Source organism: Drosophila serrata, unplaced genomic scaffold (assembly GCF_035046125.1).
Source record: "Drosophila serrata isolate PLE 108 unplaced genomic scaffold, ASM3504612v1 contig_359, whole genome shotgun sequence".
Lineage (NCBI taxonomy): Eukaryota > Metazoa > Arthropoda > Insecta > Diptera > Drosophilidae > Drosophila > Drosophila serrata.
The window spans coordinates 2,078,479-2,281,213 of record NW_028257257.1 but is presented as its reverse complement, the minus strand read 5'-3'; the positions used below and the strand labels follow the sequence as shown (position 1 = coordinate 2,281,213).

Below are 202,735 nucleotides of genomic sequence, written 5' to 3'. Positions count from 1 at the left end.
CATTTCCTATAGACGCATCCTTCCATTAAGTGGAGCCTGTGAGAGCCGGAGCCGCCTTCGTTAGCTTTGACCGCAACAGGCAACAAATCAACTTAATTGTGTGTAGAAACGTCAGAGGCCAAACCATGTGACACTTCCTTGGCTTTGAAAGTTTTTGGGCCCAAATTTGCATATTGGGCTAAAGAGATGGTTGAGCGAAGCATGGCTCCATATATTTTCCATCATTTAAAGGCAACTCAAATGGCAATATTCTTGTGCTTCCCCCGCATGCTGTTTTTCCCTCTTCCGAGCAAATAAACATCCGCATCCATGGGCATTTAATTAGTGTCACTTCTCCTTCCGGCTTCTTCCGATTGCTTTAGTTTGACGGTTGACTTGGGAGGAAGTGTGATGCAGAAGGTACAGAGAAAGAGAGCTTGGTTTCCAGCAACAAGTAAATTTAATTACACACACGAAAGTTGATGTCTTCTTTTTCTGCGCTTGCTTCCCTTCCAGCGAAACTTCTCTCTAACTCGGAGTCAACTTTTTATTTTTTATATACCTTTTTTTTTGATGCTGGGTAAAAATTTTATTTGCCAATTTGCTCTGCTCTTGATTCTGTAAAAGCACTGAAGAGTGTTCCTACTCCCACTCCCTGTAATTTTCATTTCCCCGTTCCCCTATATTTTCTAAACACTCTTGACACTGTCAGAATACAAACTTGGATAATAAATAAATAATAAATTAGAGAGTTATAAGGGTATAAAGTAAACAAAATACTAGTATTTGTACTAATCTTTTACTAGAATAACATTTAAGTTTCATAATTCATTAAATTATATGATTAAATAATATTAACGATAATATATCATTGATATGTTTTTATTTTCGTACCACAAATTACCTATTTAGTGAGTTTTCTGACTTCAACTGTTGATATTAGATTCAAAAACTAATTGTACCTAAATAAACAATATCACATCCCTGATTTTATTTCTCTGTATACAATTTGGCATACGAAATACAGCACTCGCATGACCCAGGGCAAATTTAATTTAAATGAAGCGCAGCAGCAGCAGCAAAGAGCACATTACGCATACGCCGCGTTGTACGGGGAAGTGGCATCACAGTTGTCTTACAGCAGCTGCTGGCAGCTGTTACACCCGCACAGTCAAAACTCGCTGGCATTTTAGCCAAACACAAGCGAATAATAATAACAATATTATGCTTTGTCTGAGTCGTCGTGCGCCCCTTGAAATTTTAATGACTAAATGTCACATTAACAGCCGAAATGGATTTTCACGATACGCAAGTTGTGTTGAGAAATGTAGCTCCCATGAGCCAAGAAAGCGGGAAAACGGGTGGATACACAACCCAACTGTTACCTGGTTGTACACTGAGGGAAATTTTTATGGATAATAAAGATGTTGCAATATATTTTATATAAGTAGTTGAAGGCACATGTTACATCTTTTGAGTTAAAAGGTTGGTTTTTGGGAATTAATAGAAATAAATACAGAAATAGCATCAATGTTATACTTTATTAATATGCTAAAAAGTTACTAGAATTATATTTTTATCATCAAATATATGTTTTATATAATTTTAACTTTAAATTAAGCTGCTCTCTCCTTTGGTATTAATTTAACTTTGACTTTTTGGACAACCTTTTTCGTCCTGTATCTTGAGTCATCAATCTGTGGCTGTTGTTGCTGGCTGGTGTTGCTACCGCTGGCTGGCTCCTCCGCATGTTGTCATGTGGCATCATCTCCACCTGGGCGGAGCCGTTGGCTCTGCTCCACCGTTCACTTACCTCAGTCCATCAGACAAAGCTTATTTCGCGCTCGACTGCTTGACTCGGCTTGGCCTGGCGAACTGACTGACTGAATGACTGAATGACTGAGTGAATGACTGCCGCCTCACCTCTCACACCTGCTATCACCTGGGCCTTTATTATTCTTTCTCCGCCATCGCCGTTGCCTTTACCTTTGCCTCGCACACACACATATGTATATATAGAGAGCTCGTGTGAGCAATCAAATTGGCGTTGCACGTAGCAAGTTAAATCTGGAACATAACTGCGGGTAAGGAATGGCAGGAGGATTCGCCATAAGGATGCAGTGGGAGTGGAGGAGCCGTATTTGATTTCATTTTGATTGATATTGTTTGCTCGCTGATATTTTAAGCTGATTATATGCAGAGCTTACGCTTTGCGAATTCACTTGTTAGTCAAGAGCGTCGACAGGACATTTAATTGTAATACTTCCGATGGATTATGGATAAAATATGTTGGGAATATGTTGCAGGGATCAAGAATTTAAAGAAAAACAATGAAATATGATAAACAAATTTCAATCTAATAGAGTTTATCTTCAGATATTTCTATACATTAAAGAATTTATAGTTCCCAAAAGGGTAATATGATTTTATTTACTTTTAATAAGTTAACCATTTCTCTCTATAATAATCCTTAATTTAACTCTTAAGTACTCTTTCCATATTTTCTTCTTAGCTTGAGTCCTTTGTAAACCTTTGTAAATTTCCTTTGTAAATTTGGTAAACAATTGACTTACGCTTGGCTTAAATGTGTTTTGCGCTTTGTAAGCCACACAAGAGTTTTTTTTAAATGTGTTTTATTATGTTAACTCGCGCCCCTGAGCTCATTATCCTTAGGTGAGATACGAGTAACCACAGGACATGTCTGATACCCCCTGTGTGCCCCATTAGCAATCGTTATCTTCAGGCGACGGCCAAGCGAATTCCCATTAACTGCATTTCAGCGGAATGTCAACTGGATTTTGCTTTTGCCCGTTTTCCACTTGGCTCGCTGCTGATGTGACTGTGGCTGTTTTTGTTTTTGTGTATCCTTTTTGGCTGAAAGGATTACCCGAGTCGCTGCTGACGGAGAATGTCCTTCGCCATCGCATAAGTTGTGCAAATATATACACATGCAATGACTTACAACTGATTTAATATGATAATTGGAAAGTGAGTCAAAAGATAAGGGGCCCAGTCCCACTCCTCCCTCCTCTACGCACTCGACTTTCTCGCCATAAGTGCCGTGTTGCTTTAAATGCTTTCACAGGATCCTGAATGAATCACACACTCGCTGCCATTTGCCATTCATGCAAAAGAACTTGAAAGGTTTCACGGCTAACACAACCCTCCTCCCCTCATGTGTGTGTGCTGCTTTTTATATACTTTCTTTTTATTTTTTGCAATTTTCAACTGCCTCAATTAGGCGGCTTCACAGCACACAAAAACACGCCTACATTTAGACCAAAGTCAAACTCAAATTTAACCCAACCAACTTAACATAACCAAGGAGGGTGGCGGTGTGGCGTCTAGGCAGAAACGTGCAAAAGAAGCAAAAAGTTTATATAAATGCTTGTTATAAAATTTAATGAAACCGCACACGATGCGGGGAGTGGTTATATATATATATATTATTTTTTGAAAGCTTACCGGTATAGGGTGTATCTAAGGATACACCTCATTTTCGCACAATAAATATCATTTTTATTTAGATTAAATAAATAAAAAATATCCTACTTTCTATTCATAGTTTAAAGCACATTTTTTATTTATATATATACATTTTCATTACCTTTTCGTGCCTTGTTAGGGTATTCCTTTCATTTCCCATGAAAATAATGAGAAAGCCCTTCCTGTTGGCCCTTTTCCGCTGACGTTAGCTCACTTTCTGCTGCTCTTATACATTTCGTCTTTTTTTTTTTTTTTTGGTAAGGCAGCAGCGCAACCGTCTTAATGGTTTATGAATTTGCTTATCACGTATTTTTCCAGCGGGCCATATACGCGGTCGCTTTTCGCCAAATTAAATGGGTCGTACGTGTTTGCATAAAAGAGCTGAAATATCCCCGAAAAACCCGGAAAATGCTCCCCGTCTTTCCCACTCGTCTTGGGAGGCTTCATTAGCCAATCGGTCAGGAGCTGCAGAAAAATATATTCCTTGCCCGATTCCATTTGTTTTAATATTCCTCGGGTGTTTTCTTTGGTCGCCATGTAAAATTTATTCGCTGAAAATCCTGCTCTGTTTCCCCTTACCAAAAGTACATAAAAAGTTGAAGTTTGGAGCCAAAGTTTTCCATTTAACGCTTGCTTGACCATCAAATTCACTTTCATCCCTGGATGTCGCCGCCATTTCGCTTTGATGACTCGAATCCGGATGCGGGTGTGAACAGAACTAAGGGATCTCTCAGTCCAGTGCTTCCATTATATGAGTGTGTGGGTGTGGGTTTTTCCTTCGGATTACTAATACTATTTCAATGAGCTGTGGAATACATATTTAAAGTTAGGAACAACTCCCTCACTAATCAAAGAAATTACAACAGAAATCTTTTTAAAGTAAATTGTTTCTTTTGTTATTTGTTTTAACTTTTTGGCGGATGGCTTCTCGTCCCCGAAGAATTGCCATCGCTTCTAATCAGCTTGATGCAACCCAGGGAAAAGGAACAGGAGGTCCTGGCTCATTAGTAAGTCAACCAGACCGCCAACAAATCGTCTACTTTACTTGGTGTCCTGGTAAAGTCTTTTGGGAGAATGGTTTAGACTTCTCAGAGATAGCACGTGCCCGGAAAAACGAGTGAAAAATTCCCAAGTAGTTGGGCTATCCTGCTGCTCCTGCACTTGTCCCTATTGAGGCGATCCTCTGACCGGGTTTTCCAAAGCTGTTTTCCTGTTTTGTGGTTCCTGTGTCAAGCTGTCAGCCAGTCAGTCCATCTGTCAGTGGGTTAGTCGCTCCATCTGCCACTGGTTGGCTAATAATCAGATTGACTAGAGACAGGGGGGAGTCTGAAATCTTTCACATCCTAAGTCAACACAAAAACACACACACAGAGCCAACACAACCATTTTTGGCCATTTCATTTATAAACCAAAACATACAAAGAGAGAGGAGAGGGTGGAGGGAAGATCCTTAAGTGATTTTCGGGGGGGCACTAGCTAAAAGTATTATGATATATACATAAATACATCTCCCTGCTGCTAACTCGTTTTGCAGCTTTTACTTTTCCATTAGTGCAGAAATTTTTGTTGAATGCATCCCCAAGGTAACCTTTGACTCACATTTCCTGTGCCTGGCTGGGATTTTAAAATCCATTTGAAGATATTTGCTCAATAGCTGCTGCAGTATGGGAACGGGAACACCAGAGCTCTGGGCAAAAAAATGAATGTATATATAGGTATATGTATATATATTGGGGAACCCAGAGCGTCGCATTATGAGACGACAAAAATTGAAAACTAAAGTGCACTTGTGCGTCCTCCTCGGGGAGTGGAATGGAGTGAGGGAGTGAGTTTTTTTGAGGCAGGGGTTCAGTTTCGGGAATGGTCGACCAAAAATCCAGAAACCAGAAAAGGCAAGCTCGTTAGCATTCACTTGACTTGGCTGGCGCTTTCTTTAGGTCCTGGCAATGTTTTGCTTGAGCATTCCTTGAATTTGTAGTTCATTATACGCGCGAGTATTTTTTGTATTTTTTTCGGGGTTTTTGAAATGCGAAACTTGGGGGTTTTCTCCTTAACGGACAGTTTTGGGATTGACAAAGTGCTCAGGGAGTATGAGAAATAGTTCTAGGAATATGGGTTGTCCGATTCCAGGAACTTCTTTAAACCAGTCACTTGAATCTATATCTTAGAATAAGTTTTCTTGTCTCCCGTCCAAAAACATCGCCTGAAAGACAGATAGTTTTGAGAAAATTGTGATCCTATTCCATTTATAATAGTTAGTTAAATTATTATAAAACATATTAATAAATAAATAGAGTAATTTGGTATCTTTGGGTATTTGTTTTCCCCATTCCCCATAAATAATAGAAAGATATTTTCAATGGTCAATAAATTTCTCGAAATTTCTACGACAAAAAAATGTATACATTCCACAAACAAGGGTTTTCCATGTGTGGTGGTGGTTAGGTAAACAAATTTTCTAGTTGCTATATTTTCTTTCTTTTTTTTTACCCCCTTTGGTGACACTCGAGTGGCTCTTGAAGCACGCGCGCCATTTTTCAGCACAAATAACGAGGCAAATTTGGGTAAACGATAGGCTCCCAGCAAAATCAAGGGGGGAAATGAAGGGAAAATGTAGGGAAAATGCGATGGGTGAGCACACTTTTGTGCCTTTGGGGCAAAAAGAATCGTGGCAACCGTGTGGTAGGTAGCGCTGTAAAAAAAATCGGAAATCCATCTCAATGGAAGGATTTTTTAGCACCGAAAATGTTCACATATCCGGATATTTTTTTTTTTTTTTTCATACATTTTTGGAATTGAAAGCGGTATCGATGCCAGCTGATTGATTGACAATAAGCGTAAACTGCCAGCTTAGACAAATGCGATGAATAGCTGACTGCAGTTCTGACAAATATGATTAAATCGTGCCACAGAAATGCTCACAGACATTTGCCTTTGATTTGGAAATAGTACAAATTGATTAATTGGAAGCAACACACAATGACTCTTATGCTTAATTCCATTGTGGTTTTCCCTTACATTGTTTTCCGAATCCTTCGATTTCGAATCGATAATAAATGAAGTGAAACGTGCCGAAGCAAAAGCATTATGCAAAAGTTCTTTTGGCCATACCATTGGGGGAAAATGACGCGTGAGCAATTTCCTCAAAAAGTTGAATTAAATGGGAAAATGCCATCTTGTCATTGGGCATTTTCTTTTGCGGTTTTGGGCCACTCCACCACTTTTGTCTTTTTTGAATTAAATCGAACAATGCCAATCGGAGCGTGTTGCATCAATTTTGATTACGTCAACGTTTTGTAGGGAAATTCAAGAGGCTAAGATAATTTTCAATGAATGTTTACTTGTATATAAATATTATATATCATTTTTATTACTATTGTACCAGTGTAATTTATTTTATTGTATTTATTTCAAGTTGACAAATATTATTTCCTTATGCACGAACTCCAACTGTAATCTTTCTTTGAGGATTTCTTTGAGTGCTTAGCCAACCACGGGGGCGTATACGTAATGCACTGTTTGGCAGCGGCTAAACTCTGTTGCTGCTTCCCGCACTAATTGCTTTAAGCACATAATTATACAGTCATCCAGGACACACACACTCCCACACACACACACTAGCAAACATAAACACTAACAACAACGCAGCCAAACATACACGGCGTATGCGTAATATGCTAATTTATCATACTTTTTATGCCACCCCTCTCTGCCCACTCTCACAACTTTATGGCAGGGCAAAACATGAAAAATGCAAAAATGTAAAACAGTCGCCGACCCCGTCACCTATGCGTGGCTATAAATTTACCAGTTTGGCCCAAGTCGAGTCGAGTCTGGGCTCAAGAGTCCTTTTTTTTGGGGGGACTTGCTCCTCGTTCGTCTCACTTTGCTACACTGGAACAAAAGGCGACCTCGATTTGGAGGGAAAGAGACACAGGCAAAGACTGAAACTGAAAATTGCTGAAACGAATCCTCTCGCTTTGGACTCTTGAGTTGAAAATTTGAAAATTAAATGAAGTCAGTGACTGTGTCAGTGACGGAAATGAGTTTGTCTCCTCGCCAAGGACCTCGCTGCCTCACACACATACATATACACCTCTCTCTCTGCCCACCCCCCTCCAAAAATACACACAAAACAGTTAACGTTGCATGAAGTCGGCACTGGGAGTATTTATGACTTTCCAAGTTGAATGTTGTATGTTGAATGTTGAATGTTGAATGAATTCATTAGCATTTGGCATTTGCATCGCCAGACGAACACAGACGGAGGTAGGAAGCTGTCATCAATCATCTAACCAAAATGCCGGACGATAAATTCATCGAGTTCAATAGGCAGCCAGCCGGTCAAATGTACTATGTACTATGTATATGTATGTGCCTGGCAGTAAACTAACTGCTCAAGTGTTGCAGTTGATTGACCAAATTGAATTATGCTTTTGTGGCCCTGACTGGAGATTGAACTCTGCGTTTCTGATGGCTCCTCATGGAATATAGTTTGGCGTTTCCAGCCAACCGGAACAATTCAGTCTGAAGATTGCAGGGTCTGTTTTATAGGATTTAACTTTAAATTATGACTTGGCCGGGGAAGATGGCTTATGAAATGTTACGAAAATATGACAAGAGGGATAAGGAATGAGTGGGTGATAACAGTTCCTATATTCAATATTTGCATATTTCAATATTTTGGATATTTTTCAGTTGTATATAACATATTTCAACAGTAAGTGCAGGTTTTTTGCACATAAGATTTCGATATATTTTTAATTAATACGGATTTCGGAATTGTATTTGTAACCCAATAATTTTCACTGAAGTATATAGATAATTGATAAAAATATATACATAAATTTCTACTGTTTAGGCATCCTTAAATAATTTGCCAAAGTAAGGTCGCGCTCAATTTCAACCTTTTATTGTTTAAGCGGGGAAATCAATTTTCTTGTTATTAAGCCAGTAATAATTGAATTACAAAACTCCCCTTTGTTGTTATCCTTCGGGAATTAAATTAAAAGTTATACAAGGAAAATGTCTTTCGAAATTAGACTCATGGCAGCCAAAGGAGCAGATTCTCTGAACTGTTGAAAAAAATGAACGAGAAGAAATCATTACGCCCCAATGCCCGGCTAATAAACAAACAGAATTTTCTGCAATTTTTGTCAGTTGAAAATTCGAACAAAATGTACAAATTGTTTGATGCTATTTGCCTTTTTGAATCCCGATGCTGAAGCCCACTCTATCTCTGTTTCAGTTCGCTCTTTGCCAGAAACTCTGTTTACTGGCGACTTTCTGCTCTGTATTTACTTTCGCACAAATAAACGCAATTTGCTTTTATTGAGTGCAAATATTTGTTTAATATTTTGCAATTTAATTTACAGCCATTCACATTTTGCAGGACGAGTCAGTTGGACTCACATTGCTTAAATGGTATATCACTTTATTCAGTTTTATTCCAGTTCGTTTGCCCATTGCCTGCTTCGTTGCGGATGAGTTTTTTATAAATGTACATTTATATACCATTTTTTGTTGTGTACCAAAGGGAACAACATAATTTGATGATGAATTTCTTTATTTGCTTAAAAGTCTGAATGACTTTGATACATTTTTAATCAGGCACATCGATTTAAGGGTGTATTGGTGTCGTATATTTCGGAGAGCATTTCATAAAAGACTTCTTTTTTTTTATAAATTTAAATGTTGAGAGATAAATTGGTGACCTTTGCCCATCTGTAAAGTGTTTACTTTTCATGAACTGAATTCAGACTTAATATAAGAATATTAAGGCCTTTTATTTGGACAATTCTTCAGCTTGTCTGCCAGACTCCTTAACGATTGTCTTGTATTGCCTTGTTTTATTAATATGAAAAGCATCTTGCTTACATTTTCATTGCCAAAAGTCTTTTCAAAACTTAGTATATATGCTAATATCCTGCGTAGCATGCACTTGAAGGTTTGGGCTGGCTCTTGCATTTGAAGTCTTCATCTGAATAATGCCAGCAGCAAAAAGTCTTGTGACGACTTTTTCGGTGGGAAATTAGTTAAGTACCTTTCGCGCATAATTAACCTCTCGAAATTGAAAGTTTCATTATGTGAGGCACTTGCCTGAGTTATCAACACTCTTCAGGAGAGCCTTCGCCACACTGCTTAGCTGCTTTGCTATTCAAGAGCAACTTTCAGCCGCAGCAGCAGCAGCAGCAGCAACAACAGCAGCAACATCAGCAGCAACAACAGCAGCAACAACAGCAGCAACATCAGCAGCAGCAGCAGCTCTTATAATAAAACATTTCCGCCTCCGCGGCAACCGAGCGAGTTGCTAAGCTGACTCAACCGCAGCTGCTCCAGCTTCTCCTGCCAGAGGGAAGGAGCAGATCCTTACCCACTTCCTCCTGCTTAAACTAAGCCCAAACTCGGCTCGGGTTGCTCAACAGCCGCGTCACATTTTGCTAATTGCCACGCGGCAGCAGCAACAGCAACAGCAGCAGCAGCAGCGGCACAAACTTCGACAAGGACACGACAACTTTGCACCCACTCCTCCTTCGACTTGTGTCCACACAGAGCGGGAAAAACTCTTGTTCAAATCGGAAAATAAGTTCAGAATTTTAATATATACCTGAGGCATTCTAATGAAAGAGTTTTAGGCAGATGTGAACATTTTCATACACATTTTCATAAACTGCAAGTATAAAGAACTATAGTTTTCAGAAGCTAAACTAAACTAAACTAATTTCTATATGGATAAATATATATTTTCCTAGAGGATTATATGTATTTTTTAATCAGTTTATTGGCTTAAACTTCAGGGAATAAAACTATTTATGTTATAACTTTTAGCTCTCTCGCAGTTTCTTCCCTTATTAAAGAATTTATTAATTAATTTTTCTACAAAATAGTTCTAGAACATTTCCCTCTGTGTAATACCTTTAAATTAATGAAATCATAACGTAGCCAGGGCCCCCCTTTTGGCTGGGGTGAAAACTGTTTTCAGGTTACCTTTACAATTTAATTGCTAATTTTTTCTATTTTCGCCTCACCTTGAAGCCGTGCTTGATTGCTGTTTTTGTGTAAGGGCCATGAATGGCAGAGAAAAAGGGGCTTTGGGAGAGAAGTTGAAGCATATTTTTAAATTCCATTAGCTGGACGGGGGAAAATGCTGCTCGGGTTGGATAAATTCAATTTGCATTAGCTTGGAGCACCCTAAGCTAAACAGAACTTGGTCCTGAAGGCCGATAAACAGCCTGAAGTTTGATAGCCTCGAAGGAAGGACATATACATATAGTGTTTAGCCTGTTGCAGGTGCTGCAGCTTCAGTTGCACTCGATTAGGCTCGACTGGGCACACAGATATAGCTAATTGCCAGCCTTGTCGTGGCGCCATAATTGCTTATTACACGGCAAACTAACTCACAAATCCCGGGGAGGACTCTCTCACCTTTCGACCTTCCCGCATGCGACACCAACACCCCTTTTGCGTCATTGTCAATTTGTCCGGGTGGCAACTTCATGGGCCGGAAAGGCCTTGATGCAGAGAGAGAAAAATCTGTCAGATATTGTAACAATATTTGGGTGTTTGTAGTTTAAAGAACTAAATGAGAGATGAATGTGATAAGACATATTGATTATATATCAAAAATTAGTTTCTACAGGAAATATATGATAGTATTTAATACTTCTGCATATTTTTGTCACTATTATCTGTTTGATTTCTTATATTATAAATTCTTTATAAATTCTAAAACATCATTATAGTAGTAGTTAGTAATTTCTCTCAGTGTAACAGCAGTTCATGTTGCAGTTCCACCAGCAGCAGTTGTAGCAATCGCCATTCTGGCACTCTGTCCACTGGCATTTTGATTGCATTAAGCGGGTGCCCGGGATAAAGGCTGGAAAAAAAACCTTCCTACTATGTAAAAGGGAAAGGAAAAACTACAGGACGGAGCCCAGAGATTGCTTATCAGCCTGAAAAGCCCTTTGCAGGAACTGCGCCTTGGCCATAAGAAGAGTGGCTTAGTTAGGGTCCTTGTAGAGATTTAGCTTGATTCTACTTAATCATTAGCAGGAAGCATAAGAAGGCAGTTGGATTACTGTGCATGGAATTAGTAAAGCATTGCGGAAAATATAATTATCATGGGGGTGCTTTATATATAATTCAAAGGAAAAGATGTTAAGAACTATTTAATGTGAGGAGTTTTTGTAGGATTTTTGTTCGGCACGCTGAACTTTGTATATCCTTGCAGATTTTAAATTCGATCACTAGGAATTAATGCAATATAAATTATTTATATTTAGGTTAAAAAACAATGAATCAATGCTTGCTTTCATTTTATTCACCTATACATTTTATATTTACAGTTTAACATTCACAGTTTTAGCATTTTCCTCTATTTTTAACGATCGTTTGTATGGCAGCTATAAGATATAGTATTACGATTTTTATAAAATTAAAAAAAAAAAATTTAGAATAAAAAAATGGCTATATCTCAATTTTCATGAAAATCTGTAGAAAATTAGAAAAGTTATATTATTTTTCCTTAAAATTTTCCGATCGTTCCTATAGCAGTAATATATATATGTATATATATAGTCCACCGATTCGTCATATTTCGACTTATATACTAGTAAAATTATATAGAAGAATTAATCCATAGTTTCATTCAAATAGCTTGCTCTTTGAAACAAACCTCATCTCGCACACTGTGCATATAATTCCCAACAGGTTCTAACATCCCCGGAACGAAGTGACTGCTGCCGACCAAGTCTTAGGAATGTGTTGTGTTACAAAAGTTGCAAGTCATTGTTTATTAGTGTTAAAAGTTATTAACTGATCATACTGTTCAGAGTTACTTGCTGCTCATAGACACTTACTGATGAGAGTTACTTAACGTTCATTTATACTTACTGATCATAGTTAATTACTGGTCATAAATACTTACTGTACAGAGTTAATTAATGGTCATAGATACTTACTGTTCAGAGTTAATTAATGGTCATAGATACTTACTGTTCAGAGTTAATTACTGGTCAAAGATACTTAGTGTTCATAGTTAAACTTCATATCATATGATTCTCAACTAGTTCTAACATCCCTGGAACGAAGTGACTGCTGCCGACCAAGTCTCAGTCATGTGTTGTGTTACAAAAGTTGCAAGTCATTGTTTATTAGTGTTCAAAGTTAGAAACTGATCATACATTCTTATTGTTCATAGGTACTTAATGATCATAGTTACTTACTTGTCATAGATACTCACTGTTCAGAGTTACTTACTGCTCCTAGTTAATTACTGATCATAGATACTTACTGATCATAGTTAATTACTGATCTTTGTTAATTACTGCTCATAGTTCTATAAATCGTCCGATCGTTCCTATGTCAGCTTTATATATGAATGTATATAGTCCACCGATTCTTCATGCTCCGATTTATATACTAGAAAAATTATATAGAAGAATAACTTCATAGTTTCATTCATATAGCGTTCTCTTAAATTTTCTCGAAAACAAATCTCGCACATCTGAGCATATGATTCTCAACTAGTTCTAACATCCCCGGAACGAAGTGACTGCTGCCGACCAAGTCTCAGAAATGTGTTGTGTTACAAAAGTTGCAAGTCATTGTTTATTAGTGTTCAAAGTTAGTAACTGATCATAAATACTTAATGGTCATAGATACTTAGTGGTCATAATTACTTACGGGTAATAGATACTTACAGATTAGAGTTACTTACTGTTGAAAGATTCATACTGATTAAACCTTTCCTAGCAAATTTGTTAATAAATTCAATTGTACATGACACTGTCTCTCCATACCCATATGGTACCATCCCTGTTTTCTTTTTTAAATATTTTCCACGACCCAACCGAAAACAAGCAAATGGAAAAAATCAGTTAATTAATTAAGTATATTTACACACAACAAAAAGAGAAGGAGAGAAGGAAGCTGGGAAGTGAAGGGCAGAGCCATTGGCATTGCCTTTTACACTTTTCCCTTTACGCTTTTCCCTTGTTGTTGTTGTTAAGCTCTCATCCTTATTTTGTTTTTGTATTTTTTATTCAGAAGCAACAATTGAGGTTAAGTGATTGTTGAGCGTGTAAGTGGCGCTCGTTAGCCGCTGACAAGACGTGTTCATCAGCATGTGGCCCACACCGACAGTGACTCACACACACAGACAAACAGACACACACATACTGTGGCACAGACGCATTCGTCAGTCGAAAAGAGAGCCAAAAGGACTAAAGGATATTCCTGGAGTCGACAAACGACTGGCAGATAGAGTTGCAAAAAAGGAGGACGAGAAGTGTAAAAAAGAACGAATGCAAAAGAGCGAAAGCGACCGCCATTTAAATCGGTAATTTTTCATTTGACATCCCGAAAAGCTGAAAAGTTTTTTACCTCAAACCACCTACATATCTCCTGCTGTTTGCCCACAGGTAGAGCTATCCATCCATTCGCCTGACCATTCGCTTAAAATGTTGTGCAATTAATTAGCAGCTGGGCGGTCCTTTTGCTGACCATATCCTCTCACCCTTTGAAAGCCGTGAAATTAATTTACAAACCTGGCACGCACTTTAAAATCGTTTCATGAGTCATCAGCATTAAAGATATTTCAGGGAAAGTATATATCAGTCACTTTAATTTAAGTGAACTATATATATCTATATGCTGCTTAAATTAAATATAATTTCTATGAGTTGTATAGAATATTTCTAACTTATTGCTTTCTATATTTGTAGTGTAGTCTCCAAAATCTATATATTTTTTTTGTGACTACCACTCAAGGGTTTCTAAAAATATCTCCTTTGAAGTTGAGCTCTCTATTTATTGTAGAGTTTCTGCTTTTATCTCGTGACTGTGCTTCAGTTGTAGATAATTCATCATATGAATTACTCAACCCATTTCGCAAACTGTCAATCTCGGCAGCACGAACGCCTTCAACCACACCTACTTGTACACCACCTCTCTGCTCCTATAGCTCCTTTAGCTCCTTGTTTTTTGTTTCTTCAATGACCACGCCCACAATCAAGGCTACACGTACATATGTCAGTGTTTTTAAGGGGTATTTGTAGAGTTAAGGAGGTATAATGGGTTGACAGAGACTAGGGAGTCCTTGGTGCACAAAGCAGGAATGATCTCACTAAGGAATCAAAGGATGCCTGCCGAAATCCAACAAAGGGATTCGATATGTGTACCTTAAAGCGATTACCTTTAATATTTTGTAATAATATTATTATAAAGTACAACTACTATTTTATAATCCCTTCTTCCAGGTATCCCCTATTCGTTTATATTTTCACTTACCAGCTTCTTTTACCAACGAGCTGTGCTCATTTTTATGGCTTGACATGTTTCGTTGTTCTTGTTGCCACTGGCAGCCACATTGCTCACCCCTTTTGGCCATTTCCCGCCATTTTTCTCTGGTTACCTACACAACGCCATGTGTCTTCGCTGCTGCTCCCCTTCATCCTCTCCAAACTTCCGCTTCGTTTCTTTTATTATTATTTTTTTTTACATTTTCAACTGTAATCACATCATTTTACATCATATTTCATACTTCATCTTGTTTCGGGTGAATGCAAAAAAAAACAAGAAAGGAAGCTAACTTCGGCACGCCGAAGTTTATATACCCTTGCAGATATAACTTCTATGACTTGGAATCTCAACAATATAAATTATATTAATTGTGTTAAAAAACAATGAAGTAATACCTGCTTTCATTTCATTCACCTATACATATTATATTTGCAGTTTTACATTCGCAGATTTGCATTTTTCCTCTACATCTAACGATCGTTTGTATGGCACCTATATGATATAGTCGTCCGATTTTCATGAAATTTGACACAAAATTTAAGACTAATATAAAATGGCTATACCTCAAATTTGATGAAAATCAGCTGAAAACTAAAAAAGTTATACATTTAATTGTATTAATTTCTCGATCGTTCCTATGGGAGCTATATGATATAGTAGTCCGATTTTCATAAAATTTTATGAAAAATTGTAAAGTATAGGAAAATGGCTATATCTCAAATTTGATCCAATTCTATTGAAAACTGAAAGAGTTAAAATTTTTTTTAAAAAAATTTTCCGATCATTCCTATGGCAGCTATATGATATAGTCGTCCGATCCGGCCCGTTCCGACATATATACGAGTGAGAGTATATAGAAGGCTAACTACAAAGTTTCATTCAGATAGCTTCAAAACTGAGAGACTAGTTTGCGTAGAAACGGACAGACGGACAGACGGACAGACGGACAGACGGACAGAAGGACAGACGGACAGACGGACAGACGGACATGGCTAGATCGACTCGGCTGTTGATCCTGATCAAGAATATATATACTTTATATAGTCGGAGGTGCCTCCTTCTCTGCGTTGCAAACTTCTGACTGAAATTATAATACCCTGCAAGGGTATAAAAAAGAAAGAAAGAAGTGAGCTGAAGGAAAAGGACCCGTCAGCTTGTGCTCCTCCTTTGGCCCTCATATCCTGCATTCCTGTGTCCCTTCTGGATGAGTAGTAGTAGAAGGTGGCTGTCGGGATGGGGTTGAATGTAATCACAAATACTTGTTCACGGGGCACGCAGGAAATTACTTTAATCAGGGTTCCAGAGGAGCACAACATGGCATTAGGGTTACGTGGAAACGCCAATAGGCCCCGGCGAATGACATCATTGGATTTCAAAAGCAGGACTAATAATTTGCATAATTTAATGGTTACAATATCCAACGGAATATAGGGAATTATCTTTAAATAAATATACTGTTACCTTAATGAAATAGAAGCCTATAAAATAAAGTTTCTCCTTCGAAAGTCCTTCCACAAATTAAACAATATATTAAAATATGCCAGGCTATGAAAAGTCATAAAACCAATCAAAGGACAATGCGAAAAATCGGTTTTGCCTCGCCCCCATTTTTATTAACAACAACAATTGAGTAAAGTTTGGAACTTGAAGTTTTGCATAATTTCCAGTTGAATGGATCCTAAAAAGAAGGCAGGGGCGAAGGGCGGAAAACTGCGACCAAACATTTAACGACGCATAAAATTTATAAATATCCGGTGGGTTTGGGTCCTTTAGATGGGTCAAATTCCGCATACTTTTGCATAATTAATGCAAATTGCAATTTTTATGTATTTGTATTGGCCGAATCCTTGAGCTTTTCTGGGACTTTTTCGCTGCTGCTCGTTTTGAAACCCTCAAATCCGTTTTTCTCTTTTTTTTTGTTCTCCCCGCCAAGGACATCAATTGGAAATTACAATGTAAATTAACTGAATGTAAAAGTTTTCCTGCAGCTCAAGCTGTTTGCTGCATACTTAAGCAGATGAATTAGGACTCGGTTTGCCCGAGTTGCGTTGAGTTCACTTCAGTTGAGACTAAGTTGGACTGCGGATAGAAATTGATTCGAGGTCGGTGATTGTGTACAGTAAATATATTTGCTTATATTTGCATTAATTACTACATATTTCTGTATAGTTTTTTTTTGTTATCTTAAGTAACAAAAGTGTAAAGTAAGAAAGGTTTTAATATATCAATCAGAATGCAATTCTGCTCTTAGTTTTAGGCCAGTTCTTATACTTTTCTCTCTCTGCTTAGATGAAATTTGATTTGAGGGCACCCTAGCACAGTTTTCCCGCTTTCCACCCGCAACGGAAACCTGGCAAGCAGCGGAAACATTCGCGTCAACATAACATACGCTCCTCCTGCACATTGGCAACAGTTTGGCACGCGTATCGGATGCGGATGCGAGTCGGGAAAGTGTAGTAAGTTTCGAAATTGGGCCGACAGCCTGACAGCCCGGGAAAGCTGCGTGCCAGTCGCCTAAACACGACAGGCGGACAAAAAAACAAAGCAGCATTAAAAACTCATCATCCGGGGAAAGAAAAATGCCATGCCATCGCAATGGGGGAGGTCCCTGGTCTGGTCTAGGTTTTGGAATGAAAATCTGCTGCCTTTCGTAGCACACTGCTTTTTTCCAGCTCCTGGCAATCGCAGCAGGTTGACTGACATTTGCAATGCAACGGTGCAACGCTACGTTTTCCTTGTCCTGCCGCCGCGGGGCCCACTTAAGTGGTAAGGATTATAGCCAACTGTTGTTGGCAGCTGACGCCGGGACAATGAACTCCCGCCGTCCTGGCACTTGAACCCAGGTAAACTGATCTAGCTGGGTGTAGTTATTCAAGAGCCTTTGGCATATTATTGGAGCTTAGAGTATTTAAAATAATTTGCTGACTTTGCTGATATGATTTGATCAATGTTTTCTCTCTTTTCAAAGAAAGGATTCACAAATCAAACACGTTAAAGGATCATATCTTGGTGCGATTTCATCTACAATAAATCTCTATTTATTTAGTGATTATAGTGGATATTCCCCTATAATCCTAGTAGTTGTATGTGCGACTCTTCAGTTTCCATTCGAGTGCATACAGAAAATTAATTGCTTTCCACTTGAGGCTCGAACTTTGGGTGCCGCTCCTTCGGACTCTCACTCTCTCTCTGTCTGACATTAATCAATGACAATTTGGCATGGCCGAGCGCGTCTTCGAGTAGGCAACAGCAGAAAACCGGACAAGAGCCACTCGAAAGTGTCAATATCAAATGAATTGCAATTAAGCACTATTCATCAGGCCATGTGGGGAGTGCTGAGGCAGTGGCCGAGGTGTGGAAAAGAGTTTGGCGCCCTCGGTAATGCCAATTAATGATTGCCCAGCTGCAATCGCATTCCCGAGCCACTTAAGCACTCCCGGGCGTTGACAATTAAAATGTTCCTCCTTTCGCCACCATCTTGTTGCCACCTCTTTCATTATAAATACCACAGTGTGACACGGAAAGTAGAGCGTAGAGCAGACACGACCATTAAATACCCAGTTTTCAGCTTGGCATTCTTTTAAGTTGTAAAAAAAAGAAGAGTTTGTCCTTTGCTGGGATATTCCTATTTTTTTAATGATTAACTTTACTGATTACTGATGAAATTTAATTTATCCCATTATAAAGGGTACTATAATTTTATTTAGCGAAGGAGTCATTTCCGACCTTAGAAATTATATATATTCTTGATCAGCACAAAAAACTGCGTCGATCTAGACTAATCCGGACAAAAAAAATTATTTTTCAAAATTTGGTCAAAATATGAAAAAAATAAAAAAAAGGAGTTAATATTCGAAAAAAATGCAAATTTTAACGTGTTTAATTAAGTATGCAGATTTGTTAACCTGATAAAAACTAGCACAGAACAGCTTTCCGAATTGAATTTAATGTATTTTTAGTTGAGTTATGAGTTTTTTTAAATAGGATTTGTCGAAAAATTTGTAATTTTTGTAAATATTAATAAGAATCCATTAAAATTATATTGGGTTGTGGTTAGAATGAAACTAGACAAGAAAGGAAGCTAACTTCGGCACGCCGAAGTTTATATACCCTTGCAGATAGAACTTCTATGAATAGGAATCCATACAATATAAATTATATATATTTGTGTTAAAAAACAATGAAGTAATACCTGCTTTCATTTCATTCACCTATACATATTATATTTGCAGTTTTACATTCACAGATTTGCATTTTTCCTCTACATCAAACGATCGTTTGTAAGGCACCTATATGATATAGTCTTCCGATTTTTATGAAATTTGCCACAAAATTTAAGACTTATGTAAAATGGCTATACCTCAAATTTGATAAAAATCAGCTGAAAACTAAAAAAGTTATAAATTTAATTGTATTAATTTCTCGATCGTTCCTATGGGAGCTATATGATATAGTAATCCGATTTTCATAAAATTTTACACAAAATTTTAGAATAATATGAAATGGCTATATTTCAAATTTGATTAAATTCTGTTGAAAACTAAAAATGTTATCGCCACCGCGATTGTCAGTCTTCCGACAACAGCCACCGCCATTCTCATTCCTCTCAAATTTCTCGATCGTTCCTATGGGAGCTATATGATATATTAGTCCGATTTTCATAAAATTTTACACAAAATTGTAGAATAATATGAAACGGCTATATCTCAAATTTGATCAAATTCTGTTGAAAACTAAAAATTTTATAATTTTTTTTGTAAAACTTTTCCGATCATTCCTATGACAGCTATATGATATAGTCGTCCGATCCGGCCCGTTCCGACATATATACGAGTGAGAGTATATAGAAGACTAACTGCAAAGTTTCATTCAGATAGCTTCAAAACTGAGAGACTAGTTTGCGTAGAAACGGACAGACGGACAGAAGGACAGACGGACATGGCTAGATCGACTCGGCTGTTGATCCTGAATATCAAGAATATATATACTTTATATGGTCGGAGGTGCCTCCTTCACTGCGTTGCAAACTTCTGACTGAAATTATAATACCCTGCAAGGGTATAAAAATAATGCTTCATTACAAAATACTTTAATTAAATAAAGTAATGAATAATAGAATAAATGCAGAAGTGTAATAAATTTCTACTCAAATCAAGAATATTAATATTTTGACTTCGTAAGGTCTATTTTTTATACCAAAAAAAGGGGTTCTCATTTTAGTCAGAAGCTTAAAACATAACGAAGGAGTCATTTCCGACCCTATAAACTATATATATTCTTTATCAGCATCATCAGGCGAATCTTTCTAGCCATAATAAAAAGAAATGTTTTTTTTTATATTTTTTTCATAATTAAAATCGTTAAAATTGTCAAAAAAAAAAAAATGACAAAAAAATTTATTTTTTATATTTTAAAACTGAGTATGCAGATTTGTTTACATTTAAAAAACTAGAACAGAAAAACTTTCCGAATTGAAATTAATGCATTTTTGCCTTAGTTATGAGTTTTTTAAAATATGATTTATCCAAAAAATTATCGATAAATATCGATTTAGGGAATTTGAATATTTCACGCCTCCATTCGGCTTCTCGAAGTTAACTTCCTTACTTAATTTAACTAAAAATCAGATCTCCTTTATTTAAAAGTAAAGTGCTATCCACGCATATATCATCTTCCTGTTCCATTTAACACCAAAGAACTTAACAACAGAGTACCGGGAACTTCTGCTGATACACTGTTTAAAAAAGGGACAACGGACGTCGTCATGTGGTTGTCCCACTACTTCATGCCGGAAACGGAAATGATAAGCGAGTGTCAACTTGCCAACTGCTTTTTCAACTTCCTCTAACGAAGCAATACGTCTGTGTGTGTGTATTGTGGGTTTTCTATTTTTTGTAGAATTTAATTAGAAAAGTTAGCTGGGCCTGGTCAGGTGCAATGGATGATGCCCTCACTGCCCTCGCTGAAGACGCCTCATTTACTCTTTTCGCACAAAAGTCGAAGCCACTTTTGATAAGTGCGTGTTGCTAAAAAGTTGCACGAATTTTCAACGCCACCGAAAACGTGACAAAAACTTGTCAATTCCTCTTGTTACATTGCTGGAGGGGGGAAGGCGGCGCTGGAAAATGCCGGAAATCGAGGGGAGGTCGGACAGCAGAGGTCCAACAGAGCGTGTCGAGTATGCAAAATAGGATGGGTTGCAAGGACAGCGACAAATGTCCGACATTAGCTGGAGAGCCAGCACGGGAAAAAAGGTGCAAAAAAGACGTGTTTTTATATAAACTAAGGAATACTCTTTAATATTTTTTATAGTGTAAAGGTAGGGTAACTTAGACAAGAGATAGTTTTGAGTAACAAAGTTATCTTGATTTTGAGTTAATGATATTTTAAATGATATTCAAAAACAATTTGAGGAGAGACGAACTCTTGGAGTAAGCTCCCTTAACCCTTTGAAAGAGTATGCCCTCGAATTGGTAGCGAGAACTTTGGGGCAGGACAAAGTAGAGGAGCAAGTTCGCTGCTGGTAACCTCGTTTATTATGTCATCGTCATTGGGACAGCGAGTGAGCGGTGAAACCTTTGCGGGAGCCCAGAGGGCAGGTGATGCCTGCCAGGGAAGAAGTGGTGCATCCTTCCAGCTCCAGCACACACCCCCCACAGGTGATTGGACAGGTGTGGGTAGATGTGGGGCGGCCAAGTTCAGTACGTGCCCGAGGCAGAGGCGTAAAAGTGTGCGCACGACCAAACCGCGCAGCGAAAAGTTTCGCAGGCGGAATGTAGTTTGGAGACCCACTGGAATGCAGGGAGGTCTCCTCCTGGCTAGGAGTCACGAGGAGGAGAGTGGCAGGACTGTAAGTGTAAACTTATGCAACTGGGCAAAACTGAGCTTGTTTAGATTTATAAGCTGCCACTGTGTCCTTCGATGGGCGGTGTGGACAAACTGAGAGAGAGTAGAGTTGATGTATCCTATCAGCGGACAGCAGGTATTGAAGTTTAGCTCCTGCTAAGGACGTGCACTACGAAGTAAGCACAATGAGGTCCTTGATTTGGAGCCTAAATAGGGAGCAAAGAAAATGTGTGGCTTAGATGGTAAAGTCAAGTCAACTTTCAAGTTATGTTTTCTGTATAAAGAAGTATTTTCTAAAGACTTTTAATGAAGTTTATTCAATTAAACAGTAAGTGTTAGTAAGTAAACAAAAAATCCCTTTTTCCTGTATCATTACCAAACGTTCATTGACCCATTGACCCATCTCTTCCCTTTTGGCTAAAGGGAAAAACATCAACCGCAACTGGTCGCATTATAAATTGATTACAACTCGCAACGTGACTAATGAACATTAATTTGTCCAACTCCTTGACATGGCAAAGGGACGCAGTTGTGCCTTTGCAAAGTTGGGGCTAAATGCCAGCACGTGCTGTGTGTATAGTTCTAGTTTAGATGCCGGCACGATGACAACTAGGCGTATGAGCAACAATGCCCAGACAGCGATGGCGGAATCCGCCATAACGTACTACCACTAACAATCCATCCCAGCGCCATTCTGTGTGTGGGTGTCGTGTCACGTAAACGACGGTAAATGTTGCACGTATAGAACGGCATTGTCGTTGGGGGTTGAGTATAGGGAACCATATGGGGCACACACACCCACTGTCCCGACTACCCTTTAATCGTGATTGCAATCATTGTGGAAATTGAATTTGTAAGTAGGCAATTTTAGGACGCAGAGAACGCGGAAAAATAAGAATAATGCGACGCAATGAAACTAAATTAGAGCCCTAAGGTTTGCCCCTAACTCCATGAAAGACTCAAATCGCACTTAGAGATAGCGTACATAGAGGAAAATGGTGAAAAGGCTGAAAATCAGTATATAACTTATATTGAATTCGTACAGAAGTTTAAGGAAGTACAGAAAAATAATTAAAAAATATATAGCAAGATAATTTAAGGACTTAAGATGTCTGGGAAATCATCTCTGCACTCAAGAAATACATAAATTGGTAAACAATTGTTTCTCAACTATTAGGATAATGTTATAGAATATCAAAAATAAAATATTTATGTTGATTGATTTTATAGAAACTCTTTAAAGAAACCCATACCCTTCTTTTGAGTGTATCTACGCCATGGACTCTTGGTCCTGGCTCTCACGTTTTGCATAAATGCTTAGGGCCCAGTTTATGACTGACTTGCGATTGCATCGACGATGAGTTCTCGTCCTCTTCTGGTGGGTGGAAGACAAGGCTATGGGGTAGTGATGGCCAGAGGTCGTCCTGGCTGCGTTATTTTCTATGTCGCTCGAGTGGTTATTAGTCGCTTGGCTAGCACACTTTGTTTGCCATTAAAACCATTTGCATAGCTTGAATTTATGCAGCCGTTTTTCGGTCGTAGTCGAGGTCGTCATCGTGGCTAGCTAGCAACGTTGTGCATTATTAAATATAACGCATACGCACCGTTGACCCGTTTTCGGTGCGGTGTGGCTTCTGTGTGCAATCAATGTGGAATTGAATGCTTTATGAAGGCACTAGGCACTACACACAAGCCCCGTATATTTGAGCTTGCCCTGGCCGAGATTGTTTCACAAATATAAACCAGAGAGGCAGAGGAGGTCAGAAGTCAGGAGTCAGGAAGTGACCAATTATTTGAGCACTGGCCACTGGTTGCCACATTGAGGTCACAGGTGGAAGCAAGTGGGTGGCAATGAAAGTGTTTGAATAATCTGGGTATGTCGTGGTTAAATAGTTAAAAGCTTGCTTAGCCATTAGCTTAGGGGTTTTACTTGACTTAGGACTAACCTGATTCTAATATCCAGTAGATAAAATAGTTGCAAGGAAACATGACAGAGAGTATATATACATTATATTGACATATCTTTGGGAGGTATTTTCTTTTACAAATTCTAATATCCCCAAAAAGAAATTGAGAAATTTTAAATTAGAATCTAAATGCATACACACACACGCCTTACACACTACAGCCCTTGACGGCCGTCCCATAGTATCCAAATTTAACCCGAATCTTCTCGTAGACCAAAAGTGTTATAATCGTGTTGGGTCCCAGTCGGAGCATGGAGGGCACCATTCCACGGAAAGGTCCGAGTGGACCAAAGCGTCTTAAATAGGCTATGGATTCCTTTAGATCAAGGTTATTCACCATCTTAATAGTCCGTATGTTCTCCACTGGTTGAATTACGGGTCCAAAGACACAAACAGCTGTCACGGAACTGATTAAATGCAGATATGTGCTATCATCCTTGATGTCAAAGTGCTGCATGAAGTGCTCTTTGGCCTGCACAAACAAAGCTTTAATAAGACTTAGAGTTTGTTGTAAAATTGGATATCTTTCACCTGATCATAGATCGCACTCTGACCGATGGTGGTAAAGGACGCTCGCAAGCAGGTGAGCATAAAACTGCTGTAGAGCGCCTTGTAACCCTCTTTGGTGGCCACACTGTAAAGGCCATGGAAGACATTATGGTAATTTCTGCGCCGATCTTGGGGCAAAGCTCGATCCACCTGCATTCGGGTATTGACCACCTCCATGGGTATCCCCACTACGCCTGCCAAACATCCCGCTAGAGTGGCAATGCTTAATTTCACCAGAAAACTGCAATCGTCTACATGCTTTTTGCCCAACTCGTAGAGATGAAACCGCAGCGTTGTATAGGTCAACTGCCTCAGAATTTGGGCACTTAAACCATCGTAGAGGGACAAAAACCCTTACAGAAAACGTTTTAGATTTAGATTTAGATTTATTTAGTAGAAGATAGTTACCATTTTGCCGGACAGCTCGCCGCAAACTGTGCACAAGACCTATTTCCTTTTTGATGGCCACCATGCGCGACTCCAACAGATCCAATGGAGCCGTTGCCGCCTGCGAAATGGCGCCTGCCACTCCTCCGCTCCACCAACGGGGATATATTCTGGAATTTAAAAATCTTTGCCATCAGTACAGGCACATATATATTATGGACGTTTTGACAGACTCACTTTAGTTCGGTATTTTGACCATTGGAATCTTGTTTCGCCAGCTTGCTGTTCGTTCTGTTCGTGTGTCCATCAATCTATCTTTGGTAAGTTTGATAAGTATGAGGTATAACGTGAATTTGGCCTAAATGGAAACTGCATTTAACTAGAGACCAGTGATGGAAATTATTGCTAACTCCATTATGTTTAATATTGTTTAAATATATATTGTGTTGTGATTTGACTAATAACTCACAGAAAACACTTTAGCTGGTAATAGGAATGCAGTTTTCTTTGTGTTTTTTTGCTACTTTGCTAGCGAATTCCAGATGGATTCCGTCTTTTGGGTCCACTGTCAAGTCCCATGTGGCATGTGTCCTTCTAAGTTTCCGGCCATTAACGTCCTCTAATTGCTGGCCAGAAGTTCGAACTAATTGAGCCAGCTCCTCCCAGGTTGCAGGTGTTGCAAGTTGCAACCTCGTTGAGTAATTTGGCATAGTTTCGTGGCTTTGACTGCAGAACTTTTTTTTGGGTGAGGAGGACTCCGGCGATGCTCGCACAGTTGTCATGGCATTATCACGGCCATTAGGCATCAGGTCCCTTGATGCAAGTGTGTGCAGCTCGCAGAATTTGATGCAACTTTTTGGCCATATTAGAGACCGAACTGCGGAAAAGTTACATTTTTGGGCAGAAGGGGGAAACTCACTGACAGATTCGAGGGTAAAAGTTCATGGACAATAGTTAAATGTCTCAGAAAGAGATATAATGACTTTGATGGAATGGTTTTCTTAACTATTATGCATTTATAAGAACCTATGTTTTAAATATTTCACAAACTTATCAAGTCTATATAGTCAAGCTTTATATACATATATGACTTAATATAACTACAGTGTAAATGTCTTTTCATTTGACCCCTTTTCAATTCGATGGATCATAAAAACCCTCTTAATCTAGGTTACTTTTATGCAACAAAATTAATATTGATTTCCATTCAGAAATATAGTCCATAAATTAAATGTTAAATCTATATAAATCTATATAAATCTATATAAAACAAACACAAAAATACCAATGTAATTCCCCAAATGCCACTAAAAGATTAACCAGCTGCGGCGTATTTATAGCATACTTTTCAGGGCAGCAAATGGTTTCCTCATTAGGCGTCGACAGCCCAACGCCAATCAATCAAGTGCTCAATCAATCAATTCGCCATTTATTTAACAGCCTGCAATTTCATTGCATATCGGGATAAATTGCATTGCAAAAAAATATAACACTTTTTGCCGCGTCAATTTATTTATTTGAATTTTTATGGTCGAGCAATAAAAAATGGATTCATAAATTTCTACTGCACAAATAAACTAACACAATAAGGGACGCCGCTGAGTCCTTGCATATATATATATCTCATTTTACAGTTTGTCGTAACTATGGCAGAGTGGCAGTTAAACTCAAGTTTCCTTTCGCACTATCGGAATATATAATTTTACCCCCACTACCCTCCCCTTATTGCCCTGTGCCGGCAATTGTTCTTTACTTATTTTCTCATTTTATCGAGCTTTTCAATTTGCGCGTAATGTGAAGTAATATATCACATATGCACTCCATCTAACTCTTCCTGAGAGTTTACTTTTTGCAAATTTAATGCTGAAGCTCCGTGAAAGTTTTTTCTGAAATAACACGTCAATTTGATATGCCTCAACATCGATGCTCAGCTTCTTGGCCTGAAGTTTCTTTTCTCTTTTTTTGGTAGCACATATTATTCCATTTTGTCGGTCCCCGAAAAATACACCCCGCCTGTCTGCGTGTCTGTTTGCAAGTATCTTAGGTTATTAGAAAAGTTTTGCAGGACTGGCTGAGAGAGGCTGCAAAAAGTTGGCACTCGGAGAAAATTGCATATTCGAGTTGTTTAGGCCATTCTGTAGACAACCGATGAAGGGAAGTCGGAATCCTAACCGGATGTGTTTGCATCTTGGCTTGATTCTTCATTTAGAAGAGGTAGATGTTGAAGGAAAACTTTGGGAAAGCATAAAAATATTATAAATTATTTTTACCCATAAATAATAAACATATCAAGTATATTATACATTTATAGTAATATAATACCATTAATAACATATAGCTATCTTTCTTTATTAGCTTACCAAAAGTTTTGTTGGCTATCTTTGCTCTTTTAGTTTCTTAAATACTCACACCCCCCTGCTTTTAATGTAATTACTATAAATAATATTTTAAGCAAGGTAATATTCTCCTTCAAACTTTTGAAATTTAAGAAAACCTTGGTAAAAACCATTTAAAAATATTCCCAATTTTTGGGTGCTTTTTGCTGGAGCAGCGCATGCAACAGTCTGCAAAGACACTGTCAGGATATCTTTTGCCACAAGACCCAGCTAAGCCCCATCAGCTCCCTTCACTTCCTTCACTCCCTTCACTCCCTCCGATTACGTCCGATGGAAAAACTTTCACCAAGCACAACAAACAAGGGCTTGCAACGGCTGTCGATGCCGCTTCACGCCAACCACATGTAATGCAGCTGCAAGCCGACAAACTTGGCAAACTCTGTCGATGGAAAGCAGGGTGGGGAAAATGGGTGGAGGGGGTTGGGCCAAGGAAAGTGTGACAAAGGCGGCGGGGAAGATTCTATCAAGTTTTTCCTGCATACTTTTCACTCGTTTTTTCTTTCAGCTTCTCTTTTTTGTGGCTTGTCTGGTCGGTCGTTCTCTCCTTTTTGGCCAATTTTCGTGTTGAACTCTTTTGAGAAATGTTTTTGGCCAAATATCAACAACGGACAACTGCCGACAGGGATCACAGGTGGTGGTGCAAATGACCCTGCAGTAGATGTTCAGGGGAGGGGAATCCAGTATAACATAGTTTCCTGTTGCAACAATCAAAGTAGTGGTAGTCATCGCAGGAGTCACTCAAAGGCCATTGCCCAAAATTCAGTCACGAATCGAAGCGGCCAGAGGTGCCGCAAAGTGCTACGAAAATTTCAAATTCCATTTTACGATAATGCAACATGGCAAGATGCCAGCAAAAAGAAAAAAAAAACAACACACACACACACACAAAATAATACAAAAACAAAAAAAAACTAAAAAGTAATGAAAAAACATGGCAAAAGATTGATAGTGCCGTCGAGCCAAGTTGGCCCTTGGTCCGAACAAGGCCAGCTTTTTGGCCTGCACAACCATTTGGGCAACATGTGCCGTAATAATAATAACAATACAAAAAAAATAAAACCAATTCAAACAGCTGCGAATTCACTGCAGTTGGCCAAGTAAACTCTTCTCACAAAACGGAAACAAGTTAACACTTTGAGGGAATGCGCTCTTAAGGTTGAAATAGGGAATACCTTTTGGATAAATATGATTGTTAAAAGATTAAGTAGCCTAAAGTATAGCTTGGCTTTATTTAAACTTGTATATTTGTGGGAACCTTATAATATTGTTCTTATAAGCTTTCCTAACGTCCTCACAATTTTCTTCTAAATAATTTTGAATAGCTTTCTTTGACTCCAGTTTAGGAAACCTTTAATATCTACATCTCACCCATAAATATCAACAATTAACCATAGCTTCTTGTCGGGCAAAGGCGATCAGGATATCCGTAGTGCCGAAAGAAGCACACTTTTCCCGCAGAATTTGAGGATATTCGGAAAATGCCCAGCCGGGGCATGCAGCACCGCCAACATGGCGTATGCGCAATTATCAGGCAACCGCAGCGAGGCGCAGGACCTGCAGCATGGAGAGCAGGACTTCCATTGCCGTTTTGCAGGGCCTAGGCCCTGCCTTAAGTTCTGGCGGGTTATTTAAAGTTGGCGTTATTAATAAATGCCTCAGTGGGGCATTCGCCCGTCCTTTGCCGTGGTCTGGTATGCAGCGCTTGATTAGTGCCGGGCCTAACTTATGGCCAGAACGGGGAGGGAATGCTAGTGCTCCGACTTCCTGCAAATTACTGAGAGTTTCGCCGGGCGCAAAGTTTGGCGCGTTATCGTCGAAAGTTTAATGGAACTATGTCGTGCCGTGCAGGGTGCTTTTGCTCCTCCATTCCCTTAAAATTCAAAGTGTTCCGGTTGCAGTGCATCTGGAGCAGGTTAAGGTGGATGGTTGGGCAGCCGTTTTAAGCCTAGATCCTTCTCAGCAGGAGCTTGGCTAATTGCCGAGGACACCCGTACATTTGACACAAAAATTGGGAGGAAAATTAGCTAGGGCAACTAAATGAATTAGTTATTGTGGAAGGGAATGAAGAAAGGATATTAGGCAGATGGAAAAATGCTATAGGGAAGGGATAAATAGATTAATAGATTCATATTTAAAACTGTTATAGCTTCCTATTTAATATATTCTCTACTAGAACTATATTAAATCAAGCGGATGAGTATGCTCTTTGTTTAATGGCAAACAGAGGGAGTTTAAGTCAAACATTTGATTAACCGCTGCGCAGTAAATACGCGTGGTTTATGCCAGTAATGGCGATGCTGCTCCGATTGTTGACTGTCATCCGGAGGGCAGAGGCCCAAGAATCCGAGAATTCCATGTCGCATCAACCCAATTTGACCCACAATCGATGGTTTATGGTTAGCCCGGAGGGAGGGAAGTGGGCGTTACCCCAAGGGCGGCAACCATGTCATCAGATGGAAGGGCCGATTGATGACTGACAGAGGCGGTTGTCGGGCGGTGGAGAGTGGTATCCTATTGACTCTCCTCCACCACTGTCTGTTTGTAATTATCAGAGGAATATCGGAAATGGTTTCCTGTTGCCTGCAGTTAATGCGCCTTAAATTGTTGCCCCAAGCTGCTCCTTGGCAAGCGTTTAAAATGCGGAAAAAAATGATCATAGAAAGCAGCGGGAGAAGTGCAGGGGCATCCCCATTTCCTGTTTACAGACATTTCACAAAGTTTTCTCTTTTATTCATTCTCTGATATGCAACTTAATTACTCAGTGTTTTCCACATTTGTTTGCCTTTAGTTCCGCACAAACAGCGAAGCATAGTATGTATATGCAAATAGAAAAACTGCAATAATTAATGTTTGCCTCGCGTTCATGTTGATTCTTTCCACTTGTTGTCTTAATTAGTAACTTAAATACAGATGGTTGGTGTAAGGGACTTCCGGAGTGTAATCCTCTTTGGCTTTATTATTCCTAAACTAAAGTTTTCGAGATGTAATCTGGATATATGGTTATGGGTTGATACAAAATAACGAAAAAACTATGAAGATATCATACTCAGATCATTATAAAATATATTTAAAATATTTTAAGTAATTTCTCGTACTATTAAATAATATCTGAGTTTACTAAACATCACTTTAACCTTCAATATACCTTTAAAAATTAATTATAAATAATTATCTCAACTATTTTCAAAGAATTTCCTTCACTTACTTAAAGTATAGGTACTACATTCTAAACTATACTTTACTTATGCAATTGAACTGTCTCAAGCTCACTCACTATTCAATTTAGTTCACATGAAATTGTAGCAATCACTGTGAGTCCCATTCAATCCCAAGAAACTCCTCTTTACGGCCCCCAAAAGGACTTGAGGCACTAATTTATGACCATGCTCCTGCTCCTTTGGCAGGAAACGTAGGAAGGGAGTACATTTCTCCCACCTGCTCACACTATCGCTGCATATCGCATAGCCAGTTAATTTGATTGACATTTATCCGTTTTATTTTGTGAGTGTGTGTCGGATCGGATCGGATTGGATCGGGCTTTGGTTCTTTTCCGCCAACAAGCATGGCCCTATCGATGGCCCAACGGTGGCGTGTGTCTTTGGCCAGGTCCTGGCGCTTGGTCTACACTTGACACAGTGTTTGCACTTTGCGCTGATTTAATCTTTCGTTGCCTTTGGCTGTGAGCGGGCTGCAAAGTGGGTGGCAAGTGGGCGAGGTTTGGGGCTGTCTGGGCTCCGATTGTGGGATCTGGATAGCTCAGACGTGCCACCCACAGCCCCACCCGGCGCTAAATTGGGCGCGTGATAAAGAGCAAGAAAAGAGGGAGCTGAAAGTCTGACAAAAAATAATAAAAAAATGACAAAAGTAAAAAATAAGGAATGACGAAAGAAATCCGGCTGTTTGCCTTTGGTCTCTAGGTGTCTTCATGGCAGATTCCATTTGCAGAGTGCAGGCAGGAAGGGAGGGAAAATTATTGAACATCTGATGCAGTTATGATAATGTCAAAGCATTTCCACTCAAGTGACAGTTTGGCTAGATTTCGATTATGACTGGCAAATGGAAGAGTTATTGCAAATTAATGCAAACCCTTCGAGTGGTCCGACATCGATTTTGACCAAGTTAAGGTCTTTAAACGGCTAACTTTTGGTGCTAGATTAAACATTAAATGGATTGGATGTAGACTACAATCTAATAATAACCCCCGAAATAAGTTTTATTCCCAACTATATGTGCTGTAAATCATAAAAATACAATACCATTGTTATAGATAATACCTTTCTATTGTCACTAGGCGACACGCCCATAATCCTAGGCTTATATATATATGTATATATGCATATATCCCAATAAATATGTATATTTTATTTTGTTGGACTGACCACCACCTTGCGTGGTCCAAACAATATTTATAATATTTTACAACAATTTATGTGGAAACTTTTTTTATGTGTTTCGGGGCGAACACAGTCACAGTTAATTTGGCAAAGTTTTGCGGCTTGTTTGGCGGTCGATTGTGTAATTTGTGTACAATTTATATCAACATGCTTAGGGGTGGTTACTTTGCTTACTGTGGGCTTATAATTTGCATTTTTTCCACCTGAATACTTTATTATAAAGGTGCATTAAAGGCGAACATATACGTATATCTTGAGTAGGTAAATAATTTTGTGATTTGTTAAAGTACAAATGGAGCACAAGATAAAGCTTTAATCTTACTTAAAATATAGCTCTCACAGAAAAAGTGCTTCGTGTTCTCTCTCATAACAAATAAGAGCTAAAAACTGATTTAAAACACTTAATTTAATGCATGATAAAATGCTTAATTTAATTTAATTTAATTCAATTTAACAATACATAAGCAGATAACTTCCATGCTGAACAACTACCTTGCTACCTTGGATGTGTGCCAGTCAAGGCAAATTGCAGTTTCGGCTTTCAGTGTTCAGTTTAGCCTCCTCCCCCCCTTTTCTAGTGGGCGTGGTTGTGGCCATAACGGGCCTATAATTTAAGCCGGCAACGTGTTATCAGACTTAATATGTAATACATTCTGGTGGTCAGTTGGGTTTGGCTTTGGGAGTAGGGGAGTTGGGACTCCACAAAGTTGGTCAAAACAATGGGCCAGCCAGCTCCCGCGCCCCTTTGTTGTGACCTCAGCCCACCGGTAGGGAGTGTGTTTGTGTTTGGCTGTGTGCTCGGCCGATTTGGCCCTTTTGTTTTGGTTTATTGTTTTTGAAATGCACATAAAATGCGTTTCGCTTTTGTCCTTTGTGCTCCAATGCAAGCGTTTGAGACCCATATATTATTGATAGCTGGTAGGGCACAGTGGCGTCGAGTCCGTACTTACATTGCTGTGAAATTGGGAAACCCCCCTGGCAACGGGGAAACATAATTTCGGCCCCTTTAATCCGCTAAACAGAGGACCGCAGCAATTTCCATTTGCCAGTTTTCATTATTTTGCTAACTCCCGAGAATAATCTGGATCGATTTTAAAAGGTTTTAAGAGTATGATTTAGGCCAATTAATTTGAAATAGATTATGTTTTTAGTAGGGCAAATGAATTAACTGAAATGTGTTTGTTGTATGTATTTTAATACACAATCGAAATGCTTTACGCTAATTTACAGATTCGATCTTTTGATACTAAAAATAATAATCAATAATAAAAACCGGTATCATTCGAAGTTCATCTTTCAAGGCTAACTGGTTATCAACAAATAAATACAAAAACAGCAATAACAAACTGTTTACAAATTTGATAACTAACAAAATGATCTTCAGCGATCTCTAGAATACACTTTAAAAAAGCTCGAAAGATAACGCTGTGAAAAGCTCTTTTAGTTGTTGCCAAGACTTGTGCAATTATTTAAAAGCTAAACAATTCGTATAAACAATAAGTTTACTTTTCTGAAAATCATTCCGCTGAGTGAACTCCACAATGCTACGTCGTACTGTGAAGAACGGTTTGAGGACGAGCTCCCAGTTGTCTGCTGCCAGAAATCCGGATCAGGTTCAACAACTGGAATCGGAATGGCAGTCGGCGAAACCCTTTACTGAACTCCCCGGTCCAACGAGATGGCAATTGTTTCGTGGCTACCAAAGGGGCGGCCAGTACCACAATCTGGGTATGGAGGAGATGATGCATCTGTACAGGAAACAGTTTGGCGACATCTGCATGATCCCCGGACTCTTTGGCATGCCCTCCACGGTGTTCGCCTTCAATGCGGAGACCTTCGAAAAGATCTATCGGACCGAGGGTCAGTGGCCCGTGAGAGGTGGCGCCGAGCCCGTTCTTCACTACCGCGAGAACCGTCCTGATGGTTTTTTCAAAGACTGCGTGGGATTGTTCAGCAAGTAAATTCTCAAAAATGCCGTAGTTAATCTGAAATAGGTTCTACAAATTTATGAAATTTTTAGCGGCCCTCAATGGGGTACGATGAGAAGTGCCGCAAATCCCGTCCTCATGCAGCACCGCAATGTGGCAGTCTATCTGCAGCCGATGCAACGTGTCAATCGCCAGTTCATCCAACGCATTCGGGAGCTGCGCGATAGGGAATCGTCGGAGGTACCGGCCAACTTTGTGCAAACTATTAACCAGTTGACCTTCGAGTCGGTGGCCACGTTGGCCCTGGACAAGGAACTGGGACTCCTTAGGGCAACCAATCAGCCGGCTGAAGCCGCGAAACTCTTTCAGGACATTACAATAGTAATGGAATCGTTTTTTGAACTTGGCCTCAAGCCCTCTATATACAAGTATATTTCAACGCCCACTTACAGAAAGTTTAGCCGGGCCTTCGACGGGATCTTCGACACCTGCTCGTTGTACATAAACGAGGCTATAGAACGAATCGAAGCGAAATCGGAGAAAGCAGACTCCAAAGGGAACAAGAGCATTCTGGAGCAGTTGCTGCAGGTTGATAGAAAGTTTGCTATTGTCATGGCCATGGATCTGCTAATGGGCGGAGTGGAAACCACAACTACGGCCTTGGTTGGATTAATGCTGAATCTGGCCAAGAATCCGGAGAAGCAACAGAAGCTCAGGGAGGAACTGTTATCCAAGCTGCCTTCGCCAGATAAGGAATTTACGCTGGAGGATATGAAATCTCTGCCATATCTGAGGGCCTGCATCAAGGAATCTCTGCGGGTGTATCCGGTTACCTTTGGAAATGCCCGATCCGCCGGAGCTGATGTGGTGTTGAACGGATATCGCATCCCCAAGGGCACGCCGTTCATGTTGACCAACATTTTTCTGCTGAAGGATGAGCGTTTCTATCCACGGCCAGAAGAATTCCTACCGGAGCGTTGGCTGCGCACTAAGGATGCCGGCGAGGACAGTTCGGAGGCCCCCATGAAGAATCCTTTTGTTTACCTGCCCTTTGGCTTTGGACCTCGCATGTGCGTGGGAAAACGGATAGTGGATCTCGAGCTGGAACTGACCGTGGCCAATGTGGTACGAAATTTCCACATAGAATATAATTACCCCACCGAAAAGGCCTTCAGATCCACGTTTCTCTACATGCCCAATATTCCACTTCAGTTTAAATTTACCGATGTGGGATATTAAAATAAATAAAAAGAAGCATAAGAATATATACGATAAAGTCAGATAAAAAATTTCTATATAAGTTACTCACTTAACATAAATTTGAAATATAAAATTTTTAACGCCACCAAGCTTTGGCCCCTAAAAAAGTTCACAACTTGAATTGCCGCCACAAATGTAGCCAAATCTGACGATAAAAAAGCTAAACGGGGTAACAGCCAACTGTTAATTTGTTTATCTGTTAATGAGTTTTACTTAATACATGCATGAATACATGAATACATACATGAATTCAACCCCAAAGGCGAAAACGTAAAAATGGCTTTACAGACATGTAAGATGTAAAATGTTCAACACCAGCTTTGGAATTCAGATTGACCATAAACAAAATATCAACAAATACTTTCTGCCTGATGAGAGCGGATATGTTAATGCATTTTATCTTCTACGTGTAAAATGATTTTATAGACGTGTAAAACGTAAAATGTTAAATAACAGCAAGATTTTCAAAACATTGATACTATCGCGATATAAATATATATCGATATATTTTTATAACATAAAACAACAACACTGGTCGTGATTCATTCGACAAAAAAAACAACGTAAATTGATAAAAATCCCAGTTGAAGTTAAAATCCAACTGCCAGACTCTTTTATTCTTCATTCGCTAAGGAAATTCGTCAAGCTGGGTAACGACATGTCTACGAGTTCAATGGAAAGTAAGTGGAGCTGAAAGCGATGACGCCAGACTGGAAAACCCCACACACCTATTTTTCCCCTTGTTCCAGAACACCTTTTCAATCTAAAATTTGCTGTTAAGGAGCTGGAACGCAACTCGAAAAAATGCGAGAAAGAAGAGAAGCTGGAGAAGGCCAAGGCCAAGAAAGCCATCCAAAAGGGCAACATGGACGTGGCCCGCATCCATGCAGAGAACGCCATTCGCCAGAAGAACCAGGCGGTCAACTATCTCAGGATGAGTGCTCGCGTGGATGCAGTGGCCAGTAGGGTGCAGTCAGCGCTAACCACTCGTAAGGTCACCGGCTCAATGGCCGGCGTGGTTAAGGCTATGGACGCAGCAATGAAGGGCATGAATCTGGAGAAAATCTCCTCGCTGATGGAGAAATTCGAGTCACAGTTCGAGGACCTGGACGTCCAGAGCTCCGTGATGGAGGGCACCATGTCGGACACCGTGACCACCTCGGTGCCCCAAGGCGATGTTGACAATCTGCTCCAACAAGTGGCCGACGAGGCTGGTCTGGAGCTTAATATGGAATTGCCCAGCGGTGTCCAGAGCCAGACAATCGGCGCATCGACGGCTGTGTCCCAGGAGCAGGATGAGCTCACCCAGCGCCTGGCGCGCCTCCGTCAGGCCGAATAAAACACACGAATCCCCATCTGCCCGTTGAATTTCTATGTTATAGCAATTAAGTAATACCCAAAAAATATAAATAAGTTAAAACAGCCAGTGATTAAGAATGCTCCGCTTTTTAAGAAGTACATGCAAAGTTGGGAAACTTAAGGCCCATATAGAGGGCTTAGCTTCTTTCGAATCTCTGCAGGTTTTGAATTCTCGCTTAAAGCACATTATTAAAGAGTTTTTGGTTTATATTTTGCCTTAATAAAGTTGTAAATGTACTATTAGCCTTAAAAAAATTCCAGTGTTAATGCCTAAATATCAGGTCCCTATTTGGGTTTGTGGAGGCGGAACAACAGTCGCACTGAGATTTGTCGCTGGCGGCTGTAGTTTCGCCCGCTGTTTCCGTGGCTTGCGCACAGCTGGAGAATTGGTCCCTTGTCCGGATCCCGTGGTGGCTGCTCCTACTCCTCCGTCCGTGGCCGATTTGTTTTTGGGTTTGGGTCCGCGACGTTTCTGTTCCGTTTTGCCCTTGGGATGAGGCGCCACCATCGGAACGGATCGCCAATTGTCGCCGTGCTTGTCCAGTCGCTTCTTAAGCAGCTCCACATCGTGATTGCGACGCTTCACGATCTTCTTTATGCCATTTACCCTGGGGATAACACATGTTTAGTTTTTAAATAATCACTGGCATTGTTGTAGCTCTGACCTCATCACACAGCGCTCATTTTCCGCCTGTATCCTTTGGCACTTGTCATACAGTTTCTCCACCAGCTGTTTGTACATTAGAGTCTTCTTGTTAAGCAACATTTTATATATATTTATGTCTATTTTTGCAAATGTAATTTGTTTACAAATTGAAAACCATGGTATAAGTGTGGCCAGGTTGGGCATTTCCATTATCGCGATGGAAGTTCAAGAAGTTAAAATATCGATATATCGATAGAGTCGTTGAATTGTGTCTCATATCGCTTTGTTAATGTTGTTTTTCCTGATCTAGGTTACGAATTGAAAACAATGGTATCTTCGTGACCAGTCATTTTCATTATATCGATGGCAGTTCAGGAAGTAAGAATATCGATGTATTGATAGAGTCGTTAGAGCGTGAGAATTGTATCTATTTATCGCTGTTATCGTTGTTTTCCCAGAACTAGGTACCGGCGGTAAACAAATTTTATAAAGTGTTTAAAGTTAATCCCATTGTTTGGCCCAACTAGTATGTCAGCGAGTGCACCCAACATGCCGACAACGCAAGGTGCTCAGGGATCGGGAAATCAAAATCCAGCAACTACCAGTACCACGATAGTGAACAACTTCCGGGAGCTCATCAAGGAGCCGAAGAACTTGGACGAAGCGGTCAATTACTTATATCAAACCCTTCTCGACGACGCCGTGGCGGGGATCTTCATTGAAACACATCATTTGCGTAAAACTGGGAATCTGCCGGCCCTAGACGGAGTGCCAGAAGACTCCACGTACCGCATCTGCGAGATGCCCAATCTAGACATATTCGGCATTTCGACTGCCAAGAAACCGATGGACTGCACCTGCCCCAACTGTGATCGTCCGGTGGCCGCTGCCCGCTTCGCTCCGCACCTCGAAAAGTGCATGGGCATGGGCCGCATTTCGTCTCGGATTGCGTCCCGTCGCCTGGCCACCAAGGAGGGTGCCACCACAGCTCATCTGCACTCTGGTGGTAATACCGGTGGAACAGACGACGAGGACGACGTGGACTGGTCGTCGGACAAGCGTAAAAAGAAGTCCACGCAAAACTCGCGGAACAATGGCTCAAAAAAGAACAATGGCAAAACCTTCTAGTACTTATGCATTTGGTTAATATTATACTCCGAATGGGTGATCTGCCCTAAACATAGACTTCAATAATAAATCGAGATTTCCACGACGACTGGCCAAACTACAAGGTCCCTCGACTTGTGGAGGTTGGCATTGTTGCATAACATTCTCCTCTTCAAGACTAAAAGTCTCGGCAACGATTTTGATCTGTCTCGTCTGCATTATAGCTGAGATCGCTAAGTTTTCATTTAAATATTCTTTAATAGCCCAGGGGTGTATCAGATCAGGGTCGGTTGTATAGTCGTAGTCCGGGCACCCATTTTGTCCTTGATGCAATACTAAACCGAACGGATGCAATTGTCCTCTGTGTGAAGTATAAAGTAACTTATATATTAAATAATGAATTTAACGTATTTAATTAAAATGTACATATGGTTAAGTTACAAAACTTAATTCTAGATTTCACTGTCATTCCATGACTTCACTGTCATTGATACTATCTATGACTGCCGTTTGATTTGGTCATTCCAAACCTAAAAGTCAAGCTAACAGCAGCATTCAAAATTATATTTTTTCGGATTCTGATTCCCAATAAGCTACTTTTGCGTCTCGCCTTTTTGTTTTAAGTAGTTCGAATCGAACAAATTCAAAATGCACTATATATCCGCTGTAACAAACTTGCTGCTCATTGCGGCCTGCGTATACGCATTTTATACCCTGGCACCCGCCGAGAATCCATACGGCTATCTGGCGGCATCCTTTAGCCTGGCTCACGGACTGCTGGGCTTAGTGCGGGCATATTACGAAGAGGAGGACGAATGCGGACGTGCATTCATATTCTCGGCCAGCATTCTGGAGGTGATACCGCTGCCGCTGGCCAATATAGAGTTTTACCTTATATCCGATCACTCCGCCATGGCACTGGTGCATGCCTTGTCATTTATACCGCTTTTCTACGACGTCCTGGGGAAGATGGGCGATGAGTGGGACAGTTCCACGGAGGCTCTGAAGGATATGGCTCTGCTTGCCAATATTGCTTCCGCTTCGTATCTTGGCTTTAACGATGACAACCTGTTTTATTACGCCGTAGCGGGCCTGGCTTTTTTGGCCAGATACGGTGCAATTTTGTTTGAATACTTGATGGAAGGTGCTGGCGCACATTTGGCTACATTGGGAAGTGCTGGAATCGTGGGCCTGATGGCCTACACACTTACTAACTGATTTCAACAATAAAATAATGCAGCTTTTATAATAACAAACTAAGTAGCATGTGATTAAAAGCCTCCACTATATTGGGAGAGGATTCAGACTACTCAGATGCGATTTCTGATAGCTTTATTGCGACCCTCCTCAAAGATGATTAGTTAGCATAAACACGAACAGAGTCTACTCTCAGAGAGGGTTGTTTCCATGTGGGAAGCCAATCCTGGCTCTGATAGAATTGCAGTTTCGCCTGGGGATGGTAGTTCAGCCAAGGCTTCTCGTAATTGGCCGTCCGCAGATTGTCCACAAAGTCACCAAAGCCGCCAACGGAAAGGCCCAAGCTTATATAAAACTGTGGGGTATTTTAAGTAAATTATATTGATAAGCAAGGATTACTTGAGTCGCCAAACTTACCATTCTATCAAAAGGGGCCATTGAAGCCCCCTGTTTCCATCTGGGATTAAGGTCCAATTCCGCAAAACCACTCGGCATCTCCCCGTAAACCTGGCCATCAACCGAGAACAACAGCCTGCTGCTGCTCCAATCCAAACTGTAGGTGTGAAAATCGTCGCCAAAGTGGGAATTTCTTCGCTGGCTCACCCACATATCCTCCCGTTGACGGGCATCCGTGGAGATGACGGGTCCAGCATACAGGGTTCTTCCATCCACGAGCTTTCCGTGCGGCATCCTCAGCCTGGTGTTACCCCTGGCCATGGCCACCCGCAGCTGACCGGACTCGTAGCCCGTTTGGCCATACCACTCCGTCAGGGGTTCCAGCAGGAGGAGCGGTACAATCCAATCGCCCTTCGGGAACCGGGCTCGTATCTCAATCCGTCCGTATTGAAAGGCAAAGGATTCCTTGGTGCTGATTCGTGGTGTTACTATAGGTGGCATTATTCCTTTGGGTCCACTCCTAGTCGTGTGCAACACACACTCCTTATGTCGGTCGTGGGTTCCTGTACATCTCTCCGCCAGATCGAGCCTAGCATTGTTTATGGAGAGATCCGGACGGTAACTCGACCAAAGCAGCGGTACCATAACCAGGTGTCCATCTTCAGCTTTAGCCTTGCCATCGTAAAGCACAAACTCCGCATCCTTAGTATCCAAGGGCAGGCGCACTTCGTGGAGCCAAAGGGTCTCGTTCAGCTGATCGAAGGTCTCCTCAAACAGGAGTTGTCCCTTGCAGATGGGACCACCGATTGGTGGAGAAACCGTCGATATGGAAGGCTCACACACCGAAGGAGATGGCAGCTCTGAGGCGGTATCCTCAGTGTTTAGGCGGTTGTCATCCGTGAGGTCTTCATCGCTTGAACACCCCTTGGGCAGGTAATCTCCTCCTAGGCTACAGACCTTCAGGGGTTGAACCAAATCCTGATACAGAGCCTTTTCGTGCTGGACACTCGTCCAGAGATACAGCACATCCTGGGCTCTCAGTGCGCCGGAATTGAAGTCACTGGACCACCTGCCATTCTGCGGCTTGATTAATCTCACATTGAATTGTCCCTGGTTAAACGAAGTAAAGTTTCGGTTGCGATTCACATTAAAAGCCACCACCTTGACGCCGACTTCGTCTAAACGTACATACAAATAAGAAACAGAGATTATTTATTAAAATTAATGGAATTAATTTCTTCTAGACATATGGAAACAATCACAGCCACAATTATTATCATTATATTAATCTATAATGTTTTGAAAGGGAACATAGAGCACATATATATATGTATAAATTAAAAGAAGATTAAGAAGCTAAGAGCAATTCTCTACAGATTTTGCTTTACCTGGTATAGAGACGCGAAAACTATTCTCCAGCAGCTCCACTGTGGGCGTGGGTATCTTATACCCAAGGCTGTGCCCAAAACCGATCAGGAAAAGTATTCCAAAGTATAATCCTGGCATTCTGAATCCTCGATTTCCGTACGTTTTTCTTCGCACATCCGAAGCCTCTGACTCAGGCTATGCTGTGTCTCTATCTCAGTGGCAACCGGTTTCTGCCGTCTCGTCGCTGCTGGGCGATTTTTATTATTTGTTTACTTTAAGTTTGGCCCCGGCAATCGCGATTTGGCCTGTGCAAATCCCTGTTCATATCAGCTCCCGCTGCGATCTGGCTTCTCTCAGAACTAAACATTTTATAATCAAATAATACAGCCCGAAAACGTAGGATCAGCGGCTCTGGCTCTTCTCTTAGCAATCAGCCATTGGCAATAAAGCTTTGCACAGCTGATGCGATAAAAGAAGCTTGTCTTACACTTGAAGAAATCACCAATAATTAAGAAATAATTTATTTATTCTTTAATGAAATATTTATATTATTAAAGGACAATAGTATATCATAGTAATTCGAAAATAAGGATACGGTTGTAGACTTCCCTAAGAAGAAGGAAGTTTGCTTTGTAATCTATTTTAAAGGTTTACAAAATGGTTCATACCTATCACTAAAAGACCCAAGTTTGATAGGAAATTATGAATTCTTTTAGGACCTCTTGACCTTAGGTATTAATACTAACGATTAAGTAAACAACTTACCTATACCAATATTATATATTATTAAACCATATCAATCGCCGCTTAATTAAGTTCAATGCACGTCTAGGAATTCGTTTTTTCATGTGCGTATTGTAATTGAATTTGCGATTGAGTAAAGCTTTAATCGCACTTAGCTTTTAAGATCAAGATTTTCAATCTGATGCAGTAGTCGCGCCTTTGAGCTTCTCAGAATAGCACTTTTAATCGGAATCTAGTTAGTACATGTATTAAGAGTAATTAAAACTGCGTCATGCGGTGGAAAATCCTAACCTGCTTATTGTTCATCATTTCAAATTATGCTGTTCTGGGGTTCAAGATACCCAGCATTGACTTTGAAATGCTCAATGAACTGGGGTTTGAGGTGTCCATACCTGGTAGGGTTTAAATGTTTCTTGAGAGTTATTTAGAATTATGTATATATTAGTAACATGTGTACATTTTTTGGTCCTATAACTCCAGATGAACCAGGCATACAACGAGTGTTCTATATGCTCCAAATAGACGATAGCTGTCCGCCCCTAATGGATTATATTACGGAATCAGTGAACGGCAGTTGGGTTTCCAAACAGAAAACGAGTCTTCAGAACAACGACAAGCTTCAGATATCCATGCTCGTGCAGTACAACGATGAGATATTCGAGAAGAGCGAGACCAGGGTGATCATCAACAAGCGTTTGCTGACCACCAGGCACACCAGCTCGCGAAACATTAACTTCCCCTCGGGTGAGGGCGAGTGTGAAGCATTTCTGGCCCCGGAACAGCAAGCTAAGCGATGCAAGCCCGCCCAAACCATAGTCAACAGTGGCCGGCGCACCTGCCAGGGTGAACTAATTTTCGAGGACAACTTTTCGGAGCCGCAGCTAAATAAAAGCACCTGGAAGCACGACATCCGGCAACGCATGTACCATGTAGAGGAGGAGCTGGTCGCCTTTGACGATTCCCCGCGGAATTCCTTTGTAAAGGAAGGCAATCTCCACATCGTTCCCACTGTGGCCAGTGAGGTGAAGGAAGGCAGCTTCAAGCTGGGAGACCGGTGCACGGCGGTCGAAAATCCGGATCAGGAGTGTAACATTGCCCAGAACACCTTTTACACCATCAAACCACCGGTTTTCTCCGCCCAAATCCACACCAGGGACTCGTTTAGCTTCAAGTTTGGAAAGATTGTTGTGCGGGCCAAGTTGCCAAAAGGAGACTGGCTTTTCCCCTGTAAGTGGCAAGCAAAAACATTTGTTTATTCAATGATTCCCTAATTTTGAAATATTATTATAGATCTGATGCTTCAGCCCGTTTCCACCTATGCGGAATCACATTATGCCAAGCAGTTGCGTATGTTTTTATACTTAGTATAAAAAAATCGTTAATACAGTGTATCTTATTTATACTTTCAGGCATTGCCTACGCCCGTGGTAACGCTAATTTGAGAACCAAGCAGGGAGAAGATATATCTGGTAATCATCTTTATGGCGGCATGGTGGTCTGGCATCACGGCCGTGCTGTTCAGTTCATTAAGGATCAAGCTAGTAAAGACCACTACGGTGATGATTTCCACAACTACACCATGATCTGGCAGAGGGATAAAATAACGCTAATGGTGGATGAGGAAATCTACGGAGAGCTGTACGATGGTTTGCCCTATTTCAATGAGAAATGCTTCATTATTTTTGGCGTTACCGTTGGAGGATTCCTTAATTTCGATGACAGTATACTGGACAAGGATGTAAAGCCGTACAAAAACCGTGAGCCTCGAGCGGCGCTCTCCTTTTGGAAGCAGCGCGATGCTTGGGCTCCCACATGGGGCAGGCAAAGTGCCATGATTATTGATTATGTCAGGGTTTATGCTGATTAATTTCATCTTACAAAACATTTATTTACTATGTTTTGGCTACATCTATAGAACATAAACTCACAGGGACTAAAGTCACTTTCGAAGCCTTTTTATCAAATTTCTAACGTTGTAAAATTATTTAAATTTTGTACGTATCGATATTAAGAAACATCGATAACTCTGCACGCCTCCGCGAAATCAGTGTGACCAGCCGTCCCATAGCTAAATTTTTCCACAAGTTATCGAAGGCAAAGAAGGGTTTTGCGAAATATTTAAAAAGGTCACTCGACACAACTTTGCAAATTTTTTTCCTGAACGGAGCGACAAAACTGGACTGGGAAAAAGCAACCGTTCTAACATCATTCCCCATTTCGAGCTAAATCGTCGTTGAGCAACCAGGAAAAGAACACAGCGGCAAACCATGCCTTCGGCTGCAACCACCACAATCACCAACGCCTCCGCCAGCAACAACAACAATAGCAAGGATAAACGCGCCTCGGTCAGCTCGATTGGTGGGGGCAGCGGTGGCGGCGGAATTGCAGCTGCTTCTGGCGGCGATGGAGCCACCATTAATGGCCAGCATGCCGGCAGCCGCAGCAATTTGACCCAGCCGACAGCGGACGGCAGTCAGTCGGATTTGGCCAACAACAATGCGAGCAACGGAAGCACGAAGGCGCTAAAGTCGGCCGCTGCTGCCGCTACCCCTGCCGGCGTCGCCGTGACCCCAGAGCCGTACAATCCACTGAAGCAGATGCTGGTCACCATTGAGCACAAAATCCGGAACCTGGAGAAGCGCAAGGTGAGTACGAGGGGTCGTAGTTGTAGCACCTTCAAGGGGTAAGGGGAACAAAGGATCGGCAGCATGGCCCACCATTTTTATTTTCATTCTCTCGGTGTTGCTTTGTTTCGTTTTGCGTGCACCCCGCACACCTCCCGTTTCTCGTGCTTTCTCGGGCGACGCCATGTTTTCTATAGCGCTCGGCGTTGCCAGACCGAGGGCAGCGGCCGGCATGCTGAATAGAACAAGTCCATGATATTGAATCCATGGAGTTTTGCGTTTTTTTGCACATTTAAATAGCTTAGAGTAGGTACCAATGGCGTTGAAGCGGCAGATATACTAATCCTATTGCAAGTTGTAGACGAAAATTCAACACGTTCACAGCTGTGTGTGTAATGCATCTGGCAACGCCGATGTCAGTGCGGGATGAAAATAAATTAGCAAATTGTGTTGTTTTATAAAATTTGCATAAATATTAAAACGGCCAATAATATTTTAAGTATGTATATAAGGTTCCACCAGTTTTTTAATCAGGTGCGAAATATCAATGTATTTTAAGTATCGCAGCAGATTTGTTTTAATATTTTTATTTTTACTCAATGAACAGACGAAGTTGGAATCATATCGCGCTATTCAGAGCAGCGGCAAGGAATTGAGCGGCGACCAGGCCTCGGCGGTGGCCAAGTACGATGCAGTTCTGGCCAATTTGGAGTTTGCCCGCGAGCTGGCCAAGCAGATGCAGCAGCAGTCCAAGGAGGCCGAAAAGGAGCAGAAAAAACAGGCTCGCAAGGTAAGCCAGTGCTTGTAATTCACATTAAAGCCCTTCAATTAATTTCTTGTGCTTGTGTTAAAGGACAACCAGGCAAAGACACTGGCTGAAACGGCAAAGATCCGTGAGGTTCTGATCATTCAGAACGTGCTTAACTGCTTCAACGATGAACAAATACGCAACGATTTTCTGGCCGGCGAGAATGGAGCGAAAAAGCTGGAAAGCAGTGAATTGGAAGTGCTGGAGAAATTGTAAGTTTAATTTTAAGTTCTTAGAGGCCATAGTTCACAGTTCCAGTTACTTAAAAAGCGGTGCTGCTATATGAACTACCGACACGCCAAATTTAATTTCTCACAGTCTTACCGTGACTAATCTGTAGAATGAATAACAACTAAAAGTAAAACCTACATATTTTCCTAAAAAAAAGGTAAAAAGTTTTATTTTAAAAATTATTTATTATTTATTTGAATATTTTATAAATGGCTATTCAATAGCTATGACCGGGTCATTGAAAAGTAGCAAAATAGCGCCGATTAAATGTAAAAATATCAATGAGTCTTTCCGGGGTGACTTATCACAAGATAACAAATGCCATTATTAATTGAATTTGATTTTTTCCAGCTGCATGGAAACCCGAACTCGTCGCCCTGAGACCGCTGACGATGTCAGCTTCATTTCCACTGCCCAGAAGTCAGCCGAACTTTTTGCTTCGACCATTAATGCCCGACCCAAGACATTCGGGGATATAACGTTCGAGAAGTTGCGGAGCCTGTTCCAGCAGATCCAGGACAGCGGCTACTTGGACAAGTACTATCAGGTGGAGAATACGGTGGCCAATAGCACAGACAGTGGCACTGGAAGCGGCGAAGGCGATGGTGGCGTCGACTTGCTGAACGATGGCTCTGGCGGCGATCTGGATACTGAGCTACCATCTGAGCCATCGGCTCGAAATTCTTTAGAGGAAGGTCTCGACAAATTGCATCTTGGAGGCCCACCGGAACTAGAGCAGCATCATCCACCACAGCATCAGCAGCAGCCTGAGCGTCCGGGAGGCCACCTTCTGTTGGAGCAGCACCAGCGTGCTCCTCTTCTTGAGCAACAGACCCTGGTGGTGCAACAGCAGCAGCAGCCACAGCAGCTGCCACAGGTTTACCAAGCTGCCCCTCCAGCTGGGGGAACCACCACCCCTGTGCATGTCCTGTATGCAGCAGCACCGCCTCCACAGCAACAGCAGCAGCAGCCGCCGCATCCTCACCAGCTGCTGAGCAGCCCCGTGAATCTCCAGGCATTGCAGACGGGAGGTGCTGGAGCAGCTCCTCCTCAGCCGCCCCAACAACAGCAGCAGGCCCATCCGCCTCCGCCTCACTTTGCTCCGAGTGTGCGGGCCGTGGAACAGAACTACTTTAAACCAGCGCCGCCACATTCGCAGCCTGGAGGATTGCAGGCACCAGCACCAACACCGCAACAACAATTCATGCAGCAAATGCGTCCCCTGGCGGAGGTATTGGGCGGCACAGGAAGCTTCCTTTTTCTGCAGGACAGTGAACTGGACAATCCTGAAGGCCTAGCACCCCTGCCGCCTCCCAACAATCCGGGATTGGTGTTTGATACGCAGCAGCCGAACCATGTCGATGAACCACCGCAAGCCATACAAACGTTGACCTTCACCAATCAATCTTTTCCCTCCCAACAGCAGCAACAGCAGAAGCCCCAACAGCCGGTTCCTCCACCGCAGCAGCAGCAACTCTTCTCCCCGGTCCTGATCCACGAGCAACGCCAGCAACAGCAGCAGCCCCAACCCATGCTAATTATGCCGCGTCTACCGAACCAGCAGCCTGCTCCTCAAGGAATTGGCATGCAGCCTGGCGATGTAACCTCAGTCTTTCCATACGACGGCCCAGTAGTTACCTACGACCAGCGCATCCAGCAGCAGCTGAAGCAACAGCAACAACAACAACAACAGCAGATTCAGCAGCAGCAACTGGATGAGCCGTCACCCGGGAATACCGCTTCCAATGCTGGTGGAACTGGCAGCGACGTGGTGTTGGAAAACAATGAATGGCGCAACAATGACACGAACACCGCTGCCACAGTGGCACTCACTAATGTCCTCAAGGGAGGTGAGCCCACACCACCGGCACCGCCCACCAAGTGGAGTTCGGAGATGAATGCCATGAGCAGCGCGGCCTCAAACGGCAGCAGCAGCAACACCAGCCACAAGCAGGAGTGGTCCGCGCCCAGGGACAATAGTGCGGGCCGTGGTGGAAACGGAGGAGGTGGAGGAGGTTATGCGGACAACGAGGGAGGAAACAATCATTGGAATTCGCAGGGTGATGGCCGTCGTAACTCTGGCAATTACCAGCGTCGCAGCGGTGGCGACCGAGATCGTGATCAGGGCACGCGTGGCGATGACCGGCGCAATGGCGGTGTTGACAGAGGAAACTATCGATCGCGTCAATACGGTAACTCCTCAAACCAGAACGGACGCAATTCCGGCGGTGGCGGCGGCGTCTACTTCCGCAACAATGACACCGGCAATGGAGGCGGTGGAGGTAACAACTACTACCAGAACGGAGGAGGCGGTGGCGGCGGGGGCAATGGTCCCTACAACAAGGAGTCCCGCTACGAATCCTCCGGCGGAAGCTATCGGGGTCAGCGCGGAGTCAACCAGCAACGGAATGGCAACGGTTCTTACGGTGGTGGCAGGCCTATGGGTGACCGTGGTGGACGCGGCGGAGGAGCAGGCAACCAGAGCGGTGGCTACATAAGCCGCCAGAACCAGTCACAGCGCATGCCCCTCGGATTGGAGAATAAAAACTGAGCAGAAAACAATACGTATTAACAGAAAGAAAACAAAGCAAATAGAAACATCAACTTCATTCGAGATCCATACACAAAAACAAAACGGAAACCAATCATCAGCATACAACAAACAAATAATGGCCACGTAGACGTACAATTATCGTTACGTTGAAAAGGGAATGAAACTCTCAACCAGAATATAAATGGGATTCTACAATAAAATAATACGAATCCCTCAGAAAACAAAGGGAAAGCAAATGAAGGAGAGGCAGAAAACCAATTTGCACGTATTTTATAATACAACTTACACTTAAATTTCCCTTAATTATGGTTTATTTAAATAATGTATTAATAATAAAACAAAATAGTTGTTAGAAACACACACAAGGACTACAACAAACATACAGATACAGGAAGGCAAGCGCTCGCTCTACGGGTTTCTAAAACTCCCAAAAAACAACCGAAATGCAAGATCGAAAAAGATGAGCAAAAAGTACATAACTCCTCCTCGCCCGACTTCAGTCTATATTTATCCCTGTTTCTAGCTGCGTTGAAGCTGACATGCGATAATTACCAGATGTGTCGAGAGAAATGAGAAAACATGAAAAGTATTTATACGTCTTAGCAATTAAATTAAACGATTCTGAAAACAAAATACAAAATAATTACTATTACCTATATATATAAACGATGGATAAATATATATTTATATAGTTTGTGCTCCACACTGTCATGCTCTATCCAAATATACTTCAACACCTTTTTGTTTTTTGCCAAACTTTTACACGAAAAAACAGAAAATACAATACAAAACCACGTATGATGAAAATTAAATAGATGTAATTATAACACTATGTGGAACGAAGAAGAAGCAGCAGGCACACTAAATATTGAGTGTGTGTGCGAGTGCATTATAAATGAAATGAAAATTATGTATTTGCAAAATAGTACATACAACATTAAACAAAATGATAAATGAGCCGATCGTTTTATTCCAAATAGTTGAGGTAGTTATTAACTGCCTTGTTTACTTTAGCGGAAAACATTGTTTTTATTGGTTTGGCAGATAAACTTATTAATTTTCCCCTTTTGTTCTTGTAAATTGTAAGTTGTTGTTGTTGTAAAAAAGTTGTTTGTTGTTGTTGTAAAATATTTGTTTGTTGTTGTTATTGTTGTTGTAGGCAAAACCAAGCTTCAATTCGGCCGTTTTCAGTACAAAATCGATCTGGAGTACCAGGCGAACAGAAAGCAGCAGCAAGCGACTGCATTTTTGACGCCAAGGGCTGCCGGATCGACGGCATATGCGATCGATCCGGCAACGCTGGTCCCAAATTTCGCGTCAAGGGTTGCCGGATCGATGACATATGCGGTCGATATGGCAGCCTTTGGCGACCAGCATTGCCAGATTGTCGGAAAATTCGGTCGGTCCGGTAGCTCTTGGAGAGCAGAGTTGCCCGATCGATGGCATATGCCGTCGATCCGGCAACACTTGATGCGCAATTTGGAACCAGCGTTGCCGGATCGATCGCATATGCCGTCGATCCGGCAGCCCTTGGCGTCAAAAATGCAGTCGCTTGCTGCTGCTTTCTGTTCGCCTGGTACATGAGATCCAGAAACGGTCGATTTTGTACTGAAAACGGGCAAATTGAAGCCTCGGCATAGTCTACGACAACAACAACAACTATTTACCAACGACTGACAAAAACAACAACAACAATTGTACAAATACAAAAATGTACAAAAACAAACATTTTTGCTGTTAACTCAACTGAAAATGTGTAAAGTGAAGCGTCATTGCTGTTAACTATAAAGGCGGCAACTGACCGCATATTTTGTTTGGGTAAATTGTAGTTTTAAATTGATGTTGTAAATGAGATGTTATTGATGTTGTCTTCTTGTATTCTAGTTTAAAAACAATCATTTTTATTAAATTTATTCCTTTTTTGTTTCCTTTTGATGGCCTTCAACAGCACCGGCGTCGCAAAGGAACCAAAGACCGAACAATATGAGTAATATACCAAGGCCGGATACTGCTGTTAATGGCTCCCTATATACAAGCGCACCTAAAACAAACTATTTTTAAGGAATGAGTAACAACAATCTTTATATCAACAGCAGGGGAACACTTACAGATAAGACATAATTGGAGGCGGCGGTTAGGACAACGCAAGTCAATGTTTGCTCAGTCATTTGCAGGGCTTTTAGAAAACAACGCAAATTGCTAACATTGCAAAGCAGCATTAAAGCCAATGGTGCAGCACGCATTAATATAGTTTCTGAAAATTAACGCATTCATTTATTATTATTTAACCAACAATGACAACATACATACCCAAGTACGAGGATTCTGAAGCATTTAGCAGATTCTGGGCACTGAGATGGCTTGGCAGCTTTCCAAAGAAGCTGCCACCGGCAGCAAACGCTCCTGCTATCAAACTATAACGATATTTGGCCAAAGATTCCATTTAAAATTAAAAAATAATAAATGTAAACAATGTGGTTTTGCCAGTGTGACTGCATATCGAAAGACAAAAATTACCTGAAACTGCCTTTCGGTTAGAATATACCAAAATATACCGAAATTTAAAAACGAAAGGCGGAAAACCCGCTTTCTTTTGAATTTATAAGTGATTTTTAAAAACATATCTATAAAATATTGCAAATATGATTACAAATATACATCAGAACCAGGAAATTTTGCCTTTATATTTGTGATCGCATATTATAAATAAAAAATCTTATTTCGTGTAGGAATTTGTCTTATTTCATTCGTTTATTTTTACAAAACGTTCAGCTAATGCCTTGACATTTATTAAATCGAAAAAGTCTCATTTGCTAATTGCGCGTTGTGTTTTTTTCTTTTATAATCATTTGGAATTGTGTTGTATATATACAGACATAGTTGCTACATAAATAATACAAATTTTTTGTTGTATCCATACTTAACAAAACTCAACTCACAAAAGGCAGAGCGCAAGTAAATCGCACTCTAAAATATACATACATATGTATATCCAAATCGGGGACAGGGAAAGATATAATTTCAATTCAAAAACATTTTAGTGGGGAATTGCTTCAAGTGCGCTTTGCATTTCGTTACATTGCTTTGCTTTGCTTTGCTGTCGCCTGTCACATTATTTTAACTACAATTTCGCTATCGTAAATACATATATTTTTTAGTTAAATATTTCATACTTGTTTTGCATAATACTTTGCCTGTTTTGGTTTTTACACTCTCTCGCAAGCGAATCAATCAATAAACAAAGTTCCTATGTATATTTTGTGTTCTTAGTCATAATTTTGATAGTTTGTATGTTATGTTTTTTTGATTTTGCCTTTATATTATACATTAACTAAGGTAAACTGCTCACATTTATTTTGTTTAATAAACTTTAGAGTGTATACATATGGTACTTGTATATTTCTATATAAATTTGTATCGTATAATCTGTTGTGTGGTGTGTGTGTGTGTATGTTTTGCTAGGAAACAACGACTGAAAACGACTTTGAGTCGTTCTTTAGGGAGCTCAGAAGAATTGAACCCCTCTTTTTGTTGAATAACATGCAATTCTTTCAACATTTTATCTCTCTCTCTCTCTTGTGTTTGTAACATTCAACGTTTTCTCACTGAATTCGGCTAATACTAAAAAAAGACACTTTTTTCTTGCTTACAAATCCCATGTATATAATGCTCTATATATATATATATATGTATCTCTATCTCTCTCAACTATCTGACAAATATGCCTCAATTCTACATGAGGACACAGCACTTGCGACTGGAACTGGTGCTGTCGCTGACCACATCCCCGGTGATGCCGCTGAACTTGTTCACCGAACTGCTCGCCGGCGAGGAAACCTCAAAGTCTGAGGTTAGGCTACCCATCGGTGCCATGCCCATGCCCAATGGCTGTGTGGATATTGGGGCTGATCCGTTGATGTTGTTGCCATTGTTGTTGTTGTTGTTATTGTTGTTGCTGGTGTTAAGATTGTTGTTATTGTTGTTGTTGCCGCTGCTACCGCCGGCTCCTAAAACAGAACCATTAGTTGGAGCAGTTGGTGCTAGAATTGGATTATTGGCATTGCTAGTTGCTTGTTGTTGGGATGACAATTCGAAATTATTGAGTACATTGGCGGTGCGTGAAAGCGAGCGCTGCTTTTTCAAATTGGACAAGGTAGCACCGTAGCCATCGAGTGCAACATGTTGCTGCTGTAGCTGCTGCTGTTGCTGTTGCTGCAACATGAGGGCATGTTGCTGGAGCTGTTGCTGGAGATTTTGCTGATGATGCTGATGCGTGCTGTTGGTGTCTGGATGTGGTGTTGGTGTTGGTGTTGGTGTTGGTGTGTGTGTGTTTGGTTGGTGTGTTTTTATTGTTGTTGTTGTTGTTTTTGTTGAGGATGATGATGCGAGGCGGGCAGGCAGGCAGACGACACAGAACGGGCGAAACGAGGCACAACAAAGACAACAAGGATCAAAAAAATATATAAATATATATAGTATGAAACAGAAACAAGCAAATGTTATTTAACTTTTTTCTTTCTCCTTTTTTTTCCCGGAGAGTTAAGTTTTACGAATACCCCTTGACCAAGGAAATTGTAATGGTTAGTTACATGAGATGGATGCTTAATGCTGTTTTGTTACTCTTTTACTTTTAGTCATGCATTTATCTTTTTCACTTCAGTTTTAGATATACATTATAAGGTTAATTATAACCTAATAGGATACTATAATATACTTAAAAGTTTTCTACTCAGTAAAGGAATCATTTCCGACCCTATAAATCATATATATTCTTGATCAGCATCAACAGATGAATCGATCTAGCAATGTCTTGCAGAAAAACATTTTTTTTAATTTTATAAAATTGTTAAAATTTGATAAAAAATTGAATTTTTTATATTTTAAAACTGATTATGCAGATTTATTAACCTAACAAAAACTAACATAGAAAAGCTTTTCGAATTAAAATTAATGCATTTTTGGCTTAGTTATGCTAAATTTAAAATTCGACTCCTAATCCCCTACCTTCCTTTCATCCTTTTAACTTGAATAAAATTATAATTTCTCTTGATTTAATCACTATTAAAAGATATTTGTATTTTTATAATTTGTTTAAATATATTCATTTAAAAATATTTAAATGAGGATTCTAATTAAAACGTATAGTTCCACAAAACAAGTACTTTAAATATCTATTTTATTACATTCCAGTGATTTTCCCTCTTAACGGAAAACTTGCACGTTATTCACAAACGCTTTTCCGTATTCCCTACAGCACATTCTCTAGTCGATCTTTCTACTCAAGCTGTGTTAGCGGTGTGTTTGCTTGTTGGAAGTATTTTCATTTCCATTTTAGTAGAGTCGTTAAATAAACATTAAACATTGACATTGACACGGGGACAGAATGGCGCTTAAGCAGGACTCTCTGTGATACGTTGACGCTCCTTGGGAGCCAAATGGGGGCGGATGACTGAATGAATGGGTGGTTTTGGGTGGTGGTTTTGGTGGGATAGGAAAAAGCGGAAGCAAGCCTGACACGTGGCCACGGTTGACTCACCCACAAGGACGGTGACCTGGACATTGATCTTCCCATTGGCAGCTTCCTTGGACGACTGGATTTGTACAGCTTCGGCACTAGCCGCAGTACCCTTTTCGGTGAGTATAACAGCCGCCGCGGATGTGGCACGCTGCATATCGGAAACAGCACCACCGGCGGCCTTAAGGCGGAGCAGCTCATCATTTTCCCGGCCATCTGGCGGACGACGCGGTTGATAGGAATGTATGGCGGTGGCCGTCAATGCGGCGGATGATGTTATCATGGCATTATCCAACGCATCGGCGGACTTGGAGTGCGGCAGTAGTAGTTGGCCATTTGAACTGCCAGTGGAGGGACGCTTTTCGCCATTATTGTTGCCATTGTAACCATTGTAGCCATTGGTCAGTGGATCTCCAACGGCAGCAGAGGAGGGCGCCTCCGAAGAAGCCGTCGCCTCCTGGGCCTGCAGGCGTAGGCGCGTCTCCTCGACGGCATCCTTTTTGGTTGTCAGCGTTTTGTCACGCAAGCTAGTACGACGCACTGATTGGGCTCTGTTTGGGTGAGAGAAAAATGTTTATTAAATGTATATATTGATTTCTTTTTAAATCAAACCTGGTGTTGTTGCTCTGTGAGCGTCGCACACGCCGTCGCTGAGCTTCGGCCAGTCGTTTGCTCTCCTGCTCCGTTTTCAGCTGCTCAATGCGTTCCCTGATCTCGGGGTCTTCACAAATATCTATAAATAATATATAATATTTATAATAAATATATCAAACCTTCAGGTTAAACGATTTACATCCTTTTCATAAAAACATTAACGATAATTTATTGCTCAATTTCATATGCATTTTCATTTCGTTCACCAAGGATGTGCCTGTTCGTGGCTTTATTCGCATAACATTTTGACATATTCTCACCTGAGGGCGTCTCATCGTCCTTGTTGCGTACATTTAAATCAGCACCACATTGGGCCAACATCTCCAGCACCTCCAGCTACATTAAAATATAGGTAAAATATATATATTTTAAATTACTCCATTGTTTGCAGATCATTTCACTCACATGTCCCCAGCAGGCGGCAGCATGCACTGGCGTCCATAGATCCTTGTCCATGGCATCCACATTGACATGCTGTTCCAGCAATAACTCCACAACACGAACATATCCATTGGCAGCGGCTATGTGCAGCTGAAAAACACAATAGAGATAAATCAAAAGTTATTTACAACATGGGCACGGTTTAATCTGGAAATCAAGATGCAATCCACTCACTGGTGTGGCGCACTGGTAGTCGGGCTCCTCCAAATCCCCACCGGTACGGGCCAGCTCCATGAGGTCACGCAGCATAATCCGTTCCGTGGAGGAGCGCGTCTCATCGATCAGCTCCTGGGTGACGCCCCGCTGTGCCATCTCGCCCTCGATGAAATCCAATGTATTCTCATCGTCGCACAGGTCATAGGGCATATTGCCATCGGTGTTAACGGCCAGCAGGTTGGCTCCGTGTCGGATGAGGATGCGTACTAGCTCCAGGTGGCCGCAGGTGGCTGCCGCATGCAGGGGCGTCCACTTATCACTGTCCTGCGCATCCACATTTGCCCCATACTCGAGCAGAAGCTGCAGCATCTCCACGTTGTTATCAATGCACGCCTGATGCATTGCCGTCAACCCATCCTCGTTGGCCGCATCCGGCGTAATTCCGTGCTGCAGCAGTGCCGCCACCTCGGGCATATCGTTCCTGGAGGCTGCCTCCAGCAGCACCACACTGTTCTCGAAGGATATGTGCCGCCTTCCGCTCAGCGTTCCCGAACCGTTGGCATGCCGGAAATGATGCGTAGTATCCCCATGATTCCCGTTCAGCAGACTGTTGCCGAGCGATCCACTTCCGGTTCCGCTGCCGCCGCTACCCGTGTTGCCCTTCGCCCGCTGCAGCTTAGCCCACTCCTTTTCCTTCTGACGCGCCAACTTGAGCTGCTGGCCACGACGTCTAATTGGGATAAATAGAGAGAGAGATTGAGTTTTTGGCTATTAGTTACGGGTATTTGGAATGGTCTTAGAGGATAAGGGGTTCAGTCAGAGGAAGTTTAGGGTTTATTTAATTAGAAAATTGTGTGGATGCCTTAAAACTCATTTAATTTAATAAAAAATTAATACTTTCTTTGTATGAAATTGTATTGCAACATAAATTAAATAACTCAATGGGAAGTCTGTCTATGTTTTCATTAAAATTCATTTGTACCCTTGCAGGGTATTATTTTAGTCAGAAGCTTATAATGCTATGAAGGAGTCATTTCTAACCCTATCAATCATATATATTCTTGATCAGCATTGAAAACAGAATCGATCTAGCCATGTCCCGCAAAAAGAATAATTTTTCAAAATTTTTGCAAAATTTTAAAAAACGATAAGGGGTTACATCGTTAAAATTCTCAAAATTTGACACAAAATTGAATTTTTCGACTCTTTTAACTAAGTATGCAGATTTGTTAACCTATTAAAAATTAGCAGAGAACAGCTTTCCGAATTGAATTTAATCCAGTTTTGGCTGAGTTATGAGTTTTTTAAAATTTGATTGGTCGAAAAATTTGTCATATCAAAATATATCAAAAAGTATCCATTACAATTATATTGAGGTTTGGTTAGAATTTAACTAAAAAATAATGCTGCCTAACAAAATACTATTATTAATATAATAACGAAGAAAAGAAGAATAGAAGTACTACGGAAGAGATAACAAATTTCTAATCAACATAAGAGTGATAATATTTGGACTTCGTAATATCTGTTCCCATCTATTTTTTTATACCAAAACAGGGATTCTCATTTCAGTCAGAAGCTTAAAACACATCAAAGTAGTCATTTCCGACCCTATGAACCATATATATTCCTGATCAGCATAAAAAACTGAATCGATCTAGATTACTCCAGACAAAAAAATTTTTTTTTTTCAAAATTTGGTCAAAATTAAAAAAAAAAAAGATAAGGGGTAACATCGTTAAAATTGACAAAAAATTCAATTTTTAAAATTTTAAAACTGAGTATGCAGATTTGTTAACCTAATAAAAACTAGCAAAGGACCGTTTTCCGAATTAAAATTAATGAATTTTTGGCTTAGTAATGAGTTTATTAAATTTTGATTAGTCGAAAAAATTGTCATATAAAAATATCTACAAATAACTCATCAAGGAAATAAATATTTTGATCGATTACCGGATCTGATTCTACAATTCAATTGCGACCTGCAAGGGTATATAAAGTTCGACTTCCAGAATTTCCATTTGAATGAAAATTAAAAAAATTAAAACAAGAATTGACTAACTAAATGATGATAATCTCAATAAACGTAGCTTTAGATTTTAAATGAAATTATAGTAATTACGCATACTATTTGATAACAAACTTAAAGGAAACATTTCAGGGATTTCTGACAATTTTATAGACTTGATAATGGGTTTTGATGAACTATTTAATATTTAATTATGAACTTACAATCTGGCCAATTGAAGTCGCTCATGTGTGGGCAGACTCTCGACGGTCTGCATCTCGGCGACCAGGTCGGCATGCTCCATTTTGAGCTGCTTGGTGTAGCTGGCATCCTCCTGGCTCTTCCGCTGTATTAAAATGCCCTTGATCATGTTGAGGATGTCTTGAATGGAATGGGGGAAACAACGCCCCGCTAGCTGCTGCCTCTCAGTGGAGATATGTTGTTTTCTATTATTTTTTTTAAGCTGAAGCTGTACAATTATTCTGTAGAATTTTATAGCATTTGATAGCAACAATTTGTGTGGCTTGTGTTTGTGCTGATGTCGCTCGTTGTGTCCGCATGCATTTGTATGCAAATTGTAATTTGCATCTTTGAATTTGATTTGATTGCGAGTGTTGTTGCCTGCTGTCTGTGGCGGTTCTTATTGTTGCCCTTCTCGATGTTGCTTGTTGCTCGTTTCTCGTTGTGTTTGGATAGCTGGTGGTATCCTCCTGGTGCTCCTCCTGGTGCTGGTCCTGCAACAGCTGTTGCTGCTCCTTCCCGCCTTCACTCCTGGTCAACACCCGAGGCTGCTCTCATGGCAACTACCACATTTATCCTTCGGTCTGGCTGTCCCTTCCTGTCCTGTCCTGGTCCTTTGTGTTTACTTATGATTTGCTTCACCCAGCTGTTGATATTTGCCTAAGCTCTCGCTCGCTTTTCACCAACTTTTCGTTGTAAACTCTGCAAAAATCAGAGGGGAAATGAATAAAATATATATATATAATAATATTCCATAAAGTTGCGTATAGTATATACATTTCCTTGAAATTCAAAACTATAAAGAAAGGAAGTTTACTTCGGCATGCCGATTTTTGTATACCCTTGCAGAAATAATACAATATAAATGATATATTTATGTTAAAAAACTATTAAGTTATGCTTGCTTTTATTTCATTTACCTATACATTTTGTATTCCCAGTTTTACATTCACCGTTTTGCATTTTCCTCTATTTTTAACGATCGTTTGTATGGCAGCTTTATGATATAGTACTCAGATTTTCATAAAATTTTACTCAAAAATCTAGATTTATATATAATGGCTATATCTTAAATTTGATAAAAATCTGTTGAAAACTGAAAAAGTTATAATATTTTGTTCTAAAAATTTTCCTATTGTTCCTATGTCCGCTATATATATGTATATATATAGTCCACCGATTCGCCAAGCTCCGACTTATATAATAGTAAAATTATATAGAAGAATAACTCCATAGTTTCATTCAAATAGCTTGCTTTAAATTTGGTCCAAAATACATCTCGCCCATGTTTATGATTCCCAACTAGTTCTAACATCCCCGGAACGAAGTGAGTTCTACCAGCCAAGACTCGGATACGTGTTGTGTTACAAAAGTTGCAAGTCATTGTTTTTTAGTGTTCAAAGTTAGTAACTGAACATACATTCTTACTGATCATAACTACATACTGATCATAGTTACTTAATGTTCATTGATACTTATCAGAGATACTTACTGTTTAAAAGTTACTTAATGTTCATTGATACTTACTGATCAGAGTTACTAACTGGTCATAGATACTTACTGTTAAGAGTTACTTACTGCTCGTAGTTAATTATTGATCATAGGTACTTACTGATCATAGTTACTTAATGTTCATTGATACTTACTGGCCCGTTCCGACTTATAAAAGAGTAAGAGTATATAGAAATCTAACTGCTAAGTTTAATTGAGGTACCTTTCAAACTGAGAAACTAGTTGTAGTAGAAATAAACAGACAGACGGAGATGGCTCCTTCACTGCATTGCAAACTTCTGACTAAAATTATAATACCTGCAAGAGTATAAAAGAAGCTCAACTCTTAAATCTAGCTGCCTGATAAATTGTAGCATGATAAATGATTCCACAGAGAGAGAAAGAGTGTGGGGTCAGAGCAATCGTGTTAATGGATCCACATTTTCTGAAGCCCCAACTATTTTTCTCTACTTTTTATTTTATTTTCTTCAATTTTTTCCTTTATTTTATTTTATGTCTTGAACACGTTTCTTTACTCTTCTGTCCAAGGTGAATTCACCTTTTGGTGTGCGTGATTTATTATCACATTGGGATTAATGGTAAATCTGGGAAATCTAACAGCTTTTGAGTAAAGGAAAGTGTATAGTTTTCAGGGACTTCAAATTTTTCAGAAATTTTAGAGAATAATTTTGGATAGAAGTTTGCAACCTTAAGAAGATATGGGAGTCTTGTAGAATTTATAAAATATAGACACTTAATTAAAATACATTTTTAATTGCAACAAACTGGTACTTTGTTCTTTTTTTTTTGTTTTCAAAAATCCTCTCCTCATAAAGAATGGATTTCATTAAAAGTTTTTCTTGAGTTTTCCCTAGAGTATTTCAACTTTGAGGTATCTTTTGAGTAAAAGCAGACCACTGACCCCCTCGTAATGGTCTTTTTTTTGTTTTTTTTTGGGTGCGTTCAAGTGTAAGTATAATGCTGATGACGCATGTGTCCTTGGCTTCCCCTCATTGCTTCTTTAACCCTCTGATGCCACCTCTGGTCTACCCCAAATACTCTCGACCTGTCATCGATAGCCGGGCCAATGTCTTGAATAAGTTTTAGCCGGGGCTTCGTGGAAATTGCATGCCAAGGAGCCATCATCGAGTTAAGTTTACTTTTACTCGGTTCCAGGCCACAAGCCCAATCTCATGTGCAGCCAGTTTGATCCTTGCGAATATATGTGTCTTATCCAACAAAGGGAATTACTAAGTGGACTTTTGCAGCAAAGCAGCAAAGAAGCCCAAGCTTTTTAAAGACTAACTGCCGTGAAAGAGGACAAAGGCATTAAGTCGCTAATTTACTATGCCCTCAGTGCAAAAAAGGGGAAAAGGTAGTTAAAAGTGAGGAGGAAAACAGGCCAGATAGTTAAAGAGAATAATTTAAAACCCTTATTTTCCAGGTGAGTTTCTAGCACAAGTATAAACTGTCATTAATCCAAATGGTAAACCAAAATTTGTTTATTTGAGGCTTTAATATGAAAACAAAAACACATTTATTCCATCCATCAAATATTCCTCCCTGAGTCATTAAACAATCTCAGTGGAATTAATTTCCATATGAACAATCTCAAGCTCAATTTCAACAGGATGAAACATTTACTAAACTAACAATCAATCATTATCCTCCGGTGTTGTAAAACTTTCTACCTTTGCCTGCTCTTAATATCCATCTCTTATTTGGTGAATATCTGGGCCATCTGTATCAATTGCGAAAATAAAGTTCATTATCATAAATTGCAATTATTTTTTGCCTTGGAATATGCATATATATCACATGAATGCATTTATGCAGCAGTAATAGTGATTAAATGAACAATTTAAATCGAATATCGATTATATGGGCTGCTGTCTGGCATATAACACACTTTTCGGCATCCTGTTACGATGGCATATGAATTATCCTTGAAGTGGATAGATGGGAAATTGCAGCCATTAAGGAAATGTTCATTTATGAATTTTGTCAGTTGCAATACTCGCTTTTCTCTTGCCACAAAAGAAAATCCCCACCACCCAAAACGCGACTATGTATGTAAATGTGTGAGTGTGTTCGGAAAATGGTCGATTACAGGAAATGCAAAAACAACTACTGAAATAACAATGGGCAGTACGTACACCACGGCGTATGCGTGTTATCTCTGCGGTCAGGCGAACTTCTCTCTCTCTTTCTCATAGTTGTTTTGTGCGTGCTCGGAAAATTTGTGTTATTAATTTTGCACGCCTCGTTTTAAGCTGAATATTTATGCAACTATTTAATGGCAAAAGCGCAAATAAGTTACGCCTTAAAGGCAGACATTCGAGTTACCTATAAAAAGATAGCAAAAGCACTGCACAAAAAACATTTCGAATAAATCAAAACAAGGCACTTTTAGCTTAATATTTATGAAACTGTTTAAGGCTTGTAATTTATGAGTTAGAGCTGATAATAAAATATAGAAATAAGTAAAGCTTGGCACACAATACGTTGTCAGATATTTAATTTGATAATTAATAGTATTTTATATTATAATTCCATTTTTATTCCCTATTAAAGTCAAAAGCTTGTAACTTTGGAAGAAATCATTTCCGACCCTATAAACCATATATATTCTTGATCAGCATCGAAAACTGAATCGATCTAGCTTTGTGCCGCAAATAAAATTATTTTTTCAAATTTTTTCAAAATTTTATAAGGGGTAACATCATTAAAAATGTACAAAAATTGGACTAAAATTTGAAACATCTAAAATTTTATATTTAGTATTCAGATTTATAAACCTACTAAAAACTAGCTCAGAACAGCTTTCCGAAATAAAATTAATGCTTTTTTGGCTAAGTTATGAGTTTTTTAAATTTGGAATAGTCTTAAAAATTGTCATATAAAAAACTTTGAAATAGTCAATGTTATGATTAATTTTTGTTTTGATCTTATAGTTCAATTGTAAATTGTAAGGGTATATAAACTTTGGCTTCCCGAAGTTACTTTTCGTTCTTGTTAATAATAATTATTAATGCATTCTATGAAATGCATTAAATAGTAACTATTAAATGCTAGGCTTATTAACGATTTAAAGACAGATTACAGATAACATGCTTTATTAAATTACTATATAAATAATATACATATATATTTAAAAAAGTTAAGTTTTAATTTACACATTTGTTAAGACCAAAGAAATTAACGACTTAAAAGCAGACATTAACCCGTCAGATAAATAAAGCTCAGCAGAAAAAAATCCAACGTTAAATACACTTAAAGCAATTTATTTTCCCACTCTTCTCTCTCTCCCTCTCTGTCTATCTCTCTCTCTCTCGTTTCCTCTATCTCTCCATCTCTTTCTTTATCTCTCTCTTTTTTTTTGTGTAGCCCCAAGTGCCCCCAAACATCAAGGCAAGTGACGAAAGCCACGATGACCTCAAGGAGGCGACAAAAAAAAGCGGGGCAGGGGCAGCCTGCAAATGAATGGCACTCGACAGGCGCAATGTGCAACATGAGGCAACAACAACAACAAAGAGGAGCTTTTTGGGTGGGGGGAGAGGTGATAGAAAACACCTTCGGGGCAGCATCCTCATCCCTCAAGTTGGTGACGAAATCAGCCAACGGCCAGCGGCCAAGGAATCCCTTTCATTCTCTCTAATGAGTGCCAGCAAAAGCAACAGCAAAGGCACCAGATGTCCACAGTGTGAACTCTATTTAGAAACCATATTTCCATAGTATGATTTATTCTTATGATAGAAATAGATTAAAATTAAATGAATTTCTTAATATTTAATGTATAATCTGTACAAGACTAAACCAAATGGTAAAAGATCTAAGATATAAGAAGTATGGATGTAAAGTTTGTTAATTGAATGTTAGTTTGCGATTCGGTCATGAGGTTGGGAAATCGATCATAACTAAGCCAAAAATACATTAATTTTAATTCGGAAAGCAATTCTGTGCTAGTTTTTATTGGCTTAAGTATTCTGCATACCAAATTTTACCATTCTAAAAATTCAATTTTTTTTGTCAAATTTGTAAAATCTTAACGATATAAAACTTTTAAATATGGAATAATTTTGAAAATTTTAATTTTCTTTGGGACATACCTAGATCGATTCTGTTTTTAATGCTGATCAAGAATATATATGGCTTATAGGGTCGAAAATGGTTCCTTCACTAAGTTAAAAGCCTCTGACTGAAATTAAAATACCTTGCAAGGGTATACAAATTATACTTATTATTATATTTTATATATAATATAAGTAACCAGCTCTCTGAACCCATTGATAACTAAGTGAATTAATATAGAGTAATCAAAAATATAAAGCTCCAATTAAAATTCTTTCTCTTCTGCTCTTGATATAGATTTTTCTTTAAATATTTTAAATCCCCTCGAGTGCGGTTTTATTTATTACCCTTTTCTCGTCTTTCTCACATAATTATTTTCATTTTTTTTTTGCCATTAATAAAAATTTCCAATTAAAAATATACCATTCAGCCCCCGCAGCCGTCACGCGTTGCTCATTATTATTGGCCCTTATAGTTTATGGTCAGTGAAGCGTTAGGGTTCCGCTTAATTAGCACCCACTGTAAGCCGGAAAAGGTGAGAGCGGAGAGAGGAAGTGCCCGGAGGGGGGAGCACGAGGGTGGCCTTTTCCGAGTGGGGGTGTTGGGTCGTACTGTACTTGTGGCGGCTCTCGAGTGTCGGCCGCTCTTGCATGTGTGCTCGAGGGCAGCGAATTATGTGCTTGCACCGAGTGCAAGTGCATTAGCACCCACCCAAGGAGAGCGGGGAGAGCGAGGGGAAGGGGCACTGCCAGGAGTGCGGCAGGACTGGCAGGATGTTTGCCTTAACTGCCGCCGCCCAAGTGCTTCCCGGCGAGGCCATTGCAATGTCTGCCACTGACTGGGGGGCCTCAGCTTTGGCTTTGCTTTCTACTCCCCCCCAAAAAAAAAGAAGAAAAAGATGAAAAGTGTGCCACATAAGGCATACGGCACACACACACACACACACCCACGTGGACAAGGTAATGGAAATTATAGTTACTACATCTCTTGGCATGCTCTTTTTTATAAGGTTTGCTCATTTTTATAGCCCACTTTTTATTTGCTTAATAAAAGCTTATAAAATTCTATATTTGCACAGCTGATTTGGCGAAGGTTTGAGCTTAAGTTAATATTTTGATAGAAAATATTACATCAGCTATATTAATAAATGAATAATACAGCGAAGATTGTTAACTTAAGGTGGCTATAAACATGAGGTAATATAATATTAACTTCCTAGTAAATTTAATCCCAAATCTTGTACAAAATTAAAGCTATTTGCTTATCAGTTAAGTTTAGGCAATTCAAACATTCCAGAGTCAAGTTCAAAAGGTATAAGATACAATGAAACCTGGGATTAATAAAGTTTAGATTCTTATTTGTTTATTAAATTAAGTTTGATCTTAAACATCAATCAAACTGCGGCATTCTCCTTTCCTTTTAACTTGAAAAGTTCTACAGCCACGTGTTGGTCCAAATGTTTGGCCATAAATTCTCATAATCTTAGCAAGCTGACCCTAAAACACTTAAGAAACATAAAAAGAATCCTTCAAGGATATATGCCATCCTTCTATTAAATAAATCAACCAAGCATCACTTGATTTAGTTTTGGGTCTTTTTCTTATACTTTTGATAAATGTTGATCAGTTTTAAAATGGAAATAGTTTTAAATGTTAAGAGAATAAGCTTTGTATATATGTGTTAGGGCTTAATTAACTTGAGATAGAGCTTGAAGTTACATTAAATATCATGGATTATTTTAAGCCTTATTAAAACTTCTCTCAAGATGTTCTTACAAATAAATTTCAAGGAAACGTAAACCTTGTGAAAGGATTTATTTAGAAGGAGACTAGAAACATCTTTTAAGAGAGTTTTACAAATAAATTTCAAGATAAACTTTAACCTATTATAAAGTATATTTAATGAGGAGACTTAAGTCTCTCTCAAGATTTTTCTACCAATAAATTTCAAGGGAATGTATAACTTATGAAACTTATAAATAGTTCTACAAATAAATTTCAAGAGAAACTCTAACCTATTATAGAGTATATTTAGAGAGGAGACTTGAACCATCTCTCAATATTTTCTTAAAATATAATCTTCAAGGGAAAGCATAACCTATCAAAGGGTATTTTTATATCTAAGAGACTTCCCTAGAAACCCTTTTTTAAATTTCCTGTACCTTTCCAGTGCCACTGTTGTGTGCCATGTTGCTTCTGTTGCCGTTGTGTTTGGCCCCAAAAATGAAAATCAAATAAAGCGATTGCACGTGAGCCAAGTCTCGAGTCAGGTCGAGTGTGGAATGGAATGGATAGGAGCCAAAATGCAGACCGGGTTGACGGGGTTGGCCCTGAGCCTCCGCCGAGACTGGGGAAATGCGAATTGGGTTTCCAACTTTGTTGTTTCCGCTTTGTTGACTCTTGGCCCGGCCGGTCCGACGCCCATTCTGGCCGAAAAGTGGAAGAGTGGTGGAACGTGGCTCATGCAAATTAAATTTCAGTGCTGATTTGTCTGCATTGCCTGCTGCGTCGTCGTCGTCGTCGTCTCGCAACGGGGTCACAGGTGTATTTTGTGCCAGTTAAAGTTCGTTTCATTTCGTTTCTTTGCCGCGTTTTTTGTAGGACTCTGGGACAGGTCCCCAAAGGATCCAGGCCCAGTGACTGGGCAAAAATGGACAGGGCCATGTCACTTTTGGGGCCAGTGAGCTAAAGCTTAGCCAGCTTACCCATAAGCGACACAAAAATAATGCTTACGAGCACAAACAACACAAAATAATGAGGGGACTTCACATGAGATTTGAAACGAGTTGAAATGAATTGCTGCTCCAAAAGGGAGGTGAGGTCTTTTTGGCCAAAACTAAATGTTTGCTGGCATTGTCACAGAAAGAGAGCTCACACACTCTGGTCTGGTCTAAAAACTTGTACAGAATTTTGTGGAATTTCATGCAAGGACAACTTAGTTTTAACCACATTTAGGAGGTGTGGCCACAGTTGCACGAAATAGTAAAATAATTATATACCCCAAAAAACTTATGCTTGCCTAAATTCTATGGCTTGTCTAAGAGAACTTTAACCTTTAATTGTTGTTATAGAATTTTAACTTGAAGTTGTGGTAATTTTAATACAAGTCTTTGGGTTTATAAGAACTTTGTAGAGTGGTTAATATCACCTAAGACTTGTACCTAAATTTAAAGCAATGTATTATATATTTTGTATATATATAAATAATAATAATGCTATATAAATTCTATTAAAAAATGTATTTTATATTTAATAGAAGCCTTGCCATAGTTATTCGTTATTACAATGCAAATAGTTCAATAAATAGTTTGAGTTTTGAAAAGCCCCTTTTTAGCTCCCTAATCACTTGGAAGTTAGCTACAAATTTAATTTACTAAGCTCACAGCTCACTCCTAATCGTATTCCACAACTACACCCCACAAAAAAGGGTGTGTGTGTGTGTAGAAAATGCTTTTCTAACTGTAACTTCCTGTCAGGGCCCAGATAATTTTCCAACAGAATATGCATAAGCAGTGAGTAAATATTATACCGCCTGTAAAACTGCCGGACCAACTTCTAACTCATCGGTTGTATATGCCTGCTCCTCCTCATTCTCCCTCTTGCATCCTTTTGGATTTTCCCTCATTTCAAGTTCAGCAACACACACAGACACACACGCACACCCATTCGTTTGGAGGGAAAGTGTCCACAACTGATTATCATGGAGTGCTGTATATCCCATTTGGCCAGGCTGTGATGTGTTCATTTCGCTCGCACTGTCCATTTTCCCCAAACCCCCCAGCCCACACATACAACTTCACGGCATGACATCCTTTTCTTCAATCAGTGAGGGAAAATTGTCACTACTTTCGAGTGTGTTAAATTAAGAGAAGGATATTTGAAACATCATATGTAAAGAATAGTTTTATAGACTTCTCTCCCTTATGGTGTTACATAGCCCCTTAGTAGGAAAGGTACCACTTGTTTTCTATGTTTTATGACTTCCTCTAAATATTCCTAATACACTCTAATATTTCTAATATTTTCTCTCAGTGCCTTTGGTTGTGAAGCAGTCAACTGGCCAACTGGCGTGCACAATTTAACAGAAGCCTCGGTCATCTCTCAAAATTTAGCACGTCGTCGTGCTAAGACCAGGACCAACAGTCCACCTCCTCTACACCTCTCCTCTCTCTACTCAATCAAGTTTACTGATGACACATGTATATAGTATATATATATATATATACATAGAGTGGAGGAAAACCCCAACGAACACCGCCCACTGACGGCATGACGTGGCATGTCCTTGCTGTGATCCCACTTCCTCCTTTTTTTTATTTGACCCTCTGACTGCTCCTGGCGTGTCCTCCTCCTATAGTCTCATTTCATTCATTTCATTTTTGTTTAAGCTTCGTCCGCCATCATTTCTGTAATTTTTCTTTACCAGCTTAACGATGTGTCGCCGTCCTTATGAATAACGCGGTACTTGCCAGAGTTAAAGGATATATGAAAGGGTATGAGTAATTGCCAATAAAATACAGACTTTACTAACTGCAGTATCTTTAAATTATTGGGAGAGTTAAGGGGTATATATAGGGTATGAGTTAAAAAACACTCATTACTAACAGCCGTTTCTTAAAAGTTTTTTTTTATGGAACTGTAGAAAGAAAATAAAAAAAAATTGGTTTACGTCAAGCTTTTTTTCGTCACGACAACTTGCGTCGTTTGGAAATCGATTGGAGTTAAGTCTAATAATAGTTTAGGTTTAAAAATTAATCACTTAGAATCGGCTAGAAATACACTTATTATATTTGAACAAATGGGTAATTTGGGATTATAACTAAAGGAAAAATTATGAAATTGGTTACCTATTAGTAAATTGCTAAATCATTCTCTAATTTATTTAATGCATTTTATCAAAGATATAAATAAAAGAACATTATTTCATATAAATTGGGAATTTTTTATCTCAAATATGTATTTTAGAAAAATGCAATTTTTATTTTTAAATAACAAATAGAGCATTTTTAAGTCTTCCCGATGTCAAAAAATACCACTGATTAATATTCCGACTTGCTCTTTAAAACCCATTCTGTCCACCTGACACGCCCGCACACCTTGTCGCCCACCCTCTCTCATTTACCTCACCTCACCTCACCTGTCCTGACCTTTTTTCGCTTTTTGTTTACCGCTGTCATTGCGGTCTCGATGACCTTAAAGCGCCACCTACAGTTCAATTGTTTGCGTATCGGTTTAATTATTGCCTCTCGCCTTCCCGCTCCTGTTCATTTGTCGCTTCGCTTCTCTCTTTTGCTCCTGTGGCCGCAGGCTCTCCCTTTTGCCGCTTGTCATTTATTTATATTTACGCCCGCGGCTTATTTTCATTTCGCTGACCCACTGTGTCCCGCCCCCAGTTTTCCACCGTTTTCCCCCGCCTTCTCCAAGCCCCCATGACACTTTTCCTTATTTCACCCGACGGCGCTCCTTCACTCCCTCTTGCCCATTTGGCACGTGTCTTTGTTGTTAAATTGCTCTTAATGTTGTTGTTGTTGTTTTTATGTGGTGTTGTTTTAGTTGCTGTTGTAGTTGTTGCTGCACAGCAAGAAAATATGGGTACGATAATATAAGATATCGATTTAGTACTAACAACGAAAAAGTACTCTGGCGTATACGTGATTTTTAATAAAAAAGAATACAGAGTAATTATTTTATGTTAAAAATACAATGGGCTTTAGGAAAATGTGAATTACACATATATTTTAAATTTATTATTAATATTAGATATCGAATTTCTGTAAGAAAAGAAAAACAACACTGCGTATACGTGATTTTTAATATGAAAGAGGATTAAAAAATCGCGTATACGCCAACGTTCTCACTCCTTAATTTTTAATCATTTAATTTATAAGATTGTAAAGATGTAATATTTTTTTGTTTAAAAAAAAAAGGATTTAATATTTATATCGTTACTTTCAATTTGTTTAAAGATTAATACGAATATGTTAAGTTTCATTCCAAGAGGCTATTAAAAGGGTAGGCTTATTTCCTTATTAATATTTCTATTATATTTATATTAAAAAGCTTCAAAAGAAATTTCATAATTTAATATTATTTTTTTTCTGTGCATTGTTAATACGGTTCTTGTTGCGGATGGCGTCTTTTGTTGGTGTTATTTGTTGTTATTTTGTTGTTGATGTCGTTGTTCTTGTGCGTGGTTGCATTTATTTATGCGAGCGCAAAGAGGAAAATTGTGTCGACGCTTTTTGTTTTATATATTTTTTTTACCTCCCCCCGGTCGGCACTTTTTTTTCTACCTTGCAGGTGAAATATTTTTAATTAAAAAATATTTTATTTAAGCGAGTGTCAAGCGCTCACGTCGTCATCATCACCTCTTAGTTCGTCGCGACTTTTCACTCTTTTCAGTTTTCACTTTTCCCTGTTTCTATAACCTTTCAGAGTATTTTACTTATAGTCAGAAGCTTGTAACTCAGTGAAGGAGTCATTTCCGACCCTATAAACCATATATATTCTTGATCAGCATGAACAGCCGATTCGATCTAGCCATGTCCGACAAAAATTTAATTTTTTCAAAATTTTGCAAATTTTATAAGGGGTTACATTGTTAAAATTGTCAAAAATTTACAAATTTTTAAAAATTTTTAAAATTATAAATTCAGTATGCAGATTTATTAACTTAATAAAAACTAAGAAAGAACAGCTTTCCGATTTAAAATTAACGAATTTTTGGCTTGGCTATGAGTTTTTTAACCATGTATTAGTTGAACAAATTGTCTTATAAAAATATCTATAAATATCGAATGCATATATTTTAAGCTTAATTCAGTTTCAGATTCAATGCTATAATTCGTTTGTAAAGTGCAAGGGTATATTTACTTCGTCATGTCGAAGTTAGCTTCCTTTCTTATTTGTTTTTAACATGTGTGCAAACAAAATTCGGTTCAACTTTGGCCTTTTTTTACCAGTAACCTGGCTATTAACGAAGTTAGTTGGTTATTTAACAAGAGTGTGTGGCAATTGGAGAAGGGGACGAGAATTTAAGTAATCTTATACATTATGATGAGAAAATGTTTATTCAATTTGTATTTAATTTAAAAGGTCATATATGATTACGTTTGTAATTATAAAATATGGAAAATAGACATACTAGTTTTATGCACAACTAATACATATGAATTTATAGCCCTATTAATATTATTACTCAGTGCTCTTTTCCAACTTAATCAAATCAAATGTTTACCTTTTCGAAGCCTAGACATTGTATCATTTTATGTATCGCAATTGCAATTTTATGGTAAGGATTATTTTCCCTATTGCATTGTTAAATTTCCTTACCTAAAAAGAGAAAAGATATAGAAAATACATATTAATATAAAACATTATAGAAACCTTATAATTATCACAAATAAATATTTACTATTAATAATATTGCTATGCTATTAAATTACTTTAAGTGGTATATGGTCTTTATTTATTACTTTTATCACCCACATATAGTTTTTTCTAGTAAAAATCCCATTCCCCCGGATGATGGCTCCTGTATCACAGATTATGACAGACAATGGGTTTTCCCATCATTTTGAGTAAACACAGAGCCAATGCAACCCCCTTTTTACATCCCTTGTTTTATTATCTCCCATATTTGCCTGCATTTTGTTTTACATTGTGATTTATTTATTTTTTTTTTGTTCAGGAAGCCTTAATGCAGTTTTCTTGTTGTTTTTGAAAACCACAGCAAAATCCCTTTGAGTGCAGTGTATATATCCCTAAGGGCAAGCAGCTCCATATGCTAACTACACAGGAAAGAATTTACTATTCATTTTTTGTTCTATACAAAATTATCTTAATTATGAAGTTAAGATCTTTATTTGACTTAATTAAAAGTAAGTGAAAATTGTGATATTTAAATTATTAAAGTTTTGAGATGAGAATAAAGTTGAAAGTTCTGATACAATTTTTAAAGTAAACAAAGTTTTAATTTCATAAGGAACTTATTAAAGGATTGGTGCATTTCGTAATGGCTTATATTTCCTCTATTATTGTTATCATATATGTTAATCAATATTAATTTAATTTATATTTCAAGAGTTTTCTAGACTTCTTAGTTTTAAAATCTTTTTGTACTGTGTCTGTTTTTGGTTGCCGAAAAGTTGTTATCGTTTTCTTTATTTTTTGTTGCTACTTTCGATGCCTTCGCCTGTTACCTACTCTATATATATGTACATATATCTATGCGTCCCAGATTTTAAACAAGGTTAGCGTACACACACACCGTCACAACACATGACCAAAACTTTTCCCATTTTCCATTTCCCCTGCGCTCCACCAAATTCGCTTTTGCCTATTTTTCTTTTTCGGTCATTTGCAATGTGTACGCCATTTTGTATAGAGCCCCCCTCTAACGTTAGTCACCTCCATTAGGGCCAAAACCCCTGGCAATATACAACAACCGACCCTACCCTCTCCCTACTATACTATTCCCTTTAAAAGGAGGCAACTCCGAAGTGCAACTGGGGTGAGTTCTAGGCAGCCTTTGGGAAATGGTGTCAAACGGATATGCATGTTGATTTAATTTGCACCTTCGTTTAAACGCTCCCCATTCCCATTGTGAGTAAATTATTTTTGCGCCCTGCTCGTAAATTAGACCTACATAGGATCGCAGAGCGGGCACTGTTCTAGTTCTATATATATAGTAAGTATATATAGAAGCTCCTATAAAAAGTATATGTGTGTGCGTCCTGTGTGCAAAAATCAACGCCGGCTAATTGCACGATTTTTATCACCGCCAATATAAACGAGGTCGCAACACCTTCGGGGGGGAATAAATTATTGCACAAAAAAAAGAGTATAAAGCCAGGCCAGGTGGTATTATAATCGAATTGAATTTTAACTTTTAACTCATAAAAAATTGACATGTGGTCACAATAGCATTTCGATTTTGAAAAACAAAATTTTTTAAAAGAAAAAGTTTAGGAATTTTGTATATTAAGGTTTAAGTTTAAAGTCTAAAAACTTAAAACTTATTAGATTAAACTAGAAAAGAAAGCCAGTAAAGTTCAGGGAGAGGGAATGTTATTATTAAATCGATATTTTTATATGCTAATATTTTGGTTAAATCTCAGTTTTACGAATATCATAACTAAGCCAAAAATGTATTCATTTCACTTTGAAAAGCGGGTCTGTGCTAGTTTTTAAAAGGTTAACAAATTTGCACACTGAGTTTTTAATTTACAAAAATTCATTTTTTTGTCAAGTTTTGACAATATTGATCCCTTAAAAAATTTTGAAAAAATTAAAAAATTTGTTTTCCTTCGACGATGGCTAGATCGATTCAGCTGTTGATGCTGATCAAGAATATATATGATTTATAGGGTTGGAAATGATTCCTTCACATCGTTAGAAGCTTCTGAAGGAAATTATATTACCCTGCAAGAGTACAAAAATGAAAACGAAAGACTCCTTATAAATTAGCAAAATTATTAACCTACAATGTGTTAAATGAAATAATAAAGATCAAAGAATCCGTATAAAGTGACCAAGTTTATTAATTTATCAGTATCAAAAAAAATGTACTTGTACTGGAAATAGTATTTCTGTTCTAAAAACTAATATTCTTGGTATAAAATCCTTGTGGAATTTTTATACTAAAAGATTCTCAAACTCCCAAACTTTTTAAATAAAATATCTTAGCACATATACTCTTTATAAAGTAACCAAAATTATTAATTCAAATTTCCTTTCGGACAGTTTATGGTAATGAACCCATAAGCCTAAATTAACTATTAAAGTTTCCCCTTAATAATCTACTTCTTTGTCCATTACATCAGGTTATTAGCTATCCTTGTGATTAATTAAACTGCGGAAGCCGCAAAACGTTGCCATCGTCATTGGGGGAACCCGCCAACGCTGCGTATGAGTAATGAGTTCATGAATGAAATTCTTTTCATATATATATATATATATATATATAAATATATATAAATATATATAAATATATATAAATATATAAATATATATAAATTTACTGCGCTTCGGTGAGCGTGGTGTGTGTTTGGAAAAGTTTATTATACGGACACAGCCTGGCATAACTGTCAGGATATGTTTTAGCTGTAAGGATGGCAGGATGCGAGGGTGTAAAGGCCGATTTTGGTAGATGCGGCACGTGTCAGTGGTACCGCTATTTATTTATTTAGTGGCTTAATAATTGAGCACGTGATCTTATAAATGTTACGACCAGTTTTAGCTTCCATTTCCTGTCCTCCTCCTCCTTCGTTCCAAACACTCTTAGTCTTCATTTGAGGCACGTAATTGGCTTTTGAGAGTACACACACACCCGGGCAAATTTGTATTAAAAGCAACTACGGCAACTGGAAGGGTTTAAGAGCAGCTTATATGGGCTTATTATGGACAGAAGGCCAATGGACGATGGACGATGGACGATGGACTTCAGAGGAAGCCGCCGCCGCAGTAGCAGGCGAAGGCACGTAGCAATAGCAAGGTGGTGACTTAATTGGGTGGGTCAAAAGCACCACCAGCACCACCAGGTGGGGCTTACTTCCTTTAGGAAGCCCTGCCTTGTGGTTGTCCCTACTTCCTGTTATGATTTCAAACTGATGTTTGCCCCATGATGATGATGATGGGGCCATGACAATGCCCACAATTGAGGGCTTAGATGGGAGTTTGCAGGATCAGGACAAGCGGAGGAAGGTATGTGAATGTCGTTTGAGGATTAAATGAAAAATCAACATCAAGTTTGGGTTTCCTTTTCCTTTTTTAGAAAAAGGAGATATATTTAGGGGCACTACATGAATTTAATTTGAAACTGAAGCCAGAAACTGGATTAATAACAAGTACAAGAAAATTAAATTTAGCTAATGGGGCAAAATAAATCCTAATAAATTATTCACTTATTTAAAAAGATATAAATTCCCTTCTGGTGAATAATTTATAAACAAGTATGTATGTATTTTATAACATTTACTTCCTCCATATTTACTAACTTATTCAGGCATATTTTATGCGCAATTCCATAATTTAATAACTACGGCCCAGCCTTTTTACATAATTTATGCAAATTATCAGTCTGTTTTTCGTTTCCATAAAACTGTCAATTGCTGCGGAAAATTCTGCCATGGCAATCAATCAGTCTGAAACAAATTTGGAATATATTTTTACGCCCTCACGCAATAAGGCGTTGTGCACTTTGCAATCAAATACAAATAAAAAGTGATAATAATAATAATCAAATATAAAATATTGCTGGGGGTCGATTATGAGCTTTTAAATTGGAAAGTTCATTAAAATAATCGCCAATTTGGCATTTAATATGTTTACAAAAATATAAATTATTGGATTTACCACAGGCAAATACATTTTTTGTTGTGACTGTGAAATATCACGATTACAGAGCTATGGAAATTTTGGTCACGGTCGAAGGGAGGTGAAAATTATCAGAAATTGAATAGAATTATTCAGTTCGCACATTTACGCATTGAATAACGAATATTTGTGTGGGTGCAAATACAAAAAAAAAAAAAACATTTCATTCAGTGCAATTTTGCGGGTTTATTTATATATTTTTGTGAAAGGAATGCTTTTGTTACGTTTCAAAAGGTTAACTAAAAGGTCAATCAATCACTTTATCTAAATCTGTTGCTCATTTAAATTGGTATGCTATCTTTAGCCAAGCACACCATGACCAACGATATCAACCTTTTTTATCTCCATTTTCAATACGTTACTTATCTAATGTTTTACTACAAAACCCTCAGCAAAAGCAGTAAAAAAATTCCATTCGATTATCTTTCATTCGTTTAGCTTAACGAGCTTTTGAAATATATAAATATATATATAGATTTCCTTATTCTTTGCCTTTGTGGTTATACTTTAATGAGTGCAAATGCTGCTTAGATACAAATCAATAAATACAATTCCTTGGCTTCTTAGTGAAACTCAAAGTTCTGATTTTATACGGGTATTTTCTACCACAAAATAAAAACAAAACTAAGCCAAATTGCTGTGAAGCACATGGCACCCAGAAATCAATGCTAGAAGGAACATATGGTTTTCCCTTTCCCTGAAGAAGGACTGCTCCTTTTCGGTTTTTTCTTCATTTTTTTGTCCTATTTTTTATCCTATTACTACCGATTTTTCCCTCACTTTTACCCCACACTTATTCCCCACACGTTGACATTTTCCTTGGCGTCTTTTACTGAGATTTTCCTTTCTTGTTATTTGTTGTTGCTGTTTTCTGCCGAATATTTCTTTCCTTTGAGCTGGGAAAATTTACCTTGAAAGATATGTATGGCCTGCACATAGCACATATTGCTATATGCAAAAAGCTTCTTGTGCCAATGCAAAATGTGTTCTTGAATGTTTATGATATGTTCACGGAGAAAAAAGGTGGGTATAGAAAATAATACTTTAAGAAATATTAACAAAAAAACACCTAGCATGTATGTTTTAAATTTCCAATAATTATTAAGGTTCTAAATCAATTAAAAGATTGTTCATAACATGAGTTTAGGTCCTTAAATTTATCATTGCCTACTTTTTGACTGATTTTCAATTGACTTAAAATACTAACTCCTGCTCTATCCCTGAGTATATTAAATATATATAACTAAGTTAAGACTTTTTTCTCAGTTTAAATGTGTGTGTGTTTATATCCCTTTTTTAAACACGCTCTGGATCCGATCCCTGCTACTTCCTTCATTTCCACTTCCGACGGCCGCACAATGCACTAAAATAACTGTAAATAACAAATTTGCAAGAGTATGTGTGAAAGACCGCAAATACACACGCAAGACCAACACACACATATACTCACACTACGCCGATAAATACACACACTCTCCCATACACAGATACACCAATGCAATGCGGGTTCATTGTATAGGCGTGCCAGACAGAGACGGGTGCGGGGGAAAATTACGGAAGCGGGGGGGAAAAAAAGGGGGGAAATTGTGGGCCAAAGGCATGTGTACGGAAGGGTCCATAAAAACTGCAAGGATGCCGCAATAAAATGTCGGCACTATAAACGGTTAAGGCACAACAAAAAAAGAAATATATACATATATCGGAAGAATAAAATCTGGTAAAAATATGTTAAAACGGAAGCTTAAACCAGGGAATACATTCTGGTTTTAAGAAACTTTATGATATTATGAAATGGGACAAAGAAAATTGTATTATATTATTGTATAATTACTTTTAAAATCTCAAGAGGTTTTGAAAATATCTAATAATGTTTACAAAGCAATTAATGGATTAATTTTTTGAAACCCTTTTTTTGAGTTGATAAACAATTGTGAAGCTTAACTTTTGACACCTTTTTCTACCCTAGCAGGGTATTTTAATGTCAGTAAAAAGCATGAAACGCAGTAAAGGAGTCATTTCCGACCCTATATATCATATATATTACTGATCAGCACGAAGAGCCGAGTCGATCTAGCTATGTCCGACAAAAATTTAATTTTTTTTTAATTTTGAAAATTTTATAAGGGGTTACATCATTAAAATTGTCAAAAATTTATAAAAATTTAAATTTTTTAGAATTTTAAATTGAGTGTGCAGATTTATTAACTTAATAAAAACTAGCATAGGAAAGTTTTCCGAATTGAAATTAATGCTTTTTTGCCTTAGTTATGAGTTTAACAAACTTTGATTTTTTGACAAAAAATGTAATGTTTTAAAAAACACCTAACAAAAGGTTATTAAAATTATGCAATTATTCAAGTCAGTCACCAATTTTTTAAATTCCCTGGAAACTTCTTCCTTTTAATGGCTTTAAACCGTATTTAAACAAACAAACCGTTGGAATTTTTTGACAAGAGGCATAGCGACTAGGAAAAAAAAACACGAAAAGTCCCGCTGTGAGGATAACGTCGGGTTTGAAGTCCTGCTGGTGACCAACCACAGCAATCCCGCCACTGACAGGGTTGCCACCCTCATCCGAAAGGAGGTCCAGCATATGCAGGACTCGATTGTTTTTGTTTTTTTTATTGCCGCTTCTGTTGCCGGCGCCTTGGTTAAAAGCGGGTCGGCTTGGGGTCGACCGTTACGTTGACAACCTTCCTCACGGGGCACCCCCCGCTTTTCCCCCCCTGTTCGAACAACAACAATTCCACAGGAGTGTGTGTGTGTGTTTGTGTGTGCCAGTTTGACCCACATTTAGAGGCGTGCCGCCGCCCACGATTGTCCTTAGCCGCCATAGCATGCCGCCAGGCTTTATATTGAAATTGCGAAATATATTTTTTCCTACGGCTTCCTTTTTCAATATGTCGCCCACTTATTTGTGGGCAAAAATACCCCTTAGAAGGGGGTTTGAATCTCTCCTGGTTTGTAACAGGAAATGTAATAGATTATGTTTTATGGGCAAATATCCTAAAGAAATTTAAATCAGTTGATTATAGCAATGGGTTTTGGCAGTAAAGTTTACATAATACTCTCACGAAAGTAAGAAAAGCCATAAAATATTCCATTGTAAATTTATTTATAGATAAACTTTGTTTTCTTTTTTTATGTGCCATTAAATGTATTAACTTTTAATATATTTCAAGTACTCACATTAAAATTAATGAATACTTTTCATTTTGTAATAGCACATTTATTTGCATCTGTTGATTTATGCATTCAACAAGCCTTTTTATATCGATTCAAAAATAGCAATGCAGTCGGAAACTTAAAAGAAAGTGAAGGAGTCATTTTCGAAAAAAAGGAAAGGGGTTACATCGTTAAAATTTACAAAAATCGGCAAAAAAAAATTCACATTTTAAATGAAGTATGCAGTTTTATTACCCTGATAAAATTGAAATTAATGCTGTTTTGGCTTAGTTATGAGATTTTTAAATTTTTATTTGTCGAAAAAATGACATAGGAAAATATAGTTAATATTCATTTATTTGTTTATAATTAATTAAAATTAATTTCTATATAACAAGGACATCAATTAGCATAAGCTTACAATTAAGAACCCTTTAATGTACAATTTGCAATGACAAAAGGATTGATTCACCTTAATTTCCACTTCATTATTCGACGATACTTAATGAATACACATATCGTAGTTACTATGAATTCCCCCCTTATAAAAGTGCACAACCCGATTCGGTCAATATGCCATTGAATATTTTCACATTTTCCCTCCATTATTACTACTGCTTTTCTTTGGCATTCATTTCATGCCTTTTCCCACGCCGGACAACTCCACAGGACTCTCCCCCAACGTTTGACATTTTACACTCATCCAGAAGGATAATTCCAACATGTACAGGGATATATGAATGTATACGAGAGAATGTTACGATTGTGGGTGGCAGCGTGGGAATTTTATATAGCATACATTTTGGGGACCCCTAGAAACGGGGATTTAAGTGGCCTTAAGTGGATTAATTTAAATCATTTGTTTCTTGTTATTGTTGCTTGTTTGGCGTCAAATTGTGCGATGCGTTTGCGGTTTTCTTTGGCCGTCATTTTTGATAAATGGATTTTCCATGCGACGAGTTTCAGTCACCCTCCCCATATTTCCATTTTTCCGAGCGCCTTTTGGCCGCAATTTTTATTTTTGTTTATTTTTTCTTGTATATAGCCAGCTTTTGTCGGTACGGACGAAATCCATTAAGCCAATGTCTCTACTTGCTTGCCATTTTTACACACGAATGATTTTGAAAATCATTTTCATCATTTTCCTCTTTTGTTTGCGGCATAAACAGGACTGATAAAAAAAAATTGTATTCTCCTTAAAGATATGCAAGAAAGCGAAACAAGAATATAAAAACCAGAACGAGAACGAGGTCGCCTGGAAGACCTGTCAATTGGCTGCTAGGGATTGACTTTATTGATCATCTCCTGAAAGATACCAAGGGAATGAGCTGTCAATTTAATGCCAAGCCCGTAAATCCCCCATGAAAGTTAAAGAAGCCTCCGACAATGGTGGCTGGCTTAACTTTAATAACCCGGCCAGTTGGGGCAAGTAGAAATATTAGCACTTAAGTGGCATCGCCGTCAGCCAATCGGCAATCAACAAGCACATTTTTATTGGGGGGACCACCAACGCATAAATATATATATATAAAAATATATAATATTATATTCTGCAAGCAGACATTTTTGCTTAGCTTCTTTTTAAACCCAAAACATATTCAAAAGAATACGTTTAAACAATTTTCTGATGCTGCCTTTTAAGAACTTTACTTCAATTTAACTTTTAAATGCTTTTAGTAAAAGTCTAACTTACTTTAAAAAAATGTTATAAATACTTCAGGTGAAAACTGAACTACTGCATATTACATTTCATGTTTGCTTTTGCTTACTTTTCTTGAATTGTTAATGAGAAAAACTTTGCATATGCGAGCAGAGAATAAAGTAAGCATTAAAGTCAATATATACAGCTGCACTTACTTTCATCCCTACTCCACATGATTTTATACATTTTTATCAATATCTGAATCTGTGCTTAAAAGGAAGAAAAATTCGGAAAAAAAACCCCAAAGTTACCCCACAAGCAAAACCAAATTTAAGCGGATTTCCCGAAATAAAATGAGTTTCTTGCTTGCAGGAAGAAAATAACATAAAATAATTTAGCCAGGCACTCAGCTAAAATGCTAGAAATGTATAATTTAACCCAAGTAAGCAACAAAAGTTTAACCCAAAGAAGAGTGCTTATCATTTGTTTTTCTATAAGTACAGGAAACTTCATTTTCTTGAAGTATGCCATAATTTTGCTTTTGTTCCACTTGCTTATTCCCTTGAGTTTTCCCCCGAGTTTTATCTGCATAAATTTCGGCAAAGGCCATTGAGGCACGCTTCTAATTAGCGAAAACCAACAGCAAATGAGTGATGAACGCAAATCTGTATGAAAACAAAAAATATATATTCAAAAGTAAAAAAAAAAAAAATACAAAATAAAAAACATTTGTGTGTGTATATATAATCTCCCTTTTGAATAAATTCTAAAAGCAGGCTCTGGCGCCTACAATTAGCATAATTCCGGTCTATGTGAAGGCAAAGCAAAATGCAGCCAAAAGAAAATATGCAAATACCATTTCCACAGCAAAAAACCTTCAAACCAAAAACACACAAAAAAAAAAGAGCAAATATTAGGAAAACTTAAAACCACTTAAAGCCTTTGCATACCGACAAACCCCAAAATTGGCGGCCAAAAAAGGCAACAAATTTGGCAACAGATTAGCCTCCGAAAAACAGTTGGCCATTTTGTGGTGGCAACTAAATTGCAAACAATTGCAACAAAATCGTATTGCCCTCACCTGCCCCCGCACTTTTCACCCCTACCCCCCTCGCCACCACAAAAAAAAGGGAGGAAAAAAGAATGTCCCCGAGAATTTTGCTCAGCAAGCGGAAAACGGAAACGGCTGGAAGCTGCTGCTGTTGCCAGAGTGGGCCAGAAACAGCTAAACGCAGCACTCGTTTCCGCATGGCCAGCAGTCCAAACCCAAATACAGTCCATCTTCAATAAACCGAAAATTGAAAGGAATTTGATTGAGAATTACAGAAAATATAGATATCTGATAGAGTTTATAGAGATTCCTGAAATATCTGTATGTGTAAACAATTTTTAGTTTAAGAATTTTATTATTTACGAAAAATACTAGGAAAGCAACGATACTATTTTAACTATTTAAAATGTTACAAAAGAAGTTTAGTTTTATGAAATAAAGTTTACTACATTGTTGACAGTTTCATGATTTATTTAATAGCAGACTTTAATTTATTATTATTATTTGGATTATGTATGTAATTTGCAATATTTATTATATAGAGGAAATAATTTAGCATTAGGAAATATAATTTTAAGAAAATAATGTAACTACATAGTGGTTCGTTTTTTGAAATATTTAATATCATATTTTTAATAACTATTTCTAGATTAGTTCGTATATCCTTGCTGCTTAAGTAAGTCTAATACTAAATCGATCATAAATAAGCCAAAAATGGGATAATTTCAATTCGGAAAGCGGGTCTGTGCTAGTTTTCAAAAGGAAAACAAATCTGCATACTCAGTTTAAAAAGTTTAAAAATTCAATTTTTTGTCAAATTTTGACAATTTTAACGATGTAACCCCTTATAAAATTTTTAAAATTTTGAAAAAAATAAATTTTTGTCAGACGTAGCTAGATCGATTCAGCTATTGATGCTGATCAAGAATATATATGGTTTATAGGTTCGAAAATGACTACTTCCCTAAGTTTTGTCTAAATTTATAATACCCAAATAACTTTTATAAACAAGTAATACGAATCAAAAAAGTTATCTTGACATCTTCAAATAAACTATACAAATCTATCTAATGACTTTCCTAGAACCCTATAAATGCTATAACAAAATTCCAGTTATTTAATCTATCTTTATAATGGAATTCCCACTGTTTAATTTCCGAAAACCTGGCTGAGTGGACAAATAATGACCGCAAACTACGGAAAAGCAGTTAAATGGCGCAACAGTGAAAAGCGTAGGGGAAAAAGCTTACCAAATCTATTGCCCGTTTTTTGATAAGAATCTCAAAAGTCAAAAACGATTTCTACCTGGAAATGATTTCGGCGTAATCAATAAGTGGACAGACTGCCATAAATTATGGCGACCTGTCAGCACAAATTGCGGGCGTAAATAAAACAAAAACAAGAAAGGAAGCTAACTTCGGCACGCCGAAGTTTATATACCCTTGCAGATAGAACTTCTATGAATAAAAAACCATACAATACAAATTATATATCTTTGTATTAAAAAACAATGAAGTAATACCTGCTTTCATTTCATTCACCTATACATATTATATTTGCAGTTTTACATTCACTTATTTTGCATTTTTCCTCCACATCAAACGATCGTTTGTATGGCACCTATATGATATATATTTAAGACTTAAATTAAATGCCTATACCTAAAATTTGATGAAAATCAGTTGAAAACTGAAAAGGTTATAAATTTAATTGTATTAATTTCTCGATCGTTCCTATGGGAGCTATATGATATAGTAGTCCGATTTTCATAAAATTTTATGCAAAATTGTAGAGTATAGTAAAATGGCTATATCTCAAATTTGATCCAATTCTATTGAAAACTGAAAAAGTTAAAATTTTTTTTGTAAAAATTTTCCGATCATTCCTATGGCAGCTATATGATATAGTCGTCCGATCCGGCCCGTTCCGATATATATACGAGTGAGAGTATATAGAAGGCTAACTACAAAGTTTCATTCAGATAGCTTCAAAACTGAGAGACTAGTTTGCGTAGAAACGGACAGACGGACAGACGGACAGAAGGACAGACGGACAGACGGACAGACGGACAGACGGACATGGCTAGATCGACTCGGCTGTTGATCCTGATCAAGAATATATATACTTTATATAGTCGGAGGTGCCTCCTTCACTGCGTTGCAAACTTCTGACTGAAATTATAATACCCTGCAAGGGTATAAAAAAGAAGCGGAAGGCAAAGAAAATACCAAGGGAAACTCACTTAAGAGCACACACATCACACCCTCAATGATCACATGTGAATGAATGATTCCATCTAATCCCACACACACATATCTCTGGATATGGATAAATCTTGTAAGAGCGGAAGCCAATTGAAAAAGTTATTCCTTCAGCTGGTTATTGTTTTTCTTATTTTCCTCCTTTTTTTCTGATTGCCTTGTAAGGGGTATGATAAAGTTTTCATGAATTCTGTCATTTGTAAAATCCTTATTCACTATTTATTTATAAAAAATCAAGAAAATATGAAGTTCACAATGTATTATATATTAATTTTGGTATACATTGCGTATAAGTAATATTCTTTAGACTGTAGGGTATTGAAAGGTCTCATAGAATCACGCATGCCTCCATCTGTTTCCTCCTACATTTTTTTGGCAAAACTCAACTTTCATTGGGCCAATTTGGTGGCTAAGGACAAGTTGTTATTGGCACTCGATTTCTGTATGGTTTTTTGGCATTCATTCCCGAAAAGTTTCCTCCACCATCAAATTAAAGTATTTAAAGTTTTGTGGTAAAAGCTATGAAACTGTAAAAAGAACTTGGTGAAATTCTGGTTGAAGCAATAAATAAATATTTTAATTAAAAGTTTAATCAAAAGGGAACTCGACTCAAACGTCTGAAGCAGCTGAATCCTGAAATACAAATTGATAAAGTAAAGTAATGAGGATTTAATTGGATAATTGCCTTTAGATTTTATATAAAATGGAGGCTCAAATGGCTAACCATTAAAAAATAATTAAATGCTGAAAAGCAGTAGCTTAGTTCTAATTTATTTTCTAATATCTCAATTCTGCGTATTTCATTTACGTTTTAGACATCTTTATTAGTTCAACATAAAGCCAAAATTCATATTTATTTTGGCAGCACCTTAAAGCTGTCATCGACAGCCATCGTCAATTGGCCAACATTCAGACCAATAATTGGCTACAAAATGGCAGAAAAAAATATGGAATATAGAGAATAAGTGGAGCTCGCGAAAGGGGGAATGAATTTGAATATTCCCAGAATTGTCTGTTGACAAACATGAAAAAATTGTTGAGGCATGTGAGAGGGGGAGTGGGAATAAGGAAAATGTGAAATTTGAAATGCTAAATGGAATTTTGTGCAGAATTTTAATTGGGTTTCATGTTATTTCGAAATTATTTGTAGCCTGAACTCTTTTTGTTCTTGAATTCACTGTAAAACGATTGACTGCATAAATCTTCATAATCTTGTGCACATGTGTTCTTAAAAATGGTTTTTGGTCAAAAAGGAAAATGTGTTTTCAATTTATTATTGTTTACATTAAGATTCCTATGCATATATATTCATATTTATAAAATAATACTATTAAGTTGTTAATTTCTATCTGCTATAACATGTATCATGATATTTATTCATTATTTAAACTAATTAAAACAAAATATGGTTAGCTATTGTTTTCTATCAAATCTAATTAGTTTTGCTTTTATTAATTACCTTTTGTTTGTTTGTTCCCGTTTTCGTTTTAGTATTTCTATCACTATCACAAGATTGCAATTAATACGTTTGGGGGTTTATTGTTTTATGACTTTGCTAATATTTGTGTTGCACTTGCCGGAATGAAAGAGAGATCGGATCGAAACGGAACGGAATCAAAAGGGACATATAGTCTATGGTGCTTGATTTGTTTATCTGTTTGTATTTGCCTTCCTGCTCGGCTACATTGAATTGAAACCGAAAATGAGGAATATTTCCCCGGCCACTTCACAGTCTCACTATCAATCGTCTTTTACCAAGTTTCTTTATTTTTTGCTCTGTTACCATTTTCTTATCACGTGAATAAAAAAATATTCAACAGCTTTTTTTACTACCTTTATATTTGGTTTTTACTTTTTTGGTTTCGTTTTTCTTTATGTTAGCGAATATTTAGTTATATTACATATTTACTGTAAAAGATTATGTTTTATTATTTTAATTAATTTAAATTATTTATTTGCGTTTTTAGAATTTACAATTTGGTTTCTCTTCTTTACCCTTGTGTTTACTTTTCTTTGTATTTTTGTTTTGTTATTGATATTTCAAAGGGACTTGTGTGTTTGGTGTTTGTCACTGTTTGCTGCCAAAATGTAATATATATTGTGTTGGGTTTTTTCCTTATTTTACAATATTAAAATGATCGTATTCTTTTTTGCCAAACTGTGTTTTTGCCGCCTTATCGTCATCGATTTCGCTTAACTATGGTCGCTGTTTGCCTTGTTTGTTATCTTTTTGTTGTTCTTTGTTTTTGCTCATTTTTTTGCTGTTATTTTGCTTTGCCTGCTCATTTTCATTTACATTTTGATTTCATATTTGCCGTCTGCGCCTTGCTTCACTCGTGGAAAATAATAAAAATTCACAAAAGCGGCGGCACGCGGTGCGTATACGTAATAAACCCGCTTGATACCCGTAACGTATCCGCACCGTATTCCGTACGTATTTCGTTTTTCGTATTTCACTGCTGCGGCGAGCTGCGAGAGCGTTCTGGAGCTTTTGTTGGTATTTTCGCAGCAGCAGCAGAACGGCTACTGAGGAGTAAAAGCCGTTCGAAATATTTCAGGCGGCCACCAATGTGCCAAGCGTCAAAATGCCGCAGCGTCGTTCTGCAGTCGGCGTCGCTCCTCTCTCTCTCTTTATCGGTCCTCGATAGGTGGCCGCTTTTGTGTGTGAGTGTTCTTGCACAGTTGGGGTGCAAATATTAGCACAAAGTTAAGAATTGCACATAGTGTTCAAGCTGACATCAATATTATTTTAATTTAAGAATAGGGTGTAGATTCACAATCTCATAAATGAACTAGGAAAATAGACGTTTTTCTTTTGTTATCGGAACATCTAAAAATATTCTCCACTAAATATATCGATTTGTAACCATTTTAATTTGAAAATAATTGTAAAATTTAACAGGAAGGTACTATTGTATCAACCACAACTGTTTGCAACATGCCAATAGGCGCAGCAGACTTGTCAGTATAGATGAGAGGGAGCGGGAGAGGGCTAACAGTCTGGCCATGAATGAGTGAGTGCCGTATGATAAGTGGGCGGTGAGCAAAGTGCACTTGGAGAGCAACAGAGAGAGATAGGGCAAAGCAGAGCGAGAGAGAGAGAAAGCAAGCTAGTGGGAGTGGGTGCTCTCACAATGGTGTCCAGAATATTATTCAAACTTGTGAGTGATGAATTTATGCTCATATTGAATATTATTAAAAACAATAAATTAAATCGATGCATCATTAAGTAATGTTTGTTAAATTATTAATGAGTCAATAATCATATAGAAATGTATAAAATTCTTGTATTTAAAATGTTCACGAAATGTAATAAAGATTTGTTAAGATTAAACAAAAATCTTTTAACGCTTTCTATTAATGCTTTTCCGTTTCCAGTTTAAGTAATCACTGTACTTCCCCTTCCAGTAATCACTGTAGCCGGCAGAGAGTCTAAATGAGAGCATTCTATTGTCTATTTGTTGTTATTGGTATTTAAACCATTCTCTCGCTCTCTTTATATATTTGCAAAATATATCTCTCAGTTTCTCTTGGCCAACGCTCTCTTTAGCTTTCTCTCTCTCTCTCTGGCGGCGCCAAAAACAGCTGCTTGATGTTTATTTGTTTGTTTTTGTCGACGTCGTTTGCCACGCTTTCCACCCGCCGGAGTTTGCTTGCCGCATATTCCGTATTTAGTATTTTCCGCATCTGCCGCATCTTGAGTGCCGTCGCAGTTTTCACCTAACTTCTGGAAAAACGGGGTGTGACGGCGATGGGGGTGGAATCTGTGCCTGGTGTCGCCTCCTTTATGACAGCCGCCACATCAAGTTTTATGGCCTTCAAATTGTTTCCGAAACGTTGCGCTATTGGCAATGTCTGTCCCGGCTGGAAAATGGGCGGGAAATAGAGGGGAGGATGGAAATGGTGCTAGTGTGTGCCTTCCTTTTCCCTTTACCAACATGCCTCCTTTGTACGAGGGCTCTATTTGGCGTAGTTTATCCACTCGGCATTTGCTTAAAGATTTGCTCCATTTCATTAGTTTTTCTTTTTTGCTTTTCTAATTTTTCTTTAATCTTCGTTTGATTTTGTTTGGAAAAGTTATTTAAATTGAACTTGGAAAATAAAAAAAAAAACCCGTGGCGTATACGTAATATTTTTCCTAAAAAATCAACGAAATTACGTATACGCCATGTGTTTGCTTTTTAACTTTTTTTTACGAATTTTTCCAGTTTAAATTCTTATCTATTCTAAGGCATGCACTTACTCTTCATTAGCCGTAAATATTAGTTAACAATTGTTTGTTTTTTATGTATACATTAACCAAATTAGAAGTCAGGTTTTGAGTTTTTTTCCGTTTCGTGTTTAAATTCTCAAACAATTTGACAGACTAATTTGTTAAAACTCATAAATTAATGTAAGTAAAAACTTTAAACAACCTTTAAAAGTATTTGTATTAATATTAACGAACATTTTACTAAAGTAAGACAATTTTGACATATATTTCTAATTGCAGTACTTGCAACTGAAAGTTTGATTTAATACTTGGTAAATGAAAGAAGTCCAAGGATCTCAAACTCAAGATAACCCTAATCAATTAAGTCATTCTCTCCATTTTGTTTACGCCGTCACCATTTTGCTCAGTTTTCTCTTATCCTCTTTTCCTCCTGCTTAGCTCATTCATTAAGACAGAATGTTGTTATTTTTCTCCTCTTTTCCGCTTCATTTTCCAACTGTCTGCCACTTGGTCTGCCTTTTCTTGAGTGCAATTTTAGCATAGCGCAAAAATACAAGAAAATCCAAAAAAAAAAAAAAAGAAATGCAGACTTAAATCCCTGCTAGGAACATTAAACTTGAACCGTATTTCTTTGGCTATTTTGTGCTTTTTGGCATTTTCCTTTTTTCAACTTTTCATCTGCTGCTATGTCTTCTTCTTCTTCTTGTTCGTTCGTCTGCTGTGCATCTTTTGCCTGCATTGTTTACATTTCTCTCAACAGTTATTTATTTGCCTTTTACTTTTACGTGCGGAAACAACGGGAAATTTGCCTGGCTTTGTGATTTTTTTGTTTCCTTTTCTGTTTCTGTTGCTGTTACGTTTGCCTTTGCCTTTTCCTTACAGTTTATTTCTCCTTTTTTTTTTTTTTGTATTTTTCTGTTGCTTTTTGCGAATGTTTTTTATGGGGTGTTGAAAACCACTTTGTTAAACAAACTTGTAGCTGTTCTTTTTTGAACCAACTCTTTCTATCTCTGTTACACTAGCTGTTCTTTTAGAGAAGATCGCGTGAGCAGCGTGTCACGCAGGAAATAATATATTTTTAAGGAAGCTCTCGTGACACGATTTTAAGTAAATTATCAAATAAATAAAACAATTTTACAATCTATATTTAATATTCATATTAATGATACAGTAAGGTTAAATTAACCGAAACTGAACTCAAAAAATAATGAGCTACAAAAAAACATTTCCTTTAAAAGAAACCCTTGTTCCCTTATCATTTATATTTCTTTCATTCTGCCCTTTAAGGATTCAAATAGCACTACAATTTTACGAAACTTCATATCTCTTTTTTAAATAACTAAAATAAGAACAAAATCCATGACACGACTTAAATGTCACGCACTCACCTCTACTTAAAATACATATCGTATGTACTTTGCCCTTTTGTTATTGTTATAAAAGAGCCACAAAAGACCCCGAAAGGGCAAGTTCCATAATTTGTATTGGCATTGTGAGGATTCACCTTGTTTTCTCTTATGTTCCTACCCCTGTTTTCCCATGTTTCGCCTGCTTCACCTTTTCTAATTATTTGATTGCCGATAACCGGGCTAAATTGCGTAATATAAATAACAATAAATGGATGACGTTCAACGTTAATGGGTATGGTATGGTGTGGGTTAAAGCTTTTTGGTTTTGCTCCCAATTTTCCCAATTGCAAATGTGCCCTAAAAGTGCTCCCAAATTGGAAATGGTTTGGCCCCGCTAATCTTATCACAATGTTTGTTCTGTTTTTTGTTGTTGTTGTTATATATAGAGTGTTTTATAAAACAAACAGCTGCTGGGAATTAGCCAGAGAAGTTGAAAAAAAAGAAAGAATTAAAATGTTAAAAATGAATGAGAGAAATTTTTAAAGCGTGACTAACAATGCGGCAGTAAAGATATTTCTTTATTTATTTAGTTTAGAAGAAAATCTTTATCTAAACGGGCTTCCCAACTTTCGTATTTGTTCTTTCCCAAAGATATACTTATTTAAGTTTAATTTTATGTGTTTAACTGCTCCAGACAGCTATCTTATCAAACTATATCTGTATTAGCTATTATTATCTCTCTTTAGGATGGTAATGAACTTTTCAAGGTTAGGTTATCTAAGAATAAATTTAAGTTAAAAATGTAAAAGAAATTTAAAGGAGAAGTTATATTTTAAATAATAATATTTGACTTGATTCTGTTTAAAAAATATGCCAGAAAATATGAGGAAAAATCATTTTCCCTTTCCAGCTTATTTTCAATTATTTTATTTAACATGAAAAATGTCCTGTTAAATTGAATTTCTGCAATTCTAAAGAATTCAAAGTACATTTTTCTGGTATTTCTATTATTTGCCACTCGTTGTTATTTGCCGTCAAGTTTTATTGAACCAAGCAAATCCTATTTAAACCAACTCCTAACTAACTTTAACCAATCACGGGCCGGTCTTCACACAAAACGAACTCTGTCAGACTACAGAAATTCCGAAACAAACAAGAATATACATTTATCTTTCGGGCCAACTCTGAATTCCGGGTGCAGACAACCGCGTCCAGGCATCACAGCTCCTTTCTCCCCCCCCCTCGAAACCAGGAATATATCTGGTCTCTAGGATTGGTTATCAACTCCGACACTGTGTTGTGCCACCATTGAAGGTCAACCGCGTGAGGCTGTGTGTGTGTGGGTGGTGGGGGATTCCCCACATTCAAGGAGCCTTTCAAGCGCAACATGTCGCTTTGTTTCCACTTTGCTCGCTATTCACCCGCAAATGTTGTTTTGCTTTTTTTCTCTTGCTCACGGAGAGAATAAAAATTGCCATTTTAATAATAAAATAAACATCAAATCTTTGGCAAAAAGAAGGATATACAAAAAATCAAGACTCTTGATTTGAAAAAATACGTTTTTTAATAAAATATAAGGCGTATAGAGAAAGAGTCTATCTTTGTTTCTTATATAAAAATAAGTTGTATATCTTTGAGTATCTCTTCAAAGTTCTTGGTATAATGTGAAATTCTTTCCTTCATTTATTATTTTCTTGCTTTATGTGAAAACAGATTCGTGTTTAGAATGGAATTTCAATTTAGAAAAAGTTGTGCAAATACATAATTCACTAAAAAATGAACTCCACACCATTAAAAACCATTTCAATATTACCTTTTTTTTTCTAGTGCAATAAAAGCATGGATCCCCTTTGTAACCCCCCTTTTTCCTGACGCCTGTGGTCTGCCACGACTTTGTTGTTTTTTTGCCTTGCGTGGTCGCTGCTGCTGGCATTACATTGTTTGCTTTTTGTTTAGCAGCGGTTAGGTGTAAACCACCTCCCAAACCACCCCCTAAGCACCCACCAACACCCACAGAAACTCCTCCCCATCATTCCCTTTATCTCGCGGCCTTTGTCTCCGACTCTTTCTCTTTCTCTATCTCTTTCTCTAGCGACTGCAGCTGCGGAGGAAAAGTTTTTTAACCAAATTGCCCTTGAGGGAATTTCGGGCACTGCAGTTAAACAATAAAGCAAAACAGTTCCCTTAACTATTGTTTGTGATGAAAATATAGTGATTAATATTAAATCAACACAAGATACAATTGAGAGGAACTTGAGAAATTTATAAGAAAATTATGAACGTGATTAAGTACCAAAAGGAAGTGAGTTAAGTAGATTAAAATTTTAAGAATTCTTCTAAAAATATATATAATAAATTCAGAAATATTTTACAGCTTTAATATATACAAGCAAAATTTGAAAACATTCCCGAAACTAATATATAAACTTTGTTAAAACAAAATATCTCAAAACTTGACTTGTTTAAGCAACGTTTATTGGGATGTTTACAACCTTAAGAATTGTATTTCTAAATAATCATTTTTTTTATAATTATATTTTCAACCCATTAATTTTTCCGTATTTCATCTTATTTTCCCAAATATTTCTTCAACAAATAAGCGTAACCATAATTCGTTTAAACCAAAAATTGGCAGTCTGTCTTTCCCACCAAAATTTCGACTTCGACTGTTTATTTTTGGCCAGAAAGTTAGCTGGCAACAGTGTTGAGCCCGGAATGTTGCTTCTACAGTTGTTGTTGTTGTTGTTGACATTGTTACCATTACGGTTACTGTTAGGAAAAGTGGAATCCACGTAGGAAAAGCTCCGGGGAAGCTGTTACATGGGAAATATTTGTACGACAGGAAATGCGCAAATATTGCAACACGAGATGGTGGCTTTGGAGGGGAGAGATGAATTCGCTGCTGATGGTTATTTCCATTTTCCAGAATTCACCAAAGTTTGTATCTTTGTTTGTGTATCTGTGTGTGATGTAGATGGAAAAGATAGTTGAAAAATTGTTTTCCCGGCACGCGTTTGTGCGAGGGAAATGGCTTTAGTTTTAGTTTTAGTTTCAGTTCTATCTTTGTTTTTGGTTTACCTTATGGTTTTTCGCTTTTATATGTTGCCGTTTTGTTTTTGTATCTTTTTTTGTTTTTATATCTTTTTTTGTTGTATCACTTTTTAATTTTGTTTTTCAAGTAGCAGACGCGTCAAGCTAGAGTAGTTAACTGGGTTAAATGTTGGCTTAGTTAGTAGTTAGTTAGTTGGTCCAGCAACGGTTGGCCCCAAATTCGGTCGAGTGTTTTTAATTGCATATGGGGCATATGGGGCACCTGCCACCTGCCACCTGCCACCTGGCTAAAGGAGCAAACAGCAGGGATATAACCCACAACTCGACCACTAATTAATATAAAATTCTGCGGCTATCTCTGGGGGATCTGTTCGGTTTATTTAGCGGCTACCGGCGGGGTTCATTAAAATTGGCAAACTGTGTAAATAAAGCCGCCCCGGTTTGGAAAATAGAATAAAAAGCTATCCGGTAGCTTTACATTATTGACACTGTGTTCTGTTTTTTTTATTTGCTTTGGTTTGCGTTTTGCTTTCGCTTTTCATGCTGGGACACAAAAATTTGGTTTTAATTGAATTTTTCTCGCCGCCTTTATTGAAATTACATTTTTAATGACATTAATATTTCAGCGAATTCGCTGTTTTTATTGTCTTGTCAAGTGTCGCTCAGCAAATTGTTAATTGTACATAAATATTTGATTGGGTTTCTCTGAAAGAGAGAAAAATCGATTTTTTTTGTGTGAAAATGTCACGGTTTTCATAACTCTTTTCGCTCTCTTTCAATTTGTTGTTTCCATTATTCACTTTAATTTAATGTTCATATAGATGACATATTTATTTATTCGTATTTAATTAACGGTTTCCCCCTCCAATTGAAATTTTTAAAATAAAACTCAATTGATGTATTGTCCGTATAAATAATTATTTTTACCTTTTATACATTTATGATTTATTGCAAGCAATTACAGTTGCGGAGAATTGAATTATCAGCACGCGGTCAGCGTTTTATATCAGCATTTTAAGCTTATCAAAAGAGTTCAGAGACAAGAAAATAATCAGCTGTGAGAGAGGTGGACTAACAAAGTACCCTGTAATTTTTTAAATACAATTATTATTCAATTTTAATATTTTGTATAGCTGTAAAACCTAAATATAAGTTTGTTTAGTTGGAACACGCTAATAAAATTTGTTCAAAAAGTCTATAAAAATATAATTAAATTAGTAAACAATATGGAAACCCCTCCAAATACACTTGTATTATTTTTAAAGATATATTTCCTACACATAAATCCACCCATTTTCCTTAAGACTAAATATAGGTATCAGAAATATTGACCGCATCACATTTTAGGTGACTAATTGGCCACGAAAGTGGGGAAAAACCACCACATGAAATTCATACAATTTTATGGCCAATTAGTGGTATCGCATAAACTGTTTCTTCTGGCCCAAAAATACGGCCTAGAATAGGCTGGACTAGCTATCTCTCGCTCACACACCAACGCACCCAAAAAATATTTAAAAAAAACCACAAAAATTCACAAAGAAAATAGAACATAAAAAGAACATCGGAAGAAGTCGCTTTGAAATGCGTTTCAATTTCAAATTGAAACCAATTACGAGCTTGAATAAAAATAGAAAATGAAGAAAAACTGGTTGGAGGAATAAGAAAATAATTCTCAAAGCAAGTTGAGTTGAGCGAAATTGCTTTTTGTTAAATGGCCAACTTTTTTTTCTTTCTTTCTTCATTCCGCAGCTTTGGCAAGGAATTTTTTCCTTTACAGCCGCCGAGATTTCTAGGTCTGTCGTTCTCTCTCTCTCTCGTTTAATGCCATTAACAGCTTGTCAAAGCCATGGCCAAAGTCGTGAGTTATTAAAAAAGAAAAAAAGAAAAATCAGTGAATGGCGGTAAGCACCTGGTCTACGACTCACCTGGTTAGATGGCAAAAGAGCTGCCAAGAGGGGTGAAACTTTTAAGGCAATAATTATAAAAGAAACAAGACAAGAAACCAACTGCAAGACCACAAAGTATATACTCCCTTGCAATTTGTAATTAAATTGTAGGATTGAATCGGAAAACGATTAAAATTAACATTCTCTGAATCTATATTTTTATATGAACATTTTTAAAACAAATCAATCCTTAAAAAACTTATAACTAAGCCAAAAATGCATTAATTTTAATTTAGAAAGCTGTTCTGAGCTAGTTTTTGTAAGGTTAACAAATCTGCATACTCAATTTAAAATTCTAAAAAATTGGAATTTTTGTCAATTTTTTGACGATTTTGACCACATAAAATTTTTAAAATTTTGAAAAAAAAAATTTTTCCTCGAATATAGCTAGATCGACTCGGCTGTTAATGCTGATCAAGAATATATATGTATGACTTATTGGGTCGGAAATGACTGCTTCGCGAATTATCGCAAAGAAAACCTAAAATATGTCACTTATAGGAACTATAAATAAATATTTTTAATATTATAATTTTTTGTAAATATAACAGTTTTTCAAATATCATAACAAAGCCAAAACTGCATTAATTTCAAAACGGAAAGCAGTTCTATGCTAGTTTTTACCCAGGCTAACAAATCAGCACATTTAGTTTAAAATTACACAAATTTGAATTTTTTTTTAATTTTAAAAAATTTTAACGATGAAACCCCTTATAAAATTTTTAAAATTTTAAAAAAATTTAATTTTTGTGAGACATAGCTAGATCGATTCAGCTGTTAATGCTGATCAAGAATATATATGGTTTATAGGGTAGGAAATTATTCCTTCAGTGCGTTACAAGCTCCTGAATGAAATTACAGTACCCTAGATGGGTATAACAGTCCTCCTTCTAGAGTTAAAATTTTCTATAAAATTATAACATTAAAAATATTACAAAATCAAATGACAAAGATAATGTAATATTTATTATTTAATTTTTAGTGTTTGTATATTTTACTTATAAGTTGCAAAAAACCATTTTCTGTGTGTCCCCAAAAAAAGTTTGATTTCTTCTCCTTTTCCCTGACTTGCTTGTTTTTTGTTTTCTGTTTTACTTTATTTTCTTTTGCCTGTTTTTTCCTCCTTTTTCCTTTTTAGCTTTTCATTTGGGACACTTCTCCTCTTGACAATTTTTAACTAGCCCACTTTTGAAAGTCTCGCCATGAAACGTAATTGCAACTCAAGTGCTTGAGGGGGAAACCAAAAGCAGACAAATATATATTCATTTATACCCTATAAAAGATACTTTTATAAGTTTGTGAGTATAAAACATTTGTGTTATAACGAGGTGTTTTAATTTGGATGTTTTGGCTTCTTAAATAAATGGTTTGTGTGCTTTAAATATATTTAAATCATAGTTTATAAAACTGAATTGAATTCCTTAACCCTTTAGGTAGAATTGATATACCTTACACTGTGATCAGTGATCACTATCTAACACCGCACACACTTTCCTATAGCCTTAAGGCCCACTGTGTGTATATATATTATAGATTTATGTATAGCTATGTAGAATGTCTTGTGGCTGACTGACTGACTGACAGTCACGGGTCTATTTCAGTTAATTATCGCACACGAGCAAGCAGGTTAAACTGCGAGGGGGAGCCCAGGGGCGTAGGAGCTGCGAGTGTTAGCCCCCCCTTTTTGCCACCCTTCCTCATTGACTGACATTTCGCCTTGCGAATGATCTAATCAAAAACAAGTTGAATTTGAATTGTTGTTGGCGGTATTGCTATTGTTATTGTTATTGTTATTGTTGGCTTGTCACTGGAACAGAACCGCTTTATAAGGTGGAATAATGTGTGCAGGGGGGGTGGGGGGTGTGTGTTCTCGGGGACACTGTTATGACAGTCGTCGCCGACTATATATAGATATAGTATACAACCCAAATCCGATCATGAGCGCCTCTGTGGATATTGCATTTTTTTTTTCGGTCGCTCTGCTCACGGACAATAAATTTTTATAATAATAATTTTCTTTTTTGGGTTGACATCAAATTGCTTGAGATATTTTTGGGTTGAAAATAAATTATTTTGATTACTCTAAAAGGTGTTTCTGAACGAGCAGCAGTAGGTGAAATGTATTTATTTGGAATGTGTGTTTAAAGTTATTATATTCCATTTAAATTTTAGGTAATAAAAGTCTGAAGAAATATTCATAGGTTTCTCATCCCTTAATATATATATTTTTTAAGCTAACAATATTTCAAATTATAATTCTTTTATAAATTGGGGACAATCTCCTTATAGTTTTATACTTTATATATCAATAAAGTTTTACGTTCTTAAATTTCATATTTATATTCCTAAAATATTTTTAGAAAATTAATAATAATTAAATTAATAAATATTTGTCTAATTTTAACCTTGATAAACATACCAAAAGCAAACTTAAAGTCCCCACTTCCTCGTTTGGAATTAAATGTTATAACATTTTTTAATTGACCAATAAAAGAATGTGTTGATAACCTGGCATTCAGATATCAATATCAGTTAACTAAAAGTGAACAATCAAAGCCCCATGACCAAATAAATATATATATATTTGTGACGGCGAATGGCAGTTGAAAGAATTTTGTATTTTTGCCTTTTTGTTTACTATTTTTTTTTTCATTTGCTCTTTAATCATATCTAGAACATATGACCCAAGTTGAGTGACAAGCCTTTGTTTTAGCATGCCACAATGGCAACCAACAAAAAAACAGTTAAATAATCACAAAAGACACACACTCTCAGCGAAAATAAAAATTAAAAATGCTATTCAATTTTTTATTATCTGCTGTTGTTTCTCTATCGCAAAATCAGCTGGAAAGGCAACCAAAAAACTATAACAAAAGTCAGTTGGCAATTAGAAAAAGCGTGAAATATGCACGAGCGAGAAACAGAGATGGAAACAATTTTAAAAAAGAGATAGAAAATCGCGTGCGGGGTCATCAACTGGCTAAGACCCCCAGGGCAATATTCCCCTTTTACAGCAAGAGAGAAAAAATATAAAACTTTAAGCCCGCAACAATAATAAATAACAACAATAATAAGCCCCTAAGAAAACAAGAAAGAGAGGCAGGGAAAAAAATTATAGAGAATCATAAAATAGAAGAGATTGAACAAAGACCAGAAGTTTGATTAATGGCTAAAACCAAGGGGAAGAAGAGGGAGTAGGACCATGGACAGCAGGCAACAATTTAGCGCTCGGCAAAACTTGGTCGAAAGCAAAATTATAAAAAAGAAATGGAAAAGTTTTTCCTCAAAACAAGGAAATTGCTCGGAAGCACTAGAAGGGCAAGAGGAACTGCCAACAGGCTAATTGCCGGACTTGGCTGATAAAAATGGCCAACAAGACGAGAGAGAATCTTGTGCCAGAAAATTGAAGTTAAGAGAGAGCTCTCTGGGCCAGATGAAAGGTGAAATTGTATCCCCAGGGGAGCCAGAAGGCAACAGGTAAACAGGTCAGAGGTCGGTTTCGATATAGAAATGGAATGGGGAGAAAGTATTTCTAATTAGGTTTATTATTTGAATTTTTATTACGTTTTCAATCAATCATAATTATGCATTCTAGAATTATTAGTTTATTCTTTATGAGTTACGTGTGGTTTAGTCATTCAATTAGTTGAATGCAAATACTATAGTTAATGTATTAAATTATTAATTGTATGCTCAGTAAACGCTTTTATCAATTTTAATTTGAATCATGTTAAGCTATTTTCTGTTTTTCATTATTATTTTAGTCAGAAGCTTTTAATTATATGAAGAAATCATTTCCGACCCTACAAATCATATATATTCTTGATCAGAATTAACAGCTGAATCGATCTAGCCATGTTTGGCAAAAATTAAATTTTTTCAAAATTTTGAAAATTTTATAAGGGGTTACATCGTTAAAATTATCAAAATTTGACAAAAAATTAAATTAAATTAGAACTTAAAACTGAGTATGCAGATTTGTTACCCTTTTAAAAACTAACATGGAAACGTTTTCCGAATTAAAATTAAAGCATTTTTGGCTTTGTTGTGAGTTTTTGAAAAATGGATTTTTCCAAAAAAAAATGTCAATTAAAAATATCGATTCAAAGACTGCAAATATTTATTTATGATCCTAACAATTCTGTATCCAAAAAATACCAGAGCTCTGCTTTAAATTAAAATAAACCCGTTAAGGCTAACCTTAACCCCAAATAAACTCTCACTTAATGATAACACTTTAATCCATAATAATAAAAAAATCCCCACAACTGTATAAACAAATGTCAAAATAATTCAAATTCTAAAAAGTCAGAGGCTTTACTTTGATCTCTGTCTACACTCTCACTCTCTCTCTCTCTCCCAACACTGTTAGCCATTTTTATTATCTGCCTCTTTTGGTTACCCGCATAACTTTTGCCATTCGGCCAAAATAAAAGGCAAAAAAGACCCAAAGCAAAACAAAACTGAAAAAGAGGTAGTAAAACGAAAAGAGGAGTAACTTTCGGACTATTAGCTGGCAATTAAAACGGCAAATGAACTTTCAACTCGACAGGCAAGAAGCAAATACTCAAATAGCCAAAAACTAAACCAAGCCAAAGAAAGTAAACAAAACAAGCGATAAAGTCAGAGCTACAAAAAAACAGACTGCAAAAGCACAGAGAAGGCCACAAATTAGTAAACAAAAGCACAATTGTTTGCTATGTTTAAGGGCGGGAGCGGTGGGCGTGGGAATTTTACACAAAACAAGACCCAAAACAACGATGACACCCACTAGAAAAGTTTTGTTAAAGCAGTTTTTTTTTTGTTCTTCTTGTTGGGCAATTTTTGGGGCTTCCAAAACTCTGAGCCCTGGGATAAGAACAGAGACTATAATAGGAGTAGAGGCTGGCCGAAAAAACAATGCCGAAATAAAACTGGTACAAAAGTTATCGGCTTTTTAGCCCCACTTCTCTCATGTGTTAATAATAAGCCAGACCTGGTGGAAAAACCAGGCGAAAAACAACGTCTAATTCGCATAGAAATCCAAAGCTGCTTAAATTAAAGGCCACAAACAACACAGATGGGCCAAAACTTGTAACGGGGTCAACACAGATTGCAAATTTGATAACGATAATTTTGGTGCCCAGTTGCGCTTCTTGCAAAACTTAAACAAAACTTCCACCAAGTCGAACTTCCACCAAGTCGAACAAAGTATTTACTTTACTTTCTCTGGACGGGGATTTTCTTTAGATTTAATCAGTTTTGTAGGTACAAGTCGATAAAACTTTTATAAAATATCAATAATTCGACAAAAGTAAACACAAATAGTGTTTAAGGGAAAGATTTAACACGAAGTGGATTAACTTTTTCTGTATTGAGGGTTTAAAAGAAACTTGTTGTTGGATTTTGTTAAGTGATATAAAATATTTAAGTCGCAGTAATTATTATTTGTAATTTTTGTAGAAGTTCTTTTAGTTTAAGCCAGCAAAATGATAGCTCTTTTTCGTAACATTTTAAGCAGCTTATAAAAAAAGGCAATGAAGAATGAACGCAAGTTTTGATTGACTTAATAAAGAAAGTTTATAGAATATATAAAATATATGCTATCATTTAAATTTTAATTAAAAAGAATGTAATTGCTATTTCTTACAACTCTTATTCTCTCTTATTCCAAAACCTTATCTACAACAAAGACTCTTGATGAAGGGTTCCTAGAGCCGTCCACCTTTGGAAAAATTGCCTTTTCCTAAACGTGCCTAGCCAAGTCCGCGTTCCTGTCTTATCCCCCTTCCCATTTTTCCTGCTTTCCCATTTCCCCCCCTCTAAGTAATCATCTCTGAAGCAGCACAATGGAGGGGATAACAAAAGTTTTGTCTTGTCTCTGTCCAGTTTATTCCTTTCCACTACCTCGCGCTCTCCTTTAGCTGCCCCTTACTTTTTTGGACGGGTAATTCACGTGGCACTAATTGAATTAGTTAACTGACTTTTGAGTCAGTTTCGACTCTATCCCTTGTACTTGGAAATTATACCGTTAAACATGATGAACTTGCAATAGAATGCAAAGTGCGCAATTAACAAGGGGGCTAAAAAATATACATAAGTAATAAGTAAACTCAGAGAAACTCTGGAACACACACAAGGGCCTGTTAAAGGGCCTGGTGTGTTTTACGGGTTTTGGTTTTTGGAAAATTTCAGATATTATGTCTCAGGTCAACAGCTGCAGCTGCCTTGAAACACTAATTAAACAGATGTGAGCAAACACAGAAGGGCAGAGAGCGGAGGGTGGGGAGAACTTCCTCAATGTCAAATTTCAATTCAAGGCATCGAATTTCAAACAACATTTGGACAACACACACACACACACACACAGGGATCATCCGAAGAGTGAAACAGTAGCAGTATAAGGTACTTAAAGTAAAAACAGAGCTATTTTTAAATTATATTCAACTTAAATATTTAAAAAATGGTATTGGGAACATCAGACAGAATGTTGCAAACAAAACTCAAAAACGTGACGTCGAACCTTTTTTGTAGCCTTTTTCATAACAAATTTCAGTGGAAGATTTTAAATAAGATCTCAAGGAGTCACTGATCAATGATTAAAACATTTACAAAATACAGAAATTATATAAATTCCCAAATTCCCATTTAATCTGAAGCTAATAAACAACGCAAAATCATTCGCAATTATTCCGAATTTTATATAAATTACAAAGTAATTACTTTTTGATAAATATTATAGTAATCACAATATGACAGTAAATTGGTTGGGTTTTCAACTGGAAATGATTGCCAGGCCAACTAAAAATGTTATTCAACCAGTAAGAACAGAGAGTTAAACCAGAAATGTGGTCCCGTATAAATCTTCATATGTGTGGAGCTCTTTTAGCACTGAACTTTGTATTAAATGTGTGTAAATATGATATAAATTAAGTAGTAATCTATAAATATATACCAATTTACAGGATGGTGTTGTATTCAAGTTTACGAATTTCGAATGCAAAAGTTATAACGAATCGTGGTTCGTTATTCACAAGTATCGCCTCAAGGCTGTTGGTCGGGATAAAGTTTTACTCAATTTCAATGGAACTGTTCTTCATCCAGCCTATAATATTAGTGTTCATGTGCAGATGTTTAAGAAGGCAAACGGATTTAAGCCTTGGTTATTCAACTCTTATATTGATGGCTGCCGATTTATAAGAAAACGTTACGATCCATTCGGTGTCATTGTCTATAATATTTTTAAGGAATATTCAAACATCAATCACACCTGTCCGTATATGGTAAGTCTTAAAAGATATCTATTTTGATTTTAAACCAATTTATTATTGAATTTCGTTACAGGGTCTACAAGTTGTAAAAGATTTTGTTTTAAGAACGGAACTATTAACACTTCCCATACCCACAGGAGACTACAAGTTGGCAATAGGTTGGTACTTTGACCACAAGCTTCAGTTCGATACAAATATCACCTTTACCTATAGGGAAGATATTTTAAAAAGCAGTTATAAGAGGCTTAAATAAAGCAAATATTATTTTATAACAAATCGAGTAAGCTGGAAAAACAATACCTTAAGTGAGAGTCCTTGGAGGTTAAATCGTTCCAAATATACCACCGGCAATAAATTAAAGTCGACTAAAGTAAGCGCTGATTAACTAACCTATCGATGTCAGCCAGGTAAATAACAAAGTTTAACAAATTACGTCAGGCTCAGGTCGAAACGGCCAATAAAAAAATTTGCAAATCAATGCAAATGACTGGGCAAACAATGAAAGGCAAAAGGGGAGCGGGAACCCACAAAAACCGAGAGCAGAATTAATTAACTAAATTGCGGGACGCACACGGGTAGAAAAAGGGGAAGAACTCGAACCCCGAGATTAGCAAAAGATGTCAGTGTGTCACAAGGATGCCGATAAACGAGTTTTTTTCTCTCCCCCCTACTTTGATTTTGAATATTAGACAAATTGGTTTCGATTTTTGCAAGCTAAACTGGAATTACGGGAAAGTTAAACCAAATGCTAATGTTGATGCTCTACGAAGTTATTACTGAAATGAGTTTGATTTTATAACAAAACAGTATACAACCTTATATATATATTTATATATTTATACATTTATATATATTGTGGCTTTCTATTTATAAACATGAAGTGTGACTCACATTTTATTAGTTCAAAGGGTTATTACACTTTTGAGATAAAAGCAAATGCTGTCTGTTTTTTATGGTTATGATTCATTTAGTTTAAATAAAATGAGTATTTTTATTACTCAGGGGTTAGTCAACAAATTTATAAAAATCTATAACTTTATAAAAACTGTGGTAATTAAGAGAACGTGTTTTAAGAACAGTTATAGAAAGTAAAATAAATATCGGTGCTATAGTTATATATAGTTATAATTATAAAAAAAATATTATACAGGAAATAATAATATATTATATACATGTATATAATATTTTTATATATTTTTAATACTTTTATTTTTAGTAATGTACACATATTTTTAGAATTTATAGAGTATTAATCACGACCAACTTTTCATCCTTGGCCATACCTGTTTTCTATGCACTTTCTTTCGATTTAGAATTAATTCCATCTGATGTTGGCCTATTCAAACCGATTTTAATGAAAGTGCAGCTGCAACTGCAACAGCACCATCTGTATCAACGGCAGCAACATGCAACACGCAGCAGCAACAGTTGCAGCAACAAGTTGCACTTGCATGCGCCACTGTGCGCACTGAGCCATGCCAGAGGGAGCAGGAGAGGGAGATAGAGCGATAGAGATGCAACACACACACGTTTCGTTTTAGAATTTTTAGTTTAATGATTTGTAACCGGTTTTCGAGGTGGCAATTCCCATGCAACGACGACTGCAGTTGTTGCAGTTTCTGCCGCTGCAGGGCTACATGGAGTTTGTGCCACTGTTTAATTACACTTCTTCCTACGAACAGCTTAAAAATAATAACAATAGCGGAAGTTATACAAAAGCCGCAAAACCGGCCGCATAAACAAGAGCAAGAAATGAAGTAAGAAAGAAAGAGATAAAACAACAGGGTTTGCGGGCGATAAGAGGCAAAGAACGAAGGGCGAAAGAGTGCGAGCGAATAACGTGTGACGAAAGCAGTCGTCTGGATACGAGTTTAACAACATTTAACTGTTGTTTACAATTGCCCCGTGATTGCCCCTATTCTAACTAACGTTTCTAACTAGTGCAGAAAAAAGCGTTCTTACACACATGGCTCTAACCAACTACAATAATTATCTCTCTGCCATTTATGGCTTGCGCAAATATGAAGAACAAAGGGATAGGAAGGGATATTACTACAGTCTTTGCAAATACTATATCAAATCTATTATCTATTATAGTAAATCATATTATACTTAATATCATTGAGTAATCTTACAGCTTGCGGCTACAAAATAAAACTTACTCTTGCAGTTTGCAATTAAATTATAGGATCGTTAAGAAAATAGACCATAGGTAAGATTAGAATATTCGCATTCTTTGAATCGATATTTATTATTCTAAATGACAATTTTTCCTAAAAATCAAATCTTAAAAAACTCACAACTAAGCCAATCAAGCATTTATTTCAATTCGGAACGCTTTCCTATGTTAGTTTTTGCCAGGCTAATAAATTTGCATACTCAATTTAAAATTTAAAAAAATTGAAATTTTTTATCAATTTTTGACAATTGTAACAATATTATAAAAATTTCAAAATTTTGAAAAAATTAAAATATCTTCGGATATAGCTAGATCGAATCGGCCGTTCATGCTGATCAAGAATATATATGATTTATAGGGTCGGAAATGATTCCTTCACGGCTTTACAAGCTTCTGACCAAAATTATAATACCCTGAAAGGGTATAAATAAAATAATAAATATAAATAAAATAACAAAATAAATTTAAATAAATGAAATGGAATGGAATTTGAATGGAGAAAATTCGAATTCATTTGAATTGCTTATTTAGTTATAGTCGCCATACATGCCTTGGGATAACGTGTTTTTTGACGCCTGCCATTTTCCAAATGACTATCTAGTGTCCCTCGTTTAAAAATAGTATGTATAAATCAGGCTTACCTCCAAAAGTGTGCGAAAAGCGGCCGTCAGCCATTCAAGTCCAATTGCGAGGCGAGACTTTCCGCTTTTGTAGGTCTCGTTTGGTGCGTTTCTTTCTTTTTTCGTAAATTATTTTTCACCAGTTAAAGTTGCTTTCAGCCAAATTGAATCAAATGACGCAAAAAAAAGCACAAGCTGCAAATTGTAAAAAATTGTATTTATTATAGACACACACTTTCACGGCACAATTAATTGGCTAGATTTTTCTCTCCATCTCGTGCCGCTCCTCCTACTCCTCCTCCTCCTCCTCCTCCTTCTCCTTCACCGTCTCCTCTTTAGTTTCCTCTTTGGCGCAAACAGCTGGCCAAGTCGTTTGCCCACATTTCGGACAGTGGACAACTTTCGCTCAAAACGGATGCAGCGATGCAGGCAGACGGCGGCGGCGATCAAGGAGTAGCGAGAGGGGAGGGGGGTGCGGCAAGGAACGGGTTTTTTCTTTGCTACAGGAATTCTTTTTGTTGCTCTTTAGCCACTTCTTTTTTGTTTTGCTAAATTTTCTTAATTTTCCTTCGTTTTTTAAATTTCCATCAATTGGCACATTTCCGCTTGGCTGGATTTACGTTTTTCTATTGGGTTTTTCTTCTGGCGCCCCAATTTATTTACGAGTGTTGTTCTAATTTATTTCGCTGTCCCACAAACAATTTTTTTTTTTTTATTTATCTCGCTCCGCACTTTCTTTCGGCATTTTTTATGGCCCCGAAAAACGCGATCTGCTCTTTTTCCTCTTCTCTTTTGCTATTTTTAACGGAACGCACACACACACACACACGCGAACACTCAGGTGAAAAATTAGTGCAAAATTCTTTGCCGATCGCACCGAATTGAACAATTTATATTTGCTCAATGAAATAACTGTGCTAGTACGGCATTAACTATATCGTTCAACAAGTTGTTGCTGTCGGGACGATCACGTTTTGATTTTCTATTAATATGCACACAATTCCAGCCGCAAATTGTAAATAACTTTTAATAAACTATTACAACAACACCGAAATACATTTATCACCGCTAACAGCATTAATTTTTGTTGATCTTTTCACAAAACACGACTTTTCAGACACAACAATTTTTTTTGTTTATCTTTTTATCAAAATATCGATATATGTATCGTGATTTTATATCGTGATGTCAATGCAAGGATGCCAATTAGGCCTATTTCCCGGCAAGTCTGGCTTTTTAAAGCTAAATGGCGGGAGGAAGAATTGAAAACAGCGGAAAATCCGTCAAAGGACTTTTTCGATCTCTGTTTTGTTTTTATAAAGAAAAACTTTACGTGGAGAATAATTTTTAATTAATTTTTTATCCGCGACACAACCGGCCTCGTCGAGTAAAATTTTTGTTAAGCTTGCAAACGCGTTTCAATTGGATCCCACAAAGTCCACAATCCACAAAGTTAGTTTGAGTCCACATAGCCAAGCATCTCTCACTGTATAATTTCAGCAGTGTTAATAGTTAAGAGAAAAAAACAAAATAAGAGGTGAAATTGTATAAAAATGTTGAAGAGAGGCAGAGAAGAGAGTAATTTAACAGCGATATTCTCTTTTAAGCAATTTAAAATTCGCTCTTCCGATCAATCCGGACCTGGCAAAATATCTGGAGTAAAAATAGCTAAACTTAAAAACATTTAAACAACCAATTGGAATTTAGTTAATATTAAAACAATCAAGTTATGATCATTTATACCAATCCTGACTGAGTTTTAAGTTAACACAAATATTCCCACGTTAATCGCTGTTTTCTGACGAGGTTTATTCAAACACATATACTGGGTTTCAAATATTTAAACATAAATAATATTATATGTGAATTAATTTATCTTGAGTTTATTATTTATTAGTCTCATTCATGATTATAATATTATAAAATAATAAAAATTGAGAAAATAAATATCAGTCTCATAAAATGATATGGCAGGCCTACAACATTAGCTAGGCTTTTTGGTAGAGACAAAATCCCAATATTAAATGAATCATTAATTAATTGTTTCAATTTAACTTCAACATGGCAAAGAAGATTGTTAAAACATTGTTTACCTTAGTTGATTATAAATTTTATTTTCAAACTAAATATGGCATCGAAACTAAACTAATTACTGATATTTAAATCAGGCAATTGCAATGAATAAAAATTACACAACTAGTTTGGCAAATAATTAACTAAGAACACACAATTGACAATTACCAATAAAAAATAAAATATTCGGTGGGATTACATTGCAGTTAGAACTCGAGTCTTCCTCTCATTTACCGTGGAAATATATGAGTTGTTCCATTTGAATAGCCTAAGAGAAAACTAGAATCGACATACGAACTATACACGAGAATTGCCGGGGTCAGGAGCGAGTGGATGGAGTGGAGCAGTAGGTCATAGACACATCCAGAGGCAAGTCCTGAGAGCACGCAAAGGTTGAGGTGCTGGTAGTCTCGTTAAAGCCGCTGTCTGCCCGGTAAAGCGGCACTCGGGGTCCCTCCTGTGGTGCCACTACTAGAGGTGGCTCTACTTGCTGAACAAGCGCCATATCCTGAGCCTGACCCTGATCCCGATCCTCTTCCTCCTCTAAATTGGCACTAAAAGATTGCGAGAGATTCTTGCGTTGGGCAGAACGACGTCTTCGGTGCCCACGTGGAGTGTCCGAGTTGGAGGAACTGCAATTGAAGCTGAGAGTGGACAATTGCATGGCCTCAGCTTCCTCCCCCTCATCATCTTCCTCAGTGTCTGGGTCCTCCTCGTCATCGTCGTCCTCTTCGGTCTCATCGAACAACGGCTTGTCGCCAGCCTCGACTACGACTTGCTGCCGCGTGCTGTTCACCCTCAAACGGCTAACTCTTTGATTGATGCTGCAGTCAGAGTGCTCCAGTCCTCCGCCCATCGGCGACGAACTTCTGTCAGGGGTGAACTTCAAGGCAGTTCGCTCCGATAAGGTCTCGTGCTGCTCTGTGACGCTCACCTCAACCTTTGAGTACGCCAACCGCCTGCTCAGATGCTCGGACGGTGCTATTGGCGACGGCAGTTCTAGCTCTTGCATGAGCAGCTTCCTCTTTCCGGAGCAGTTGCCATCGTCGGGTGTGCCTGGTGGCAGTCCACATAGGTTCCTGATGGGCGATAGGCTGCCGAAGCTGCCCTCGCCGGAAGCAGAGTCTGACAGGCGCCCGGCAAATAGGGTTTGCTTGGCCTGCGGACTGGAGCCCGCCATGGGCGATGAGTGCTCGGCGGGATCTTGCTGATCACCCAAAACGATGACATTGTGCAGATCAAAGAGCTTCCTTCGCATCGAACTGTTGAAGATGTCATTACCGCCGCTCGATTTGCTTCTACCCGACAAGCGACCTGCCAAATGGGGTTGCATGTACGGACGCAGAGCGTCCTCGAGGGCCTTTGGTAGAATCGGTGGAAGGGTCAGCTCCGTTTGCACTTCGCAGTCACGCCGCCGTCTCGATTTGTTGGATATAGGTGTGTTATCCTCGAGAATAATGCGATGCTTGCGAAGGGGACAGTCCACCGGACTTGGCACATTGTGAGACTCCTTGAAAAATGCACTTATTGCTAGCTGGGCCTTAGACTCCACCTCCGGATCGGGCGAGTCGTGGAACTGTGTTTCGTGGGGCTCAACGTCCGCAGGCTTCAGTTGCGACACCTCGTCAATGTTCCACTCGAACTGTGTGGAACAGAGTTGGGGAGTCCGCGATCGGAAAAGCGAGGGACTGGAAGCGAAGAAAATGCAGGATAAAAGGCCAAACAACATTCTCAAAAACTCACCTGGCTATCAATGGCAGGTGCAGGCGGTCCGCCATGGCCATCTCGAAGGGATTGCGCACCCTTTGGAGCCGTTTCGGCGGCGGAGTGCACACTCCAGCCGACATCTGGGGGCTGCATTTTCCATTTTCCTTGCCGCCATTCTTTGGCGTTGTCGCCGACGCCGTCGAAGTGTGCCCTTTTGTGTAACTGTTCCTGCGCGACCGGCCTTTCAGGCCACTCAAATTGGTGAAATATCTGCTCTTGAGGGCCTGGGGCGTTCTCGCCTCGTCGTTGTACATTCTAATCACAACTATTGTTTAATTTAACTACAATTAAATAAAAGCGCCTACTTTTTGCAGGCAGATGTCAGTATTTTCAAATGCAGCCGGTGTGACCGTGGAATTATTGATTGAAAATACCATCAGGCGCTACGAAATATAAAATTATTTAGAAACACTTGAATTTGTCGAGAATTGTCTATAGGATATTATTTAACTCTAAACCGAAATTGACGAATAGTTTTCCCTATTGTTTCATATACGTTAGATGTTGGTACACCTTCTGTGAGAGCCACAATAATTAATTTGATTTTAGTGTCGAATTGGTAATGTTGAATATCTCTATTGTTACATTCCCAAACGCATGGTATATTTACCTTGCGTTTTCCCAATTTTTGAGTATATAAAATGCAAAAACTTCAACTTTAATTAATATATCATTAATTTATTATTATTATTATTATTATTATTATTAATAAACAGTGGCTTAAATTGTTCCCGCCAACATATTGAATGCGGAACCAGTTAAGTTGCAGCTGATTGCATCACTGGTTCATTAACCGTTTTCTTACAATTATAGTTTAAACAGAAACAATTAAATTAATTAAGTGTTAATGGGAGGTGTGTATTAAACTATCTATTTACGAATTTATCCTATTGAAAGATATAAAAGCTAGTTAAGAAATATGGCAGCCCTGCGAGCTTATCGATACTATCGATTCGATAGCACCCGCCTATCGATGGCACCAGCTATCGACATATCGATTTAGCGATTTAATTAATCACTTTTACTGTTTACTTTTTTAATTAAACTGTGTTAATTAAATTAACAATAAAGGCAGCTATTAGTCCACTGCGACGCAGAAACGAAGCCGCGCCAGTCGTTGCGACGACTCCATTACCTAAATCGCCGTAGGAAAAAGCCACCAGGAAGTCCTATTCCCACAATCACAACAACAGCAACCTCAAGTAACAAGTGTGTGTGTGTGTCTGCGAGTGCATATGTTCGAATTTGTTCAAGCACGGTGAATAATTTACGGCTTGGCCTTCCCCCTGAGGAGCGACAAAAAATAAAACAACAAAGTCGCACGTTCACTCACTCCCACACACACACCAGCGTACGCACCTCGCACGCATACAGGCGCAGCCCCGATAACCTGCTCGTGTGTGTGTGTGAGGCAATCGCCTCGCAATCAAATCAGTGAAAACGAAAACAAAATCAGAAACAACAACAAACACAACAATAGAGGTGCCGTCAGCAGCTGCAGCGCCAAAAGTGAATAGGAATTGAGAAGATCTCGAAAGAAAGATGGGCCTCTTATTGTCCCGTCTGTGGCGGATGTTTGGAAACGAGGAGCACAAGCTGGTCATGGTGGGGCTGGACAATGCGGGCAAAACGACAATCCTATATCAGTTTCTCATGAACGAAGTGGTCCACACTAGCCCCACGATCGGCTCCAACGTTGAGGAAGTCGTCTGGCGCAACATCCACTTCCTGGTGTGGGATCTCGGCGGTCAGCAGAGCCTGCGCGCAGCCTGGAGCACTTATTATACGAACACAGAGCTGGTGATCATGGTCATAGACTCGACGGACAGGGAACGGCTGGCGGTGACGCGGGAGGAGCTTTACCGGATGCTGCAGCACGAGGATTTGAGCAAGGCTAGCTTGCTGGTGTACGCAAACAAGCAGGACCTCAAGGGATCGATGTCGGCGGCAGAGATATCGCGACAACTGGACCTCACCTCGATCAAGAAGCACCAGTGGCACATCCAGGCGTGCTGCGCGCTGACGGGCGAGGGCCTCTACCAGGGGCTGGAGTGGATCGTGCAGCGCATCAAAAACAAATGACACGCCACGCCAGATTAGTAGCTAATCAATTACCAACATAGCTAAGCCTGTCTAGAAAAGTAAACCAATTTTGATATAAACAAATTTTTAAGCGTTTCCAAATTGTTTTGAGATGATTACGATGATGATGATGATGAAGAGTTGTTGCCAAGCCAATTTTATTTAGTGTAAAATAACGACGATGATCCCCTCAATGAGATAATGATACGAAAATTGTACGTGTATATGGATAATGTCTAGGAGCTAAGCCAATTATTAATTAACTAACGATACTTCCAATAAAATTACAAAATAAACGTGTTTATTTCGCGTACCATCAACTTGAAATACAAATACAGCAATTGGACGTATTTTCTCTCCTCTGTGAGCATTGCCTGGTAATTGACACGGTTGGCTCGATGATTCGCTGATGTGTGAGATTGTTTTGTACTCTTCTATCGCCTAAAATAAATACATATGGTTGTGTAAAAGTTAGTGTATAAATTAAAGGCATCTACGCCTTGAACGGTCTAGGATTAGGTAAAAACGTTAGCATACTAAAATATATATAGCCACAAGAACAATTTGATCACAACGAAAATAAAAGCAAAATAAGGGGGAACGAGGGGAAGAAAGTCTAGGTGAGATTGCAGGAGCTGCTGCAGCTCTTCAGGGGCTTGCCCTGGCCCAGTGAAATAGTGTTCTCGGGCACTTCCTCCACATTGTTGGCGTCATGTTGTCGCTGTTGATAAAATACGATTAGCATTAGCTTCGGTATTGAAGAAATCTGTTAATTAGACACACCTTAAGTTCCGTGGCCAAGCAACGGAAGGCGTCCTCCACGTTCATGTTCTCCTTGGCAGAGGTCTCCATCACGAAGAGGATCTCAGGTATATATTGACACATCTGACGCGCCTCCTCAAAGTCCACCTCGCGCTGCTCCTCCAAATCGCACTTGTTGCCCACCAGAATGATCAGCACATTGGAGGCCGTATACCTGCGCACCTCCTCGATCCACTTTTGCAGGTTAGAGAAGGAAGACCGCTTTGTGATGTCATAAACTGCAAGAGAGAGCACGGCGGGTAGTATCAGTAAACAGTAAACACCCTCCGCGGCACCTCGCCACCGATAAGGAGCTGGCAGAGCTATTAAAATCAGTGCCAGGCGCTAATCACTTTAAAGCATGCAGCCCTTATCGGCGGGACCGACCAGGAGCCCCGCTGATAGCGACGCCGCTAGGCATTGACCGTGACAAATGGATGGGCGTATGCCCCGCGAAGATACCAACGCGACTCACCAATTAAGACCCCGTTGGCCGACCGATAGTAGCTCTGCGTAATGGTGCGAAATCTCTCCTGGCCAGCAGTGTCCCAGATTTGAAGCTAAGGAGGGGCAAAGAAAGCGAGATGAATCATGGGTCAGGAGAGTTCGAGAATCACCAGCAAACCTTGATTTGTTTGGCCTCCACTGCAATTGTCTTCATAGAGAAGTCCACGCCAATGGTGTTCCCGTGGCGCTCGATGTAGTTGCCCGTCTTGAATCTGTCCACGATGCAGGTCTTCCCCGTCCCGCAGTCGCCAATCAGGACGATCTTGAAGAGAAAGTCAAAGTGCTCCTCGCTGGGAAGCGCCATCAGAGTCTGTGGGTTGCGGGCCGTCATCTTCTGGTGGCCACCGATTCTGGATCTCTGAACTTGTTTGCTTCGTTCCAGCTACCCAGCTTGGCGAATTTCCTTAGCAAACGAGGAATAGTGTCTGGCAGTTGAATTGTAAGTTCATGGCAATTATTTATCAATTTACGTTGTTTGTTTTTTTTTATGAATCAGGTGGTGTTGTTGTTTTTTATAATTTTGTTTACCTAATATCGTTGTTCCGATCTGGTCACTCTGAATTCCGAAGCTGTTATTTAACATTTTACATCTATAAAACCCTTTTACACGTTTAAAGATACATGGGGTCGAATTCTATTGTAGAAAGTATAATGCCTATGTTGAAAGTAGAATTTATTAACAGATCCGCTCTCATCCATACAGAAAGTATTTTTTGATATTTTGGTTCTGGTCACTCACATATTTAAAATTTCGTTGTAAGAAACTGGTCTCCCCTAAAGCGGTATGAATACAACTTCTGTAAACCTTGAAGTGTTGGTAAATGACACACAGTTGGGCGGATATTTTTAAATATTAGAACATGTTGGGGTTTGTATTTACTCTGCATGTATATAAATCTAGAACTTGACTAAAATCTCCTTCAATTGCTTTCGCTCCAAATCGGGCACTTGACAGCCCTCTGAAGCATAGCCCACAGGCAGTAGAATGAGCAGTTTTTCATTTACAGGACGATTCAGTAGGGATCTTAGCGCGGGGCCACAATTTAAGGGAGTTGTGACCAAAGAAGACAGTCCTGCCGCCTGTAAGGCGCACAGAAGGATGCCTGCGGCAATGGAGGTGGATATCTCATTGTAGTAGTGCCTCTTCCTGCGTCCATCGTCCATTAAACCATACGTCTGCTTGAAGATCAGGATGAGATAGGGGGCATCTGTAAGGTATTCCTTCACATGATTGGTTTGCAGCGGTCGCAGATCTGTGACCCATTGCGGATGCATTCGCTGGTTGTAGTTGATCAGCTCCTCCTGCTCTACGATTTCTCGAATGGATTGCTTCAGCTCTTCGCTCTCCACCACGCAGAATGTCCAGGGCTCTGTGTGAGCACCACTTGGAGCAGTTCCCGCAGCTCGGATGCAATCCTCTATGACGCTAAGGTCTGGCTTTCGCTGGCTGCAAAAAGAACGAATGCTGCGACGTCCACGGATCAAGTTGTAGAAGATTTCAGCTCCATTCGGATTGAGATTCTGGCCGGGAATGAAGGGGACGTGAGGCCTCTCCTCGAGAGCAGGCTGTAGTTCATCAGTGTCCTCGGAATCTTCAACTAAAAATCATTCAAAATGAACAACAAATTATTTCAAATTTGCATTTCCATACAATTTTATTGTAATATACGGGAGAAACCAAATATTTTGAAAAACACTGTAAAGTTTATTTTTATGACTTCAAATTCCGAATAGATTGTGACTCATACCCTCCACAAGCTCTTTGTTGTCCAAAGTGTATCTATGGGAGCTTTCTTTACGCCTTGACAGCACAAACTTGAGGATCCCCAATAGGATCAACCCGATGAGGCAGGTGGGCCAATGTTTAATCAGCTTGGAGCTGCTGAAGAACGCTTCCATCTCCAAGCTTCTCTAAACCGTAACTGATTGTGGAGAAAGTGAAGCAGTCAGTCGCTCACACAGGCTTATCTGCGGCCCAAGTGGGTCAATGTCTATACTGATACGGATTCCAGTTCTCCCAGAGAGTGAGAGAAAGAGTGTAAGAGATAGTGATCCCCTCAGTTGTTGTGGCAGCAGTAGGGACAATGACTGCCCTTTATGTGGTTACAAATCCTCGAGGGCCCTGGCTTTGCCGGAGGAGCAGGTGTATTCTTGGGTGGTTTGTATGGATGATGCTGCATCTTTAACTGATTGAGTTGCTCCTTCACTGCATTCTTCTGGGGTCCAGCCTTCAAATGAACCAACTGCCTCTTGTGGACCTCCCTTAGGATTTCAATGATCCGCCACTTGGCATCGAAGTATATAAAATCCGGCGCAGCGGTGAGCTCCGTGCGGATCATATCGCAAAGCATTTGCACTTGCTTAAAATTTTGATACTTTGCTACTAACGGATTATCTCTTTTATCTTCTGGAGCAGGTTCTTTGCGTTCCTCCGAGACGCAGCAGGGACAGGACTTGTTATCCGGGCCACTAGCTCCCACTTGAGATTCCGAAGGAGCCTTGGAACCCGGTTTCATGGGTTTTTGTTGGCCGACAGCGGCAGAGTATGGAGGATGGGCAATCATGAATTTTTCTTGCTCCTCAGCAGCAAAGGATTCCGCAACGGATTGCTGTGGTCTAAAATTTATATCCTGATCGACATGGAACTGTGGAGCCGGAACAGTATACCCCTTTTGAGACGTTTCCGAAGGATGTTTGATACTGGAATTCATTGGTGCTTGTTGCACCACAGGAGTTACAGATTCAACAACTGATTTCATGGATTCCTTTGGCTGCGAAGTTGTAGCCGACTTGGAATACCCAAATTGTGAGAGTCGACACTCCGATGGACAGGGTGAGTTCTCCAATCGAAAGGGGCAGGTCAGATCGGTGGTTTTTAAATCCTGCTCGTCTCCGTAGTGTGAGGATGTGAGCGACATCTTGGAGTCCCGACTGCAAGCGGCGACATCATTGGAACGTTCCTCCGCCGAAGGCGAGAAGGTGACGCTTGGCATTTGCTTCTCCTGATCGCTGATCTTACTCGACTTAGACTTGTTTTTGACATCCTTCTTAAAGGTGCGCCTAAGCATTTCTTTGGGAGAGCAGCATATGTTACCGGGAAAAGCGGCCAGGGGGAAGCCCGTAAAGTGGTTCAGCCTATGGTTCGGCATATCAGAAGCTGGATTTTGTACATTTGGTGGGTTCTGCGAACTGGTACCAGTCTCTCCATGGGATTGATTGAATTCCATGTATAGATATGGCACCAGAAAGAGGAACTCGTTGTAGTAGCGAAACGTGGGCGTAGGTAGCTCCTCTTTGTTCCGGCGGGCGGTGTCAATTATCCTGAACTGCTGCTCGAACTCATAGCGCAGATTCTCGATATAAGATCGCAGCTCGAAGCCGGTCTTGCCGGGAATAGATCTAGCCATGTCATTGAAACAATCCTCAGCGAAGTCCTTGTTGCCATAATAGGAGTGCCTTGGATTGTAGAGATTCTCGTGCTTGTAGTAGAGCCGGATCAGTTTCCTCACATCAAACTCCTCCAGGGAGGTGTGGAATCCCTCCTCCCGCTTTGGTCTCATCTTCTTAATTCTTTTGCCGATTAAAGAGTAGAGGAAACCCTTGATCTTTCGTGATATATCATGAGCGGGCTTAGCGACGCCTACTCTCTGGTTCCCGCTGGGGCTGGGTGTCGGTGACTGATTCTGGAAGTTCATAGTTAAACGCCTGGAGGAGGATTGCCTGTGTCTTGGCAATCCTTACGTCCTCTGCAACCTGGCGCTTTGGCGGCGTCGTCTTCGCGGCGTCCTCTTCTGTCGAGCGAATCAAGTTCATCAAGGGCAACAGCATTATTTATTGTTTGGCGAAATTTTGTGGCATTATTTAGGAAATAATAAAGTGAATGAGTTACCTGAGAAAGAATACTATGAAATGACGTGTTACACAAAGCACAACGGCAACATATTTACAATATTTTCAAATCAAACTGGAAGAACGCTCAAGTGTGGTATTTTATCATACTGTTCCGAGCTATCAGCTGTTTTGCGCCCATTGGCGCATTCCAACACTGTCCCAGCGAAAGAGCGTGAGAGAGAGAGAGCGCGCGAGAGAAAGAGAAACACTAAAACAAAAATAAGTTCCGTAACAAAAATTATAAATAAAAAATAAGGAAGTGAGCGTTTAACGTCGGCCGCCAAAAAAAATCCAAGGCAGCGCTCCAAAAACTGACAGCATTTTCGGGTTACATCTCAACAGTAAATTTGAAATCAGATCGGAAAAATCAGAGTCAGAATAGTGCAATTGGAACAGCAGCGGTGTGCGGGGGTGTTAATTAGCGGAAGACGGCAATTTATTGAACGCGAAAAAAGACAGACAGCACGAATCAAAACTCCCATTGGACACGAAAGCGAAATTAAAGTGCCGCTGAATGGTGTGCAACCGAACGATAGTGCGAAAAGTGCAATAAATCAATGTGGCAGAGGAGGAAGAGGCAGAGCGACGGAAGCGGTGACCACAACAAAGAGAGGAAGACTTAACGGGAAACTCGTAACAAAGAGGCGGCGCTGCGGGTTCTACTTCGCGTATCACTAATTTCCTAGTTTAATTGCTCGCAAAATGGACGAGGTCTTCAGCCTGCACATGGAGAAACTGGATGTCTACGATGGCAAGTATTTAAAAAAAATTCCACTTGTAAATCCATGAAAATATAGAATAAACAAAGGGACTTAGGGGGAAAGAAGTCTGATTAGAAATAGGTGGAGTTTGTAGGCACGATAAAAATGATAAGATTTTAAAAAGAATTCGTATACGAATGTTTGATATAAATACTCAATTCATTGTAAGCTATATGAAGCCACAAATTCTTTTATAGGCAAGAAGAATTAATAAGCTAGAAATCTAGGCCTTTACCTTATGCTGAAGAAGTTAAAAATATAACCAGAAAAATGGCACATTTATCTAGCTGACCCATATAGATTTATTAACATTAATTGATCGTTATGGGGCAATCATAAACTTACTATTTAACTTATAGTTAGGGTTAAAACTAAGCATATTCGTATTATGCCCGGGAAATCCGCTTAAAACATACATGACGTTAGTAAACTTATAAGGAATCAAAACGGAAAAGGCCTTAAAAACAGGTGAATAGTATAAAGTAGATCAAAAGCAGCTCCTCATTAGTCATTGTCATCGGGATCCGGTCCGGCAAGTATCTCCTCAATGATGCGGTGGCCGTCCTCCGTCTTCTCGCCTTGGATGATTAAATCCCGGAGTGTCGATATATGCTTCTCGCCCTGCTCGATTTGGACCTTAAGGGTGTCGTTTTCGCGTCGCAGGTCGTCTATTCGCTTCTTCCGCTCCTCGGCCGATTTCTTTGTTTTCTCGCGTGTGCGTTGCACGGCCTGTTTAGAAATTAATAATAAATCAATATAGTGTGTGGCTATTTTTGGGGCACTTCTGGGGGCCCAGCAACATTTTGAAACATGTTTCTACATCTTTTTTCTATCTCTCTCTTCTGTTTCGTTCTGGCAACCAAAATAACATACATACCTCATTGTTTTTCTGTCTTTTCCGTTGGTACTCTGGATCATTGACGGCTGGACTCATTGGGGCACTATCGCTATCTCGCTTGCTGGTGGACGCGCCGCTTGCAGTTCTCTTCTTGGCCGGCATCCTGTCCGTGATAATCCTGATTTGTATTTAAAGTTTATTTTTTTTACTAGCAAAATGCAGCAACGATGTGTTGTTGTGAAATTACAAAACAGCTGTTCGACCGCCAGGCAGTGTTGGTTAACGCGCCACACACACCCAGCAAACAATCACACTGCGGTATTACTAAATTAAACATGAAAACAAATACTACAAATAATTTGCAACCCGATCAATAGCTCTGGAATAATATTATTAAACACCTTTCAACCTGTCAACCCCACAACCCGACAAATTTTTCGTTTGCTCAATTGTAGCATTACGTTATTTTTATTATTTATCAACTGTTTATACAATTTGTTTGTAAAGACTGATTTCCTGTATGTAGCTGTAGTTGCAATCTGAAATTAAACTAAATGAAATGTAATACGTAATAGTCAATAAATGTTTTGAATAAGCAAGAGTTCAAATTTTCATCGTGTTTTCCATAACCAAAAGCACAACAAGCATTTCGGGCAGCTGAAAAGACCTGCCAGCGCTTCACAACACTAGATCTGTGATTTTTTTGCAACCGGCTTAATTTTTTGCCTTTAAATCCAAGCAAAATGTCTTCGCCTGCCCCCAAATCGCCGGAGCTGTCGGACAAGAGCAAGAAATACGACAGACAAATCAGGTAACGTGGTTTCGGTGAAGGAAGCTGACATTTCACTAATGTGTGCCTTTTAGACTGTGGGGCGAACATGGACAGACGCTTCTGGAGGCGGCCACTGTTTGTTTGGTGAATGTCACGGCCGTGGGCTGTGAAACAGTCAAAGGATTGGTACTTCCTGGAATTGGTGGCTTCACGGTGGCCGACGGTAGCACCGTCAAGGAGGAGGACCTGGGCAACAAGTGGGTAACCTCTATACAACCAGATCAGAAAACAACCATGTAATGATTTGATCTTCTGCAGTTTCTTCCTGGATCAAACCTATTTGGGCAAATCCAAGGCTCTGGCTTGCATGCAGCTCCTCCAGGAACTCAATCCCGACGTCAACGGCGACTATGTGGAGGAGAGTGCTGACTTTATACTGGCCAATCGTCCCAACTTCTTCGACAGCTTCGATTTGGTCATTGCCTCCAATCTGAACGAGCTGACTTTGCTCCTCCTCGCCGATCGTTTGTGGGAGGCCAATGTACCACTTCTCTACTGCCGCTCACTGGGCATGCTGGGCACCATACGCCTGCAGATACGGGAACACTGCATCGTGGAGGCGCATCCAGATAACAGACAGTTTGATCTGCGTCTAGAGCATCCATTTGACGCTCTTCGTGAACATCTCGATGGCACAGAGGTGACCGGCAAGGTGCCCTGGCTGCTGGTGCTACACAAGTACCTCACTGCCTGGAAAAAGCAGCAAACTAATGGGACTCAAACGCCGCGTACTTACAAGGAAAAGAACCAGCTGCGCGACTCTATCAGGGGCGAAATGAAGGCGGATGAGGAGAACTATGAGGAGGCCATCAAGGCGGTGAATACGGCTTTCGGTGCAGGACAGGTTCCCACAGGCCTGAAAGCCATTTTCGAAGATGATGCCTGTGAGCAGCTGAACAAAAAGGTTGTCTTTACTTAAATCCCAATTTCGCCTACAAAATCTCACCAATTCGATTTCCCTCTTAGAGCAACACCTTCTGGATCATGGCCAAGGCTCTGAAGCACTTTGTGGTGCACGAAAACCAGGGATATCTGCCTCTGCCTGGCGTTCTACCAGATATGACCGCCAACACTGACTCGTACATTGCCTTGCAACATATCTACCGACAGCAGGCGCTGCAGGATGCCGATCAGGTGTACCATAAGTGCCAGGACTACCTCAAGCAGCTGTCTTTACCCGCCGATAGCATTGATGAGCGAAGTGTGCGTCTGCTTTGCCGAGAGGCTGCTGGCTTGGCAGTCATACGAGGCACCCGAATTGCCGAGGAGTACGAGAAGAGCTGTCGCTTGCTGCCACTGGGTGAGTGTCTTTCAATGTCGCAGAGCCTTGTACCCATTCCAAGACATTAATTTCCATTTCATTCCAGTTGAGGACAACGAGCTGCAGGGCAACCTCACGGCCTACAACTTTGCACTGCGCGCATATGAGCGTTTTCTCAGCGAATGCGGTAACATTCCCGGCGAGTGCACCGTTGAGCAGGACATTGGACGCTTAAAGAGTATCGCCGCCAAGATGCTGGGCGATTTGGGAATGCATGCGACCATTAGCGACGACGTCCTGCACGAGATCTGTCGCTACGGCGGTGCGGAGTTGCATGCAGTGTCTGCCCTAATTGGTAATACTGGTGGAATTTACTTGTGGCCTTTAGTTAACTTTCCATTAATTCTTTCCAGGTGGCTGTGCTGCCCAGGAGGTGATCAAGGTCATTACCAAGCAATACAAGCCCATTGATAATACCTTTATATACAATGCCATTACCACTGAAAGTGTCACATTGAAGCTATAAATGAATTGTGTCTTAACATCATTCCTATTATATTTTATTTAATTTTCTTGCTTTCAACTGGTGTCCCGTAATTATTACGGTAGAACCTTCCAAATAAGATGACGAAGGGCACCAAATAGACGAAATTCACAAAGAGAAAACCAGTGTCGACTGCGCAGCCCCGTGCTATAGCTTGTCCTAACCACAGCAGACCAACGGCGAACTGTATCAGCTGGAGGACGGTCAAGTAGCGCTTCCACCACAAGAATTTCTGGAAGCGAGGACCCAGCGCACTCATCGCATAGTAGCTGTACATAATGATGTGCACGAGGGAGTTTATTGTGCCTAGCACATATGCTGTGCAGAGATAAAATAGGATAAAGATATGTAAAGGAAGTGAAACTCTTTAAAGGCGAAGAGAGACTCACATGAGCCCGTTGGCAACCACTTGACGGTAATCCAGCACATGACGAACATGGAGCTATGATGGTACACATGCAGGAAGCTCAGTTGCCTCCACTTGTGCCGCAAAATGAAGAAGGCCGTGTCGGCGAATTCGAGTATTTTCGAGATGTAGAACCACCAAAAGGCCGCGGCAATCTGTTTTACAAAGGGGGATACGACCCTCTCAATTTGATTCTGTCAGCCGGCCTGCGGGCCATGAATAGTTCGTTCTTTTTTGTTTTTAACCCAATACCCTTGCAGAGAGCATGATTGACCGTAGACTTGCCTACATTTTCGATTAACTAGAAGCTTTAACCTTTAAACTGAACATTTTGAAGTTAATAATTATCTTTTAATGAGGAATTGTTATGGCCAGCAACCGAGCTTCTTAATCTTGATGCCAACTTTAAGGTAAACTATATGAAACTAGATCTTACTAAATCTTATTCCATTCATGAATCACTTCTCTGATAGGGTATTTAGGCTTCGGTTTGCCAAAAGTTCCCTTAACCATATCTCCTTTTCCTCTTTTTTTTTTGTTGCCACCAACTTACACGCATTTCATGTGGGCTATAGCTCACCCGACATGGCTGACAGGCGAAGCTATAGTCGAGGGCCCGCGATGCTGTGAAGAGCTCCACCCAGATGTGGGCATTGAGCAGGACCATGGCCAAGCTGTGGCAGAACAATGGCACTCGCAGCTGCAGCGGCTTGTACCTGTGGGTGTCCAGCAGTGTGGGCGTTTTGTGACGGATGGATGGATGGTATGACCTCACCTGGCAGCCCATTTGGGACCAAAGAGCACCATCAGCAGGTAGAGGGCGAGTATGGCGGCGACATTCCAAGGTGATTGTACCAATGGCCACGTGCGCGTCCGCTCGTCGGCCAGGTCCTCGAACGGATACCGATAGCTGCCAATTGTGGTTTCGTTGCCATGGTGCGCCATTGAAGAATCTCCGGATAAGACTGACTAAGGCGGCACTCGGACTGGCGACTCATATATACGCTTCTTGGCCCTGATAGCTCCGCTGATGCGTTGATGGCTTTTTCCCCCATTTAATTAAATGTCGTCGTTGGAGCATGAACGTTGATGCAGGTCGGGGTTTGCCTCTTAAATTTTCACTTAAGGCCCTATCATTGCTTCTTAAATTGTGGTCAAAGTCAAGATTTTATTTGTTGTCGTCTAAAACTAGTTTTAATGGTAATCGTTGCAGGGTAAATTTAGTCGGAAGTTCATCTAATATGAGGTAAGGCAATTTTGTATTAATCTTAAATTTAGGTTTTAATTTAAATAATATCGAACGACATTATTGTATAGCTGCGATAATGTACATTTAATATGCATCAGTGAAAGTGTCCCTCTCCCTCTCACCCTTTCTCTTTAACTCTATCAATGTCTACCCCTCTCTGTGTATCTCTAGAGATAGGTCTCTCTCTCTATTGCTCCCTGCCTAACATATCTCTCGCTCTCACTTTCTCTGTTCTCTTTACTCGGCGACTATAAATACAGGCACAGAGGTCGCGCGCGCCTCAGTCTGTCCGTGGCGTACCTGGTGTTAACATCTATTGTGATAGTGGCGGTGATAGTGATTGGCCTTCGACCACAAAAATATCAACTAATCAATTTATCTGGATAGTCTAATGGAAATGCCTAATTGAAGTCGCCGATAGTATAGCAACACACTGGCTGGCACTAAGCTATACTGCGGTAAGTCTTAACCATGACAATTATATCAATTATTATATATAGATGCCAGACGAGGGATCAGGCCTAGATCATTTCTCAAATTAGAGAAATGTGTTGTGTTACAAAAGTTGCATGTCATTGTTTATTAGTGTTCAAAGTTAGTAACTGATCATAAATACTTACTGGTCATATTTACTTACTGACCATAGTTACTTACTGGTCATAGTTAATTACTGGTCATAGATACTTACTGTCCGGAGTTACTTACTGCTCATAGTTAATTACTGAGTATATTTACTTAATGTTCATTGATACTTACTGTTAGTAAAGGCAGTGACTTTATAATAACTTATGGAAATAATTTTTATAACTTTCTCATTTTATCCCCGTGTTCATTTTTTTCAACTTTAACGATTCACTGAAATTTCAAATGCAGGCAACAATATCCTTTTGTTGTCGATTTCGCATTTATTTCAACTCCATTGGAATCTTGATTAAGCAGATGCATTCATTTTTCGATTGCCTCTTAATCAATGAAGCGTTAAATATAGTTACACACGTATATATCTTTTGTGGCATCGTACCATCAATATTGAAAAGTGCAATTGCCATTGCAGGAGCAGGAGCAGGAGCAGGAGCAGCAGGAATAACAAGGAAAACAATTGGAAAGCACAATAAAGTGTGCAACGTGAGAGAGGTCTGCCAATGGTGATGGTGATGGTGATGGGGATGGCTGAAGGTGAGGGAGTAAAGGAAGCGAAACCTGAAAGCCAAAAACGAAAAACAAACTTTTCACTAAGACGTTGCTAGAGAGTGTAGCAGTCTCCAAAAATATACACTACCAAGACGGAGTGTAAAGAAAGCTTCCGTTTAGAATTACTTTAAAAAGAAATACAAAAAGTTATATAAACATACAATTAAAAATATTATTTATTTTCTTCAAACTTACAGATAAATCTCATAAACTTTTATGAGAAAATTACGCTTTATTTAATAGTTAAAGTTTGGCCTTTCGCGACTTTAATGTTAAGCTTTATAATATGGAATTGTGAACTATAAAAAAATATACAAAATTACGACAATTTTCTCTACTCATATTAGTAGGTTAAAAAGGTTAATCGACTAAGTGCAAAGTGAATAACTTCATGTTAATAGCTTAATTATAGAGAGATAGTTATAATTACTATTTTTTAGGTTATTATAACTCTGAGTATTAAATTTGACTACCATTTTTGGCTTAAAATAATGATTTGTTTTATCATATTTCATTCCGTAAAAATGTAGAGTATTTCCATTACGATTTTAACTTAAAACTCCGACATCAGTTGTTCGCCCTTGGCGCTGTTAGATGTTTGCGCTTTTCGCTGGCTTTTTGGCCCTTTCATGTCTCCGGCTTCGACTCCATTTTCTATTATTGTTTTCTTTATTTGTATTACAGTACGTGTTTGCACCTAAGGCACTTTGTGCTGTTGCTGCTGCTGCTCCTGCTGCTGTTTACATTTCGGATGCCATAGGAGCAGCTGCGTCCAAAGGGTTGAACATCGCACAGACTTCTCCACTTCCGCCAATGGATGTTTGCATTATTATTATTTTGTAAGCCATGTTCCAGGGCACCCGTTAAGCGCAATTGTATTGCCCAGTTGACCGCAGAAGTTGGACCCCCCATTTGATGGGCTCAATCATGGGGTTTTCGGGAGTGCTTTCTCTCCCTGCCGCTCCGAATCAAGCGTCAATTTTCATTAAAATAATGTCACAATTTAGCCTCGAAATGGGTTCTATTCAGGGTCCCCGGTCCCCTCTGTGTGGTTAACCGCCTGGCTTTGCCCCATCATTGGTGGAGCTGGGCTGCACATGTCCTGCGGCTACGCATGTCCTGTGTGCCAGTTTCCTCCACTTACGCATTTCCTCTCCCATATACTCCTGTATCCGCGTGCTTACGTATGCGTATAATTAAGTTAGTGTAATTGTCATAATCAGGCCTTACACTATCTATAGGTATTGTTGATCTAGGGATGGGAATTATTTTTTTTTTAAAAGATTGGGAGATTTTAAAAGAATTAAAACGGTACCCAAAATAAAATACAAAATATATTTTGGATACGAAATTTACTTGAATTTTTGTATAACATAATTTAATTGAATTTAAGTTCAATAAATGTTTTCTTCTGGCGATATAATAATATTTTTAAGCACCTCAAAAGAGTGAAACCACATTTTAAAGGAATCCTATTACAATTATTTAATTCTAAACCTATCAAAATAATATCCTATATAAATTTCCACCCATCTCGATAACTAATACCTTTACCATTACAGTTTTTGGTGCCCTGGCGAATTGTAAATAGAGCTGTTGGCCAATGGCAAATATATTTGATAGATGGATGTCCGGATGCCTAACTGATGTTATTTCGTCGTGGTCCCTCCATTTGGCATTTCTGAATACCGATGCATTCAACCGTTCACAGGGCACTGAATAATTTAGTTTTGTGGAGAAGGAAGAGTATGGGGTTTGAGAGGGAGAAATTTGAGTTGAAAAGGGCGTTTTTGGGCTATGGGGTGTTAGTTCACTGTGCTGACATTGTCGCCCCGAGTGGATCACGTGGTTTATTAAATAGATTACGGTTTTGTGCCGCACAACTTCATGCTGCACATTGTACTAGACAAATGTTGAAAGTCCCTCTCTAAAACACTGGGGGAAATACTAAGCAACTGCAATTTAAAATGAATTTTTATTCGGATATGCTAAGGGAATACATTTTTTATTAAGATAAACTCTGCCCAAGAGTATGCACAAACATTTTAAAAAGCCAAGAAGCAGTTTTGCAATTGTATCATTATTTCTCAATATTTTAAATTGATCTTAATGGCGAACCGAATTATATATAATATATATAATTAGGTAATCTTATACCCTCAAGAAAGGTTGAAATGTTTTCATACTTTAAATCAATGTTTAACGCTATTTTTATAAGTTAATTGGACATATCAAACTGAAAAAAATAAATGCATAACTAAGTCAAAAACGCACTAATTTCAATTCCGAAAGCATTTCTGTGTTAGTTCTTTTTAGGTGAATAAATCTGCATACTGCGTATAAAATATTTAAAAATTGAAATTTTTGTCAATTTTTTTTTGGCAAATTTGATAATGTTACCCCTTATAAAATTTTGGAAAAATTAAAAAAAATGTTTTTCTTAGAAACATGATTAGATCGATTCGGCTGTTAATGCTGATCAAGAATATATACGGTTTATAGGGTCGGAAATGACTCCTTCACTGTTTTTCAAGCTTCTGACTAAAATTACAGTACCTTGGAGGGTTATTTAATGCTAAGTAATAAAATTTAATATTTTAAATTGAGTTTTAATTATTAAACATAGTTTAATATTTTTTCTGTACATTTTACTTTATTTTTCCCATTTTTTCAGTGCCCTATGTCAACGCCGGACCACTGTCAGTTTGCTCCATTGTCAGCAGCAGTCGCATGCATGACGAATTCATGGCGGTTCATTGCCGTTTTATCATCTTTGACCCCTCGCTGGACCCTCGCATGCATGCACATACATAACTGCGGTTCAGGGGGGCAGAGTTGAAGGGTTGAATACAAAAACATACATGCAATATGCAAAACTTTGTTCAGCGGGCGATAAGAAATGCATTGACAATTTGATATGACTGAAAAAAATGTGCGGGGAAATAAAAACACAAAGCCAGAGTTGAAAAATTCGTATCTTTTATACACCTTTTTTGCAAGCCTTAAATTTCTTGTTTAAACATAGAATATATTATAAAAATCAATTTACATAGCAGTTTCGGTTTGATCAAATATGTATTTATTTGCCTAGCCAGGGGTAACCAGTGGTAATATCAAAAATCTAATGACAGCCTCTCAATAACCACAATTTCGATTTGCAATGAAATTGCAGTCTTTTCGATATTTATGCAATAAACAGTTATAATGCTGCTCCATAACTTGGCAGACAAATGGACGGCAGGACTGGAATACAGAAAATGAATATCATTCTCCTTGCTGAGATTGCTGCACCCAAAGGAATGGATGGACACATTGCTACCGCATCATTATATCAATATTCTTGTGTATTGACAGCGGCGAGCAATTGATGTCAGTGACAAAAGGGGAAATATCATCAAGCAAGTCAAGCTGCCATCGAGAATGGTGCTTTCTTTTCCTCCCTCCTCCAGTTTTTCCTGGCGTTTTCTTTGCAGTTTCACTCAAAGAAATTTGATCAGAAACATATATTAAAAAATATTATAATATACAATCTCCTATTATTAATTTATATTTAATAGATTTTCTTATAAATTCTTAAAATATTATATATACTTGGAGTCTATAACATTTTCTCCATGTTTCGCTTTCCCTTGTTATTGTGATTTTCTTGTTGCTATTTTGCGGGGGATTATTGAATGCGAATGACCTGACCCAATGGCATCTCCTTGGGCTTCCTCCTCCGACAAGCCATTGATGCTGTTGTCCTCTCGATGTCCATCCACTGTCGACTCGAATCGCTTTTTGTGTTTACTCGCATTTCCTGCACATTTCCGGCTCAATGGGAATGTGGCAAACTGTGTTCTGCCCCTGCTCCCTGAAGCTTGCCGAGGCATGAGAAATTGTGGCCATGATTGGTAGAATACCTTCGGTTTTGGTCTACAGGTTTAATTTTGATTGAGGTACAATTGCTATTGTTCGATTTTTCCCTAAGAAGTTATAGAAGGTATTTAAATATTCTATTTTATATAGTCACAGAATGGAATCCCTTACAAAATACATTGTTCCATTCTTTGCTCTGCACATAAAATGCATCAAAAGAAAGCCATCACTTCTCTTATGTGAGTCATTTGTCTCTTTGCGTCTTCTTTTTCCCTGCTGGCAGGTGCAACATACTTTACCTGTCCCGTCTTTACCTTCTGGTTGGCCATCACCCATACGCCACGTTGTCGCATCGCCTGGATACGCGTTATTTACAAAACATTTGTCATGGCTTTGGCTCGCTTAGATCGGAAGTGGAATCCTGGAGGAGAGGGAAACAGGATGTGAAGCGGATGAGGATAATGCCATCTGCTTGGGTGACTGAGTATCGAATGCATTTTGGGGGGAGGCAACCTCAGGGCAAACCGGGAATGGAGTGAAATTAATGGTTTGCCACTTTGTCATCACGGTTTGAAAGTCAATTTGGCATTAGATTGGTTGGTTTTTGGGGAGTTGACTGCGTTTCTGAAATGATCGGGATATATTTGTTTCTATTTGAAAAGGAGAGAAAGTGAGCAAGATACAGTGGAGAGTTCTTTGATATGCCTTTCGGGTAACTTAAGGTTTGTAAATTAAAATCAAAGACAGATTGCCAACTTACATTGCATAGTTTGACTTATAATAAATAATATATAATAATATATAAATACAAGGTGATGGCATTAAAATGTTGCTTCTAATTAAATTTTTAGCAGTAATTATTATTATTATTATTATTTAAAGTTTTACATTTTCCTCTATTTTTAACAATCGTTTTTATGACATTATATGATATAGTAGTCGGATTTTCATAAAATTTATTTCATTACTGTATATCAAATTTGATAAAAATCTGTTGAAAACTGGAAAAGTTATAATATTTTTTCTTAAACTTTCCGATCGTTCCTATGGCAATTATATATGTATATATATAGTCCACCGATTCCCCATGCTCCGACTGATATACTAGTAAAATTATATAGAAGAATAACTCCATAGTTTTGTTCAAATGGCCTTGCTCTTAAATTTGTTCTAAAACACATCACGCCCATGTTTATGATTCCCAACTGGTTCTAACATCCCCGGAACGAAGTGACTTTTACCAGCCAAGTCTCGGATACGTGTTGTGTTACAAAAGTTTCAAGTCATTCTTTACTAGTGTTCAAAGTTAGATGCTGATCATACATACTTACTGGTCATAGATACTTACCGATCAGTGTTACTTACTGATCATAGTTACTTAATTAAATAGCTCGCTGTTTCTCTCGGACTCTCCCTCTCTCTCTCTATGCCAATAGCTCTGTGTTAATCTCTAGAGGCAACTGCTTCTCTCCCACGCACTCACACTCACATGCTCTTCTCTTCTCTTTCCTCGGGGACTATAAATAGAGGCGCTGAGGTCGCGCGCGCCTCAGTCTGTCCTAGGGGTACCTAGTGTTAACATCGATAGTGATAGTGCAAGTGATGACCCTTCGAGACCAAAAAGATGACTTGGCCAATGCAATGGATTTGGATGACCAGGAAGAAGCTCACTTAGATGAAGTCACCCAATCTTGGACACTACACTGGAAGGAAGTAAGCGACTGACGAAAGAGCTCTACTGCGGCAAGCCTTAACCATGACATTTTTATTATTTATGAAAAAGCTGTTGGTGGGATCAGACCAAGGTCTAGACTTTATATTTCAATAAATTTCCTTATTACTGGTCATAGATACTTACTGTTCAGAGTTAGTTACTGCTCATACTTAATTACTGCTCATAGTTAATTACTGACTTAGTGTTCATTGATACTTACTGGTCATTGATACTTACATTACTGATCATAGTTTTATAAATCGTCCGATTGTTTCTATGTCAGCTATATATGTTTATATATAGTCCACCGATTCGTAGTGCTCCGACTTATATACTAGCAAAAGTATATAGAAGAATAATTCCATAGTTTTATTCAAATAGCTTGCTCTTAAATTTGTTCCAAAACAAATCTCGCACATCTGTGAATATGATTCCCAACTGGTCTTAACATCCCCGGAACGAAGTGACTTCTACCGTCCAAGTCTTAGAAATGTGTTGTGTTACAAAAGTTGCAAGTCATTGTTTATTAGTGTTTAAAGTTAGTAACTGATCATACATACTCACCAGTCATAGATATCATACTTACTGATCATATATACCTACTGTTCATTGATACTTACTGCTCAGAGTTACCTAATGTTCATTGATACTTACTGATCATAGTAATAACTGATCATACTTACTTACTGGTCATAGATTCTTACTGATCATAGTTACTTAATGTTCATTGATTCTTACTGATCCTAGTTAACAACTGATCATACTTACTTACTGATCATAGTTAATTGCTGATCATACATACTTAATGGTCATAGATACTTACTGATCATAGTTACTTGCTGGTCATAGATACTTACTCACCACAGTGTATTACTGATCATAGATAATTACTGATCATAGTGACTTACTGATCATAGTTATTTAATGTTCATAGTTACTTAATATATTCGATTTCTTATAAAAACCCAGAACCCAGAATATTTACACTTGCATAAGTAAAGTTGATTAACTGAATGGCATTTGAACTGAAACTCACCCATCGAGAATTAATTCACTTCTTTAGCTAAAATAAATGCTTATCCAATAAACCATTTGTTTAATTTCCACAACCCCAACGCAACTTTACCATCTCGTCTTGAAGCTTTTCATTACTTTAAGCCAAACTAAGTTAGTACAAGAGCCCTGGATTCCCCCCCTCTCTAGTTCTTGCCTTTACCCCTGCGTCAAATTAATTAAATTGAGCCAAGAAAATGTACAAACACGTACATGTATTAGTGGGTATGAAACACAAGGCAGCTTTGGCCGCAATTTTTAATTGCATTTTAATGACTTTATTCCGCTGAAATATGCCGGCACACAGAAAGCCCATTAAACTGATTAATCTCAGCCATTGACACCTCGAGGCTCTAATTAAAGTGGCTCGAGCCAAAAAGGATACGTTTCGATTCATAACTCGACAGCAAACGATATAAGCCCCAGAAAAATGGAGGAAAAAAAAGGAAATGCAACTTTCTATTGAGCTGGCTGTCTGTCAAAAAAGGAAATCGGAGGGGATATACTATATATATAGTGGAAAAAGCAATGGCAAGAGAAGCATGTGGCATGTGGCATGAACAAAAAGTAAGTCCGACAATTGGCAGTTTCGGAAAATAACTTTGTTGCCGCCGCTGTTGCTGCTGCTGCTGCCAGTAGTGGCCCAAAATAGCCGACACAGCATATATAACTAATACTCCCAGTTGGCAGCCTGACCACAGACCAGCCATCCGGCCAAATATCTAACCGAAAAAACCACCCCAATAGAATCACCCAAAAACCCGACACAACCAACCGATGGACAATAAAACAAATCGAATAGAACTTCATTTTCTTCTACATTTTATTTTATTTTTTTCCGTTCACTCGCTTTTCTTCTCGTTTTTCACGGATTTTCCGGGCCAAGGGAGAAGGCGAGACGTGTTCGGTTTTGTGTTGTCGCTTGTGCTGTGTGAAAATGGCCATAAAATGTGCAGAGGGGGGGAAATCAGTGTTTAATTAAGTTATAAAAATGTTTTGGTCATTTAAGTCCGCGACCAAAAGAATTTGCGGCTTCGAGTCGATGAGAACAAATGGCATGGAAACTAAGCCGGGGATTAGGCTAAATAATCAGGATTTTCTTGAGGCTCAAAGGAAATTAATTTAAAGGAAAGATATGCAAACTTGTGTTTAAGAAGTTTTAAATTATTTTAGACAAGGTTTAATTCAAAGGAAATGTAGGTTAAGCTACAAATATATAAAGAAAAAGTAAAGGGTTCTCTTATTTTTAAACCCATAAAATGTTTTAAAATTATTATTATACTTTTAGGTTTCTTTTGGCAGATTATTTTGGGTTACCTTTTAGTTTACTTTAAAAATATATAATATATAAAAATATATAATCTTTTCTTCACCTGGTCTTTAAATATTTTTTGCAGGACCTAAACATAGTCTCAAATGACTTAACTAAAACTAGGAGACATATTTTCAGGACACATTCCAGGTCATAAAGAAAAAAACGTGCAGAAAAAAGTGTTGCATTTTTTCCAAACGGCTCTCAAAAATTGCTTACCACCAGCGCAGCAGGCATTCTTTGCATCTGCATTCTTTTTCCATCGTTTTTTCTTTCCCTGCCAGTTTTCTTTATTATTATGGAAAGGAATATTTATGAGCGTTTATGTTTGCCCTCGATTTTTGTGAAAGAAATTGGAGGTATATTGATCTAAGAGGAATATAAGAAAATATTCTTTTCTCTCTTATAAACAAGAAATAAAATCTAGGGAGCTAGTTTGAAAAGTATTATTAATAAATCAATATTAACCTTTTACAAATTTTATTTCGCTGGAGAAAAAAGATTTTTTGGTAATATTTAAAATGTACTATAAGGATTTAATGTTTTTTATAAAATATATATATTTTTACTGGGTATTGAAATGGTCTTCAAGTCATTTCCTTTTGTTTTCTATACATGAAACTCGTATGAGCTGCAGCAGCTTACTTATTCTGCAACTTCTTCATCCGTTTCCTTATGCGAATGTGCATGCTTAAGCTGCTTTTCCACGCACACATATACACAAGCCCAACCTAAGAGGAAAAGTGCAATGGGGGGGAAGGGGGGAAAACTAAGGGAAAAAGTGGGGAAAACAACACATTGAGCTGAGCTTAACGGCTGGCGCATAAGTTTCAAAGTCAGCATGGAAGGTCCGAGTCTCAGTTCGACTGTCTTGCAACTTTTGCAGCGTCGTCGTCTTTTGGCTTAAAATAGTTGTAGACACTTAAAGAAATAATGAAGAAATATAGAATATAAGCATTTAAATAAAAATGGTTTAAATATAATTTAAAAAAATTATTTAACATTGGATTACAGTGGCATATCGTTCGTGTTACTTAAATAATATGTAAATCATTTTTACTAAAGTTGTGCTACATTTTCCACATAAAATATATTATGTACCTAATTATCACTATCTTGTAAACTAATTGCCTTAACTTTATATAATTTATTTTCTGTGTAACTCTTGGGAATAGGATTTAGGAGGAGGGTGGGGAAAATTTATCTGGGCACGTCGTCTGTGTATTTCAAATGCAATTCATTGTGCTCCTTTCTGTCTTTCTCCCCGAGTGTTTGTGTGTGTGTGAGTGTGTTGCTTTATGTCCAGTCTGTTGTGTTTGTGTTACCAAAATCCCAGTCCGAGTGGCTGAGAAATACCCAGCTTGGGACGCTGCGTTTGCACTTTGGGAAACTCTTTTAAACGCCTCTCGAATACACGCATGTTATGCTGCAATTTCAACAAGGCCATTGTCCTGGTCTCTGTGCTCGTAAATCTTTTGCTTTATCCTTATAGCTCACAATATTCACCATCTGCATTCTTGAATTTATTTCAGACATTTGCTTAATTTATTTTGCTGGTAAAAATTGGAGATACAAATAATAGCAGTGTTTCAGCAGAGTCATTTTTTAAGATGTATAAATATAAATAATTTTTGTTCACATTTCAAATTTAAATATACTAAAAAACTTATATTTGAAGCCTTAAATATTATTCTGTACTTTGTATCTTTAAGCTCAACTTGATCATAACAACCGCCAAGATGCTGAGTAAAGGCAATTTCAACTTTGTTTTTACCCACTTAAACTTTCGCATTCACTGGCTTTACTGGCTTAACTTTTTCATAAATTTAATTTTGAAACCCCGAACTTCGGTTAAGGACTTGCGCCTCGCCAAGGATGCGATGCAAATGAGTTGCAGGTTCAATCGCGGGATGCGTAATTACGATGGGCATGCGAAGTGTTTGATTGAGCGAGATTGGCCCAGATGATGGTAATCGAATTTCAATGGAATTATACTGCAACGATGATGCCGATTATCCTCATGATTATGATGTTGCGGTCGAGTTTCGCCTGTGGATAAGGACATCCTTGTCGTCTTCTTGGCCAATTTGAGAGGGGTCAGAGGTGTGCAGCTAATTGGTTTGCTGTTTGAAAATTAATTCAAGCCTAATTATTGGCTAACAGGCACACAATAAACGCAATTATAATTACGCAACAGCAGCTGCGGCAGCAACAAAAGCAGCAATTAGGCATGCATAATGCATATATATTTGCATTTTGCAGCTTCGTCACTGTCATAAACAACAATTGCCATGTTTCTATTTTGTTGGTTGTTTACTCTTCTTTTTTTATGTTGATTGTGGTGTTTGTTTTTTGGTGCTTTTGGCTTAATTAATCTGTCAACAGTTTTTTGTGGGGAGTTGGCCTGGCGTTTAAATGGCGTAAATATGAGTTCGTTTTTGCAATTTAGTTGTGTCATCAATGCATTTGGCATGAACTCAAAGCTTAAACAGTTTGAATAAAAATTATTGAATTATATTTACTAGTGTGTTTGTATGTATATCTATTAGGATTTATTGAGGTGGAAACAGCATCTTTCGTATAACTTAAACTCAAACGCATGGAGTTCTGTGATAATCGTCTTTAGGAAACTTAATCAATGTTTGTTAAATGGTCTGCTGTTTTATATCTATTATTTTTAATAATAAAAAATTCATTTGTTTTAATAAAATATATATTTCTTAACATATAGCTGAATTGGGAACTAATAGTAAAGGTTAGGAGAAATTGCAGACTCTAGAACGAGTGTATAAATTGTTATTATTAAAACCAAGCCTTCAAAATGATATATAAAAATTTTTAACAATTTAAATTAAATATTCCAGTCATTAAAATAGTTATTTAACAATTTCTTGACTTCATTTTAAAGCCATATTTGACAATAAATCATATTTAAATAAGCAAAATCTTACTTCCTGTTTGAGGAATTTGCATAAATTACAACTATTCCTTTTGACAACTTTAAGATAGTTGAAATGTTTGCTTCCATAAACCTGCTCTGTACATTTAAGCTAATAAACATCAAAGTTTATGCAACAATTCTTTTGAATTCCACCTGTCAAGTGCACCTGCACACGCACAACAGACACAGACAAGTGTGGTGTGTGTACGTACATACAAACCTATTTACGCAGACACAAATGCATAACTTTTGGTTTTCGGTTTGACATTTTGTGGTTAGATTTTAATATGTGGCAAAGTGAATGAAAAGTTACGCAGGACCCGGAACCGGCAAAGATGGCTAAATGCATTATGCCACAGTGGAAACTTTGGCCAAAAGAGCCCCGGCCCCCCAACTTCATTGTATACCATATACCCCCCTACTTTATGGCATCCCCTAAATGCTATCAGTGGCAGATGCTGTGTGTTGTTGGCATTTGCAAGGGTGCAAGTGTATCTATGTGTGCGTGTGCGGTTGTTGGGCAAATTAGCATTCTTGCCACCAGAAATTTTGGATGCGTGTGGGTTGTTGTTTGCGTTGCACGCTTCACTGTCCCCACTGTCTGGCATTGTTTGGTGTTTGTCTCTGCGAAGGCGATGCAACACACTGAGAAAATAGTTAAGGTCATAATTTAGTTAATAAAATTTCTAATCACATAACAAATTTCAAGCTAAACAGATAAGAAATGTGGCCTTTAGAAGAGTTTTAAGTTTCTCATTGACATAATCCTTGCTTGCCCTAAAAAGTAGGCAATGGTTTTTATTGAACCTGTTATATTTAGCTGCTACATATCTTTGTGGTTATTTTATTTGTACAAAATATTTTTTCTCAGTGCTTTTAAGGCAAGGCTTAGGCTGTCAGCGAGCTGCAGCTTAAAGCCTTACACCGAAGCCACTGGTGCGACCACATGGCGGATGCGTGACATTGCATAACTCACTTTGTCGAAGTAGCAGAAGGGATGGGATTGTGGCCCGGAGACGGGGTTCTAGGAAGCCTGAGTGGGTAAATTACAACTTGGAAAAGCATCACCCCCAGGCCCCCAGGCCTTCGGCTCAAACTTTGTCTTGAGAGTTGAAGTTGACGTTGCAAAACCCAAAAAAAACCGCACCTCCCTCCCTTCGTAGTGCAACAAGCAAATGCATAGCAACTTTATTAAAAAGTCGTAAAAGTTATAAAAACTACTAAAAGCAATGGGTAATAAGTTATTGTTGTTTTTGTTAATAATACCGCTGTTATGGCTGCTGCAAAGGTGGAAACTTTTTCCACTGTGTTGACAATGTGCAATGTCGAAATACGCCAAGTGCAAATGGAAAATGCAAAAAAGAACGAGCGGGGAAAAACTGAGAAAAGTCTTCTGTGTAATTTGATAAGTGCGATACGCATAGCAAGCAAACTTTATTGTTCGTGCGTTTTCCCTGCCATTTTCCCCTGTATTTTCCTTAACTTGTCATGATTTTGGCCCCGGGAGCGTTTACCAAGCGCATTATTATCGAGGTACAGTTGCGATTGCGTTTGCCACTGTTGCCTTTTGCATCTGTGTGGCGGAAACGGAAGTTGGCCTGTGAACTGGTACAGGAAATGCACTGAGAAAATATCTAACGATAGCTTAGTCGGGAAATTAACAAAAATTACTTGAATCAATTGCTACTATTTTGTGTTATTACCTTTTTTACATTTATTTAGTTCATCTTTTTACTTAAATTTAAGTAAAGTATGGTTTATTTAATTTCCTCCTTTATTTTGTCTTGTGTTCATCCAATTTGCTGAGCTGCTTTGTGTGGGCATTGTGACTGCTGTGGGTTTCCTTTGGAAATGTCATTGTTAGCAGACTGGTCAAACGTTTGCTGTGACTCCGGTTTGCGATTTCCCCGGCAAGGATTGCGTGTATTGCCAGGATCATACGGCTGAGCTGGGCAGCTGCCTTTGGCATAACAATGGACCAACCGACCTGCCTAGGCTATGGACGATGTTTATGATATGTAAGCATCTTCATTACAGGTTTCCTGCTGCTGCCAGGGCCACAAATCCAGGCTTTCAACGGGCTGCAGCCATTAAGGGATTCTTGAAAGTTTGCTCAAGCAGCAGCCGTTTCTTGCAACTTGCAAGTAATAATTGCACTCGCGGTTAAGCACACACACACACTGAAAACACATACACACACGCCCGGACTCACATACACCAGAATGGAGATGGAGATAAGATGCGATGCGATGAGTTACGTTACTTTGCAGGCACTTAAAAATCTTCAACACTGGGAAAAACGGTAAGTGTAGACAATATTGAATTTAAATGGCAATAATATGTAAAATTACCTAAAAAACAAACCAAGTTATATCGGATTTTCTATATAATATCGTATTTTATTATTTCCCTTTATTAAATAATTATTTTTCCCATTAATTTCCCTCAGTGGACCACTGCCATTGCCACATGCTCATCGCTTAAGGCTGCGGGCGTGCCAGAAAGAACCACATAAGGGGAAGGAGTCTCAGCTCCTGAGGAACTTGGGAAAAGCAGCAGCATCACCAGCTGTAATAAGACAGCTCGTCGGCATCGTCTCTGTCTTGTTAACTTTTGCTCATTTGTGCCCCGAACTGCTGCATCAGGCGCCATGCCATGCATCTTGCGGAGGAGAGAGGACAGCGTCCCAAGGAGGAGGTGTTCAAGTTTAGCTGCTCAACTTGACATATTAACGCTTACAACGCTTAGAGGAGCGTTTTAATGAGCAGCAGCGACAACCTGCCCGCCCGCACATCTATCTATCAATTTATTGGGTAAATATTTAAGTGTTGCAACTGCCATTTTCACTTTGCAGGGCACAACTTTGGCAATTAAAAACTTTGTCGAACGAGCGAACAAGCGAGCAAACCAATGACCTCGATATTTGCAATTAAGCATTGCTTTAACACAAAAGGGCTTTTAATGAGCATTAAGATAATGTCATGCCCGATACCATACCGATACCCCTGCACCATATCCATATATATATACTTTTAATGGGCTGTACTATATACATATATACATTATATCTGGTTTCCGTTGCGAAACGATTGACTTGTTAACTGTCACCGATAATCGTTGGCAATTTTTTGAAGTCACTTCCGATGGCTGCCAGGAAGAATTTCGGATATAGGGATGTTCTGGAATAAGTAAATACCTTTTAAATTGTATATTTTTACCTTTTATTTAACGAAAAAATTAGAAAAGTGGTTTATTTAAAATAAGATTCAGAAATGGGTTTTATATGTTTATTTTTATTGTATTAATTTGTAATAAACATAAAAGGAACTCATTTAATATTACAAACTAAATATAACAAATACTTGTATTATTATATTTTTAATTTATTATTATTAATTATACCTACGATTTTATATAACAAATTTATTAATCAATATTGATTCGCGAAAATACCTTCTGAAAAGTTCCTTTCCGGAATGAGAATTGATTGGTTTTTAATACATATCAGTTTCGCATATATTTCACACGCATACAGAGATACACACACACGACCAGGGAACAGGACATGCCAGGACATACGTACAGTCAGCACACATATTTACGGGAGACCGCAAGTGGCAAAATGACACTCGACGAGCGTGTAAGTGCATGTCAATCGTGTTTGCCAGGCGTCAATAAAAAGTCATTTCATTTCATATTAAAAATGAGCGGATGCTGCAGATGAGTCCTTAAAGCGAGTCCCTTAAAGTGCCGTTAAAAACGGGGTTAATTATACATTGGCAATTGCCACCAGGTTTATGTACCTCACATATCTCACTCGAAATAAGCAACTGCAAACTAACTATGTATTTTGTGTTGCAGGATACGGCAGGATGTGCACAAATATAAATACAGCGTGTAAAGTCATATCCTGGGGTCATTGGGATGTTCGATGCAACAAAGGACATAATGAAATGCATTTTGCGAAATCGCTTTGGGCTTGAAAAGAGTTTCCAGAGAATAAACTTAGTGGAAATTAATACCTTAGTCGCTGGTTGATTTTAAAAAGCCTTAGAAATGATTAAGGTTATTGAAATTAAAAGAAAATATTTGTAATAAAATTGAAAGAAAACGCTTTGGTTATAACAATTTATGAAATATCCCCCAGACATCATAATAATGTATTTCAATTAAATCAAGTGGATTTCATAAATATAGGAAAATAATCTAGAATGAGAATAAATTATACCTTTAAAATATTTTTAATTAGAACTTTAATTTATCAATATTTAATACAAATTGTAATTGTATTGCACCGAATTAAATGTGATTTAATTAAGGCTAGACAATGTGTATTCATTGCATTTGCATTCCTAAGTTAACTTGTCCATCTTAATTTTATTTCCAATAGTTCCTGGTAATCGTTTTAAATTTCCTGCTCACCATTTGCACATTTTCCGCTTGTCAATTGAAATCTATTCGACCGGCATTTCCCCCCATCAGTTGGTTAATTAAATGCTGGCTTTACTGTGTGATTTCTTTTACCCCAAAGGCAAGGACCTTGGCATTTTCCGATCAGAGAAAAAAAAGAAAAAGCAAGTGCGTTTGGTTCGCTAATGTTGTTTGTGGGCCACAAAACTCTCTTGGCAACATGTGAACGACTTCGATGCACTGAACGTAACTTATAAAACAAGTTTTAGACTTAAATAATAGATTCTTTTATTTACGTTTGTATAAAATGTGTACGTTTTGTAAAATTAAAGGAGTATCACGAGGTCCTTATTGGTCGTTTTACTCTATATCTGTCGTTTCTCTTTATTCAAAAACATAAAAATTATGATTAAAAAGTTATTTTTTTATTACATATAATACCCTACAATACAGATCCAATATATTTCCCGCTGTGCACCTATTCCTTATGCAAAACGCCAAGTGTTTGCGTGCCTGTGTTGCGAGCATCAAAGCCGTTTCATTTTCTTTTCCACGGTGCCACCGACTTTTCCTCCATTTCCCGACTGCCTCAATCAATTTCAATTTATCAATTTTTACAATCAACTGATTTTATCAATTTTATGGCGCATTTTAAGACCACGCACAGGCCAGGCCGAGTCAAGTCAAAAAAAGGAGCGCGGAAGATGGGCTAGAAATGCCGCTGGGCAGGAATAAAAAGGACATGCAAGGGAGGAAATTTGACTGCCAGTCACAGCGGTAAAAAAAGAGAACAAAACCAAGAAGAAAAACCCCGACTTGCAAGCCAGCGAAACATGTCAATAAAATCAACAAATGTCGTTGCCGGTTTATTGGCATCTTCTTCTTCGGTCCTGTGTCCTTGCTACCAACTTCCTGTTTCCTGCCCAGACTTTTCTCCGCATGTAAATAAGGATTTGCCATGGGCTTCCCCTTCGATTGTTATTTCAACTTTTGGCCCTTAAATCGAACTAAAAAGACTGTTGGCCGTTTTTGGCTGGCTGCCATGACTGCTGACTCGACTAATAATAATCCACAGGTACGTCTACCTACATAAGTCGCTTAAGATCTTGGCAACGTCTTAGCCGACCCTATCATGTTGTCTTAGGTCCTTTTGTCTTCTTTTACTAATGCCAAAGATATTTATTTGGTCATCTTTTGCACGCATAATCTGCATAAATGAAATTGAAAAAATAATTATATATATTTAAATAAATACTATTTACACCGGTGCGTATACGTAATTTTTTGGACTTAGCTTTAAATAACTAAAATAAAATAAGTTAAATAAACACAATAAAATTAAATTAAATTCGAGCACAGCATTTAAAAATAGTACAAAGTCAGTATATAAAAAACAACTACAAACTATTAAATTAAAACTATAGTAAACTATGGTAAACATTTAAAAACCAAACTAACTTCGGAAACCCGAAAACCGATTTGAAAATCCATCATAACTCAGTCAAAAATGCATAAATTTTCAATTGAAAAGCATTCCTGTGTAAGTTTTTATTAGGATAAAAAATCTGCATACTCAATTTAATATGTTAGAATATTTAATTTTTTTTTTTTTTTTTCAAATTTTGACAATTTTAACTATGTATCCCCTTATAAAATTTTGGAATTTGCCAAATCGATTCGGCTTTTAATGCTGATCAATAATTTATATACTTTATAGGGTTGAAAATGACTCTTTCATTGCCTTTTATGCTTTTTAAGGAACTTATAATTCCTCCATTTCTAACGATTGTTTGTATGGCATTTATATGATATAGTAGTCTGATTTTCTCCAAATTTTACACAAAATTGCAGAATTATATAAAATGGATATACAAATACAAATTTGTTAAAAACTGGAAAAGTTATAGTTTTTTTCCTTAAATTTTTCCGATCGTTCCTATGGCAGCTATATATATGTATGTATTTATATAGTCCACCGATTCGCCATCCCTCGACTTATATACTAGTAAAATTATTTGGAAGAATAACTCCACAGTTTCATTAAAATTTCTTAAATCTGTTCCAAAACACATTACGCGCATGTGGGAATATGATTCTCAATTGGTTCTAACATCCCCGGAACGAAGTGACTTCTGCCAGCCAAGTTTCAGATATGTGTTGTGTTACAAAAGTTGCAAGTCATTGTTTACTAGTGTTCAAAGTTAGTAACTGATCATACATACTTACTGGTCATAGATACTTACTGACCATAATTAATTAATCATAGTTACTTAAAGTTTATTGATACTTACTGATCGTAGTTACTTACTGGTCATAGATACTTCCTGATCATAGTTACTTACTGTTGAAAGATAATTACTGATCCTCTAAAAGGCTAGATTAACTAAGCTGTGGATGGTGCCCAAGAATATATATGTACCCTGCAAAGGTATAAGAAATACCACAAAACTTTAGAAAATAATATATTGTCCTTAGCCTTTAAACAAACTACCTCTAATTATTCCAATTTCCCCTAATTTGTTTCTCTCCTCTCAGCTGATATTGATTACCAACTTGAATACTTCGCCCATTGGCCATAATTAACGGATAATTTGTGGCCCGAACGGAAGCAGTAGCAACAGCGTCACATGGCTCCCCAAATAGCTGGCATTCGAAGGCACCGGCCGAGTGGGTTTCAAAAACTCACTAATTAAAGTCAACACTCGTGACTATGACCTCATTACGGACAAATCTGCCGGAGCTGGAGGAGCTGGAAAATGGTGGGCGATGGTGGTCACCTGGTGATTGTCTTCGAGTTTTGCCTTTGAGTCGACGGCGCACCGTACACCCGATACTTTTTTCAAGTTCATTAGGGTAATGAAGCAGCCACAGGCACAGACACAGGCTCGGGCACAGACCTAGACCTGTGCGGACCTGTGGCCAAAATGGGCCAGGATAAAGTGGCGTGCGCTTTACTTTATGGTCCTCATAACCAACTTCTCCGTAGAGTCCTTCGTCTGCAAGTTCACAGTGGTATTAGCAGGTACATAGTTGGGATTAAATTAAAATAATGGATCTGGGAAGCTTTGAAGGGGTGGATTTATGAGGAGATATCCTATACATATAAGAGAGAGATATTTTGTATTTTATGTAAAATTAAATTAAGTTTTCTTATACCGAATTTAGTATTTGGGGAATATGCCTTTACTTTGGCTTTAGCTCCACCTATTTTATAATATTTTATAGAGTTACTTTCATTACAAATTACTTATTTTCCACTGTTCCCTTTCCTGCTCCAGTTGTTGGCTTTTTGCATAATGAATGGACATAAACATGGAACGGCCAACAACAACAGCCGACAGTCAAAGTTTTTTCCACACAGTTTTTCCGTAGTCCTTGCTTTGTCTGTGCTTTGGAGCACATGACTGCCCTCCATTCCGTTGTTGGTTATTACCCAGATATAATTTTAAATACATATTATATTTACTTAACGCCATTTCCTTAATTAATAAGAAACTTTTCCGGCGGGAGCCTTGCCTGGCATTTCAAAGTTTTCTCAAGAGTTCGACAATGATTTGGCCAAAGGGAAATTAGTTTTTACAAATCTAACTTTGCTCGAGCTAGGTTTAAGTGGAAATTAAAAAGTACTGTTAAAAAAGGATGAACTTTTGAGTTTTTAATTCAATTTAAAGTTTATTATGAGAAATATTTAATATATATTAACTCCAGTTCAAGCTACGAAATACTTTGTGCTTAGCTAGCTAAAAAATTGAAGCTAAGAGGAATAACCAAACTAAGCCACCAGTTAATAGTCTTCTCCGCCATTTTCCACAAATCATATTCTGTGGATTATTATTTCCCGGGAAATCATTCGCTTCCATTCAGTCTGTTAAGCCGCATTTTCATTCAGAATATGAGCTGAGACAAGCACTTAGTTTGAATTTCTATGGCCATAAACGACAAACAGCAAGCAGATGTTGAAATCCATTATTTCATTTGACATTCCTCTTTTCATTTATCAATATCCTGACTCATTTGGCAATTGCTTAGTCAGAAATCGGAATTTATATAAATTATTGCAGAGCTGTAGCCCGCACACATTGCTTTTCATATGTAGTTCAATTGACTCTTTCAATCGGGGGCACAGCTGGGGATCTCGGAAAATGATATTTTGCCAATATGACTTGTTTGTCGGCTTATGCATTTTTGTGCCATCATTACTTCCCTCTCATAAATATGCACATTTGCAAATGAAATGCGGTCATCAATCCGGAAAATAACCATCAATCTGTCCAACAAGTGGCAAGCTGACGTGGATTCCCATGGTGCAGTTGAACATACACGGCGTATACGTAATTTCCATGACTATTTAATGCCTTTTAAAAGCTGGAATTATAATTAAAAAAATATTTGTTAAGCGTTTTCGATTATTTTGGAAATTCTCTATCTCCCGGGGACTTGCGTGTCACATAATTGAACAAGGTCAGTGTGCGGTGTCCATCAAATTTTGTCATTGACATTGAGGCCACATGTCCCAGGCGAGCGACGCCAGTGACCTCCATGAATAGCTGAGAGCCTTGTCGGACAACTATCATTATAATGCCTCTATTTTAGCCTGCTGACCGGGAACAAAAGAACCTTGATGTATAATTAAACTATGAATAATTTTGTGAGCCAGTTTTTGTCCAAAGTGAAAACCAATTAGAATCCTTGAAAACATTCGTAGCTGCAGGGGAAATTGTTAATTGGCCTGAAATTCCCAGGGAATGCATTTTCCATGTTCAGTGCAGAACAAGTTGCAGGGAAATTAAGAATTTTAAATGCTTGCTTAAATGGGTAAAAATATACTTTTAATTTATTTAAAACTGTAAAGCTCCTCAAAGGCATCGTAACTAACAAAAAATCGAAACTCAATTAACCCCAAACATTTTACTTGGCTTTATTGGCCGAAGTCAAGCCAAAATCTAATTAAACGAAACGTTGTTAAATCTTGTCTTGTAACTCAATATAGATTAAAGTTATGCAATTTTTCCCATCTAGTTTGTACGCCTTGGCAGTTGAGCTCAAGTGTGTCCTTGCTGGCAAAAAGGACTCTGGGTGCTTGAATTAAATATAAATAACAACACATTGACCCGTCTGGCACCTACGACTACCAGGCTAGGACAAGGAGTTTGTTTACACAGACCAAAATATTAATAGAACAATTTGAAAACTATTATTAATAAAATTTAAATATCAAGTTATATAGTAAAGGTAGTTTTAATTTCAATATCAATATCCTTCCATTCTAACTTATCTTATTTATTACTTTCTTATTTTAAATATATTTTAAACAAGTTTAAATCTATTTAGAGAGAATCTTTAGACTATCAAATTTATTCACTTAAATTTAATATGTATCTCTTAAATGAAATGAAATTTTAGTTAAATTATACTTTATTTAAAATATCCTTTCATCTCTGTGTAGCAAAAGCCTTGTGCTTTGAAGCATTAAATATGAATTAGGGCAGGTCGAGGGGTTGCCGGAGAGTGAGGTTCGGAGTGACTGAAGGCTGTAGGTCAAAGGCAAGGCGAGAACAAAAGCCAAGTACGATATCCTTGCATGCAAATGTTGCCTTTGACAGGCAAAGGATAACAATATTGATTGTGGGCTTGGCGCTCGGATATATGTATGTCGGTGAGCTCTGTTTACAGTTTGTTTGTCCTGCCCCTATCCTTTTCTGCGTTTCCCAGGACAACGACGACAATCGACATTGAGACCTCCGTGTGCCTGTGTCTTCTTAGACCTTCTCGGTGTGTTCTCTGTGCCGTTTCTAATGGCTTTTTAATTGAAGTACAGAATTCAATGAATAAATAAGAGATAGTTGCCAAAGCCTTTGTATTCTACACAAAATGTTACGGAAGCATTTGGAAAAAATATCGTTATTGTAGATAAAGTTTGACTTTCAGGAAAAAGGAAATTTTCTAATTGAGTTAAACTTTTGCCCCATTATGAATATGGCGAAAGGCGAAAGTTTTCCTCTGCTTCACTTGTGTTTGTGTGTCTGCCGCAGAAAGTGCTTCCAATCCAATGAATTTCCATGAGACATTCAGAAAGTTGAGAAAGCTCTTCTCGGCCAATAAAAATCATGTGTGTCGGGGTCATGATGCCATATAAATTTCTTTTCACTTTAATTCCTTTGTGCAATGTTCTTACTAAACTGTTTTTGAAAGCTTATTTTGTTTTGTGAATCACCTAATAGTCTGGTTTAAACGTCTTTACTCCTTCACTGCTTTGTAATTATAGTTTGTGCGGGATTAAAATAAAATATATTTTCTATAGTCGAAAAACACACATACTAATATTCCCCTCATAATAGAAAAAAGGTAGCTTAATTTATATAAATAATTTTAATTATTTATCGATTTTACAGCTCATAACTTTTAATACCTTTCTTTCTGTAGAACACACGTAACATTTACTACATTTATGAGACCACAAACGTAACAAAGGACACATATTAAAAACGCCTTCTGTCTGTGTAATAACTGAACAATGCTGAAACATTAATATATACGCGTATATGTATATATATGTATATTTATTTGCCAAACAATTCGCTGTCTGTCTAATTAAAACGAGTCACGTACATTGGAAATTAAAAGCGAGCTACATTTCACTGACCACAAAAAGGGAGAGGTTGGGTGGAAATTTGGGGGCTTTTCCCCACTTTTCCTACCACTCTTTCCTCTTCCCAACTCCAGTTCAATTTCATTTCACGCAGCTGTGCCTCGATCACCAATCAAAGTGAAAAGGCATAGAAAATAGTTATTAAATGGGCAGAAGTGGCATAATAATTGTTACGAAGACGATGCCCGATGTGATGATGCCACTTCTCATCCAATTTGTAACCCGATATTCAGAAATGTGGCCAATGGGTTCACCGCATCCTTGGATAATGAGGTGGTGTCCCTTCCAGTGGCAAACTATCGAGCCGTGTATGATGTAATTACCGCTCAGCTTTGGATTTAAATTTCATTCGTGTGTCTCTTTGTCCCTTAGAGACCGTTTCTTGCACTGGAAAATAAATATATATTATATAAAATTCATGTTTAAAAATAGTAAAGAATTATTCTCAGCTTTAAATACAACCTATGTATTTCAAGTAAATTTTTCATTTTAGAGTTTGTTGAAGTAGAAATCTATTATTATAAATATCTAAAATATATTTTATAATTTCCTAGACACAATAGAAATGTATATTAATCTCTTGTCTTATTAAAATAAACTTCTCAGGCATTTTCTCGCCGTGTCAATCACATAATGAGTTGCTCATTTGGGGCCTGTCTTGTTGGCCAAGGCAAGTAACTGCCAAAAGTCACCACTTTCCAGGTTGCGTGTCTGTCTGTGTGTGTTGGCCTGGTCCGATTCGGTTTGGCTTGGCAACCACAGAGAGCCTTAGTTTTGGCAGGAAACCACACGAACACGTGCCCTCCCAGCGAAGCATCCTGGCAACAGTCTGACGAGTCCTTGGGCCTTATATTTGCTGGCCAACCGAGCTGCTTTGTCTATTTCGATTTGGTTAATTATGTATCATCAGTGGACAACATTACGTTTTGGGTAGTGTTCTCTGAGGTTTGAGTGGTGTTTAATTTTCAGTTTACCTGTGAAACGTGTTACAAATAATGGTTTTAGGTGTTTTGGCATGTTCCAAATTACAGCTTTTAGTGGTGTTAATTGTTATAGTGAGTGGAAGAGCTTATGAGAGTGTTTTAAATATTTTTGAAATATAGGAAAGGGGGATTTTTTAGAATTATTTATATAAAGATAAATTGAATTCCATTATTTTAAAGTATTAAGTTTTGAAAACAAAATTTTAAATACGCTTTATCATAAGTATAAAGTCTTTACCAGCTCTTAGCAGCAGCCAGTTAGACTAAAACAGCAGAAGTTTGTCTTGTTTCAAAACAACTTATAATGCTTTCAGAATTTTCCACCGCTTGGCCATAAGTTTTCGAATAAAACGGTATAACATTGCACAAACAAACGGCTCACAAAAACATCATCAACAACAACAACAACTGAGAGGAGAAACCAGCTGCATGGTACAACTTTCACTTTGGCCAGCTGTCGATAAAGATGTAGATCCTTGTCGTCATCGTACTGCAGCCAGTTCGAAAGTGGGCAAAACTTGTTAAATAAGACTTCTAAATTCATTTGCTCCATACGAAACTTAACACCGAGAAAAACTGAAAGCGCCATCGAAAGTTTTTCGCCCACGCAAGAAAAAAAGGTATTGCACGTTTAAGAAGCTGTTAGATAATTTTGGAACGAAATTTGATATGCTCTACCAAAAGAATTATTTGTAATTTAGTCTTAATTAAATTTAATAAATTTATGAGGCAAACTAATTGAACAATTTTAATTCTGGTCAGGGATTGCGATTTAAAATTGTTTTTAGAATGAAAATGTTGCTCAAGGAAATCGGAAAGCAATTGTTTTTATTATTATCGAGCCATGACACAATCTTTAGGGTTTTTTTGTTGTAATGGAATTTTAATAATTTAATTTAATAAGCTGCTCAAAACCATAAATAATGACTTTTAAAACCCCAAACTATCCTACTCTACTATTTCCACAGAATATACCTTGAAGATAGAAGTAATACATCACAAATGTTAGCACTAGGTTAGCCCTAGGTTTACTATCTAGAATAAATTAGCTCGACTATCCATTTTGATTAGCTGACATAAAGGAAAATGAACTTTCAGCTAACAAACTTGTCGTATATATTTTACTACCCCGTGTTTTTAGGGTCCAAGAATGAGCGAAATACAATAAACAACTTCATCAAATGCTTGTGGCTGCAATTCGCCGTTGTTGTAGAGCCCTGTGCAAATATTTTCGGCAATCCTGAAAGCGCAAAGAAAATAGAGGGAAAAAGTTCAGCAGCAGCTTAAATAAATAGAGGTGGGGGTGCGGAGCGGGTGGAAAATGTGGAAAATGGGCGCCTTAAAAGGCATCACAATGGTCGCCATTGCTGCTTGGCCACCTAAAAGTATGCAACACTTTCTCAAGTTCCTTGCAAGGACCACAGTGTTTCGCGCTCCTTGGGCCGCCTCTCGTCTCGCTCCCTGATCCTTTACAAGTTTTGTTTTCTCGTGCATTTTCATTAAATAGTGTTGTTCGCCATTGTTGCCGGCGCTGTACTTTGCATATTTTAACTGCTTATGGCTCGTCCTGACACGCCTCCGTCGTAGAATCCTGCAGGATGCGAGAGAGCGAGAGCAGAACATTGTAATAAAACTCAAACTTTCTTTTCGCCGGCAAAAAACTACTTTTGTCTTTCTTATTATTATGATGTTGTGGGATGCTTGTCATTTCTTTATTGTTTTGGGGTATAGGAATATGCATAATATGGGGATTATATTTAACTGAAAAGAGAGAAGGGAATTTTATATGTCTTACAAAATTATTAGCCACATTTTTATAAAAATTGTATAATAGTTTATCGTATTTTTAATATCTATCTAGGGGAAAAGTTAAAAAGATCGTTCAGAGCGAATAAAGACGACGAGAACAAGGAGATCGAAGTAATAAAAGCGAACTGAAGATAAATGTAACTTGAAACCCAAACACGATTTATTTCATTTGTTGTTAAAAAACGATGTTTGTAAAGTTGTGAGACTTTATTCTCTGAGTGTAATTGCATTAAAACTGTGACATCACATTGAAACTATCATTGCGAATTTAACAGCAAGCTAGAAACACGAAATGTTTCTCCATTTAGTTTCCGCCAAGGACAATCTGCCGAGGAAAGTGCATTTGTTCGCGATGTAATTTGTTTCATTGCCAATTGTCTTGTCGTGTCCTGTCTCCTGTCGCCTGACTGGCTTTTTATGACTCTTGCCAACTGCGGCTTTTATGGCCCAGACGCGACCACGCCCCCAAAAAAGAAAAGAAAAAATAAACAGTAATACAAAAATAAAATAAAAGCAAGTAGAACGCGGCTAACATCAGTTGGCGTGGAGGGAGTCTGACTGTCTGCAACGAGACTCTTGACGGCTGTCGAGGGGCTTCCACCTTGAGTTGGCCAACTTAATTTGCAACAACCGAGCCGGGCGCACCTTTCTTTTGCCTCTCACCTGGCTTAATTGCCTTATAAAGCAGTGCTGGCCAACACAATCTGAGCTGTGAATAACTAAAAGCTTTTGGATTTTAAAACAATATTTCTAAGGTAATATATTTTCTGACTTATAAATGTTTTCATACAATTAGTATAAATAAGATATACAACTTGTCATCACTGCTATGAAGTCAGGCGTTCCCCAGGCTATTGATATAATTATTACAAATAACTATTCGGCGGCGCGTTCAAGTGTTGCACAATTAAGTGTCATTAGCAGGAAAATGCAGAAAAGCTCTCCTCTTTTCCACTTTTATACATACGTATACGTAAGTGTACAGAGAGTGCCTAATCCCCGAGGGATCTTTACAGCTATGAGCTTTTAATTAGCATCGAATTACTTTTATTCACACTCCAATGCTCACGGGCATACATATGTTGCACCTTTATATTCACACACTTGGTTTTATTTATTTTTTTTTGTTCTCTTGGAAAGGGGAAATGGTTTCGCGTAGCTCATTCATGGTTAATTAATCCAAGCGATTACATGTACTTCGTGGCAGCAAAACTGTTGCTTAATTAAAGATATTAACTGACATATTGGCTTAATAATAAAACCTTTGGGGCAAGATATCAATTATAATAAATAAGCCTAATTCTATGTAAAACTAAAGCGATACATTTTACTCGATTTAGCAAGGCAACATGGCGTATGAGCAACTTTTAAGAGGGAAATCCAAAATTAATTTAAGGGAAACTAACTGCTGGAAAGCAATTGCATATGTCAAAACTAACCAACTTATGTTGAATGCGCCAAAAAGGGTTGACGACATAACACAGCCGGAGCAGGGCGAGACCGGGTTTTTAATTAACGATGTACGGAACCTAAATTGAAAAATTTGATTAAAAAGTTTACATGGCTGCGGTGGTGGCAGCGGCGGCAAGAAAGTGGATTTTCAAGTACGAATGTTCTGTGGTGCATTTTGCAAAAATAGGGGAAAGGTTGCCCACTGCCAACGAAATTCTAGTTAGTTTGGCTTTACAAATGTTTTAACATCATTTTATTTGCAGAAAGCTAAAAACTGTGCGACGCACTTCAACGAAAAACTTGACATACACTGGAAGTTTAAATAAATAATACTCATATCTATAATCTCTATAATAGAAAATAATAAATAGTTCTGATAATGATATTATATTTTTCAGAGAATATGATTTCTTATTATAATTTATGCATTTGATTAGTTGAAGTTTTTATTATTTTATTATTGTATCCTTGCAGGGTATTCCAATTTTAGTCAGAAGTTTAATAAGCAGTGAAGGAATCATTTCCGAACCTATAAATAATATATATTCGTGATCAGCATTAGGAGGCGAATCTTTTTAGCCATGTCCGAAAAAATATTAATATTTAAAACATTTTCAAAAATTTTGTAAGGGTTACATAGTTAAAATTGTCAAAATTTGACAAAACATGGAAATTTTTATATTTTAAAACTGAGTATGCAAATTTGTTACCCTTTTAAAATCTAACAGAACAACTTTCCGATTCGAAATGAATTATTTTTCCTTACTTATGATATTTGAAAAACTTTGATTTACCTCAAAATTTAGCATATTAATGGGATGTTATTTTTTGAATAATCTAATTTTCTGTAATTATTTTTTACACCTGTTTCTGCCTTTGTGTATTTGTGCATGTGGTTGTGGTGGGCGGCTGGGCGTGGCTGGCATTAACACTTGTAGTGTCAGTGTCGCATGTCGCCCTGCACGCGAAGCTGTTAAACTAAACTAAATACACGCTGTCTGGATACCCGCATCAGCTCACTCTTGAGTATTTCCCCACACTCTTTCTGTGTCTGTGTGTGTGTTGCGTGTGTGTGACGTACTTCCGGTTCGTTGCATCCACTAACACTTGCAAGCATCCTATTTCCGTTTTAGATATGGCAGAAATGAGGAAAGGTGGAAAGGCAGGAGCAGCCAGCACGCAATTAGAAGTTGCTCAGTTTATATATATTTTATATATACATATATGTATTTTTTTTTACCACTCAACTACTTACTGCAAAATGGCATTTCCTGCAGTCAGATATTACACCCTTGCAAATTTAGTCAAGAACTTAGGAGGGGAAAATCTTTTGTGGGAATAGGAACAGGGCCAAGAGACTTTTTATTCCTGTATAAAAATACCTTTCGGCAAAAAACCTAACACTTTATCCTTTACTCAGCTTTAAGATGAATTCAGTTCCTTGCGAGAGAAATCAATCTGATATTTATGGGCTTCCGATTTGCGGTGCCAGAGCTGGAGAGCGAACCAGGAGTCCGTAAGGATATTGGAGCCGTACTTAGCATACTTATTGGGGCATTTTGTGGTGATGCATTTGCACCGCTGCCAGCTGCAGTCGCAGGACACACACACACAGGCATACACACATCTATGTACGTATGCATTAAACATGATGCAAATGAAAAGCGGAAGTGCCAACCAGCCGGCGAGCGATTTTCACGATGCCACAAGTCAGCGCGAGGAAAATGAAGGAAAACTCAACGCCAACCGCCATTTGTGGTTTTGCATTCGGTCCCCGCATTCGCATTTATTACGCATGCAAAGAATGCACTAAGGAGCGCGTGTTTGCATCGGCAGAGGCATCGGGATCGGCATCCCCGGCGTCTGTTTGAAATTCATGACTTGTTTAGTGCACATGCCGCATAATGTTGCATATATTTTGGCGGTGGCGGTGGCGGTGACTGTGAAGGTGGCATGGTTGCCGCGAGTATATTGCAGCTGCCACTATTTGCTGCTTTTCGTGTTTGGTGTTGTTACCGCTCCAGTTACTCTTGTTATTGTTCTTGTAGCAATTGTTTCTAAATGAGAAGAGCCGCAGAAATATGCAAGCATAAATACATACAAATATGTGGAAGTTGCAGGTCATTATTGTTAGGCTTGGGAAATTCGGAAAATTAACAGAGCCTTCATAAGAACCGGAATACCATAAAATTAATTTGAAGCAAGCAAGACAAATATTAATAAACTTACTTATATTTCCTTTAATTAATAATTAATTAACTCCCCTGAACTTCTTTCCCTGAACTGCACTGTAGCCCCATAAGTGCTACTGTTTTTTTTATGCCATGCATTTTCACATAAATGCCAAGTAGACAGGGTTGTGTATGTGCAAGATGTACATTCATAGCTTCGACTTGTTTTGCATGCTAATTGCCTTTGCCGACGAATGAAAGAGACCGAATGCCAAGCGGAGAAAGAGATAGAGAAGACAATTGTGTGTCCCGTCCTTGGTTGCACTCGTAAATTGGTTGCAGGCACTTGATTATGTGCGAAAATGGTTGACAGGATTGTCCCCCTAAATAATTTCATTTAGAATTGTTTAATATTTTATGAGGCCAACGAAAAGTGATTTTAGAAACCCAGTTATGTTAAGTCAACATTTATGGCTTTTGTTATTGATACGAAAATAAATTCAGTTAGCTTAAGAAAAGATTTTCCAGCTGAGCTCAAAAGTATGCAGCTTGAAAATCCCTTTAACCTTTTCACTAAAAAAATAGAAAATGCAATTTTGATTTGATAAATTTTTTCTTGGAAATGAAATGTTTTGCTAACATATAGTTCGGTGAAGGAAACTTGCTGCATAATTTACTGCAGACAATGAGTCTATGTGTCTGCGTGTGGGTGTGTGTGTGGTTGTTATCCCGAATTTCCTCCCAATTTTCCAACCTCCCATTTGCCCAGTTTTGGGGACTAATGGCACTCTGCATATTTCATCATATTAAGTGCCAAAACAACGCATAATCAACTTCCACGGTCCCCCAATGGCCTATTGTTGGATTATTTGGACTCGAATTCGGGGTTTGGGGTAAGAAGCACTCTCCGTCTAACTGCATTAGGCCCTCGCCCTCGCCTTGCCTGCCTTGCCCGCAATTCACAATACACAAAATTCAACAAACTGAAATTTCAACCAATCATCAATGCAACTGTGCTGGTTAAGTTGCCATCGGTTTCCCATCGCTTACCCATCGGGCGCCCTGCGTTTTCCCGCCTCATTCCACCACCCATCGAGTGCACTAATTATACTGCTAAACAATTTTGTATTTTGTATTTCGGTGGGGCTTTTGTTTATGCGACTAAGCGAACTTTGGGGGCTGGCAGCCCTGAATGCCTCAAATTGGTTGCGTAAACATTTGCCTTGCTGGTTAGATCAAACATCGAGGCATTTACGATATAGAGTTGTTGGGGGTTTTCAAATGGGTTTAAATTTGTCATTTAATTGGGAGGGAATTTAGCAAAGTGCGAAGTAAACGTAAAATATTTTATTTGTAACTAACTAAAAGTAAACAAGAAATTTAGAAACATTAATATGTTTTTTGTATTCTTGTTGAGAAATTTTTATTTGACTCTGTTAGCAGAATTCAAATACTAGAAAGGGTATCGAAGAAGGTAAGAAATGTAAATCTTTTTAAATTAATCTTTACATTGGTGTTTGGGTTTCTGAATTTTAAGTTCTCTTTTCAACATTTTCCTAGGAATCCTTTAGTCGAAATGGAAGGCTTTCCCGGAAATTATTTACTTTTTATTTTCAAAACAATTTGGACCGTGTGCATTAGGCTGGTCAAATTGATTTATAGCAACATTTTTGCACCTTTTTTCCCCTAAAGTAAGGTGTTCAATAGTCTAAAAATATATTAAGTAATCCAAGGTCAATTAGTAACATTTGAATAAAATTATCATACATAATTAAATGAAAATTATGTGGTAAAAAAATATACATAAATAGATTCACTTCCAGAATGCATTGCTTCGATCATTAATTTTTAAAAATACTTCTATCATCACATAAGGTAAGGTAAACATTCACTTTTCCTAAAAAATTGTTGATTGAGGTGCTGTCATCGTATGATGAATAGCTTGAGGTTGATTTTATAATTTCTTAATTACATAAAATAATTAGTAATAAACATTTTCCCTGAAATGGAACTGAACACTATAGCTTGGGTAAGCCCTCAAGATTAGCACAAGCCATAAATTCATTTAAGTCCACATAATCCCAGACCATAGAGACACCCACAGTCATAACCATAAAGGCATCCATACATTAGCCCAGACATTGCTTGGAATGTGAATTTGCATGGGATGCAGTTATGAATTTATTTATGACTCTCATTCTCCGGATGCTGTTTGCCTGAATCTTTATCGTCGTTCTATGCGTATGTGTGTGTCCATACCTTAGTCCTCCTTAGTTTTGTAATCCTTTCGGAGTTTTATTTGCTCACCTTATATATATTTTAACACCTGCCCAAAAACAGTATAGCTAAAAATAAAGATTTCGTAACACTTTTATGGCAAAACCATTAATTTTCTAAAACAATGCAGAACGCATAACTTGTGTTATTTACAAAACAATGAGTAAAAGTGCAATTTATAAGGTTGCAAGATGGCAAAGGGAAAATTAAACAGATCTTAAAGAGTATATATTCTTCAATATTTTTCGAAAAATACCTTTAAAAACTCTAGATATTTTGGCCAAAATATTCCACTCATAAATGATATTAATTATGGTATTTATTCTCATATTCATTGCAATATGTTTGTTGCTTATTTGCTTCGTTTGGAGAATTTCTCCCATTAATTTGCACACTTTTTCCCCATGACAAAATATCACTAAAATTTTATTTCCATTTCGATATTTACGTCTACATTTTTAGGTGCTTCCCCCAGGCGCTGCATGATGTTTAATTATTTTTACTGGCCTTTTGGGTGGTCCAAACTTTTTGAATCTATTCGCTCATACCTCCAATCGGATGCGTTTTGGTTATAAAACTCAGCAAAAATAAGTTGAATAAATAAGTGTATAACCATTTGTGATTGAGTAATTGATATTTTTTTGGCTGAGATTTTGGCTATAAATTAAATAAAGAAAAAAATTGGAATTGGGGAAAGAAAACCTAAGGAATTCCTAATTCTGCTATTTAAAAAGTGTATTTTTATTAAAAAGAAAGATAGGACTATAATCTTTTTTTTATTACTAACATAAGATCTCAGTTATTATATATTTACAATGTTTGCTTAAAATCGATTCGTTCCATTGAATCATTTCAATCACCATGTCGACGTATGCAAAACATTAAAATTGACTCTCGCTGAATCATTATCTTGGCAGCCGCTCGGTGCATTTGAAAGAGAGAATATCGGAGTGACCGACTGTGGAGTGTTATCTAAAGTTTGAGGCCTTTGCTTTTGTTATATCTTCTTCTTTTCGCACCGATAAAAATTGTAGAAAGAAATATAGAGAGCTCTATTTACCGAAGGCACAATTATTGAAGTCCCACGAAGTCGGTGCCGACTGCGACGCCGCTGCCAGAAAAAAAATATATATATAAGTATATATATCATGATCATTGAGGGAGGGTTCTCGGGTTCGAGTTCGGGATCGCTGGGATTAGTCTTTGGGACGCTCGTTGCCAGTGAAGATCGCGGCGAGGAAGTGTCCAAAAATTAAAATCACAAAATCGAAATCCTCAAATTACTTACCGTGCGCCTCCGCTTGAGGTAAAGTTTTATTCAATTTATTAAATAATAAAATTAATTACGTATATATAGTGATTTATTCATAATTTTATAATTTCTTGTGCAATGAAATGGATAAAATATATAAAGACAATTAAGCCGTGCTGATTAAGTGCAGCTTAAAAACAAATTGATTCACCGCATTAAATGATATTCAATATAAACAGAAAACGAGAAGGGCAAAAAAAAAGAGAAATAAAAAAATGTGAGAGTTTAAGTCGCATAATTAATTCGTTTATGCAGACTCGGCAAAAAATGTTTATGCATATTCACCAGCAACAACAATAACTTCGAACTTTGAAATCACTGCGCATTCAAATGAATAGGCCATTTAATATTTTATTTATATGTATATTTGTTGAACTCTTTGTTGTGATTTTTTAAAGAGAGTCAACAGCGTGTTTTACCAGCTGATTTTATATTTATCAGTTCAGTTTGGTCTATTTTGTCAACTTCGACTCTCTTAAAGATTGCTGTGGCGTCTCTTAAAAAACTATTTATGTTCGGGAGCGTGTCGTATAATATGTATATTTTATTATCTCTGATTAATATGCTGAAAGAGCCCACAGATTTGTCTCTGTTGTTGTTCTAGTTATACAGATTGCTTAGGAATTATTAATACGCTGGTTTCCATTTATAAGCACTAGTAAATAAATTGATTTATTACTAAACAAATAAAAATATGGGCTTATTTTATACTAGTATAATTTTCTATATTAATTATCAGTTATATATTTATACTTTTTTCCCCCACTGATCTATCCCTGAACTTGAAAAGTTTTTACTTTGTTTATTTATTACTGTACAAGTTCTATTTCTAGTCGCACACTCTCCTCTAAAACAAGATGTTTAGGCAAATATTTACAGGCAACAGACATTATTTACGCAAGGCAATAATTGCCTTTAGATTTGCTTGGAATAGTACGACATTAATGGCTTTGCATTCCGTAAATAGGCAGTAATTAAATTATTTCGGTTGGGTCTGACGCAACGCAGAGAAAGAGAGAGAGGTCTGGCTCGATGATCCCATAAAGATTAAACGCATGTAGATTGCATATTTTCGAGTCATTCATTGATTAGTCGAATCGATTATCGGTCAGGGGTGTGTGCTGATCGCATAAGGTGATTCGATCCCAGGTGAAGTGGTTTGAACTAACTGGAAGTGCCTTTTGGGTTTTATGGAGCTCACTTCCGTACATATAACCCTAGATTGCACGGGTGCTTTTTGTAAACTTTTATTATAGGGGATTATTACCACGACAGGCCTTATGAATGATTTGCTGTTTGTACAGAAATGAATGAATAATGCTGCCCCTTTTTTAGGATATAGTCTTAAACTTCTTTATTTTTTTGTTTCCTAATTTGATTCTTTTAATTAATTTAAATAACTTAGCGGTAACTTAGATCTAGTACCTCCTGACCTGGCTGCGTTGTGGCTGTATATACATTCAGCTTAATATTGTCGTCAAACATATTTGTATCTATGCCATTTATTTCGGCCTCAAAGGTTTCCTGTAAATCGGGGAAACATATATTACAAAGTCCTTTAAATATATGTATATATCACTCACCGGTGGCATTGTTTCTTGATATTCGCTCTCGGCTTTCAGGAAAGCAGCCACACTCTCGTTGACTTCGGTCTTGTTCTTTTCACTAAAATGCGACTCTATATCCTCCGTTGTGATTGGTCTGTGAATTCTACGGATCTTCTCGCGTTCATAGTCAATCCTCAACTTGATCGCCTCCAGCATGGTAATGGGATCCACGGGAAAGGGTTTGGCCGGAATGGAACCGGGGAAGGCAATGTCAAACGCGAACTCATTGAAATTCTCATTGCCGTTAAGGGTGGCCTGGATAGCGCCAGGACTTGTGCGATCCTTGACCAAAGCATCCATAAATTCTGCCTGAGTGCGCTCAGCCAGATAATCCTCAGCTGTTAAACGATATTTCTATTTGAATTCTTAGATTCCACTTGAATTAAAATTAAAAACTTACGGGTCTTGTTGGAATACATTTTTCCAGATCGTCCTTCCCAACCACTATTTTGATTGGTTTTGTCTAAACGGGTTTCCTAAAACAAACGTAAGTCATTTTAATAAAAAGATTAAATTGATTTGTAGAAAATTTACATTCATGCTAGATCTTGCCAACATAGCACCCGATACGTTTGTATAAGGTGGACTTCTGCAACAATTTGTATCTTCAGGATAGAAATCATTTTCCTCCATGTCCATGTTTGTATTATTTCCACAGCGTGTTGTGCCGCGACTTTTGTACTTTAAAGGAGACAAAGATCGAGATCTTTGACTCACTTGGCACGGTGGATTAATAGATGAATTCTCATGACATTTGGCTTGGGACTAGAAGTATTCCTCTAATAACTAAACTAAACCTTTAATTGATAGTTGTACTTACATTTGGACACTGCCTTTTATTTATATTTGGTCTGCATGGTACCTCTGGCAGGTCCAAATAGCTTGTCTCATTTATGATCGTTTCATATTTCTTTTATTTGGGAAAATATTAATTAAAGTTTAGTTTAAAAATATTTTATAAATTAAATATCTTACCTGTGGTTTCTTTCTATACATTGGCGAGCATTGACGCTAATTTTAGGGAACGTATATATTTAATTTATATTTAATTTAAAATAGTGAGGTATTAATACTTCTTACCTGAAGTTGTTGGCGCTCTATTTGTGAGGAATCACACTGAGTTTAAAGAAGGAAAATTATATATTATAAAACATAAATATTATTTAATATAAAATGTAGTTACCTGAGCTGCTCGGCGTGGCATTTGCGGGGTCTCATACTAGATTTAAAATTAAAGGAAAATAATAAAATATATACTATCCAATAAAAATTTGTAAAGCATTGAAAATTTCTTAATAGAAATATGGGCTTACATTAAATAACTTTTAATAATAACTTACACTTTGCGAACTGCAAGTATTGTTGCAAGATGCATATCGCTTACGCATTGGCGGTTGAGGACGTTGTTTTCTAGATTTTTGGTAACGTTTCTCTTCGTCAATCATAGTGCTATTTAAATCGGGTTCCTATCGGATTCATTTAAATTCCAAAATAATATACATTTCATTAATTTTTTATTAATAAATACTTACAAATCCAGAGATTTCATTGTCGTCCAAAGCAGTCATATCATAATCATTAGATTGCTGCTGGCGGTAAGAGCATTGCCGTTGCTGATGATGTTGCTGCTGTTGCTGGAGTGATTGCTGCTGCTGATGTTGCATTTGTCGCCTCTGCCATTCGCCATAATTAGTGCCAACCTGAGAGCTATTGTTCCAATTGTCAGTAGCATTTCTTCTTGATCTCCTATCAGGAACATAGTTACTAGTATTTCGTGTGGGTACATCGCCCTCGTACTTATTTGGGGAAAAGGTAAGGAAATGTATTATATAGAAGTATATTTTTTGAAACATCTATACTCACCTGATTGTGGTCAGAACAGCAACCTCGTTGTGGATTTGTTGTTTCCTGCCCCTAAAAGTAACTATTGTAAGGAGGTTTATTTAAAAATTAAAACCACTCACTGCATTTAGACTCCTAGGCACTTGAAAATCGTATCTTTCTGAGGCATTATGTCTATCGTTCGGCTTGGGAACACTTCGAGATCTTGAACATATATGCTGAGATCGGTTCCTTTGAGCTTGTTGTTGATAAGAACGCTTTAATTGTTGGCGAAGTTCTTGATTTTGGTATGAATATACCGGAGGCTTCTCTTCGTGAAACGGTGGATCGTTCGAGCATTTTGACGGGTTGCAGCCGCTCTATAGAACAAGTATTTAAAGTAAGAAGAAATTGAGGAACTTGGAAGAACCCGAGTACTCACAACGTCCTTATCCTTGCTACAGCTTGGCGAAAGCTGAGAGGCAGTATATATAGAACTAATAATTCTAAAGTTTATCCAATATATTCTTACCTTTCCCTGGGCTGCTGACGGAGGGTTGTGTCTGTTGGCTGAGCCATTGGTCGAGCACTTACAACCAACTTCTTCCTGGTTCGCGTCACGTTGCATCGGGAACTGGGGGTCTATGGATCTGGATCTAGATCTAGGTTTGTAACTATCAATGGATCTAGGCTCGTCGCTGTCGTTGTAGCGCTTCCGCAGGAGGGTTTCCTTGCAGATTTCAGAATCAGAGTCGGTGATGTTAGAATTCAGAAAGTGACTTAGTGCAACCAACACCTCATCGGGCAGCGAAACAGCGTTTCTAACGTAGTCCATTCACACAGGGAAAAGAGGAGTGCATAAAACACCTGCTTATATATATTCAAATCTTTTGAATACCTTTTCTTCACTACTTACATGAATTCGAATAGAGTTTTGGTACAGCTTGAGTCAGGAGTTCCGAACAATTTTGTGTGCTAACTTTTAAGATTTAAAGTTTTGTCGAAAGGTATAATGCAAAATACGAATTGCACTAACCACTAAAAAAGTTTTACTAACATATTATCGAAAATAGGAATAAAAAGTATAGGATGTTATTTTTGGGAATTTTTTTGATAAAATAATATATTTCATGCATGCAGAAATAGACAGGTAAATTCAAGCTTGCTAGGTTGCTTTTTTTTGGTATTTGGAAATGGGAATTTTATATATCGCGGGGGAAGTTTAATATTTTGAAATAAGAAATAAAGGAATAATATTTAATTTCACACACGTCAGGTCTCACTGATATCGTAAATACAAAATAAATAAAAACACTTCCTTTTTGATGTTTTGGTAATGTTGTAAACGATTTTATTGCATTTAAAGTATATAAAATTACACAAATTACTAACACTTTATATGTATAATATATTTTTTATAATTTCTGGGCGAAAATGGTTTTCTAACATCCTAAGAAATTAATTTAATTTGCTATTCGGTGCCCACTATCATCAGCAATCTCAATCTCTCCCACCATCCATTATCATCATTGTCCCTGGCTGGGATGGTAATCCCTCATCGCCATCGTCATCTCTCCGGTGCCCACTTCCACTTCCGTTTGTTCATTAGGCAAATGCAGCAATTCCAGCTCGACAAACGCCAAATCGTTTGTCTCAGCCGTATCCGTATCCGTCATTTTGGGGCAATGGGAATGGGAACTGAAATGGGAAAGTGAGTGGGAGTGGCACTGGTGGAGTGAGGATGCGGAGGAGGTGGAGCAGGCGTCATGCCAAACGGAAACGCTGTGGCATCCGTTGGATTGCCTCAAGTGGGCGCTCAGCTGGGCGAGGAATGTGGGCGTGGCATGTGCGTTACGCGTGAAATCCAATTCCCGCAGACTCTGCTCCTGCGAGGCAATGAAGGGCAGAAGGGAGAGCACCGCCTGCGGTCGCTGTGGCCGCCACCTGATGCTCCCATCCGCGACATCATAGTGCACCGTCAGCTGCGAGTGCCAGGCAAAGTGCCGCAGCCGGAGCACTTCCGTGAACGCAGATGCAGATGGCAGGCTGTCATCCAGGCGACACTGCAAGCGGAGACCCACAATGTGACAGTGGCGCCGAGCAGTGCCAAGTTCCCTTAGGCAAGCGTTCAGAGTTCCTATCCCAGAGCTACTGGCATTTGCTTTGTCACTATCATCATCATCCTTAAAACGTTTAGAACTCCGACACAGAAAGCCTGTCAATAGCCGAAGGCGCACTAATGTGAAGATCCTGGCAATGGAGGAGTTTAGCAGGCAGGCGGGCAGCTTTAGGATCTCCAGGTTTGGGGGAAACTGCAATAGGGAAAGTATTTTCATCATGATCATCATGGTATAACCTAGGGGGAAAAAATTATCTTACATTTCTAAGAGTGCCGTGCTTCTCGCAATCTTCCAAAGACCTCAGTTCGAAGGCTCTAAGGTTGGGGAGTTTTTCAAATAATACATTTAAGTCTTTGCTAGTTAAATGCTCTCCTTCTCCCAGTCTCAACTCCACCAGATTTGAGCACATTATAGGTACTGTCTGTATCACTAAGATATCACTTTTGCGGAAGCTAAGCCTTTGGAGGTGAGTGAGTTGACACTTTCTCCTCTGCCTCTGTTTGAGCCACTTCCTGCAGCCTTCATCACTGGAGCCCGGCAGTTTGAGCAGAGCTCTGGTACGGTTGCCCAGGAGATCCAAGAGTTGACTCAGCTCATCGGGACTCAGCTGCTTCAATTGTCGCCTGTCCCGGTTCCAATCAAATTGCTTGGCATACTTGCCACACCACAGGCGGAGCACCAAGTGGCAAAGGCGCTCCTCCTGCAGCTGCAACAACCGCAGCTGGTCGCCCAGGGATAACTGTTCGCAAATCAACAGCAGGCAGTCATCGTTCAGGGCCGTCAATCGGAGTCCAAGCTCGAATCCGATTGTTGGATTAAGTTTGAGATTCCTTGGTGGCTCTGGCTTTGGATGGCCAATGGTTACCGCCGTCCTGAAGCGCATCCCACTCGATCTGCGGCGACGTTGCGACTGAGCAGGAAACGCGTGCCATGTGACAGTGAACGGCGGTGGGTGATGTCTGGACTGCATACTGAACCCCCGGAATCGGAGGAATCGGAATCAGTGTTGGCTTCAGCGGTTGCAAGCAATCGCAGCTGGCGGTGCGTACAACTACAACAACAGCCCAGCAGTGCAACGCACACAGACGCCTGTGTCACTTCATTGATTACCGCAGATCTGGTGGCACAGTGGGATGCGATGGCATAAGAACTGTTTAAAAAAATATATATATTTATATAACTCATAGATGTCTGTTAATGTTTTTCGAACAATGCTTAAACAATCTCAGGTTTGGCATAAATAAAATAACGGAGAGCCTTAGCAAAACTGTTCAGTATCCGCAAAATCTTAGCTAGCTTATCACCTATAATACATTTTAAATTCAATAGAATACTTTATAATTCTTTACTTATCTTATTGTTATTTTTATATTTATAATCCCTCTAACCACTGTACAACCTCATATACCTCCCCCTTTGGCGACAACGCTCCTGGTGGTTGACTGTATTCCGCTCTGAAAATAAATGCAACCCCTAGTTGACGAAAATAAAAGGAAGAGAGCTCTCCCACTGTTTCAGGGTGCGGGAGTTTTTCAGTTCAAACAACTCTCTTTGGCGATAATGCAGTATAAGTAGTATTCGTATTATCACTGGATGAGCGGAAGACAAAGAATTTGAGAGAAAGAGAGAGAGTTGGGCTATTTTTATAAAAACTCCCCAACACATGTGGCCAAGGCCAAGGCGAGGCAATGATATAGTTACTATATATATCAAAAATATTCCGATTTGACAGTTTGTGGTAGGCAGGGAGGCCAAATTTCAAGTGGTTTGAGAAATAATCAAATCTGAAAGAAAACAAATCACTATTTGTTGGTCACTGATAATCTGATGATCGTAAACAAAGAGCTGTCGTTATGATACGGAGATCTTTGTACCCTTCAGAAACAAATAATTCACACGATTGGGTTCTTTTCCCTCAAAGTATAAGTTTAAATTTTCATACAACTCGAGCCATCGGAATTATATTATAAACAAACTTCAGGGGTATGTTTTTAAAATAGAAAAGGACTCAGTATTAATATTTATTTATGGAATATTGAAAAATTCAATTTTAAGTTATATATTTTTATAATGAATGACTTGAATGACCCCAAAGAATAGTTTTCTTTCACAGTTTTTATAACCTTGCTGGGAGCTATAATTTCAGGATGAAGTTAAAAACTCATTGAAGGAATCATTTTCGACCCTATAAACTATATATATTCTTGATCAGCATCAACAGCTAAATCCATTTAGACATGTCTCGAAGAAAAGTAAATTTTTCAAAATTGTTCGAAATTTAAAAATTTTATAAATTGTCAAAATTTGACAAAATATTGAATTTTTTATATTTTAAAACGGAGTATGCAAATTTGTTACCCTTTTAAAAACTAGTACAGAAAAGCTTTCCGAATTAAAATTAATGCATTTTTGGCTTAATTATGATATTCGAAAAAATGTGATTTACCCAAAAAATTATTACATAAAAATATCGATTTAAGACAATGATTGCCAAAAGCCATATACATATGTATATATTTCAATTTCCAACCAAAATCCTTATCCTAAACTTTTTCTTATTTTTTATACAAACTTACCAATGCTTTATAAGTCAAGTTCGACTGAATTCAAATTTGTCTAATTGGCTTTCTATAATTTTTTTCGGAAAGAATGAAATCTAGTTAAGGAAAATTTAAAATTAAAATACAAACTCTTTTCGATCCCAAAATTTGTTGTTGCCATGGCAAACGAAAGCGAGCCACCGCAGGATGCACTCACACCTCCGCCATCTCAAATTCCTGCTCCTCCGTCTGCTCCTGTGGCTCCGGTAAGGGTCATCAACCTGGAGACGCAGATCAGTGAGGACGAGAGTCGACGGCAAACAGTCTATAGCAGAGTATGGTTTCATCTGGGATTTGTCCTGATGCTGTGCATCATATTCGTGCTGCTCTTCTGCTCGGCCACACTCCTCGTCAGGGAAATGGGGGCCTCAGAGTCCTCGGAGAATATCACCAAACTTCGGGAAATATACCTACAAAGAGAGCGTCAGCGGCGTTTGGGCAACCGAATCCAGCTGAGTCCCCTGGAGGAGGTGGCAAATGCACGCCTGATGGCCATCAAACAGGTGGACGAAGAGGAGCACCGACTATGGGAGAGCTACCACAACGGACCGCCACCGTTCCTTAACCATCGTAACATCAGCGACACGGATCTCTATGCGCTGCTCAGGACCATGCCCAAGGGTGGACTCCTCCACGTCCATGACTCGGGAATGCTGCGAACGGATATTCTCATAGAATTGACCAAGAGCGATTACCTGTGGGTGTGCGTGAATTTGGATCAGGAGTTCGAGGACTTTCGCTTCTCCCAATTATTTCCGAAGATTATGCCGTCGGACGATTACCAGTGCTCGTGGATGCTGATGAAGAACTTCTACGAGTACGAGCATCCCAACAAATATGTGACCAAGCTGCGGGAGTCTCTTAGTGTCCCTCAGGAGGGTTTTGCGTCATCCGGAGAGCTGGCGAGGCATTTGAAGCGTTCTCAGCGGCTCATCCATGGCCTGATCACATATAAGCCGCTTTGGAACAACTTCCTCTACTCCATGCTGCAGGATCTGTATGCCGATGGGGTGCAATATGTAGAGATGCGATCATCGTTGCCAATAGTAAGTGGGGAAATCATAAAAATTAGCCAAAGAAACTGTTTGTAGACCTTAATCCTTGCCTAGCTGTACGATATGGAGGGCAATGATTATACCATTTTGGACTCGGCTCAGGCCATGGTGACCGTGTCTAACATGTTCCAGTCCAACTATAGGGATTTCATTGGGATCAAGTTGATCTATGCACCTTCTCGTGACTTTAATGACAGTCGCATGAATAGCTATATGGCCAATGCAATTCTCCTAAAGGTAGTTCAATATGATATATAATATTTAATACAAATAATATATCCTTCTATCCAAATGATAGACGCATTTTCCCCAACTCCTTGCTGGCTTCGATTTGGAGACCCATGGCAATGAGTGTGATCTGCCCCTCTTGAGTCACATCTCACAGCTCTCACAGTTGGGCAAGAATGTGGACTTTTATTTCCATGCGGGGGATTCACGGTGTCCGGAAAATACTCGACCGGATGTGAATCTCATCGATGCCATGCTGCTGGGCAGTAAGAGGATTGGAAACTCTCTGAACCTTCCTCTACATTCGGAGGTCATGCAGGCCCTGCAGTTCCTGAATGTGGCCGTTGAGGTCTGTCCTCTTTCCAATCACTATTTGGAGTATGTCAACGACTTCCGGAATCATCCGGCGGTGTATCTCATTGCCGCTGGCTTTCCCATTGTGATCGGTTCGGATTATCCGTATTTGTGGAACGCTGCTCCTCTGACCGATGACTTCTATGTGACCTTTGTGGGCATGGTCGGTGGTGATGGAAATCTACGCCTGCTCAAGCAGCTGGCCAAGAACTCACTCTTATATAGTTCTCTCAACGGCATTGAGAAGGCAAGGGCCATGGCCAAGTGGCGTTGCAATTGGAATCGCTGGATCAAGAATTTTTTGAACCGTACTGAATATCTAGAATGAGAGTGAGGAGAGTGCTGAATGCAACTTGTGTGGAGTGTAGGAAAAATTTTGGTATCAAAAAAGAATAAACTCGGGGCGGAAATAAAGATATGTCTTGGGTAGAATCAGGAACAGGAATATATTTGGGTTTCAAAGATAAGATAGTTAAGTTCTCAATTAAGAGATTCTTGATGGATATAAGATCACAGAACTCTCCTGTGTATTAAATATCAATTTCTGGGCTGTAGAATCTAATGTCCAATTGGATTTCACACTCCGGAATGGGGCTTGTGGCGCACTCATAGCTTTCCGGTTATTTAGAGTGCACTATAAAGTGCTTCAATATTCGAAAGGGGCAATGAAAACTGGGATCTGACCATGCTCACGGCCAGGGATAGGTAATCTAATCTAGGAGAAGGCAACTCGTAAATCAAGATGCCAGATTGCCTAGCGTTTGACGACGATTAGCAGCCTGAGGGTTAGCGGCGGCAGGTTGGCAACTCAACCCCGTGGGTCATCCACGCGCAATTATCGGCTCGGGAACACGCGTTAAATCAACGATAATTTCCAACGAATCCTACACAATCGTTTCAGATAATATTCGAATAGCGACAAAGCCCAAATCGGAGCTCCTCAATTGTCGCAGACGTCAGTCGCCGTGCGAACCTTGTCGCGATCGGACTTGTGTGAGCGGAATCAACCCTGAGAACTACCAATATCGTCATCATTATCACCATGCTGCTGGTGCCTAATCTTATCGCCGGTCTCACCGTGGGCCTATGCGTCTGCCTTTGCTTTGGACCGGGTCCGGTGGAATCGCGAACGCATCCCAAGAACTTGGTGGATAAGAAACTGGTCACAATCTATGGCAGCACACCGCATGTGGAGGCACTTCTCGGACCCGGACGTCCCACGCCTGATACCTACAAGACGCTGAGGAGCGCCTTCTTCCGTTACGAAGAGTCGCGCTCCTTGGGTCATGATCTGGAGCTGACCTCGCGAGAAATCAAAGCCAATGAGACAATCATGAAGGCTAAGCTTCATGAGTACACGGAGGGTTTGATCACGCCGCATCTCTTCAATCCCGCTCAGCATATCTTTGATGTTTTGGAGGGCATTCAGAAGACCGATCTGTTCCAACTGCTAAAGAAGATGCCCAAGGGAGCTGTGCTCCATGCCCATGACACTGCTTTGTGCAGCACCAAGGCCATCCTGAAGCTGACCTACTACGATGATCTTTATGCCTGCCAGCAGAATGGAGATTTGGCCATCTCGGCTCTCAGGTTTGCCAAGGAGCCGCAGATGGATCGACCGGACTGCAAGTGGAGTCTACTAAGTGAGCTGCGATCAAAGTATACAGCCCAAAGGGTAGATGAGTATCTGGAGGAGCGCCTCACCCTGTATCCCACGAAGAAGTTTGAGGATAACAACGCGGCATGGTCTACCTTTATGACCATTTTCGAGTTGCTCGATGGCCTGGTGATGTACGCTCCCGTTTGGGCAGATTACTACTACAGCGCCTTGGAAGAGTTCTACGAGGATGGAGTCCTGTATCTGGAGTTCCGTTCTCTGGTGCCAACGGTAAGTGGTTTCTCTGTGAATATTTTATGATATAGAATTTCAAATTTTACATATCTTGCAGCTCTACGACATGGAGGGCACTCAGTACACTCCCATGGACACCGTTCGCATCTATGTGGAGACTTTGGAGAAGTTCAAGGATGCCCATCCTGATTTCATTGGCTCCCGTATGATCTACGCTCCTCTGCGCAATACAAATTCCCAGGGAATGACTGAGTATATTGATACACTGAAGAAGATCCAGGTGAGCATACTTAAATGCTTTCATATGAAAAGTATTTTATGAATTTCATACTCCACCGGCAGGCTACATATCCCGACTTTGTGGCCGGTTTCGATTTGGTGGGCCAGGAGGAGCTCGGACGTCCTCTGAAGGATTACATTGATGAGCTGCTGGCTGTGCCGGAGGATATTGACTTCTATTTCCATGCGGGTGAGACCAACTGGTTTGGCTCCACCGTTGACGAGAACTTGATTGATGCCATTTTGCTGGGAACCAAGAGGATTGGCCATGGTTTTGGACTGGTCAAGCATCCGGTGGTGCTGGACATGCTGAAGAAGCTGAATGTGGCCATCGAGGTGAACCCGATCTCGAACCAGGTGCTCCAGCTGGTCACAGACTTCCGGAACCATCCCTGTTCGCACTACTTCGCCGATGGCTATCCAGTGGTGATCTCCTCGGATGATCCATCCTTCTGGAAGGCCACTCCCTTGACCCATGACTTCTACATTGCCTTCCTAGGCATCGCCTCGCAGCACTCGGATTTGAGGCTCCTCAAGAAGCTAGCCCTCAACTCCATCCAGTATAGTTCGTTGTCGGGAGATGCTCAGTTCGAGGCCCTGGAGAAGTGGCAGGTGAAGTGGGATCAGTTCATCGCCGATGTCAACGAGGAGGCCTCCAATGGCGTAGCCTCATTCCAGAAGATCGATTGACTAGCACGGGTGGTGACGGCGCTCCTGGTCGTGTTCTCTGTCCTCAGGCGCTAGTCGGTCCTCCGTTTCTCATCCTCACACTACTGCATCCTCATCATCCCCGAGCCATGTCCATGCCAAACATCCAGTATCTATCCAATATCGTATTGCTCCGATATCGTTGTAAGCTAATTGTTATGGATTAGTCAATAGTTAGACCTAAGACCTAACTCCCCCGATGAGATTCTTCCTGTGTCACGACCATAAATATGGAAAGCAATAAAGAACCCGTTTTTGGTCGTAGCCGAAAATGAAAGTGTATGCAATTTATGGTATAGAAGCGGGCCTAATCCTAATAATGCGTTCGTGTAGAGCTATTCAAGGGTTATAGTTTAGGCCTAGGATTCCGCAAAACAGAGCAGCCAAGTTCCCATAGATCCCAATTCTCGTTACCATAATCCTTAGTTTGCATTCACGCCGCCATTTCCAACGCAGGACGTAGAGAGCACTCCAAGGCTTCTACTTCGCTCGCATAAATCTCTCATTGCCTTTGGCTGTGCGTCGTCGAGTGGATGCGAAATTTTAATGAATATGCGCTATATGGTCGTTGAGGCACCCCTAAAAACCACCAACCGTTCGTCACACGGTCGGTATGTAGCTCCTTTGAGCTCTGAAACTGTTGCAAATGTTTTAATTTTACGTGCCACTGTTTAGTGCCATGGCTGCCGGGTGGAGGTAGCAGAATTCGTTCGATTTTGATTCGGTTGCCAGCCGTAATGAGCTGGCTGGAGTTTTATGGGGCCAGCGGTGGATGCAGCCAGGTTTCAGCCCCCATCTGATATGTATGTGCGACCATAAAATTGATGGCATGGCTGCGAGCCAGGACATGTGCGAGGTCGACAGTGTTGGCAAAGAAAACTAAACAAAAATCGAACAAAAACAAAAGAATAAATACAACAAGAAACAAAGCTAGTTTCGAAAAGCCGAAGTATACCATAGAAGTTTGCCTTAGCATGAAATTGATCATAACTATGACTAAAATGCATATTCTTAAACGATAATTTTTTAATAAATCAACATTTTTTAAATAAAACAATTAAACCAAAAAATGCATTAATTTTAATTCGGAAAGCTTTGCGGTGCTAGTTTTTATTGCACTAACAAATCTGCATACTGCGTTTGTTGATGCTGTTCTCAGTTTTTGACTAAAATCATAAAAACCAGCAAACAGGTATAAAAACAGACAATTTTTCCCAAAAATCATAGTTTAAAAAAACTCATAGCTAAGCCAAAAAATCATTAATTTGAATTCGGAAAGCTGTTCTATGCAAGTTTTTAGTAGATTAACAAAGCTGCATACTCAGTTTTTAAATTTAAAAAATTCAATTTTATGTCAACTTTTGGCCATTTTCATGATGTAACCCCTTATAAAATTTTCAATTTTCGGAAAAATGTCAAAAATTTATTTTTTGACCGGACATGGCCAGAACGACTGGGCTGTTGATGCTGATCAAGAATATATATGATTTATAGGGTCGGAAATGACTCCTTCACTTTCTTTCAAGCTTCTGACTTAAGTCATATTCTTCAAAAAGGTATAAAAACACACCATTTTTTTAAAAAAGTCTAAGTTTTTCGGACATCATATTTACGCCGAAATTGGATTAATTTTAATTCGGAAAGCTGTTCTGTGCTAGATTTTATTGCACTAACAAATCTGCATACTGCGTTTGTTGATGCTGTTCTCAGTTTTTGACTAAAATCATAAAAACCAGCAAAAAGGTATAAAAACAGACAATTTTTCCCAAAAATCATAGTTTAAAAAAACTCATAACTAAGCCAAAAAATCATTAATTTGAATTCGGAAAGCTGTTCTATGCAAGTTTTTAGTAGATTAACAAAGCTGCATACTCAGTTTTTAAATTTAAAAAATTCAATTTTATGTCAACTTTTGGGCATTTTCATGATGTAACCCCTTATAAAATTTTCAATTTTCGGAAAAATGTCAAAAATTTATTTTTTGACCGGACATGGCATGAACGACTGGGCTGTTGATGCTGATCAAGAATATATATGATTTATAGGGTCGGAAATGACTCCTTCACTTTCTTTCAAGCTTCTGACTTAAGTCATATTCTTCAAAAAGGTATAAAAACACACCATTTTTTTAAAAAAGTCTAAGTTTTTCGGACATCATATTTACGCCGAAATTGGATTAATTTTAATTCGGAAAGCTGTTCTGTGCTAGATTTTATTGCACTAACAAATCTGCATACTGCGTTTGTTGATGCTGTTCTCAGTTTTTGACTAAAATCATAAAAACCAGCAAAAAGGTATAAAAACAGACAATTTTTCCCAAAAATCATAGTTTAAAAAAACTCATAACTAAGCCAAAAAATCATTAATTTGAATTCGGAAAGCTGTTCTATGCAAGTTTTTAGTAGATTAACAAAGCTGCATACTCAGTTTTTAAATTTAAAAAATTCAATTTTATGTCAACTTTTGGGCATTTTCATGATGTAACCCCTTATAAAATTTTCAATTTTCGGAAAAATGTCAAAAATTTATTTTTTGACCGGACATGGCATGAACGACTGGGCTGTTGATGCTGATCAAGAATATATATGATTTATAGGGTCGGAAATGACTCCTTCACTTTCTTTCAAGCTTCTGACTTAAGTCATATTCTTCAAAAAGGTATAAAAACACACAATTTTTTTGAAAAAGTCTAAGTTTTTCGGACATCATAATTAAGCCGAAATTGGATTAATTTTAATTCGGAAAGCTGTTCTGTGCCAGTTTTTATTGCACTACCAAATCTGCATACTGCGTTTATTGATGCTGTTGTCAGTTTTTGACTAAAATCATAAAAACCAGCAAAAAGGTATAAAAACAGACAATTTTTCCCAAAAATCATAGTTTAAAAAAACTCATAACTAAGCCAAAAAATCATTAATTTGAATTCGGAAAGCTGTTCTATGCAGGTTTTTAGTAGATTAACAAAGCTGCATACTCAGTTTTTAAATTTAAAAAATTCAATTTTATGTCAACTTTTGGCCATTTTCATGATGTAACCCCTTATAAAATTTTCAATTTTCGGAAAAATGTCAAAAATTTATTTTTTGACCGGACATGGCCAGAACGACTGGGCTGTTGATGCTGATCAAGAATATATATGATTTATAGGGTCGGAAATGACTCCTTCACTTTCTTTCAAGCTTCTGACTTAAGTCATATTCTTCAAAAAGGTATAAAAACACACCATTTTTTTTAAAAAGTCTAAGTTTTTGGACATCATATTTACGCCGAAATTGGATTAATTTTAATTCGGAAAGCTGTTCTGTGCTAGATTTTATTGCACTAACAAATCTGCATACTGCGTTTGTTGATGCTGTTCTCAGTTTTTGACTAAAATCATAAAAACCAGCAAAAAGGTATAAAAACAGACAATTTTTCCCAAAAATCATAGTTTAAAAAAACTCATAACTAAGCCAAAAAATCATTAATTTGAATTCGGAAAGCTGTTCTATGCAAGTTTTTAGTAGATTAACAAAGCTGCATACTCAGTTTTTAAATTTAAAAAATTCAATTTTATGTCAACTTTTGGGCATTTTCATGATGTAACCCCTTATAAAATTTTCAATTTTCGGGAAAATGTCAAAAATTTATTTTTTGACCGGACATGGCCAGAACGACTGGGCTGTTGATGCTGATCAAGAATATATATGATTTATAGGGTCGGAAATGACTCCTTCACTTTCTTTCAAGCTTCTGACTTAAGTCATATTCTTCAAAAAGGTATAAAAACACACCATTTTTTTTAAAAAGTCTAAGTTTTTGAACATCATATTTACGCCGAAATTGGATTAATTTTAATTCGGAAAGCTGTTCTGTGCTAGATTTTATTGCACTAACAAATCTGCATACTGCGTTTGTTGATGCTGTTCTCAGTTTTTGACTAAAATCATAAAAACCAGCAAAAAGGTATAAAAACAGACAATTTTTCCCAAAAATCATAGTTTAAAAAAACTCATAACTAAGCCAAAAAATAATTAATTTGAATTCGGAAAGCTGTTCTATGCAAGTTTTTAGTAGATTAACAAAGCTGCATACTCAGTTTTTAAATTTAAAAAATTCAATTTTATGTCAACTTTTGGCCATTTTCATGATGTAACCCCTTATAAAATTTTCAATTTTCGGAAAAATGTCAAAAATTTATTTTTTGACCGGACATGGCCAGAACGACTGGGCTGTTGATGCTGATCAAGAATATATATGATTTATAGGGTCGGAAATGACTCCTTCACTTTCTTTCAAGCTTCTGACTTAAGTCATATTCTTCAAAAAGGTATAAAAACACACCATTTTTTTGAAAAAGTCTAAGTTTTTGGGACATCATAATTAAACCGAAATTGGATTAATTTTAATTCGGACAGCTGTTCTGTGCTAGTTTTTATTGCACTAACAAATCTGCATACTGCGTTTGTTGATGGAGTTGTCAGTTTTTGACTAAAATCATAAAAACCAGCAAAAAGGTATAAAAACAGACAATTTTTCCCAAAAATCATAGTTTAAAAAAACTCATAACTAAGCCAAAAAATAATTAATTTGAATTCGGAAAGCTGTTCTATGCAAGTTTTTAGTAGATTAACAAAGCTGCATACTCAGTTTTTAAATTTAAAAAATTCAATTTTATGTCAACTTTTGGCCATTTTCATGATGTAACCCCTTATAAAATTTGCAATTTTCGGAAAAATGTCAAAAATTTATTTTTTGACCGGACATGGCCAGAACGACTGGGCTGTTGATGCTGATCAAGAATATATATGATTTATAGGGTCGGAAATGACTCCTTCACTTTCTTTCAAGCTTCTGACTTAAGTCATATTCTTCAAAAAGGTATAAAAACACACCATTTTTTTAAAAAAGTCTAAGTTTTTCGGACATCATATTTACGCCGAAATTGGATTAATTTTAATTCGGAAAGCTGTTCTGTGCTAGATTTTATTGCACTAACAAATCTGCATACTGCGTTTGTTGATGCTGTTCTCAGTTTTTGACTAAAATCATAAAAACCAGCAAAAAGGTATAAAAACAGACAATTTTTCCCAAAAATCATAGTTTAAAAAAACTCATAACTAAGCCAAAAAATCATTAATTTGAATTCGGAAAGCTGTTCTATGCAAGTTTTTAGTAGATTAACAAAGCTGCATACTCAGTTTTTAAATTTAAAAAATTCAATTTTATGTCAACTTTTGGGCATTTTCATGATGTAACCCCTTATAAAATTTTCAATTTTCGGAAAAATGTCAAAAATTTATTTTTTGACCGGACATGGCATGAACGACTGGGCTGTTGATGCTGATCAAGAATATATATGATTTATAGGGTCGGAAATGACTCCTTCACTTTCTTTCAAGCTTCTGACTTAAGTCATATTCTTCAAAAAGGTATAAAAACACACCATTTTTTTAAAAAAGTCTAAGTTTTTCGGACATCATATTTACGCCGAAATTGGATTAATTTTAATTCGGAAAGCTGTTCTGTGCTAGATTTTATTGCACTAACAAATCTGCATACTGCGTTTGTTGATGCTGTTCTCAGTTTTTGACTAAAATCATAAAAACCAGCAAAAAGGTATAAAAACAGACAATTTTTCCCAAAAATCATAGTTTAAAAAAACTCATAACTAAGCCAAAAAATCATTAATTTGAATTCGGAAAGCTGTTCTATGCAAGTTTTTAGTAGATTAACAAAGCTGCATACTCAGTTTTTAAATTTAAAAAATTCAATTTTATGTCAACTTTTGGGCATTTTCATGATGTAACCCCTTATAAAATTTTCAATTTTCGGAAAAATGTCAAAAATTTATTTTTTGACCGGACATGGCATGAACGACTGGGCTGTTGATGCTGATCAAGAATATATATGATTTATAGGGTCGGAAATGACTCCTTCACTTTCTTTCAAGCTTCTGACTTAAGTCATATTCTTCAAAAAGGTATAAAAACACACAATTTTTTTGAAAAAGTCTAAGTTTTTCGGACATCATAATTAAGCCGAAATTGGATTAATTTTAATTCGGAAAGCTGTTCTGTGCCAGTTTTTATTGCACTAACAAATCTGCATACTGCGTTTATTGATGCTGTTGTCAGTTTTTGACTAAAATCATAAAAACCAGCAAAAAGGTATAAAAACAGACCATTTTTCCCAAAAATCATAGTTTAAAAAAACTCATAACTAAGCCAAAAAATCATTAATTTGAATTCGGAAAGCTGTTCTATGCAGGTTTTTAGTAGATTAACAAAGCTGCATACTCAGTTTTTAAATTTAAAAAATTCAATTTTATGTCAACTTTTGGCCATTTTCATGATGTAACCCCTTATAAAATTTGCAATTTTCGGAAAAATGTCAAAAATTTATTTTTTGACCGGACATGGCCAGAACGACTGGGCTGTTGATGCTGATCAAGAATATATATGATTTATAGGGTCGGAAATGACTCCTTCACTTTCTTTCAAGCTTCTGACTTAAGTCATATTCTTCAAAAAGGTATAAAAACACACCATTTTTTTAAAAAAGTCTAAGTTTTTCGGACATCATATTTACGCCGAAATTGGATTAATTTTAATTCGGAAAGCTGTTCTGTGCTAGATTTTATTGCACTAACAAATCTGCATACTGCGTTTGTTGATGCTGTTCTCAGTTTTTGACTAAAATCATAAAAACCAGCAAAAAGGTATAAAAACAGACAATTTTTCCCAAAAATCATAGTTTAAAAAAACTCATAACTAAGCCAAAAAATCATTAATTTGAATTCGGAAAGCTGTTCTATGCAAGTTTTTAGTAGATTAACAAAGCTGCATACTCAGTTTTTAAATTTAAAAAATTCAATTTTATGTCAACTTTTGGGCATTTTCATGATGTAACCCCTTATAAAATTTTCAATTTTCGGAAAAATGTCAAAAATTTATTTTTTGACCGGACATGGCATGAACGACTGGGCTGTTGATGCTGATCAAGAATATATATGATTTATAGGGTCGGAAATGACTCCTTCACTTTCTTTCAAGCTTCTGACTTAAGTCATATTCTTCAAAAAGGTATAAAAACACACCATTTTTTTAAAAAAGTCTAAGTTTTTCGGACATCATATTTACGCCGAAATTGGATTAATTTTAATTCGGAAAGCTGTTCTGTGCTAGATTTTATTGCACTAACAAATCTGCATACTGCGTTTGTTGATGCTGTTCTCAGTTTTTGACTAAAATCATAAAAACCAGCAAAAAGGTATAAAAACAGACAATTTTTCCCAAAAATCATAGTTTAAAAAAACTCATAACTAAGCCAAAAAATCATTAATTTGAATTCGGAAAGCTGTTCTATGCAAGTTTTTAGTAGATTAACAAAGCTGCATACTCAGTTTTTAAATTTAAAAAATTCAATTTTATGTCAACTTTTGGGCATTTTCATGATGTAACCCCTTATAAAATTTTCAATTTTCGGAAAAATGTCAAAAATTTATTTTTTGACCGGACATGGCATGAACGACTGGGCTGTTGATGCTGATCAAGAATATATATGATTTATAGGGTCGGAAATGACTCCTTCACTTTCTTTCAAGCTTCTGACTTAAGTCATATTCTTCAAAAAGGTATAAAAACACACAATTTTTTTGAAAAAGTCTAAGTTTTTCGGACATCATAATTAAGCCGAAATTGGATTAATTTTAATTCGGAAAGCTGTTCTGTGCCAGTTTTTATTGCACTAACAAATCTGCATACTGCGTTTATTGATGCTGTTGTCAGTTTTTGACTAAAATCATAAAAACCAGCAAAAAGGTATAAAAACAGACCATTTTTCCCAAAAATCATAGTTTAAAAAAACTCATAACTAAGCCAAAAAATCATTAATTTGAATTCGGAAAGCTGTTCTATGCAGGTTTTTAGTAGATTAACAAAGCTGCATACTCAGTTTTTAAATTTAAAAAATTCAATTTTATGTCAACTTTTGGCCATTTTCATGATGTAACCCCTTATAAAATTTTCAATTTTCGGAAAAATGTCAAAAATTTATTTTTTGACCGGACATGGCCAGAACGACTGGGCTGTTGATGCTGATCAAGAATATATATGATTTATAGGGTCGGAAATGACTCCTTCACTTTCTTTCAAGCTTCTGACTTAAGTCATATTCTTCAAAAAGGTATAAAAACACACAATTTTTTTTAAAAAGTCTAAGTTTTTGGACATCATATTTACGCCGAAATTGGATTAATTTTAATTCGGAAAGCTGTTCTGTGCTAGATTTTATTGCACTAACAAATCTGCATACTGCGTTTGTTGATGCTGTTCTCAGTTTTTGACTAAAATCATAAAAACCAGCAAAAAGGTATAAAAACAGACAATTTTTCCCAAAAATCATAGTTTAAAAAAACTCATAACTAAGCCAAAAAATCATTAATTTGAATTCGGAAAGCTGTTCTATGCAAGTTTTTAGTAGATTAACAAAGCTGCATACTCAGTTTTTAAATTTAAAAAATTCAATTTTATGTCAACTTTTGGGCATTTTCATGATGTAACCCCTTATAAAATTTTCAATTTTCGGGAAAATGTCAAAAATTTATTTTTTGACCGGACATGGCCAGAACGACTGGGCTGTTGATGCTGATCAAGAATATATATGATTTATAGGGTCGGAAATGACTCCTTCACTTTCTTTCAAGCTTCTGACTTAAGTCATATTCTTCAAAAAGGTATAAAAACACACCATTTTTTTTAAAAAGTCTAAGTTTTTGGGACATCATAATTAAGCCGAAATTGGATTAATTTTAATTCGGACAGCTGTTCTGTGCTAGTTTTTATTGCACTAACAAATCTGCATACTGCGTTTGTTGATGGAGTTGTCAGTTTTTGACTAAAATCATAAAAACCAGCAAAAAGGTATAAAAACAGACAATTTTTCCCAAAAATCATAGTTTAAAAAAAATCATAACTAAGCCAAAAAATCATTAATTTGAATTCGGAAAGCTGTTCTATGCAGGTTTTTAGTAGATTAACAAAGCTGCATACTCAGTTTTTAAATTTAAAAAATTCAATTTTATGTCAACTTTTGGCCATTTTCATGATGTAACCCCTTATAAAATTTTCAATTTTCGGAAAAATGTCAAAAATTTATTTTTTGACCGGACATGGCCAGAACGACTGGGCTGTTGATGCTGATCAAGAATATATATGATTTATAGGGTCGGAAATGACTCCTTCACTTTCTTTCAAGCTTCTGACTTAAGTCATATTCTTCAAAAAGGTATAAAAACACACCATTTTTTTTAAAAAGTCTAAGTTTTTGGACATCATATTTACGCCGAAATTGGATTAATTTTAATTCGGAAAGCTGTTCTGTGCTAGATTTTATTGCACTAACAAATCTGCATACTGCGTTTGTTGATGCTGTTCTCAGTTTTTGACTAAAATCATAAAAACCAGCAAAAAGGTATAAAAACAGACAATTTTTCCCAAAAATCATAGTTTAAAAAAAATCATAACTAAGCCAAAAAATCATTAATTTGAATTCGGAAAGCTGTTCTATGCAGGTTTTTAGTAGATTAACAAAGCTGCATACTCAGTTTTTAAATTTAAAAAATTCAATTTTATGTCAACTTTTGGCCATTTTCATGATGTAACCCCTTATAAAATTTTCAATTTTCGGAAAAATGTCAAAAATTTATTTTTTGACCGGACATGGCCAGAACGACTGGGCTGTTGATGCTGATCAAGAATATATATGATTTATAGGGTCGGAAATGACTCCTTCACTTTCTTTCAAGCTTCTGACTTAAGTCATATTCTTCAAAAAGGTGTAAAAACACACCATTTTTTTTAAAAAGTCTAAGTTTTTGGACATCATATTTACGCCGAAATTGGATTAATTTTAATTCGGACAGCTGTTCTGTGCTAGTTTTTATTGCACTAACAAATCTGCATACTGCGTTTGTTGATGGAGTTGTCAGTTTTTGACTAAAATCATAAAAACCAGCAAAAAGGTATAAAAACAGACAATTTTTCCCAAAAATCATAGTTTAAAAAAAATCATAACTAAGCCAAAAAATCATTAATTTGAATTCGGAAAGCTGTTCTATGCAGGTTTTTAGTAGATTAACAAAGCTGCATACTCAGTTTTTAAATTTAAAAAATTCAATTTTATGTCAACTTTTGGCCATTTTCATGATGTAACCCCTTATAAAATTTTCAATTTTCGGGAAAATGTCAAAAATTTATTTTTTGACCGGACATGGCCAGAACGACTGGGCTGTTGATGCTGATCAAGAATATATATGATTTATAGGGTCGGAAATGACTCCTTCACTTTCTTTCAAGCTGCTGACTTAAGTCATATTCTTCAAAAAGGTATAAAAACACACCATTTTTTTGAAAAAGTCTAAGTTTTTGGGACATCATAATTAAGCCGAAATTGGATTAATTTTAATTCGGACAGCTGTTCTGTGCTAGTTTTTATTGCACTAACAAATCTGCATACTGCGTTTGTTGATGGAGTTGTCAGTTTTTGACTAAAATCATAAAAACCAGCAAAAAGGTATAAAAACAGACAATTTTTCCCAAAAATCATAGTTTAAAAAAAATCATAACTAAGCCAAAAAATCATTAATTTGAATTCGGAAAGCTGTTCTATGCAGGTTTTTAGTAGATTAACAAAGCTGCATACTCAGTTTTTAAATTTAAAAAATTCAATTTTATGTCAACTTTTGGGCATTTTCATGATGTAACCCCTTATAAAATTTTCAATTTTCGGAAAAATGTCAAAAATTTATTTTTTGACCGGACATGGCCAGAACGACTGGGCTGTTGATGCTGATCAAGAATATATATGATTTATAGGGTCGGAAGTGACTCCTTCACTTTCTTTCAAGCTTCTGACTTAAGTCATATTCTTCAAAAAGGTATAAAAACACACCATTTTTTTGAAAAAGTCTAAGTTTTTCGGACATCATAATTAAGCCGAAATTGGATTAATTTTAATTCGGAAAGCTGTTCTGTGCCAGTTTTTATTGCACTAACAAATCTGCATACTGCGTTTGTTGATGGAGTTGTCAGTTTTTGACTAAAATCATAAAAACCAGCAAAAAGGTATAAAAACAGACCATTTTTCCCAAAAATCATAGTTTAAAAAAACTCATAACTAAGCCAAAAAATAATTAATTTGAATTCGGAAAGCTGTTCTATGCAAGTTTTTAGTAGATTAACAAAGCTGCATACTCAGTTTTTTAATTTAAAAAATTCAATTTTATGTCAACTTTTGGCCATTTTCATGATGTAACCCCTTATAAAATTTTCAATTTTCGGAAAAATGTCAAAAATTTATTTTTTGACCGGACATGGCCAGGACGACTGGGCTGTTGATGCTGATCAAGAATATATATGATTTATAGGGTCGGAAATGACTCCTTCACTTTCTTTCAAGCTTCTGACTTAAGTCATATTCTTCAAAAAGGTATAAAAACACACAATTTTTTAAAAAAGTCTAAGTTTTTCGGACATCATAATTAAGCCGAAATTGGATTAATTTTAATTCGCAGTATGCAGATTTAGTGCAATAAAAACTAGCACAGAACAGCTTTCCGAATTAAAATTAATCCAATTTCGGCGTAAATATGATGTCCGAAAAACTTAGACTTTTTTAAAAAAATGGTGTGTTTTTATACCTTTTTGAAGAATATGACTTAAGTCAGAAGCTTGAAAGAAAGTGAAGGAGTCATTTCCGACCCTATAAATCATATATATTCTTGATCAGCATCAACAGCCCAGTCGTTCTGGCCATGTCCGGTCAAAAAATAAATTTTTGACATTTTTCCGAAAATTGAAAATTTTATAAGGGGTTACATCATGAAAATGGCCAAAATTTGACAAAAAATTGAATATTTTAAATTTAAAAACTGAGTATGCAGCTTGGTTAAACCTCTAAAAACCTGCATAGAACAGCTTTCCGAATTCAAATTAATGATTTTTTGGCTTAGTTATGAGTTTTTTTAAACTATGATTTTTGGAAAAAATTGTCTGTTTTTATACCTTTTTGCTGGTTTTTATGATTTTAGTCAAAAACTGACAACTCCATTAACAAACGCAGTATGCAGATTTAGTGCAATAAAAACTAGCACAGAACAGCTTTCCGAATTAAAATTAATCCAATTTCGGCGTAAATATGATGTCCGAAAAACTTAGACTTTTTTAAAAAAATGGTGTGTTTTTATACCTTTTTGAAGAATATGACTTAAGTCAGAAGCTTGAAAGAAAGTGAAGGAGTCATTTCCGACCCTATAAATCATATATATTCTTGATCAGCATCAACAGCCCAGTCGTTCTGGCCATGTCCGGTCAAAAAATAAATTTTTGACATTTTTCCGAAAATTGCAAATTTTATAAGGGGTTACATCATGAAAATGGCCAAAAGTTGACATAAAATTGAATTTTTTAAATTTAAAAACTGAGTATGCAGCTTTGTTAATCTACTAAAAACTTGCATAGAACAGCTTTCCGAATTCAAATTAATGATTTTTTGGCTTAGTTATGAGTTTTTTTAAACTATGATTTTTGGGAAAAATTGTCTGTTTTTATACCTTTTTGCTGGTTTTTATGATTTTAGTCAAAAACTGAGAACAGCATCAACAAACGCAGTATGCAGATTTGTTAGTGCAATAAAATCTAGCGCAGAACAGCTTTCCGAATTAAAATTAATCCAATTTCGGCGTAAATATGATGTCCGAAAAACTTAGACTTTTTTAAAAAAATGGTGTGTTTTTATACCTTTTTGAAGAATATGACTTAAGTCAGAAGCTTGAAAGAAAGTGAAGGAGTCATTTCCGACCCTATAAATCATATATATTCTTGATCAGCATCAACAGCCCAGTCGTTCTGGCCATGTCCGGTCAAAAAATAAATTTTTGACATTTTTCCGAAAATTGAAAATTTTATAAGGGGTTACATCATGAAAATGGCCAAAAGTTGACATAAAATTGAATTTTTTAAATTTAAAAACTGAGTATGCAGCTTTGTTAATCTACTAAAAACTTGCATAGAACAGCTTTCCGAATTCAAATTAATTATTTTTTGGCTTAGTTATGAGTTTTTTTAAACTATGATTTTTGGGAAAAATTGTCTGTTTTTATACCTTTTTGCTGGTTTTTATGATTTTAGTCAAAAACTGACAACAGCATCAACAAACGCAGTATGCAGATTTGTTAGTGCAATAAAATCTAGCACAGAACAGCTTTCCGAATTAAAATTAATCCAATTTCGGCGTAAATATGATGTCCGAAAAACTTAGACTTTTTTAAAAAAATGGTGTGTTTTTATACCTTTTTGAAGAATATGACTTAAGTCAGAAGCTTGAAAGAAAGTGAAGGAGTCATTTCCGACCCTATAAATCATATATATTCTTGATCAGCATCAACAGCCCAGTCGTTCTGGCCATGTCCGGTCAAAAAATAAATTTTTGACATTTTTCCGAAAATTGAAAATTTTATAAGGGGTTACATCATGAAAATGGCCAAAAGTTGACATAAAATTGAATTTTTTAAATTTAAAAACTGAGTATGCAGCTTTGTTAATCTACTAAAAACTTACATAGAACAGCTTTCCGAATTCAAATTAATTATTTTTTGGCTTAGTTATGAGTTTTTTTAAACTATGATTTTTGGGAAAAATTGTCTGTTTTTATACCTTTTTGCTGGTTTTTATGATTTTAGTCAAAAACTGACAACAGCATCAACAAACGCAGTATGCAGATTTGTTAGTGCAATAAAATCTAGCACAGAACAGCTTTCCGAATTAAAATTAATCCAATTTCGGCGTAAATATGATGTCCGAAAAACTTAGACTTTTTTAAAAAAATGGTGTGTTTTTATACCTTTTTGAAGAATATGACTTAAGTCAGAAGCTTGAAAGAAAGTGAAGGAGTCATTTCCGACCCTATAAATCATATATATTCTTGATCAGCATCAACAGCCCAGTCGTTCTGGCCATGTCCGGTCAAAAAATAAATTTTTGACATTTTTCCGAAAATTGAAAATTTTATAAGGGGTTACATCATGAAAATGGCCAAAAGTTGACATAAAATTGAATTTTTTAAATTTAAAAACTGAGTATGCAGCTTTGTTAATCTACTAAAAACCTGCATAGAACAGCTTTCCGAATTCAAATTAATGATTTTTTGGCTTAGTTATGAGTTTTTTTAAACTATGATTTTTGGGAAAAATTGTCTGTTTTTATACCTTTTTGCTGGTTTTTATGATTTTAGTCAAAAACTGACAACAGCATCAACAAACGCAGTATGCAGATTTGTTAGTGCAATAAAATCTAGCACAGAACAGCTTTCCGAATTAAAATTAATCCAATTTCGGCGTAAATATGATGTCCGAAAAACTTAGACTTTTTTAAAAAAATGGTGTGTTTTTATACCTTTTTGAAGAATATGACTTAAGTCAGAAGCTTGAAAGAAAGTGAAGGAGTCATTTCCGACCCTATAAATCATATATATTCTTGATCAGCATCAACAGCCCAGTCGTTCTGGCCATGTCCGGTCAAAAAATAAATTTTTGACATTTTTCCGAAAATTGCAAATTTTATAAGGGGTTACATCATGAAAATGGCCAAAAGTTGACATAAAATTGAATTTTTTAAATTTAAAAACTGAGTATGCAGCTTTGTTAATCTACTAAAAACCTGCATAGAACAGCTTTCCGAATTCAAATTAATGATTTTTTGGCTTAGTTATGAGTTTTTTTAAACAATGATTTTTGGGAAAAATTGTCTGTTTTTATACCTTTTTGCTGGTTTTTATGATTTTAGTCAAAAACTGACAACAGCATCAACAAACGCAGTATGCAAATTTATTAATGCAATAAAAACTAGCACAGAACAGCTTTCCGAATTAAAATTAATCCAATTTCGGCGTAAATATGATGTCCGAAAAACTTAGACTTTTTTAAAAAAGTGGTGTGTTTTTATACCTTTTTGAAGAATATGACTTAAGTCAGAAGCTTGAAAGAAAGTGAAGGAGTCATTTCCGACCCTATAAATCATATATATTCTTGATCAGCATCAACAGCCCAGTCGTTCTGGCCATGTCCGGTCAAAAAATAAATTTTTGACATTTTTCCGAAAATTTAAAATTTTATAAGGGGTTACATCATGAAAATGGCCAAAAGTTGACATAAAATTGAATTTTTTAAATTTAAAAACTGAGTATGCAGCTTTGTTAATCTACTAAAAACCTGCATAGAACAGCTTTCCGAATTCAAATTAATGATTTTTTGGCTTAGTTATGAGTTTTTTTAAACTATGATTTTTGGGAAAAATTGTCTGTTTTTATACCTTTTTGCTGGTTTTTATGATTTTAGTCAAAAACTGACAACAGCATCAACAAACGCAGTATGCAGATTTGTTAGTGCAATAAAATCTAGCACAGAACAGCTTTCCGAATTAAAATTAATCCAATTTCGGCGTAAATATGATGTCCGAAAAACTTAGACTTTTTTAAAAAAATGGTGTGTTTTTATACCTTTTTGAAGAATATGACTTAAGTCAGAAGCTTGAAAGAAAGTGAAGGAGTCATTTCCGACCCTATAAATCATATATATTCTTGATCAGCATCAACAGCCCAGTCGTTCTGGCCATGTCCGGTCAAAAAATAAATTTTTGACATTTTTCCGAAAATTGCAAATTTTATAAGGGGTTACATCATGAAAATGGCCAAAAGTTGACATAAAATTGAATTTTTTAAATTTAAAAACTGAGTATGCAGCTTTGTTAATCTACTAAAAACCTGCATAGAACAGCTTTCCGAATTCAAATTAATGATTTTTTGGCTTAGTTATGAGTTTTTTTAAACAATGATTTTTGGGAAAAATTGTCTGTTTTTATACCTTTTTGCTGGTTTTTATGATTTTAGTCAAAAACTGACAACAGCATCAACAAACGCAGTATGCAAATTTATTAATGCAATAAAAACTAGCACAGAACAGCTTTCCGAATTAAAATTAATCCAATTTCGGCGTAAATATGATGTCCGAAAAACTTAGACTTTTTTAAAAAAGTGGTGTGTTTTTATACCTTTTTGAAGAATATGACTTAAGTCAGAAGCTTGAAAGAAAGTGAAGGAGTCATTTCCGACCCTATAAATCATATATATTCTTGATCAGCATCAACAGCCCAGTCGTTCTGGCCATGTCCGGTCAAAAAATAAATTTTTGACATTTTTCCGAAAATTGAAAATTTTATAAGGGGTTACATCATGAAAATGGCCAAAAGTTGACATAAAATTGAATTTTTTAAATTTAAAAACTGAGTATGCAGCTTTGTTAATCTACTAAAAACTTGCATAGAACAGCTTTCCGAATTCAAATTAATTATTTTTTGGCTTAGTTATGAGTTTTTTTAAACTATGATTTTTGGGAAAAATTGTCTGTTTTTATACCTTTTTGCTGGTTTTTATGATTTTAGTCAAAAACTGACAACAGCATCAACAAACGCAGTATGCAGATTTGTTAGTGCAATAAAATCTAGCACAGAACAGCTTTCCGAATTAAAATTAATCCAATTTCGGCGTAAATATGATGTCCGAAAAACTTAGACTTTTTTAAAAAAATGGTGTGTTTTTATACCTTTTTGAAGAATATGACTTAAGTCAGAAGCTTGAAAGAAAGTGAAGGAGTCATTTCCGACCCTATAAATCATATATATTCTTGATCAGCATCAACAGCCCAGTCGTTCTGGCCATGTCCGGTCAAAAAATAAATTTTTGACATTTTTCCGAAAATTGAAAATTTTATAAGGGGTTACATCATGAAAATGGCCAAAAGTTGACATAAAATTGAATTTTTTAAATTTAAAAACTGAGTATGCAGCTTTGTTAATCTACTAAAAACCTGCATAGAACAGCTTTCCGAATTCAAATTAATGATTTTTTGGCTTAGTTATGAGTTTTTTTAAACTATGATTTTTGGGAAAAATTGTCTGTTTTTATACCTTTTTGCTGGTTTTTATGATTTTAGTCAAAAACTGACAACAGCATCAACAAACGCAGTATGCAGATTTGTTAGTGCAATAAAAACTAGCACAGAACAGCTTTCCGAATTAAAATTAATCCAATTTCGGCTTAATTATGATGTCCGAAAAACTTAGACTTTTTAAAAAAAGTGGTGTGTTTTTATACCTTTTTGAAGAATATGACTTAAGTCAGAAGCTTGAAAGAAAGTGAAGGAGTCATTTCCGACCCTATAAATCATATATATTCTTGATCAGCATCAACAGCCCAGTCGTTCTGGCCATGTCCGGTCAAAAAATAAATTTTTGACATTTTTCCGAAAATTGCAAATTTTATAAGGGGTTACATCATGAAAATGGCCAAAAGTTGACATAAAATTGAATTTTTTAAATTTAAAAACTGAGTATGCAGCTTTGTTAATCTACTAAAAACCTGCATAGAACAGCTTTCCGAATTCAAATTAATGATTTTTTGGCTTAGTTATGAGTTTTTTTAAACAATGATTTTTGGGAAAAATTGTCTGTTTTTATACCTTTTTGCTGGTTTTTATGATTTTAGTCAAAAACTGACAACAGCATCAACAAACGCAGTATGCAAATTTATTAGTGCAATAAAAACTAGCACAGAACAGCTTTCCGAATTAAAATTAATCCAATTTCGGCGTAAATATGATGTCCGAAAAACTTAGACTTTTTTAAAAAAATGGTGTGTTTTTATACCTTTTTGAAGAATATGACTTAAGTCAGAAGCTTGAAAGAAAGTGAAGGAGTCATTTCCGACCCTATAAATCATATATATTCTTGATCAGCATCAACAGCCCAGTCGTTCTGGCCATGTCCGGTCAAAAAATAAATTTTTGACATTTTTCCGAAAATTGCAAATTTTATAAGGGGTTACATCATGAAAATGGCCAAAAGTTGACATAAAATTGAATTTTTTAAATTTAAAAACTGAGTATGCAGCTTTGTTAATCTACTAAAAACCTGCATAGAACAGCTTTCCGAATTCAAATTAATGATTTTTTGGCTTAGTTATGAGTTTTTTTAAACAATGATTTTTGGGAAAAATTGTCTGTTTTTATACCTTTTTGCTGGTTTTTATGATTTTAGTCAAAAACTGACAACAGCATCAACAAACGCAGTATGCAAATTTATTAGTGCAATAAAAACTAGCACAGAACAGCTTTTCGAATTAAAATTAATCCAATTTCGGCGTAAATATGACGTCCGAAAAACTTAGACTTTTTTAAAAAAGTGGTGTGTTTTTATACCTTTTTGAAGAATATGACTTAAGTCAGAAGCTTGAAAGAAAGTGAAGGAGTCATTTCCGACCCTATAAATCATATATATTCTTGATCAGCATCAACAGCCCAGTCGTTCTGGCCATGTCCGGTCAAAAAATAAATTTTTGACATTTTTCCGAAAATTGCAAATTTTATAAGGGGTTACATCATGAAAATGGCCAAAAGTTGACATAAAATTGAATTTTTTAAATTAAAAAACTGAGTATGCAGCTTTGTTAATCTACTAAAAACCTGCACAGAACAGCTTTCCGAATTCAAATTAATGATTTTTTGGCTTAGTTATGAGTTTTTTTAAACAATGATTTTTGGGAAAAATTGTCTGTTTTTATACCTTTTTGCTGGTTTTTATGATTTTAGTCAAAAACTGACAACAGCATCAACAAACGCAGTATGCAAATTTATTAATGCAATAAAAACTAGCACAGAACAGCTTTCCGAATTAAAATTAATCCAATTTCGGCGTAAATATGATGTCCGAAAAACTTAGACTTTTTTAAAAAAGTGGTGTGTTTTTATACCTTTTTGAAGAATATGACTTAAGTCAGAAGCTTGAAAGAAAGTGAAGGAGTCATTTCCGACCCTATAAATCATATATATTCTTGATCAGCATCAACAGCCCAGTCGTTCTGGCCATGTCCGGTCAAAAAATAAATTTTTGACATTTTTCCGAAAATTGAAAATTTTATAAGGGGTTACATCATGAAAATGGCCAAAAGTTGACATAAAATTGAATTTTTTAAATTTAAAAACTGAGTATGCAGCTTTGTTAATCTACTAAAAACTTGCATAGAACAGCTTTCCGAATTCAAATTAATTATTTTTTGGCTTAGTTATGAGTTTTTTTAAACTATGATTTTTGGGAAAAATTGTCTGTTTTTATACCTTTTTGCTGGTTTTTATGATTTTAGTCAAAAACTGACAACAGCATCAACAAACGCAGTATGCAGATTTGTTAGTGCAATAAAATCTAGCACAGAACAGCTTTCCGAATTAAAATTAATCCAATTTCGGCGTAAATATGATGTCCGAAAAACTTAGACTTTTTTAAAAAAATGGTGTGTTTTTATACCTTTTTGAAGAATATGACTTAAGTCAGAAGCTTGAAAGAAAGTGAAGGAGTCATTTCCGACCCTATAAATCATATATATTCTTGATCAGCATCAACAGCCCAGTCGTTCTGGCCATGTCCGGTCAAAAAATAAATTTTTGACATTTTTCCGAAAATTGAAAATTTTATAAGGGGTTACATCATGAAAATGGCCAAAAGTTGACATAAAATTGAATTTTTTAAATTTAAAAACTGAGTATGCAGCTTTGTTAATCTACTAAAAACCTGCATAGAACAGCTTTCCGAATTCAAATTAATGATTTTTTGGCTTAGTTATGAGTTTTTTTAAACAATGATTTTTGGGAAAAATTGTCTGTTTTTATACCTTTTTGCTGGTTTTTATGATTTTAGTCAAAAACTGACAACAGCATCAACAAACGCAGTATGCAGATTTGTTAGTGCAATAAAAACTAGCACAGAACAGCTTTCCGAATTAAAATTAATCCAATTTCGGCTTAATTATGATGTCCGAAAAACTTAGACTTTTTAAAAAAAGTGGTGTGTTTTTATACCTTTTTGAAGAATATGACTTAAGTCAGAAGCTTGAAAGAAAGTGAAGGAGTCATTTCCGACCCTATAAATCATATATATTCTTGATCAGCATCAACAGCCCAGTCGTTCTGGCCATGTCCGGTCAAAAAATAAATTTTTGACATTTTTCCGAAAATTGCAAATTTTATAAGGGGTTACATCATGAAAATGGCCAAAAGTTGACATAAAATTGAATTTTTTAAATTTAAAAACTGAGTATGCAGCTTTGTTAATCTACTAAAAACCTGCATAGAACAGCTTTCCGAATTCAAATTAATGATTTTTTGGCTTAGTTATGAGTTTTTTTAAACAATGATTTTTGGGAAAAATTGTCTGTTTTTATACCTTTTTGCTGGTTTTTATGATTTTAGTCAAAAACTGACAACAGCATCAACAAACGCAGTATGCAAATTTATTAGTGCAATAAAAACTAGCACAGAACAGCTTTTCGAATTAAAATTAATCCAATTTCGGCGTAAATATGACGTCCGAAAAACTTAGACTTTTTTAAAAAAGTGGTGTGTTTTTATACCTTTTTGAAGAATATGACTTAAGTCAGAAGCTTGAAAGAAAGTGAAGGAGTCATTTCCGACCCTATAAATCATATATATTCTTGATCAGCATCAACAGCCCAGTCGTTCTGGCCATGTCCGGTCAAAAAATAAATTTTTGACATTTTTCCGAAAATTGCAAATTTTATAAGGGGTTACATCATGAAAATGGCCAAAAGTTGACATAAAATTGAATTTTTTAAATTAAAAAACTGAGTATGCAGCTTTGTTAATCTACTAAAAACCTGCATAGAACAGCTTTCCGAATTCAAATTAATGATTTTTTGGCTTAGTTATGAGTTTTTTTAAACAATGATTTTTGGGAAAAATTGTCTGTTTTTATACCTTTTTGCTGGTTTTTATGATTTTAGTCAAAAACTGACAACAGCATCAACAAACGCAGTATGCAAATTTATTAGTGCAATAAAAACTAGCACAGAACAGCTTTCCGAATTAAAATTAATCCAATTTCGGCTTAATTATGATGTCCGAAAAACTTAGACTTTTTTAAAAAATTGTGTGTTTTTATACCTTTTTGAAGAATATGACTTAAGTCAGAAGCTTGAAAGAAAGTGAAGGAGTCATTTCCGACCCTATAAATCATATATATTCTTGATCAGCATCAACAGCCCAGTCGTTCTGGCCATGTCCGGTCAAAAAATAAATTTTTGACATTTTTCCGAAAATTGCAAATTTTATAAGGGGTTACATCATGAAAATGGCCAAAAGTTGACATAAAATTGAATTTTTTAAATTTAAAAACTGAGTATGCAGCTTTGTTAATCTACTAAAAACTTGCATAGAACAGCTTTCCGAATTCAAATTAATGATTTTTTGGCTTAGTTATGAGTTTTTTTAAACTACGATTTTTGGGAAAAATTATCTGTTTTTATACCTTTTTGCTGGTTTTTATGATTTTAGTCAAAAACTGACAACAGCATCAATAAACGCAGTATGCAAATTTATTAGTGCAATAAAAACTAGCACAGAACAGCTTTCCGAATTAAAATTAATCCAATTTCGGCTTAATTATGATGTCCGAAAAACTTAGACTTTTTTAAAAAATTGTGTGTTTTTATACCTTTTTGAAGAATATGACTTAAGTCAGAAGCTTGAAAGAAAGTGAAGGAGTCATTTCCGACCCTATAAATCATATATATTCTTGATCAGCATCAACAGCCCAGTCGTTCTGGCCATGTCCGGTCAAAAAATAAATTTTTGACATTTTTCCGAAAATTGCAAATTTTATAAGGGGTTACATCATGAAAATGGCCAAAAGTTGACATAAAATTGAATTTTTTAAATTAAAAAACTGAGTATGCAGCTTTGTTAATCTACTAAAAACCTGCATAGAACAGCTTTCCGAATTCAAATTAATGATTTTTTGGCTTAGTTATGAGTTTTTTTAAACAATGATTTTTGGGAAAAATTGTCTGTTTTTATACCTTTTTGCTGGTTTTTATGATTTTAGTCAAAAACTGACAACAGCATCAACAAACGCAGTATGCAAATTTATTAGTGCAATAAAAACTAGCACAGAACAGCTTTCCGAATTAAAATTAATCCAATTTCGGCTTAATTATGATGTCCGAAAAACTTAGACTTTTTTAAAAAATTGTGTGTTTTTATACCTTTTTGAAGAATATGACTTAAGTCAGAAGCTTGAAAGAAAGTGAAGGAGTCATTTCCGACCCTATAAATCATATATATTCTTGATCAGCATCAACAGCCCAGTCGTTCTGGCCATGTCCGGTCAAAAAATAAATTTTTGACATTTTTCCGAAAATTGAAAATTTTATAAGGGGTCATCATGAAAATGGCCAAAATTTGACAAAAAATTGAATTTTTTAAATTTAAAAACTGAGTATGCAGCTTTGTTAATCTACTAAAAACTTGCATAGAACAGCTTTCCGAATTCAAATTAATTATTTTTTGGCTTAGTTATGAGTTTTTTTAAACTATGATTTTTGGGAAAAATTGTCTGTTTTTATACCTTTTTGCTGGTTTTTATGATTTTAATCAAAAACTGACAACAGCATCAATAAACGCAGTATGCAGATTTGTTAGTGCAATAAAAACTAGCACAGAACAGCTTTCCGAATTAAAATTAATCCAATTTCGGCTTAATTATGATGTCCGAAAAACTTAGACTTTTTTAAAAAATGGTGTGTTTTTATACCTTTTTGAAGAATATGACTTAAGTCAGAAGCTTGAAAGAAAGTGAAGGAGTCATTTCCGACCCTATAAATCATATATATTCTTGATCAGCATCAACAGCCCAGTCGTTCTGGCCATGTCCGGTCAAAAAATAAATTTTTGACATTTTTCCGAAAATTGCAAATTTTATAAGGGGTTACATCATGAAAATGGCCAAAAGTTGACATAAAATTGAATTTTTAAAATTTAAAAACTGAGTATGCAGCTTTGTTAATCTACTAAAAACTTGCATAGAACAGCTTTCCGAATTCAAATTAATTATTTTTTGGCTTAGTTATGAGTTTTTTTAAACTATGATTTTTGGGAAAAATTGTCTGTTTTTATACCTTTTTGCTGGTTTTTATGATTTTAGTCAAAAACTGACAACAGCATCAACAAACGCAGTATGCAGATTTGTTAGTGCAATAAAAACTAGCGCAGAACAGCTTTCCGAATTAAAATTAATCCAATTTCGGCGTAAATATGATGTCCGAAAAACTTAGACTTTTTTAAAAAAATGGTGTGTTTTTATACCTTTTTGAAGAATATGACTTAAGTCAGAAGCTTGAAAGAAAGTGAAGGAGTCATTTCCGACCCTATAAATCATATATATTCTTGATCAGCATCAACAGCCCAGTCGTTCTGGCCATGTCCGGTCAAAAAATAAATTTTTGACATTTTTCCGAAAATTGCAAATTTTATAAGGCCATGAAAATGGCCAAAAGTTGACATAAAATTGAATTTTTTAAATTTAAAAACTGAGTATGCAGCTTTGTTAATCTACTAAAAACTTGCATAGAACAGCTTTCCGAATTCAAATTAATGATTTTTTGGCTTAGTTATGAGTTTTTTTAAACTATGATTTTTGGGGAAAATTATCTGTTTTTATACCTTTTTGCTGGTTTTTATGATTTTAGTCAAAAACTGACAACAGCATCAATAAACGCAGTATGCAGATTTGTTAGTGCAATAAAAACTAGCACAGAACAGCTTTCCGAATTAAAATTAATCCAATTTCGGCTTAATTATGATGTCCGAAAAACTTAGACTTTTTTAAAAAATGGTGTGTTTTTATACCTTTTTGAAGAATATGACTTAAGTCAGAAGCTTGAAAGAAAGTGAAGGAGTCATTTCCGACCCTATAAATCATATATATTCTTGATCAGCATCAACAGCCAAGTCGTTCTGGCCATGTCCGGTCAAAAAATAAATTTTTGACATTTTTCCGAAAATTGAAAATTTTATAAGGGGTTACATCATGAAAATGGCCAAAAGTTGACATAAAATTGAATTTTTTAAATTTAAAAACTGAGTATGCAGCTTTGTTAATCTACTAAAAACTTGCATAGAACAGCTTTCCGAATTCAAATTAATGATTTTTTGGCTTAGTTATGAGTTTTTTTAAACTATGATTTTTGGGAAAAATTGTCTGTTTTTATACCTTTTTGCTGGTTTTTATGATTTTAGTCAAAAACTGACAACAGCATCAACAAACGCAGTATGCAGATTTGTTAGTGCAATAAAATCTAGCACAGAACAGCTTTCCGAATTAAAATTAATCCAATTTCGGCGTAAATATGATGTCCGAAAAACTTAGACTTTTTTAAAAAAATGGTGTGTTTTTATACCTTTTTGAAGAATATGACTTAAGTCAGAAGCTTGAAAGAAAGTGAAGGAGTCATTTCCGACCCTATAAATCATATATATTCTTGATCAGCATCAACAGCCCAGTCGTTCTGGCCATGTCCGGTCAAAAAATAAATTTTTGACATTTTTCCGAAAATGGAAAATTTTATAAGGGGTTACATCATGAAAATGGCCAAAAGTTGACATAAAATTGAATTTTTTAAATTTAAAAACTGAGTATGCAGCTTTGTTAATCTACTAAAAACCTGCATAGAACAGCTTTCCGAATTCAAATTAATGATTTTTTGGCTTAGTTATGAGTTTTTTTAAACTATGATTTTTGGGAAAAATTGTCTGTTTTTATACCTTTTTGCTGGTTTTTATGATTTTAATCAAAAACTGACAACAGCATCAACAAACGCAGTATGCAGATTTGTTAGTGCAATAAAAACTAGCACAGAACAGCTTTCCGAATTAAAATTAATCCAATTTCGGCTTAATTATGATGTCCGAAAAACTTAGACTTTTTAAAAAAAGTGGTGTGTTTTTATACCTTTTTGAAGAATATGACTTAAGTCAGAAGCTTGAAAGAAAGTGAAGGAGTCATTTCCGACCCTATAAATCATATATATTCTTGATCAGCATCAACAGCCCAGTCGTTCTGGCCATGTCCGGTCAAAAAATAAATTTTTGACATTTTTCCGAAAATTGCAAATTTTATAAGGGGTTACATCATGAAAATGGCCAAAAGTTGACATAAAATTGAATTTTTTAAATTTAAAAACTGAGTATGCAGCTTTGTTAATCTACTAAAAACCTGCATAGAACAGCTTTCCGAATTCAAATTAATGATTTTTTGGCTTAGTTATGAGTTTTTTTAAACAATGATTTTTGGGAAAAATTGTCTGTTTTTATACCTTTTTGCTGGTTTTTATGATTTTAGTCAAAAACTGACAACAGCATCAACAAACGCAGTATGCAAATTTATTAGTGCAATAAAAACTAGCACAGAACAGCTTTCCGAATTAAAATTAATCCAATTTCGGCGTAAATATGATGTCCGAAAAACTTAGACTTTTTTAAAAAAATGGTGTGTTTTTATACCTTTTTGAAGAATATGACTTAAGTCAGAAGCTTGAAAGAAAGTGAAGGAGTCATTTCCGACCCTATAAATCATATATATTCTTGATCAGCATCAACAGCCCAGTCGTTCTGGCCATGTCCGGTCAAAAAATAAATTTTTGACATTTTTCCGAAAATTGCAAATTTTATAAGGGGTTACATCATGAAAATGGCCAAAAGTTGACATAAAATTGAATTTTTTAAATTTAAAAACTGAGTATGCAGCTTTGTTAATCTACTCAAAACCTGCATAGAACAGCTTTCCGAATTCAAATTAATGATTTTTTGGCTTAGTTATGAGTTTTTTTAAACAATGATTTTTGGGAAAAATTGTCTGTTTTTATACCTTTTTGCTGGTTTTATGATTTTAGTCAAAAACTGACAACAGCATCAACAAACGCAGTATGCAAATTTATTAGTGCAATAAAAACTAGCACAGAACAGCTTTTCGAATTAAAATTAATCCAATTTCGGCGTAAATATGATGTCCGAAAAACTTAGACTTTTTTAAAAAAGTGGTGTGTTTTTATACCTTTTTGAAGAATATGACTTAAGTCAGAAGCTTGAAAGAAAGTGAAGGAGTCATTTCCGACCCTATAAATCATATATATTCTTGATCAGCATCAACAGCCCAGTCGTTCTGGCCATGTCCGGTCAAAAAATAAATTTTTGACATTTTTCCGAAAATTGCAAATTTTATAAGGGGTTACATCATGAAAATGGCCAAAAGTTGACATAAAATTGAATTTTTTAAATTAAAAAACTGAGTATGCAGCTTTGTTAATCTACTAAAAACCTGCATAGAACAGCTTTCCGAATTCAAATTAATGATTTTTTGGCTTAGTTATGAGTTTTTTTAAACAATGATTTTTGGGAAAAATTGTCTGTTTTTATACCTTTTTGCTGGTTTTTATGATTTTAGTCAAAAACTGACAACAGCATCAACAAACGCAGTATGCAAATTTATTAGTGCAATAAAAACTAGCACAGAACAGCTTTCCGAATTAAAATTAATCCAATTTCGGCTTAATTATGATGTCCGAAAAACTTAGACTTTTTTAAAAAATTGTGTGTTTTTATACCTTTTTGAAGAATATGACTTAAGTCAGAAGCTTGAAAGAAAGTGAAGGAGTCATTTCCGACCCTATAAATCATATATATTCTTGATCAGCATCAACAGCCCAGTCGTTCTGGCCATGTCCGGTCAAAAAATAAATTTTTGACATTTTTCCGAAAATTGCAAATTTTATAAGGGGTTACATCATGAAAATGGCCAAAAGTTGACATAAAATTGAATTTTTTAAATTAAAAAACTGAGTATGCAGCTTTGTTAATCTACTAAAAACCTGCATAGAACAGCTTTCCGAATTCAAATTAATGATTTTTTGGCTTAGTTATGAGTTTTTTTAAACAATGATTTTTGGGAAAAATTGTCTGTTTTTATACCTTTTTGCTGGTTTTTATGATTTTAGTCAAAAACTGACAACAGCATCAACAAACGCAGTATGCAAATTTATTAGTGCAATAAAAACTAGCACAGAACAGCTTTCCGAATTAAAATTAATCCAATTTCGGCTTAATTATGATGTCCGAAAAACTTAGACTTTTTTAAAAAATTGTGTGTTTTTATACCTTTTTGAAGAATATGACTTAAGTCAGAAGCTTGAAAGAAAGTGAAGGAGTCATTTCCGACCCTATAAATCATATATATTCTTGATCAGCATCAACAGCCCAGTCGTTCTGGCCATGTCCGGTCAAAAAATAAATTTTTGACATTTTTCCGAAAATTGAAAATTTTATAAGGGGTTACATCATGAAAATGGCCAAAAGTTGACATAAAATTGAATTTTTTAAATTTAAAAACTGAGTATGCAGCTTTGTTAATCTACTAAAAACTTGCATAGAACAGCTTTCCGAATTCAAATTAATGATTTTTTGGCTTAGTTATGAGTTTTTTTAAACTATGATTTTTGGGAAAAATTATCTGTTTTTATACCTTTTTGCTGGTTTTTATGATTTTAGTCAAAAACTGACAACAGCATCAACAAACGCAGTATGCAAATTTATTAGTGCAATAAAAACTAGCACAGAACAGCTTTCCGAATTAAAATTAATCCAATTTCGGCGTAAATATGATGTCCGAAAAACTTAGACTTTTTTAAAAAAATGGTGTGTTTTTATACCTTTTTGAAGAATATGACTTAAGTCAGAAGCTTGAAAGAAAGTGAAGGAGTCATTTCCGACCCTATAAATCATATATATTCTTGATCAGCATCAACAGCCCAGTCGTTCTGGCCATGTCCGGTCAAAAAATAAATTTTTGACATTTTTCCGAAAATTGAAAATTTTATAAGGGGTCATCATGAAAATGGCCAAAATTTGACAAAAAATTGAATTTTTTAAATTTAAAAACTGAGTATGCAGCTTTGTTAATCTACTAAAAACTTGCATAGAACAGCTTTCCGAATTCAAATTAATTATTTTTTGGCTTAGTTATGAGTTTTTTTAAACTATGATTTTTGGGAAAAATTGTCTGTTTTTATACCTTTTTGCTGGTTTTTATGATTTTAATCAAAAACTGACAACAGCATCAATAAACGCAGTATGCAGATTTGTTAGTGCAATAAAAACTAGCACAGAACAGCTTTCCGAATTAAAATTAATCCAATTTCGGCTTAATTATGATGTCCGAAAAACTTAGACTTTTTTAAAAAATGGTGTGTTTTTATACCTTTTTGAAGAATATGACTTAAGTCAGAAGCTTGAAAGAAAGTGAAGGAGTCATTTCCGACCCTATAAATCATATATATTCTTGATCAGCATCAACAGCCCAGTCGTTCTGGCCATGTCCGGTCAAAAAATAAATTTTTGACATTTTTCCGAAAATTGAAAATTTTATAAGGGGTTACATCATGAAAATGGCCAAAAGTTGACATAAAATTGAATTTTTAAAATTTTAAAACTGAGTATGCAGCTTTGTTAATCTACTAAAAACTTGCATAGAACAGCTTTCCGAATTCAAATTAATTATTTTTTGGCTTAGTTATGAGTTTTTTTAAACTATGATTTTTGGGAAAAATTGTCTGTTTTTATACCTTTTTGCTGGTTTTTATGATTTTAATCAAAAACTGACAACAGCATCAATAAACGCAGTATGCAGATTTGTTAGTGCAATAAAAACTAGCGCAGAACAGCTTTCCGAATTAAAATTAATCCAATTTCGGCGTAAATATGATGTCCGAAAAACTTAGACTTTTTTAAAAAAATGGTGTGTTTTTATACCTTTTTGAAGAATATGACTTAAGTCAGAAGCTTGAAAGAAAGTGAAGGAGTCATTTCCGACCCTATAAATCATATATATTCTTGATCAGCATCAACAGCCCAGTCGTTCTGGCCATGTCCGGTCAAAAAATAAATTTTTGACATTTTTCCGAAAATTGAAAATTTTATAAGGGGTTACATCATGAAAATGGCCAAAAGTTGACATAAAATTGAATTTTTTAAATTTAAAAACTGAGTATGCAGCTTTGTTAATCTACTAAAAACTTGCATAGAACAGCTTTCCGAATTCAAATTAATTATTTTTTGGCTTAGTTATGAGTTTTTTTAAACTATGATTTTTGGGAAAAATTGTCTGTTTTTATACCTTTTTGCTGGTTTTTATGATTTTAGTCAAAAACTGACAACAGCATCAACAAACGCAGTATGCAGATTTGTTAGTGCAATAAAAACTAGCGCAGAACAGCTTTCCGAATTAAAATTAATCCAATTTCGGCGTAAATATGATGTCCGAAAAACTTAGACTTTTTTAAAAAAATGGTGTGTTTTTATACCTTTTTGAAGAATATGACTTAAGTCAGAAGCTTGAAAGAAAGTGAAGGAGTCATTTCCGACCCTATAAATCATATATATTCTTGATCAGCATCAACAGCCCAGTCGTTCTGGCCATGTCCGGTCAAAAAATAAATTTTTGACATTTTTCCGAAAATTGCAAATTTTATAAGGCCATGAAAATGGCCAAAAGTTGACATAAAATTGAATTTTTTAAATTTAAAAACTGAGTATGCAGCTTTGTTAATCTACTAAAAACTTGCATAGAACAGCTTTCCGAATTCAAATTAATGATTTTTTGGCTTAGTTATGAGTTTTTTTAAACTATGATTTTTGGGGAAAATTATCTGTTTTTATACCTTTTTGCTGGTTTTTATGATTTTAGTCAAAAACTGACAACAGCATCAATAAACGCAGTATGCAGATTTGTTAGTGCAATAAAAACTAGCACAGAACAGCTTTCCGAATTAAAATTAATCCAATTTCGGCTTAATTATGATGTCCGAAAAACTTAGACTTTTTTAAAAAATGGTGTGTTTTTATACCTTTTTGAAGAATATGACTTAAGTCAGAAGCTTGAAAGAAAGTGAAGGAGTCATTTCCGACCCTATAAATCATATATATTCTTGATCAGCATCAACAGCCAAGTCGTTCTGGCCATGTCCGGTCAAAAAATTAATTTTTGACATTTTTCCGAAAATTGAAAATTTTATAAGGGGTTACATCATGAAAATGGCCAAAAGTTGACATAAAATTGAATTTTTTAAATTTAAAAACTGAGTATGCAGCTTTGTTAATCTACTAAAAACTTGCATAGAACAGCTTTCCGAATTCAAATTAATTATTTTTTGGCTTAGTTATGAGTTTTTTTAAACTATGATTTTTGGGAAAAATTGTCTGTTTTTATACCTTTTTGCTGGTTTTTATGATTTTAGTCAAAAACTGACAACAGCATCAATAAACGCAGTATGCAGATTTGTTAGTGCAATAAAAACTAGCACAGAACAGCTTTCCGAATTAAAATTAATCCAATTTCGGCGTAAATATGATGTCCGAAAAACTTAGACTTTTTTAAAAAATGGTGTGTTTTTATACCTTTTTGAAGAATATGACTTAAGTCAGAAGCTTGAAAGAAAGTGAAGGAGTCATTTCCGACCCTATAAATCATATATATTCTTGATCAGCATCAACAGCCAAGTCGTTCTGGCCATGTCCGGTCAAAAAATAAATTTTTGACATTTTTCCGAAAATTGAAAATTTTATAAGGGGTTACATCATGAAAATGGCCAAAAGTTGACATAAAATTGAATTTTTTAAATTTAAAAACTGAGTATGCAGCTTTGTTAATCTACTAAAAACTTGCATAGAACAGCTTTCCGAATTCAAATTAATGATTTTTTGGCTTAGTTATGAGTTTTTTTAAACTATGATTTTTGGGAAAAATTGTCTGTTTTTATACCTTTTTGCTGGTTTTTATGATTTAAGTCAAAAACTGACAACAGCATCAACAAACGCAGTATGCAAATTTATTGGTGCAATAAAAACTAGCACAGAACAGCTTTCCGAATTAAAATTAATCCAATTTCGGCGTAAATATGATGTCCGAAAAACTTAGACTTTTTTAAAAAAATTGTGTGTTTTTATACCTTTTTGAAGAATATGACTTAAGTCAGAAGCTTGAAAGAAAGTGAAGGAGTCATTTCCGACCCTATAAATCATATATATTCTTGATCAGCATCAACAGCCAAGTCGTTCTGGCCATGTCCGGTCAAAAAATAAATTTTTGACATTTTTCCGAAAATTGAAAATTTTATAAGGGGTTACATCATGAAAATGGCCAAAAGTTGACATAAAATTGAATTTTTTAAATTTAAAAACTGAGTATGCAGCTTTGTTAATCTACTTAAAACTTGCATAGAACAGCTTTCCGAATTCAAATTAATGATTTTTTGGCTTAGTTATGAGTTTTTTTAAACTATGATTTTTGGGAAAAATTGTTTGTTTTTATACCTTTTTGCTGGTTTTTATGATTTTAGTCAAAAACTGACAACAGCATCAATAAACGCAGTATGCAGATTTGTTAGTGCAATAAAAACTAGCACAGAACAGCTTTCCGAATTAAAATTAATCCAATTTCGGCTTAATTATGATGTCCGAAAAACTTAGACTTTTTTAAAAAAATGGTTTGTTTTTATACCTTTTTGAAGAATATGACTTAAATCAGAAGCTTGAAAGAAAGTGAAGGAGTCATTTCCGACCCTATAAATCATATATATTCTTGATCAGCATCAACAGCCCAGTCGTTCTGGCCATGTCCGGTCAAAAAATAAATTTTTGACATTTTTCCGAAAATTGAAAATTTTATAAGGGGTTACATCATGAAAATGGCCAAAAGTTGACATAAAATTGAATTTTTTAAATTTAAAAACTGAGTATGCAGCTTTGTTAATCTACTTAAAACTTGCATAGAACAGCTTTCCGAATTCAAATTAATGATTTTTTGGCTTAGTTATGAGTTTTTTTAAACTATGATTTTTGGGGAAAATTATCTGTTTTTATACCTTTTTGCTGGTTTTTATGATTTAAGTCAAAAACTGACAACAGCATCAACAAACGCAGTATGCAAATTTATTGGTGCAATAAAAACTAGCACAGAACAGCTTTCCGAATTAAAATTAATCCAATTTCGGCGTAAATATGATGTCCGAAAAACTTAGACTTTTTTAAAAAAATGGTGTGTTTTTATACCTTTTTGAAGAATATGACTTAAGTCAGAAGCTTGAAAGAAAGTGAAGGAGTCATTTCCGACCCTATAAATCATATATATTCTTGATCAGCATCAACAGCCAAGTCGTTCTGGCCATGTCCGGTCAAAAAATAAATTTTTGACATTTTTCCGAAAATTGAAAATTTTATAAGGGGTTACATCATGAAAATGGCCAAAAGTTGACATAAAATTGAATTTTTTAAATTTAAAAACTGAGTATGCAGCTTTGTTAATCTACTTAAAACTTGCATAGAACAGCTTTCCGAATTCAAATTAATGATTTTTTGGCTTAGTTATGAGTTTTTTTAAACTATGATTTTTGGGAAAAATTGTTTGTTTTTATACCTTTTTGCTGGTTTTTATGATTTTAGTCAAAAACTGACAACAGCATCAATAAACGCAGTATGCAGATTTGTTAGTGCAATAAAAACTAGCACAGAACAGCTTTCCGAATTAAAATTAATCCAATTTCGGCTTAATTATGATGTCCGAAAAACTTAGACTTTTTTAAAAAAAATGGTTTGTTTTTATACCTTTTTGAAGAATATGACTTAAATCAGAAGCTTGAAAGAAAGTGAAGGAGTCATTTCCGACCCTATAAATCATATATATTCTTGATCAGCATCAACAGCCCAGTCGTTCTGGCCATGTCCGGTCAAAAAATAAATTTTTGACATTTTTCCGAAAATTGAAAATTTTATAAGGGGTTACATCATGAAAATGGCCAAAAGTTGACATAAAATTGAATTTTTTAAATTTAAAAACTGAGTATGCAGCTTTGTTAATCTACTAAAAACTTGCACAGAACAGCTTTCCGAATTAAAATTAATCCAATTTCGGCTTAATTATGATGTCCGAAAAACTTAGACTTTTTTAAAAAAAATGGTTTGTTTTTATACCTTTTTGAAGAATATGACTTAAATCAGAAGCTTGAAAGAAAGTGAAGGAGTCATTTCCGACCCTATAAATCATATATATTCTTGATCAGCATCAACAGCCCAGTCGTTCTGGCCATGTCCGGTCAAAAAATTAATTTTTGACATTTTTCCGAAAATTGAAAATTTTATAAGGGGTTACATCATGAAAATGGCCAAAAGTTGACATAAAATTGAATTTTTTAAATTTAAAAACTGAGTATGCAGCTTTGTTAATCTACTAAAAACTTGCATAGAACAGCTTTCCGAATTCAAATTAATTATTTTTTGGCTTAGTTATGAGTTTTTTTAAACTATGATTTTTGGGAAAAATTGTCTGTTTTTATACCTTTTTGCTGGTTTTTATGATTTTAGTCAAAAACTGACAACAGCATCAATAAACGCAGTATGCAGATTTGTTAGTGCAATAAAAACTAGCACAGAACAGCTTTCCGAATTAAAATTAATCCAATTTCGGCGTAAATATGATGTCCGAAAAACTTAGACTTTTTTAAAAAAATGGTGTGTTTTTATACCTTTTTGAAGAATATGACTTAAATCAGAAGCTTGAAAGAAAGTGAAGGAGTCATTTCCGACCCTATAAATCATATATATTCTTGATCAGCATCAACAGCCCAGTCGTTCTGGCCATGTCCGGTCAAAAAATAAATTTTTGACATTTTTCCGAAAATTGAAAATTTTATAAGGGGTTACATCATGAAAATGGCCAAAAGTTGACATAAAATTGAATTTTTTAAATTTAAAAACTGAGTATGCAGCTTTGTTAATCTACTAAAAACTTGCATAGAACAGCTTTCCGAATTCAAATTAATGATTTTTTGGCTTAGTTATGAGTTTTTTTAAACTATGATTTTTGGGAAAAATTGTCTGTTTTTATACCTTTTTGCTGGTTTTTATGATTTTAATCAAAAACTGACAACAGCATCAATAAACGCAGTATGCAGATTTGTTAGTGCAATAAAAACTAGCACAGAACAGCTTTCCGAATTAAAATTAATCCAATTTCGGCTTAATTATGATGTCCGAAAAACTTAGACTTTTTTAAAAAAATGGTTTGTTTTTATACCTTTTTGAAGAATATGACTTAAGTCAGAAGCTTGAAAGAAAGTGAAGGAGTCATTTCCGACCCTATAAATCATATATATTCTTGATCAGCATCAACAGCCCAGTCGTTCTGGCCATGTCCGGTCAAAAAATAAATTTTTGACATTTTTCCGAAAATTGAAAATTTTATAAGGGGTTACATCATGAAAATGGCCAAAAGTTGACATAAAATTGAATTTTTTAAATTTAAAAACTGAGTATGCAGCTTTGTTAATCTACTAAAAACTTGCACAGAACAGCTTTCCGAATTAAAATTAATCCAATTTCGGCTTAATTATGATGTCCGAAAAACTTAGACTTTTTAAAAAAAAATGGTTTGTTTTTATACCTTTTTGAAGAATATGACTTAAATCAGAAGCTTGAAAGAAAGTGAAGGAGTCATTTCCGACCCTATAAATCATATATATTCTTGATCAGCATCAACAGCCCAGTCGTTCTGGCCATGTCCGGTCAAAAAATTAATTTTTGACATTTTTCCGAAAATTGAAAATTTTATAAGGGGTTACATCATGAAAATGGCCAAAAGTTGACATAAAATTGAATTTTTTAAATTTAAAAACTGAGTATGCAGCTTTGTTAATCTACTAAAAACTTGCATAGAACAGCTTTCCGAATTCAAATTAATTATTTTTTGGCTTAGTTATGAGTTTTTTTAAACTATGATTTTTGGGAAAAATTGTCTGTTTTTATACCTTTTTGCTGGTTTTTATGATTTAAGTCAAAAACTGACAACAGCATCAACAAACGCAGTATGCAAATTTATTGGTGCAATAAAAACTAGCACAGAACAGCTTTCCGAATTAAAATTAATCCAATTTCGGCGTAAATATGATGTCCGAAAAACTTAGACTTTTTTAAAAAAATGGTGTGTTTTTATACCTTTTTGAAGAATTTGACTTAAGTCAGAAGCTTGAAAGAAAGTGAAGGAGTTTTTTCCGACCCTATAAATCATATATATTCTTGATCAGCATCAACAGCCAAGTCGTTCTGGCCATGTCCGGTCAAAAAATAAATTTTTGACATTTTTCCGAAAATTGAAAATTTTATAAGGGGTTACATCATGAAAATGGCCAAAAGTTGACATAAAATTGAATTTTTTAAATTTAAAAACTGAGTATGCAGCTTTGTTAATCTACTAAAAACTTGCACAGAACAGCTTTCCGAATTAAAATTAATCCAATTTCGGCTTAATTATGATGTCCGAAAAACTTAGACTTTTAAAAAAAAAATGGTTTGTTTTTATACCTTTTTGAAGAATATGACTTAAATCAGAAGCTTGAAAGAAAGTGAAGGAGTCATTTCCGACCCTATAAATCATATATATTCTTGATCAGCATCAACAGCCCAGTCGTTCTGGCCATGTCCGGTCAAAAAATAAATTTTTGACATTTTTCCGAAAATTGAAAATTTTATAAGGGGTTACATCATGAAAATGGCCAAAAGTTGACATAAAATTGAATTTTTTAAATTTAAAAACTGAGTATGCAGCTTTGTTAATCTACTAAAAACTTGCATAGAACAGCTTTCCGAATTCAAATTAATTATTTTTTGGCTTAGTTATGAGTTTTTTTAAACTATGATTTTTGGGAAAAATTGTCTGTTTTTATACCTTTTTGCTGGTTTTTATGATTTTAGTCAAAAACTGACAACAGCATCAATAAACGCAGTATGCAGATTTGTTAGTGCAATAAAAACTAGCACAGAACAGCTTTCCGAATTAAAATTAATCCAATTTCGGCGTAAATATGATGTCCGAAAAACTTAGACTTTTTTAAAAAAATGGTGTGTTTTTATACCTTTTTGAAGAATATGACTTAAGTCAGAAGCTTGAAAGAAAGTGAAGGAGTCATTTCCGACCCTATAAATCATATATATTCTTGATCAGCATCAACAGCCCAGTCGTTCTGGCCATGTCCGGTCAAAAAATAAATTTTTGACATTTTTCCGAAAATTGAAAATTTTATAAGGGGTTACATCATGAAAATGCCCAAAAGTTGACATAAAATTGAATTTTTTAAATTTAAAAACTGAGTATGCAGCTTTGTTAATCTACTAAAAACTTGCATAGAACAGCTTTCCGAATTCAAATTAATTATTTTTTGGCTTAGTTATGAGTTTTTTTAAACTATGATTTTTGGGAAAAATTGTCTGTTTTTATACCTTTTTGCTGGTTTTTATGATTTTAGTCAAAAACTGACAACAGCATCAATAAACGCAGTATGCAGATTTGTTAGTGCAATAAAAACTAGCACAGAACAGCTTTCCGAATTAAAATTAATCCAATTTCGGCGTAAATATGATGTCCGAAAAACTTAGACTTTTTTAAAAAAATGGTGTGTTTTTATACCTTTTTGAAGAATATGACTTAAGTCAGAAGCTTGAAAGAAAGTGAAGGAGTCATTTCCGACCCTATAAATCATATATATTCTTGATCAGCATCAACAGCCCAGTCGTTCTGGCCATGTCCGGTCAAAAAATAAATTTTTGACATTTTTCCGAAAATTGAAAATTTTATAAGGGGTTACATCATGAAAATGCCCAAAAGTTGACATAAAATTGAATTTTTTAAATTTAAAAACTGAGTATGCAGCTTTGTTAATCTACTAAAAACTTGCATAGAACAGCTTTCCGAATTCAAATTAATTATTTTTTGGCTTAGTTATGAGTTTTTTTAAACTATGATTTTTGGGAAAAATTGTCTGTTTTTATACCTTTTTGCTGGTTTTTATGATTTTAGTCAAAAACTGACAACAGCATCAACAAACGCAGTATGCAGATTTGTTAGTGCAATAAAAACTAGCACAGAACAGCTTTCCGAATTAAAATTAATCCAATTTCGGCTTAATTATGATGTCCGAAAAACTTAGACTTTTTTAAAAAATGGTGTGTTTTTATACCTTTTTGAAGAATATGACTTAAATCAGAAGCTTGAAAGAAAGTGAAGGAGTCATTTCCGACCCTATAAATCATATATATTCTTGATCAGCATCAACAGCCCAGTCGTTCTGGCCATGTCCGGTCAAAAAATAAATTTTTGACATTTTTCCGAAAATTGAAAATTTTATAAGGGGTTACATCATGAAAATGGCCAAAAGTTGACATAAAATTGAATTTTTTAAATTTAAAAACTGATAATGCAGCTTTGTTAATCTACTAAAAACTTGCATAGAACAGCTTTCCGAATTCAAATTAATGATTTTTTGGCTTAGTTATGAGTTTTTTTAAACTATGATTTTTGGGAAAAATTATCTGTTTTTATACCTTTTTGCTGGTTTTTATGATTTTAGTCAAAAACTGACAACAGCATCAACAAACGCAGTATGCAGATTTGTTAGTGCAATAAAAACTAGCACAGAACAGCTTTCCGAATTAAAATTAATCCAATTTCGGCTTAATTATGATGTCCGAAAAACTTAGACTTTTTTAAAAAATGGTGTGTTTTTATACCTTTTTGAAGAATATGACTTAAGTCAGAAGCTTGAAAGAAAGTGAAGGAGTCATTTCCGACCCTATAAATCATATATATTCTTGATCAGCATCAACAGCCAAGTCGTTCTGGCCATGTCCGGTCAAAAAATAAATTTTTGACATTTTTCCGAAAATTGAAAATTTTATAAGGGGTTACATCATGAAAATGGCCAAAAGTTGACATAAAATTGAATTTTT

General features: G+C 36.9%; 25 protein-coding genes and 3 long non-coding RNA genes across 46 annotated transcripts; 14 read left to right on the top strand and 14 right to left on the bottom strand.

The window, feature by feature from the left end:
* Positions 1-23,600: 23,600 nt before the first annotated feature.
* On the bottom strand, positions 23,601-25,014 carry LOC110185235 (mitochondrial dicarboxylate carrier). Of its 2 annotated transcripts, XM_086838662.1 has the most exons (5): positions 24,753-24,970; positions 24,537-24,685; positions 24,279-24,481; positions 24,111-24,213; positions 23,601-24,051 (listed from the first exon to the last, which is right to left on the bottom strand). In XM_086838662.1, exons 4-5 carry the CDS (start codon positions 24,168-24,170, stop codon positions 23,728-23,730), a joined length of 384 nt encoding a protein of 127 aa, XP_086694788.1. In that variant the 5' UTR covers positions 24,171-24,213; positions 24,279-24,481; positions 24,537-24,685; positions 24,753-24,970; the 3' UTR covers positions 23,601-23,727. The 2 variants fall into 2 exon arrangements, with proteins under 2 accessions (XP_086694788.1, XP_086694787.1); XM_086838661.1 differs by having other exon boundaries at positions 24,111-24,481; positions 24,753-25,014.
* Positions 25,015-32,752: 7,738 nt separating this feature from the next.
* Positions 32,753-34,500, top strand: Cyp12c1 (Cytochrome P450 12c1). The gene is made up of 2 exons (XM_020953957.2): positions 32,753-33,262; positions 33,326-34,500. Exons 1-2 carry the CDS (start codon positions 32,847-32,849, stop codon positions 34,470-34,472), a joined length of 1,563 nt encoding a protein of 520 aa, XP_020809616.2. The 5' UTR covers positions 32,753-32,846; the 3' UTR covers positions 34,473-34,500.
* A 468-nt stretch (positions 34,501-34,968) lies between these two features.
* Chmp1 (charged multivesicular body protein 1) lies at positions 34,969-35,919 on the top strand. Its single transcript, XM_020953955.2, has 2 exons — positions 34,969-35,173; positions 35,243-35,919. Exons 1-2 carry the CDS (start codon positions 35,152-35,154, stop codon positions 35,830-35,832), a joined length of 612 nt encoding a protein of 203 aa, XP_020809614.1. The 5' UTR covers positions 34,969-35,151; the 3' UTR covers positions 35,833-35,919.
* Positions 35,920-36,041: 122 nt separating this feature from the next.
* LOC110185226 (uncharacterized) lies at positions 36,042-36,842 on the bottom strand. The gene is made up of 2 exons (XM_020953956.2): positions 36,518-36,842; positions 36,042-36,460 (listed from the first exon to the last, which is right to left on the bottom strand). The coding sequence occupies exons 1-2, from the start codon at positions 36,706-36,708 to the stop codon at positions 36,130-36,132; spliced, it is 522 nt and encodes a 173-aa protein (XP_020809615.2). The 5' UTR covers positions 36,709-36,842; the 3' UTR covers positions 36,042-36,129.
* Sgf11 (SAGA associated factor 11kDa) lies at positions 36,776-38,865 on the top strand. Its single transcript, XM_086838663.1, has 2 exons — positions 36,776-36,962; positions 37,026-38,865. Exon 2 carries the CDS (start codon positions 37,027-37,029, stop codon positions 37,624-37,626), a length of 600 nt encoding a protein of 199 aa, XP_086694789.1. The 5' UTR covers positions 36,776-36,962; position 37,026; the 3' UTR covers positions 37,627-38,865.
* LOC110185185 (uncharacterized) lies at positions 38,254-38,865 on the top strand. The gene has a single exon (XM_020953902.2). The coding sequence runs from the start codon at positions 38,254-38,256 to the stop codon at positions 38,821-38,823; it is 570 nt and encodes a 189-aa protein (XP_020809561.1). The 3' UTR covers positions 38,824-38,865.
* On the bottom strand, positions 38,847-40,999 carry GNBP1 (Gram-negative bacteria binding protein 1). The gene is made up of 3 exons (XM_020953901.2): positions 40,587-40,999; positions 39,220-40,376; positions 38,847-39,157 (listed from the first exon to the last, which is right to left on the bottom strand). The coding sequence occupies exons 1-3, from the start codon at positions 40,702-40,704 to the stop codon at positions 38,963-38,965; spliced, it is 1,470 nt and encodes a 489-aa protein (XP_020809560.2). The 5' UTR covers positions 40,705-40,999; the 3' UTR covers positions 38,847-38,962.
* GNBP2 (Gram-negative bacteria binding protein 2) lies at positions 40,991-43,252 on the top strand. 2 transcript variants are annotated; one of them, XM_086838659.1, is made up of 4 exons: positions 40,991-41,705; positions 41,791-42,537; positions 42,601-42,652; positions 42,720-43,252. In XM_086838659.1, the coding sequence occupies exons 1-4, from the start codon at positions 41,582-41,584 to the stop codon at positions 42,739-42,741; spliced, it is 945 nt and encodes a 314-aa protein (XP_086694785.1). In that variant the 5' UTR covers positions 40,991-41,581; the 3' UTR covers positions 42,742-43,252. The 2 variants fall into 2 exon arrangements, with proteins under 2 accessions (XP_086694785.1, XP_020809551.2); XM_020953892.2 differs by having other exon boundaries at positions 42,601-42,657.
* Positions 43,252-48,484, top strand: Capr (Cell cycle associated protein caprin family member). Its single transcript, XM_020953891.2, has 4 exons — positions 43,252-43,955; positions 44,542-44,724; positions 44,788-44,954; positions 45,325-48,484. Exons 1-4 carry the CDS (start codon positions 43,578-43,580, stop codon positions 47,522-47,524), a joined length of 2,928 nt encoding a protein of 975 aa, XP_020809550.2. The 5' UTR covers positions 43,252-43,577; the 3' UTR covers positions 47,525-48,484.
* Positions 48,485-49,071: 587 nt separating this feature from the next.
* Positions 49,072-50,040, top strand: LOC147642784 (uncharacterized). The gene is made up of 2 exons (XR_015272952.1): positions 49,072-49,345; positions 49,476-50,040. It is a non-coding gene; the product is annotated as an uncharacterized LOC147642784 (long non-coding RNA).
* Positions 49,406-50,052, bottom strand: LOC110185238 (uncharacterized). Its single transcript, XM_020953974.2, has 3 exons — positions 49,838-50,052; positions 49,636-49,781; positions 49,406-49,578 (listed from the first exon to the last, which is right to left on the bottom strand). The coding sequence occupies exons 1-3, from the start codon at positions 49,968-49,970 to the stop codon at positions 49,438-49,440; spliced, it is 420 nt and encodes a 139-aa protein (XP_020809633.2). The 5' UTR covers positions 49,971-50,052; the 3' UTR covers positions 49,406-49,437.
* Positions 50,053-50,246: 194 nt separating this feature from the next.
* Positions 50,247-103,619, bottom strand: MYPT-75D (Myosin phosphatase targeting subunit 75D). Of its 11 annotated transcripts, none has more exons than XM_086838649.1 (9): positions 103,542-103,619; positions 102,230-102,403; positions 56,526-57,243; positions 54,312-55,023; positions 54,102-54,227; positions 53,957-54,032; positions 53,655-53,775; positions 53,064-53,593; positions 50,247-51,813 (listed from the first exon to the last, which is right to left on the bottom strand). In XM_086838649.1, exons 3-9 carry the CDS (start codon positions 56,669-56,671, stop codon positions 51,260-51,262), a joined length of 2,265 nt encoding a protein of 754 aa, XP_086694775.1. In that variant the 5' UTR covers positions 56,672-57,243; positions 102,230-102,403; positions 103,542-103,619; the 3' UTR covers positions 50,247-51,259. The 11 variants fall into 11 exon arrangements, with proteins under 11 accessions (XP_086694775.1, XP_086694778.1, XP_020809596.2 ...); XM_086838652.1 differs by having other exon boundaries at positions 50,247-51,567; XM_020953937.2 differs by having other exon boundaries at positions 50,247-51,534.
* On the top strand, positions 99,098-99,685 carry LOC110185197 (uncharacterized; the record flags this gene model as incomplete). Its single annotated transcript, XM_020953922.2, has 2 exons — positions 99,098-99,421; positions 99,483-99,685. Coding segments are annotated over 2 exons (504 nt in total), but the record flags the coding sequence as incomplete, so codon positions are not given.
* Positions 103,620-104,079: 460 nt separating the features above from the next.
* On the bottom strand, positions 104,080-106,409 carry bora (aurora kinase A activator-like protein bora). The gene is made up of 2 exons (XM_020953943.2): positions 106,025-106,409; positions 104,080-105,969 (listed from the first exon to the last, which is right to left on the bottom strand). The coding sequence occupies exons 1-2, from the start codon at positions 106,300-106,302 to the stop codon at positions 104,601-104,603; spliced, it is 1,647 nt and encodes a 548-aa protein (XP_020809602.2). The 5' UTR covers positions 106,303-106,409; the 3' UTR covers positions 104,080-104,600.
* Positions 106,410-106,995: 586 nt separating this feature from the next.
* Positions 106,996-108,430, top strand: Arl5 (ADP-ribosylation factor-like 5). Its single transcript, XM_020954022.2, has one exon. It carries the CDS (start codon positions 107,591-107,593, stop codon positions 108,128-108,130), a length of 540 nt encoding a protein of 179 aa, XP_020809681.1. The 5' UTR covers positions 106,996-107,590; the 3' UTR covers positions 108,131-108,430.
* On the bottom strand, positions 108,415-110,087 carry Rab19 (RAS oncogene family member Rab19). 2 transcript variants are annotated; one of them, XM_020954021.2, is made up of 5 exons: positions 109,967-110,087; positions 109,557-109,863; positions 109,407-109,491; positions 108,914-109,170; positions 108,415-108,851 (listed from the first exon to the last, which is right to left on the bottom strand). In XM_020954021.2, exons 2-5 carry the CDS (start codon positions 109,767-109,769, stop codon positions 108,747-108,749), a joined length of 660 nt encoding a protein of 219 aa, XP_020809680.2. In that variant the 5' UTR covers positions 109,770-109,863; positions 109,967-110,087; the 3' UTR covers positions 108,415-108,746. The 2 variants fall into 2 exon arrangements, with proteins under 2 accessions (XP_020809680.2, XP_020809679.2); XM_020954020.2 differs by lacking the exon at positions 109,967-110,087 and having other exon boundaries at positions 109,557-109,960.
* Positions 110,088-110,281: 194 nt separating this feature from the next.
* Iyd (Iodotyrosine deiodinase) lies at positions 110,282-111,337 on the bottom strand. The gene is made up of 2 exons (XM_086838799.1): positions 111,187-111,337; positions 110,282-111,036 (listed from the first exon to the last, which is right to left on the bottom strand). Exons 1-2 carry the CDS (start codon positions 111,335-111,337, stop codon positions 110,336-110,338), a joined length of 852 nt encoding a protein of 283 aa, XP_086694925.1. The 3' UTR covers positions 110,282-110,335.
* LOC110185196 (Iodotyrosine deiodinase) lies at positions 111,068-113,433 on the bottom strand. The gene has a single exon (XM_086838646.1). The coding sequence runs from the start codon at positions 113,131-113,133 to the stop codon at positions 111,496-111,498; it is 1,638 nt and encodes a 545-aa protein (XP_086694772.1). The 5' UTR covers positions 113,134-113,433; the 3' UTR covers positions 111,068-111,495.
* A 69-nt stretch (positions 113,434-113,502) lies between these two features.
* LOC110185277 (uncharacterized) lies at positions 113,503-115,536 on the top strand. The gene is made up of 2 exons (XM_020954024.2): positions 113,503-114,080; positions 115,072-115,536. Exons 1-2 carry the CDS (start codon positions 114,032-114,034, stop codon positions 115,119-115,121), a joined length of 99 nt encoding a protein of 32 aa, XP_020809683.1. The 5' UTR covers positions 113,503-114,031; the 3' UTR covers positions 115,122-115,536.
* Irbp18 (Inverted repeat binding protein 18 kDa) lies at positions 114,369-115,367 on the bottom strand. The gene is made up of 2 exons (XM_020954023.2): positions 114,968-115,367; positions 114,369-114,819 (listed from the first exon to the last, which is right to left on the bottom strand). The coding sequence occupies exons 1-2, from the start codon at positions 115,088-115,090 to the stop codon at positions 114,595-114,597; spliced, it is 348 nt and encodes a 115-aa protein (XP_020809682.1). The 5' UTR covers positions 115,091-115,367; the 3' UTR covers positions 114,369-114,594.
* Positions 115,537-115,551: 15 nt separating the features above from the next.
* Positions 115,552-117,568, top strand: APP-BP1 (Nedd8-activating enzyme E1 regulatory subunit APP-BP1). Its single transcript, XM_020954018.2, has 6 exons — positions 115,552-115,739; positions 115,793-115,957; positions 116,019-116,664; positions 116,727-117,060; positions 117,128-117,376; positions 117,435-117,568. The coding sequence occupies exons 1-6, from the start codon at positions 115,672-115,674 to the stop codon at positions 117,545-117,547; spliced, it is 1,575 nt and encodes a 524-aa protein (XP_020809677.2). The 5' UTR covers positions 115,552-115,671; the 3' UTR covers positions 117,548-117,568.
* On the bottom strand, positions 117,553-118,916 carry Elo68beta (Elongase 68beta). The gene is made up of 4 exons (XM_020953920.2): positions 118,747-118,916; positions 118,525-118,687; positions 117,955-118,126; positions 117,553-117,883 (listed from the first exon to the last, which is right to left on the bottom strand). The coding sequence occupies exons 1-4, from the start codon at positions 118,914-118,916 to the stop codon at positions 117,582-117,584; spliced, it is 807 nt and encodes a 268-aa protein (XP_020809579.2). The 3' UTR covers positions 117,553-117,581.
* Positions 118,917-123,932: 5,016 nt separating this feature from the next.
* LOC110185258 (uncharacterized) lies at positions 123,933-124,921 on the bottom strand. Its single transcript, XR_002319748.2, has 3 exons — positions 124,795-124,921; positions 124,441-124,690; positions 123,933-124,376 (listed from the first exon to the last, which is right to left on the bottom strand). It is a non-coding gene; the product is annotated as an uncharacterized LOC110185258 (long non-coding RNA).
* Positions 124,922-132,817: 7,896 nt separating this feature from the next.
* Positions 132,818-135,612, top strand: LOC147642782 (uncharacterized). Of its 2 annotated transcripts, none has more exons than XR_015272950.1 (3): positions 132,818-133,591; positions 133,739-134,102; positions 135,151-135,612. It is a non-coding gene; the product is annotated as an uncharacterized LOC147642782 (long non-coding RNA). The 2 variants fall into 2 exon arrangements; XR_015272951.1 differs by lacking the exon at positions 135,151-135,612 and adding an exon at positions 134,825-134,934.
* A 16,585-nt stretch (positions 135,613-152,197) lies between these two features.
* On the top strand, positions 152,198-165,248 carry Adgf-A (Adenosine deaminase-related growth factor A). Its single transcript, XM_020953898.2, has 4 exons — positions 152,198-152,346; positions 163,039-164,025; positions 164,087-164,269; positions 164,332-165,248. Exons 2-4 carry the CDS (start codon positions 163,180-163,182, stop codon positions 164,956-164,958), a joined length of 1,656 nt encoding a protein of 551 aa, XP_020809557.2. The 5' UTR covers positions 152,198-152,346; positions 163,039-163,179; the 3' UTR covers positions 164,959-165,248.
* On the bottom strand, positions 153,680-156,938 carry LOC110185178 (uncharacterized). Of its 5 annotated transcripts, none has more exons than XM_020953896.2 (15): positions 156,697-156,938; positions 156,313-156,647; positions 156,223-156,255; positions 155,924-156,160; positions 155,823-155,873; positions 155,492-155,755; positions 155,300-155,425; positions 155,143-155,178; positions 155,040-155,075; positions 154,935-154,970; positions 154,780-154,869; positions 154,494-154,724; positions 154,360-154,435; positions 153,936-154,297; positions 153,680-153,876 (listed from the first exon to the last, which is right to left on the bottom strand). In XM_020953896.2, the coding sequence occupies exons 2-15, from the start codon at positions 156,613-156,615 to the stop codon at positions 153,754-153,756; spliced, it is 2,004 nt and encodes a 667-aa protein (XP_020809555.2). In that variant the 5' UTR covers positions 156,616-156,647; positions 156,697-156,938; the 3' UTR covers positions 153,680-153,753. The 5 variants fall into 5 exon arrangements, with proteins under 5 accessions (XP_020809555.2, XP_086694767.1, XP_086694768.1 ...); XM_086838641.1 differs by having other exon boundaries at positions 156,313-156,601; positions 156,697-156,920; XM_086838642.1 differs by having other exon boundaries at positions 156,313-156,601; positions 156,679-156,899.
* Positions 157,100-158,970, bottom strand: LOC110185182 (uncharacterized). Its single transcript, XM_086838644.1, has 2 exons — positions 158,160-158,970; positions 157,100-158,092 (listed from the first exon to the last, which is right to left on the bottom strand). The coding sequence occupies exons 1-2, from the start codon at positions 158,868-158,870 to the stop codon at positions 157,307-157,309; spliced, it is 1,497 nt and encodes a 498-aa protein (XP_086694770.1). The 5' UTR covers positions 158,871-158,970; the 3' UTR covers positions 157,100-157,306.
* On the top strand, positions 160,449-162,576 carry Adgf-A2 (Adenosine deaminase-related growth factor A2). The gene is made up of 3 exons (XM_020953897.2): positions 160,449-161,546; positions 161,610-161,792; positions 161,854-162,576. The coding sequence occupies exons 1-3, from the start codon at positions 160,620-160,622 to the stop codon at positions 162,463-162,465; spliced, it is 1,722 nt and encodes a 573-aa protein (XP_020809556.2). The 5' UTR covers positions 160,449-160,619; the 3' UTR covers positions 162,466-162,576.
* Positions 165,249-202,735: the final 37,487 nt, after the last annotated feature.

What these genes read in the sequence shown, in the direction of transcription:
- Chmp1 (XM_020953955.2), top strand. Translation starts at nt 35,152, where the DNA reads ATGTCTACGAGTTCAATGGAAA. An exon ending in GTCTACGAGTTCAATGGAAA is followed by an intron (nt 35,174 to 35,242) that starts GTAAGTGGAGCT and finishes CCCTTGTTCCAG; the next exon opens with AACACCTTTTCAATCTAAAA.
- LOC110185226 (XM_020953956.2), bottom strand. Translation starts at nt 36,708, where the DNA reads ATGGAAATGCCCAACCTGGCCACACTTATACCATGGTTTTCAATTTGT. An exon ending in AATGAGCGCTGTGTGATGAG is followed by an intron (nt 36,461 to 36,517) that starts GTCAGAGCTACA and finishes TGTTATCCCCAG; the next exon opens with GGTAAATGGCATAAAGAAGA.
- Capr (XM_020953891.2), top strand. Translation starts at nt 43,578, where the DNA reads ATGCCTTCGGCTGCAACCACCACAATCACCAACGCCTCCGCCAGCAAC. An exon ending in GGAACCTGGAGAAGCGCAAG is followed by an intron (nt 43,956 to 44,541) that starts GTGAGTACGAGG and finishes CTCAATGAACAG; the next exon opens with ACGAAGTTGGAATCATATCG. An exon ending in TTGGAAGTGCTGGAGAAATT is followed by an intron (nt 44,955 to 45,324) that starts GTAAGTTTAATT and finishes GATTTTTTCCAG; the next exon opens with CTGCATGGAAACCCGAACTC.
- LOC110185185 (XM_020953902.2), top strand. Translation starts at nt 38,254, where the DNA reads ATGCACTATATATCCGCTGTAACAAACTTGCTGCTCATTGCGGCCTGC.
- LOC110185196 (XM_086838646.1), bottom strand. Translation starts at nt 113,133, where the DNA reads ATGAACTTCCAGAATCAGTCACCGACACCCAGCCCCAGCGGGAACCAG.
- LOC110185277 (XM_020954024.2), top strand. Translation starts at nt 114,032, where the DNA reads ATGGACGAGGTCTTCAGCCTGCACATGGAGAAACTGGATGTCTACGAT. An exon ending in GAAACTGGATGTCTACGATG is followed by an intron (nt 114,081 to 115,071) that starts GCAAGTATTTAA and finishes CGCCGCTTGCAG; the next exon opens with TTCTCTTCTTGGCCGGCATC.
- APP-BP1 (XM_020954018.2), top strand. Translation starts at nt 115,672, where the DNA reads ATGTCTTCGCCTGCCCCCAAATCGCCGGAGCTGTCGGACAAGAGCAAG. An exon ending in GAGGAGGACCTGGGCAACAA is followed by an intron (nt 115,958 to 116,018) that starts GTGGGTAACCTC and finishes GATCTTCTGCAG; the next exon opens with TTTCTTCCTGGATCAAACCT. An exon ending in CTGTCGCTTGCTGCCACTGG is followed by an intron (nt 117,061 to 117,127) that starts GTGAGTGTCTTT and finishes ATTTCATTCCAG; the next exon opens with TTGAGGACAACGAGCTGCAG.
- Adgf-A (XM_020953898.2), top strand. Translation starts at nt 163,180, where the DNA reads ATGCTGCTGGTGCCTAATCTTATCGCCGGTCTCACCGTGGGCCTATGC. An exon ending in TCCGTTCTCTGGTGCCAACG is followed by an intron (nt 164,026 to 164,086) that starts GTAAGTGGTTTC and finishes CATATCTTGCAG; the next exon opens with CTCTACGACATGGAGGGCAC. An exon ending in ATACACTGAAGAAGATCCAG is followed by an intron (nt 164,270 to 164,331) that starts GTGAGCATACTT and finishes CTCCACCGGCAG; the next exon opens with GCTACATATCCCGACTTTGT.
- Arl5 (XM_020954022.2), top strand. Translation starts at nt 107,591, where the DNA reads ATGGGCCTCTTATTGTCCCGTCTGTGGCGGATGTTTGGAAACGAGGAG.
- LOC110185238 (XM_020953974.2), bottom strand. Translation starts at nt 49,970, where the DNA reads ATGGAATCTTTGGCCAAATATCGTTATAGTTTGATAGCAGGAGCGTTT. An exon ending in TTCAGAATCCTCGTACTTGG is followed by an intron (nt 49,782 to 49,837) that starts GTATGTATGTTG and finishes GTTAATTTTCAG; the next exon opens with AAACTATATTAATGCGTGCT. An exon ending in CCTCCAATTATGTCTTATCT is followed by an intron (nt 49,579 to 49,635) that starts GTAAGTGTTCCC and finishes CCTTAAAAATAG; the next exon opens with TTTGTTTTAGGTGCGCTTGT.
- MYPT-75D (XM_086838649.1), bottom strand. Translation starts at nt 56,671, where the DNA reads ATGATCAAGGGCATTTTAATACAGCGGAAGAGCCAGGAGGATGCCAGC. An exon ending in CGACTTCAATTGGCCAGATT is followed by an intron (nt 55,024 to 56,525) that starts GTAAGTTCATAA and finishes TATCCCAATTAG; the next exon opens with ACGTCGTGGCCAGCAGCTCA. An exon ending in CTGCCGCCTGCTGGGGACAT is followed by an intron (nt 54,033 to 54,101) that starts GTGAGTGAAATG and finishes ATTTTAATGTAG; the next exon opens with CTGGAGGTGCTGGAGATGTT.
- GNBP2 (XM_020953892.2), top strand. Translation starts at nt 41,582, where the DNA reads ATGCGGTGGAAAATCCTAACCTGCTTATTGTTCATCATTTCAAATTAT. An exon ending in GTTTGAGGTGTCCATACCTG is followed by an intron (nt 41,706 to 41,790) that starts GTAGGGTTTAAA and finishes CTATAACTCCAG; the next exon opens with ATGAACCAGGCATACAACGA. An exon ending in ACATTATGCCAAGCAGTTGC is followed by an intron (nt 42,658 to 42,719) that starts GTATGTTTTTAT and finishes TTATACTTTCAG; the next exon opens with GCATTGCCTACGCCCGTGGT.
- GNBP1 (XM_020953901.2), bottom strand. Translation starts at nt 40,704, where the DNA reads ATGCCAGGATTATACTTTGGAATACTTTTCCTGATCGGTTTTGGGCAC. An exon ending in TTTTCGCGTCTCTATACCAG is followed by an intron (nt 40,377 to 40,586) that starts GTAAAGCAAAAT and finishes ATGTACGTTTAG; the next exon opens with ACGAAGTCGGCGTCAAGGTG. An exon ending in TGGCCCCTTTTGATAGAATG is followed by an intron (nt 39,158 to 39,219) that starts GTAAGTTTGGCG and finishes AATACCCCACAG; the next exon opens with TTTTATATAAGCTTGGGCCT.
- LOC110185235 (XM_086838661.1), bottom strand. Translation starts at nt 24,600, where the DNA reads ATGGTGGCCATCAAAAAGGAAATAGGTCTTGTGCACAGTTTGCGGCGA. An exon ending in GCGAGCTGTCCGGCAAAATG is followed by an intron (nt 24,482 to 24,536) that starts GTAACTATCTTC and finishes GTTTTCTGTAAG; the next exon opens with GGTTTTTGTCCCTCTACGAT. An exon ending in AGAGTGCGATCTATGATCAG is followed by an intron (nt 24,052 to 24,110) that starts GTGAAAGATATC and finishes TTGTTTGTGCAG; the next exon opens with GCCAAAGAGCACTTCATGCA.
- Elo68beta (XM_020953920.2), bottom strand. Translation starts at nt 118,916, where the DNA reads ATGGCGCACCATGGCAACGAAACCACAATTGGCAGCTATCGGTATCCG. An exon ending in ATAGCCCACATGAAATGCGT is followed by an intron (nt 118,127 to 118,524) that starts GTAAGTTGGTGG and finishes TTTGTAAAACAG; the next exon opens with ATTGCCGCGGCCTTTTGGTG. An exon ending in GTGGTTGCCAACGGGCTCAT is followed by an intron (nt 117,884 to 117,954) that starts GTGAGTCTCTCT and finishes ATCTCTGCACAG; the next exon opens with CATATGTGCTAGGCACAATA.
- LOC110185178 (XM_020953896.2), bottom strand. Translation starts at nt 156,615, where the DNA reads ATGGACTACGTTAGAAACGCTGTTTCGCTGCCCGATGAGGTGTTGGTT. An exon ending in ACAATGAAATCTCTGGATTT is followed by an intron (nt 155,426 to 155,491) that starts GTAAGTATTTAT and finishes TGAATCCGATAG; the next exon opens with GAACCCGATTTAAATAGCAC. An exon ending in TAGAGCGCCAACAACTTCAG is followed by an intron (nt 154,971 to 155,039) that starts GTAAGAAGTATT and finishes CCCTAAAATTAG; the next exon opens with CGTCAATGCTCGCCAATGTA.
- Cyp12c1 (XM_020953957.2), top strand. Translation starts at nt 32,847, where the DNA reads ATGCTACGTCGTACTGTGAAGAACGGTTTGAGGACGAGCTCCCAGTTG. An exon ending in TGCGTGGGATTGTTCAGCAA is followed by an intron (nt 33,263 to 33,325) that starts GTAAATTCTCAA and finishes TGAAATTTTTAG; the next exon opens with CGGCCCTCAATGGGGTACGA.
- Irbp18 (XM_020954023.2), bottom strand. Translation starts at nt 115,090, where the DNA reads ATGCCGGCCAAGAAGAGAACTGCAAGCGGCGCGTCCACCAGCAAGCGA. An exon ending in AAAGACAGAAAAACAATGAG is followed by an intron (nt 114,820 to 114,967) that starts GTATGTATGTTA and finishes ATTTCTAAACAG; the next exon opens with GCCGTGCAACGCACACGCGA.
- Sgf11 (XM_086838663.1), top strand. Translation starts at nt 37,027, where the DNA reads ATGTCAGCGAGTGCACCCAACATGCCGACAACGCAAGGTGCTCAGGGA.
- Rab19 (XM_020954021.2), bottom strand. Translation starts at nt 109,769, where the DNA reads ATGACGGCCCGCAACCCACAGACTCTGATGGCGCTTCCCAGCGAGGAG. An exon ending in TGGAGGCCAAACAAATCAAG is followed by an intron (nt 109,492 to 109,556) that starts GTTTGCTGGTGA and finishes GCCCCTCCTTAG; the next exon opens with CTTCAAATCTGGGACACTGC. An exon ending in GCTTGGCCACGGAACTTAAG is followed by an intron (nt 108,852 to 108,913) that starts GTGTGTCTAATT and finishes TTTTATCAACAG; the next exon opens with CGACAACATGACGCCAACAA.
- bora (XM_020953943.2), bottom strand. Translation starts at nt 106,302, where the DNA reads ATGTACAACGACGAGGCGAGAACGCCCCAGGCCCTCAAGAGCAGATAT. An exon ending in CACCTGCCATTGATAGCCAG is followed by an intron (nt 105,970 to 106,024) that starts GTGAGTTTTTGA and finishes CTTCGCTTCCAG; the next exon opens with TCCCTCGCTTTTCCGATCGC.
- Iyd (XM_086838799.1), bottom strand. Translation starts at nt 111,337, where the DNA reads ATGGAAGCGTTCTTCAGCAGCTCCAAGCTGATTAAACATTGGCCCACC. An exon ending in CAACAAAGAGCTTGTGGAGG is followed by an intron (nt 111,037 to 111,186) that starts GTATGAGTCACA and finishes AATGATTTTTAG; the next exon opens with TTGAAGATTCCGAGGACACT.
- Adgf-A2 (XM_020953897.2), top strand. Translation starts at nt 160,620, where the DNA reads ATGGCAAACGAAAGCGAGCCACCGCAGGATGCACTCACACCTCCGCCA. An exon ending in TGCGATCATCGTTGCCAATA is followed by an intron (nt 161,547 to 161,609) that starts GTAAGTGGGGAA and finishes ATCCTTGCCTAG; the next exon opens with CTGTACGATATGGAGGGCAA. An exon ending in CCAATGCAATTCTCCTAAAG is followed by an intron (nt 161,793 to 161,853) that starts GTAGTTCAATAT and finishes TCCAAATGATAG; the next exon opens with ACGCATTTTCCCCAACTCCT.
- LOC110185182 (XM_086838644.1), bottom strand. Translation starts at nt 158,870, where the DNA reads ATGCAGTCCAGACATCACCCACCGCCGTTCACTGTCACATGGCACGCG. An exon ending in AGCACGGCACTCTTAGAAAT is followed by an intron (nt 158,093 to 158,159) that starts GTAAGATAATTT and finishes TCCCTATTGCAG; the next exon opens with TTTCCCCCAAACCTGGAGAT.